Source organism: Pezoporus wallicus, unplaced genomic scaffold (assembly GCF_028554395.1).
Source record: "Pezoporus wallicus isolate ANWC-B61680 ecotype Strahan unplaced genomic scaffold, APGP_CSIRO_Pwel_v1 scaffold_6446, whole genome shotgun sequence".
Classification (NCBI taxonomy): domain Eukaryota; kingdom Metazoa; phylum Chordata; class Aves; order Psittaciformes; family Psittacidae; genus Pezoporus; species Pezoporus wallicus.
The window spans coordinates 2,343,799-2,632,156 of NW_026636264.1; the positions used below are offsets into that span (position 1 = coordinate 2,343,799).

The 288,358-nt window shown below is 39.7% G+C and overlaps 5 protein-coding genes and 1 long non-coding RNA gene across 10 annotated transcripts; 3 read left to right on the forward strand and 3 right to left on the reverse strand.

Annotated features, from left to right (window-relative positions):
- Positions 1-16,166: 16,166 nt before the first annotated feature.
- Positions 16,167-44,020, reverse strand: FGF9 (fibroblast growth factor 9). Its single transcript, XM_057399637.1, has 3 exons — positions 42,443-44,020; positions 35,958-36,061; positions 16,167-17,863 (listed from the first exon to the last, which is right to left on the reverse strand). The coding sequence occupies exons 1-3, from the start codon at positions 42,717-42,719 to the stop codon at positions 17,618-17,620; spliced, it is 627 nt and encodes a 208-aa protein (XP_057255620.1). The 5' UTR covers positions 42,720-44,020; the 3' UTR covers positions 16,167-17,617.
- Positions 44,021-45,722: 1,702 nt separating this feature from the next.
- On the reverse strand, positions 45,723-58,363 carry LOC130594028 (uncharacterized). The gene is made up of 2 exons (XR_008970956.1): positions 55,896-58,363; positions 45,723-46,059 (listed from the first exon to the last, which is right to left on the reverse strand). It is a non-coding gene; the product is annotated as an uncharacterized LOC130594028 (long non-coding RNA).
- A 12,660-nt stretch (positions 58,364-71,023) lies between these two features.
- Positions 71,024-211,009, forward strand: MICU2 (mitochondrial calcium uptake 2). 2 transcript variants are annotated; one of them, XM_057399638.1, is made up of 12 exons: positions 71,024-71,286; positions 150,897-151,044; positions 176,118-176,149; positions 176,262-176,337; positions 180,968-181,015; positions 185,133-185,215; positions 189,575-189,637; positions 198,194-198,291; positions 208,256-208,427; positions 208,711-208,819; positions 210,338-210,495; positions 210,775-211,009. In XM_057399638.1, the coding sequence occupies exons 1-12, from the start codon at positions 71,038-71,040 to the stop codon at positions 210,877-210,879; spliced, it is 1,341 nt and encodes a 446-aa protein (XP_057255621.1). In that variant the 5' UTR covers positions 71,024-71,037; the 3' UTR covers positions 210,880-211,009. The 2 variants fall into 2 exon arrangements, with proteins under 2 accessions (XP_057255621.1, XP_057255622.1); XM_057399639.1 differs by having other exon boundaries at positions 210,338-210,487; positions 210,775-210,981.
- A 10,058-nt stretch (positions 211,010-221,067) lies between these two features.
- Positions 221,068-263,617, forward strand: ZDHHC20 (zinc finger DHHC-type palmitoyltransferase 20). Of its 4 annotated transcripts, XM_057399640.1 has the most exons (13): positions 221,069-221,302; positions 237,595-237,621; positions 242,173-242,267; positions 245,911-246,031; positions 247,407-247,476; positions 248,680-248,712; positions 249,546-249,666; positions 255,897-256,029; positions 258,024-258,150; positions 259,381-259,470; positions 260,496-260,611; positions 261,004-261,081; positions 263,230-263,617. In XM_057399640.1, the coding sequence occupies exons 1-12, from the start codon at positions 221,191-221,193 to the stop codon at positions 261,039-261,041; spliced, it is 1,083 nt and encodes a 360-aa protein (XP_057255623.1). In that variant the 5' UTR covers positions 221,069-221,190; the 3' UTR covers positions 261,042-261,081; positions 263,230-263,617. The 4 variants fall into 4 exon arrangements, with proteins under 4 accessions (XP_057255624.1, XP_057255625.1, XP_057255623.1 ...); XM_057399641.1 differs by lacking the exon at positions 261,004-261,081 and having other exon boundaries at positions 221,068-221,302; XM_057399642.1 differs by lacking the exon at positions 260,496-260,611 and having other exon boundaries at positions 221,068-221,302.
- Positions 263,618-270,815: 7,198 nt separating this feature from the next.
- MRPL57 (mitochondrial ribosomal protein L57) lies at positions 270,816-271,307 on the reverse strand. Its single transcript, XM_057399646.1, has one exon. It carries the CDS (start codon positions 271,285-271,287, stop codon positions 270,976-270,978), a length of 312 nt encoding a protein of 103 aa, XP_057255629.1. The 5' UTR covers positions 271,288-271,307; the 3' UTR covers positions 270,816-270,975.
- A 2,024-nt stretch (positions 271,308-273,331) lies between these two features.
- Positions 273,332-282,743, forward strand: SKA3 (spindle and kinetochore associated complex subunit 3). Its single transcript, XM_057399647.1, has 9 exons — positions 273,332-273,434; positions 273,757-273,821; positions 274,655-274,820; positions 276,447-276,876; positions 279,755-279,852; positions 280,750-280,952; positions 281,179-281,376; positions 281,565-281,680; positions 282,551-282,743. Exons 1-9 carry the CDS (start codon positions 273,332-273,334, stop codon positions 282,582-282,584), a joined length of 1,413 nt encoding a protein of 470 aa, XP_057255630.1. The 3' UTR covers positions 282,585-282,743.
- The last annotated feature ends 5,615 nt before the right edge of the window (positions 282,744-288,358 follow it).

Consider the following 288,358-nt stretch of genomic DNA (forward strand, 5'->3'; position numbering starts at 1 on the left):
TAGCCTAACAGGGATGTTAACCCTCCTTGGCAGCTCTCAGTGCTTTGGCAATGTATAAGGCAAAAGCACTTCCTTCTAGCATTAAGATTGAATTGTACCTTATTACACCCACCAGGATCAATAAGGCTTGTCCCAGGTTATCAATTAAAAAAATACCATCATGCTTGTCTTGTTTGTCTCTACTTTCCCAATGTCTCTCAGCTGCATTTACTGGAGCTGTAATGAAGTTCTCAATACTTCATTATTTACGGCAAAGGGGACAGCATTACTATGGCTGGGTACAGCCCAACACACTGGGTGCTGTGTCAGCTCCACCAGAGTCAATCTGTCATTTTTAAGGGCAATAAACGAAGCTTGTCCTGGGCAAGATGTGTACAAGAAGCAGGAACTTTTTCTTCAACAAAAACCTCTAACAAGTGGGAATTGAAGAAAACATTCCTGAATATTCTTTTGTGAAGGTGGAAATTGCTGCTTCCTAAAATTAAATTATACAAAGCTGGACAAAGAAAGACAGCAAACCACATGCCAAACTGCCACTCAGCTAATAATTGCTTTCTAAATATAAAAACAACTTACTGCTTACACTGACAGTTCAGCACATAAGCAAGAAGGGAATGATGTATAACACCATACTGATCTGAGGTGGCAGAAGCACATACTCTATCTCAGTTTCCTTTCAGTAATTACATATGAAAGAGTGCTGCGAAGATAGGGGCAAATGTGTCCAAAGAAGAAGATCAGCAGCACAGAGGTTGTTCAGCTGTGCCCCTTCTAGTCACAGGAATTGACCAAACCCACACCTGACACCGGTGGCAGAGGGACTGCTACTTCATTCCCCCTTCAAGACAATTTCTTGCATTGTTCCTTTATGTAGCTGCTTAGAAATACTTAGCAAAAAAATGCCCTTAAGCCACTGCAGTAGCTTCTGACATGCTTGGCCATAAGGACAAACCTGGGCTCTTCCCAAAGTTATCCTGAAACCCATTTGTGGAGAGAAGCAGGATATAAAGTGCTTAGATGTTCTTACCTTTCATTAGCTCATTTGGCTTGCTTAGCACTGCAGATAACCTTCTTCAGGTTTAATCAATGTCAACTATAGGACAACCTGCAGTTGACAGGTTTCTCATTTTATTGCAATTCCCTAGTCTCATGCAACCAGAAAGTAAGACAGTGAGAAGAAAGGAGTAGATAAGTTTCTTGCTCTTGTTCTGTAGCCTTATTTTTTCATCTGACCAGCCCCACCAGAATGCTGTTCTTACACTAGGCTTCTCTTTCTTTTTTAAATTGCAATAAAATGATTTCACCTGTGTGTGAAGTTATTTTTAGATCTAGTTACAAAAAAAAAAAAAGAAAACAAAAACTGTAACACCTCTTTATACTGAATTTTATTAAAAAAACCACTTTCTGAGACTGTGATTCATAATACTGAAGCCACATATAAAATTCTATTGTTTATCTAAAAAAATTATGGAACTACATGCACTTTTGCTTGAAATTTAAAGCAAGAATATAGATCTTTGAAAACCTTGGAAATCTCTGATCAGCTGTATGTTGATGCAAAATTAAATCCTTTTCCTTTACAGGAGAAAATGGATTCCCTTTGGCCAGCAGTTCATTAACTACTAGATTTCCCTCATGCTGCACCAGCATCACCACACTTTCTACTCCAAGCTTTAGCTCTCAATACATTTCCAAGGCTGTCCTCTGAGAACATCACAGTCAGACATCAGCTCCAGTAGCTGCTGTAGCAGGTGAAGTTGGGTTAAACTGAAAACAGGATCTGAGAGCTTTAAGGGATCTAGGAGTAGTTCTACTTTGAAGCATATGCTCTTAACCAGAAAAGGTAATACATTAAAATAGATTTTACATGGTGCTGAATTTTGATGTTATAAAACTTAATAGTTCACAAAACCTAAATTGGGAAGGTTCCTATTTCTCTGGCTTTTTGTCCTTATGCCAGCCAAGCACAACACCACAGGTTATTGTAAACCTGAAGGAAGCTGCACATGAAAGCTCTTGCCATGTCTGTACTTCAGTGACCATTTGAACAGGCAAGTTCTGCCTGCAACAAGGTCTCAGTGAAACCACTTAGGTTTGAAGAGAGAGGAAACATAGCAGCTTTCTGAATATTCATCTCTCTAAATTCCCAGAATTACTACGGGTTGAGACAAGAACAGTCCAGCAACAAATCACCACCGCTACTATCAGCTAAAACAATGATAAGGGAAAATAACAAGGGAAGAGAATACGATACCACCGGCCAAGAAAACGAGTTCCACCCGGAAGCTCCTGTCCTTCCGGGTAACTCCCAGTTATCCCCCACCCCGGGCATGACATGCTGTGGTATGGAATACCTCCCCGGCTAGCCCGGGTCAGGCACCCCGCCTCTGCTTCCTCACAGCCTCCCCTCTTCCCTGGCAGAGCATGAGCCTCACAGAGTCCTTGGTCAGGGTAAACATCACTTAGCAACAACCGACAACATCGGCTTCACCAACACTGTTCTCAAAACTAGAAGTCAAAACACAGCACTGCACCAGTTAACACAAAGGAAAAAACATGATTGCTACTGCTGAACCCAGGACAAGTTGACACAATTTAACATGGCAAAAAATTGAGAAATTATGTTGATCAATTAGATATCTATCTCATCTCCTGCATTTTGAAGTTCAGTATCATATAACCTGTCTGGGCTAGAGGTATTTTGGTGCTTTGGGACAAATAACTTTCAGGATCAGGTTTGAGAGAGCAGAAATAAAAAATCTGCAGCACTGACTTCTAAAATTTTTTTTCTAGTGAACAAACATGAAAAAAATGAGTTTGGTTTCATGGGTCTTTTTAGCAGCTGGATCCCCAGCCAGTGGGAATGTTTTGTATCAATTTCAAACACCTGCATCATGATTTGAACATGTTCCTATGCCAAGTGGTTTCCACTAAGTTAACAAACAGGAGTATTCAGCCGCATGCTGGAAATCTATTCACATTCCAGAGGACTTGAGTAGATGGGCACCAGGTTGTCATTCACATACTCTGTCTAGCAAAACAACCATTCCCAGCTTACTTACACAGAGCAAAAGTGTTCTAGGAATTTGCAAGTGTGGTGTTCTTAGAAATAGCAACCTGCAGCCACTTCTGAAAGCATAAGTGTTACTGGCGGTTTGGGGACAGATATTCTAGGAGGAACATTTGCATTGCAAAGGTCAAACAAGTAAGGGGTGAATAGCTCCACAAAGTCATAGTGCTACTCTTCCCCTTGGGGATATTTCACAGTGCTGCTAACACTGGATGCAGGATGATGCATACTGGGATGAGGCAAGGCGAATTGTCACCCTAAATGTTCATCGTTCTGTCTGTTTAGCTGGAGGCTGTGGGTGAACGGGGGTAAAAATTGATGATCCCCTAAAGGAAATACCATACCTATGCTAACAATAAGTGGAAAGATACTGCCAAATGTAAAATATAAGAGAAATCAAACTCAGTACGGAGCTGTAAGGAATGGACTGTTTGTAGCACTGGGCTCTTCAGACTCCAGACATGCAGGTATCAGCTCCCTGTATTTCCTTTTTTGCAACTGAACTAGCATAAAAGTAGGACACATCAAATGGTACACTGCTGCCACGTTCAATGATCCCACCGTAACACAACTGTTTGGCCTGTGAGGGGAAAATGCCATTTCCTGTTTCCCTCAGTTTTAAATAATGTAGCATTAGACAGTAACTAGCAGATTTGCTTTTTCTGCTCTGCCATAATAAGAATGGCAAGACAATTCAGCATCTTGCAACCCAGTCCTCCAGATCTCTTTGTGGATTGCAGGCACTCCCAAAATCCCGTTTTGAATTTCTCAATCTTGTTTTGTCCCCAGTGGAAGAAAAAGGTTCACAAAATGAGAGTAGCATGTGCAGCCTTCCATGAGCTCAGCCTGCAGGCTTACTGAAAATGTCTCACTTAAATATTGCCCAAATGTCACATATCCAAAATATATTTTCCATGCAGGACTCTCCTCTGGAGCTGCCTAGCTAAGCTGAAGTTTTCTCACTGAAGATTTTTTTACTATTGTGGTTCTACTGCTAGGAAATGAGGACTCCTATGACATGTGTCAAGTTAAAAAAAAAAAAAGTATCAGTTTGAAGTAACAGTGACTTGTGTATCTTTAAAATGAAAGTATTTGGTAGATTAACGTGCATAACTTCCCTCTTTTTAGATTCAAAAAAAGAGAAACTCAGACCCTCCTGCAGCCAACAGCAAAACCCTGATTGGCACAAATAGCAACAGGCGCTTACCTGTAACCTGTATCATAAAACCATAATTGGCCGTCTCCATTAGGACTAAAGTAAGAGGAATGTTGCAGGTCAGGATGAAGGTGTATTTTCAGGCTGCATAGTTTCTGCACACATTAATAGTCCTTCATGAGTATTATGTTCACATTTTTCAGAACGTATTTGTGGTATTTTATTTGCTAAAACCTGGTTGGGTAGTCACTGCTGTCTGAGATTGAAAATTATGACAGTCCCTGGCAAAACCAAACAGTGGCTAAGCTCTCTCAGGTTTCTAGGTAAGCCATACCTGGTTGGTAGCAGTGCTGCCCATTCAGTATGTTTCTCTGTCTTAATTAGGACATCAGAAACTAGAGAGGAGAAAAATCTCTTTGGAAAGGCTGAGAAATTATGAAAATGCACAGTACCTACAGCAGCAGAACTGTACAGTTTGCTTCATTTACCTCTTTTTGTGTTCCAGCTGGAGAGGAAGCTGTGTGTACAGAACAGCAACTACCTAACAGCAGGGAACTTGCTTAGCCAAATCCTGACTCATGCTGCTGGTCTTTCTTGGGGTCAGGAGCTCCACTTTTGCTTACTCACTGCAGCAGCAGACAAAGAAAACCAAACCCGGCCCATTAGACAAGACCCAGTGATAGGTCTGGCAGCTACCAGAATGTTTGACTTCCAGGGTCAAAATATCTGTCTCGGTCGGTATTTTTTGGCTGCAAAAGAAAGGCAATCAAGGGGTGCCCTAAGGAGGAGCTGAGTTGAAGGCTATCTCCAAGCCTGAAGGAGCTTTCCCAGTGCCTCCAAGATGCTGTAGATGCATCCCCACCACAGAGGCTGCAGGCTCTGCTTCTGTGCCCTCTAGCTGCACCAGCACTGCTGGTCCAGGGGGGCTGGGTGTTGAGGACCATTTTGTGCGCTCACCTCGAGCCTCAGGCTTTCCTGCATACTGATGAGCCCATCAGGCAGGCTCTGAGTGTTGCCCACCCCAGTGAGCTGCAGCATTGCCCACCAGTGCCACGTGCCCAGGCTCACAGCTACCACCTCCCCACTAGCTGCAATGTGGAGTGAGCGAGTTTTTGTAGCACTAAAGCAAGAAGTATCACATGAATGGAAATTATATTTTTGATCTACTTCTTCATACTTTGCCTTTCAGCTACCTTTTCATGCAATTCAGACAGGTCAGTCTGAAAACTGGCAGTTCAAAATCTCCATTAAAACCAAGGCATGTGAAACAAAATGAGAAAAATTCCCCTAAAATTCCCCTGATCCAGTTTCCACAGTAAGTATGGACCCTTTTTCAACTGCTTCTCCTCAAATATGTGTTGTCATAAACATAAATTAAAACCAACCAGGCTAGCTGCAGATTAATTAACATTCCAAATGAATGTGGTTTTTACTGTTTTCAAAGAAAGGATTTCGCTACTGAAGGTCACTTTGCTCTGAAGTAGCTGGGAAGAACACACTCTGCTGCACCAGGCTCTGCAGCAAGTGCAGAGATTTAGTCCTGTCAGCCAAAGCACTTCTATCAGATCCCCAGCTTTTGATATTCTTAAATAACTGGATATAATGCTCTAATCTAATACTTTCAAGCAGGGACAAGAAAAAGTATGACGGTTCAATAACTGCATCTCATGGTATGAAAAGGACTTGGCTTATTGGAGCCCCTTTGTTTTTAGTAAAGGAGAAGGGGCATGTCTGCAGTGCGTAAAAAATGTGAAATGCTGTGCCCAGCTTTGCACCACCCACATACAGTTCAAGACAGAGAGCAAGAAACCAGAGAAGGTTTAAACTGGAGAGGTACCAAGATAGTAACAACAAATGACCTGCAAGGGCAGATGAGCATCCTAGGGCTACCTGAAAGACAGGGATGATGAGACCTGAGACAAGATGGGAGCAGAAAATAAATCAAGGAGAAGTCAAGGGGCTTCCAAGATTCTATGAGCTGAAGCAGAAATATGCAAAGAGCAGAGCTGCTGCCATTTGGACTCCGCTGCTTCAGCTCACCAACTAGCCATTCATTTTACTGGCTGCTGTTTAAGTCAGTTTTCCAATGACTTAGAGACTTCAGGAGGAAGTGAACTGGTTTTTACAGATATTACAAAAGTTTCAGCACTGAATGCTCTGCCCCAAATATTAGGAAAAACTTTAAAGCCAAAACTTTGAAAGGGCAATAACTCATTCCTGTGCTTCTTTATATTAATATCACAGTTTGGGGTTATTTTTTTAGATTTATTTGGTTTGGTTTCAGAAATCAAATATTCTGCTGTTTTCACTAAGCATATAATGGTTTTTTATGTATTCATTAAGCATATAGTCAAATATGGGCTGTGTGGTTACAAATTTAAACAGCTGCCTACTAAAATTACAATATGCATTCAAGTATTGGTTCATCAACTACATTTCAGTCCGCTTACAATGACTCAGTTTATGCAGGTTATTTACAAAACTCCTGTATAACTCAATCGTGACAAAGTGCGAACCACCCCTTTGTTTTCATTTTTGGAGATGTACCCATCCACTTCTTCCCAGAACCTGGCTAGTGCAATCCTTCCTCCTCGAAGTAAAATGGAGCAGGCAATTTCACATGGTTCCCTGTGATTTTCAAAGCCATTCAGGACCAAGTTCTGCTCAAAATCTCATAGTCTGATCTATTTAAGATTTCTATAAAATCAAAAGTTTCCCATTAGAGGTCAGGGGCCCTTCAGCTCTGTTGCTACACAAAGAGTCACAGCCTATCTAAGCAGGGTGACAACCCAGTATTTTCAAGCGTGCTTGTGTGGGGCTGTTTGGTGGCTGCACTTTGCCTTCCCTTACCAAGAACAGTTGCAGGTGAGCTGCTAAAATACTGCCTATTCAGCTGAGCTCTGTAGAAGACACTGAGACAATCTCAGTCTTGGAGTTTGATTTAATCCTGCTGTTACCTCAGCAGAGTTTGTATTTCCACCATTTTAAACATCAGACTCCTGGCCCAGGGTTTCTTTGGGTGCTAACTCTTATGGGAGGTGAACAAAGCGGTGACAAGTACCACAAGATCAATTTAAGCTGTAGCACCTGATGAGGCAACAATACCAGAAAACGCAAGCTTTCAGCTAAGGTCTAATGGTAGTTTCTTTGTTTGCTTTGAGGATTGATTTAAGAAAGGTGAATTCATTGTCTGGATCTTCTATAAAGAAACATAAGAGGTGACAAGCTCGGTACTTCTGGTATTTCCCAGCATCATAACAAATACCTGTGAGAAGGAAGAGGTGAAAGCAGAAGCATTTTGCTTCCAGCTCAATATCTGGTTACCACTTCAGACGATAAGACACTGGTATACATCTTGATAAGTGTTTGAAGATTATAAAGGGACTTTTGGGAGGCAGAAGCAAGTCAAAGTGACAGTTTTTTTTCTTTAACCTCATATCTCTTGCCTTGTTCTTAAAAGACACACTGAAGTGGATTTCTGTTAGCATTTAAAGGCTCTAATTTAGGCATTAGACTTATGGACATGATTAAAACCCTGTCCACCCTAATTGCCTGCAGACACAATTTTTCTGTTTGAGAGTGGGAAGGAGAACAGACTTCATGGACAGCTGCTGTTTGGCTGTTTTTACCTAGGAAGGGTAAAATACAAAGGAAAGAGGAAAACTCATTGATCTAGGGACATGCATCATAGCTTGAAAAAAGAATTCTACAACATAAATTTTCCTATTTATCTTAATAAAAAATCTTAACTCTAGAAGAAACCCTGATTTTTAAACTGGATGTTAATTCTGAAATCCATAGAGCTGCTCCTGAGAGAGAGCTCAAGGACTGATGACAGCATTGAAACAGCTCTGGTCCTGCCCACCAGTGCCACTGCCTGAGTGCATGGGGCTGGGAGAGCTGGTCCTTGGCTCCTGTGAAGCAGAGGGCCATGGCATCCGTCCTGTTCCAGTCCTTACCCTCAGCACACCAGAAGTGAGTTATGGGCAGGGAGCATGCCCCATCAGGCACTGTGTACCCTGCCTGCTGCTTGCGAAAGAGACAGAGTAAGTCCTGGGGACAGCAGTGGTAGAAGAAGCCTGAGGTTAACAAGATGTTTGTTAACCTCAAGATATTTGTTAACAAAACAAGATATTTGGGGTTTGGTTCACACCAATCTAAAAGTAACTGTTACTAACTTTGATGTTATTTTCACCTAATGTGTTGTTCACAATATATTTTTCATCCTATATATTTATTTCTACAGCAGGCTATAACTCAGATAATACATCCTAACTGGCTGTTGGAGACCAAAGAGTGAATGAGCATGACCCTAGCAAGAGGAACATCTCTAAACAAACACCGATTCATGCCTGTGATGCACAGCACTATGAAAGAAAGGAAAACTTCAAGGCTACCCTACCTTCTCTCACTATTAAGCCTGATTCCTTAGTTGTCAGTCATACTGATTATAAACATTCTCATTTCCTCCAAGCCAGTGCTGAGCGATAAACTCATTTACATGAAGATGAACTCAGAACAAATTGTCCGCACCTTCTGTAGCTGCCTGTGGCCACCTGGGGATTTTGAAAAGAAGGAGCACTGACATCTCCTTATGCCAAGCAGACACCTTTGTTGTCACCACCACAGCCCAGCACACACCTCAGCAGACCAGGCTCTGTAGCACCCGCTCATGTCAGCTGTAAGACTGTTACAGACCTCAGAGGAAGGCCCCTAGCCCCAGCAAGGCAGGGCTGCTTGCAAACCTGACTCTCTTCTGAGATCTGAATCTTCCTAGTGCCATTTTAATTATGGAACTAACCCTGGAGATGGATGACTCATTAAAGGTGTGCAATGCATGGTCTTTTAAAGTTGATAAGAAGCACTGGATACTTTAACTGCAACACGATAGCTGGAAAGTGAAGAAGGCTGGGTGTGCTTTGGGAGAAAAGGGGCAGCACACAGCCAAAGCCAGGCGAAGAAACAGAAACATTTCTATTTCTGTGACATGTATGTCTCTGTACCTGCTTCCAGCCTGTGTGAATTTTCCCTTTGAAAGCCCAGGACCCTCCTTGTACCCCTTCTTAGTTAAACCCCATTTTCTCTACTTCTCTCTGCTGCCTCTCTCTCCCCCCCACAGGGACATGGCTTCAGAGGGACCTTCCCTGCAGCACAGACAAGTGCCTCAGCCTGTCTGAGCAAGCACTTTGCCCCGGGTGGAAGTTCAACCCTGCAGCTGGGTGACAGGCAGCTGAGGGGAAGGTTTAATGGGCATCTGCAGCAGGTGCGTAGTAAGCACTTTTACTGTGCATTAGAGGCTCTGCATACCCATGTAATAGCTGAATATGGTCTCCAAGACTACACTTCTGTGAACAAATCACATTTTCCATCAAGAAAGGAATGGGCATTCAGCTGCACATTGCTTCACAAGCTCTGGAGCAGTTACCTGACTATTGCCACAACTGAAACTATGACTACAAGTAACACAGCTTTGAATTCAAAATTTTGGCTTTAGAGTATCTCAGCTGATTTTTAACTGATTATTTAAGTAATGAAAAACTGCAAATAAACTAATTGGCATGTACCTCAAGCCTGCTGTTCATCTAGGTATCTTTCAAGTATGCCAAAGCCACCAAGTATATATAATGAAGAGAGTTACTGACAACTGAGACAAAAACTTTGCCTGTTTTCCATAACACTGCTGCAGGAGAGTGGGGATACTCCTAGGATGGAGTATCCTACCTTAATCAAACCAAGCAGTTCTGTCTGTCCTAAACAGAAGAAGGCCATGAGATGCTTCTGGCTATCCTTGAGAGAAGATGCAGTGTACCTGTGTGTGTACGTACAACACAGCGCAGGAGGAAAACACCATGGTGTCTGCTAAGAACAGCCTGCTGGCGTACACCAGTAATGCAGTTTTTAGATAGATAAGAAGACCATAAAAACTGAAATATTAATTAAGTGCATGGAATATGGGCCGACGTGGGAAAGATAAGAGGTTCAAATTCTACTGAAGCCAAGTATGAACTCCTTCATGTGGCTCTGGAACAAGGAAGGTGGTCTCTTTTCCTGAGGAAACTTCTTGTGCAGTACAATAAACCAAGAGACAAAATCTTCCTTTCTAGACCAAGCAGCAGCCTGGCAGGCACACTGTTACAAAGGCTGAAACACAGAGAGACGCTTGGCTTCAAAAAGAACAGCCTGATCTCAAGAAACAGAATTTGTCAGTAACCATGGCAGTGTGTAAGAACACCCTCTTAGCAGAGCATTCAAGGGGTTCATTGTACATGACTTTGCAGGCAATGGATAAAAAGCTTTTGCTAGGATGGCAGATAATATCACTTGGAAAATAATGGGACATTACAGAACCCCAGAAAGACAGCCAGGAGTACAGAAACCTCTTAAGAGAGATCTTAGAAAGAGCAAATTCACATTAGCTCTCCTTCAAACCTCTTTGAGATAAGGGTTAACAACAGTTAGTTTTCTTTTCCTTCACTCCTTCTTCCATTATCTTTTGTTTGTTTGTTTACTGGATAAAGACTGACTGTTTTAGAAATGAGAGTACATTGGACCAAATCACAGTAATTACAAAAAACAGGTTTCACTGACAGTGTCTGACTCAACACCCAAATATCACAAAATTATATTAGGAAGATTAAGGTGATAGGAAGAAGCAGACAAAAATTGGTTGGAAGAGGGTTTTTTTTTAATTAAAAATAAAAGAGATAATACAGGAGAGGGGGCCATTTGGGAGTGATTTCCATGCACACTGAGGAGCCCAAAAGAACTGCTTTCCTCTGAAGGATAAAAAGGTGGACTGATGCCACTGAGGAAAATATCCTTACTGGAAGAGGGGACATGTACGTGACTTTCATTCTTCCGAAAACAGTTCAGATCTTACAAGAAAAGTGATCGGCAACCAAAATTTGCACCTTTAACACACATGTCAAATCATTATGATTAAATGACTTGCAAACATGGAGTAATACAAAGTGGCTGATGAAGAGATTTCAAGTTAATAAGGTGATGACTAGAACAGACTTTAGATATTAACTGATCTTAATGGATAATAAACAAGGGCTTACACAGAACACTCTGTGGAAGGAAAAATGGAAATGGATATGCCACATCTGAATAAACTGATATATTATATGGAATAACCTTCTAATGATCCTGCTAGGAATACAGGGGAGATAAGGACCCAGACCATCCTGAAGAGGAAGATACAAGCACTGATCCCATCTGCAGTCAAACCAAATAAGGTCTCAAAGATCAAAATGAGCGGAGGATTGTTACCAGTAAGTATTTTGCTTCCCTGGAATGAAGATAAGCTAGAACACACATGCACAGCCTTACCATGCATGTTCTCTGTGAAGGATTGTGAAACTAACTACAGTCCATGAATAAAAAAAGTCTAATTAAAGCGGGAAGAGAAGAAAAAATAAGTGTCCTAGCTGAGAAGTTACTGCCTTGCCTGCCAAAATATAAGAGGTCCAGAAAGAGAAAATTGGCTTAACCGAAGAAGACTGAGGTACATAATTTGGCTGTAACTAAGTCAATGTGTGTAGGACATTCATAACAAGCATAAAAGTCTCTAAAAAGCAGTAAAAATTATGTTACATAAGAAATACAAAAGAAAGAAGTATGCGTTCAGGAGCACAGCTGTGAGGAAATATTTCAAGACATAGTTTCAATGTTTACATCTACTCTCTCAACAAGGGTAGAAATAAAAATAATTTTAACTAAAGCTATACTTTGTGGGGGGAGGTTGTCAATAAAATGAATGAGTTACAACATTACAGCAATGCTCTTTTTACCTAGACTTACTGCCTCCAATAATAAGATATACATAAATACAGGCCCTCTGGACATGGAAAAAAAAATCTACAGGGCATATTTTGCATATCACCATAATTTGATGGTCTGTGATTTCTCAAGAAAACAGAAATGTGGGAAACATGTTGACAGTTCAGTTTAACTCCAGAATTCTTTTGACTATGTCACAGCTACTTGTGAGTGCTGCACATCAAAATAATTTCCCTTAACCTAAACAAAAAGGTTCTTTTTTTTAATTTATTTATTTGCTATGAGGTGAAGCCCCTCTGCATCACTAAGCAACATGGAGCTAAAATTTACTTTATACACAGCTCTCTATGACAGGATATTTGTGAGCGTGTGTTCAACAGACAGATACAGGTTTAATAAAGCTGGCATGACTTGAGGCTCATTTGAAAAGATGTCTCCTATGATAACAACAACATATAATGTATTAAGGCACAAATAATACTGCAACGCTCCATGTGATAGCTACCATCAGATGAGGTCATCCTATGGATTATACTAGCCACTCTGAGCGCAACAGCAGCATCTTTCTAACACATGTGATCCTCTGTCCTAACGCAGGCTCACATGGTGACTTTCCTACTTCAGGGCTTAGATCTCAATAACTCTGAACAATTATACAAAGACAGCTGGACCTCAGAAATAATGAATGAAAAATAAAAGTTTTCTAGTATCATCAGGTAGAAGAAAATGCACACAAGCTACAAAACGTATATAACCATCCAGGGAAAAAGGAAACAAGACCGGAATTATAAACTCCTTTGCTGGTGGAACTTGATTATTATTCTTGTTTTAAATTTTCTGAACATCAAGATACATTTTCTGCTTTTAAACTTCATGCAACCAAGCCAGCAAGACACCTTGCGCAATAGCATTTCTTTGTTTATAATCACTAATTGTCTTTCTTATACTTGATGGATAAATTCAATGAGTCCTACATTTGAGCTACTAATTAGCCATGCTCTGATCACTTCTCAATGACAAACTGCTCAGCAACAAACTCCAGGGCAGGCTGTTCCAGCTTCTTGACATGAAGAAATGAAATTATCCTACTGGTACATGTTCAGAGGCCAAATGTCAAAACCACCTTGTAGTGTTATGGTAAGGTGAAAGGTAACACCAAGGCAGGGCAGAACTGACCTGTGAAAAAGCCATGAAGACTTCAAACAGTTTAAGAACAGATATAAAAGTCTGGAAAACAGAAGTCTTCTGGCTTCTCAGATCAGTAAACAGTATGTCATGTGGAAAAACATATTGAGGAGGATGTTTTTGGTTATTTCTTCCCCTGAATTCCCTACCTACAAATATGGCTGCCTATACATACACAACTACATCAGCAGGGATTAAGTTTCCAAGATTTCACTAAAACATTCAAAAATCTTGTATTTCTGTAAAAAAAACTGCAGTTTTAAGGAGCCTGGCCATATCCCTGTCTCCATGTTTGCTAATGTACCTCACAGGGACCTTGTGAGAATTAACTAGCTGGGACAGAAGTTGACACAAAAAGGCATTCAGCATGGTTCACAGCCCATCTATTTCTACTCCTATAATCATGGGTAACAGAGCTGAACCTTATTTCTGCTTCTTTACTTGACACAAGAATATGCAGAGGAGAGCATGAGCTAAGATGAAGCAAGTGACTCTGAAAGCCATGCTGCAGATGCACCTTCTCTTACCTCCCACCATATTGTGTCTTCAAGGAAACATAGAGACTGCCTTAGAAGCAGTGTTTTCAACTCTCTCCTATTTGTATGCTTATTAAACACATCTTTTTCCAGGGGAATAATAGCAATGCTTGACCTTTTATACCAGAAAGTCCCATCTCCAGCCTGCAAGATGTTACCCAGTCCTTTATGAAAGGTGTCAGGCTTTTAGCTTCCAGTTGGCAGGCAATTAAAGTTCTGCACTAATTGGTAACAATTTAAGACCATTTTCCTCTGATTTTTTATTCTCCACTCTCTGCACTGATCAGCTCTGGTAGGTTTCATCCACCCCACTTAAGTTTGGGAGAGCTGCCTGACACCTGATCAGATGCAGCTCAAAACCAGCCCAAACAATATCATTGCTCTGGATCTGCATCACCTTTTGCCAATGCTGTTTGCCCAGACAGATGTGCTTCAGGTGAAATGCTAATGCAGTTCTTGTCAAAAGAATACCCCCTACTGTTTTCCAGCTTAACAAAAGGCACAGAAAATATTGTTTCGCTTTTCCTGGAACTCTCTCACAACCTTTCTAGAAATAAGAAAAGACATCTTTTTGCAATCCTATTATACATGTGCATGGCTATAAGAAAATGTTCTGAAGGGACATCAATCAAGTAATACCAATTTTCAAAATTCTATAGCAATGTATTTGTACAAATTACAGAATTCTGTATGTATTTACACACCATTACAGAATATCAAGTAAATAACACCAATTGTTCTTTTGTTTTTCCGTCAGATTTCTCTTTAAGTGAATTTCTGTGCTCAAGAAAGGTGCCAGATGGATAGCACTAGAAAATGAAGACTTCTGTTTGCCCACAGCACAGGAGGAGCAGCACTGCAAGCCTCCACGCTTTGCCATGTCAGCTCTCTCCAGCCCTGTTTTAACAGAATCATATAAGGAGTGGGAGGACGTCTGTACCCTTTCATGCTTTGGCAAAGGAGCTAAGCAGCATGCAGGTGATGATGGTTTTGTGCATCCCCCACCAGAAAATAAACAGAAATAACTCATTTTACACAAGTGACTGAGCAGAACCTGTTGTTCTCTACCTGAAACAGGCTGAATATGACCCAGTGAACCTGCAAGGACTGGCAAACTGTCAGCTCCTGGATCATCCAGTCTCGCAATGATGCCTATGTTAAATTACATGTTTCTATATTTACATAAAGTCAGTATTTACACACCATTATGGATTAATTCGAGTAAATCGGTTACAGTTTATTCATATGGACTGTCATAAACTCATAACATTTTTCTTGGGTTTAATCCTTTCTTTAGAAAAATACGAAAAAGAATAATAATTAAAAAACATGTTAACTAGTAGTAATGATTTGCCTATGACTAAAAAAACCAAGTCAATTTAAGATTAAGACTCAAAACACGGCCTAGTATTGTGGCCTCAACTCATAGCATTGTTAACCTTTGCAATTAATTTCTTGGTGAATGTCAGATTTACTGAAATATCAGAGTTGTAACCTCCCTTCCTTTTGATAGGATTGTTTAACACTGAGCAATGAGCCCTAGTCTTCCACAGAAGCTTGCTTTCTTCTCCTGCAGTCCAACATGGCTTTGCACCACCCAGACAAATGATTCAGCAGCCAGTTGACCTGCAGCAGCCAAAGCGCCTGCAGGTCTCAGCAGCTCCAAGGGGTTGAAAACAAACTCATGGGTTGCAATTGAAGGCTGTAAATTCCCAGGCAATAACAGTCCCTAGACAAGTATGTCTAACTATATCCTAAAAATCAACCAATGTAATTTGTGTATCTTTGTAATTCATAAACAACTGTAATAAAATTCAAATGCCACATTATATTTAAGATTACTGATATCACTGGTTTGATACATGGCCCTCCTACCTGCTCAAGTACAGAAAGGTCATGTTCATTCAGGACACCAAACCAGAAGTTATTCCAGAACAGAATTCAGTTTCAAATAATATCTATCACATGAACAAGAGTGCCTGAGACCAAAAATTACTTAATTATTAATAAGCTACAAACTTACGTGTAGCTCCTCCAAAGTACACTTGCACTCAGCCTCCACGCCTCTGCAGGCATTCAGGAGTGCTGGGACTAGCCATGCTCCTACACATCCAGCAGCAGAGGTTATGCCTCGACTTAAATGGCACCGGATGAAAATCCTAAGGGATAGAAGAACTAGAAAATGCATTTCTTATATGGACCTTGCATGTTTTATTTTCTCTACTTTATTTTGTTCTTCAGGGTACTAGGGAAAAAATGCCTCTTCCTAGGGATTAATTTCAAACTGGTAACTGCTAACCAACACGTTTGTGTGCTTAACATAAACTGCTACAATCCCTTGAATATTACATACTGTCAGCTCACTTACGGTTCATGAATACTTAAACATACTTTAGGATAAAAAAAAATAACAAGTCTAATACTGTCCCCCTCATTGTTATTATTGATAGAGATTTATTAGTTTCATTTTGCAAGTTTTACTTTAGGAAGGGTGCTAATACCAAGTATTATGACAGTTCACACTGAAAGCAATTTTCCATAAAAGATATTACAATGACCCCTATGGAACTTGTATAATTTCATAGTAGATAGCCAAGTGCAAAAATAAACATGTTTACAAGAGTGATCCTGTTAACCTGGTTCTTGCCCTCTGAAACCGTTATGTGCTACTTGTGGAATCTTAAAATTACTACAACTGTTGATATTACTTATGCTGTTTCTGACACTCTGCTTTAGGAAAAAAAAAAAAAGCATATTTATCTATTTGTTATTTAGCTTTGGTATACTCTGCAATAGGTTTTAACAAGTAGAATATATTCCAACTCCTGTATTTTCCACAGCCGTGAAATTTACAACGATGTAGGAAGTCACTTCATCAGAGATGAAATATTACAGACACGTTAAAAAAAATTGAAGATCCAGTTTTCTCTTTAATCCTCTGGGGGTAAGCTATGAAACAAGCAGTCAGAAGTGTAAGGACTCAGTGTCATGAGTGGTGTGCATAATTGTACAATAATACGGGCACAAAAGAGATTGTCGCCTTTAGTACATGAGGGTCACTAGAATTTATTATTATTATTACCTTTTTATTGTTGTTTTTCTTTTTTATCCATGCACCTCTATATTTACTTGCATGAATTTACCACAGGTTCATAGTGGCCTTTGCCATATTAATGCTTACAGAGCCTAAAGCTTCCAAAATGCCTATCTGGCCTGTACATATTTCATTAAAAATAAACTCTATATAATAAATAAATATATAAAATAAATAAAATGTTGCCTTTGGAATTTCTATAAATAAATTTAACTTTTTATTTTTATCTTTTTACTAAGAGGTCTTTGCTTTAAACTCAGTGGGGTGAGACCCAGAGAGCAATTAACTGAAAAGTCTCTTGTTTAAGTAAGACTGCACCCTCCATGCCTTTGTAAATGCAGCGTACACTTGAGCAGGCCACCAGCCAAAAATCCTGATGAATCAAAGAATGGCAGCTATGCTGATATATGACAAAGTACAACTGATCAAAAATTTAAAAGCGTGTCTATTCCCCAGCATGCATCAGGCCTTCTTCCTCCTCCTCCCCTTGTCTCCTCTCTCTCGCGCTCTCACTCCCATTCATCCTCTCCCTTTCTCTCGCACTCACTCTCTCGCGCTCCCTCTCGTACTAAATCAAGCGAGTGGGCATAGGCTCTCCTCCAGGAGGACAAACCTTTAAGTGCAGAACAAAATCAGCATGTTCCATCCAAGCCTCCATCATACATTATGCATGCGACAAAGTTTGGCAACAGTGGAGCTGATGTGATGACACAGCTAATCAATAAGAACCCACCGCATGAAACCTTTATAGTGGTTACTTTTTAAGGGCTCAAGTGAAGGAATTGTCTTTGTCAACTTTGGCTTAAAATATCCTTATATAGTTCCGGTACTTTCTCAGGGTCCACTGGTCTAGGTAAAAAATGTGTAAATTTTTGATGCCGTTTAGTCCTAGTCCCTTCTCTTGGAGTCCCATCTTTATTTAACGCAACGTAGTATCGTCTTCCAGTGTCCACGTGTTTATATAGATTTGATGAATATGTGTTATACCAGTTTTCTTCAAACTGCTCTCTGAATACACACTCCTGGGTTAATTTTTCCTGTGGAAAGAAAAGAATAAGTAGTAAAGGAGATAGAGAGCCACAAAAAAAAAAAGTTATTTTTGAAAGAACTACTGTTTTCACAGTACCTCCTTGCCCAATTTACAAAATGAACCATTTCAATACTCCCAGTTTCAGCTAAGTAAAGCAGTATTGCTTGGTATTTCATTAAGCAGTCACAAGGGTGGATAACTATGTGAAGCAAAAATGATTCTCCAAGTATCATTGCCCAAATCAAAACAGCAACAGCAAAACCAAAACCAGATATTTTAATTTCTGATCATTCCCAAGCACCTCGATATTGCTGGACTTCTGTAACTAACTGCTTCAGTTATGAGTGCATACATTTAAACAAACAGACATAAATAAAGAAAATTAGAACTGGTTTGCAGCACTGTAACACAATTTAGGGCCTTCAGATCTCTGTGTCCTTTCATTGCATGAGAACTCAATGCATTTCATTAGTGTAAAAAGATACAATTTGCTACCCTTCATTTGCTTTATTATTTCTATCACAGAACCACAACCCAAGACAGCCTCAAACAGGAGTACAAATCCCATGTGCTGTAATGAAGTTAGGTGAGGAAATTCCTCCAGGCTTGCTTTACTAGGGCTGTCCTTGTGCCCTGTCCTACTGATGGGATCTCCTGAAGACATCAACCATTTGCCACATCACCCTGCCACAGATTCCCACGGCTTTCAGTTCATCCACTTACTCGGTCTGTGTGTACCCTGCTACATCCTTTGGTCTAAATAGATGGTGTTTGCTTAAGGGGAAGCCACCTGATAACTGGATTCGATTTAGGAAGGACTCACATAAGTGACTGAGCAAAAAGACTGGAAAAAAGGTAGTGAGTTCTAGCATGTGAGAGCCAATGGAAAGCTTGGAAAAATTAGCTTGGAAATAGTTTTTTCACTTGGCACAAAAATGGTAATTTATTATATTTTTTCATAACAAGAGTTCTCAGCTGAATAGCAGTCACATTGACCAAATTCAGCTTCCAGCTGAGGACCAATTTCTAATTATTACAAAGCTCTGTGCTTTACAGACATTAAATCCTAAAACAGTCCTTTTAGATAGATACACAGAGAAGGGAAAATGGAGACCAAGGCCCAGATGCAGCAAAGTATTTACAGCACCTAGAGTTGTAAATGTGTGCCTGAACACAACCAAGGAGCCACAGCTCAGGCTCCAGTGTACCCAAGAAGCTACCGTCCATGGCTTAACCCACGAGTTTCTCAAAACCCACTATCACTGAAGAAGTCTGCAGCTTGCCCTGGGGCTGTAGGAGCCTTTGGGGGTACCTCTGCTAAAGGGACTCATCTCAAAACCCTTTCCCTGAGCAACATGCTTCAGCCCTGATGTTTTCATTGCTGCTCTGCATGGCTAGTATGCCGCTTCTGGTGTAGACCTCTGCAGCTTAGCAGGTTTGGGTACCAGCAACCTAGCCAGGTCAAATGAGCACTATGCACCTTACAGGAGTCATCCAGGAACCATCCTGTTTCAGGAGTGGTACAGGAGTCACCCATCCTGAACCATCCTGGTACAGGAGTCACCCAGGAACTATTCCACCCAAGAATCATCCTGGGGAGAACAACCCCTGCATGAGTGGGGAGAGCAAGCCAGCACCTCTCTGCACCCCTATGAACTGGGTACTGGGCTGCAAAAGGTCCTCCTCAGTGCCTCAAGGTGTGGGATTTGGAGAGTTTCTAAATTCTGCCTGCGGCAACTCCAGCAGGCAAGAAAGGCAGCGAGCACACAGCTCCTAACTTCCCGTTTTTGTGGCTTTGGGAACATCATAACCCTTCAGGAAAGAGAAATCCACAACAGGACCAGGTTTCAGACACTAAACACTTGAGTATTCACTATGGCAGCAGCCATGTCCCTGTGTGGATGAGGGTGGCTGCAGCTTGCACAGTCACAGGAGGAGCCTGTGATGGACAACAGTGGTGGTCCCATCCCTCGCACCCTCTCCTGCAGTTTGACCAGGAGATTTCACTCCCTGTGGGTCCAGCTGAGCAGCACGTGTAGAAACACAAGCATGTGCACAGGCCAGCTGTATATAACCATTGCTTTTAGAGGTGTTTCTGACTATAACATTTTTAATGTGCAAAGTAGCTCAAACACAGCAGCACTCCATAGGTTATAGGAAAAAGAAGCACAAATCTGTTTACATTAAAACATTATCTATGGGCCAGATCCTGTAACCTCCTATTGATAATTGCCTCTATGTCCTTCAACAGTGAGAAACTGCAGCAACAATGCGTATTACTGGATCTCAGCAGCAGCTGAAAGTTACACACATTGCGGTAGCCCCCCTGTACGGCCTCAATGTAAAAATTACTATAAAAACTATTCAGCTGCTATAAAGACTTTCTTTAAGTACAGCTTTCATTACTGCTCTATTTTGCATGAGGTTTAAAATCACTTTGTTTGCTGCAAGGCAGATGCTAAGTCATATTATATGTTTGGCCTATAGGTCCATGGGGAAAGAGAAACTAATTCAAATTGTTCTCCTGCTCTCAGAAGGCAACAGGATCACATGACAAGCACTGCAGAAGCACTCCTTGCTAAAAATAGCAACATTTTTGAAAGATATTTCAGTCCTGTCTTGAATTCATTAATTATTCACTTCATCTGCATTTTTTTTAGCATTCATAAATTTCTATCTTTGCAAGAACAGTACTTCCCCATGCCCTGGATGAGACATTTTAAAATAGCTTCTCTCTCTGACAGGTTTGATGGATCATGAATAGTGCTGCAGTACCCTCAACTAGCAGACCTTGAATAAGAGGGTTGGTATCGTACTGTGCTCTGGATGAGTTCAATAGATTACAAGCTTACAAACTCAATCTTTTTTACAAGCTTATCCTGGTTTTACTTTTTATTCTCTCACAACTTAGCTACATCTCTTTTGCCTTTCATCAAAATTCTCAAACATTTGTGTACAAACAGTAGGCAAATACTTCAACATGAACTTGACAGAGCAATCAGGACTCAGGTTCAGATGCAGAGGGACACATAATCACACTTTCAGAGAAGCAAAATAATTTCTTTATAAGTCCATCAAACTGTTTCTTTCTAGGATGCCTAGAAATTCTGGTTGTAGTCAGACCACTGACTGGAGTAAATTGGTGTTGGCGACTTGGATCAGGCCCTATAAAGAATGTGGGGACCAAAATTCCATCATACCCTTGTTCCCTTGGTGTGGAGATACTTATAATAATGGCTCATCTAACACCATGACAGACAGAAGCCAGTATCCACTAGGATAGTCATTTATGTAGAATCGTAGAATTATTTAGGTTAGAAGGATCTTTAAGATCATTGAGTCCAACTGTTAATCTAACACTGCCAAGTCCACCAATAAACCATGCAGGTGCTACCAAAGCAGTACTTAACACTAGCTTACTCTTGTGTTTTGAGCACACACGCCTTTATTCAAGCCAGAAATGAGCATAATACAGGTGTGAGACTGGCCCACCCTGCCAACAAGCACCTTCTTGCCTCACCAGTTTAGAATGGGAAAGTCTTGCTGAAAGCCAGCTCTCTCTGTATGGGAAGATAGTGTTTCCTGATCACAAATGACTTGCAGTTTCCCTCCTGGCTATGACTTTTAGGAAGTCCCTGTATGCACAGTCGAAAAGCAAGATTTAGCCCTAGAATACAGCAATTTTTGGATACTTCTATTCCAGCAACTGACTTCTCTATAATTTTTCCAGTGCCAATATTTACTTGCACCATTCTTAACATCACTAGACAATCTTTGTCGAAGGCTGACACAAATACCAAACATATCCAACTGGAACATCTATGGAAAGTAACCTACATTCCTTTGAAAGGGGAGGCTGCCTGCCTTGATCAAATCATTTAATTCTAAGGCCAAATAAGGAGGTGACCTCAAAATTATATAAATAAGATGTTGCACCACACACCACATGTTTTCTGTGAGGAATGCTCATACAGTACTGCACTACAAAGTAATAGATTCTCATTTTTATATTTCCACACTTTGTCTGTCTGGGTTTTTTAACCTGTTGTTTACCTTGGAATTTTCAAATAATTAAATTGTGCAAAGATGCACATGTCACAGGTATGAAAACCTAAGGCAGATTTAATTCACAAGTCTGCTGCTGCCTGGTCAGTGTTAGCAAGCCCAGAATCTCTTTCCCTCCCTAAATTGTCCACCATCTAACCAGGGAGAAAAATAGTTATGTTATCCTATTTCCAGGTGGATTGATTAAAAGTGAGATTGTAAATTAATAAAGTACATAGTTACAGCCATCACAATGAAAATTTTGCCAGCTTGTTTAAAAATAAATATCCCTGTGATGAAACTAACTGAAAGTGAGTGGAAATACACACGTGCACTCCTCAGAGAACAGTTTCGTGACACTAAAGAATGGTAAGACCTTTATGCTGTTTAGTGACTGAAAGCACAGTACAGGGTCCTATATCAATATTCCTTTTTTCTTTCTTTCTTTTAAATAACCTTACAAGGCTGTAACTTATTTTGTAACCTGAGAAAAGGAAACCTCTTCAGACCATCATTCCTAAAATCACAACAAATACTTTTCATGTCGAGCAAATGATTCTGTTCTATGCCATCGATTCAATAGAGACACAAGGAAACGCCTAATCCTGAAGTCCAAACAACTATTAACAAGAAGTGTATTCGATCTAGTCAGCACTTCCTACATACCTGCTGCACATTTTCACTGTGTTAATCCACCCTGTCTTAATAAAATCATGTTTAAATATGTAGTCTTCTAAATAAGTTAATGAAAATCCCTCATTATATCTGCATGATGTTAATAAAAACTGCATATGCGGTGAAGAGAAACAACAAAAAAAAACCTATTCTCTTCCAAAGCGGTTTTCTGGTCTTCTTTGTGTTCTGCCAAGAAACGCACACATTTTACATGAAGTTTGCCCTTCCCATGCTGTAATGTAAACAGCCTCTAGAACATACAGTGTTCAGCTAATAATTAACACTCATCCAGAGTTATCATAATAAAGGTGTAGTTTAGCATTTGCTGTGGTGTTGTCAGATCTCCCATGCTAAGCCTGTTAGTCTCTGGCTGGGTGGACAACTTCCAGCCACAGTGAGAAGCCAAATGCTGGTGTCTGAGCAGCATCACCTTCCTTTCCAAGCTAGAGAGCAGTGCGAGACAAACTGAGCACATTGCCCGACTTGGTGGATGTCACAGAGTTTTCTTTGAACAGTTTCTCCAAGCAGTGCTCTTTCAGAAAACTTTGGTCAATAATTTGACAGAACATGAGAAAAAAAGTCTGTCAAAAGGACTAGCTGATTGCTTTTTTTTGTGTTTGTGTCAGTGCTTCTCCACAAACACTTCGGAAAGACAGTGGGAAACCCTGCACATCCGGAAGACCAAGACAATAGCCACATACCCACTCACATGCATTTCATATTCTGTGGCTCCTTTCATAAAATGAGGGAAATTAGGCAAGATGTCCTGGCAAAACAACAGTTGGGTAATTGCATTCTCTCTACCTGAGGTCACTTTGTACTTTCACAGAGTTGGAGTATTCATATTAGTTTCTTCTTCTAAATTTATAGTTACTTTGTATAAAGTTTTTATTATACATAGATCACCAATTAGGAAAAAAAAAAACAAAAAGTGTGACTGTTCTGCTGCCATGGAGGAGTTATGAGATTAACATCTTCCACACAAAAAGCTTGCAAAGTCCCTAAGACCCAGCAAAACCTGGTTCCCTTAGGACTGTTATCATAAAAAGCCACAGTAGCTACACAGATACATGGCTTACACATCCTGATGAAGGCAACAGAAAAGCAGAGCTTCCTGAACAAAGCAAGAGGACTCCAACATCAAGAATAAAATCCCAAGAAACCATCAGTGCATCAGGGATTTAATTCTCCCCTTTGTCCCATTGCTCCTTTATTGACTCCATTGCTATCCGCTCCATCATGGACCTCCTCTGGGGGGACCAGACTGGAATCCAGCACTACGCTATCACAGGGTTTTTTACAAAGCTCTTCTGACATGAGGTGCAGGAGGATGAGATGCCAATCAGATCTCCATCCATTTTTGCCACTGCCAAATCTACAGCTCTTAGTCTTACTGATATCCACTCCTTTGAGATTTCGAGTTTGCAGCATCTGTCAATCTTTAAGCATGCCCTTCCTGGACATGAAACCATTATAGGTAGAGCAACCCACTGTGCCTGAGCTCTCATCTGCCAGCACAGACTGCCTACCAGCAGCCATGCTTAGGTCTGCAAAGGCTTGACTCAGATCTGCCCAGCGAAGTGCATTAGATAAAAACGTGCTTTCACCTAACACCTAAGGTCTGCTTGGGCTGCTGTTGGGAGTCATGACAAAGCTCCATGGACAGGCTTCAGGTCACGTAAGCTGTCACAACACCATTTTTTTGGAAGCTGAAGAGCTTCCTTCCCTCTCTGTACCACAATGAAGCAGGACTGGGACAAATTCAACTGTTAAATGATAAACAAGCAGGTGTGCTCCCCTCCCTCCTGCGCCAGCAGGTCTGGGCCCACACTGTGCCATTTACTAGTCACACTTCTAACCTCTTTTATTTTTTGTTTCCTAGCACAATCATGAACTGCAGTCATCAATGTTATCTAAGCATCTAATTCATAACGCTTGGCTGAACCCTTCCAAGAATCAGAAAGCAAGGTGGTATGCAATCTGATACGAGGGCTAGAGCCAATTTTTAAAGAAGACAGGAGAAAAGTTCCTATCAGCTTAAATGGAACTTGGATCAGGCTTGCAATGATAAAAAGGCAACAAATATTTTAAGACATTAAAAGAACCATTTCAGGCATGCTCAGATTTACTGAAAGCTGTAATTTGACCTACCTCAACTCCCCACTCCACAAATTCTCTTCTATCGAAAGACAACATGCGTGTCAAACCAGCTCTGTTATCCTCCAGCTACACACACACTCTCTTTAGCCTGAAATACTAGTTAAGCTTCTAAGTGAATAGAGATTTTTAAATAAAATATGCTCTCCTTAAATAGAACTAATGTGGAGTATAGAGTCAGTGTTTTGTCAGTATTTTTTACTTTGTTTTGTGGTTCTCTTAGCACAGAATGCTGGGTCAAAGGAAAGATAGCACTCCTTCAGCAGAAAGTGCTGCCTTTTGCACAAGTCTGCAGCTAAACTCACATGCTGAAAGACAGTACAAAGCGGGTGATAAAAAGTACTTTATCTGTATGAGTCTCTGCACTCAGTGAGTACACCCCAAACTGTATTTATCCATCATCAGAGGAGCACCTTATCCCTTAGCTATGAAGTACCATCACAAAAAGAGCAGAATGCTCAGGGTCCTTCATAAAACACTTTTCCACGGGGACTAAACTATAATACATATGTGGTGATAAAAATGTACACTATGAAAGTACTTCATGTTTTATTCTTTCAGCAAGATGATTTGGTCAAGGACTGATGAATAAAAGCCTGACTCTATATTTTATTATTCATTTTATGTAAAGTTACCTGCTAGATACTAGCTCAGAGGACAGGGACATTAGTGACCACATTGTTACTCTGGATGGGGGCTGTCAAACAAACAAAACATCATGGGCTATCACATTTTGGGAAGACCCATTCCTCCTCACTGAAATGCCAAGCATGCACTGGAGTCTTGGAAACCAATAAGTTTGTCAGAGATTTGAAAATCTACAGTGTTTTGGTGGACAGTACAGCAAAGGGTTGGTACTCTAAGATCTTTACCTGGCCAGACTCAATTCTATACTCAGTTTAAGTTGTTTAAAAATTAGGCCTTTTAACCTCCCACCTTTTTGGACACAAAGAAAAGCCAACATTTCAAAGAGCTACTGCTGAAGAAAACATGTCACATTTGCTCTTTTAGAGAGCAGTGCTCCTCCATTGGCAAACATTTCTCATAAGTGGTCTCTCCAGAGATGACTCTGGATTTCCCCTATTCCTTTTCCAAGAGGCAATCCCACCAATAAAGTCATGGATCTAGATACACAAATCTTTAGTGTTTAAGTTTATGAGTAAGACAAAAATGATTTCTCTAAAATTTCTTGGAAAAAACACCTAACTTTGGTATTGCTGTGCATTGACTTGTTTTCAGTGACACATCTAACCCAGCATTTGGAAAGTGCTGGACAAAGCTCCTCTGTGAGCCCCCTACTCCTCACACACACACATCAGGGGACCTGTCTTTCAGTGGGTCAAACTTTAGCCATGCAGTTAATTCAGTTAATTTCAGCTTTGGTGACAGAAGTTGTCAATCCGTCTGAAAAAAAAAAAAAAAATAATAACAACTTCAACAGAACTGGTGACTGAAGAGCTCAAGGACCAGGCATTTGGTCTACCATGTATCAGTCGCACACAAACCTTTCAAAGAACTCTAATTTTTGAAGTACAAGGACAAAAATAAAATTATGATTTTTTTAAAACTTTATATTTATGTATTCCAAAATGACTCAAAGGATTTTCATTAAATCTTGCCCAGTAAGTTTCCTGTTCTGAGTCCAGATTATACACTAGATGCTGTCCTAACAAAGGTATCGGCAGGCCAAAATCCCTCTTGCTATACAAAAGAAATAAACACTTACATGTTAAAAGACTGTCATTACACTGCAGACTCTCACAGGCAGGAACCTTGTCTGGATTTAGGTTTTTAAAATTATGAATTGAGCAAAGCTCTTATCTGGATCAGGGTCTGCTGACACAATCATAAAATTAATTGGTGATTTTACAGGACCAGGTCCAATCCTGATTCCATTGAAGTCAATGGCATTTCAACAATAATAGAAACAAGTAAAAATTTCTCCTGAGTCACTGTAGCCTCCATAATTGTGTAACATTTGAAGAGTAAAGTTTAGCAGATTAAAGAATGCACATCCTGGGCCAGACCCCAAAAGCATGCAGCATTCACACCAGAAGCCAAGTTCTTCTTTAGCAGCAGTCATGGAATACGAATATAAAATCTGATCTTCAAATCAAAAGTAACAGCAGAGGTCTGGCTTATAAAAAGAAAGAAAAAGAAACCAAAGGACTTGGGGGGGGGGGAATGGATGGATTTGCACTGTAACAAGCTTTATTTCTTGAGCTTTTTGAATGAGACACAAATGAACTGCATTACTGCACATCACCAAATCAGCCTGAGCACATTCAAACTGCAAAGCAAATCTCAACCTAGACAAAATCCCTAATGAAGTCCCTGCAGGGCAGACTTTTTTCTACTCTGCCTTTGAAAATGATGAATGGTAAAGTGGGGAAGAGTGCCATGTTCACGTCCCACTGGCTCCTGAGTCAGAAACAGAGCACATCAGATCTTTATCTGATGCAGCGAATAATCCCCAAGCATATCTCAGTATGTCACTGCTGATGATGCCCTTTTAGCATGTCACTTCAACATAGTATTCTCAGATCAACTGAAGACACTGAACCTTTTCACACCTCCATATCATTATCACGGCTAGCTCCAGAAACATTCAGGGCTGCAACGATTGGGGAGCTACACAACTGCAAAGAAATTAATCTGAAGACATTCAAACTGAACATGCCCTACACTTGCTTGCTGGGTAGGATTTGGGTTTGTGATGCAGTTATGCCATTTAACAACTACCCGCTGCGGACAGTGCAGTGCTCAACGCCTCTCCCACCCCACACTGCAGCTGATTCTCCCCACTGAGCATTGGTGCTTGCCCACAAAGGCAACAAGCCAGTTCAGGAAGCTAAACCAGCAGAGAAGCAACCCTGCAAAAAAGCAACTCCAAGCTTTCTTCTGTGGCTTTGCTTCTCTAAATTAGCCTTCTGACAGGTCAGACAAGTACTGCTGTTGCAGCAAGCAGAAGCACACAGCAGAGGCAGGGAACCAGGACTGCCCTTTCTGAAATGGGGTTTCTGCAAAGTGTCAGATCACCTTGGTGCCTCCTCAAGGAGCACCTCCAATCCCCTGGTTTTGTAAGAACACAAAATCCTTTAACTAGGGGAAAGCAATTATTACATGAAATTACGGTTTGAGGAGGATCTCGCTTTACCAAAGCTTAGCTTTATACACACATACACATGAACACACACACATATATATATAATTTAGGTAGGAGATATCTTTACACTTTCCTGTCCCAGGAACGTAGTGAGAATCCAAGTTCAGCACAGAATTGCACACCAAGATAAAGAGATCACTGAGAGTTTTCTCTCCTATAAAATGATCCTCAGACTTAGTAAGTATCTGGAATGAAGTCTTCTGAGGAAAATCAAAGATCTGAGGAAAAGTGTGGTCTCTATCCCACAGAAAACTATCAGCAGGTGTCTCTGTTTGGTGACAGGTGTTCTAATCTGTGAAATTCTGGTTTTAAAAACAGAGATTTAAAAAGACCACAATAGCTGCATTTTCTCACAGAGCTTTTTTCCCATATTACCTGTGTTAAATGTGTGGATTCACCCATCAATTCTTCCTTCACCAGTACCCACATCTCAGAAGACCTTTATTTTCTGCAAAGTCCTTCATACCTTGCTGAGTGGGTTGCAGTTTATGCTTTCATCCTCAGCCTGAGAGGAACCATTTACAGTACTCAGCTTTCAGCAAAGCTGCTATCCAAATTTAGAGAGAGACTATCTGCAGAGGTGAAGCAGATGGGGCTCTAGACAAATTTTCCCAAGTAACTGAAGTTTCAGGGCTTTTGTTGGACCTACACCTTCCACACAATAGGCTTCCACAATTATGAAGTTGTCTCCTACCGTACAGTGCAGGGAAAAAGCATTTATGCTTCATCTCCCACCTCCCTGCAAAAATTCCTCAGGCCAGCTCAAAATCGCACTTCCTCATGACCTGACAGTTCCTCATAATCCAACCTAAGCTTTCTTCTGACCCATTCAAACCAATTCATTCTTGTCCTCTATTTCAAAGACTTTTTCTTTCCTTGGTATTAAACTTCAACGCATTGACAGAGACCAAGAGCATACCCTCTCTTTTCATTCTGCATGCTAAATAAGCCAAGACTTTTAGACTTCATCATTTGATTGTCTTTTCACCCTTCTGATCATTCCATTAAGCCCTTTCTGCACCTGTTTCAGTTTCAATTCATCTTCTTTAACACAAGTGACCAACTGTACTTTGCATTTAGACTGGATCCTACCAGAGCCATAGGCAGCGGCACCAATTGAGCTCTTCCTGAGCCCCATGCGTAAACATTTTGGGTACTTCAGATCAGCAAGTCTTTTCTGTGACACTGCCTTCTGTCTGCCTTCCCAATTTTGCAACAATTTCAGTAACACTACTACTACTTTTTTTATGGCAAGATGTTTAATGTCCCTAATAAAAGCAGGGAATAAAACCAGTCCAAGGACCAATCCATAAAAACTCCACTAATAGCTCCACTCTCCACTAAGCTCCACTCAGTCTAATACTTTTCAACACACCTCATTGCTGTCTTCTCTCAATTTTTTCACCATCTATCACAAAAGTGTTCTACTGACACCCATTTTACTCACTGTAGCGAATGCTCTCTTCTATGGGTCATACCTAACACAGCCTTGCAGATTAGCACAGCCGTATTTCCTGTTTCTAGAAAAAGAAGTTCGTACCCAAAATAAAATGCTAGGCTTGCCTGAAACTATTTATCCAGCTTCAATAAACTCATCTCGCACATACTTCCAGGTCCTCCTCTATTCTTGCTCTTACGCCCCAGGCACAATCCACATCAGGCTGATAACCCTCCAGCTTCCTAGGTTGTGCCCCAGCCAATCACAAACCACACAGCTCTGGGACGACAAACACTCAAGGCTGGCAAACACCTGCATTGCCTTGGAGGGAAGTAAGCCCTCCCTCTCCCAGGCTTGCTCCCACCTCTGCATTGCATCTTGCAGTGACCTAGGAGGGGACCACAGTGGCCAAAGACAGCCTTTCTGTTTGGCCAAGTTATTTTCCAGTTCCCCAGTTCAGTTCACCAAGTAGCAACAGAAATGTTTGTGACAGCAGAAGGGAGGAGATTTATGGGTGGAGGGAAAATAGCCTCTTAACAGTGATGTTGGCTGCCCATGCTCCCTTTGTTCATCACAAGACAGGGAATCCCCCAGCCCCACCTTACCACCAAGGAGTCTATCAGAAATACCAGCTAGCCCAGTTAGCAGCCACGTTCTGACCATATTGCATTTACACTCCTACCTGAATGCACCATGTTTGTAAAGACTCCTGCTCCCTTTCCGATTACATACCTTAAAAAGTTTTTGCCTTATATTTTAGTGTATATTTTAGGGCCCCAGTCAGCTTTATTGTCGCAATTTCCATTTTAACCCAGTACTTTTACACCTCTAAGATGTGCTTTTCTACAACCTGCCCGTCTCCCATTCCTCACAGACTCTCTTCCAAGTATCCACAGCCTGTTAGTCTCCAGATGCTTGCCAGCAGTTTCACCCTTGCTGGGATACCATTTTCACAGGATTTCTGCATCTCTGACAAGGTTTCACATTTCCTTCACATTCAGAACCATAAGCACCTTTTTGAACTGGGCCTCTTCAGACCTCAAAGTCTGCCCTTTAGAATTAGCTACAGGCCTCCTTCTTGCAACTCGTCTGCTTAAAGCAGATTTACTCAGGAAGACACAAATCACTATTTCTGCTAAAAGACACCACTGGGTTTTTGATCACAGGAGGGTCAGGTTCTCCTGAGCAACACTGCTCATGTGGAAAGTCTGACCACTCTTGGAAGCCCAGACCCCCAGGAACTGACCTCTGCCCCTTCACCATTTGTACCATTTACCAAAAGGCACTTTATTATTTTACAAACAAGTAGAAGGATGTTAAACCTGCTGCTGTAACAATTACTCCTCTTGGGATCTGACCATTCTCAGCCTAGAAGTCTGCACTTTCACACAGGAAAATTGCACTTAATTCTCCCTTTGGAGGGAGTTGTGTGCTGCAACTGTCATGCTTCATCTCACCCATAGGTACATGTGTGTACACTGACAGATATTCCAGATTATTAAAAAAACCCCAATCAATCTGAGGCATATTCAGTTGCTTTAGGTCAGAGGTGTTTAACAGGGAAGTGTGAATAACACTGCAGGGTAATTTATTTATCTATCCTATTCTTAGGTATCTGTAGCAACTGTATACTTGACCCAAATGCTGTTCCCAACATGCACCTTCAACCTGTTTTTTTCTTCACGTTGTTTCTGTGCACCTTGACCTACCATTTGAAGGGCTGAACAATTTCCTTCCCTTATTTGCACAGGAACATAAAAGATATTTTTAGAATGCAGCTAAACAAATCCTTACCTACACCAACCAATTTTCAGTAAACTATGAAAAATTGTCCCTTTTTTGTCAAAAGAATTTCTGTTTGGCTGTCTTTGTAGCCGTGTAGTCCTTCCAGGACTGTGGAGACCCAAACAAAAGTACAAAGCACTGCAGGTGCAGCCCTGCTGGGACAATAAAGCAGCATATCATCACCTCCCTGCACTCTTACTGGGAAAACACGTTTCTTCAAGGACAGTACTCTTTCTGTCTCCTCCACGCTCTCCCCCGTAGTTTTAGGAGCAAAAGGTGGATTTAGTGTCCCAAAAACATTTGGACAAACAAGTTTTCCACTGATTTTTTGAAGGACAGCAATTTATTACCCTATTATAAGCAGTCCTAAATTTCACTTTGCTGCACACACCCCGTAAGTCTGAAACCCAGAGGTGAGGAGCGTCCTTCCTTGACTCCAGATCTGGGCTCTTTGGCTCTTTCCCAGCTGCTCTATGGAAACATGAAGCCTCTCCCTCTTCAGTCCTCTCCCCTCTCCTTCCAAGCACTGCTAGCCCTCTCCCCTTCCCCAAGAACTCCACCATATGCACTCCTGCCTTCCTCATCCCTCTCTGCACAGCTCCCCTTGTAGCTGCTCCAGATCTTCCAACTCCCTATTTCCTTCTGAGCATCTAGCTTGAGCTGCCTTTTGCCACCTGCCAAGGACCCAAGGAGCAATGGAGACACCAGCATCACTGCCTGCTGTTAATATTCCCAAGGGCAGCAGTACAGGGCAGCATGAGGGTGGGACAGCACATGAAAGTCCTAGGACTTATAAGAAAGACCTCCCTCACTCCATGGCATGGCACCAAGAAGCATAGTTAAGACATATTTGCTAACTTTTGCCAGAGATGTCGGCAAGAATCATTTGCCACCCTAGAAGGAAAAGGGTCTTTGTGTCTTGTCTTGACACCCTTCGGCTCCTATCTGTAGTTCCCTCTTCTCCAGTGACAAGCACAGTAGCTGTTGTGAAATATGATGCATCATGGCTGCAGACTGCAAGGGTAAGGCAAGGTAAAGGGAGAGCAGGAACAGAGCAAGACAAGAGGGAAAGGTGTCACTAACCAGCCTCCAAGACATCCCTACGTAGCTACCACTGGCTTCGCTGCAGTACCATATACATGTACCTTCAGCTTTCCCTGGCTAAATCTGTGGGATGAGGAGGAACCTGACAACAGCCACCCTATGTTATACATCACTGCCTGAGAGCAGCAGGAGTGTCACTGTACTCTTTTAATCAGAAAATGCAGTAGGAACTGCTATAACAGTGACAAGTTGGGAAGAGGCTGTCAAGCATCTAATCTAGGAGGAAAGCAGCACTTTGAGAAGGCCAATGGGAACACGTCTGGATGAAGATATGCTGAAACTGTCTTTACTGTTGCCTTTCATGAAAATTGGCAGCAATCACCCGTCCTGGCTGCTCTGCTTCACCATATGTCCCATCTACAGTGGTACCACAAATATGCTGGGAAAAATCTTCCTGTGCCAAATGTTTCAACCACGAATATAGAAGTCTTTTAGGATGCTGGTTTGATTCACACCTAACATATTTTTCATACAGCAATTTGAATATAAATATGATAGTGTCATAGACACAGGGCATTCATTCTGACGGCATCAAGTGCTGCAATACAGAATGCTTGCAGAAACACACCTGTTTAGATCCAAAATGCTATTGTAGAGCAGGACCAGGTATTTCTTAGGCTGCTAAGAAAACAGTTTCCCACCTTAGACAACATGTTTAGAGCCTCTTAAGTGTACCTGCTCCATGACAAAGCTGGTGCTATTGACAGCCCTGAGTGAAGAAACCAAGACACAGGGACCCAACTCCTGGTACAGGCAGCACAAGGACAGATTGCTGGGGCTACAGAACAGTTCAACTCGAGTGACTGCTCTACTTAATTCAGGTGAAAAACTTAAACCTCAGCTTATCACTTATCAGTCTCAAAACTAATTTCAGTTAAACTGATCTCTCTCTCCAGAAAGGTAACTCTGTGTTGGATTGTGCTTGCTTCTGGTTCAAACCACAACATGTATTCCCATCACAGGACTTTATTTTCAATTAATTGCATTTTCTTGACCGAAATCAAACACAAAACACTGTCACTTAAAAATGTCCAGCCAATTTTCATGAAAATCTGCTCTGAGGCCTGCTTATCTCAGTGTTTCTATGAGAGCTGACAGTTGCTGAAATATAGGCACTAGGATTCCTAGTGTTGACAGGGCTTTAAAGCATCATCACACTGAGTAGCCATTAGAGGTTATATTTCATTTGAAGTAATGTAATTCAATTACCATCACTCTTTAGTATGTCCCATCTCTGGAGGCTGACAATAATCCATATCATCCATCAGATTTTAACCTGAACTTTGCATTCTGGCCCTGTAGATTGCCAGTTCTCCATTATGAATGGCTTTATATTTCTAGTGTCATTTCTTAGGGAAAAAAGGTTATCCAATTATATTATACATCCATCTGCCTGCCTGTCTGTTCTTCCCTAGCTTTTCAACCAGTTTCAATCAGGAGGCAAAGGTCTTTAAGAAAATTAAGTTCCTATCAGTTTTACAACTAATCAGAGCCAGAGTAAAGGAGGGACATTTGCAGGTCCCACTTGGGAGTGGTGAGATATGCAATCCCTGCAAACTGAGAATCTAGTGTGCAGGGACAGCTAACACTGTCTATTTCTCATACAAGAAACACAAAAGCCTGAGAAATTTGTGTTCTGCAGGGACTGAAAGTCAGGGAGACCCACATCTTGGACTGTGAGACACAAAATCCTAGGAAAGCAGGCTCCCTTAGAACTGCTGTTCATGAAACAACTAGTTTGTTAATACAGTAAGCTTAGTAATTTACAAATGATTTCTTGTGCATATTTCCTGGCAAAGAATGCTTTGAGTAATTCACTCTGACAGTCAACCATATTGCAAACGCAAAATATAAACTGCACAGAAAAGTAATGTAACATTTGCTTTTCCAAATCTATGCATTTGAGTTCTATCAATACCCACATTTTCTTTTTCTGAATATCTGAAGTGCAGAGTAACTGATTTACTATGTTTATCTGTTTAGATTATTACTCTTCTTGATGATTATCAACATTATTGATTCATATTACTGTTGCTGTTCTGCCTTCTTGCTGCCTGAGCTATAAAAGTACTTGTGACTTCACCAGCTCTTTATCCCATTCCTCAGCTGCACAAGGACTGTGACTTACGACAACTTACTCACTCTTCACAGGCAACTTGTTCACATTTGTCATTGCATTCATTTGCTTTCTCTCTTCCGCTCCATCTTTCCAACCTTTTCCTCCTCCATATTGCCATTTAGTAAAGGCTTTTCATTGGCCTTTCCCACTCACTGGTTCTCACCATCTCTGCATCTCCCCTTCTCCCCTGTCCACACATTCTTCATCCCAGCCTTGACCTTCATTCTACCACCTATTCTTCTGCCTCCCACATACACTGTCATGATCTGTACCTCCTGGCTTACTCCCCTAGCTGGTTCTTCACTCAGAAGACAGTCCCCTTCTCCTCTCTATCTTCCCTTTCTCACACAAAATGTTACTAGGAAGGGATCAGTGAACGTGGACACCCCTATAAAAACACTTCTGCTGCCCTTCCTGATCTTGCTTCATGTTCCACCACAGATCATGTATACAGAAGCTGAACTTCCCTCTTTCTCTGTTTTCACCTGTCCAGTTATCTCATTTCCTCTCACTCTCACTGCTGCCCCACTCAGTTTCCTCCCCACCCTTTTCCCAGTTACAATTACTCCCCTCTGACACAGGTACCTTCAGCCACACATGCTTAGCCTTTTTGCAAAATTTCCACTATCAGTTGACTATTGCCACCTTCTCCTCCATGTTTCTACTGAACCCCAGTGGATACACAGCCTCCCTTCACTCTAGGCACTTGCTTACTTTTCAAACTTGCCATCCTCTTCCTCAAATACAACTCCTTCTCAAGTCCTTGTCAACTTTGGAGGCTGATATATTGCTAGTAGAAGAGGCAGCCTGCCCATTACTATTTGGGGAGTTGCCTGCTTTGTTTCAGCAGATTTCAGATTCTCCCTGCACATGATGACCTCATGATGATACTCAAGGTGTGAACCCCAGTGTAATACATCAGATGTCTCAACTATTGCCAGGTAAGGGTCACACACACACCCCCTTCTGCCACAAGGCCATGTTGCTAAGAACAGTCAGACATCAGCTGCAGGTAGGCTGGTTTGCCAGCCTAACTCCCATGTCTAAAAGTGGGAGTTTTATTCATCCCTCACACCCGTTACTCTCTCCTGCTGCCACCATCCCTCAGAGACCACCAGCTAAACTTTCAGGACAAGACCATCAATTTTTGTCCTCATTCCTATACCTTTTAACAACTTTTATCCACTCCTATTTCTCATTTTCTCATCCACATATGCCACCCTTCATCTCCACCTCTACTTTCGTCAGTTCCCAGAAAGCTCTCCACCTACACACAAAAGGTCTCACTTCAGGTCTTTACTGAAAGGACATGTTTACAAATCTTACAATACTTCCTTTTGACTTCAGCGACCAACTCTGACCACCAGTCTCCATTGCTTGTATCTAAATTGTTGCTCATCCGCATTATTACTCATTCCTGATGTTGTCCCCTTTTTGTTCTCCCATATTTGCTATACCACCCACAGGGTCTTGCTGTGAATTAGACTGCAAGATATTTAGAACAGAAACAGTGCTCATAGAACATCTAATGCAATGGGAGCTTGTAGGAGCTGGCAAGTATTTTTCCCATAGAATATAAGGATCACAACTGCCCAAGGCTATCAGGAACTTACCGAGCCGTACAGTTCCCCTTTCTCATTCATTCCAAGGTAGAGTCCACTGTCGACTCCTCGGATGCTGACCAAGCCCACTGCTATACTGATAAATTCCAGTATACCTATAAAAAGCAGGAAAAACAAACAATGTACATACTGTTTCCATTGAAAGACTTTATTTCTGATCCCTGAGCAACAAGCAGCTATTTTCACATTTCCCATTTTCAGAGTTGTTTGGAGGAAGACGAGGAACAAATAGATGTATCTTTAAGTACAATAGTTGACCGGTGAAGTTCTTTGAGTCTCTGCTAGAATGATGCATTGCAGACAGCATGAATACCAAATTAAAAAATTACTCTCAGTCCTTCTCATCATTTCTAAACACAGATCTAAATGTCGGTCATATTCTGGTTTGCACAAGTCATACATGCAAAGAAAAAATAGTATTAAAGAACCTGTGAAATTTGTCTTGCAAAATAAATTCTGAAAAAATACATTTGAATCAGAATTGTCAGATAAAGAACGTTACACACGGAACCAAAAGATCTACTTCCAGGCATCATGAATATGAGGAAATATTTACTCACAGTATAACCTTCCAGAGGCTTGAGAACTGAAAATCCTTAGTATAGTCTCACACATTTCTGTCTAGATAGTAACTCTTCCCTCTGGTGTTATTTTTAACTCATCTCAAGTTTGAAAATTAATATATTCTAAACGTAAGTAATAGTGTGTAAATGATTAATTCTTTCCATGCACATAACAACAAGCTCACGTGGACATTTGTGCATCAGAGACAAGAACGTTTTGCAGAGAAGCCCTTCTTCTACAAAGCTCCTAGGTTCAGCATCAATGTGCATGGTACAGCAAGTATCTGTATCAAAAAGAAGGTTTGGGGATTTTTTGGCATCCTTCTGTCTTCAATGAGGATGCTACCAGCCAAGCCTTGCATAAGCCTGCAAGTCGTGTGGAAAAAATGGAAACTGCTTCCTATGTGGGAATGCTTGTGTAGGACTTTAATGATTCCACAGGAGTTAGCCAGCAATGCTCAGAAGAACACTCCTGCGTTACGCTACTTTCTGAGCCACAAAATAAAGCCTAGAGTAGCATTTTCAATATGTTTTTGTGAATCTGCATGTCTAAGCACACCATGTAACTATTTTTAAAGCTTAATGGAAACTATATTTAGATTAAATAATAAACCAGCCATGTAGTATTTGTTGAGCCTCACATGGCCACTAAAAAAAAAACACTTTCATGGCTTTTTTGAACAATTAACTTGGCATCTTCCTCAAAATAGTTGTGCAGTAATCAATAACAGGCATGAATCACATAAATTGAACACAGCACAAGTTGAAGCCAATAGGGAAAATTTATAGCCAAGCTAATGTAAAGATGAAATGTATTCCCTGTAAGGGACTATTGATCATTACCTTATATATTATTCAGTACTACAAACACCATATTCTTACTGTTTTGATAACCCTGGTTTTAGGCCTGGGCATCTTAAATTATTCTCTACATATGCACAAATAAAAAATACTGGGAGGAAATATTTAGTAATTAAGGAATTTTTTTTAAGTAATAAAAAGTGGTAGCATGCTGTTCATCTGGTATATGTAGTATCTCAGATACAATCGCTCCATTGAAACTACTTAAACATTCCCATTATATCTGGACATGCAATACTTCCAGATTTCTTACTAAGGCTTTTTCTGTAAAGCTTTTACCAAACTATCATATTACCTGATACATATTACCAAGCAATTTTAGCTGAGGTTAAATCTTACGTGAAGTGTGTATTATACCATACTATAGCTAAGTTAGGAAGTCTGGCATCTTTCACCTCTGTATAAATGAAGTCTTTAAATGCTGTCCTCATTTCAAATATTTGGGTGCATGCTGCTCTAGCATGTCAAAAGAACACAAAAAGCATTGTCACATCTTATTGTAAGCGCAGAAAATTAATTTATGGTACTTGGCAAAGAGCAAGAGCATGTCCCTGCCCAGGGCAGGGGGCGTGGAACTAGATGATCTTTAAAGTCCCTTCTAACCCAAACCATTCTATGATTGTATGATCTTTGAGATCAGAATAGAGACTTCTTAATTTGAAATATTCAAAAGCCTATTCACAGCAAGTTGTGTGTGCCATGCTGTTAAGTCCTTCAAGAGATTTTCTGAGGCCAAGCATGCAGTCTTACATGAATCTTGCCAGTTTAAGGACTGCATGATGTGGCCCAACACTCCAGTGAATATTTTCACTGCAGGGTTTCTGCAATATAGAGATGGCACTTAGGACCTGAACCAGATATTAAAATAGATATTCCTATTCAAAATGAGGATGAACCAAACAAAAATCAGGACAGCTGCAAACTTTAGAAGCTCAGGCCCTATTTATAAGCAATGGGGAAGAGAAAAAAGTAGAGAGGAAATAACTGTCTCAGTACCTAGTATGCAGAATATCTTCTTGTCAGACACTGTCAGACACTGTTTCTTTAATGAAACCACTTCAAGGCAAAGATCTCCTCCTCCACAAAGGGGTTAGGAAGAAACTTTTGGGGAAAGTTATTCTTTACATGTCCCCATCAGCCCTTCATGCACCTTCCTCCACATGACGCAGCTTTGACAATGCTGAATGGCAGCAGGACAGCAGTGTGGCCATGAAGGTAGCCGCGCTCTTCTGCCAGGGTCACAGGAGAGAGGCGGTGGGTCGCTTACACAATGTGAAATTTTAACTTCCATCTGGTCTAGCTCTGGTGAACAACAGACCTACAGAAGCATTTGCCTTGGTTTTAACCAACAGACATCTCTACAGCTATGCATCTTTTTGTTGTTGCTGTTCCGCCCTTCGCACATTTTTGTCTTTGGCTGTCTTTGTATTGCTAGATTGAAGGAGTTTAGCTTCCGCTGAGCACCCTAACACACCATCCAAGACAACGAATACAGTAAACGAGCATCTCTGCCAGCCACTTCTTTGTACGACTTCCAGGGGAAGCGGAGAGAAAGCGGCGAGGGCCCGCAGGCGGAGCGGGTCTCTGGGGCTGTGCTGCCGTGTGTTCGGCAGGCAGCCATCCACCCGGGTGAGAGCAGAGGGGCGAGGGACGCACAGCCCCTCGCGGCTGGGAAGCTGCGGGAGGCCAGTCCTGGGCCGGGGCTTCCCCGGCTCCCCCCGCCCACGGCTGCGGCGCTCGGCCGCTCAGAGCGCGCCGCGGGGACACGTCCCGCCGCTCGCAGCTGCCACTGCTCCGCCCGCTCCTCCGCAGGATGCCAATTAGGAGGCGGGAGTGCAGACAGCCATGGCCCCCCAGGAGGCTCTTCCAGCGCCCTCGCCCCCTCACCCGCACGCATCCCCTCCCCTCCGCAACGCTCAATAGCAGAAGAGACTGTGGGAGCTGCTGGGGGCTCTGCCCCCCCTCCAAAACCTGCCCCCCCCGATTCCCGCTCCCGGGGGTCAGAGCCCTCTGCATGCATCACCCCCCCCCCCTCGCCCTGGTCTGCCGGCTCTCCCCGAAGACAGAACGGGTTGGGGATGCGGGAGATGTGGAAGGTGCAGCCCCTGCTCCCAGCATCCATCGGCAGAAGGGCCCTCCTGCCGGAGCTAAGCCCCGTGCTCTGCTCGGCGGTCGACCCTCTTGCCAACCCGAGGGCCGGGGCGGGCAGGGCGTGCTGGAGTGGCGGGAGGGCGGGCGGCTGCGCGGCTCCCGCGGATGATGAACGCATCGCTTCCTTGCAGCAGCAGGTCCCGGGGAACGGAGGTCACCTGCTGACAAGCTTTTTTTTTTATTTCCTTTTCCTGCATGCTCCTATTTTTTTAATGCTGTGCATGCAGTACTTGTGCTGACGCACAGACACGCCTCTCCAATGTTACAGGGTTCCTGAATTTACAATGATTCCAAATGCCCTAGACTAAAGGAGACTGCCTCAAAAATCTTTCTCTTGTGACCTGGGAGAGATAAGGCTTTGATCACCTGCGATCGCATTACGGGGGAGACCGAGCCGGGCTCTCCCAGGGAGCTTTTCTTGGAGAGATGGGCATCTTGCTGCAAGAATTGCGAAATGCCAGGGCTCCCAGAACCGGGCGAGTATAGACACACAATATGGCTCGGCTTATTGTATGCAATAGGCACACATCCAACATAGCATCACAAAAGAATTACTCTTATCTGATGTCTCTCTAGAGGTGTGTGTGCGCGCGTGTGTGTGTGTGTGCGGGGAGGGGGATTCCCACAGGGCAGAGCCCAGGGAGGAGTTTACTCGCAGCCCCCGGGATTTTCTCTTTGTCCTCTTTATTCCTGGAGGAAAAGTTCTGCGGACTCGCTCCCCCAGATCTACCCCCCCGCCTTCTCCCCCCATGCAGCTTTCCCGCACACGCTGAGAGGAGACCAAGTCAGCCCGGGCTCCCCCAGGTAGCTCCCGAGTTGGGATGCCGACCTTCCCAGGATCATTGGAAGACCTTCCGATCACCGAAACCCAAACAGCATCAGCTATTCGGTGACCTCCCGGCAAACTCAACAGCAATGCCAAGGCACCCATATAAAAGCACCGTGATCCCTTCTCCGCCCCCAGACAAGCCGGGAGCCCCAGCACATGCCATGGCTTTGCCCTGCCCCGTCTGCTCGACCCGCACCGAGCAGGGGCATCACCGGCGCGCTCTGTGAGAGAGGAGTTATCACAGGGGCGCGTCCTGGGGAGGAGAAGGCGAACAAACAGGGAAGGAAAAAAAAACAAAATACATCTATTTAAAGCCAAGGCGCTGCAAGGGCTGGAATAGCTGCTCCTCGGAATTGTCAGCCTCCTACAACTGCAGCTGGAAAGCCATTTGTAAAAATAGACGCCGCGAATAACGTGGTCGCTGCCGCCTTGTGAAGGGAGCAGCTGGCGGCCCTCCCCCGGGGCTGTCGCCCCCCCCAGCCCCTGCTGCCGGTGCGCACAGCGCCGTGGCAGCCCTACACCTGCCGCCGGCCCCGCACTGCGCCCGCTCTGTGTGCCCGCACCCGCGGAGGCAAACCTGCGGCTGTGCTACAGCGTCTGCCTGTGTGTCAAGCAAAATGTCTGGATGCGAAAACTCCCCCACTCCCCTCCCTCCGTGGCTGCCTCAAACACTTTCTGCACTTTCTCTCGTCAGCACGCGTGGATGTTGCGCCCCCGGGACAGCCTCGACGCCTCCCCAAACTCCGCATGAAACGCTGGGCGGACGGCGTGGGAATGAGACAGAGCCTGGGAGCAGTGTGAGGGTATCCGCGAGCAGCGGCCGGCGGCGGATGGAGTATAAACCTGCGCCCATGCGAGCCTCAGCCCTCTGCCTCCACGCCCCGTCCCTTCCCGTCTGCGCCCTTTGGAGATCCGTCTCCTACCATACCGGCGTTATCTAAACAGCTTCACAAAGCAATAAAATACAGCTTAGATATCGTTCCAACATCTGGCATTAAAATACGAAGACAGAAAAAAAAAATCACCACAGGACTTTGTTTTTACGACCGAATCTAAGTACTGTCAGGTTCGTTCTCTCACAAGTTAACTCCTTCCAACAGCTGGGAGCGTGGCGAGCTAACCTGGCATGTTTTCCTCACCCCTCCTTAAAAAAAAAAAAACCCTCAACAGTAACCCAAAGAATCAGCTTATTCAGGCTGGTTTAGTTACTTTCGTGCATTCCGTCTGCAGGGCCTTAAAGAGGGTCCCTGGCAGCAGAAACTCCAGGCCCCCTTGCCTCGGGTTTGGGGTTCCTGGGTGAGCGGTCACAGGCCCTGGAGAGCGGCCGGAGCCACGACCTCTCCAGCTCTGGCTGCTGAGTCACAAATAGCGTCCCCTGGAAATGAGATCCAGGGAGCACTCTTGCGAACTCCCTGCCAGCTGGACACGCCACACAGCTCGGGAAAGGCCGCGTTTAGCGCAGGCTACCCGGCGGGTTTTGGGTGAGTACGAACCCCACCTGCGCTCCCTCCTTCCCGGGGCGCCGGGCACCGGCCGTGGGGTGCAGGTCGGCGGACGCTGCCGGTGAAGCCGCGCCGAGAAGCGAACTAGGCTTGGTTTGCATTTCGAGCAGTTACTAGGGCAGGTAATCGGCAGAGAAAACGAAAGAAAAGCCCTCGTTAATTTGCGTACAGGACGACAGCCACTCCCTTCAGGAAACTCGGTGAATTTTAAATTGTAGTGGTTAATGATTAAACCCCCTTTAAACTCGCGAAATCAAATCATCCAGCAGAAACGTCCCGAGCAAAAATGCCACCGCCGCCACCAGCGCCTCCCGGTACGAGCCTGCTCTGAAGCAGAACTTGGAGCTACACAGCATCGCTACCCCAGCCTGGAGACTCCGGCGGGGGCTCCCGCGCCGCAGCTGTTGTCCACCCGCAACCCCGGACACATCGTGTTCCCCTCCGCGGCTCAGCCAGCAGCATCCCCCACACGTTCCCGCAACCCTCGCCATCCCCCCGCCGTCCCCCCGCCCGGAGTTCTGCCCCCGTATTTCATCACATGGCCACTAAAGGGTTAAGGATAATACCTACCAAATCTGCTGTGGTCTTGCCTGGTTCCCTGGATAGTACCATTGGGGAAGATTTCTAAATGAAATCCAGTCCTGCAGTATAGCTGCCTCCGCCTGAGGATCCCCTTTAAATGATCCAAGTCCGTGACCGCAGGGCCCCTGGGCAGCCCACCTGCCTCAGACTGACCCAGGTGGTCACTTAACAAAACCGGGCTATCCACCGGCAAAACGGGCACATTCCCAAAGGGTACTGCGTCCTGCACACCGAAATAGTTCCCAACTTCACCTAAGGGAGCCATCAGAAGATTCTGCTTTTAGAGAATAAGAATAAACAATAATGATGGTGCCAAACCCAGGAGATATAAGATTAGGTATATTCCACTCCTCTCCCCTCCCTAGCGCAGTTACAGAGAAAATGTTCTTTCTTCAATCCATTAAACGCATAAATAAAAGTAATATTCTCTTTTGACTGGTACAGGTTCAAGGTCAAACCAGTTAGTCTAAGAAACCACCACTTTATACTCACACACTGACATATTTATAAACATATAGATGTGTATATCTATATAAATGCATATATCCCCAGCTCTTAGCAAGCAATACGGTCTTCAGCCCATCCAAGTGTAATAAAAAAAAAAATCCGTAGTTTCTCCATTTGGTTTAAGATAAGAATGACCATAGCAACTTAAATACCTAGGCGTTATAGGGATTTTTTTTTTTTTTTAAGATGCACAGGCTACGTCAGGATTTATGGATTCTGACTCCAGAAAGGCATGCGCTGTTTTTACTCTATAACAGACTGCATACATCAGCATGAATCCTGCAAAGGGGGAGGGGGGAAATCTCACGTTGTTGGCTGAGATAAATCCAAAAAAAAAAAAAAAAGGAAAAAAGAAAAAGGAAAAAAAAACAACTTTTGACGTCCAAATCTATTATCCAGAATTCTCAGGAGGCTCAGCAGATGTCCACTGGTTTAGAATTATTGACGATCCACAAGCAAAGCAGCAACATACAAGTGCTTGTGTCTTTCTTGGCTGGCTCGGAACAGGTGTTGCTTCTGCAGGGCTCCCTCTGAAATGTTGTACTCCAGCACTGAGCTGCAGCTCTTGACTGTGGATCTCCATCCAGCACGCAGACTGGCGCAGGAAGAGGCATTGGGCTGGGTTTAAGGTAGTCCTGATTGCTGCTGGAAGGATTCTCCGAGGTCCTAGCGCTCAGCCCTACCTGCTGCAATACAGAGCCGCTTCCAGCGCCAGGCACGGCGTGGAGCGGCTCTTGCTGCTCTGCGGCAGCGCGGCGCACGCAAGCAAATAAATAAATAAGTGGGCGAAACTTTGGGGGAGGAAAAAAGCGGCGCGATGCTAAATATACCGAGCCCGCCCGCTGCGGGAAGCGGGCTCCTCGGGAGATGCCCGCATAGCCCGAGTCGCCCTTGACATTGGCGGGGGGAGCGAGGCGGGCAGCGCCCAACCAGCGGAGCCCGGCCCCGCCGCCCCGCTCTGCCCCGCCGCAGGGGAGGCGGAGGCGCGGCCGCCCCGCAGCGCGGCTCCGGCCCGCGGCTCAGGTAAACGGCTGCCGCTGTCTCAGACGGGGTTGAAACTCGGCTCCGGGCAGGCAAACCTGGGGGGCGGGTGAAGTTTGGGAGCTGGGGCAGAGGAGGGTTATCGGCCACGCCGCGGTTTTCCCCTTCTCCACTCCGGCCCGCCGCAGCCCTGCCGCTCTGCCCCTGCGCGGCCCGGGGTGTAATGCTGGAGGTGCCGCCGCGGCAGCGGGTCGCGCTAGGACCCCGCCGCCTCCGCCGCCGCCCGGGGCGCTCCGGGGGCGAACCGCGGCTCCCGGCTCGGCCCAGGGCTATAAGAGCGCAGTGGAGGGGAGAGGCGGGCGGGAGGTGTCGCGGGGTGGGGGGGAGGCGGGGGTGCCTGTGCCAAGTACGTGTTGTCCCTCCACCCCCTCTAAAAAAAGGAGTTACCGCCAAGAGAGACCCGGCGGCGGGAGGAGGGGAGAGAGGATTTTTCTTGAGATGCTGAGGATTCGTGTTACGGAGGTTTTGCTGCTTTGATATAGCTGCATTAATTAGCAAAGGGACAGAAGGGTTTCCTGCCTTTGCAGAAGGTTGCTCAAGGACCCGGCACGATGCAGAGGCTTGTGTGAAGGAGAGGACGGCTCTGGCAGCCCCTTGAGTTAAGCGCAAAACCCAAAGATAGGCTTTTTTGTGGGGTGAGGAGAGTGAGCGAGGCAAGGAGAAAAGGAGAAGAAACATAGTATCTTGGGGGCTGGAGGGAGAGATTGTATGGTGTGAATGATGATGTGCATCACTGAGGTGGTGGGGCCCAGGAAGGTCACTGGTGGAGAGAGAGCTCGGGAGGAAAATTTTGCAAGGGGTTGATTAAAAATAATTGACTCTCTGCATGTCCTCCTGCTCAGTGGGCACGAGGCACAGGGGGCAGCTCTCCTCGCTTTCCCCACAACAAAAAAAGGCAGCTCAGGTCTGACTGGTGCAGCCTTTCTGCATCCCCATCCCCCCCCCCCCCTCCGCCCCAGCTGCCATTGTGACTTTACGCTTGGGAGGGGGGGGAAGAGACTTCTAGTTTCCATGTCTAGTTGGGAAACTGCAGCAGGGAAAGGCTGCATCCTGAACCCCCACAGACCTTTCAAGAACTGACACAGTCCATGTCAGTAGTGCATGAACCACCTCCCTTTATTTGACTCCATCAGTCTTTGCTGCTTTTTGAAGGATGGGATGGAGAAGCTTCAGAGCAGAGTCCCATTGTGGTAGTTCTGTACAAACTCACAGAAAGAAACAGTTGCTGCATGTCAGTCCATCCATTTTGATGTGTAAGAGCAGACGAGCCTCCAACAAAAAGGAGGAAAGCCAGTGTTCTCTGGTTCCATAGCATTTACCCTGTATATTGGGTTTAAGGACACTGCTCTTACACACACTGCTTATATCAGCATGAACATCTGCAGAATGACTTGGGAAAAACTGCAGAACTCACCATGTCAAAAATCATTATTCTTTATCAACTGGATCCTGGCAGTACCCAGAGGCCCCATTCAGGGCTCACAGTCCTATTGTGTCGGATACTGTAGACAAACGTAATAAGAGAGATGGTCTATGCCCAAAGAGCTTATGATCTTAACCCATGATGAAAGACAACAGGTGTATACCACAGACCCATGGGGGAAGGATAAGGGGAAAAGCAGCCTTGAGAATAAAAAGCAACAGGCCTGGCCAATGACAAGTGTTTGGTGTCAGAAAGAAGTTTTAAGGAGATTTGAAGGAGAACAATAAAGTAGCTGTATGGTTATTAATGGGAAGAGTTTTTTCCATGCGTTAATTTGGCTAACTTGGAAAAGAACATAAAATTGCTTGTTAGGCACTTGGATTGCTGAAAATTGAAGGTTTGTGCCACTGGCAAAATGGAAGGAATATAGCAAAGTGACTGAAAGGCCTGCTATCTGGTGTGCTCTTGGTCCAGAAACAACTGGGAAAAAGGCTCCCAATTCCTTTTCAGTGCTTTAAAATTTACATTTCTAGTCCCAGTGAAAAGTATTATATGGAATTTTATTTTTCGTTCTAGTGCAGGCTTCAGTATTTTGCATCTTGTACTTCCCAGCAACATACCTTATGAAAAATACCTGAAGGTGAAGAAGAAAGTATTGGTACAGTTGCCTTTTTTTTTTTTTTAAAGATACTTAAAGCCCACAGATTATTTGCTATAGGAACTGTAGTGTTATAAAAGTGTTATCTAAGTTAAGGCTTTGATGTCTGAACTACTCATAAGTATCAAAGCCACACATGAATTATGCAGGACATCCCCAAAATTATACCCATCTGTGAGTAGGTGGTGTTCCAACCCTGCTTCACATAAAATCTATGTGTGATGTGTAATGTCAAACTTACCCGTTGCACAAGTCTGGCATTACTGATAGCTGGGGCTTCATTAAAAACCTACACTTTTATCCCCAAGACACTGAGGCAGGAAGATCCCTACTCCTTGCTCCCCTCCACTCGAGGTTCACACCCACTTCCCTTATACCCTCCTGGAATCAAAGGCTGCATCTGCCCCAGTGAGTCACCAAGAGCTTACTCATCAGTTTATGCAGGATTTTAACTCCTGCAAGCAGAGCTGGGTCAGGAGGAGCCTGCATTTCTTGGGGAGTTCCTGGCACACGTGCTCCTCACAGGTTCACTAGGGTGACACCTCTGGCAAGGCTTAGAGATTATGACTTTTTTCTTTCTTTCTTTTTTGTAAACACTGATTCATCTGTACTGTGTCGACCAGTTCAGCTCTACAGGAACTTTTCACATATTGATTTTTGAATGTCATTTAAAAAAAAAAAAAATCAGCCTGCTATAAGAAATGATTGTTTGGGGGGCATATTGGTTGTTGGGTTTGGTTTTTTTTCATTCCTCCATGCTGTGTGATTTCACCAAAGTGCCTAACTCATTTATTTCCCAGCCTCACAGATGCAGAACTGGAAGACTTACATTACTGAAAAGACAGGTGCTGTGACTTTCCCCTGACACACATGGCATTTGCCACTTTTACTAAGACGCTGAGTCATCAAACTTTTAAAAGCTTTTTAATAAATTGACAATAATATAGAAAGTGATGCTATTTACAGTTTTCTTTAAAAATAAGATCTTTTAGGGTACTTTGAAGCATAATTTAAAGCTGGGTACAATAACTATTAATTCATCTTGCCTCACTTAAGGCTGTTGCAGTGGAGACATCAAGATCTAAACTACTTGTTCTTTAACACAGAAAAATAGGACCAATTTTAGGGCACAAATCATCTGACCTATTCTGTGCACCTACTTTAGGATGACGTGACTCATGCTCTGAAGATGCTTAATTCTCCCTCGTGTATGAAGGGAGCCTATATTAGATATAGACTTTTACATGACAGAGGTCTAGATAGGACTGGATGGATCCCACCTGCTGCACTATACATGTGATTCAGCATTTCCCCAGAATGGCTGCTGAGAGCACAAAACTATTAATATAGTTGCACAAATTAATCCTCCAAGGAAAATTCATGTCATCTCAGCAATGAAAAGGTACTGAAAGCCATGATTATGAAACACGATATTGCCTGGAAATAAATAAAATGTTTGTGAAAACCTGTAGCCACGTGACTCAGACTAACTGGATTAATGTAAGAAGTGCCTACAAGTTCAGAAAACTTGAGCTAGAGAAATGCATTTTCTTTCTCACTTCAAAAACTGTTGAAAAATCAGCAGTATTTATGACAAAAAAAAAAAAATACCTGTAAGAATCCCAGAAGACAACATAAAAGGGCCTGTTTCCCCCATCACCAAATGTTCAGGCCAGAGGAGTGTAAAACATGCAGTTTGAATGGAAACCTCCAAGAAAATGCCATCATCAGTGTCACCACGTGATACACAGCCACAGCAGGGTATCTGACCTGGATTTCTTAGGGCATTAGTGTGTTTTGCCACATACAGAAACTGGTGAATCTACATTAAATAAGTGTTAGCAGATCTTTCTGACCATCCTAGGGAGGAAGTTATCAGATTACATGTGTTAAGATATCTTAATTTAAGTATAGAATTAATAATGCCATTATTGATCAGATAGTGAAGTGCATCGACACAGATGTTGATACAGTCTTTTGAAATGCGGGTCCTTGGTGGTGGCACTTGGAGGTAGACAGGGTGATGTAAGTGTGAAAGCTGCCAAATGTTTAAAATTTCTCCAATGCCTGTATCTGAGATGGCTTGTATCTGCATTTTAGTAATGAATAGATAATCCATGATGTTGCAAGTCCCTCCTGCTCAAGAGCCAAAGTACCATTTGGAAGGAGAAAAGGGGAAAAGATCAGAGTTGCCATGTGTGTAGGTGACCACAGAGGCCTCCGCGTGGCAAATGATTCGTGTATCTCAGCTCACAGAGCTGCTCACTGTGAGAACAACTCTGCCCCTGCTTACCCCTTGCCTTGTGCACTTTTCTTGCCCAAGCACAGTGTCTCATCAAAGAGGTTTCTTTCTTCATGCTCCCATACTGCTGGTGCTCATTTGTGACTGCAGGCTCGGCAGGGTTTGCTAGCAAGCTGCAGGGTGTTCCTGAGGGGCTTCCTTTGCCTGACAGACTTCCTTTGTAGATAGTCCACCAGTTGAAAGAGGAGGTGACATTCATATACCAACCAAGGCATACCCAGAACATCTGCTGGATGCTACTTCCCATGCCAGCAACCAGCTGGTGTCACCTCCCCGGGGGCAAGGAGAAAATGCCTCCTGGTGCTTGCCCAGCTCAGCAGGAGCCGGGTGCGTGCCTCGCTTACCACTCTGCATGCACTGCAGCAGATACAGCATTCTGGTGTGCCTTTGCTCCGATAGAGAAGGTGACTATGCCAGCTCCATGATGGCTTCATGCCTGCTTTCTGGAATGGTCGAAGGCCTCACTAGCTTTCCCGATGGAAGTGATTACCTCTTCATCTAGGGCACCATAGCCATACAGGTCATCTCCTGCTGGAAATGCTGGTCACCAGACCCCAGGTGAAGGCCTCGGGGCCCCTGGCTGTCGCCGCCTCCAGAAGGCACGTCCGCGGAGGCTCCGCTCCCCAGGTCCGCTCAGGCCGCCTGTAGCTGCCACCCCAGGGCAGGTCCCCGCCGGAACCCCGGGGCAGGAGTGGGACCGAGCACTGCGGGGCAGGGGCAGCGCCCCGCCGCGCTTGTGCGGGGCTCTCTTGCCCTCTAGCGGGCAAAGCCAGCGGGGCGGCCCCGCCGCCGCATGGCGGGAGCGATCCCCGAGCTCCCGAACAGGGGACGGCCCAGCCACCCTACTGCGGCGAGCGGGCGGACGGGGCAGGAGGCCGGGGCCGAGCCAGCGCTGGGCGTGCTGCGTGTGGTGGGCATCCTGGCGGGGAGCAGAGCAAATGGAGTGCCACACGCAGAGCGCCCTTCCAGGATACCGCCGCCACCAGTCCGCCAGCAGTGCGGAGATGGACACTGCGCCACGGCCCCAACAAGCAGCACGAAGGCCTGATAAACAAGACCATGATGGAGCAGTCGGAGGCACCACTGGTCTTTAATGGGTGTGATCCCCTCAGCTGGTCATGGTGGCTGACAATGTCCCTGTTGTGCAGTGCTGGCCAAGGAACAGATGGGCTATGCACCCCCAGCTGCTAGGCAGATATTGCATGCCTGCTACTGGTGATGACAAGGGTGCTTCAGGCATGGACTGCCCACGCAGGAACCTGAAGCCAGCTCTGCAGTGAGCCCACGGCCGAGTGGGGACAGAAATGGAGCTGGAGGCTGTGCTTGGGGAAGAGAGGACATCCATGCTTGTGTAGGGTACTCTGGCACACCATAGGAAGACCAGTTCTCAAATTGTCTAGTCTGTGTTTACTAAAAATTCTCCTTTTTTACTAATGCATTTGAAAATATTTCAGTTTCACTATCTCCATCATCTTCTCATATCCAAAACAGTAAAAACTTGGTCTTTTCCTACATTATTTAAAATGTATTATCTCCATCTAATGAAACATCTTATACCATCACTAGAAATTCTTTCTTTACAAGTATATTTTAGGAAATTTGCATTTCATTATAAACCTGTAGTGTCTTTCTACTGTAGTCTTCAGCTTCAATCTATCACTTTCCCCATTTTGTAAATCAATTTTATACTTCTGTGATCTCCCCATTTAAAAAATTATTTTCAGTACTATATACTGGATTTTTGCTCTGACTGGTGGTGTAACCACTGAACCACAGTGGGCTTAAAAGTTATCCTTGTTATGACATACAGCTTGTTATCCATCTAACAGAATTCAGAATTTGTTTTCTTCCTCTCTAAAGCTTTTCTCCTCTCACTCTCATTTATAATTTCCCATTCTTTGGGAAACGCTGACACCTCTGGAGTGACCTTCCCCTCTTGTTGGGGTTCCCTGAAGTAGGGTAGTGATGAGAAAGTCCTGTTTGCCAGTAGTGAATGTAATCAGGTCATTTGGAATGCAGTCACTTGGAAGCCTCCACTCTCTGCTACAGTTATTATAATCCTTTGTAATATTTTGCATGACTATGTCCGTTTTGTTCATTTAAATGCTACCCAATTACTTTGTTGATAACTAACATATTTTGCATAGTTTTGCCTTTTGATTTCCTTAATCATTCTGCTGCTGTTCCACCAATAACTCAACAGTATGTAACTGCACTCTGATTCAGTGATGTGCAGGGGCAGAAAATAATATAACCGTATTCTTCAAATAATTACCTTAGGTAAGTACTAATGTTTTCCTTTTGACTGACCAAATCAAAAGCATCTCTGACTAGAATCACGGCTTCTTCCTTCTGAACTTCCTGCTTTTACAGTAAGACCAGAGACCCTTCCCTCTTGTATGGAAAGGAAAGGGGCTGCTCTGGAGAAGTCAGTAGCTGTGGGGAGCTGAGGGAGTGTAAGATTACTAAGCCATTCCCCATAGAGGACTGCCATTTTATGTTTAAGTTATTTGTGAATAAGTTTCTAAAGGAACCAGGCAAAAGTGTGAGAATGAATGCTTCACATTTGGACAGAGTGGAAGGTCATGGAAAATGCACGCCATATTTTTGGTTTGAGAGAGTGTCTGACCTGTTTGATTCTCCAGTTAATATAAGGATATAAGAACACAGTTATAGCAGACTGGGACACAGCTATGTCACTACCTTTATGATAGCTGCAGTGGGAAACACCATCTAGCGAACACATCTGTTCCTGGCCACTTTGTGCAGTCTGATCCCCTCATTCCCATCCAGCAACCACAACCACTGGAAGAGGGATATTAGAAGGTACTGCCCTGCATATGCATACTTTGTTAATATGCTTATAGACCTGGTGCCCCTGAATTTGCTTAACCCTGCTTTGACCCTGCCTCCACAGTCTCCTATGACAACAAATTGTGGGAGTTCATTACTCTCTGTATAAAAATGAACTTTCTTCTATCAGTTTCACACCAATCTCCTACTAGCTTCATTGGAAACATCCTAATCCTTCTGCTGTTGAATAACAGGTGAGCAACAGTTACTCATTCACTTGATACACTCCATTAATGATTTTGTAAACCTTACTCTTTGCTCTCAGACTTCTCTCCAAACTGAAGTCTCGATATACGTAGCCTCTCATCAGGCACCCAGCAGGTGCAAAAGTCTTATTTTCTCCTTGAGGAGACAATAATTATTATACACATTTCAAACATTACCGGAAACTTAGGCAATATCAACCTGAACTAAAGGATGATAGAAAATGGGCTTAATGAATGGGCTTATGCAGTGTGTTATGTGCAGCTCACATGAGGCAGGTTATCAAAATTATTTCAGACAGAAGAATCCCAGGGGCATGCTTTTATTTGCTGTCAGGCCAGTTCTCCAGGAACTGATCAAGGAACCTACGTTTTGTGTACAGTATGTCAAATGTGTTGTAGAACCAATCAATGCTAAATTCATTCATACCTGCAATGTGACCATCACCACAGATACAGCAAGCAGTGGACCATTCATATAATGGATCTTGTAGCGTACCAGAGAGGTATCCAGGTGTTGACCATTATATAGCTCTCGTGAACACAGTTTTAACCATAGAGACTGCATCACAAGCTTATCTCGTCTTGATCCCTTGGCTAACTGCGCTAATGCTGTGTGCAACTAAAATGTTTGACCCTAGTACAAAATCAAATGATAGTTAAGACATTAACATGGAGGAGTGTTGATGCTCAGACATCACAAGCCATTAAATGATGTTGGTTAGACTTTTTATGCTTGATGGTATTCACTCTTTCCTCAGTGGTCAGACTGTAGTCCTAACATTGTCAACTCTTAGTGAATTACTACATTGGCAAGGTGAAGGTGGAGAGAAGGTTCTGCACTGTACAAATTGACATCAGTGTAATCTGTTCACATGCTGTCCTGAGGCATGAAAAGCATTTTATATATTATCCCATATGCTGGTGAGGAACTGAAAATGCCTATGACCTAGGAACTACTAAGGTGTTTCAGATAAGGAGTTTTTCTCCTCCAGATCTCTGTCATGCACAGCTGCAAACTATGTTTGAAGTTACACAGGGATTTAACCAATTGTAACAGTAGTCTCTTCTAGGTTTCAAATATGTGAAAAAAATAGGCTTTCAAGAAAAGGAAGAAAAAAACAACAGCAGTTCTGAGCTACTACCCAGCCCTCAGCATGATTCTCCCTCCCACTCTGTGGCTCTCAAGGCACTGCTTTTGTGAGGGCCACCAATACACTTCTGAGTATCAGGCTGTATCTTTATTGGCATACCTCTCTACGGAGAAGCTGAACAGAAAAGAGTCTCTACTCCTCTCCTACCCTTCATTTCTCAGAAAAATATGACAAGGAGATGAAAAGCTCTTTACTGACAAGAGTTTGCTTCTCTGCCTTCATAGCTGCTCTTGATAAAAAACAGCTTTCCCAACCTGTTGTTTAGAGATTTCATCAAAGTCTGTAAACCTGAAATCCACAGTGGGGATTTCCAGTACCCCCGCCCCCCTCAGCAGCTGTTATTCCAAGAGATCTTAGAAATTCACCAGAGGGTCTGAAAAACACATCAGCACTGGGAATCCACAACTAGCTTTTCAGAAATAGATGTCTGAACTGCTTTGCTTTTTCTAGGCATTGCAGTGAAATCACTGACAAGCAACGGGGGAAGAAACTGTTCAGGAGGCTCCTGTGCTTCCTCCGCTTTAAACACTGCTCTAGATTTGAGGAGAATTACATTTACTGTCAGGGATTCTCAGGGACTGGCTTTATAGCACAACCAAGCACTGAGAACTCACTTCTGCAGATACAGACAAACTGGCTCTGACTACCTTGCCCTTACTGCAGTAGCACTGCAGCCAACAGAACTACACATGCACATGTTGAGACATCAGACAGACCTCTAGTATTAGCGATCCTGCTTTTTTAAATGGGGGACAGGCTTGTGAAGAAACACATGGCAAAACTGAAGGAAAATTATCTTGCCAAGTCTCACGCTATGCTATTTGTATAAATCTTGATATGAACAAGCAGAAGGAATTTGTTTGAACTTTCTGGAATTCATAGCTTGTATTCTTGTAATTATCTGCTTGTTTCAGCTCTGTATCTGGGACCTGGTTCTGCTGCCCTGCTGAGGGTTGCTAAGTAGAGCTCTCACATACAGAGTCTGTAAGCTTGCCTCCTTCTTTAGAGTACGTGTTTTCCGGTGGTGTCTTCCAGTGAAGTAATGGTGACAACTCTGCAAACCCAGTTCCTCAAAGAAAAAAACGGAGCAGATTCTCAGCTCAAGTAAACTGCCACAACACTACCCCATTGCTGGAGCTCTGGCAATTGATATGAGCAGAAGATAAGCATGCATTTGGGTCATTTTTTCTCTCATGTAAAAAAACCCCAAACCTAAAACAAACCCTTACAGTTAGTTCTTCATTGCAAATCCTCAGAATTTGTGGGCCATTCTTGGCTGCAGCTTCCATAGCGATGGAAAACTGTGGAAATCACTATCATGGATAGTTAACAAAAAAGCCCAGGTAGACCAAGCACAGGGAAATGAGTATAATATCTGAGAACTGCTTAAACATTTAGAGAGTCACTCACTGAATTTCTGGAAAGACTGTTTGCAGCCCAGCTGCTCAAAATACTTGACTCTCAGATGTGTAAGTGTGAGGACTAAGTCCTTACTAAATGTTTTTAAATTATCCTCTCTGGAGACTTGACTGTCACTAAGTTTTTCTGGGATGCAGATTTTGGTCCAGTAGTTCCCATATTTTATTTACATTTTGAGTCATATGCTGCTTTCATAATTTTTTGTCTAGTCATTTTAAACATCTATGTAAAGTATTCAGACAAGAAGAGTGAATCTTGTAGCTATTATTATATTTGCAATTTCCCTTGGGTGTAAGCAAAGTCTATATAATGCAGAGTCTATCAAATATTTCAAATGTACTGCATTCCAAAGCTATTAAAAAGTTAAGGCATTACAGTTGTCTATTAACAGTGAGAATGAAGCTTATTTCATAGCATTCCTGAAAGGTAAAAAAAAATCTAAGACACACAAATGCCACACTTGAAAAATAACAGCATACTGGTAATATACTTGAAAAGAATTGGTCATTTATAAGGATGTTTTATAAGTGGAGTCTCTCTCTTCAGGAACAGAGAATCAAATAACTTCCATTACTAAAATGATTTGAAATTATGCTTTTTATAAGGCCAAGTATTAAAAAAAACCCAAACAACAAACCAGAGCCTAAATTAAGACTGAAAGGCTAAGATTCTCAGAACTGCACTTTGGTGTCTCTTTTTGGGCAATTAAATTCAAAAACTCCACAGATGCCTCATATGAGGGCTCAGTAAGTGAACTTCAGAAAGTACATATGGAAAATTAGGTCCATTTAGATCTCTTAATGGAATCATAGAATCATTTCATTTGGAAAAGACCTTTAAGATCATCAAGTCCAACTATTAACTCAGCACTGCCAAGCCCACCACTAAACCATGTCCCTAAGTGCACCACATCTATATATCTTTTAAATACTTCCAGGAATGGTGACTCACCCACTTCCATGGGCAGACTGTTCCAATGCTTGACAGCCCTTTTGGGGAAGAAATGTTTCCTAATATCGAGTCTAAACTTCCCCTGGCGCAACCTGAGGCCATTTCTTCTTGTCCTATTGTTTGTTGGTTGGAAGAAAAGACCACACTCACCTCACTACAACCTTCTTTCAGGTAGTTGTGGAGAGTGGTAAGGCCTCCCCTGAGCATTCTCCAGGCTAAACACCTCCAGTTCCCTCAGCCACTCCTCAGCAGACTTGTGCTCCAGGCCCTTCACAGGCTTTGTTGCCTTTCTCCAGCACTCCAATGTCTCTCTTGTAGTGAGGGGCCCAAAACTGAATACAGTATTCAAGGTGCAGCCTCACCAGTGCTGAGTACAGGGGGACAATTACTGTACTAGTCCTGCTGGCCACATTACTGCCAATACAAGGCAGGATGCTATTGGCCTTCTTGGCCACATCAGCACATTGCTGGCTCATATTCAGTTGGTTGTTGACCAGCACTCCCAGGTCCTTTTCCACCTCTGTGCAGTGTTTTATGTGGTTGTTGTGACTCTTCAATGTCTTTAACTATTTACTTACTTATGTCCTAAGTAAGGGTAAGGATTTCAGTGCCTGATTTTAAGCTCCCACTGTTTTAATTTCCTGGCTTCATCTTTCCATAGGGATATGACACTTTCATTGATCTATGGCATTTTTTTTAACATGTGAAAATTTAAAATACTTGCTTTACATCACTTCATACCTCCTTAGCTCTTCTGAAAATGACATCACCCAAATCTAAATCATGAAAGGCTTCCTATTTCATAGGATATACAGTTATGATCTTTGCTTTAGAGTATTTGGGTAGTCACTGGGGTAGCCCTGCCAGGTTATGGAGAGCAGACGTGAGCTGCCAAGAAGGCTGGTAAGCATGGTACTTTATTCATGGTACCTTTTTATTCACATGATTCTTCTTAAGCAAAGTGAGAAGAAAAGCTGGTTCAGACAAGACAGCAGCAAACCTGTATGCAATATACAACACAAGAGAAGGAACATTAGTTTAATACTAAATTCTGCCTGTATCTGGCCTTCCAGCCTGACCTTACTAGCAATTCCCTTCAAGAGTAGTCCTTAGATAAACTACTTCTGATTAAAGGTTGTAAAATGACAATTTTTTTTTTTGCATCTTTTGAACAGCATTTAAGCATAGAGATCACAGTCTTTACTCCTTCCCCTGTTAAACACAGAGATCACAGTCTGCCTCCTTCCCCCTCACTTTAGGTGGGGAACATGGGGATAAAGTTTACAGCTATTGTGTGTTCCAGGATTCTTCCTCACTGGGGTTGAATGTGGGTTCTTTGACCCTCAGGACTTCAGCCACTCTTGGCTGACTGAAAGTTCAAATCCTACGTCTGTCCCCTGGACAAATATTAGGCAGCAACTTCAAACTTTCTGAGGTAAGCTTCACGTAAGTGGCTTCAGTTGTAACTGCACAATGGTAAAGAACTGCATGAGCTTAAACAGTCTTACTCCAAGAGGGAATACAAACAGCTCAGCTGAAGGTCAGTTACGCCTAGATCATGACAAAACAGGAATCCACAATGAGCTAAAGAGGAGCTGTTCATGACACTACGCTCTTTGAATATAGTGAAAAATGCAGGCTAGTCCCTGCTAGTCCTAATGCTTGTATTTAGAACATATGTAACTGCTGAAAATTAATATCCTCTAGGATGCATTTACGAAGACTGTTTCAGCTTCGCTAAGGACCAGACTGGGTATCTATTGACATAAAACAAGGGAAAAGCTAAAATTCCTATCTCAGGAGAGATACATGTCCCAGTCCACAAAACGAACCATCAGTTTAGACTTACAGGCAAGGATTTCTTTCACATTGCAGAATGCTGTCTCATGCTTTTCTGAGGACATCTGTTCCGAGTCACTACAGCCTAGTTGGTTACCATCAGATCCAGCATTTCAATAGTACTAACTGCTGCCGTATGGCAGTTACTGTTGAGTCTGCAGAAATTAATCCAGTCTCTTTTTGCTGACAGCATAAGCCATGAGATTGCAATGTTACGTGAGCTGTTTTCACATTTTGTCTTCTGGGTCTTGTTTTTTATGTCTAATTTCTTATAATTATTGAAAGGCTCTACCCGTCTGTGCTTCTTTACCTTTTCAGGGAGGTGCAGTCAATGCAATTCAGTCATCTTTGATTTCATCTTCAGTTCTGCTCTCAGTATGGAGCTATCTCATCAGCTCCACATTACATCACAGCCTTGCCTTTCATCTTACTTATGCTTTGGTGTAGATGTCTGATGACTGGAGCAAGAAATACTCATTCATGAATGGAGTTTTCAAGCTCTTAATCACTCAGTATTTACAGCAGAAATTCTAGCATTTTGCCCTTAACAATAATGCGAGTAACTTTGCACTGGGTATTACATTATTTCATGTTGTTCGTAGCCTTCTAGTGAAAGCTCATTTAGTTCTTCTTGTGTAACAATCTGATCCTCTTCCATTTTTCTTACCAAATTCATCATCCTCAAAAGATGAGATTCCTCAAAGAATTATGTGTGTAAAACAGAGACTAAAAGAACATGTCATTCTAGAGCAAAACCCTGTTATCTTCATGCCAGCTATGGCCCCTGTGCCATAACCTCTTTGTCTAAGCTACTTTCAGCACCAAGGGCTCTGCATTGCAGCATACACATCTTCTGAAATGTCAGAAGGAGTTAATTTATCATCCTTCTACTCCCCTTCCTGATGTGAACATTCTCAGCTGTGGAGGGTTAGAGCTACAGCAGAGCCAGCTGAACAGTTGACTTATTCTGTCCTGCCGATGATGTGCCACATCCATACAGAGACAATCCCCTTTGCACAAAGAGCTTGGTAGGAATGCTCAAATCTCAAGCGCTTTCTTCAATTAAGCTTTTCAAAATCAAGCAAAATTTCACAGGCCTTTTGAATTTCCTTTTTTTCTATTTGTGTGACCATTATTCTCAGTATTTGCTAGGTGGTAACGTACCTTCAAGAAAGGAATATTTTCTGATATCCTGGTTCTCTGGAATACTGCTTTTTTGTTCTTGTTTAACCCCTTTGCCAGTTTTAGTATAGCCAACATGCTTTAACAGCTGATGAATCAAAGAGAACCACAACTTCAGATATTAAATATCTGAAAGTCAGTACAAGTACTTGGGAAAAACAAAAACTCTGCTTAAAGTGTGTACACAAAAGCTGGCAGCAGCTTTCAGAATTAAAAATCTCTACAGTACAAATGCAAGTAATGTGATCCCAAAATAAAAGGCTGCCTTAATATACATCTGTAAATAAAATATGATCTGTGCTACAGACTTGGTTAAGAGGGCTGGGGGACCAAGACTGAGAGCAGACTAATGTCGGCACCAGGAAAAGATTGCTTTTTGTTGGTTTGGGGATTTTTTTTGTTGGGGTTTTTTTTTTGTTCATTGGTTTTGGCCTTTTATTGAGCTCCTTCTGACATGAAAACCTTGATTCAGAACCTTTCAAGCACAAACCTCACCCAGCATCTGGTATGCAATGCACAGAGGCAAGTGCTTCCATATTCAGATAATCAACAGCAGTTACTTCTCTAGCAGCAATTTAGAGATTTGTAGGTAGAACTGCAGTCACGGAAAAATCTAAAAAGGGGACACTCGTTCCCCTCAACTGAAGCTTTGGGCTAAAATTCTAGTCCCCATTTCATCTTGCACAACATGTAAAAGATACAGAGAAAGACAAACAGAATTCCTTTTCCTTCTCTTATCATCATAACACTCTTGATCACAACATTGTTAGTCATTTTTCAGGCTGCTAATTCAAAGTCCACTGGCAGTTCCATTCTTTCCTCTTCAAGTACATTTTAATGGTATCTCATCTGAAATTCAAGCCTGGTAAACATAATAAATTTGATTGTAACTTAAGATTCCCTACTTATAAAATTAGCTTTTCAGAAAGAGTGCTGAATCTAAAGGAGAAAAAGTTGCAAATGATACCTGACAGCTTTAATGCTCTTATAACCACATTAACAAAAGATGCTGTGATTCATCATATATAAAGTTTTGTGAAAAAAAATTTGGGTGAGCTGAGAAAATAATGCTAACAGCTTTGCAGAACTACTTACAATTTAAAATAATCTGGGTGGCAGGGAAAATATGCGTGATTCTGAAGACTACAAAGTGTTCCAAAGTATGTAAAATTTTCTCTTGAAGAATCTGTTTTTGTGTAAAACATCAGCAGTAATTTCTACTTTCATAACTGCCAAGGTAATATCAAGTATGGAGAAACCAGGCAAGATACCTTCTCTAAGTAAACATCTTACCATTTCCCTGATTTGCTAGCATGAAAGATGTGGCTGACAGCAAACCCATACTTTGTGTCCATAAACTTAACACATAATATTATTACCTACGTGACAATTGGGTGGTGTATTGTAGGTATCAATCTTATAACTCCAGGATTCATAGGAGAAGGCAGGGCATTATGACTTTAATGACACAGTAAAGGACTCAGATAAACCAGTAGAGATGTAAAGTGCAAATAATGGCATTCTTGTCTTTTGGCCGAGAACTCAATCACCTGAACCAAACTGTATGACTTCTGTTTATGGATGTTCTGGAATTACTTACAACGGATCTAGGGGGAGCAACTTTTTATTTATGCCATTTTGATAGAAACCTTAAGATAAACAAAATTCCAACAAACAATCAAACAAAACCCAACTATATCTGGCAACAACAACAACAACAAACAAAACCCAACAAACCCAAACCAAACTAATACTATAATCTTCATACTTCAAGATTTAATATAAGAAATGAAACTAAGGGCTAGACTATCATCCAGAATCTTCTCTTTTCATTTTCATTAGGGAAGAAATCTTTAAAGATCAATGTCAAATCATTTGCACAGCTATGTACAGGTTTCATCAAATCACAGAAATTTAGGGCTAGAGGGATCTCAAGAGATCATTTTCTGAAACTACAACACCGGGGCAGAATGAAATATGTAAAGAAGAGTCCAACAGATTGTTACCTGATTTGTCCAGAAGAAAATTTCCCATTAAGGATATTCTGCAGCCCTTCCACATAGCTTGTTCCACTGCTTCCCTACATTCATAATGAGAAAGCTTTTTCTAACCTGGAAATTAAGCTGATTCTCCTTGCTTTTCCCTAAATGGCCAATCAAGAACTACTGATCACTATACTTAGAAAAGTCTTTTCCATACTGGAAGATGTCAGCACTTCCCTCCTCTATTTTCTGCTGTCTAGACTAAACTAAATTGCAGTTTTTCTTCATGTCACTGTTGCACTTCACTGAACTCGCTTCTATTTATTTGTATTTTTAAAAGTTTTATGTCTCAATTTGGATACAGTAAACTGGTTCAGGTTTCTGGAAAGCATCTCACCCAAGATTCCTTTCCTACAAAAGGTTTTGGGTTTGTTTTTTTTGGGGATTTTTTTTTTTTTTTTTTGGTGGGGATTTTTTTTTTGTCTTGCTTTTCTGTGATTCCTCCTTCATCAGCACAAGAACCTGTTGCACTTGTTGATTTTAAGCCATGTCTGCAACTTGGGAGGATCATTTTACCATTCTGATCCTTTTTTTCCTGTCTATTTTGAACTTATTCCATCTTGACATAAATTTTGAAATTTATAAGCATATAGTCTAGTCACTTATCTCATCACATTGAAGAGAACTGGCCCAAATTCCTAAAGCCTACATGAAAAAAGTCTGCATGATACCCATAATATCAATTACATGTGGGCATCCAAATTAGCCAAGTATGGGGTATGCTGGCTAATGAACAAACTTACAGCTTTGAAAAAAGTAATTTACTAAAGGAAATGCTTACTAATTAAAATGTTCAACATAATCCTTAAGAGGCAATTGCAGCCTAGTGGTTTTTTTAATGTTACTGTGTAATCTGGCATTTTACTAGTTTGGGGTCAAAACATGGTTCAGGTTATGACTAAGGATAACACAGTTTTCACAGAAAGGAGAAAACTTTATGGACTCTAAAACCACTTCTGCAGGGCATTCACTATTTGTTCTGGGTAAGCTATTTCTAAGGCTGGGGTACAAAGATGATTAGTAAAGCAGGTTAAGTTTTAGACTATCAAGTGTACATAGAAGTACAAAAGGTGAGTTCTGGACTGAAGTCCAGAATAGTTTTGCCAGATTAAAACTTTAATCTTAAAATCTTAGAGATTGTCTCAGAATCTTAGGGAATCTTAACTTGTGTCGTTTAACTATAAGGGACTTTTAACTTGTTTTATTTAGATACAAAGGAACTAGAATAAGATGCACTAAATAAGGCATAAAGTTAACGGTAGAGATGCCCACCATTCTTTAGCCATAATTTTGTTACACCTTCTTGTTACTCGCTTTTATTGGACCATAGTTTGTTCTGTTTCTTCAGAATGCAAATTGCAGCAAATTAGAACCCATGGACTTACAGTTAGGAAAATTTTAAAATTATATGTAAAGTGGCTGTAAGGCAGTGGCTAAGCAGTAGTGTAAGACAGACACAGATATCCTTGGACTTAAAATCAAATGTGGAACCCAAAAGTTCAGTAATGCAGAATTTTTTTTTTTAAATTTGCAATAACCAACTGGAAACCATCCAAATAATGCAGCATTTGCAGAAAATGTTACAAATAACTTTTGCCTTCAACAATTATCTCCAGGTCTGTCACTGCCTTGCTTTAAGATGTTAGACAAATAATTTTAGCCTATGGCATTTCATGGTACCCAAAGAAGGCAATCAACCTCTATTGGTCCTCCACAGATGCTGTAAGACCCAGATCTTAATGAGGTACATTAACCCTTCAGAGCAGTAGAGTCTCCTGCAGGGACTCTGGTACCTCATCAACTACCGGTGCTAGCTGAACTTCTGGTGATCAGCAATTAAAGCTAGATGATGAATACACACAGTATCACTTAGACTAAAATGGAGCTTATATAAAAAGACATTAAGGATCTGAGTAGACTGAAAGGAGAGAGACACAGATTGCATGGGCGTTAAGTCATTTAGATCCCACCTTGTAACAACAACTGCTAACCTATAATTTATTCAATACAATAATGCAATACTTATTCCTCAGACTTGCCTTCCACTTCATCCATCCAGGTCTGTTAAGATGAGCAGGCTCTTTTGGGTGCCAGGATGTTATCAGGCATAACAGACAGCAGTCATGGGTAGATATGGGGAAAGATCACACCATTCACAATCTCTGGTTTCCAGCAGGTTACCTATAGGCTCTGCTGGTGGTCCTCAGTCCTCCACTGCTGCCACAGCTTTCCAAAGCTTCTCAGGGCTTACAGTGTGAGAGACTCCAAACTGACCTTTGGTCCTCTGAGTCAAAATGGCACTCTCTCTTGCTGCTGTGGAGAATAATAAACAGCTTGCTCTCATCAGTTGCTCCCTTCTTACTCTTAAAGCCCCACCCAGCTAAGCATAAGGACAAGTAGACAGGTAGACTCTGGAACACTGGGCCATCTACCTTTGTGAGCGATCTCTGCAGCAGATAGGAGTGACATCTGAACTGACAGAGGATATGTGTATTTTTCATCCAAGTCAACACACGAAGGAGATGCAAATTCCAGCCTTCCCAAATACGGATGTTCATAAGCCTAGTAACAACCTAGTACTTAGGTGGAGAGGACATCACTTCTCCCATGCAGCAGCAATAAGACATTCTTTCCTCAGTGGCACACTGAAGTAACACATCCATGCTTCCACTTGTGGCACCCCATGATGAAACTGTGTCTGACTATCTCCTTTGTTGTCAATTCTGACAGCATAGTGCGTATGTACCCAGCAAGTCTGATATCCAGATCTGCAGGAGTTCCTTTTCCAGAATCTCTGCAACAGCCATAAGCAGTAAATAAAAGCAGCTTACAGTGTAGATATTTACAGCTGAGCTAAAATCGTTTCAGTTCCTCCTACAGCCAAAGGACTGAAATGGGTATTTCTTTGGCTGAGATTCATCTAAGCCACTTTGAACATTTATCTCAGGGTAAGACAAATCATGACAGAGATGCATACTTCTCCCTGTTGACTATAATGAGAGCATAAGGCAATTAATTCAGGTGCAGACACCCATATGTAGACATTTATGTGTAGCTGGAAGAATCTTAGCCTGTTTTACATACCTTTGCCTTTCTACACAAACCTTTGTTACACATGGTTTAGTCTCACCATGTGTAACACTGAGTCCCCTTTCCTCAGGAATTAAGTCCTAGATCCTGACTGATACTTGTAGGGGTACATCTTTTGTGCTGCATGAAAGGGAGAATGCTCAAGGACCAGAACCAGCACCACATGGGTGCCCTGGCTGTGCTGTGGGCTCCTCCAACTAAATCTCTCGATTACAGACCAGATACAGACAGGCTATACCTAAGCTGCAGGAACACAAGACCCATAAACACTTCAAATGCCATATGAACAGGAGACTCCCTAAGCCTTGTGAACATTATCCAGTCTGTGTATCCTGACTTTTTGCTCTTGGTATAGCTTATGCCTCCTTGGAGACATGCAATTCAGATACTGCAGAGAACCAACTCCCCCAGGTTCCCTCAAGACCCTTCCCTTTTCTAGAAGAGGGTCCTGTAATGGACTGGAAATCCTCTCAGCCAAGAGCTCCTGCCTGAACAGTGCCAAGTTGGGACTGTTCCCTAAAGAGCAGCTTTGTCCACAGTTGCTTCAAGGATTTTCATTAGTGCCATTATCACTATGCCTTTGCGAGTGGCTCCAACAGTCCCTTTTGATGTCTAAAGAATCCCTTGCTAGCAAATATACCATGAATACCCACAATATTTACATAAATATTACAGCTGTTTTTCAACTCTGTAAGAGCCAAATGCATCTATGGAAACAGACTCTGCTGACCACAATGAACTTTGTATTAGGACTGTCAACTTTTTCGTGAAAGAATCGCAGAACCTTTTATAGTGAAGGTATGTGTCCACCACACACTTGTGCTATTAGCTTAGATCAGACCCTAATACTAATTTTGGCTACTACACAACTAAACACACATATTTGGAAAATAATCATGCCTTCTACTGCTTATAAAAAAATATGTGCAACCAAAGATGATAAATAGTACTCTCAGAAAAAGAAGTAAATGCTACTTAAAATAATGAAATACACTAAAGAAAACAGTAATTAGAATTTTATAATTCTTTCCTTTTTCAAAGAAATAATTACATACACTTCACCATCTTCAGTGGTATTAAAAATGTTATAATTTAAGATTACTTTCATTAATAAATCATAGTAGTACTACAAAGCATTATTAAAAGTAACTTTAGACAGTGGTGTGGGAAAAGAAACAAGAAAGAAGGTATACAGTGCTGCTTCTACTTCAACATTTCCAGAAAACATATATTTTAAATATATTTTACAGCTTACAATACTGATAATTCTATAATTGTTTCTTTAGTAATACTGTGAAGTAATGTCTTTGCCACTCTTATTTTTTGAACTACATAACAATAATTATTTACAATTATACCAGTCAAATTGCATTTAAAAATATAGAGTCAGAGTCCCTAATAAATCCTTCTGGTTTTTCAAGTAACACAGATAAAATTAACTTTGCTAATCTTGACTTGTTTTATTGTACCCTTATGTGCAATTTCTATCCCTCTTTCTTATTAAGTACAGAATCTATACAGTGGAAAGTGTTAGGCAACCTTAACTATAGTTATTGCTGCCAACTCTTCCTATAAAACTTAGAGCAAAATAGTGGTATAATTAAAATTGACAGCAATGCTCACACTAATTTCAGAGAATGGAAGAAAAGAGAAGAAATGCTCCCTGAAATACAGTAAGGCCCCCACAATAGAATTTTATATTTACATGGAAAGCACTGGTAATAACATTTCAAGAAATCTTATGATTAATACAGTATAGGCAAAATACATGTATAAATGTGTGTATATACATGTATGTATATAAAGACACATGTAAAAAGGATTTCACTTAGATGTGTTCTATCTTTTCAACCAGTGCTAGCAACACTAAAGAAAAATCCTTGGAAGGGAAGAAAAATGAAGTATAACTTATTCAGCTGGAACCATGAGGAAAATATTAACCACTAAAGCACATAATGTAATTCCATTACTTAAAATGTTTTCAGGGAACCTCTATTATTGTTCCAAAAGTGCCATGGGATCTTATCATCAAAAGATAAAACAGCAGCTGAACCACAGTTCTCATCTAATAGCAAGAAAGTCCCCAGTCTTCAGATTTATTTATACAGTTAATTTTATGCAGCAGGAATAGTCTTGCTTCAGACCACAGAACATTTCAAATGCTTAAAATTAGGCATACTATATGTAACTCATCACAGAACTGGGACCTACAGCCTAACCTGGAGAGCTGCAACGAATATACTTCTCAAATAAAAAAAAAAAAAAAAAAAAGCATGTTCCTTCAAAAGAGAGTACCGGTTGACCTGCATTTTTTATTCATATAAAAGCAGTATTTCAACAGTCTGTATATCATTTCTCTTATGAATTATGTATTTACCACAAGAAGGTCACTCCCAACTTAAAAAACTGAAATTTAAAATCTTTCCTATTACTAGTATCTTCAATTATTTTTTTTTCATTTTAATAAGAATTTTGCTTTCACCTTGCTTCTCTGAATTTTCAACTTGACTTAAGAAAGCAGTTCTTCTGAAGCTTAAGGGAACTTGTTATGTACGCCAGCAAGGTGTTTTTCAGCTAACTACATAGGAACAGTGTTAGAAGACAGTGTGTTAGGTCAATATAAATTAATGCTGTGAGAGGTATTTGGGAACACATATCTTAGATAAATTTTAATTCTTTTCCTTTTAAATGGACTCTATCATGATAAGCTTTCAAGTAACTTTAGCAAGTTGAAAATATTTAAGATAAGCTATATTTATAGCAAATGCAAAGATTGCTGTGAACTCTTATTTATGAGCTGAATAGTGTTACCTAGCCACAAATGTTCACATTTATTTTCAGTCTCACTAGTGGATGAGTGTTGACTCTCTTGTAATTGACGGCTTGGCTTCGCGAGCGCAGATTTGGGAAGGGCTTTAACTACGCTTACTACAAGGACGATGACCAAGAGCATGTGGGATATGCAAATCTGGTTGGGAAAAAAAAAAGGGTTCTTAGGCAATCGGGAAGTGTCCGACCAGGACTGTCAACTCCTGAGCAATCTCGAGCTACCCACGCGCCGGTCCGCCCGCATGCAAGGTTGGATCTGCAGCTTCCCATGCACCTTTTCACCTACCGTTTCGACCCTCACCTGTCCATACAGACAAGTGAGAGTGAGCCCTTCCAGCCTGCGCAGTGGATTTTTTAGGTGAGGCGTAGCTTGTGCAGAACTGGCCCCACCCTTTACACCTGAGGTTTAACTGCCACGGCCTAGCTAGCTAGGACGGTGACAGCAAAGTCCACAGGTAGTAGGTTTTGTAAGAGTGTCCTTCTCCTAGATGGAAGACCTTACAAGGCTAGACGAGCTCCATCTGCCAAGGTTTGAAGATAGGAGCTTTCCTTCTCCTGTGAAGAGGCTTGTCTTCACTAACGAAGATTCAGGAAGGGCTATTTCCATCACCTCCAAATGTTATACAATAACTGGACTTTCTATAAACTAACAGCACATTGTCATCTTAAGGCTTCTTAATCAGAGGAAGGCATTTCAGCTTCCTTGAAAATGATCTCTCATCTGCTTGTTATTTGTTTGGTTTTCCTTTGTTTGTTTGCTTTCTTGTGGAGGAGGAATGGGGAGAAATTACAGAAACATTCAAGGTCAGGTTGAATGAGGCTCTAAGCAACTTCATCTAGTTGAAGATGTCCCTACTTATGGCAGGGGATTTGGACTAGATGGCATTTAAAGGTCCCTTCCCACCCAAACTATTCTACAAGTCTATGAATAATTGTCTCTCTAGCATAGGAAGCAGCTTTGGAAATCTCTGGTCAGCTCCCAACCTCCACCATACAGACCTTGGTACAGGACTTTTGAAACTCTGGGGAGAGATCAAGGTATCAGCTGATCAACTTTAACAACTGTCTAGTTTTATCCAGTCACCCTGTAGTTTTCAAAAGTGTGCAAGGATTATTTCAGATTCTCACTTTTAACAAAACTTGTCTTCCTTGTGTTTATACCACTTTTCTGCTTCAAAGTATTTTCCTTGTAATCACAGACAGATTGCACTCATGTCTAAGGTAGAATACAAGTGATATTCTTAATTTTGAGGGGGCTAAAGAAGGACTGGCATTGTGAGCACTTCCATTTCAGTCTCCTGTCTGACTTTGGGCAAAATTCAATCTATGGTCCAGTTTTTCACCTCCAAACCCAAGCAGTGATATTTCCTGTCTTTAAATTACCTTGTCTGTTCAGCTCCTCTAGGAAAGTATCCAAAATATTTTAGCACACTGCCTTGTCTATTAAAATCCTATTTTTTGTTGGAGCTTACTGTGAAATCTACATATGGCTAAGTAAGCCAGACCACCTCCATGTTACTTCTTGTGAAATGGGGTCATGTATATAAAAGGTGGCTTGCCGGCCCCTCCCTCTATTCACAAATGGCTGGTGGTCACCATCCCCAATCCAGTTTATGCAGCATTTGAAGTCCTGAAAGACAGACGAGCATGATGGGTGGCCCTCTGACTGGATGACTGAATCCATCTCTCAACTCTTATTCTATCTAAAATGGTAAGACAGGGTTTAGATTGAATGTAACAGGAGTTAATTTAAGCTGTTACAAGAGTAAATGAATGCTGGCACTAAGCCTAATGCTCTCAAGGGGATGGGAGTTCTAGCAGAGAGTGAACCCCTGTTGGAACTTGGCCTAACACTTTTACAAGACACTGAGACATGGAAGTGGACCTACAGGCCTGGAGCTGTAGGTATACTTTGTATTTTTAATTTTTGCTATTGAATTTTTAACAAAACTTGGAAGAAATGAAGTTTATGCCAAATGTGATTTCCTAAGAATTGCAGGAGTCACAGGGGTTTTGTTTCATGGTAGTATGTTTTTGGTTTTTGATGCAACTTCACATTATGTTTATTATGTCTAACAAGAAATGACTGCATTTAAATATTGCTATACAACAACTCAGTGGAACATTGAAACTTACAGGAAAATTACATTCTTAAACATTTAAGAAAATATTTTATTAGACTTTTCATTTGCTTTTGCAAATTTTTCAGCAATGTAAACATCACTAGTACAAAGTCTGAAGTAAACATGTAGAAAGCAGTTGTCAAAAAAGCAGGTTTGTCAGCTTGCTAAATGTAATGATTTCTGCTTACAAGAGCCAAGCAAGAGCAAACTGAACAGTATGTGAATGGGAGTCTCTGAATCAGTGCCACAGGGCACAGCAGTTGATGACATTTGTCACCATGCAGCTCTATTTTTTGGATGAAACTCCTGTTATATTTAGCAGATTCTCAGCGTCATTCCTACAGACTACAGCAATCTTTCCTTTCTATCATAAACTACTCTGCAGTAGCTCTGCATGAGGTGAAACAGAACTATGTCTTAATAGCAAAGAGTTTCCAAGCTACTTAGGCATATGTTCTAGCACCCACAAATACACCAGCCTGGTTACAGCAATACATTAACGCAGTGGTAGCTTTGCACTCCTGGACACTGCACACATGGGGAGAATTTACTGCATGGAGAGAAGGGGTGGCTAAGGACACTTAGTTTCCCAATCAGCATTGCATGCTTGCAGTCATAGGAGAGCAGTTCTCCATCCACACTGCAGTTGTATCTGTTCCAGTCAGGAATGTCATTTGAGGGAAGACAAATGACCTACTTTTTTGCTCTTTCTCAAAGGAAAACTGAAAAAGGCTGGCAGGGTGCTGAACTAAACCTGCTTACCTGTGCTGTAGTTGTGTGTTCAATGTCAAGGGATCTGCATTCAGAATTCAGATTTCTCAGGCATCCTTTACAAGATTTCAGGGTGTTGCCAGCATTCATGAAATGCTTGTTATTGGCTGACACAGAAAGGGAAATATTCTTAATCTGTTTGTGCAAATATTCAGTGTCAAACTATAAGACTGGGATGGAAAATATGTTGTCTGTCTAGAGGGGAGTAGAAATAGGGAAAAAAGAATTTGCTCCAAGTTTTACATCTCTGCAGCAGAAATGGAATTCTGCAGTGTGTGTTTGTGCATGACAATAGAGAGATTTTGCTGCTGTTTTACAGGATCTGGGGATTAGAAAGTATTTTCCTGTGTGAGTTACTTTTAGGTCTCTGGGGATAGGAAAAAGATTATGCAATGTACATTAGTCTGCAGAGATGGAAACCATTCATCCTGCATGTTGCACTCCTGGGTGATTTTGCAATGAGCAGTCATCTGTGTTCCCCAGAGAAGGTGTTTTTGAAGGGTTTGTATCCTACTAGGGACTCAGGTGGCACATTCCTGAGGATGTCTCAAACACTTCACAGAATGACACTCAGTGAACAACACATGCTAATGGAAGACTGGACAAATTTTGAGATTCCATTAGTTAGATGACTGAAATTACCATCTATGAAACTGAATTCATGACTCTGAATTCAGGTCAGGGAAGGACAGTGAACTAACATTCCTTCCATGGCACTCATGGATGATCCCTGTTTGTTAGTGGATAGAGCGCAAAAAGGCATTTCCGTATTTCAGAGCCTATACCACAGCATTTGTAATGCTGACAGCATAGTACTGGATGTTGTATCAAAAAGAGGTGAAAGTTATAGTTTGCTAAAATGGACGGAGTACTTTCTGAAGGCCTTTAACCAAAGACTGAAGTAATGGAAAACTGCATACAGCAGTTTTTTCCCCAGTCTATTCCCACATTCACATGGAGCCATTAGGTCAACAACTCCAAAAATATGGATACTGGCATTGCCAATGTACAAATGACATTCAGCTTTCCTCTCCACTTCTTCACTGATTCCCAGATGGCCCGATGTCTGAAAGTGATCAACTAACATTACAGTGTGATCAACCAATTCAATCTTATCAAGGCATAGAGAGCTTTGTTAAAACTATGGTAGTGGACAAAAAAAAAGCATTTTGAAGCATTCACAGTGAATAGTTTTCTTTGACATAAGTAATCAGTCCTGGTCAAGTCAATCTGTAATGTTCTCAGTTATCACCTCTACCATAACAGTTTCTGTAAGCATACCTTCTGTCACCTGGATTTAATGAGAAACCCTACTCTGCCCTTGAAAAAGATGTTCTAAACGTATTACTGCTTTTGTTGTTTCTTGTCTGGAACATAAGCATAGCACCACATCCATACCTGACATCTCTGACACTTGGAAAAACCCCAACTGCACAGCACTCGGTGTCAGGTCAGCCCAGCTAGTGCAAGTTCACCAGACCTGCCATACTCTGCATACTGGGCTTCCTGCAGAATTTCAAACCCAGTTCGTGACCCACTGCTCTTCATGTACTCAGCAGTGCTTAAAGCTCTGGAAGAAGAATCACTTCAGTGAGTAACATGAAGCTGTGAGAGACACAGGTGGAGGACCGTTACAAGCATCGCCACTTTTCACTCTCCGCTACACAGGCGAGGCCTTGGTTACTGTCCTCCCTTATACAAGCGAAACGCGAGACTCCAGACACCTCCTTCTCGCTCCGCCAGGTACCTGCTAGGCGAGCCCGGCAGTGGTCAGGCCCTCCGCTTCTCTTCCCGGAGGAGGGCCCGGGTCGGCCGCGCAGGGCCTTTGCCCGCCGACCTGCCCCTCCACTTGAGCTGTTTTCAACGAAACGCTTGAAACGGGGGCCCGGCTGCCACCCCTCACCACTGAGAGACCTGCTAGGCCCGGGGTGGAGAGACCGGGAGCCCAGCGCGTTTCCAAGACAAGAAGGCAGCCCTGCGGCGCCGGTCACTGATGTGAGACCCTGCACACCTGTGCGTGCATTACCTCTCTGCCAGCTCCATCCCCTCCGACTATGCAGGCAGCCTCTCTCTCGCCAGCGGAGTTAGGCCAGCACGTTCCCAACAGCAGAGTGACCCGCCACCGCCACCGCCACCGCCACCGCCCCCCCGGCGCGGCCAGCGACCGATCCCGCGGCCTCGGACCCGGCTTTGCGCATGCGGCCGAAGGGCCGGATCGATGTCGGTGGCGCCACCGCGGCTTCCGGGAAGATGGCGACGTGGAGAGCGGTGCTGGTGGCGTCTGCTCGCGCTCCGCTGAGGGGGCGGCTCGCCGGGCTGCGGCTCCCTCGGAACCAGCGGCGCCTACCCAGCTGGAGGGTCGCCGCCGCAGCCGCGGTCTGGGGAGGCACCCTGGCGACGTGTTACAGCGGGCGGACGGGCGTGTTCCCCGTGGTCCTGGCTCAGGTAAAAAGTGGCAGCAGCATCCCCTCTCCAGCAGCCTCGTCTCTCGCCGACGGGCAGGGCCGAGTGGGCCGCGGCGGGGAGCCGGGGCCGGGTGCGGAGGAGTGGGCTGTGGGCGGGCAGGGGTTCGCAGTGGTCAGACCTCGCCTGTCTGAGCTTTGTGAGGCAGGACCTGGCTGTGGGAGCTCTCGTCGCTCAGGTAGCCCAGCAGATACTGCGCGTCCTTGGCCCCTTGCAGCAGCCGGGCTCAGCAATGTGTCAGTCACGCTAGTCCTGCTTCCCCTATTGACAAGAGGTTTGCTGTTTTCTTCCGCGAGAGAAGGCAGGGTTTGCCTTAGCACCCAGCGTTTCCTCTGCTCCCTTTACAGCCCTAGTCGTGCAACCTGATGAACCTGTGTGGTTTGCACAAGCACACGGCCTGTTCAGAGCTCCATGCTTTGCTGGTAACTTTCAGAGGTTGATACTTCCATAATATCTGGTCTGCGCGTCAGGTGTTGTTAGTCAGTTGTGCACCTTTTTCCCATTAAAAAAGGAGTATTTTGCAAGAATAGTGCTTTTATATCTCGCACTTTGTTTGAAATGCTTCACACATAACGGGATGATTTTCTCCTAGTACATCCAAAATGCTGTGCTGTGGATGTTTGCATGTAGTTTGCCTTGGAGCATCAGTACACACTTAGAAGGTTATGTTCAAGGGCAGATGCACATTATTTACAAAATAATCTTCCCAAGATCAAAATACAGTTATGCTTCCCAACTGTATTGTTTTTATGGAGGTCGTGAACATTTTTCCGTTCTTCCTTCAGAAGAGTTGTTACTGCCAATTAAAGTTGGTCAGGTATTTCAAGACTGGAAGAACCAAATGTTTTTAGGCCAGAGAGTTTTGGTGGTATGGGGGAAGAGGTCAGCATATGCTTGCAGTACCATTAATCTATTTATGTTTGTGAAATTCTGGAAGTGTTCAACAGTTTATGTGCTTCAGTGTCATGTCTCAACATACTGAATAGGCTGAACTACAGGCATAGATATCAATCTTTATTCTTCAGTCAAGAGCAAGAATAATTGTATTTTTTTATATTGCAGTCTCAGTTGTGGAATTTCTAAGCTGCATCTTCTTAGGAAACTCCATTTTTTAAAAAATAAGCATGTTTCTAAATAGGTTAACTATTACTTCTAATTTCTTGGATAGCATGTTAAAGCTGGTTTTCTGTGTACAGGTCATAGTGAGGGAAGGCATCTACTATTTCACTAGTAATCCTACTGGAAGCATATCTTTGTTTTAAAGAGCCAACAGAATATGATTTTATATTCAGTTACATGATTTTTTTGGAAGCATTGTGCTATGTTTAAGAAGTCCTCTTGTTGAGAGCAATTTCACATATGTATGGAACTCTTGCATAAATAGGTGTATGTGTAGGTATACATAAAAAGTGTTCAATGCAGGAAGTAATCACTTTTTAAAGGGTAGTGAGTGAAGTGATCTAATACTGCTGCTACTGTGTTCATGGAGTAGCTTCCATGAAATGCATGGGTAGTCCTAAAGATACACTTTTGAATGCTCTGGGGAAGTCCAAAAGTCTACAGCTTATTTAATTAATTTTTTGAGTTAATAAATTGCTGGATTCTGACAGTGTTAAGTAGTTTATTCAATTTAAACTTCTTTCTTGTCCAGTAAAATGACTGTTGGAGATGCTGCCATAGTTGCACACAGAAGTTCTCCATATGTCTTGTACTCCATATTGCTGCAATTAATGTATTGAATTTTTTTAAACCACCTAAGAACTGGCTATGCAGAGTAACACTAAGGCAAATAAAGTGAAAGTGGAAGGAAATGGATTGTAAAAGCTGTCAGGGATAGAGTAACAGAGCTAAAGTAGCAGGCTGTGAGTCATTTAAGTTTAGATGTTCCTTGTAGTTTTTTATTGGCAGAAATAGGAAATACTCAAAAGCAAAACAGAGTGCTGAAACAGGCACATCGCATTCATCTCATGTTTTGAAGTGATATTTGTTCAGTTCAGAGCTTGTGCAGTTAAATGGAGATGCTTTGCACATTCTAACAGTGGATAACTTTACATTCTATTGTTAAGTCCTTTTTGTTATAACCAGTCTTAAACGTCCTTGCTTTTGATTTTACTGGCAACCAGTTCTGAACTGGTTGGTTGTGTTGCAGTATGTTATGTAGGGGAAATGTTTGCATCATAGATATGTAATAAAGCAAGTATTTGAAATTAAGCAACATAATTTTCATTATCATTGTGGAATAAAGGAATATGTAGTGGAACTATTTATGCTTATATCTCATTAACCAGGCCTAGTATTTGCTCTTGAGAATGCAATGAGATTATGCTACAGTGCTTCCTGGTTTCCCATCTAAATCTATGGGAATTCATTACTGCAAAATAGGTTGTGATTACTTAAAATACTTGACAAAGTGAAGCTGACAAAGTGGCAATGTACCTCAGTGCTGTAAAGAGCCAACAGAATATTATGTTATCTGATATTTTTCAGCAAAGTCTTCCTTGTAAATACTTGCTGCTTGTTTAGTTTAAGTAGTTGAAATTGATAACTCTATTTAGATTTTCTATTAGTCTCAATAAAACTAGTTTCTATCAAAATAGATTTTTTTCAGCTATTCCTTCTTAGACAACTTTAGAGCTATGATTCGCTATTGAAACTGGCAAACAACACTGTGAAGCTAAAGTTCTGTAAATTCAGTATTTGGTCTTCTTCTAAAGCTTTTAATTATTTTAAAATCAACAACAGATACCTTTGGCACCTAGGATCTTATATCTTTATTTAATCCCAGTCCTCATGTACTGCTGCAGTTGGTTTAATCCCACTCATACTGGTTGTTGGCACTTCTGACTTCTGCTCAGAGTGAATGAAGTCCAGCCTGCCTACAGTCATTGCAGAACCAAAGGTCTTGCAGGTTCAGTTAATCTGTTTTCTTCTTGTGAGTTGTATGGGTAGTATCTGTTTTAATTTGTAGTGGTTTATGTTTGGTTACTGTTTTCTAATATAATTGTTGTTTATTCTGGCAATAAATTTTTGGGTTTGGGAGGTCTTCTAAACTTTTTCTGGCCCAGTTGTTTATCAACATTTTCACTGCCACTGTGTGTTCTGAGAACTTGCATTAAGCAAGTAGCATATTAATAATAAAACTTTCTAAATTTAGTGTAAGATTACCTCAGATGTAATCTTTCATACTGAGTTTCAGTAAGTGCTTTATGAACTTATTTCATTCTGTATTTGCTGATCTACTGTTTAGAAATGTACAACTAATATGTATTGGAATAATTCCTTAGTGCTGATTATAAATCTCTACAAAGATTTTATAGCACAGTTAACATAATCCTTTGTGTTTGTTTTGGTTTTTTTGTTTGTATTTTTGTTTGTATTTTTTGTTTGTTTGTTTGTTTGTTTATTGATACAATGTTTTAGCTCTACCTGCACTTGTTATGTACCAGTGAAGCTACCCTGATGATATCCTAGACTACGTCAGCCTGTGCTGGGAAAACCTAACTTTTTTTTTGGGGGGGGGAGGGGAGGGGTGGGATTTTTATTTTTTTTTTTTTACATGAAATGAACTGGTCAGCTTGTATAAAGGGGTTGGCAGTGTGTAAAAGCTTTTGTTCTACCAATACTTTAGAATGAAGATTTATGTTGAATTTCACTTAAAATGTTTTTATTGTTACTCAAACCAACACAGACAGGTTAAAAATTTACAAACTGCACTGCACACTGCAGTTATACTATACAGGCTGCTTTTCTTCATTAGTAGTGTAAGTTAAATGCCACAGTGGCATATGGTTTTTAACCTTGATCAGACTTACAGTATTGTCTACTGTGTCTTTATTATCTTGGAGTTTGCAAGTTGCAATACTAATGTGGCACTATATGGGCTAAAGCTGATGGAATTATTTGGTTAAAGTATGCTGTTTATCACCAGTCAGCTTTGCAGTCAGCTAGGTTCCTTTTATCAAGCTCAAGAATCAAGTGCCTGATTGTCAAAGAGCATGCAAGTGAATTTGGAATGGCACACATTGGGAGGCTGTCTCATTTTATGAGAGTAAATGATTCCTGCCTTCCCACTCCAAAGGAATTTGTAACCTGGGATCATAACATCGATCTTGTATGTCCACAAACTGCAGATGATAAGGAAACTGAGAAGCAGCAGGCTGCCAAAGTCATCGTCTCCTGCCCCTGCTGAGTTTTTTATGGATATGTTTAGTCACTATCTTCAGAAAGAAAACATGATTTGATTCACCACTGAAAAGTTGCCATCCCTGCAGTGTCACATTTTGCTCTCAGTCTAAGTCACTGTTTTCGAAATGAGACTGACTGCAGTTGTCGCTAGCACTTATATGAAGTTATTCGTGTGCAAAGTCTTTTCTGTTTGCTGATAAATACGATTTTTTTTTCAGCATTCTTTTTCTGTGGTTATGGGAGCATTTGTTGGTACTTAAAATTTGATACGGTTTGCCTGAGGTAAAGAGGAAAACACCGTTTATTAACAGCATTTTTTGTCCTTGTTGGTACATTCTGTTACATGATTGCAGTGACTTGGTTCTCTATCTTACCTTTTATACTACTGCGGTGTTGCATCAGCAATGTGCTACAGTTCTTACAGATAAGAGAATTCTTGATTCCTGTCCTGGAGGTCTTAAACAAATATTGTATGTTTCACCATTTTCCAATGTTAATGATTCTTAAGCAAAGGTAAAACACACATAGTGGTAACTGTGTGTTATAATGATAAGGAAACTTATTCCAAGCAACTAAAATACTTAATGATTGAAACTAGAGCTTAGATCAGTTTTCCAGGGCTACATGTGTGACCACCAGGAAAAAAATATTTTGTAACTACTGCCTTAACCTATTTAAAGAAACCAAAGTACTGTAAAGAATTCCCTGAACACCTGTTTGGTCAGGGAAGACCTGCTTGGTTCTGCCACTGTGGAAAAGGGAAAATAATATACTTGGAGGACCTCTTTACAATTCCTAGGGCTCTGTAGAACTCAGTGCCACAGTTCATAGGATAATCTAGGGAGAGTGCTTAAATTAAATATAACTTAAGTTTATCAGGAGTTTGGAAGATGTCTCTGGACTCTCAGACTTGGAAGTTGATAAAACTGGTTTATAAAGTTCTGAAGTTCTGTCTGTGTTTCTTGGTGACAATTTGAAATGTGCACTGTGTCTCCAAAAAGATGAGTACTGAGATATAATTGTTTTAGACAAGTTGTGGTGTATTGTGCATGGTTTTCACTCAGGGGAAATTTCCAGCCTAAATCAGTAGATGATTTGCGAAATAGTGTCTAATATAAGCGTGTCACGTGTTAGTGATTAGTAGCTTCTGGCATAAACATGTAAAATACATATGCTTCTAAAACAGATGTAATGAGTGCATGTCAAAACCAACATTTTGTTTAGATCATTTGAAGCGGCTTCTTCAGAACAGTGGAAGGAAGAAGTGTGTAGCTGTGGGATTTTGGTGGGTTTTTACACATCTTCTGTATGCGGGACCACTTAATGACTTTGATTATGCTTGCACTACTTTTAGCCCACACTTTCTGACTCTGTATATTTCTGAATATATTTTGTAATAGATAATACTTAGGAAGGCAAGCTGTGCATAATAACTGCATGTGAAAGATTTTTCGTCTTGACAGATAGAAAGTATATATGTGGAATTTGAGTTTGGTCACCAAATATAAAAAAAAATAGTGTATGTCTTTGTAGGAACTATTGAATCTATGAGTTATGTGTAAGCATTTGAAGTTGTGAAGACATTAGAAAATCTTGTTAGAATGGGACTTTTTGTGGGGGTCTCTTTGCAATCTTGTTTTAAAAGCCTGGTTCATGCTGAGGAAAGAACATTGCTATTAAGATTGTTTTGATAAATATAGAACCTGGAATGAAATTGCATAAGGATTTGTAATCATATATGGAATCGCCTTGAGGGAGGACTATGGTTCTAAAATAAAACCAGAAAAAATACATGCAGTCTAATCTGAGAAATATACAGGAAGATTCTTGTTCTTACTCTGTCATAAAAAGAAAAAAAATTGTCCACTTTTGTTGGATCAAAAATCCTAAAATAGATTTTGTATCTTAAGTAATATTTAAAAGTGTTTATGTCTAAGTCTTTATTCTATTAGAAATTAATTGAGAATGCAGCTGTAGCAGCGCATGCAGCAGATACTAGGATGCTCACAAAGTAAAATTAAGCATGTATAAAATAAAAGTCTACAGCGTAATGCTTTAACAGGCTTTTGAAACTTAATGCAAATGTTTTTAATCCACATCAAACATGCGACTCGGTGATAGCTTGCAGACCTCAGAGAAGCCTTATATTTGAGTTCAGCTGGTGCAAACCTGCCCACATGGTCACATCATTAATGCTTAAAATCTGTGTATTAAAACAAGACTATGTAAAAATCATTAAAATTACTTTGCTGTTGTAGGTTGGCGAATCTTTAAGGGCTATATTTTTGGGTGGTTTTTTTTAAACCTATCCCCTGCTTTACCTTGTCTCATCCTTAAAATGTTGTCTTTAAATTTTCTTGCATCTTGTTTTGCTGCTGACGGTTGTTCTGTCTGTGTGGCAGAACACATTATGCTGTATGGAGCAGACCAGGGTGCAGTGCATGGAGCCAGGCAGTGATCCCCTGCACAGCCTTTGATTTCTGTCCTGATTGTAGACACACATGGAAAGGTGTTAGAGATTCCTCACTGCATCTTCAGGTTGAGACCTTGAACCATCTGCCAGATGATGCCTTCAAATCTTCTTCCCACTGAAGAATCTGCAAAACTGGCAGCCTTTGGGGGATGCAGTTTGATTCAAGGTGCCTTGAACCCATGATGTTTTTTTACTGAGGTGCAGTGAGCAGTAGCCATGTGGTGGCATCCCTCGGCCAACTCCATGGTTTACATCCTGCTGTTTCTTCACTGCTATTTTTACTGTCTCAATAAATATTACAAAAAGTGTTATCTTAGGTCACGACAAGGCAGTCAGCTCTGTAGGTAGATGCATTACATGCTGCCTGGTTTTGAGCGGGAAATGGGTAGTCAATTTTTGATTACATGACTGAGATATTGATAGTCTATGGCTACAAAAGAGACAGTTAAACACAGTTCATGCATATATCTTCTAACTCTGGTATATCATATGAATACATTCCTGTTAAGTTTTTTCATTACCATCCTTCTTAGAAGCAAATTGAAGTATGACAATATAATTGGTTTGGTTCTGTGCATTTAAATGCCTTCATAATATTGTTGCCTCCTGATTCATCTAAAATTAATGGGTTTCAATTAACAGTCCCAAAATATTATGAAAATTCAAAAATGCGTTTTTAAACATTTGTCCACTTCTTAGGCATCAATAAACATGAATCTCCCCTGCAAGAAGAGCCCTTTGGAATTAGATTGCCAGGTCAACCTACCCTGATCTTTTTTTTTTCTTTTTCCTAAATATACTTCAGTATTTCTGAAACTATTCCTCTTGTGCAGCCAACCAGGGTAACCTTAGCTACCTCTTGTTTAATTCTGTATTTCACTGTGTTATGGAAATACTGTATGTATCAGGTATCCAGCAAGCAGTCTAAATCAATAACTGAGATATTAAATATATCACAAACATCATTCTCAGCATTGGTGACATACGGACATTGTCATGTTATATGCCTAAAATAGAATGTGGTATTGAGAGTATGGAATCTGTAGGACCATGATGTTATAATTAATTATAGACTTAAATATTACTTATGGATGTGCATTTGTTTCTAAACTTTAAATATACACTATCCCTGTCAGCTTTTTGAATTGAGATATTTATATCCTGAAATTTTTGGCTTTGAAAATATTTACGTTTATTCCCTTCTCTATGTGCATGGAGATTCTTCGTGCAGGTGTCTTCATTGATACTAAACCAACATGATGTCAAATGTAGTCTTAGTTAAATTTTAACCTTGACCCCTATCTTTCATCTGACCTGTCACCTTTTGCTTGAATTCACTCTTCTTATATGACTTCAGTGATTAAATAAAATCTAATTAACATTCTTTGTAGGCATTTTGATACATGTGGACAGATGGGGTGAGTGAAGCTGCATGGTTTTGTTGTGGTTTTAGTTATTGTTTTAATTGCAGTGTAATAAATGGTTGGTGTTTAAGAGTCTTTGGCTGTTTATGTTAGTGGACAAACATAGACAGATAATAATTTGCCTGAAAATCAAAAGAATACTCTTTTGAGTAGAAATAATTGCCCAAAATAATATTCTGATTTTTGAAAAAGATCCACAAAGATCCCAGAGAAGATCTGTTATTTATTTACTGGGGATATGAGACTTTTTCTCCAGTAAATAATCTAGGTGGTTTCAAACAGATATCATAATGTATCTTTTTTTATCTGGTTGCTTAGATGGAAGTTCTGGGTTGTTTTGTTTTATAAACAAAAAACAAAAACAACCAAACAAAACAAAAACTTTGAACAGAACAGTAATTAGTCTTTTTTAATGAGAAATAATATGTTGTGTACAAGCAGTAACATCTATTCTCCCATTGCTGCTGTTTTGTACTGTTTTTCAAATGTGTTTGCTGGACTAGCACAATTGCTCTGTATTACATGTCCTTGCAGACATTTGTGTAAAGACTGTGGCTGGCTGAATGTGGCTATTCATAACAAGCCGGTCAGCATCTTGGAAATACAAGGTAACCAGAAAAAGAAATAACTTCGAATCTACTTTAATTTGTGCTGTGAAGAAAATTTAATACCCACTTCACTGGTGATAGCTGTAACAATAGCACTAGGTCTGTTTATTCCGTCTCCTGTTTTCTGCATTGGGTACTTTTAGGTCACTAAATTTTGATACATTGTAATGTTGTCTAAATGACAGATGAAACTGTGAAATGCTCATTCAGAATACATGTAGCAGGCTATATTTCCTTACTGCTACTCCTGAAGGTTTTTACTAGACTGAACTGAAAGACAAGAGGGGGGAGTCTTGTCAGCTTTAAACACCAAACATCATTTAAAGTAGTTCCTCAAGGTGTTTGTGTCCCTTTCAGGATAGGAGAAATTTCAAGAGTGACTGTCGTGCGCTGTTGGAGTCTATAAAAAGCAGTTACAGCAGATGTAGCTAGTAAATATTATCTTATCAGCCCTGATACCTTCCCTGCTCTTTTGCTAAACGAGTGGAGAAACTCCTTTGCCTGCAAAACCTGCAGAGACTAAATCTAGCATATATAAAAAATTTATATGAAGTGAAGGAAATCAGTGTTGACAGAAATACCTTTTCTTTAATCTTGCCTTTCTTTTTTTAAAGTAAGCATTTTATTTTATAAGGTGTATTACTTGAGATGCTGCCACATTATATTGATAATCTATTACTAAATTATAATGCAATATTAAAATACATTGAACTGCATGTCAAGTTATAGCTTTACATACATATACATATCTATAATGTGAATTTATACTTTATATATTAGTAAGTATATAGTAGTATGCATATATATAAACTACACATGCAGACTGTGTGAATGCAGTTAAAAAAAAAATAAATACCGTGTTAATAATAAAGTTATGGCATTTATTTTAAACATCTCTAATCTATCTAAATTGTCAGATGTGCCAGGAATTTAAAGGATGAATTCTGCCTGAAGTTCCATCAAAGGCTCCTTCTGGTGGCCCTGTGAGAGGCAGAGGGCTGTGGGCTGCCAAGTCAGGCTGGGCTCTGAACTTGACTTTGTGCACATGCCAGTGTGAAATCTTGCCAAAGAGAAAAGTGGAAAGTTCTGTACTGTCATATTGCTCACTGTGGTGAAATGGATTTGGTAATTGTATTATATTCTCTCAAAATTGTCAAAGTGAACTTTGTTTTTCAGTGCAGAAGTCTTCATGGTTACATATTGACCATGTTATTTGACCACCTGCTTCTCCTTTTCTAAAACTTTGAAAATTATAAGGCACCAGATCTTAATGCCATAACTAACAGAAGAATTAGTTTGGGGCTACAGTACAGCTTTTGTACTAGTTCTCACTAGGTTTGTTTCTGAAGCAACTGTGGACTTCTTTGGTAGTTTGATGTTTTTAAGGAAGTGCAAAATCAAAATGATACTTAGCTTGGAGACTAATATAATGCTTTTTACCTTTACTTTGTAACCTTAAATAGTCTGAATGCAAAGTGATCTAGTGGTCTCAGTAGTCTGGAATTGTCACAAAATGAAATGTTTTCCCTTGCTCATTTTTGTGAGGGGAACACATTAGAATATGGTTCTTAGGAATGCAGTAAAGTTGATTGATAAAACATCTGGCACCCTTTTGTACTGAAAAATATGCTTGATGGTCCTAAGCATAAGGGAATACAGCAGTATCACTGATGTAATTGGGAATAATAATAAGAAATGACAGGCTTCTGCTGAAGATGTGAAATAGCAGGAATAAACATTGTAATCTCCAAAAGACAAAAAACAACAACACAAAACGTGCATCAATTTGAAACCAGTGTATCCCGGAGCAATTTAGGTTGCTTTTACCTAATGTAAAGCAGTAATACGAAATTTGTACTTTCCAGTAGGGAGATGAATGAGGAGAACTGGTACTTGGTTTAGTTGTTCACATTAGATGGACTTCTGGTTCTTAATGCGTAACTGTTCTTTGTGAGATGCATCTCAACTGAAGAGTAGCTTTTCTGCTTTTTGCAGTGAGCTGTCATGGTTTAACCTAAGCCAGCAGCTAAGCACCATACAGCTGCTTGCTCACTCCCACCCAGTGGGACTTGTGAGAGAATTGGAAGAGTGTAGAAGTGAGCAAGACGTGAGAAGATTTGTGGGTTGAGATAACAACAGTTTAATAGACAAAGCAAAAAGCCACACACAAGCAAAGCAAAACAGGGAATTCATTCATTCCTTTCCTATCAGTTCCTCAATCTCCTGGAAAGCAGGGCTCCATCCTGCATAACAGTTACTTTGTTTTGGTGTAGAGTAGCCATATAGAAAACGTGGACATGGTCACATGTTCTAGTAAATTTACAGTCAGAGAAATGTAACCTTTCATATTCTGATTCTACAGAAATCCTGTGGCTAGGTGAGGGATGTTTGTCAGCACATGAGGAACAACTGAGCGATGGAAATAGAGCTACTTAAACAATATGCAGATTCCATTGATGCCCAGTTGGATGAGCTCTACAATATGCAGATGCTTTTCTTGTGCTGTGACTTATTCTGTCTGAAATTATTTTCTTCTAATCCTCGAGCAGATTATCTAGCAGTGCATGCTGCTATTTATTCTTTACTTAAGTGGTTTTTTTAAGCTCTGCGAACTCTTTTCATTTGCGTGTAGCCAGACCTTCCCATATGGAAAGTTCTCAGTAAAATCTTAAAATATGTTGGGATTAATTTATAATAGCTAACCATGCTTTATTTTGTGATATACAGTTAAAATGTGTATTATAATTTACCAAAGTAATTTTCTGTATTATATCAGAGCTGGATATTTTTTTTATATAGCTTGGTGGTTGTTGCATGTGTGTGTGTTACTAGTGCAGTATTTCTCCTTCTAGGAAAGGATGGTTGTTCATTTTTTCACATAGGGCTGTGGTTAAGCACTTCCGTAAAGAAATTTGTGCTTGCCTTTCTTGAGCTCTCTCAACTTTCTTGACAAAGAATACTGAAGACCTAAAAATTATAAGTAACAGAATTTAGACTGTGACCTTGGGAAGGACTCAACATGGAAAACAAAATGAGTAAAAGCTAATGAAAATCTTATGTTTTTGGATATTTTTTAAATCTATTCAAACTTTGTATTTTCAACTTAGCTGAAGAACCATCATGGGCAATAAACAGCATAAAGTGTATAAAATTACTTTTCCTAGAACACAGTGTTTCTTTTTTTCTGAATATGCCTGTTGTATGGAATGTTCTTACTCAGTCTCCCAGAAAAACATTGTAGGAAATTGCTGACATACTTTTTTCCCAGCTGCTGTTAGATTTGGAGAACTGACAATGTCATATTTCCAAATGGTATTTGATTGTTATTCTTCAGTTTTATTTTCTTACTTCTCTTCAGCCTCAAGTGTGAAAAATATAAAGAAAAATGGAAAGATTCAGGTGCACCAGAAGTACTGCATGTGTTAATTGAGCAGACTTTGAATGAATACCAGATTCTTTATGTGAACACGTCTGTAAAAACTAATGCACTTTCACTGTTAATGTGCCATCTGCTTAGTGTATGTTTATCATGGGTACCTCATTTTCTAATTTGGACTGAAGAGGTTTCCCCACAGTATGGCTTCTGAAATGACAGCAATGTAATCAAGATGCATTGAAAAAAAAAAAATTGCAATTCATAGTCAGATTCCTTGGTGTAAAACTCTCAAAGCAGTATATAATGTCTCACTGCAGATAGCTTTTTCTATGCAGTGCACACTCATTCTCTGTGGCAGTGGCAGGAAGTACCACTTCTAGTATTGCAGAGTACTCATACAGACAGCAAACAGGGAGTGATTATCCCGAGAGTCATCACATGGATGAATCCTTTGAGGGAAGCATTTGTGAGACTGTAGTTGTGGGAGTAATAGGGCATCTTTCTTGTTCCTTCATCCTCTACTTGTTAATTAGATCTTTGGCGGGTCTGGGAGCCTTCACTGTGGAAACTCTTCCTTACAGCAAACACTGCTGCATGAAGTTGTGCAGACTGTCCTGGGTGTTCTCTCTTTTGCATAACCTGCAAGTTACATCACTCTCTATTCATCACTTCCAGGACCAGCAGACTCCATGTGAGGGACTGCTCTGCACTGCCACTTGCCAGCAGGAAGCAATGCTTGCTTCTGCTTCCTCCATTGCTGAAGCAGAAAGGCTGGACTGGGCTTGGCTTTGAATACAGAGTTAGAAGGTGGCAGTTAATGGGAAGTAGACAGAGTGGCTCTGGGCCAGGCTTTGTAGAGATTAAATTCTGGATGTGGTGTTAATATGATGGAATCAGACCCTTCCATATGGTTCAGTAGAGCATGTGTGATCACATATCACCTCTATAAATTCCTGTTATGTACATCTGCTTCTGACCATCAGAAATACCCAGTTGATCTGACTAGAGCACCACAAATGGATTTAGAAATTGCTAGTAGTTCTTTGAAGTGTGTTGCACTTCATGCATACAGTGTTCCTTGTCATCCTGGAGGTCATATCTGACTGTTATTTTGTTATTTCAGACATAGAGATGGTCAAGTTTCCCATCACTGCATGCCTGAGGGATGCTTCTAGCCCATTTAGTGTCCCTGTGAATGTGTTTGGCAAAACAAAGTTGATAGTGCCGATAGTCTTTATTAGACCAGCTGCTGTAACTGGGAAAATTGCATAAGCTTTCGGTCACTACACCATGCTGTAGACTGTATCTTCTCTGTCAGTACATTTTGAATAGACAGTTAATGAGCAACTGATGATGACCAGGTTATGATGAGGTAACCATGAGACAACAGTGATGTGCTTTTGGTTGTGGATAGGGTAGTGGATAGTATCCAGTATATGTGGATAGTATCCTGGAGGCCATACTTTGCAAAAAAGCAGAGAACAGAATTTGAAGTTAGCATGCTGGCAAAGCTTGTGCCTGTATATCAGCTGAATAATTTTTCATACTGGGATATTTTGCTGAATATGAGAAACTTATACCATAGGCAGTTCATAAAAGCAGTTCTTCTGCTTTTGCAATAAAAATGTCCTTAATTCAGTTTTGGTCCTGAAATATTTCTACTTAATATAATACTTTTATAGTAGGGTAAGGAGGGGAGAGGAAGTGGATCTGCTCTCCCCTTAGAATTTGCTCTACTGTATTTTTGGAACTGATTATATGCATAAGGCACTTTGGAAAGCACCCTGTGTTATTGTAGTTGTCTCAAGAAATGTTAGTTTATGTAATATATGCAATAGCATAATTAATTTCTCATTATTCATAAAATAAGTGTCCATGAAATGTCTGACATTCAAAGACATTAAATTTCTGTTTTATATTGTAGGTAAATAGCTTATAAATATATAACCAACCTGTTAATGGTAAAACAATGTTTTGACAAGAGACTAAGTTGCACTTCATAGTAGAGTGATGCAGTGGTCATAAGTGTTCAGAAATCATAAATCAAGCCTTAAAATTGAACTGGCTGAAAATGTAAGGATTTTGTTTAAGATCATGTGGATTCTTTTTACCAGTTTTGAATGTCCGGGTTAGAAACTTCTGAACTGAATGTGCTAGAAGTTTTTCAGTGAAAGCTGAGATACTTTCTCAGTATTATGAGCAGTAATGTGACTTTAATGATATTGAATGATTTGCTAATATTCATAGAATCATAGAATAGTTAGGGTTGGAAAGGACCTTAAGATCATCTAGTTCCAACCCCCACCGCCATGGGCGGGGACACCTCACACTAAACCATGTCACCCAAGGCTCTGTCCAACCTGGCCTTGAACACTGCCAGTGATGGAGTATTCCCAACCTCCCTGGGCAACCCATTCCAGTGCCTCACCACCCTTACAGTAAAGATTCATGATGAATCTCGTGGTAAGAAATTTTATTGAAATGCCAAGTTGCACTACTTACCACAGTGAAAAACGAACCTGTAATATTAGAAAAAGGGCTGTAAAAACCTGATGACTTATTTCATCTTGTGGAATTCATATTTAAATTTCTTCTTTCCTTACAGTGTGTTTGCTCTGTATAGCTTATTTTCTTGGTTTGCGGAGTTGAGGGCTAGTGACCTTTGAGATTTCTCCAGACTGAAATGGGGAATGGATCACTTCCCACATTTTAAAAGCTAGAGAAAATTGTAAATTTAAAGAAGAAAGGGGGGATAAAGTGGTAGGGAAGTTTTCATTACATGGAAATAATTTACCTAGCTATTATAAACTTGGATTATCTTTGTGTCAGTTGTTTCTTATACAGCGCCTTGTATGCTGAGATTGTTGTTAATGACAGGGTCTCATGCACTGCAGCAAGCAGATACGTGAGCCATGAAGCCTGGACTGGGTTTTGCTGGGGGAGTAAAAGCTTCCCCCTTTTTTTGTGGGTGTGTTGGCAGGTAGTGTTGCAATTTAGTTTTTGCTTCTCGTTATCAGCATGGGAATAGCTGTGTTCATTGTGCCAGGTTTGGTATGGAATTTTAGCTGCCTTCTGTTAAAAGTCACAAGGCCACACTTGAGCATAACAACTATGCTAGGAAGTCCTGGGCATCTGCATTTGTGTACAGAAAGCCTCAGATTTTCCTGTAGTAGCAAATTTGCTGGAGAGTTGGTAGAAGTTTTTTTTCAATTAGGTTGTGTTTTTTTTTTTCCCACTGAAAACAAAGAAGGTGGTTGTAGTCTGCAATGTTAAGAATATGTCTGTTTTGACAGTATTATGTAGATTTCTACTGCTTAAGTCAGTAATAGAGTGTGTTTAATTAGTAAAAGTATTTAAATTGTTATGGTATTGTTTATCTGTGATAAAAATATGAACCTTTTAGGGCCAGAGCGAAAGAGAGGCACAGAATTTAGAAGGTATACTGTTCCTCAACTTGATTGGGATATAACTAGGTATAGCAAGTACTTACAACTGAAGCAAAACCAAATCACTTTTGAAAGGAAACGTATCATCAGTTTTTCTCTATTCTCTCAGTTTACAAAGAACTTCCTAAAGGACTATGTTTTGAGTTTGGTTTTGTTGTTTTTTTTTTTCCTGAGACTTGGAGTCAAAATAGTTGATTTTATGAGTCAAAATAACTGTTTTTATGGAGTGTTTAAAAGGTTCACATATGGATAACTTGGTATTCAAGTACAGTTGGTTTAGTGTAACTTGTGTGTGAACTGTATCATTAGTTTAATTGGCTTGTTTTAAAAACAGTATTAGATTAGAGTTGGAAAGATAACGCGGTAGTTTACCAAGTGTTAAACTGGGTTTAAAATCCTTCTTAATGGTATAGCCTGAAGTGTGTATCTCAGTTGTGTTAAAGATACTGAAGTTAAAAATAAAGGGGAGGAGGAAAGGCATATCTGTGGTGTCAGCGAGGCATGTGGTAAGCTGATGTATAAAGGGAAGGTAATGGATCTGCTTGGATTCCAGCCAGCGGTGCCGGACGTGGGCATTCTGCCGAGGCACATTCCGGGGCATTAAGTGCAATCCCTTCCCTGAGCTTACTGAGCCTTTTGCGTAATTCATCTTCCTTGCAGTACACTCTGCCAGGGTCTGGGCATACAGCTTGGGTAGTTTCATTACCACTGCAACTTCTCAGTAGGTAGTTTTTCAACGAGGGCAGTATTTGACTTCTGAACACTCAGACATGAGTAGCTTTGTTTGAATCTCCTGTACAGGCACTATCTTGCAGCTTGCTGTTTCTTTGAATAGGGTATTAGAATCTTGTTTCTGTTCTAAATTTCTGGTTGTAAGCAAATCATCTTAAGAAGATGGCTTTTTAACCTACTTTTTTTTTCCTTAATGCATAAGCGCCGTTGGTGTTGGCATGCAAAATTAAGTGGTGATATTTCGTTTTAACCTCTGTCATGTTATCAACTTAATCTGCTACTACAGCTGTTTGCTATCTTATAGCTACACTGGAGGGGAAAAAAAAAATTTGTGAGCAGAAAGAGGAAGAACGAAAGGAAAAAGTTATTATTCATCAATGAAAGTTGCCTTTCACTGTATATTTCAACAAGTAATCATGCGCTGCAGTAAACCTCACTCCCTGAAGGTATGCAAGATCAAAGTTTACATCCTACAACCTGTGGGAAGCATCATTGCCATTTTCCCCATCAGCCTAATTTTCCATCTTTTCCCATTTTCTTGGCCATTTAAAAGCCAGATGAATTGTGCATACAACTCTGTTATGTCTCCTAGAGTAAAAACTTTAAAGACCTTCAGAAATGCTTGCAGGGTTGGCCTCCTGTTCCTTCCTATGCTCAGAGGGATGGGTTACCTCAGATCTCCCAATGAGAAGCATACACCATTTTGTGAAAATAGTTCTTCCAAGGTTGCCTTAGAAGGATTATTTGGCCACTTGTTTGGGCAGAATGACCAGTGTGAGCCTGAACGTAGAGGCTCTAGCTTTGCATGTTTGATTGTGCGCAACCCAATTATGAAAAAAGAAATATGAGAGCATTTAATAAAATATAAATGTTTATAATAGCTTTTAATACAAACTTTTATGCTAACAGCTATAATTACTTTTCATTGTTACTGAAAAGCTCTTTTGTAACAAGAAGTTACAGATAAATATTTAATGTCAAACTGGGATGAGATTAATCAAAAGATATTAATATGCCCAAGGTAACTGTGACCTGCACTTCATTGAGATGCTGTGCCTTGAAAACATAGAATTACCTGCATTTTTAGCATGAGTTTCCATACTCACTGTTAAAGAGCCTAATGGTCAAAATCTATTTTTAAAGTAGCTTGTTTTTCTGACATGCTGATAGCAATTAATCCTGATTCAAAGATGTATTATTACAAGCTAAGGTTGTTAAACTGTTTGGTTTACCTTTCATTTCTCCTGCCTTCTTAGAAAATCTTCCTACTTTAAATGCTATGTAATATTTCTAATTGTGGATGCAAAGAACTAGAATAACTGGAAAGCATATAGGAAGAGATGGCATTTTCCTCCTGTGCCTTTGGGAATGTAGTGCACTGACATCTGTCCTCCTCCATTCCCACAGCCTTTCTCAAAAAGAAGTCGAGGTCCAAAAAAGTTGTGTTTAATTTGATGCTGTCATTTAACATTCTCTATGCTTCTGGAACAAAGCTATTTACGTGTGGGACCTAAATAGCTGTTCACAGCTGCTGCCAGTTTATGCGCTGGTGATGGTTATAGCTCCTCACCCTAACACTGGAGAGACTTCTTTTAAATATAGTATTTTGATGAACACTGTGTTTTGTGGTTAGAGCCCTTGTCTAACCCTGTTCGTGTTTCATGTTTAGGAGAGCTGGCATTAAGCTCATCTCTGTTAAATATGGGGAAACCAAAAGCACTTGAGAAGACAAACAGTTCTGAAGAACAAATAGATGTAATTCAGCAATATGCCTTATACTAAGTAGTCTATTGTTCAAATGTGAGAGTTGTGCTTCATTTTTGGCAAGTTCCTCTGGTTCTGATACAAGGCAATTTTTGTTATTGTAGTTGAACTACTCAGTGCCAGTAGTTTGACTGTACTTTTCTGGTAGCTTTTACTGAGCTTTCCCAAGCATTTAGAGCGTTGGGTATCTAAAGAGAAATTAATACGAAGCTCAAGCAAAGGCAGTTTTGTTTGCATTGAGAGACAATAAAAGGAACACTGAGAAATAGCTTGTCATCTCTTTCTCAACGCTGTTATCTATTCATTCCATAATCCTATCAAAATAAATATCTGAATCTTATGTTGGTGCTCTAGCATAGTGTAGCATGGGAAAATGGCCCGCTGGAACTTCTGACCTGTTTTACTTCTTCTTAGGTAAGAATTTTCTAATTCTTTATTCTAGTTCACTTTTATGTTGCCTTTGTCTTACCTCTAAAGAATGTCCTCAGCCACCTTCTGGCTTTGAACTTCCAGTTTGTCTTTGTGCATTTTGATTTTAAAACATTTATTTGGGGAAGAATAAAACTAAAAAATAACTATGACAAGGGAGTTAGAGACAATGGAATTTGCAGGTAAGTTGTACAGACATTGCTGTACCAACAGCAGTGTAGCATTATGTGATTTACAGGGCAGAGGATATACAGCATCATAATATTCAAACTTCTTTTATGATAAAATGAATAATGAGCACTTGTGTGCAAAGTATTAATTGGAAAGGAATGCTGGTTTTTAAGAGTTATTTTGTGTTGACATTGAAAGTAATTATATATGGTCTGTTCAGTTGCATTCTGTAACATGTTAGGGTTTTTTAGCTACCATATTAAAGATAGCTTGGGCTTCCCTCAGTAGAAGTTTTAATGCCTAGCTCAAAGTGATTTTAAGGAATTAATGTTTAGATATAACATTAACTGTAGGGGAAATTAACAGGGTTAGAATGATTAATGAATAAAATTGTAACAGCTCTAATTTACATTGCCTAATATAAACTTTTAAAGCTTTCTTGAAAGGTTTTTGCTAATTAACACACTAAATTGGTTTTATTTCATGAACAGAATACAGAAAAATATGGGTAATTTCTTTGTAGGCTCCATTTGACTTGACACCTCACTGAATTCAAGCCTGGATTAAAAATTCACTCTTTTCTCAAAGCAGATACACTAGAGGTTCAAAACTCCTCAGTTGGTATTGCTTATTTTGAAGCCTCTGAAATTTCATTTTATTTTGTGATTGGATTTGCTTGTTTTTTTGAGAAAGTATTTCACCTTTTAGTGTGCATTGATGGGAAGAAGGGGAAGGATTGAGAGATGAGGTTTTGAGTTCTTCCTCACCAGGCTAGAAAAAAGCCCTTTAAATGGGACACCAGGTGCTTGCATCACAGTTGACACACTCCATTAATGTTTGAATTGAACTAAGTTTATAATATTCATACTTGAGGAGTACAGTGGGTATTATAAGTGTGCACACTGTATCTAACTTCGTGTAGTCTGGTATTCTAAATTCATAATTGTATTTAGGAAATTCCTTTCTGGTCTTCCAACTCATTATAAAAAATGGACATCGCTAACTGATGTAGGAGTGGCATCCCAAAGCTTTTGATCTCTGGTCTTGAATCTTTTGAAGTAGAAAAAAATAATAGCTTAGAAAAACTTGATCGAAGATTACTTCAAGAAAAATGGATTTAATAAGTGGCTGCTTAATTGACATGTGACCTGTAGGGTTAGAGATGCCAGACAGCGAAACTACAGTGAAAGAGCTGGGATAAACTCTATTTAAATAATGCTTTCAGATGCTATTACATATACAGATTGTAATCAAAGTGACTATTTTATCTAAAGCCCTGGTAGAGACTATAAGAATTGGTACTTTATAATTATCAGTAAATTCCTCAGACTACTCCTAAGCGCAGCTAATTGCTTTCCTTTCTATACTTACTTCTAATCAAAGAGGAAAAAAAAAAACAGCTTAGTGTAGTGGCCAACATTGTGTAGCAGGATCTGTCACACTCACTGGTGTTTCACCAGCAAAGTTAGTTTTGTGCTACCTGTCTGAAGGGACATACTCTCAAAGAGGCATAACTGCCTTATAACCAAAGCACCCATGAATAGTGCTGAGTATGGCAGGGCTGGGGATATCTCTTTCCCATCCCTAGTGATGTATCAGCCATTTAAAGTTGCTTTGTTTGTAGAATGCTATTAATTTCTATGTAAAAATGAAGCAAATTACCAGGGTTGCTTTTTTTATTGTTGTTGTTTTGCGGGTTTTTTTCACTCTTTTAAGTGTTGTCATTTAAAAAAAAAAATAAATAAAATTGGTGAGTTTTTACCATGTCAGTCATGTTTTTACTTCAGGGATAAAGTAAAAGTTCTTGCTTTTCTTGAATTACCCTGACAATATGTGTCTGTACTTGAGTCCTGTGTCTTAAAAAGGATAAGGCTTGATGATTACTAGCATTTTATTACCATTGTTATGTGATGTGATGGCATGTAGCAGTTGGGAGAGAAGATACTGTTCTCTGACACATTAATCCCATGTTCTATTGGGCCATTTACAGACCATTCACATAGTCTTCATTATTATTATTAATCTTCCATGGCATACTTCCTTCAAATCTTTTGCCTGTGATCATTCCTTACTTGGAGTCTATATTTAAATATACGAAACATGAAATTTCTGAGTAATGTGATGCTGTCCTGGGTTCAGCAGTAGCAGTCATTTTTCTCCTTCTTAGTAGCTGGTGCAGTGCTGTGGTTTTGACTTTCAGCCTGGGAGCAACGCTGATAACACCGATGTTTTTAGTTGCTGCTCAGTAATGTTTAGTCTGACCAAGGACTTTGAGTCTCATGCTGTGCCAGGGAGGAGGGGAAGCCGGGAAGAAGCAGAGACAGGACACCTGACCCAAACTAACCAAAGAGGTATTCCATACCACAGCATGTCATGCCCACTATATAAACTGGGGCAGTTACCCAGAGGGGCTAGATCACTGCTTGGTAAGTCTGGGTATCGGTCAGTGGGTGGTGAGCGGTTGTGTTCTCTTCCCTTGTTATTTCCCTTATCATTATTATTATTGGTGGTAGCAGCAGTGGTCTGTGTTATACTTTAGTTACTGGACTGTTCTTATCTCAACTTGTGGGAGTTACATTCTTTTGATTCTCCTCCCCATCCCTCCGGGGGAGGAAGGATGAGGAGTGAGAGACTGCATGGCTGACTGAGTTTAAACCACGACAGGTGCCCAGGGAAGATTAATGCAGCACTCTTGGTTCCACTTGATCTGGGTTTTTGTCTTAATCATGTGATTCTTTTCTTTCAGTCCAGACAGTCAAATTCTATTTCCTAGCTTTTCACGTAGTCACACATAATTAAAGGCTTTCCAGGTTTCACCTAGAAACTTACTTATGAAAGTACAGTGATTGTTATCAGGTTTTTATGTATTAAAAAAAAAACAAACACCAAAAGAAACCTGCGTTGTTTTTATGATCTCTTTTTCTGCTTCACTTTCCTAGTAACAACAGTTAATGGATTTACTTGGAATCTGTGATTTGTCATTTTTCTAAGCTTGTTCCTCATTAATGGAAAACCGCTAAGAATGGGGGAAAAAAAATTGTCTATAGCTAAATTTGGAAGAATTAATACATATTATAACAATATCTGCATTGTATCATTGATACAATTGATACTGTTAGGGTGGTGAAGGCACTGGAATAGATTGCCCAAAGAAGCTGTGAATGCTCCATCCCTGGCAGTCTCCAAGGCCAGGTTGGATGGGTCGTTGGGCAACATGGTTTACCGTGAGGTGTCTCTGCCCATGGCAGGGGGTTGGAACTAGGTGGTCTTAAGGTCCTTTTCCAACCCAAACCATTCTAAGATTCTGTGATTCTATGATACTGTGATTCTCAGGTGTTCTTTGATCAAATACCTCTTGCTGTGCTAGAAGACAGTAAATTGTTTTCTGTGTAATAGTGCTTCTATGAAAATTCTGTTTTTTTTAAGTATCTAAATAATTGCATAAATTGTTTTCTTAAGCTGTTAGCAGTTTAAGTAATTTAAATAAGATTAATACATGGGTGGTTTCATTTTAATTATGATTAAAAATGCAGCACTTTAAACTGGTGTGGAAGAAAGACGACCAAAATTGGTGCTGCATGTCATTCCATAGGACAGGCAGAAACCGTGATGCTCTCATGTTGTGTGTGCTTTGGAGTGACCAGGATCTTTTTTATGCAGAGCACAGAATATGAAATAGGGGTTGTATACTTGTGGAGTTGGTGGGGGGAGAAGTGAGTTTGTGTGATGTGTGGGTTGGATTTCTTTTACTGTGTGGTTGGTTGTTTTGTTGGGGAGTGTTATGGGTTGGGGTTTTTTGTTTTTTTTTTTTGAGGGGATGTTTTAATTTTTTTCTTTTTTTTTTTTCCATGCAGGGGCTTTTACTCCTAGTTCTACTCTTAGGAAGCAGATCCAGTCATATCTTTTCTCATGGACAAAAAAGACCTACACTTGATGAACAGCTGTAAAAATTAGTTTCAGAGATTTTCAAGGACTTAACCAAGTTGCTTGCATGTTTAACTTTGCTAGTAATATTTCTACATATTTATACTTTTTTGCAGAGGTAATAGATAATTTAAAAGTAAAAATGTTGGCTATCATATATAAGTAGAGACTTATTATTGGTAAAGTACCAATGGTAAGTACCATTGATAATTAAGTTCAAACAAAGCTGTGGAGCAGACCAAAAAGCAAATGGTATGGATAGTAAAATAATAGCAGTCTTGAGAGGTCTGTAATTCTTTCATGGATTAGATACATGATATTTTGCTGGCATTATGTTCAAAAAGCTGTTCCTTTATTATTTGTAATTTGACTTCAGTCATGCATAGACTTGTTGACAGCTATTTACTAAAAATCTACCTTTGCAAGAGACTAGAACCCTCCTGTGTAGGAATAAAGATATCAACATATCAGCTGCAAGAATTATTTTTCAGCTGTATTAATATGTAAATATTAGAAAACGGGAAAGAATTTAAGCAGAAGTGTGCAAATAAAAACTTCTCATATTAATTGCATGGCTGCCTGATTATGCTGTTTTCATTAGAATTGTGCATTATTTTGTTTATGAAATATCAATATTCAAATTACTTTTTCAAGTTACCTGTATTTAAAAAAAAATGGTCCCGCCTAACAAATCCCAAGCTGTCTTTAGAGTTTGAGATTTGTGTATTAAACTCTCCTGTTAGTAATGGCCTACAAGGATGTTGGAGAGGCACTCTTCATCAGGGATTATAGCGATAGGACATGGGGTAATGGGATTAGATTTAAACCAGGGAAGTTCAGGTTAGATAGAAGGAAGAATACTGGATACTGGACAATGCCATTTTGTAAAACGCATTAGTAAAACTATTGAGTTGGCATTAAATAGATGAAAATACTTGTTTATAAACTTCTGAAAGTTGTAATGTAACCATTATGAGAAAGCTGTGCTTTTCTTGCCTTCTGCCACACACATACTTTGAGAGTATGTTGATAACTGGGTCGTTTTCTTTGGTTTTGTGCTCCATTCTCTTCTGAGCACATTAGTCCAGTCTGTTTTGCTTATCAATGAACTGGGAGACATGTCCAATCTAATGACTTCTTTTTTGGCATTTCCAGTTGAATTGGTTTTCTTAATTACGAGAAGTTCTCATTTTGAGGATGCAGCATTTAAAAGTTTACTGATTCTTTGGATTGTAGGTTCAGAGCTAGGCACAGTAAACCTAGTTAATATGTCTCTGTTGTGTTGCTCTGTTTGGTTTATTTGTTCAGTAGCTGGAGGCTAACCCATACCTGTAATAGTCTTTGTTTTCCCCGTATCTTGTCAGGCTCTGCATTCACTTTCTTTAAATGTTGCAGAAGAATGATGATAATTCTGTACAGCATTCAAAACTGTGGTTACATGAGTGGCACAGTGATTTTCTTCTTTTTATTCTTTCGTCATTTCCTGATGATCCTAGCCTTAGATTTTCCATTTTGATCACTCTTGGGATTTTAGCTAATGTATTTGGAGAACAATGTATGATGATTCAGTTTTTTCTCCCAGACTAGTAACAGAGCTCGTATCATTCATCATGTGTAATTTCTTTTTCTATGTCCTTTCTTTTATGTTTACATGGAATTTTATCCTTCAGTCATTTATACCTTTTGATCAGCTTTATTTTTGATTACACCAAATAATTAGTAAGCCATTTGACTTTTTTTCAAACTAGCTTTCTAGATCTTAGATGTGCTGGATCACAGTGACCCTTTTGTAACTCTGCTGGCAAAATCTTTCATACGAAAAACTGTTTATTTCTGCTCTTGCTTTGTTTTGTTTTAATGAGTTACTTAATTCCATAAGGACTTTCCCTTTTCTCCTGTATTAGCACAGTTTGTTTAGGAGATTTCTTACCTTTTGTCAGTTAGCTTGTCCAAACTTACTGAAAACTCACATCTGCTCTGTCATTAAAAGCACACTTATGCAGCTGCTTATCAGTCCTTCAGCTACTACTAGTAGTGATGACTTCCCTCTACAAAAGTTGTTGACTCTTCCCATGTATTTATCCATATGCTTAGTCTTGCTTTTTCTGTTATAAACTGTTTTGATACAGTCCTGACTTATCAAAATTCACTGACAGCTCGCAGAAAGCTAGTTTTTTGTTTAAATGATGTAATATTTGATTCTGTCATTGCTGTCTTATATGAATAAATTTCACACCACAGTTGTTAGGTCATTTTTTTCATATTTTACTTTGGGAATTTTGGGTAAATAGTGTCTGATCCTGATGACTTGTCTAGATTATATTCTGATGATGATTGCTTAAAATGCTTTCTCTGTTCTATCTCTATCTGGAGAAAAACTCCAGCAACTTCCATCAGCTCTTCTATGGTGAGCAGCAGGGGAATGAAAAAATCAATGTAGCTTTTCTGGTACTTTTGTTTGAGCTCTTCCTTCATGTCTCAATCACATATTCAGCCTACTCATTCTCTCTCATCTTCATGCTTGTCCTTGGAACAGGTTTTAATTGTGAATTGAGAGAGTTATTAAAAACTTGATTTTAAAAATTTATTTTTGCTCTGCTTTTTTACGCTTTCTTGTTAAATAGCAAAAGTTTATGGGGAGTTCTCTACCACATTTTTTTTTTTTCGTCACTGTTTAGGAGCCACATCCACTTCTAAAAATATTATTCTTCTACCTAAAACAGCCTTCTCCAATGTGGTTTTTAAATCAAGCTGGCTTTTCTGTGGCTTTTTTATCTTTGCTTGCTTGTTTTTAATAAGTGATGTGTGTTTACTGTGAACTTCTAAGCATTTTGCAGATAATCCCTGTCACGTGCAAGTATTTACATGTGCAGGTATTTATGCTTCAAGGTGCTTGTTTTAAATAGCCTCCTAATTCTTACTTTTTACATTTACTTCTGTGAAATTTAACTTTATAAGAGTGGATATATTTTATATGCTTGGTGGATGCTGTGCTTACAGACCTGTTGGCTTTCCCACAGAAAGGGGTAAGGGAAGAACAATGGAAGCCATTTACTTTAAATTTTTGTGAGGCCTTTAGCACTGTCTCTCATAATATTCCTGTCTCCAAGGTAAGACACTACAGTCTGGATGGGTGGAAAAGATCGGTGAAAAAATGGTTGAATGATCAGCCTCAGAGGGTAATGGTTAATTGAGTCATACTTGACCTGAGGCCCAATGAAACTGAAAAACGCCAAATTGAAGGGAACCAGTTGATACACAGAGCTGCTATTTGGAGAGACTACATGGGAATAGGACAGCATAGATAGATATGAATAATAATGTAGCATAATGAATAATAATAGATAATGATATGAACAACAATGAATAACAACAGATATATAGCAATATATATTATATTAATTATATTGATATAACTAAATTTAATATTTTATAAGTAAATATACTACATATACTATATTCAATATAATATTGTATAATATGTATTTTATGTGTGTATATTTATTATAGATATAATAAATATAGTATTAATATTGCAATATTAATATTATAAACAAATATAATAATTCATATTATAGATAATAGTAATAGGTAATAATAGGTAGGAATGGGACAGCAGGAACCTCATGAAATTCTAAAAACAGATGCAAAGTTCTACACCTGCAAACGAAGAATTCTTTGCAGCAGTACTGTCTGAGGAGCCCGTCTGTGGAAAGGGTTAGGGTTTTGGTGGGCAGCAGCCTGAACCTAAGTTATCAGTGTGCCCCAGCTGCAAAGAGGGTGAAGTATCCTGGGCTATATTAACAGTAGATTGAGGGAAGAATAAACAGTATTCCCTTAACTTGGCATTCTTCAGACCATGTCTAGAATACCACTCCCAGTTTTGAACTCTCCAGTACAGAAAGGTGTCAACGAGCTGGAGTGAGTTCAGTACAGAGCCACCAAGACGGCTGGGGGCTTGAATGCTTGCTGTGTGAAAAGAGACTGAGGTATCTGGGCTTGTTAAACCTGGAGAAGAACTTTCAAGACGGCCTAATAGCATCCTTCCGGTGCCTCGGAGGAAGTTATCAAGAAGATGACCCGGGGAATTACAGACCAGTCAGTCTCACCTCTGTGCCTAGCAAAATCTTGGAGCAGATTCTCCTGGATGGCATGCTAAGGTACATGAAAATCAACAAGGTGCTTGGTGAAAGCCAGCATGACTTCACTAAGGGGAAATCCTGCCTGACCAATTTGGTGGCCTTCTATGATGAGGCTACAGAACTGATGGACAGGGGTAGAGCAGTTGATGTCATCTACCTGGACTTGTGTAAAGCATTTGACACTGTCCCGCATGACATCCTTGTCTCTAAATTGGAGCGACATCAATTTGATGGATGGACCACTCGGTGGATAAAGAACTGGCTGGATGGCCACACGCAAAGAGTTGTGGTCAATGGCTCAATGTCCGGCTGGAGACCAGTAACGAGTGGTGTCCCTCAGGGATCGGTGTTGGGACCGGTCTTGTTTAACATCTTTGTTGCTGACATGGACAGTGAGATTGAGTGCACCCTCAGCAAGTTTGCCGATGACACCAAGCTGTGTGGTTCAGTTGATGGAGGGAAGGAATGCCATCCAGAGGGACCTTGACACACTTGTGAGGTGGACTGATGCCAACCTCATGAAGATGAACCATGCCAAGTGCAAGGTCCTACACTTGGGTTGGAGCAATCCCAGGCACAGCTACAGGTTGGGCAGGGAAGAGATTCAAAGCAGCCCTGCGGAAAAGGACTTGGGGTGTTCGTTGATGAGAAAATGAACATGAACTGGTTTCAGTGTGTGTTTGCAGCCCAGAAAGCCAACCGTATCCTGGGCTGCATCAAAAGGAGCGTGACCAGCAGGTCAAAGGAGGTGATCCTGCCCCTCTACTCTGCTCTTGTGAGACCTCAGTTCAAGTATTGTGTGCAGTTCTGGTGTCCCCAACATAAAAAGGACATGGAACTGTTGGAACAAGTCCAGAGGAGGGCCACGAGGATGATCAGGGGACTGGAGCACCTCCCATATGAAGACAGGCTGAGGAAGTTGGAGCTGTTCAGCCTGGAGAAGAGAAGGCTGCGTAGATACCTCTTAGCAGCCTTCCAGTATCTGAAGGGGGCCTATAGGGATGCTGGAGAGGGACTCTTCATTTGAGACTGTAGTGACAGGACAAGGGGTAATGGGTTAAAACTTAAACAGGGGAAGTTTAGGTTGGATAGAAGAAGGAAATTCTTTCCTGTTAGGGTGGTGAGGCCCTGGAATGGGTTGCCCAGGGAGGTTGGGAATGCTCAGTCCCTGGCAGTGTTCAAGACCAGGTTGGACAAGGCCTTGGATGATATGATTTAGCATAAGGTGTCCCTGCCCATGGCAGGGGGGGTTGGAACTAGATGATCTTAAGGTCCTTTCCAACACTAATGATTCTATGATTCTAAGATAGAACTGGGTTCTTGGCAATGGTGAATAGTGGAGAGGACAAGACACAGTGGGCATAAATTGAAATAGCGAGGATCTTGCCAGATATTTTTTAAAAACTAACGAGTATAGTGGAGGTACACGGGGGGATTTTGTGCCTCTTGGCATTACTGTTGCATTTTTGGCCCCTTTAACTTTGAACTGTTTGATATGGTAATTCTAACATTCTTTTAACATTGTATTAACTAAAAGAAAAGGAACAGGTACTGGAAAAATACAGGAATGTTCTCAGCTGCTGCTGTTGCAATTACATGGTGTTCCCATTCCATGGTACTTGGGTTGGAATGCTGTTCAAGATGTAGAGTCTAATGGTGTTGTTGGACTGTATCTGATTGTGTGGTTTTGGGGTTTGGTTTTTTGCAACTTACCTATCTTGATGCAGATTAGTAACATGTAGAACTGTGAAATCCATAGGTAGTCATTATTTCAGTGTTAATGTTCCAGCTATTCAGAAAACAGATTTAGAAAGAGCGCTGTGAATACAGATGTGAAAACAAAATCTTAACAGAAAATACATGTTGGTAAAAAACAATTCATTTCAGGCACTTCCAGACTTGCAAAAGTGTAAGCATAAATGGAGAGATGAAAAAATATCATTAGATCTCAGTAAGTAACTTGGAGACATCAAATACACAGGAGTCCTACCTTTATTTGTTGTGGAAAATTACGTAATATTTAATCTTTCTTTTAATATAGAAACTTCCAGACTATTAGTGAAAACTTGCTGTTGTCTGAACTGTTCTTAACTTGTAGAGGCAGTATTATTTCTTTTATTTCCTCAAACATATTTTTCAACTGGAATTTGGTACTGTATGATAAAGCCTCCTGAGGAAGCTCCCTTAACCTTTGATGACAGTTGCACTAGATTGTAGCCCTCTTTTTTTTGAACTAGGAATTAAAAAGCAAGATGGGTTTCACTGCTGTTTTTGTTTGCCTTAACAGAATTCGATCACCTGAAATGCTCTGTAAGACAGTTTGATTATTGATCATTCTAAGAAAGTAACTCATATAACTAAAGTGTATCAAAGCTTTTCTGATTTGTGCTCTGCTGCCTCAACTCCCTCACCTTTCTGATTTCACAGTTGAGAAGTGATCCTTTTCTCATGGAAACAGATACAGGTTCAGCCAAAGAAGAATTGAGAAATTGGGCCAGCATTTATGTAACTTTTTATAGTATGCTGGCCACTTGAGATTTGGCAGCCTGAGGAGAAGCTGTCTTGAACTCAGAATTTACTGGGTTTCCGGTTCATAAAATCATAGAATAGTTAAGGTTGGAATGGACCTTAAGATCATCTAGTTCCAACCTCCTTGCTATGGGCAGGGACACCTCACACAAAATCATGTCGCGCAAAGCTCTGTCCAACCTGGTCTTGAACACCACCAGGGATGGAGCATTCACAGCTTCCTTGGGCAACCCATTCCAGTGCCTCACCACCCTTACAGTAAAAAACTTCCTCCTTATATCCAATCTAAACTTCCCCTGTTTAACCTGTTACCTATTGTCCTATCGCTACAGTCCTTAATGCAGAGTCTGTACAGTCCCTAATGAAGGTTATTTGTTTGTTTTTCCTTTTCAGTGAGCATCTCCAGATTTCACCTGAATGCAAAAATGTTTAGTTTCTACAGCATAAAGTGTCAGCATTTAGCAGCTGATTATGTCATGAACCATCTCCTATTGGTTTTGAGCATTTGGTATCCAAAACATTTATTAAGATCTCTTTTAAATGCTTCAGGTACAAGTCAAAATAGAAGCTAGAAACATACTTGAATGTTTTATCCAAATTCTGTATTTGCAGTTGAACACAGTGCAAAGTACCTGAAGTGAATAATTACAAGCACAAAGTTAAATAAAAAGCTGCTTTGTAACAGAAGTGTTATTTTTCATAATGAATCCTGTTTGTAACAATTAATGGAGTTGTGAAGGTAGAAATCTTTCAAAAATCTAGCACAACTGATTGTAGAAATATGCAACAGCAGATATTTATGCAGCATTCGTTTCTGTTTGTGAATATACTTGTCCCATACAGGTTGGTTGAACATAATGACATGCTTAGTCATCTCATCCTGTCTTCAGCAGTTTTCTTAGATCAAGAAGTAATGCAGATTGTCATTGCAAGACAGGGTCACTTCTTGTGTTCTCTACATAAAGTAGAGAAAATGATGGATTTCTTGAGGTTGTGGTTGTGATCCCAAAATTGCAAACCAATCAAGAGATGCAGAAGCAAAGTTTAAACTGGCTCACTGGTGACGCAGGACCAGTGGCATGTTTATCACCACAGCATGACTGTTTAGTCCTGCTGAGAACCTTCAGCAAAAGATACACTCGGGGGAAGTTTAAATTACCTTTAATTGCTTTTAACAAATTAAGAAACAGCTGCATTGTAGTTGGGGAGTACTGTATGCTGTGCTGAAAAACTCTTTTCTCTTTGTTTATATGGGTTAAAGGATCTTTTGTTCATTTGTAAGCTGTAGGCAGCAGTTGCCAATTTTGGCTCCAGTCATGAATTTTGAAAGCACAATAGACAACATGTTCTCTTTAAAGGCAGGTGATAGGTATCAGTTAGGCTCTACACTGCCAGGATTTTGCTAGTTCCCAAGAGCATAAGTATTATTCTTACTTTCTGTGGTAATTTCAACAGAAATGCTCAAATAAGTCTTAAATTTGATAAAGATTTCAAAGTCGAGAAGTATTGCAGTTAACTGTAGTACACCATAGTTCACGTTGTCCTTTGTTAACGTCATGTTAATCCAACCTAAGCAGAAAGCTTTCTCAGCTAAGCTGTAGCCTTGCTAGTATACAAGCATTTGTAAGGGAAGCAAAAATGATCATTTCTGTGTTGTCAGGTGAGCAAGGATATATTATAAATTCTAATCCTATTTGAAAATGTATGTGGCCCATGATCTCCTGCCTTCCTGCATCCAAGGGATTCCTAGGAAAAGGGATAGCAGTGAGCATATTACACTGAGGGTACTGATTTAGTTTGTCAGGCTGTGCTGGGCCTCAAGTAATATAGTCTTACGGGTGTCTTAGAATTTGAGCTTTCTCTGTAGAGTATAACGTTCATGTCAGCAATTGTTTCATGTCTAATGAATAGTCTTCCTCCATAAATTTCTGTGAGCATTTTTCTCATTTTCTTAGGAAACTACTATAATGTTGAAAGTGATATCCTGTGGCTAAGATTTCGTCTTTTCCCTAGTTTGTCACCATCTATATTTAAAACAAACCCACAGCCTCATAGGGATTAGAGCCACCAATATGCTAGAAAATTATTATATAAATGAATGCCTTCAAACAGCTTTTCTATTGAAAGAATTTATCATTGTATGTAGACCCATCTGTAGACTTACCTGGCATTACTTCAGTACACAGTAGTCTTAGTACTTTTGCAGATTTTGGGGCTTTTTTTTATCACATACATTCTCTTTTTTTTATCTTGTAAAGTGTCTTTTCTGTGTCCTGAAGCATGGTTTTTGCATTGCTCTCATTATGCCTTTCAGTGGCACTCCTTGGTCTGGCATTTGATGATTATCAGTCACTTTCCAAGGCATAACTTGGGAAAGAAAGGAAATACTCAATCTTACCTCTCTAGGACTGCACATGATACTGTACAATTTCTTCTTAATTTGCCTGGATTTTTTTTCTTTTCTTTTGTCAGTGGTATTTAAAGGCAGGCTGTTGCTTGCACCATTTTGTTGAATGCCAAAGCTGTGAAGCTGCTGCTGCTGTGCTGTAGTTTATTGGTGAATAAATCCTGAAGCTCTTCAAATATGTCTTGTAATAACTATTTGGTTTCAACTAGGGGGTCATTTGATCAGTAGTGGGGAAAGGAAACACAGCTCACTGTGAAGCAGTCTGCTCTTGAGGTCTCCTTAGCTGTGCTGCTGAGAGTAGCGTACCTCAGTGGATCCTGGCTAGTTGGCAGTGTACAACCTTCATAGTGCATTACTTGTCTATTCCATTTAAATAAAGGAGTAAACAAAAGAATTGCATTTCCTACTTGTGGGTTTTTTGTTGTGGGCTTTTTTTGCTTTTTTTTGTTTTTTTTGTTGTTAAAATTGGTCCTTGGGTGCATTGTTTAGCAGTTTGTATTATTGGTGGCCCCTAGCAAACGTTGTCTTTGTCCTTTCAGATCACTTAAGATTTCCTCTTTTTTCCTCTTTTTTACTGCTGTCTGGTTTTATGCATGACTTCCTTCCATCCTCCAAGGTTAATTTACATTGAGCTTATTTACTTTGGTTTTCAGCTCTTAGAAATCTTTTTTTTTGCTTGGTATACAGTTAGCCCTAGCTTGGGGGCAAGGAGAGGCAATAGAAAATTCATATCTCTTAAACTCCGTTGACCTTATTGCAGTCTAACGTGGAGCTTATTTTTTGCCAGAATTATCTGTGTGGATGAACCTAACTGAATTTACAGTGCTGTTGGAAGGGTTATAACGTGAAATTTCAGACATTTACATCTCTAGTCACATTCTTTAACCATGAATGCCACCTGCAGATTCTTTTTTTCTGTTACCCCTCTTGTGCTATACAGTGTTTTATTGCAGTGACAACAAAAAAAAAGTGTTCCCTCTCAGCAATGGCAATGGTTTAATCAAATTCGAATTAATAATATTAACAGATGCACTCCAATTGTTGTAAGTCAAAAGAAAGAAACTACAGTTTAGTATTTTCTATGCAATATCATGTAATATTTTATGGTCCTTAAATATATTGTCTGTCATTGTTACTGTGGTTGTTTTCCAGACTCTCATCTGTTGTGAACAGATGACTCAACAAAAGTAACAATTCAAATATATTGCCTCGCCTGTTTGTTATTTTTAGTGTATGTTTCTTTGGAGAAAATGATATGTAAGTCTACAGTTTGGGATGTTATGTTACGGCAGTTTTGTAGCAGTTAAAATTATAAATTACCTGGTACTACAGTGAAGAGATGATACAAGGAAGCTATACAGGGACATCTCCAGGTTAGTGGTTTATGTGGGATTGTGTGTTTGCTGGTGGTTGATTCTAAGCTTGAAATATGCTCAAACATAGGTAGATATTTTAGGGTTTTTAATTTTCCATCATATGAAGAAAAAAACCCACATGCACAAAACCAGTACTTAACACTATGTAGTTTGTAAGCTGCTTGTTTATACCAGTGCCATTATTTTCCAGTTATCAGAGTTATGTGTACAGCTGTTTATATATAGCTGTCTGTGTAAGTATGCTTGTGTTTGTGTGTGTACATACACACAAGGACGTAGAGTGTCTGGCTGTATTTAAGTCCTTGCAAATAAGATAGCAGTGATTTTTATCACAAAAAAGAAAAAAACGCCTCATGCACTGTTTGTGAGAGGGAGAGGGGCATCCTCCCACTTAAGGTAGTTTACAGCTTAAGGCAGCTGGCTGGTGTAGTTCCAGCTTTGTGTTCAGCCTTCCAGCTCTCTGTGACACCATACATCTAACGTCAGCGTTGGGTACAGCAATCAGCTCATGTGCATGGAGCCTGATGTTTCAAGCTCTTGGTCCTGGGCAGCTAGCATGCCTTAGCCTTCTAGATTTACATGAATTTTAGCACTTAAACCAGTTCCAGTGGTGATCTTTTCCAGTGTTACCTGGCTTATTTTTTTTTTTTCTGCAAGGCATGAAAGAGCAAAGCAAGGTCTATGTTGCCATTGTAAACACCTTGGGTTTTACTTGCTTGTTGTAGAACCTGAGAAAGCCATCTTTGTTGCTCTTAGATAAGATGATCTTTAAGATCCCTTCCAACCCTAACCATTCTATGATCATTGGTTCACCTGTTTACTGTTGTTGCTTATTCTCCCTCCCCAGTCTGAAACCTGCATCTTCTTGTTTAGTCTTGTTATGCCTGTAGATTGAACATATAAAAACAAAGAAGCTTTAATATTTTCCTACGTAGGAAACAACACTAAAATAAATTGCTCTCTGATCTTTTTAGATGGGAGAAACAGATTTAGCTCTAGATGTGTTTTACAAGATTGAATCATTCTTGTAGCTCATCTTTGAAACTTATCTGGTTTTGGTTGTTTTTGGTGTTTTTTTTTTTTAATGAGTTCCAAAATGAAACTCAAGTGTTTGTGGTTTCATGAGCTCGTGTGTGAAGGCTACATGGATATCTATTCTCTTAGTCAGGATTGTTCTTGTTTAATTCCTGTTGGCAGAAAATGTCTGCAGAGAGGATGTCTGTGATTTTAATGAAAGGGCATTGTATCCATTTCAGAAGAGGGACCTTCTATATCCATTGGTCAAAGCAGACTCAAGAAGATAGAATTCCTGCATCAGGTAAAGTAAGAGATGCTAATGGTACATGGTAATTTCTGTCTTGTGTATGGGGCACAAACTGGGGAAAGGGAATGGCAGAAAAAGCAAAATGATTTTGAAAGATCAGTAGATCGTTAGGAACCTGTAAGCTGGGTAGGGTCCTTTGGGACCTCAAATCTAAACCCCTTCACTAGTAGGTAAGCATATCTTATGTAACTCGAGTCACATATTGCTCAGCCTTGACTGTAACTCATTATGGCTTGTAGCTTTTGTTTTCTTAGTCTTTTAATTGGAAGGCTGTTCCAGATTTTCATGTTGTTCAGGACTATTCTTTTTAAGCTACCTTTATTTGAGGTCAGCTTTTTGTCCTCGTATTTTTAAAAAAATTATTATAATTTTTCTAAATAATTTATACCTTTCCTTCACTACTTCATATTTTTATATAGAATATTTTTTTCTCTTTTAGCTTTCATTTTGCTAGGCTAAGAAAGTCACAGTTGACTGTATTTTTCTCTCAATACATTCTTTGTTCTCCTGATCACCATAATAGCTCATCTCATCTCTGACAGCGTTAGAAGGAGCTTAAGAATTTGATTTGGATTTTAATGGAAATATCTCTTTGAGAAAGAGATACTAACAGAAATTGCAATAGAATCATTTTCTCCAATTATAAACTGGCAAACAAATGCTAATAATAATGGCAAAGCCTGGGTGTTCCTAGCTGTTAACAGCTGCCATGTATTTTCACAGCATAGCTGTGTGCCTGCAATGGAACGTGCTAATTGTAGACTAGATCTTGTTCACTGAGGACACTGTAGAATCTTGACTAGTAGGATATAGATGTAAAACCAAGTTTGAATGGAAAATAAAAAAATATATAAGAGTTTTTGTTTGGTTTCGTTTCAAATTAAAACACAAACTTTGAGAACTTAAACAAAACAGTGCTTTAAGAGCATGGGAGCTCAGTTATGGAGGAAGCACAGATAATAACTGGAACTTTAATACAAAACAAGAAAGAGAAACTTCCATGAAAGGACTCCAAATTTAAGGGAAAATATAAGCACCTTAAGAAACAAAAGTCTAGAACAGGAGCTTGATAAGCAGAATGTCAGACGAGATAGCCATGCTAGAATTCAAGCGAATTAAGCTTTATGGATTTAAAGTATTTAAGTATCCTTCTGTGTAAAGACGATGAAAATGCTGGTGTTAGATATTTATAATGTTGAAACACGTGGCTAAAACTGAAGTGAAAATTTGTCTCAATTTTAGCTAGAAAAATACAGTAAGATGTGATAGAAAAAGCAGAAGGGCTCTATATGTGTTAGCACCTTCAAAGTTCAGATCTCGATATGCTGCTACCATAGTTGTCTGTATCTGAATGCCCCTGCTGCTTGACTATATGCTCCTAGTGCTGGAACTTCAGTGGGAAAAATGGTGCAGGTGGTTACAATCCTGTTGCGTTTATCTCAGCACTTTATGATTTTCAGAAGATGCTTAAGTGGAAAAAAAGGTCGTTAAAAATACAGGTGCAGGTGAGACACATGACAAACCCCAAGAAACTTACTGTGTTTAGGTGACTTCAGACTAATTCACTATTTTAACAGTGGTTTTACTGGGGGTATGGAGGCAAATAAACTGCTCCTTGAAAGAGTCCTTGCTTCCAAAGGCGGACTTTGAAGAGCTTGTTAAAGTCATGTTTGAGAGGAAGGTGGAAATGCCTTTTTTTTGAAATTGTTTCCTTAATCTGTATTTTTCTAAATGTTTCTGACTGAATGGCTGCCTGGAACAGATGTATTCAAGTTTGGGCAAGATAACACCAGCAGTTGCATTTACATAGCCCTCTGCTTGAATTCACCTTCTTTGAGAAGGAAAGGAAACCTTTTCTTCTCTGGGGGAGGGGTTCAAAAAAAATTGCTCCAAACTGTAGAAATCGTCTTTCTTTCAGGAGGATTCTTACTCATATTGGCCAGTCAAACTAAGAAATTTGTCTCTTGTTTCAACCATAATTTATTTGACTCAAGAGACATCTTATTTTTAAATACCCTTTTAATGCTTTCACAGAAATTTGAATTCTGGCAGTTGATATCTTCAGATTAGTTTTAGACAATATATTTGTGTTTGTGTAATCATAGCTTTCAGGCAAAAGTCTTTCCCTCACTTTTATCTGATTTAAATTTGAGAGGGATCTCTTCAACACTACTTTCTCCATTTCTTCAAGGATGGTCATCTCTGTGGGTTTTTTTGCTGTAATCTATATGTATATAGAAGAAGCCCTGTATAGCTTAATTAAAAATTCATTGCCAATTTATGTTTGACAAAAAGCTAAACAATGCATTAGACTAAATTGTCCATTACACTTTTTATGCAAGACAGTGTAATTACATGAAAAATAGCCTTAACAGTAAGAATAAAATTTATCATAGGATAGTGCTAATGCATTTATATGCAATGAGAGTAGGTTTAATTATAGTACACTTAAGATTAGTATGCCAAGGGCAATAAACTTTACAACGACATACAAAATTTTAATAAGCATGAAGCATCATAAGAACAATGTAGACTAAACCTTCCTTGCATCCGAAAAGCTGAAATGCAAAGAAGTTTTTATTTATTGCCTCAGGTAAAAAAGTCTGTAGAAACACATAAGTGATGACAAAGCTTTGATGTTAATAAACCCAAATGGAAGTCAAAAATCAAAGTGTGTAAATGGCTAGGTTATAAAAAGAAAGATGACAGAGTTATACCCTGTAATTAGGCATAATTTGTGCTTTTGGCACAGCTATTTGTCCTGCGTGAATGAGAGGTTGTCTTATGTTTTCTTGTCCTTGTATAATAGAAGTGCAGTATGGGCACATCCCACTTAAAACCTCCCTAGGTTTTTTCCAAGAAGTGTTTGAAAGCAGCATGAGTATCAATCCCCACTTACGTGCTATGGTTGATTCGCCCTTCCTAGTGCTTGAAAATAGTCATAAACTGAGTGTTTATAAAACATTTCCAGCTAGAAGCAAAGTACTAATTTTAGAAAAATGCAACCAAATCACATTTTTTTCTACCTTGAGTATAAATCACAAACTTATGTCATACAAGTAAATTACATCAAAAATAGAGAATTAATAATCCAATTAAATTATTCAATGAGTTCTGTTTAGCAGCTGCATAATTGTCTGTCTCATCTATATTTTAAACTGTTGTAGAACAAATTGCTGTTAATTAAATAATTTGATTCCTGTCTTTATGGTACCTCTGTATGAGACATGAAATTTTCGATGCTGAAACCTATTTTACAACCATCTATTACTGCCATGCACTGTAAAAGTTTAAAATAAATATTTACTTTCTGTGTTGCAAAGAAACTGAAAAAGTTTTTTGATTATGGGAAAACTTCAGATTTTACTGATGTCTACTTAACTGTAAATGTATCATTTTTAAACTTTCCTCTTTAGGAATAATTACTGTATTTTTAGACATACTAAATTCTTTGTGTCTTTATGAAATTACCACAAGACTTGGTACTAAAGTGTGGTTTTAATCTCTTATGTGAAGTTCACAGCTCTCGTTTGATTGGATGTGAAATACCCGTGGAGAGCATAGAATCATAGAATAGTTAGGGTTGGAATGGACCTTAAGATCATCTAGTTCCAACCCCCCTGCCATGGGCAGGGACACCACACTAAACCATGACACCCAAGGCTCTGTCCAGCCTGGCCTTGAGCACCGCCAGGGATGGAGCATTCCCAACCTCCCTGGGCAACCCATTCCAGTGCCTCTCCACCCTTACAGTAAAGAGCTCCCCCCTTACATCCAATCTAAACTTCCCCTGTTTAAGTTTTAACCCATTACCCCATGTCCTATCACTACAGTCCCTAATTGAAAAGTCTTGCCCCAGCAACCTTATAGGCCCCCTTCAGATGCTGAAAGGCTGCTATGAGGTCTCCACACAGCCTTCTCTTCTCCAGGCTGAACAGCCCCAACTTTCTCAGCCTATCAGCATCTTTTGGTTAGCTACATCACACATATAAGGCTGTAAATGCATGATATGCAATACAAGAATTGGCTGCTCCAGTAATGCAAAGGTACTTGCCAAAGCTTATATTTCTCTTACACATGAAAAATTAGTGTGATTGCTTTTTATATTGACCTAAATATATTTTTTTGATTTGTTTTCAATGTCTCCTTTTTCATTTGAAATTCAAGTCTGACATGTTCAGAAGTTTTCAAATTATTTCTATGAATGCTGCAGCGTGATTGCATGTCAGTGTTGCTGGTGGCATGAGATGGCCCCCCTGCATCCTGTGGATATCCTGTCTTCTGGTACCTCCTTGGAAGGGTGTTTGCTTGTCCTGCAGTGCATAAAACTACCTCTTTGTTTCTAGTTGTCTTTCCAGTTCATGAAGCTGTTTTCATGAATTCTATCTTGAAGGGCAATCTCCCTGGTAGGGAAGAAGGGTGCTCTGATGATTAAGACATTTCCCTTCTGTTTGGGCCAGGGAGGCTGCATTTTCCCTTCTGGGGATCTGTGCTCGTTCAAGGGTGAGGGATTCCCTCCTCCTACCACAGTGTCATTCCCGACACTGTTACGTGTCTCTCTTGCTCCTGGTGTTGTACCTCATTCCAGAACTCCTATGGCTATGTTGGGGAAAACGATTTGGCAAGTCTATTGCTTCTTCTGCTGTTAAAGAAATAATCTTCTTGTTATAAAACAGTTATGTAAGTATTTCATTTCAGAGGTCACATTTCTGTAAGCTGAAATGTTGGGCTAAAATTTCTGAAAGCCTATGTGGGATATTATTTAAATAAAATTTAAAAAAGCAAATCCTCAAACAGTGTTATTTCAACTTCTGCCCATGCTGTCAGTATTTTAAAATATCTTCAGAAGATTTAAGGGAATAGTCATAGTATACGAATAGGATGCTTCTGTAGTAACTTCAGCTCTTCTGTTGAGATTGTGTGGGATTCAGTAGAACTCCAAACCTCCGTGGGATGTGACGAGAGCAGAACGTTGAACAGAAGTTCAGTAATGCTCATGTGATTTGGTAGTTACAAAAGTAGATGCCTGTAGAGAGGTTTTAAACTAGTTTTCCACATCACCATAGTACTTCTGCAGCCTTAAAATTTGAAGAAAAAATTCAGAAAACCCTGTATGCTGTGTATGGTCAGTAAGTGCTAAAGATGTACATTTTTCTGCTTTACCTGTGAAACCACTCTTTTAAATGTGTTCTGATCATTACGGAGTTTCCTAGCCAGCCACCATTAACCACAACTCCTCAGGTCAAATCCAGCAAGTCTGTGTGACTGCAAAGAAATGACTAATAAATTGTCTGTGACTTCCAGATAATCTTGTTTTAGAGAATCTGATTTGCCTATCAATCGGCCAGCTTCATTATGTGGTAGGAAAAAAAGTCTGAACATTTTTTCTTTTTGCGTTTTGGTCTGTTTGAGGTGAATGATTTTGTGAGAATTCTCTCTAACTCCAGTATATAAAAAAGGACTTTTTTTGCTTGTTCTTGAGTGGAGTCATTTCAAATTAATGTATTATTTTTAATTAAGAATGGTTTTCTTTCAAACATGAGGGTGTGGAGTAGGAATTTAGACATACTTCAGTATATCTTCCACTGTTTGGAAAAAAATGCTATTGTATACCTCTGAAGTGTTGGTGCTTGGCAGATGTGAAATTTTCATGTGGTTTCCTCCTAAATTGGTATATGCACAGTATGATAGCAATGTACTCTTATTAAAAATGATCTTTCCATTATCCTTTTACTCTGATGAGGTGCTGCTGCTTGTTGAGAACTGGAAAGATGCCTTAGTGTGAATAGAGGATTGGACTTCCTGTGTGTAGTTGTAGCATTGCATACAGACTTATGTTAATGTGTGGTTTAAAAAAAAACAAAACAAAACAAAAACGTTAATTTAGATGTGTGGTTGCAGAGATTTTTTGATAATGATTAGAAGTAGTATATGTCAATTAAAACTGAAATAATGGATAAATTATCCTTTTCCAAATACTTAAGTGTAATTACATTTGATTTATAGGTGGAATATTTTTTCTACTTGTTCTCTGGAGTCTATATCAGTTCTGCATTCTTTGTTTCTTTTTGGTGGTCTGGGTTTTTAAGCCATTAATTTGATAGATGTCAAAGCTTTGCCTTTGTTTATAGTGTAGTATCATCTTTATTTGAGAAAGTATGGGGACGCTATCTGATAATGATAGAAGACAGATTTGTGTTCTTCAAAGCACTTGTTCCAAATCAAATTGTACAAAACCAAGAAGGGATTTGTTTCAGAGCATTCATATACTAAAATGTTTGTAGTACTATGTAGGCAATTCGGCCAAATCAATAAACTTAAATGTATATGCACACACACACATGAATGTCTATGTATATATCTGCTGATGCTTCCACATCAAAAAGCTGCTAAGAAAAACGGCAAGAAACTTTCCTGTGGCGTTTTTGCATTGTCACATTAATATGGTGGCAATGAAGGAAGCGCCTACCTAATTCAGGATAGGTTGGTGTTGTCTTACCTGCGCCATCTCTGCCTTTCCTGTTGAGAAAGTTAACAAAAGGGCTAGGTTTTCTTTAAGTAAAAATCCTGTCCTGGTTTAGAAACATAAACTTTTGTGTGAAAATTGTACCATGTTTTTTTTCTAGTAGGCTATAGCTTGGCTTTTTCATGCCTTGATGTCAGTGTTTTCTGTTTCCAGACTGTGACCTGAATATGGTAAAAGCATGATAATAATCTTTGCAGAGAACCTTTTATCTGTTTTGGTTCTGAGAATTTTTTTAAGTGTTCCAGAAAGAAAGCACTTCTATTCACCACTGTTATTTCACGTATTCCTGTATTCTGTAATTTATATTTTGCAGAGATTTTTGCATCTGAGGTTATGATATTTAGGTCTTTTAAAAATCAACTTTCAGAATTACTGTTTTACTGAGTTATTGGTGTCTGCCAGTATTAAGTAGGCCAGGAGTATTCTATTCTGCTTTTAAAACCAGCAAAACAAATTTTGTCCCTTTAAATGGAAGTGAGAACAGCATTATGTAATGGCTGTTGTTTTTAGCTCAAATTTCTGGAGTACACCACAAATAAAATCCTACCTTTCCTGTGCCCATTGAAAGTGACGAGGAAAACATAACCTTGATGATTTCTGACAAACAAATGAGGGTTACTTATGGCAAGCCAGAATTGTTGAATTAGAAGCTATATTCCAAGCCTGCTTGTAAGTCTTCACAAATCCTATCACAATGGAAGGCATGGAGTAACAAAAATATTGTGAAACAAATGCCTCCTGGGTGGCTAATTATTGGCATTCTTTCCTTTTCACTCAAAGAGAAGCTCTGTATCTTCCCTGTAAAATGCTGTCAGACTCGAGAGCAAGAATGCTTTGGGGTGGGGAGCTGAAATCTCTTCAGTGGTTTATTCGTGAGAGATTTCTTATTTATGCTTATGTTACATTGGAAGAAAAAATAGTTCTTAAAAGGAATTGCATTAAATCCTTACAGTCACAAAAGGCTGTTAATACCTAGGCTTTCTGTATTAAAATATCATGTAAACAATGATTGCATTATTTGTGCTGGTTCATGGATGTTGTTCCAGTTAGAAATAAATGTTGAATTCAGAAGAACAGTTAATGCAGAATCTTAATTTAACATATTTTGTTTAGATGAACTAATGGAGTGAGACGGTTTTTCAGTTTATTATACTTTGGTTTTAAGCGAATGCCAAAGCTTTTCTGCTGATTTGAAGTAAGAACTTATGATCATATTACTGTTTATCATGCTCTGTAGAGGTTGCAATTATTCCCTTTCTCTGAGCATTCTTGTGTCAGCTTGGTTATTAAAAGCTTTAGATGCCATAATGTTAATTAGAAAATTACAATGGTGTAATTGCATTTTCATCTTTGTGGAAAAGTGGCAGTTCTCAGAGAAGGAAGAAATAAAAAGCCAGTATATGCCTTCCTGTATCTGTCTGGAGGTGGTTCATATTATAGAAGCTTTTCGATGAGTGTAAAAAATAAGTCTCAAAGTTGAGAGACATTTAAAAACATTAAAGAAAATAAACTCTGTCCAGGAAGTCTGAATTTGAGAGAAAAGTAAGTTTCCCAAAATTATGCTTTCATATTGGCCATGAAAATCACTAAACCTGTTCTCACTTAGTTAATTTTAATTTAATAGGCCATTGCTTGTGTTCCAGTAACTTCAGTTCCTTTACAGAATCTGGGGAAATATTGCTATAAATGTGAACAATAGCCATCTCTCCTGATACCTTTATGGCCTGACTTTCTATTTTTGGTCTCCTTCATTTGTGTTGTGCTTCCTAGGAGATTTGAAATTCGTTATTGTGCATCTGTTCTGCCTTCTTTGTGAAAGCTGTCAGTCCAATATTTTGATTAGGGTTATGATTTGGGGGAAGAGAGGATTAGGGAAGAGAGAATCTATTCTCTTCTGACCATGCTGCAAACAGGTTTTGTTACAGCATTTTTCTGTCATGATTTTCCAACCTCCCCTGGAGAACTAAAGCAAAAAAGATGGAGATCCAGCATCTCTGACATTAGAGACATGAAGTTTGTGTGTTTCACATAGCTTTGGTATGTATGCTTAGCTTTCAGGGAGCTTCTCATTGTGTTACTTTTCTTAGTACTAATGGTGAAGGGTAGAAGAGCTTCTTACTGCATGGTAACAAGCATTTTTCTTGTTCCATGAATGTGCAATAATTGTCCTAAGTCTGCTTTAAACAGGAAAGGGTAACTCTCATGCGTTTATAAGAAAAGCTTAGTGACAGAAGTCTGGTGACATCACTGGCTTGTTCAAAACTGCACCAAGGGAAGAGAATTTAGTTGCAGCTTCACAGTGAGATAGCTCAGCACATCAGCAGAAAGCTCTCATAGAGACACAAAAACTCATGGCAGACAGCTATGAGAAATCTTACCATTTCTTACTTTTGTATTTTTGGCATTAATGAAGAAACAGGTTTATAATTCAGAGGTCATTGAATAGTGTAATTGTGGAATACATAAGAAAAAACAAAACAACCCTTATTAATTCAAGCAGTGGCTTAGAATATTTATTTAAAAATCTACAATTAATTTGCCATGAGTTCATTTCTAAAGACTAATAGGGTTATTTTTCACTCTTCCCTTAATAGTGTGTATCTGGCCGGGGGGGGTGTATTAAAATAAAAGCATCACTGCTTGCCCAAATATCCGTGTTGTAGCTAAGGCTGGTGCTCAGTAGTCCCACAGTACTGTTTAAAAATCAGTCAGGCTTGCAATTTTTTATATATTAATAAAAATTAAGTAGATGCTCTGGTCTGTAATCAGGATAAATCCACTGACTTAATCTGAGTTTTCTGATTCATACTATCTTCACTTGGTTTACTTAAAGAGAAGAATTGAGCAAGGGTAGCTAGCAAAAAGTAGGAGAAGGCAGATAGGGCAAAATGAAAATGTCCTGCAGTCACTTTGAAGATCGAATATAAAAAAGGCTGAAAGTCAAGTCAGGAAATCATGCTCCCTGACCTAACTTTGGAATGCAGAATATGGGGAAAATGCAGAAATGGCCTAGGAATTTCTCTGGGGTATGTCATTTTGAGAGACCAGTCCGTGTGTGTATACAGTGCATCATTTTATACTTCAAGTGTAGTAAAACAACTTAGCTAAAAAAGCAGGCTGAAATACTTTTCTGAAAAAAGAGGTTTTCAAATTATACTTAATTGCTGTTTGCTTAAGTTCTGGTTACATTAACTAAGCATAAATATGTCCATAACGGTGAGCACAGATTTAAGTGTTTTGTCAAACAGAAAGAGATTTAAACAAGCTTTGCTTGTGTTTAAATGTTCTGATCTGCCATGATCTACTGAGTACTCTTCCTTATATTCTTGAATCTAATAAAAACATGGTCTGTTAGGTTAAAGATGTAGAGTCAAAAATGTTTGGCTTTAATATGTTGTGTTCTCTTCACAAACTATAGCAGTAGGGCTGCCTTTGTAGTACTGAAAAACAGAAATGGAAACCTGGCAGTGTGTGGTATGCCTATACACTGCTGCCCTCAACGCTTCTCAACTAAAGTATCAAAATCAAACATCAGTATTTGAGCAAATAGGGCTAAGTACAAAACAAGTTATTGAGTGAAAATAGAAGAACTTACCACCTGTTTCCAGCCTCTTTGGCACTTAAATTGTTCTCCAGAAGAAAATTTAGGGAGCTATGATTGCATGCAGATGAAGAGTTGTTGGTGAAGCCTGATGTGGGCAGAAGGTCCCACTGAATTGCTTGGAGAAATGGGATGAAAGGTTGGCATGAAGTTGGGAGCACATTCACAAGAAACTTGAAAAACTGTAATAATTTGGTGCTAAGGTGAATCATATTATTCTATCAAACATTAAACTGATAAATCAGTACCTTCTATTGAATGTTTTCCTCTATATTATATACTTATGTAAAATACAGTACACATGTAGGGGTGTGTGTGTGTAGGTACACTCACATACACAAAAATCTTAAACTGAATATGTGGGATTTTTTCTTGAATAATTAAAATTCACCCTTCTGAGTCCATTTCATCTCCTCCGTGCCACCACCCCAAGTGTTGTCATGCTTTAGTATTAGCAAATGAAATGTATCTAGTCCAAGAAAGGGCAAGTGTGAAACCAATGATGACTGCTTTGCAGAAGTCACATAACTGTCAAAAATATTAGTAATTTGTGGAGTGCATCAGTTATTTGCTTTTGACCTTTGGAAGTAAGAAATGGTGCTTATTCTGTAGAAGCACATCTTTTTAATGGTAGCATTTCCCAGAATCAGAAGGAACAAAAGCTCAGTTAGGAGCAAGACCTTTAATATATTTTAGTAGAAGTAACTGATTAAAGTTGATACATATTGTGAAATGTGGTAATTTCACTGCCTCCCAGTCCTGCTTGTAGCTGCTGTTGATCATTAAAATTTATAACAAGTTTCACAGCTGCTGTTGAGTTAACTAAGGTAATAGCCTGTGTTAAGCTGTAATTGGATTCTCCCTGTCATCTTCACTTGCAGCAGACTGAATTCTGTTAAACGTTATTAAGCTTATGACACCCTGTGGCAATAGTGAGCCATTGCATGTTATGTATTGCTGCAGAATTGCATTTTGGACACACTTTTGTGGTAGAGCCTTCACTTTTCAGAACTAAAGTGTCTACAGACTACTTTTGGCTTCCCTCAGAGGCAAGAGTAGAAGTCATGCTTCTTTTCAGCATCCTGCATTTACAAATAAACTTATTTGCAGGACCAAGCCAACACATTGTGTTTCGCCTGTCTTATTTTGAAGCTGCCTCTTTATCTCTGGTGTTTCTGAAACAGTTTTCTGACTGTGTGCCCAGGAAACAGCAAAGGCAAGCAAATACTTCTGAGAGGTGCAGTCTTCACTGAACTGTGTTTTTGTTTTGTCATAAACCTTTAAAATTATTTTGTAAAGCATCTGTTAGCAATAGTTGTATTATCAGCTAATCAAACAAGGTAGCAAAGATAGTGTTGTATGGACTTTTAAACCATAATACTTACAGTGCTCTTTGAGGATTCATGAAAGATGCTGCAGCCACCAGTTTGGTCGTGTTTTGGCAGACACTAGAGGGTGGGTCTGTGAAGACAATTCTTATCACATCTTGAAATATTCACCATGATGTTTGCACCTCTCCACTATAAAAAAGCATTACCCCACAAAACCGTGTTTAGCTGAAGCAAGTTACTATGTGGAAGTGTTATGTCTTTATCTGCTGATAGCTACCTACTGGTGATGTAATGATTTTGCTTTATATCACACCCAACAGAAATGGGAGTGGGATATGCTTTTAGTGCCTCCAGGGTTAAACCCTAGTGTTCTGATCCAGCGTAGTAAAATACTTGGTATTTTTTGCAATAAATATTTATTTTGGACAGAGGACAGATGAAGTGTGAAATTTTATTTACAAAATTTGTCTATATCCACATAGTTACATACATACACATATATGTATGCTTTTAGGAGCTGGGACGACAGTTGTTCCCCAACACTTCCATGGGGCAACATAAAATTGAATGGGCTTCTGAAGTCACAGTTTTTACGGCTTCCAGGTAGCTCCTGTGGTTTTGCCGACAGAGAAGGTTACTCAAACATTTTCTTTACAAGCCTGTTTTCAGTGGTTCACATGTGTCAAAACATAACTGCTTGCTCTGAAATTCTCTGTGCCAGGAGTCAGCCTTAGGCTAAATTTTCCAAAATCATTTTTGTGAAGGTGACATGGAACGCACAGGCACTTTCTGGGAAGTGTCGTAGGTGCAGGAGGTAGGAATAGGGCAGACTTGGATGAGGAGATGGGCAAATAAAACCAGCTACTGAGGTGGTGGCTGCTGGGTTGATGAAGGGATCAGCAAAGGAGACACTGAACAACTGAGGGAGTGGGCAGCAGGGATGGGGCAGTAACTGAGGCAGGGCAGTTTCTGCCACTCTGAGTCCTGGGTAGTCTGGTTTTGGTTACATTCTTTTGCTGTCTCTAAAGTAGGATGTGTGGGGGTTTTATTCCCCTCAGTCAATCAAAACCATGTTGAATCTACCAGTTACTCCCTCAGCTCAAACCATGTTGGCACATGCTGTAGTGAGAAGTGTAGTTACGCTGTAAAGATGGTGCTATATATAACAGACCATGGAGGTGGGGAGGGGGTGTGTTTCAATTGCTGAAACAATTGAAAGTACTTTTGGAGTCATATCACTATATACATAAGAAGAAAGGATATGTTCTGAGTCTTTGATTTTGTTGCTTTAATGTTCAGTAAAGTAAACTGAAAAGGATGCCAGTGGAAGGATAAAAAACAGTTACAGTATAAAATGTAGTGAGTAGAAAAGTGAAGTAGTCAAGACACTAGAAATTTTTTGAGAGCAAAGCTTGAATCAGTTGTGGTGTTTTAAAAACAATTAAACAAAACTCTAAACAAACAAACCAAAAACACTGCAGAGTTGAGGAGAAGATGACGCTAAACTAAATGTTCACCACAATTCGTGATTCACCACAATTAGCTGTCATTTCCTGGAGGGAAGCTGAACAGCTCTAAATGTTAAAGTAATCTAAAGTGTAGCTATGTAGAAAGAAAAAAAATAAGGTAACACCTTAATTGAAAGGTAGATCTAGAGAATGAGTCCTTGACTGAAAATGTGAACTGTGAGACTGAAAGCAGCAGTGCAAAGAATGAAGTAAGGAGTAGAATTCATACAAAAAGAGGAACTGAGTCTGCGTGATTTTGCCTCAGATGAGAAGATGGGTAGGCATCCCAGGGTGGCTATCAGAGATTGGGACTGAGCTGTGGATGGAAGTAGTTAGGGTTAGTGGTAGAAAGGTAATTCATGCATCATCAGTATACCATGGTATGTGAAGGCATAATAGACAAAGAGTACCTCAAGCATTTAACTAAAAGTGGTGGGACATGGTAATTCGATAGTTACAGAGAAGTGTCCACCTTCCCTATATTGGAGAGACCACACCAGGTGGGCTGCAGGCAGCAGCCTGCTCACTGAGGCTAACTAACATTGCAGATAGTACTGACCAAGGTGTCTAAAACTCTTTGATTCTTTTCCAGGCTCCCCAGCCTGACCTTTACTTACAGAACAGCCATTATAATATGTAGCTTTTTATCACTTTGTACCTTGTACACCTTTGTCAAAAATGTTAATACATCATTGATATGAAAATAATTGTGTGGTAAATACAATGTTTAGAAACAAAGGCCACTTCACATTAAGAGAATATTATGAATACCTTTTAGTTGATTATGAATCTTTGCTATCTTTTGGGATATGATTTATATCTCTAAAGAGTATCCAGTCTATTAAAACCCACATTTCTCTTTCAAGCATACTTTGTTATGATAATTACATTCTGTTTCTCGTTTTGTCAGCATAATGCTTTTTATTAAAGCATCACGCTACAAACCTGTGTTTTTCAAGTGTTAGTACACTGTTTTATACAAAAGACAATTTCAGGTTATGATCAGATCCTTGCGTAATCGAATCTAAATGTTCAAATCAAATGAGAAGAGGGACTCCACTTCTTAAATACTGTACTTACACATCCTTTGTTCTGTTTTAAACTGTTTGGTCCCTACTCTTTCATTTTGTCTTTCCAGTTAAAGACCTGTAACGAGCTCCATTAGATTCTTGATTCACCTTGTTCCTAAAGCACAAGTTGTAGGTTAGGCCTGCTACACTGAAAGAAAGTTTTTGGGAGCCTCATTTCTTGCTTTTTCATCCTGATTGTAGATTGATTTAATTGTCTTTAGGATTACTTTAATCTCATGTGCAGAAGAGCACATTCTGTGCCAGGGATATATAGATTCTTCGTTACAGTGGTGTTTACATCTTACATGATTAACACAATTGACAATCAGTTTTTCTGTTGACAAATATGGAAAGGTGAGAGGATTTTACCATTTTTCTTCCCAAATATTATTTTGATTGTGATAGTAGGTACTTACAGGTGCATTAGCTGATCATATAGCTGTGTTTTGTCCACTTTTTCATGTGGCATCTTGATCACACATGGAGTTCCTTAGCTCTGATGCGAATGAAGAATGACTGAAAGGCAGTTGCTCTGAATGTAATGCTAAGATGTCAGTTAGATTAAGATAAAAGGGTGGTTGGTACCTGCAGGGCAGAGGGGCATGTTGACAGGGAAAGTGTTATTGTCCAGCTTTGAACAGAGAAGCAAGCAGTGAGTTATACCTATGGTTAACATGACTGTGGGTGTGTGGTGGACTGTAATAGTCATAAGAGCAGTACTGAGAAATGGTTTGCTGGTAACTGGCTGTTTCTGTTTTCATTTGTGTGGTTTTATTCTGCTCTGCGTTGATTAATGGTTTTATTTTATGGTATCCAGGAAATCATTTTTGCATTTAGTATGTATTCATTTAGGAAATGTGAACTATGAGTCTGTATTGGGTGGTATTTGTAGCAATTGTTGAGAAGATTGTGACAAGGATGGTTAATTCTTGCAAGATCTTGTTCCATTCAATAAACCACTGTAGACTGGCTACCAATAATGAGCTAGGTAAGTCCTGAAGAAGTCATAAGAACATGGTTTGGAAAACATACCTTCCATTATACACTCTATTTTGAGTATGTATTGGTTGTTCTCTGATGCTTTTTGCCCTGTATGCTTTCCAGCAGGGGGCAGTTTGACAGGTAGGGGCACGTTTGCCAGAAGGACATGACACAGAAATCTTGCTCTGCAGGAGGTTACTGTATATATCCTTTGTATATTTCCCTGCTGGGAGTATTTTTGTTGGGCAAAGATTATCCTTAGGCTGGTTAGGTTGTGGCTTGTCATGGCTCTGCTGAAAGCAGAAGTGATAAAGTTGCGGGTTTTATGTAGGCAAGTGGGTTTGGCTGTGGGCTTTTTACTTGTGGTAGTGTCATGGCTTAAACCCAGCCAGTAACTCAAAACCACGCAGCCCTGCTCCCTCCCTCAGGACCGCTCCCTCCGCTCCTTCCCCATCCCCCAGCAGGGATGGGGAGGAGAATCTAAAGAATATAAACCTCACTGTTTGAGATAAGAACAGCTTAATAACTAAAAGAAAGTAAATTACAGTGATAATAGAAAGAATACCAACCATAGCAAGAATGATAATAGTGGGGGGGGGGGGGGGGAAACACAAGAGAAGAAATGAAAGCTCAGAAAACACAAGTGATGCACAGTACAATTGCTCATCACCCACTGACCGATACCCAGCCCAACCCGAGCAGCAATCTGGGTCTTCTGAGTGACTCCCCCCAGTTTCTATATGGGCATGACATGCTGTGGTATAGAATACTCCTTTGGCTAGTTTGGGTCAAGTGTCCTGTCTCTGATTGCTCCCAGCTTCTTGTGCCACTCCTCACTGGCAGAGCATGAAAGACTGAAAAGTCCTTAATCAGGGTAAGTGCTACTGAGCAACAACTAAAACATTTGTGTGTTATCAACATTATTTCCAGCGTAAAGTCAAAACACAGCACTGCACCAGCTACTAGAAAGAAAAATAACTTTTACAGCTGTAAACAAGGTGTTGTGTATTGCATGTTGGTTGTGGTGCCTAGGAAGCTGACCTTAGAGCAGGACTGTATGAGAGGGTCATTTAGTGAAGGGAGGATTTTAATATCTTTGCAGTAAAAGCGTGGAAGTTTGTGGGTTTGATTCAGGTGCTGGAGAAAGTAATCCTGTACGTTGCGGTTATAGTGTAATTTTGCTAATTCGGTTACCTAGAAAGTAATTCTCGAGGTAGCATATTCTTGAGAAATGGCGTATTGCAGGTTTGTTCTGGGGTCTATGATTTGGGGAAAAAAGGACAGTTGTTACTCTTTGATTGGACTACTGATTTCTGCACCTTAGAGTGTGTGACAAATGGCTTTTGCAGATGTGGTAATAGAAGAGGTGGTAAGTTTTATGTGCCTCACACCCATGGGTTGCACTCATGTACAGTGCAGTGGAAACCATAAAGTAACTGATTTTCTGAGCCCTGCTGGAGATAAGCTGTGTAGCAGTTCGTTTCATTAAAATCTGAAATTACAAAGTAAAAATTATTCAGAAGATGCAATGTATTTCCCATTGATCACATACTCTGTTCGTGTTTGAAATGTCTTTAGCATAATTCCTTTCTTGCTGACTCTGAAGATCTACCTTTTGTTTCCTGTCTACTCAGAGAAGGTTAGGTTAAGTTGCAAGGCTTCTCTTTCAGAACTTCTTTCCAGTTAATGAGTACTGAACCAGATTACAGGCACTGATTCTGCTATTGTGTAGTTTCAGGCACAAAGTAATCTCTAATAGATATTTAAATTCTGATAACTGTTAAGATCAGAACAGGTGAACATTGTTAGCTGATATTTTACTTTTTTTCAGATATCAAATTGGATTCATGCTTATGGCTTTGGTTTAAGTACTGATTTTTTTTTAATTATTTTACAAATAGCTGTTAGAGTTGAGTTCTTTCTGAAGCCTTTTGTGAGTGTCTAAAGATTAATAATCACAGAAATTGTTAAAATAGCTAGCTGGCTTATTTCTAGCATGCTTTCTTTTGCAGATGGCTTTTGAAAGCACTCTGCATCTCAAACCCTAGCATGGATTTAGAACGGCTTTGAAACAGTTTTCAACATGGCAGAATAGAAAGAGTGTGACATGACTACTTAATCTCTAGCTGGGGCCAAGGGTTCTTTTTACATAATCCCATTATTCTTACAATCTGTTAATGCAGTGGAAGGAGTAACAGACCAATGGTTGCAAAAAAAAACTTGCAATAAACCAATCACTCATAATTTGGGACTGTGGTATACAAGAAGATTTTGAGGAGCCTTGTTATTGGTGAATTTAATTGCAGTTGTTATTATTAATATTAACAGATGACAGTGAGGCTAACATCGTCTTAAAGGTGAAATATATTATATAGCATTCATGTTCCTTCCACTAATTTTTACAACCTGGTAGTGTAAACTGAACCATCTACAGGCTGTAAAATTAAAATACATACTTCTAAAATATGTGTTGCATCTGATATTTCATCAAAAAACAACCAAAACAAAACAAAGGCTTATTTTCTAATGTAATTGTGATTATAAACTCAAATGTAAAATAACTAATATTACAGATTTGTACATTGACATTCCCTTTAGTTGTGTTTCATAAATGTTTGGTTTGGTACAAAAGACTACACTGCAGTTTTCACCATACCTCAATCTTGACTAACTTGTGTTAAAGTTTGTTTTGCTAAATCATTTCTATGAATCCAAGCCAAAATCAGTATGTTGAAAATTGTCTAAAGAAAAGAAATCCACCAGAACTTTACAAATCAGTCCTACAAAGGTGATTGAGTTTTTGCTTTCTCTTTAAAGATCAAACTTCCTGTAATAATTCCCATATAATCCCTGTGTAGTTAAACAACACAGTAGTCATAACAGGCTTGGAATCTATGCAAGGCATCAGCTCAACAGTTTAACTCTTAATAACAGAAGGATCAAAGGACCTCACTGACAATTTTATTTTAAAATAAAACATGATACAGACATAAATGTTAGTCTGAGTAGAATGCTTTTGTAGCATGCATTTTGGATATTTCATATTGTAGATCAAAACCAGTGCTCCTTGTCTCAGCCACAGAAAGAAATCTCACACACTTCCACTATCCTAAAGCAAATGTTTCACTTCACCAGTTGATAGGTCTGTGCTGGAGAAAAATACTGTTGAGAGAAGGGAAAGGATCTGTGATATGCAGCTTCTTCCCTCTGTGCAAGAATAGTGTGTATGTTTGAAAATGTGGTTTGATATCTTAAAAAAAAACCAACTCTTAGTGTAGGGATCTTGTATGTTTTTAACTTGCCATGCAACTTCAGAGTAATTAAGTAAACTTCCTTTGAAATTAACTGTGTTGCTGTAGGGTACTGAAAATAATGGAAGCTACAATATCCCATTAGTAATTTGAACAAATTATAGTCACCTCAATGGCTTTTTTCTGTACTGAAATTTGTCTTTAGAGGGACAGTTGTGTGCCTTATGCAGTTGTCTTCTGGTATTTAGACAACTCCTGCTAAGATGAAATAAATCACAAATCTACTTAAGAAACTGACTGTAAACAGTGTCCTTTTTCTTGGTTCATTTTAAGTGAGGTGCTACATTGATAGGAAGTTTGCATCCAGTTCTCATAAACTGTTATTCTGACGTGTCAAATTATGAAATACCTTCTGCTGTCATAGGGTTTATTTTGTCCCAGTTCTTAGAGATTTTGAATTTCTGGAAGTGTACCTCATCACTGGAGTAGACACGCTTTTTCAGACTAATACAGTGTCAAGTTGATACCTGAATATTTAAATTAAATACTTCCTGTCAAACATTCAGAAAGCCAACTCTCAATATTGAAGGTGGGAACTGATTCATCAGTGCCGGAACTCACTTTACTGTTGATGACAAGCAGAATGGTTTTTCTGCTGTTTTACAAAAGAATACATCACATATGCAGTGTGATTAATTGCCCTGTTTTTTAGTTTAGTAAGTTTTTATTCTGCTAGAGCCCAGTGTATTATGCTTGTAAGTAGTAGTAGTGTGTGAAAAGAGTCCTAACAATTCCCAGGTACAAAATTATTTGCAGAGAAGGGAGGAAAGAATGTGAATCACTTGGAGTTCTTACTCTTAATTTTAAAAATATCTATCTTCCTGGTGGGATATTATGCTCTTTTAATAGGATTCTGAAAATGGATTTAAGGTGACAGAGGGGAGATTTAGATCAGATACTTCACTATGAGGGTAGTGAGACACTAAAACAGGCTGCCCAAGGAAGTTGTGGCTGCCCCATCATTGGGAGTGTTCAAGGACAGGTTGGATGAGGCTTGGAGCAACCTGGTTTAGTGGAAGATGTCTCTGCCAATGGCAGGACAGGTTGGAACTAGATAATTTTTAAGGTGTCTTCCAACCCAAACTATTCTATGATTCAAATTTTAATTAGCCAAACTATACAGTCATTTAGAGAGTAATTCAGAGTTGGTGAGTTACTTAGAAGCTGGTAAAACATAGAATCATAGAATAGAGTTGGAAAGGACCTTAAGATCATCTAATTCCAACCCCCCTGCCGTGGTCAGGGACACCTCACACTAAACCATGTCACCCAAGGCTCTGTCCAACCTGGCCTTGAACACCACCAGGGATGGAGCATTCACAGCTTCCCTGGGCAACCCATTCTAGTGCCTCACCACCCTTACAGTAAAGAACTTCCTCCTTATAGCCAATCTAAACTTCCTTTGTTTAAGTTTTAACCCGTTACCCCTTGTCCTATCACTACAGTCCCTAATGAATAGTCCCTCTCCAGCATCCTTATAAGCCTCTTTCAGATACTGGAAGGCTGTGCATGCAGCCTTCTCTTCTCCAGGCTGAACAGCCCCAACTTTCTCAGCCTGTCTTCATGCAGGAGGTGCTCCAGTCCCCTGATCATCCTCATGGCCCTTCTCTGGACTTGTTTCAACAGTTCCATGTCCTTTTTATCTTGAGGACACCAGAACTGCACACAGTACTCCAGGTGAGGTCTCACAAGAGCAGAGTAAAGGGGCAGGATCACCTCCTTCGACCTGCTGGTCACGCTCCTTTTGATGCAGCCCAGGATACAGTTGGCTTTCTGGGTTGCAAACACACACTGCCGGCTCATATTCATTTTCTCATCAACCAACACCCCCAAGTCCTTCTCTGCAGGGCTGCTCTGAATCTCTTCTCTGCCCAACCTGTAGCTGTGCCTGGGATTGCTCTGACCCAAGTGTAGGACCTTGCAGTTGTCATGATTAAACTTCATGAGGTTGGCATCAGCCCACCTCACAAGCGTGTCAAGGTCCCTCTGGATGGCATTCCTTCCCTCCAGTGTATCAACCGAACCACACAGCTTGGTGTCATCGGCAAACTTGCTGAGGGGGCACTCAATCCCACTGTCCATGTCAGCGATGAAGATGTTGAACAAGACCGGTCCCAACACCGATCCCTGAGGGACACCACTCGTTACTGGTCTCCAGCTGGGCATTGAGCCATTGACCACAACTCTTTGTGTGTGGCCATCCAGCCAGTTCTTTATCCACCGAGTGGTCCATCCATCAAATTGATGTCTCCTTTCTTATTAAAAAAAAAAGTAATTTAAGATTCGATTCTTTGCATTTCACCTTGTGTACTTTGCAATCCAGGAAATAACTATTGAGTTTCTATTGGTTTGAACATTTGCAACTAAAAAGGAAAATTGAGGCACTTCCGCAATATATGCTCTGTTTAAAAACACAGCTATTGAATTCTGAGATTTCAAAATATTACACGGATACTGTGTACTGTAATACAAAAAGTAAGATAAAGCTTTAGAAAAGACCACAGAGTAAACGTGCTTGGAGAAGTCAGATGACAGGATAGGTCCCTTTGTTCCTAAGCAGGAAGATGGATAGAGAAAAAAAATCAGCATAGTGCGGGGTCTGGGCATTGTAAAGCATGGTGCAGATAATGTGTAGCATGAAACTGTTTCATTTGTATTCTCTGAGAAATCCAGAGGTAATCAAAACTGTTAACACAATGAGTTTTGTTAAATTTATTAGGGAAAAAAAGAGTAAGAGTCCTTAGGACTGCTTTGAAGTCTTCCTCACACACAGTATAGCATCATGATAGCTATCAGATGTAATTGGGACAAAAGGGACTTTGATCTTCTTGTCTTTCCAGAGTGGACCACCTTTTGAGGCAGGATCTCAGTTCTAGCTAACAAATGTTTAGAGAAGGGATTAGCTTCAAATTCATTTCCAGATTGTGCTTTCTTATTTCAGACTTTCTTATTTCAACGCATTATAACTGTGTTGGCAGTTTTGTAATTGAAGACCTAACTCTTTGCTAAAATAAAATGTATAGTTTTCTGCTTTGGCTGCACAACAATTTTATGAAGAAACCATTGTTAGAGAAACATATGACTGAGAGAAACATAATATATGACTGATGATGTAGCAGAATCTCTCCTGTATACAAGAGCTGAAATATCTGTCTGACACATTTTATGTCTGCTGTCAGTGTACTGTATGCAAAACTCAGCAAAATTGATTTTCACATTCTCAGCACTTATGCTCAAGGTTGTATCTGTCACAAACGGTCTGCTGTTACCTTTTGTATCACAGAGTGAGTTTTCATTTATTCCAATGTATGAGAAATGTTTGCTTTCCTTTTTGCTGCATTAAAATACTCAAGTAATGACCTGCCACTCGTATAAATTATATTCCACTACAAGAAGGCTTTCCAAAATTCTTACCAATGGAAACTCAGGTACTAGTGGCCTTAGGAAAAGTTTTGGGCTTTGTACTGCTCTGTGGGCATCCATGGAGTTGATACTCCATCTCATCAGCATCTTACCCTTCAAATTCAGAACTACAAACTCACGCACCTGTGCTTACCGCAATTTGTTGATGGGTGGTAGCTGCCAGTGTGAAAAAAGTTTTGGGTGCGCACTTCAAGTGGTCTTGCTACTGCTAGTGCTGTGTATCTGTCAAATTGAGCCCTTCAGTACTATGTTGAGTTAATTCAATGTTTAAACATTCTACCTTGATGCCAATGAATTCTGAATATCCCTAGGATTACCAGAAGTTGTATGTGTATGCAGAGAGGTTTATTGGAGTACACCTCTTTCTGAAGATGTCCCTTGATACCACTTCTGGTAGCTGATCTGTTTTGTTTTTTTTTTCTCCTCAGCATGTTTCTTTACCCTAGTCACTTCTTCCATCATATGTTGTGAGGGTCATCTGAGATTTATTTTCAACTACCAATACCACTGGATTTTGTAAAGGATTATTTACTCCTCCAGATAAAGTTATTTGAAATTAAGTTTGAAATCTAGTGTCATGGCCTGTTAATGTATTCAACTGTTTATTACATTTTAAGTAGCAATTTGTTGAGAAAGAAGTGATATAACACCATCTCTATCTTTTCAGCTGAGAAATCAAAGCACCTTTTCCACAGATAATGCAGAAACTCTATAGCATTCATTTCTCTCTCCTATGACTGTGAAAAAAGTCACCAAATACAAACATAAGCAATGCTCTGCTTATCTTTCATTTTTTCTAGATTGTTCCGAAAGTATAAATCTGCAGAAATGGCTGGTCTCCTTTAGTCATTTAAATGAAGTGATGAATGCTGAAAATGTAAGTGTGGGTGATAACTGTGTGGTTACTGATCAAAGCAACTAGAGAGAGTGCAAGTTCGGTAATGACTCAGATCATTTTTTGTTATAAAGTCCCCAGGAGCCTTGGACTTAATCATACAAGATAATTGTGCTTTGAACACATGTAAACTAACCCTGTGTTGTCCATTTTTACCTTTTCTTCACATGCACCTAGTAGTTCATTAAAAAGATAAGTGAAGGTCTAGACTTCATGATTGTAAAGGTCTTTTCCAATCCTGTATGTTCCTCATTTTTCTGTTTCTTTCCCCTGAGAAATTTTTCTCCTTTTTCTCTTCACTTTAGAAGGGGGACTGGAGGTTACACACACCCCAGTCTTACCTAACTGTGCTCTTTTGGTTCTTTGTAGGTTTTTTGCTTTTAAGACAGAAGATTTGTTTGTGACTATTACGCTAAACAAAGAAGGTGCTCCTCTCCAGTTTTGCACCCATTATAGAACATTGGCTACAGAGAGAAATTTAGATACAGTGAGCATGTCAGTCTTAGCTTTGTCCCCTGGGACTCTGGAAGAAAGCATGCTTTCTGTACTATGCACAGCTTGTCAGATTTTAAAATCTGAAAAAGTATTGTCATTATCAAAGATGAGATAAAAAACAAGCAAAGTATGCTATTCATAATAATCATTATGGTGTATCCTAACACATATTCTCCAATGAAAGCACATTTCTGTAGTAGGTATGCTTTGATGAAGTTGGATATACTTTTAGAGGTGTTGTAGAAGCCAGTGTCCTGCTAAAGTGTTTCAAAGCCAGGTTGTTGTTTTTAACAATATCCTATTTAAAGCAGTTGATTCCTTACCAGATGAGCTGTAAGTGCATCTATTTTGATAGTTACATACATGTAACACCAAAATGCTGTCACTGCATTTCCAAATACTATTGGAGTGTACTTGCTCAATAGCTGGACCTGAAAAATCCCTTAAGTCAGTCATATGCGAAGCTTGAAATCTGTACATCTACTTGGTTCATAGTTACAAACTCAGGGTGTGAGAAAGCAACTGCAACCTAGCATGTGTGGTTTTTCATGGTTTCTACTACAGCTAACATAGGGAAAAATCCTGTTGGATAGTGAGCTGTGGTACCGCATGCCTGCCCATGGGTCTCTTTTCATTGCCCAGGTTCCTGGGGTGGTAGTGCTCACCAGGGTACAGTGATTTGGTGTGCTGTGGCAAGTTGTAATTGTGTCAGTCCACTGACAGCTTCAAGTTTGGAAGGACAATCATCATCTGCATATTCTGCTGAGATGTGTTTTTTATTGTGATGCAATGGGTCATGTTCACACTTCCAGCTATGCAATCAAAAATTAAACATATAGTTGTCTAGCACATTGCTTGGAGTTGCAGCTGATGGCCATGGCAGAGTTGCATTTACTCTGAGTTCCAGATGAACAGTGTAAAAGAATGAAGCCAGCTTTTTAGTCAGAGCCATAGAGTATATTTACTATCAAATATCTGAATTACAAAGGAGCAAATTGCCTACTATTTCATTTTAAGCAAAATAATCATAGTGGTCAGCATATAATTTTTCATGTATTTATTTTAGACTTCTAGAAAATACAGCATGTCTATGATCTTAAATATAATAGTAAAAAAACACAAACAAACCAAAAACAATCAAAACAACACAACACAATTTCAGAAAAATCAGAACTCTGTGTGTTTTTTTTTTCTGGACAATGAGTGTAGAAATTAAGCCAGGATATTCTGATGGGTTTTATAACTTTGGGATTAGAGAATAAAGGACAGCATTAATTCCTGATACGATTCCTTTAGTTTTTGACCAAATTGATCTATGCTTGCTTCTAGCATGTATCCTCAATTAATCCTTCCATAAAGAAAAACAAAACTAGTTTTAATGCGGGAGCAGTTTGGAATAGGCATTTCCATTTTCTTCCCTGCCTGCAGAGCTACAACTGCTGTGATTGCTGTGACCTGGGTAATGGCTGTTGCCTAGTCTTTTTCATGAGTTATGGAAAGTAAGTGATAGTACTTGGGTTTTATTTTTCCTTCATGAATTTTTCCTGCCTTTCTCAGGCAGTTGGAGTTATTCATGTGAGCTGTAGGCTGCATATTATTGCCAACTTTCACACTCTATCCAATTTCTTACTACACCTGGTTAGGGAAGAGTTAAGTCAGACATAGATTTATCAGAGATAAATGAAATTTTAGGTGTCCAAATACTACAAGGAGAGAGACACTCATCTTTCTTTACCAAATCTAGGAGGAGTCTAAGGTAACCAAGTTCTCACTTTTTAGGCTGGATCTGGGAATTTGTCACAAGCATCTAAAAAGTGATCTGTGAATAGCTTTTTTGATAATGACCTGTCTATCATCCCAGATACACCTACTGTTGATTCAAGGAAAAAAAAAAATTAATCTTATCTCAGAGTAACTTGTTTGATGCAATGGCCAGAAATAATGGTTCCAGCTCCTTTCCTTATACTTCATTTTCTGAGACAATGAATTCACATCTATCCATCTATCTCTGGAGAGGCTTCTTCCTCAGTATGGCTTTCCACTCCTTTTTGGGAATCCTTGCACCTTTTTTTTTTTTTTTTTTAACATGAGAAGTAATTTTAAAAGTGGCTAACATAATACTTCAGAACCTCTGCCAGAGGAAGTGGTTGTTGCAGTTTGCAAACTGAGAGGGGATGAAAAGAAGTTGGCCAGTCAACTTCTCTGTTCATTGGTGACCTGTATTTCAAAGGGGGGGGGGGATTGAACTTCTGTTTGGAGCTAACTTATAATTATTGGTATCTAATGAGCCTGTACTTAAACCCCTACCCCAACCTAACCAAAACCTGCTTGAAATGAAATTAAAAAAATAAGAAAAGGGCAGGAGAAAATGGCTTTATCAGATATCACGCAAATGACAAACCTGTAGTCAGACAGCTCAGATTCTGTAGCCTTAATGGATTTCTGGCAGAAGCCAAGAGTAATAATTAAAGTAAAAACCTTAAAGTAATTTTTTTTTTCCAGTCTGTTTAAACACAGACTGCTATTTCAAATGTCTGTAAATAAAAAAAGCAGAAAGCAGAGCACATTTAATTTGGGAGTTGAGGATTATTGTTCTGCAATATGCTCCACTGCATGCAGTCTTCAAAGCTAATTCATATCCCACACTCTTTTTGTCAGCAAATCAGTACATATTTATATCAGTTTTTAGATTTAACTAGTATTTGTTCTTTTAAAATCATTTCTTGTAATGCCATAGGAATGGCACTGCTGTCTTTGTGTTTCTGTAGAACATGTCTTTGATAGTCTCAAGTGTAAAACTACAACAGGAATACTGTTTTTTGAAAGAGGAATTAATGGCAGGAATGGGGATTGGGTGGAAGAAATCAGGGAAACCTGCAAGTTCTGGTAGAGCTTTCTCAGATCTGATAGCGTGGAGAGTAACAGGTGCTGTGGCACTGGTAAAACGGTCTCTGACTTGATAGCCTGAAAATCAGCAGATGCTTCAACTTCATTCTTTCATGCTAGAAGAAAAGGGTGATCATATGTGGTGCTGGAGGCTGTCAGCTACTAGGTGAGTTCAGTAGACTTGCTCATTGAAGTAAAAGGTGGTAGAGCATCATTTAAACTATGAGTGTAACTCCACGAGTTTTGAAATAGAAGTATTCGTTGCACCGATGCAGTGCGGAGTTCTACATCAAGATTCCAGACTTTTAAAATTCATGAGGAAGTGACAATTTAGAACTTTCTTTAGAGGAGGAACAAATGTACAGAAAAACGAGGCTGTACAAGTGCTAGCAGTTTTTATGATTTATCTGCCCTCCTCATATATGCATACTGAGATGGTCATTGTCCTGAGTCGCTGTAGTGAGATGTAACGTTACATCAATACTATAATTAGGAAGGAAAATTAAAGTCTTTTAAAACCAAAAAAATTGTCTTACAACAGATAGTGTTGTTATTTTAAATTCTGATAGTTTTCTTGCAACTAGAATCTGGAAACAGCTGTTTGCTGTATGCTTAAATAGGTAGAGTTTGTGGATGTTTGGTGAACTTAGATCCCACCTGACCTCGATGGGTTCACACGAAAAAGTCATGAACCTGTCACAGATCCCAGACAGAATATCGCTGATTGTTCACGACTGAGTACTGAACTTCAGGTAAGTGTGATTTGAAGTGGCAGGATTACATTTGGGATGGGGGGGGGGGGGGGGCAGCTTTTTTAATGGCAGCTGCATGAAGCTGATCAGAAGTGTGAAGTGTTCAAAGTAGTCCCAGCAGATACGTATTATTGGAAAAATGCAAGTGAGGTGGGCAAAGCTGCCTGACAGATTGCAAAACCATACTGTAAGTTATACTGATCACATGCATATGGCCTCAATATAAGTAACGTTTATTTGTGTGCAGAGATTTATCCTCCACACCACCTTTTTTGTAGCAAAATTCAGAGCAGTGAAGTAGGAACGCTACAATCAGATATAAAAGGATTTAGAACTGTTTAGGTGGCTGGGCCAACAGCTGGCAAACACAGTTCACTGTGGAAAAATGTAAAATAATTAGTCTGGGAGCAAGAAATTGAAGGAAACACAGTGTATGCTGCAATGGAACAATCATTCAGCACACTGATGAGGAAAAGGATTTGAAGGTTATTGTGGAAAAATCATTGAAACCGTGAGGTTTGTGCACAGCTGCAAGAAAGTAAGTTACTAGGTTGTATCAGAAGGATAAAATACAAAATCAGAGGCGATAGAGTTACAGGAGTGTTAGGCTCCATCTGGAATACTGTATGTAGCATTGGTCACCATGCTGCACAAGGAAGATATTGTCTGGAAAAGAGCACAAAAGCAGTAACAAAGGTAAATATTTTATGTGTGAAGATGTGGGAAGATGATCTAGTAAAACAGACACATATATCCTTTACTTTGTACAAGATTAAAAATTAGGAGTGATTGTAGAAATGGAGAAATAGAAACGGGCAACTTAGAACTGCATGGAAGGACTGATAAGGATCTGGAATAAATTATTTCAGAAAGTCTCTTGGTATATATAGCATACATAAATTCTGTAGATTTCGTGACGAGAATTAAAGGGAATGACAATCCATGTTAAATCTGTGATTGAGTTTTAAATTTGAAGGCAGGCACACTAAGCTGTTTCCCTTCCCTCCCCTCTTAGAGGTTTGCAGCTAGGATGACCATAGTTTTCATATTTACTACAGCTTGTAACTGGGAGGGGGGCACACAGTTTGTAGCTAAGAATTATGCTTCTGTGTCTGCTAAGAATGCTTCTAAGTACATTGAGGAGTACCCAAATTGTTCACACTGTGTATTAGGAATAACATGTTCATTCTGCCTGTGCTTTTCTGTATTTCAAAGTCCTGCAATTACAAGGCTGACTTTCTAGTGTCTCTGTAATGCCATTACAGGATAATGATGCGCTTACACAGCATGCCACAGGGTTGGAAAAGTGTTTTAGAGTGTTTGCTGCGTCATCAAACTTAGTTCTCCCATTTAAAAAAAAATTGGGGGAGAGAAAGCCAAGCATATTAAAGAATATGGCATTCAGAGTTTATGTAAGTGGTAAAATTATAGTTAAGATGAGAAAATATGCTAAAGCAATTAAACTATTTTAAGTAATAAAACTTGTTTTTTATGGATTGAGCACTTGGCTGGGTGGGATGCTTAGCTCTTTGTTTTTTGGGGGGGGGGGGGTGGGGTGGTTGGTTTGTTTGTTGTTTTTTTTCTTTTTTCCTTAATTCCTAGCTAGCTGTTGCAGGAGCAGTAAGAGAGCATGTGAATAATAGATAACCCCATGCACTTCAGTTCAGTGGAGAAAATTGCTCTGCAGATTTGAATTTAGCTATCTGCATCTTTGGATCTAAACCAGATGCAGCAGGTTAGGGGATTAATGTCTGAGAAAGCAGCTTGTCAAATTCAGTGTAACTTGTTAACTTCTCCTGGGAACCTTTTCAGTTTTGATACCCTACTTTGAAAATTTTGAAGTGGTTTAGTCCCAGCTGTTTCTCTGTTGTCACATGGCCATGGCAATGAGAACAGTTCTGCTGTAGTCTGTGTTCAGTGCGCTGGGGCATACAACAGAGCCCAGCACTCAGTATTTGATAACTGTGATTCTAGGTTGATACTCATGAGACTGGAGCATCTTTTAGAGGAGAGACTGTGGGAGCTGGGCCTGTTTAGAGAAGACTGAGAGGGGATTTCATTAATACATACAAGTATCTCAAAGCTGAGTGCCAGGAGGATGGTGCCAGACTCTTTTCCAATGATGCCCAGTGACAAGACGAGGAGCAGTGGCCATAACCGAAGACACAAGAAGTTTTGTCTCAACGTGAGGAAGAACTTCTCTATGTTAAGGCTGGCAGAGCCCTGGAACAGGCTGCCCAGGAGTCTCTTTCTCTGGAAACATTCAAAACCCGCCTGGATGTGTTCCTGTGTAACCTGCTCTAGGTGCCTTGGCAGAGGAGTTGTACCCAATGATCTCCAGGGGTCCCTTCCAACCCAGACAATTCTGTGATTTCCATACCTTTAGATACCTAACTGAGGAAGTTGGTCTTTAAGTCACTCTGGCATAAGTGGGAGGGAGCAGTCTTCAGCTTCTCCTTCTCTCTGCAGTTTGATACCAAAAATTTATTGTTATTAACACCCCTCCCAATTTGTGTTTGAATTGTGGAACAAATCAAAGATATAATTCTTTGATAATTAAATAAAAGAAGACCTGTTCTTCAGTCATACTGCTTTTGACCCACTTTTGATAATGTCACTTCAGATTGTTTCCAAGAATTAGAGAAGGGTGGCATACATAATTGTTAGACTCAGGTCAGAAAAGCTTCAGATGTTACCTTAAAGACTGTTTGGCAATCATAAAACTGCTCTAACTGGATCCACAAGATCAATGAAGCATGAGAAAGTAGATCAGTTTTGAGTAAACCCATGTATAGTTTAATTTGAAATGTGCAGCTGCAGTTTTGCAGAAAACAAAATATAAAAAGCACAATGCTTTTATTCAGCTTGAAGTGAAAGCATTTTTTCCAGCTATCAATTTACAGCTTAAGATAATGGATTTTGGCAGAGTGCAGAGCTATTAAGTAATGTTTATTAAAATGGATAAGAAAGGATTTGAGAGGTGGCCTGTAAGAGAGGTTTTTTAAAGGACTGGTTAGTAGAATAAAGAAATAGCATTTTCTTCTAGAAGTTTTATGTCCCTTTCTTTTATGTCCTTTATAGGTCATTAATGAAGAAAATTGTGGTGATATCATCTTATTATTTAGTACAGTTTGTGAAGTGGTATGGAAACTTACAGAGTTTTTTTTCACCTCTACTGTAAGGCTGAAAACCTTAAGCTTGTAAAACATTTATCCCAAAGAGAGAAATGACCAACTATATCTAAGTTTGCCTCAGTCACAAAACTACCATATAATTTGACATGAACTTGACATTCCCAGGGTCTATTGTCCATTGTGCAGTTCTTCACAATAGGCAATAGATGTGTGAAGCTCCATGCCAAAAGTCATTGAAGCCACTACAAGTTTGCATGGACTCAAGGAGATGCTGGGCAAGTGCCAGAAAGTGATACAACCAAGAATTCTCAAATACATAGAAACCACATCCAGCTCAGGATGTCCCTCAGCTCAAAATAGAGTAATACTGAGAGAATATTTTTATTCCTTCCTAAGCATTTGCTTATGGCCAGTTCTTGAATTGATGCAGACACACTGCTATTGCACTTTTAGTATAATGTCTGACTCATTCAGATGCTCTAACGTTGCAGCCACAGAACCATAATGAAGGAGAAGGGATATTGGATGAGGTGGACCTTTGGTCTGACCCAGTGCAGTCATTCATCCATTCTTCTGAGACCATCTCTGACCAAATTTGGGAAGATACTTAAATGTTTTCTAAATACTTTCAAGGGAGGGCTAGACATATCTGTGGGTTCCGCTCTGAGCGTGAGCTTACAGTGTATGTGTAAGTCTTACAGTGTATGTGTGCATATTTTTGTTTTTCTGAATAGAAATGCTTTTGGAGTCTGTATATCTGCTAAGAGGTCACAGAATTGAAATATTCCAAGTGGAAGGTCAAAGCTTTGGAGCACTACAGAGCCTTGGACACAGGGATGTCTTGGCACTTTTTCTGCAGTTAGAAGCAGGGTATAACTACTTTAAATGAATATTTTATAATAATAAGCTTTAATATCATATAATGTCATATATATAATCCAAAGATTTCTCTATTTAGAATAATCTAAATATTACTGAGTTTACCAACTGACACTTATGTGGGCTGACTTCTTTTAAGTCTATTCTGCATGAGCAATAAAAATATTAAGACATGATGACATTCAAGGTAAGTATGGAGTTTATGCACCCCTGTAGGCGTCTTTGCAATAGGGGGTACCCTGGGACCCCATTCTTCACTGCAGATGTTCCCCAGAGATCACCTGTCTAAGTGGAGGTAATGGCAAGGAGAGTTTGAGCTTGGCTGAGCACATGCCCTAGATGCAGTGGAGACCAAAGAAATGTGCATTTCTCTTCCGTTGTCTTTCAAAATGAGTAAGGTGTTTCCTAAGCACAGTGAGGACAACCCTGTAAATAGTATCTACCCATCTCATTACTGGCTTCAGTGCTACAAATCCAGAATGAATCTGGTTTTTATGGATGATGGTTAGTGCTAGCTAAACATCAACTCACCAGTTTGTGCTTTCAAGTTGTTACATTATAGTGGTGGCTAATGAATCTTCTCCAGCAGATAGGGGAAAATTTACTTGCGTAATTTTAGGTACTACTGTAAACATTTACAAATCAGCAGACTATCTTTGAAAAATGTAGGCATGCTTGAGGTCTTAGGATGTCTGAGAACTTTTATTTCATTAAGAGAAAAGAGGTTGGACAAATACAGCATTAATTTGACTCAGTCTGGTTTTTACACAATGTCATCCGTCTTGAATTAAATGCTGTAGTCAAACTATTTCACAAAAGAAGTCTGAGATAAAGATAATCTTAAAAACTTTGAAGAGGAGGAGAAGAGAGAATTGCATCAGATAGAGTTCTGGACCTCCCAAAGAAATGTAATTTTTGTGCTAATAGCACAGTCTGCTTCCAAGAATATGGCAGCTTTGATAAATGAAGCAACACTGATAACCACTGAGGTCTTGAAACAGAAAATCACCAGATGCTTGATGACCTGCTTAAATGGTACAACCTCTACAAAAGCTGTTTAAGGTGCAGCCAGGATTACTGAAAACAACTTTATCTGTGGTACAGAGGAATGTAGCACAGAGAAATGTAGCACAGAAAAATGGATGACCTACCAGGTACGGGTTTCTGCTAGATTGAGATGCTGCAGAGAAGAAAATCTAGTGCTGCATTGTGACCTTGCAGTTGTGCTGAAGGTGCAGCAGTGATGGGCTTCAAAGGGAGGATTGAGAAAACATACTTGAACTTTCATTATAGAAGGAAAGTTCAAAATTAGAGAATGGAATTTATAAACACAATAAAAAATGAAGGGTCATTACAACTCTGCTGTAATCAGGAATACACTGGTTTTACACTCAGTAATGGCTCCAATTAAAATAAATGTCAGTGTTACCTTATTCAGCATTTCATACTGAATTAATTTCAACTTTCAGCATAACTGTTACTGAAACTACTGAATGTAAAAGGGATCTTTTGAACTTCTGTGGAGTAAATCTAATATCCTGGACAGTTACCTTCTTGACATCCACTTTAGAGGTAGTAAGACATTATCCCATTGCAAAGAAAGTGTGTGTATAAATTAATTTAATGAATTCTGGCTTCTGTTACTTTCTGCTGGTGTCCTTTACTTTGTCTCATCTGTTTAGTTTTCTGGGGTTTTTTTTTCTGTTAGAGGCTGTCAGAAACTGATCTTAGAAGTTATAATCTACACAGCGATGTGCTGGAACTTTTAAGATCAATCTTGCCAATATTGCGAACTTAAAGTATTACGGAAATCTGATTAAATAACGGTGCTTAGTTCAAAGCAAATATGTCAATATTTAATAATAAATATGGTTTTAATAATAAATATGTTCTAGGAAAAAAATGTTGATTGCAATGTTTAATTAGTCAATGGGAATACCGGAATTTAGATTAAACTTTCAGTATGATTTATGTTTTTCTGAACAAGTGGCACGGCAGAACTAACTCTCTTTATCCAGTCTTTCCATGTGTAATCTTTGTGTCAAATGAAAGTGCTTTAGAAGAAAAATTCTGTGTAGGTAGAAAGTTTAAAAAAATAAGCAAGTCTGAAAAATATGCCTGGTCATTGGAAAATAAATATAGTGTGTTTAGGACATTCAGGTTTAAACACATAACATTGTCACAAGATCAGTGACTCCTACAGAAAACAAATCATGTGTTTAGACAAAGTCAGCAGCTTTATGGAGAAATAAATATAATTTTACAACTTAATTACAGTATAAACATTTCTTGTGGTAGCAAATACTTTGTTGTTATTGTTGTATTAATCTTACAGGACATATGGATGTTTGTTTCAGTATCTCCTGGGACCTGCTAAATCCTCTGAGCATAACTCTGGCCGCTGTTGTAAAGAGCCAAACTTTTTAGCCATTTTTCATCTTTGTGACTAAACCTTTAATAAATAAATTTTAAAACCAGAAAAAGAAATGAAGGCTTTAAAGAGATTCTGTTTTCTTTCTTTTACATGTTATTCTCTGATTAATTTATCACTGTGGAAGTTTTATCTCATAGTGTTAGTTCACTGTATTTAAAAGTGAAGAATTTCACACTTCCCAGATGCTGTTGAATCTTTGGGAGGGTTGGTGGTGGTAGGCTTTTCTATGGCAACCTAATCAGTTCACTCCCCATCACTTATGGCACCTTTTTAAGTACCAAGCTCTCTGAGAACTGAGAAAACGTGTTGTTGTAACATAGGTAATAATGAGGTTTAAAATCTGATAGATTTTTTGTACAGTACAGAACATATTGTGGCATATTCAGGTAAGTATTTCATGCTTATGTCATTTATGCATGTCTAACTTGGAAATTTTTGTTATAAAGGCTGGAGAAAAGAAAACTTTCTCCTCCAATCACCAACCCCTGAAAATTTAAATCTTCTGGGGGAGCAGTAATGTGATTAGCTCTGCATTGTTCACATTATCACAGAAGGGAATTCTGATTCTTTCTGAACACATTTTTCCTGTCTTTCCAGCAGTCTGTCACATCTAGGATTCTTATATATTCATTCTTAAGGGAATAATATTTTTTGACTGTTGCCTACTATTTGGGCTCTCCTTTATTTTAAACAGGGGTTTTGGGGTTTTTGTTGTTGTTTTTTGTTGGTTTTTTTTTTTACTTTCTGAGTGTTATAGCAAGTACTTGTGTAGTTGCATGCCCTCTTCTACTTTGATGTGTTACTGCAGACTCTAAAATTCCTAATTCCTTTATCAGTAAATGTTTTTATGTAACTTTGCTGTGTAAAGCACTGCTACCAGTGTACAACTGGTATGTACACTGGTATGATGTACAGTGACCTTTGATACTGTTAAATACATGAGTGGATTAAAAGAAGTTCTTTAAAGCACCACTTTGTAGAGCAAGTGACCAAGGAATAATAAATTCAGGGCTCCTGTCTCAGCTGAGTACCAGCCAACAGAACATTCTTCAAAGAGTCACTGCATTTTTTAGCTGCTTCTTTATATTGAAGGCTTCGAAAAGGAGATTATTGAAATGTGGATAAATTCGTAACAGCTACAAGTTTCTTTTAAAGTATTTGCAGACTGACTAAGTAAAAGAGAGACATTTAGAGAGACAGGTGACAGCTAGCATATATGATGCTTGCATATTTAAAATTGTAATCTTTTTTTTTTCTTTTCTCTGATAATGTAGTATAAGCATTTCTAAGCCTTACATAGGCATCCTGTTTGGCTTGGTTTGAGTTGTATTTACTTTTCTGTACAGTAACACAGTTCTTAGTCCAGGAAGATGAAATCACAGGGTATTTCTGTTTTAGGGGTGCACACAAGTAGTTATAGATTCATAGGTTTTGCCGCTGCATGGTTAGTTTTGATCAGTGCTGTGTTAGCCAGCTCAACAGCTGCAGTGCAGGGTTTCTTTCTTTGTAACGGACTCCCGGTGTTGTGATGAAAATTCCCTGGTAGGGCAAGTCCAAAGTACCTAGGTTAAAAATTAACAGGATTCACGTTTTAATGTATCTTTTGGCACACTGTGTGTTTCTGTGAGTGCTACGGAAATCTGAGGCTGTTTTATCTTCACTTCTGTGGAAGGCACCTTGCATTCCAGACACTGTTTAAAACATTTTGGATGCGCAAACATGTTAACAATAGTGCTTAAACAAGATTGGTACTCTGAAATGTGTTTCAAAAACATGCGAGTGGCAGTCTTCTCTGGTGACAGAGAAGCAGTTTCTTTCAGTGTTTCCCTTGAAGTGTATACATTGTAAAATACCGTGTGTAAAATACCATGTAATGCTTTTTCAGTAATGCTTTTGGCACATTGTTGCAAACATAGGTTATACAGACCTGTTGGAAGTCTGTGTAACCATTGGCAGAGGCACTTTGAAGTGGTTTTAAAAAGCTTGTAAGACCAATTCTGGTACATTTTGAGGAGATTTTTTTTGTTTGGATTTTTTGCTTGATTAGTTAGTGTTTTGTTTAAGTTTTCTCCTCCTATTATCACTGAACTCCCTACTATCTTAATTCCCATTCCACTGCATTTACTGCCTCTTGTTTAGGCCTTATACAGATTATAGTAGCCATCTTCTTTCTGGTCGCATTTATATATGGACATGGATATATCTCAAAGTGTGCAACCATTAAATGCTTTTTCTCCTGCCTTTACAATTGTTACAGGATCAAGTACTATGACAGTAAAAGCTTTCAGAGCTGTAAATCATCAGGTAAATATATAGCACCATGCAGCCGGCATGAGTTGGGCTGCAGAAATTCTGGTTTGGAGTTGCACTTCTCAGACTCTGACATACATAGTCCTGTTTTGAAAGGCATGCAGTTAAACTGAACTGCCATGTAATAAATGGATTATCTCTTGATAGTTCAGAACAGATCAAGTAGAGCTACTATCTAAGTTACCCAAACAAAGTAAGAAGCGATTTGAAAAGAGCATATAATTTCCTTCTACAACACAAGCCCACATGAGAGGTAAACTCCTATTAACTTGAAAAGCCTAAAAGATCTGCAAGTCCAGGGTAAGCAAAAAGTTCAGATGGCTAGAGCCTCTCCAAGTTCCTCCTGAGAAGATGTGCTGACAGACACTCCGTACATCATTTGAATTGAAAAACAGGAGGAAAAATAAAGATAATACAGCATTTCAGGAGTGTGGCCAGCAGGTCAAGGGAGGTGATTCTCCCCATCTGTTCAGTTCTCATGGGATCCCCCCTGCAGTACTGTGTTCAGCTCTGAGGCCCCCAACACAAGAGGGACATGGATCTGCTTGAGCAAGTCCAGAGGAGGACCACAGAGATGATCAAAGGGCTGGAGCAACACTTCTATGAAGACAGGCTGAGAGAGTTGAGCTTATTCAGTCTGGGGAAGAGAAGGCTCAGGGGAAACCTTAGAGCAGCCTTTCAGTACCTAAAAAGGGAGCCTACAGAAAAGATGGGGAAGAACTCTGTCAGGGAGTGTAGTGATAGGACAAAGGGTAAACTGTTCTAAGATAAACCATTCTATGATTTTAAAGGCAATTAATTAAGCACCATGTATTGTTTACATACTTGCACATAGCATCTTTCAAAAATATCTAGGTTTTAACTCTAAAGATAAATGTGTTCATGTCTTCGCATCTTAGTGATGGACTGAAAAAGATCAGTGAGAAGCAGGTCCAACGCATTTTTCAATTAAGTCTGTTGCCTGTCAAATACAATAACAGTGTGATGAGCTTTCCTAGAGAGCTGTATGAACCCATTTCCTGGGAATGTTGCGTTTGAGTTGTCTGTGCGGTCCCCCCACTGCTACGTATGTATTTAGTACCTCTGCACCAGTGTGTTCAAGTGGCGTGTCAGCCTCAGCAGGAGAATGTGTAAGTAGGGCGGTGTGATAACTTGCAAGTTAAGGTGTAAATGTATGGTTTGTTAACTAAACTGGTTCTCTAGCTTGTTAGAGCTTGGACACCTTATTTGCCTTTGTTACATTGTTAGGGCAAATGTGTTAGTTTCTGACTTCTTTTTAAGTTTATGTTTAAAAGCAAGCTCTGCTAAGGCTGAAATTTGTAGAATTGAATAGTGTAATTAAAAAAAAAAACAACCTTCTAAACCAAGACTTTATTATTCTTACATCTGGGTTAATTTTCCTTTCAGCATGGGTTCTAGTGACAATGGAAGATGTGCTCTGTGTAAACCAGTTTAGTCCAAACTCAGTGAAATGCAAGGGGTGGGAGAAAAAAATTAAAATCAAAAATGTCAGGGGTTTAGATGCAAATAAACTGTTCAGCTGCTGCTTCAGACGTAACCATCACAAACTAGTACTAGCACAGCAGAGTTGTCTGACCAGCCATTTGAAAGAAAGAAGGGGAGGGGCACCTGTTAGTACATAAAAAGGGCTTCATCTAATTTTGGAGTACCTATATTCAGCAGCATTAACAGTAGCCAAATATAAGGCTATTGCTTTTTCATTCTTCTCTTGTCCTTCTTTTAGCAGTCTGTTTTGCATCTCAGAAGTAGCTCCTGAGAAGGTATTTTAATCTTTTGTCCATTTCGTAGTTGGTGATTTTAGGGCTGTTACAGCTTTTTTATATAGTTTCACATTGCTAAACAGTCATTCAAATACTTAGAACTTATTTCCAAACAGAAATCAGTGCTGCTTTTTTTTGTTTGCTTCTTTTCTAGCTTACTTTAATGTCCAGGTTTGCAGTTTGATCTGGAAGGTCAGAAAATATAGCATTGAAAAAAGTCATACACATCGATTCACTACATAAGAACATTTTGTTTCTGATCTTATAACTTGATGTTGGTTTTGGTAACTGGTGCATTAATACACAGCTCACATTCTTTATTGTGAAAGCACAAACTACTTCTGCACATACTTACACAAGCTTTCTTAAATATTACAATCTTGAGCTGTCTGTAAGTCATGTATTTCTGTCAAATGGATTTCTTGTCAAAACCCTTTTCATCTGTCAATTACTGCATCTTTCAGACCTTGAGTTCCAAGCATTATCCTCTGTGTATTCAGGGTATGTGCTGGGTAGGTTAACATGTGCAGCAGGGTTTGAGGTCAAGTTACATTTTCTGTTATTTTGATCATTTCCAATTGGATTGAGTTGAAATTGAGATACAATAATGACACAAGTTAACTGCGAAGTTTTCATCAGCCTTACAGAAATTTGATATGGAGTTGCTAAATCCATCTGTAGATCTAGTGTAAATTAATGGATCCAAACTTAAGGCTCCCAGAGAGCCTGCTGGCACCAACTGGATTTTAATTACATCCCATGCATTGGTTTAGTTATCCTTATGGCAGGTAAAATGAGTGGTGCAAGCTAACTCTTCAAGATCAGAAAAGAAAAAAAGAGCATTGATCCTCTTTTCAGAGGAGGGGGAAGAAAAAGTTTTATAGCTTAATTTTTTTCCCAAGGGAAAGTGAAAGAAGGTGTATAAATGATGGAGGGAAGAAAGGCAATGAACGGGTACAAAGAGGCAAAGTAAGCAGATTATTTGGAAAGGAGTAGAGTGGAGAAAGAAAAATTATATCGGGGGAAAAAATAACTGGAAAATGTAGACTATAAGCAGAAAAAAAATTAAGATCAAAACACCAGATTCTGTGCAAAGGCATAAAAAGTAAAATGAACAAAAGTGGAAGACAAAATTTTAACGGAATGGTAAAGTGTGTATGTGTATTTTAAGTCATTTCTGATTCATAATTAACTGCAAATATTTGAGTTTGTATACAAGTACTTACATTTTGACTGGATGCAAAATTTGCTTAGCAGTGTCACCAAGATCAGATCACAGGGATCAGCATTGTCAGAGAAATCTCAGGTAAGGGTTATCAAGACTTTGTTTATGCAACCCTTAGTTTTTATTAATTAAAAAAAAAAAAAGAGTTACACTGAATATAAAGATTTTACTTGGCTTTAGCTTGCTATTTTTCATGCCCAAAAGATCAAAGCCAAATACTGAACACCATGAATTCGTTATTAGCATCCTAAATTTCGAGACTGATAAACAGATTCATTACATCAAGCTGAAAATTAATTGTAAGACATAATGTTGTTGCCCTTATGCATCTCTCAGTGCAGGAAGCCAAAAAGGAAACAATAGTCTTCAGTAATGCTTAGAGACGCCAGCGGTTGCTTATCCCCTGATCCCTTGCCATGTCAACTGCAGAGGAAAACATCCTTCTAGAGCTGTTTTCATGTCATTCAATTCTAATTTGCCATCAACTATGATAACTTTACCATGGATATTATCAATTTGGCACTGGAGGCTTGACATAAAACTACAAAGGCAACTAAATTCCAAATTAATGCTGAAACTTCCTTCTTAATTCACCGGGTTGTGTGGGGGAGCATGTGGGAATACCTAGCGTTTGAAGCCCCAGCTGTACCCACACGCAATACAACAAGTTAAGGATGGAATTTCAGCACAAGCCTTAACATTAATGCAGCATAGCTCTGTTGTGTGGTTTGATTTCTTCTTGCATGGCACTGTTAAAGACAACAATAAACCCAAGTGAATCTCAGAGTAATTTGAAATTATGCTTTAAGAATCTCATGCAAGCCATAGTAATAGATTCCTCTCACACGTTACCTCTCAGTAAATTTGAATTTTTGTATCCTGCTTACTTTGAGTTTTCACTGTTGGAAACTGCTGAGATGTTAGATTACACATACCTTAATACCTGGAGTCCAGCCTTAAGTGCATAATTGTTTCCTACAGTATACCTGTCTTTACTTGATGCTCATTTTGTGGAATAGAATAAAAGAGGTAAACTTTGCTTTTTGTCCTGTGCATGCGTTTTTATGAGCAAAATGAGCTATGACAGTGTTTTTAGAAACATCAGGAAAGTCAAATCTTTTTTATCTGAAGGACTTCTTGGATGACTCAGGAAAAAGTACTTGGAAATTAGTCAGGACTTAATTGAGTGGGAATGATACTGAAATGCTGGGAGAGAATTTGGTCCCCAGTGAATGCTTTAGGTTTGTACTTTAAAAGAAGATCAATCTTAAGTGATTGAATCAGCCTTTTCTTCAAAACATAATTTTTATTCAGCCTTTGGTTAGGCATTTGGAATGTGATTAGAATAGTTACTCAGTCATTTATCCCTTCTCAGAACAAATGAGAGTTATGTTTCTAATCTACTTTCAGAAATTCATAGCTCTCTATGTCTTCCTATATATTTCCATCCTTTACCAGCTGTTTTCAGTGCTAAAGACATGGAGAGATACATATCAGTGAAGAGAATAGTGAAGGAAAGGGATACAGCTTTTAAACAAGCACGTAAGCTGCTGTTGTAGACCCATCTACATTTTAAACTTAGCCACATGACGTGGCCTATACGTGCTTCAGGATGCCCATGTCCTCTTTTGTGAGATAGTACATCTGCTTTTGCTCAGGAATAGGGACTGTTCTAAACCATAGTTTCAGGAATAACTTGATCACTGGCAAACAGTCTAGAAACAACAAACAATTTGGTGGAAAAAAGTGATATAGTGAAAGCAAAGAGTCTGGTAATTATGCTTCAGAACACCCTCTGAAATTATTTTTTGCATTGGAGAATAATCATAGCGAAGTGTTATGCTCATATTGTTTATTTAGATTATGAGAGTGGGTTTGTGAGGTGAAACAGAGAAGAACAGAGGCTGTATAAGGGTCATATTTGGCAATGCGACTAATGAAAGTGTGATGACTGAAAATGAGAAAGATGTCACTCAGAGCTTTATTAAATGCTGGCAGTATGTTTAAGAAGAAATTATGAAAAGCAAGCATAAGATCATCAGTGCATTTAAAGGCCAAATGTCCAGCTACATGCAATTTAATTAAAATTGCACAAATAATTGTATTGAATATTTTTGACAAATTATGAATTATATGGCTTACACCTGAAAAGTCATCACTTTTGGTGTCATAAACTTGATTGTGAACTTCTAGCCTCTGATGCCAAGTGTAGCAGGTTGAAGTCCTTAATTCATATTAAACCAAACTGAACAGTATTATTGTTGGTTTAGGAAAATGTTGTGAAAAATATGTCAATTGAAAGGCCTGACATCATCATGATGTGTTATTTGAGTATGTGATCACTGATGGTACCTGCCTCCACTCTGGACAGTAGAATCTCCATATTCCTTACACACTTTCTGGTCTGGCCAAATCATATAATACCTCTGCCACCACCTCTTTTCCTTCACCTTCTACTCTACAGTTATATTTGCCCAGATTTTCATTCTCTTATGCAATAGAATTGTGCAGATGTCTTTGGTGTGAAGGAACATCAGCCTTTTTTCATGGTGCTTTATCCCTCCCTGCATCTTCTGGATGGTCTGTCTAGACAGCTAAAGAAAGTCCCTGTAATTACATTCCTGAACTGCTGTTCTCACCGCTCATTACAAAGGGGGCCTGGATTAACTGTGTTTAATGGAGGTGCTTGTTGAGCTCCAATGGAGAACTCAGCTCAGTCATTATCATAACTTCCCCGTAGGCACTGGCGGGTTGCTATTAGGTCCCTGTGAAGGTTTTTTATTCCAGATTGCAAAAGCCCAGCTTGCTCAGCTTCCAGATGCTCTCTAGTAGAAAGGATCTTTGTGAAAACTTTCAGGTTTTTTTTTTGTCATAGGTTTTGGGCAGAATGTACAGCCAATTGGGGAAGTTTCAGCCTTTTTTCTCATAACTGTCAAGGCGTGAAAGTTATTAAGCATTTTTAAAATATTTTGATAGGCTTTTTATTTTGCCTGTACATGTTTCACAGTCCTTCACTGGGGTCTGCCTTATGCAGACCTCCATAAATTAAAGTGTAAAATGTGAGATATGGGGTAATTGCTTTTGTGTTATACTTCTGCACTTCTGATTGTTGCACAGTGGGTTTTGTTTGGTTCTGATTTTTTTCCTTTATCACTAACATACTTGGAGTATGCTGTAGAGACTGTCACAGTAACCACACTAAAACATGGTGGGAAAACAGAAATAAAGGTACCTGCCATCTTTATGGCAGGTAGCTGGTATAAATGGTTTTGTAGCTGGTATAAGTAGTTTTACAGCCATTGGAATGCCATGAATTTTCAGTCTGAGGCCATACATTGCTTAGAAGTAGTAAGCAGTTACTCGTGAACAGCTGAGCTCTAGCGCAGCCCTGGCTGAGCTCATGCTGGTGTGCAGGAACCAGGGCGCTTTTAGTGGACACTGAGCTTTTTTCATATACAGTGACAGGACATTGGAAATTTTGCAAAAGCTTTGAAAACAAAGTAGGAGATGGCACAGCTGATGCATTTCATCCCATAAGGTTTGCTTATCTCATTTGTGCTAATATTTGAAGCTGCCTTTCGTAAGAGGTGACCCATATTCCTGCGGCTGTTCTGCAAATCAGGGATGCTAGTTTCATGAAATGAAAGGAGCTTGATGAGTCACACGTTATTGTAATTCTGGTGGCAATACATTCTTTTCCAAACACAGGGCAGTCTTCAGAGTTAAAATGTGAACTTGTATCTATCTATTTCAGTTAAAATTGTGGATTGCTGGAATTCAGTACTTTGGTATCAGTCACAGTCACAAGTTTAGCTTTAGACGGAATTCAGACAAATTCTGCAAGACTTAAGAAACTTGAAAATCCAGTTGGTTTGAAGACATTGTAAGATTAGCTCTTTACTTTTTGTCTAAATATTTTATTTTGTGTTTGTGCAGAAAGGTTGTTTTTCATTCCTTAATTTTAGTTAAGGGACAACTGTGAAGCAGTTTTCCATTTCTTCTGAATTTACTGTAGGGCAAAAATTGTTCCTGTTGTTAGGAGAAAGAGATGATTTTAATAAGAATACTGCATGTTAATACCCACCAACTATGAACTATTCATATGATATCTGCAACATTTGTTGAATCTTGTTAACTAAGCAATTACAGAATCACTTGTCCCCCAAAGTTTTAAAAAGAATAAAGCTAAAGATCTCATTACATTACATTTATTTTTAAACAGTGTTTTCCAGAACATACGGATCTGAATCACAGAACAGCAGCAGGGCAGCTTGTGTGTAGGCCATGATGAAGCTCCATACTGTATAAGAAGCTTAAGGCAGTGCTATTGATACAAAGTGGTCATATCTAAAACAAAGCAAACCTTGGCTTCAGATGCTTGTAAGTAGCCCTCATTCTCCTTGCATATCAGAATATTACTGTTTTAGTAAGTGGCTGATGCTAGCAGAAACGTGCAAGGTGTAGGATTAAATGGCAAGTTGCAGCCTTCTATTTAGAACTATAATTAAGTATAATATAGTATAAAGTAGTATGGTAATAATTGTATCCAGGCTGTGGCTGTAGGTCTTCCAGTTGTACCCTTTTTCTTGAGATCCCCGAACTGTACAAACATATGGTCCCCATATCCAGTTAGGGACCACGGTGAGTAGAAAAAAAGGAAACCTAATGACACAAAATTGAAATGCTTCATCCTCTTCTCTGATGTCTCATTGTCCGGTGAACTGTTTTTCCTGTTTCTTCAATGGACTGGTTATTGGGCGCAGCTTGTGGTCCACTCTCAAGTTCCAAGAGTCCTTCACTTTGAAAAAGTTGGTTGTTACTGTTAGACTACACCAGGTGCCATTATCTGGGGCTGCCTATATCAGTACAAGTCCTTTGCTCTGCCTCATCAGCCTGACACTAAACCTGGTGTTTTCTATTTTAACTTCAGAGCCCTGTCTGAGAGCTAGAAGCTATCATCCCAAAACAGCTTATATGTTCATCGTATCAGCTAGCTCCCCCTCTATCTTTGCCACTTCATACCAAAGTCCTGTCATGTTGTTGGCTGAGTGGAGGAAATGTAACTGCTAATGCTTGATTTTGCAGTTGTTCAAACTCAGCAGAGGAGGCAGAGTTAGCAGTCCCCATCCTGGAGGAAAAGCAACTGAGTTTTACTCAGGTGTCAGAAATCCAGTCACAGCTTTTAAGCGGTTCAGTCTCATTCCCTTCTGTCTTGCCCACTTCCTGGATGTGTTCATACAAACCATTACCTGCTATATTTACAAGTATCTGTGCACATCCCCAATTTTCCTAACAACCTCCCATGCAGCTGGTGCCTCTTATCTTGCATGTTGCTATACCAGTGCTGACTGCAGTAAAACCAAGAGAGGTGTTCCCCCTGGTCTCCCCCCTTGTTCATCCATATACTGTCTGCCTGTCTGTCTACCACCACTCACCCCATAAACACAGCACAGCAAGCCCTGTGTTTTAACATCTCATAGTGAGACCCTAGCTGCGCCTGCAGCTGGTCTGAGTGTAACTAGGAGCCTGTCTCAGGAGTGTGCCAGTGTGCAAAATGCAGCATACACCAGCACTATGCTGGGTTGCTCTAATGCCAGGCAGTCCATAGGAATGATCCAGAAACTGAAAATTGCATAAACAGTGATTTTTTGCTGGAAGATGTGATGCAGCACCTCAGTAGGCCATGCCCTAGGCTATACCTGCTCACCTGCATCACACATCGAGTAATGTCACAGGCACTGACCTAGCCACAGATCCATCTTGGTATTTACTGACTTGTTTCAAGTATGTTCAAGTTGGAATTTTGGTTCATAGTCTTGGATTTTCTTGCTTTTTCTTCACTTTCTCACATCTTTGAGCAGTCCTAAAATTGAGTGATGCTGCTGGTGGTAAAATTGTTCCTTGTTCAAATATGCACAGGATGTTCTGAATTTTAAAGTGTCTTGGTTTCCTGTTTTCACTTACCGTCTCTGAAATCCTAAGAAAATATTTCACCATGTCTGTGTCCTCTCTTGCTGCCACTAACTGTTACTACTCATCAGAATGTTGTCAACTTGTGTAATTTTGATCATGAATCTCAATATTTAAAGGGGGGGATGGAAGTTGGAAGATTTTTGTTTGCTTGAGAAATCAGCTTTGGGTTTGGTGATGAAATCTGTGACTTGTTGGTGTTTTCATTGCTTTTCCTGTTTTTTCTGACTTCTCTGGAAGGTAGGCCTATACTTAAACTCGTTATTCTCCCATCTTAGGAGTTGCTCCACATCTTGATAAATGACTTCAGGAGTTATCATGCAGACCACATTTTCAACCTTTGCTGAACCAGTCGCTAATCTGGCAAAATACTGTTTGCTGTTTGGTCGGTTCAGTTTTCTGTTGAGTTAACAAACTGAATTTGGCTTTAATTGAATTTAGCTAGACTGCGACAAGTAGTACAGCTGGCAAAGGAGAGGGTGCAGGACCATATGGCCAAGAGCGAGGGAATAAGAGCTAAGGGCAGCCTTTGGTGACAGCAAGCCGTTAATTTAGCTCAGCTGTGTTGTTAAGGCATGCTCTCAGTGAAGCCAAATTTAAACGTCATTCATTAAATTGTGCTGTAAAAGCTTTAATTCTTGGTAGTCTCTTCTTGTGGCTACCCACAAAATACTGAAGTTAATCAAGATCAGGTATAGGATTCCTTCTAATTACAGAGTTGGTCTACAAATGCAGCCATCTTTCTGCATGGATGTTTTTTTCTGTTTCAGAAGGAAGATGCCATTCATGTGGAAATGGATGAAAGACTGTCTCTTCGGAAGCATCGCTTCATGCGTTTTGCATCATTGGAATATGAAGGAGAGTATTACATGACACCAAGAGATTTCTTGTTGTCGGTAATGTTTGATCAAGTTGAACGTAAGTGGTTTTCTCATCTTTGTGTTTGTGAAGGAAAAGAAACTTGCAGGTCCCCTTCAAGATGTAATTTGCCAGTCACTGGGATAAGATCCTTTATTTGACATAAATCAACAGAAGCCAGTTCATAAATGTTGTATGTATGGATTCTTACAGGCATCACCACCCTTTACACCAGTGAATTTATGCTGATGATTTAGAAATCTGGTGACTTGATGAATGAAATTACATCTCTGCATAATTTGCATGTCTGATCAGTATGTAGTTCCTCAATTACTTACATGCCACAGAATATAGTAGGAGTGTAATATAATAGTGTTCATACCATTCCTGGCCCCATTAACTGTCTATCCACTTCACCAATAAATACTCTGTGACCTTATTTCTTAGAAGAAGCAGTGATGGCAGTGACTTGAATGAGTGTAATGAAGCATTGAGCTCAGCTCTAGGTTTCTGGTTTCAAATTTCCTTTGGTTTATGCAAAACCTAACTAAGAACAAATCAAAATTGTATGCACGTTCTTAAAAAAGTACTTCTAAAAGCATGCTTTATGAGGAGAAGATAAGACCAGCACACAAATAAGAAGTGCCCTAGGTGGTTGTTCTCTTTTCCTCCAAAAAATTGGCTTTCATAGCTTTCCAAAGAATTTTTTGCTTTACAAAATTTAAATTTTCCAGATTTCCAAGAGGGTTGTCGTTCAGAGAACAAATAATGTCTTAGTACCTCTGCTGTGGGAAAGAGGGATAAATCCCAACTTTAATCATTACATGCTGCAGTCTGCACATACTGACCAGGGCAGCACTTTGTCTAGCAAAAGCCATTCATAGTCTGGGATGTTCTGCCCAGCTAGCAGCAAATGTCCAAGTCATATGGGAGTGCTGAACAGGAAATACAGAAAGGAATTCAAGGTACTGTGGAAAGGCTAGTGAGACAGGGAGAAGGAAAGAGACTTAATGCACTTTGATTCAAGCCTCTGGGAAACTTGGGGCAGAGTAGAGTTCACTGAGTTGCAAGTGGTCAAAGAACAGGAAACAAGAAAAGTTTTTTTTGTGTCTGCCAAAAATCTGTAGGTGATAAGGATACATGGCTTCACTGCTGACACACAACTTCTAATATTATACAAAGCTGAATGTAAATCCTTAGGACTTTATGACCTTGAGAGTCATGGAGACTCTCAAAATAACTTTTTTTTTTTAATATATGGCTAACAAAAAGAGTTATTTCTCCTTCAAATCTTAGGTCATTAAGTTAAAAACCTAGAAGAGGTTTTCTTTTAGGTTTTCCAGTCTGAAACAGTGAAAGACAGTGAATGCTGAAATTCTCAGTTTTGAAGGTGTGGGTTTCAGACAGTTGTCTGTGAAAGCAAGGTTAGAGAAATAAGTGTTTTTCAGTCTTAGCAGTTCATACATATTAATTGATTACTCCAAGTATAACAGTGCAGATTTTTAATGAAGTGGTATGGAGGTAAGGTTTATTTGTAATGCAGCCAAGTTAATTTCAGGTACTTTGATAATATGAGCAGAAAACAGCATTAAATATAAAAAAAAAATGAAAAAAAAAACACATGAAGAAAAAAAAATCTTTGCATTAATGCCTATTTAGAATTTCAAATTGAGATCAGGCTTACAACAATAGCACCGTAGACAGTTCATAAGAAAAATATAATCTAATGCTCCTAAACATTTGCTTAACCATCATTGATGTGGATTCTACAGGCAGTAGCATAAACCCAACAGTAAACAATTCTCTTCAAGTGACATTTCTAGGGATTTTAGGTTTTCTTGTAACTGCAAACACTCAAAGCTTTTGTTAGCAGAGAATAAGATTGTTTAGGTATTTTAAAGTCAGTGGTTTGAACATTTTGTTTAGAAGCGTTTCATACAAGGAAAATGAACAGACCTATCTCAAGTGTCTGTCCAGGTATATTTAGAGTAGATGAAGGTGGTGAATTTCATAGCAAAGCATCAATTATTTTGGGAAACTTCCTGCTTATATAGTAAAATTAATTCCCTTTCACCCTGAACAGTGGTTTTAGAAATGAAAACGGGCATGCCAACACTAATACTAGAAAGCCCTTTGCATACTGGCATACTGAGATGCAATTTTAACACGTGGTAACTGCATACAAATGGTGAGTCTTGTAATGCTGAAGTTAAATCTGCAATGATTTGGTTATTTGCTACCTATTTTTTATTAATCGCTAATAAAAAAAATACGCAAAACTCTTGGGAAAATTTGAAGCACTTTGGCAATAATAATTCATCTTCATAGCTGTTTGCTTGGAGTTTGCCAGTGGTTGTTGTATATAATAATATGGAAGGCTTAGGGCTGTTCTGAGGTTTTGCTTCTGCTTTTTTTACAGATAATAGGCAGGGACATATGATCAGCCTCAGGAGCAATTTAGCTGTGTACACCAAGAAATATTGCTGAGGTTGATCACAACATTCTGCTCCTTTGTTCCTGTTCAGAGATAAACACTTCCAAAGGGGAAAAAGCCAAGTGAAAAGGGGGGTTGAGAAGAAGTTACAGGTTGGAAATTGAGGCCTTTGTCCAGCCCCCTTGGGATTGTTTTGCTTACTATTGCTTGTCATTGGAGAATTACTTTGAAATCTCCTGTTAGTTCTTAAGCATAATTAAATGTAGAAGAAAGTAAATGCAGTGTTGTGTAAACCAGATAAGTTGTTGGTGCTGGATCAAAAATGCTGACGTTAGAAAATACCAAAATATTTTAGCTATGTCTAGATTGTCAAGTGAATTCCTGTACACACTTGGTTGGAATTTATTACAGAAGCAAAAATCTTAGGCGTGCCCTTTGACAAGGTTGCAAAACATGTAATAAATTATGATTTATTATAGAACACTTCCCAGATAAGAAAACAGTTGAACTGTAGTGCAAATACATCAGCTGCCATCCAGCCCAAGTGATCATGAACCCTGCTTGATAGACTTCAGTTCACTAGTTTTGCTCATTTGTTTCCTGGTGCATGGGTCTCTCTATTACTCCTTTTACTTAAGGTAGGCCAAAAATTGTGAAATCTTGGCACTCCTCTTGATTAAATCACACCTGCAAAGTTATTTACTGTCAGGATGATAATGAAGAAAAATATTTACAGTGCTGACATCTAAGGAGAATGAGCTGATAACAAATGCAGGGTTTCCTGACAGACTTACTTTGTTCTGCATATTGACAAAGCAAAGGGCTCTTATAAAGACAGAAAAGCACCATCAAAAAAAAAAAGTGCTTGCTTTTAGATGCAGTATTTCACATTTGATTACTTTTGTAAGTATTTGCCTAATTCTATTGCCGTTAGTTATTTCATGGAAGGAAGTAACCACCTCTTTATAAACAGTGGCAGACAATAAATGAGATGTAGTAGCATAGCACAGGATTTGTGCTTGTACGAAACACCTGAAACAGTCTGCGAGATATTCATGTAAATCATCATAGAATCATAGAATAGTTAGGGTTGGAAAGGACCTTAAGATCATCAAGTTCCAACCCCCCTGCCATGTCTGATGCAACAATAGGTTAGTGGAAAACTCTTTTCTGTTACTGTTCTTATCATGATGTAAAAACTTCACAATGTCTAGTAATATCTAATAAGAATAATACAAACGTGCTGTGTTGCATTGGAAGTTCTAGCATCCTACCCGTGGCAGAAGGGGAGAGGGACCTGGGGGTCCTAGTGGACGACAGGATGACCATGAGCCAACACTGTGCCCTTGTGGCTAAGAAGGCCAATGGCATCCTGGGGTGTATTAGAAGGGGGTGGTTAGTAGGTCGAGAGAGGTCCTCCTTCCCCTCTACTCTGCCCTGGTGAGACCCCATCTGGAATATTGTGTCCAGTTCTGGGCCCCTCAGTTCAAGAAGGACAGGGAGCTGCTGGAGAGAGTCCAGCGCAGGGCAACAAAGATGATTAAGGGAGTGGAGCATCTCCCTTATGAGGAAAGACTGAGGGAGCTGGGGCTCTATAGTTTAGAGAAGAGGAGACTGAGGGGTGACCTTATAAGTGTCTATAAATATATAAAGGGGGAGTGTCACGAGGATGGAGCCAGGCTGTACTCAGTGGCAAACAATGATAGGACAAGGGGTAATGAGTACAAACTGGAACACAAGAGATTCCACTTAAACTTGAGAAGAAACTTCTTCTCAGTGAGGGTGACGGAACACTGGAACAGGCTGCCCAGGGAGGTTGTGGAGTCTCCTTCCCTGGAGACATTCCTGTGTAACATTATCTAGGTGTTCCTGCTCCGGCAGGGGGATTGGACTAGATGATCTTTCGAGGTCCCTTCCAATCTCTAGCATACTGTGATACTGTGAAGGGTCAGAACGAGATGATCTTTCAGGTTCCTTCTAACCTAAACCATTCTATGATTCTGTGATTATAGGTGTAAGGGTAAAGCTCAGCTGACTTACACTGAATTTTCATTTCAATGCAGGAGTATTTTTAGAAGACACTTCCAGCTTCATTTAAAACTTATGTTTTAAACAGTTGCACATGCTTAGGCTCATATTCCAGATTATGTAACTAATACTGTGTTAGAGCTTCTCCATGGAAGTGTTGCTGGTATGCTGTTGTTGTAGAACATATAAGAAAACCTACATTAAATTTTGAAAAGGACTACAGGAATCCGTCAGAAAATGAAGATTTTGCAGTACAGTAAATCTGGAGTATGCTTATGTTCATTCTACCGGAAAAGATTATTCTACTACAGAAATACCTTCCTGTTTCAAGTAGAAGACAAATGTTCAGGTTAGCTTGTCTGATAACAGTTAATACCTGGTAAATAAAGATCGTGATCCTTCTGTATATCCTCAGTACAGATTTAATGTATCATAACACCTTCACATCCCAAACCACTCCTTTATCTGCAGTAAAACAGATTTTCCCGTGTTCCATAGAACTAAGCTGCCAGAGGCAGTATTTCCACAGTAGAGTCCTGTCTGTGAGAGTTAGAGTATTGTAAGTTTGCTGGGAAGAAACTGAGTTGGTTAAGCTTTCTGTGAAAACATGGTTGGAACAAGTTTGTGGTATGTTTGCAGGTCTGATATGATGTGTGGCTTCATGTCGTAGTATCAGCGTGATCATGACTGAATGAATCTGCAGAAAGGATAGAGTGCAAGGCTGCAGTGGCTAGAAGATTGAGTTCTCCATTATCCTTAGTAAAGATAAGTGCTGGTGCAGTCAGTGGGGTCTGGAGAGCTGAGAGGATCCAGCCAGTAAATCAGCATTTCGGAACAAGCTGAGTCTGTTCAGTCTTTCTGTTTCTGGATCTTGAGTTTTTGCCTCTAGTGGGAGTTCAGATGCCTAAAATTCAGTGTCTTCATTTTGACCTGAATTTCATATACAATAACTAATCAGACTGATAGGAGTCATGCATGAGGATTCAGAGTCAAAAACTAAGATTTAAGCTTGTGTAACTGGTGAAGCTCCATACAGGAAGTGAGGATTAAAATGCTGTATGGAGAGCCATTGGCATACCTGGGAACTGAATGCCATGAGCTGAATTCTCCTGAATTTCTGATGCATTAACAAAGAGATCATTTTCTCTTTATCTCTGTATTTAGTATTTTTTAACACTGATGCGGTGGTGTTGCTCATCTCCTCCAGACACAGTAATTTCCACAAGCTGGGATATGCAGGACAGAGGTGACCCTTGACCAAGGCTAGATGGAAGGTATAGCAAAGGCAAAGAAGCAAGGTGGTGATTTAAGGTCATGATATAAATCTCTTCTGCGTTCTAGAAAGATGAAACAAATCAGCCATTTCTAGCCAAAGCTTCTTAGTCATTGTTGTTTACTCATTTCTTAAAGTGGGGTTGTGGGTGGAGGAAAGTAATGAGAGATTTGTGCATAAGCAAAGATAAGGAGATTGCTGAAAATTTCTGCTTCTGTAACTAGCCAATACTGTGAAATTTTCATCTTCAGCTGTCCTTCGTCACCAGAGCAGTATTAGGAAGTCCTGCCACAACCCTGAGAAAGTTTTCAAAGTAATATATTGTATACATATTGCCTTTTACTTTCCCTTAGGTGTTCAAATACAACATTAAAGTTCGTGTTCTATGTAAAATACTAGATCATTTTGGATAAAATATTGTACCTCAGCCAATTGCTGGTAAATAATATAAGTAAGGGTGGGTTTTTTTCTTCTTTTCTCCTTTGCGATAATGCATTAACACTGACAACTTAACATGGGCTCTCTAATGCAACACCAACGATTTTCATGGGATTGGTATATCTAAAAATTTATTTGAAGGAAAATAGTTCTTTATCTAGAAACAGTAGAAATACTTAAGTTCCTGTGATCTTGATAATGTGTATGTATGTTTGGGCATAAGCTTTGTTGTGAAATTAAAACAAAGACTAATACATTTTTGTAGTGGTTGCATCACAAGGTACTACATAACAGAATCAGAGATGGGATTCTTTAGGGGAAATGGGGTATTCCTCCCTGCAGCAATCAAATCTGGTGTGTTGGCCAGGCTGCTTTTTTGGTCCATTAACCTCTGGCCACTGCACTGACTCACTTGTTTGCTTTCATTTTTCAGAAAAACTTGAGAGTCCAAAAAGTAGATGCATGAGGTACTGCAATTAGAGCAGATGTGTTAGGCAAGAGCTGGCTTACAGCCGTCACTTAAGAAGAAGCAGGTTTTAGCATATCATTGCACAGGGAGAAGGTGTCCTTTTTTTACTCCTGTTTCATTTCCATGCCTTGAACCACTGCTGAAAGTACCTGGGACATATTCCTTATAAGGTCAAACAGGAAAATATACCTTTGATCCTTAAAATTATACTGACATTGTATTCATTACATTTATATCTTTGTGGCTATGTCTGCATGAGGCAACACTAAGGTTGTAATAAGCTTATGGCTTTGTTGTGATTAATTCTTATTTTTCCCTTTGTGGCGTTGCTGACTAACTGGAGACACAGAATCAGAGTTCTTATCTCGATTGACTGCAGTGCTTACTGTTTAGGTAAAAACTTTCACATGATGTTATGTTTTGAAAATACAATACTAGCTATTTAGCTTTCTGAAAAACAGTTGTTAATGAGAAGATATATCGCAGCTTCTCAATGAATGAAAGCAAATTTTTAAAACCCAGCACAAAAATAGTACCATTAATAAAGCTGGTCAGGCTTCTGCAGAGTGGTGAGCAAGAGGCAAGTGGTCTCAACACACATCTTGAAGGATTTAGTTACTTAAAGTGTGAAAGTTATTGGTTATTTAATGGCATCTGAATGGAAAACAGATTCTTTGAAACAAATGAAAATATATTGTGCGCATACAGAATATTTGTAGTACAAGTAATGGAAAGATCTGGTTATTAATAGCGGGAGTCTGCTTGTATAAACATCGGCTGTCTTGGAATTTCAGAAGTCTTGCAACAGTTTCTGCTTTAGTCAAGTATTCCAGTTTTGTGACAGGCTACCATGATATTTAAAATACTTAACACAGAAGTCACTTTTCTTTCGTTTATACATATGATCAAATTTCAAGAACTCGTGCAATCATTCTTGTTCTCCGAATATTTTTCCTATTTGTAAAGATATTTTCTTTTTGTAGAACATCACACACTATTTCAACTACATTTGTAACATACTGTCAGCATACCACAGAAAACATCTCTGGGATTTTTTCCACCATGGGTTCTGAATACTTTTTTGACAGATTACTTCAGTATTATTTTTTTTAATAAATTCAGTGGAGCTTAATCAGTTCTGAAACATCCTGCTTAACTGACAATTAAGTCTTAACAGATGTAGCGTGAAAATCAGACTCTGATTTTTTTTCACTCTTAAATGTATTTTAATTTCTTGCAACATATGTCCTTAACCACAGGCAGGTATTGGTTTGTACCTAAGAAGTACAGTCTGTTTTCAAAATTCCTTGGGTTATGTTCAGACATTTAGAACTGATGGGGATCTGGCGGGCGCTCACTGGACGACAGCAGGTGCCAGGAGCGCAGGTCAGGCTCCTGCCAAAATCTAATATGTGTTCTAGCCTCACATTTTTTGTTGTTCGTAACTCAGTTGATGGTTCTGTGCTTTGCCTTAGGCCAGCACTGAATTTTTATTATGTTAGTCATACAATTTATTCTTTTTTGTGCTTTTTTTGTTTTTCTCATGCATATTCTCTAAGAAATGTTACATTATGTTTTTTTTTAAGAAAATATCTAAGGTAGAACTGTTGAGGATCAATCACTTTCCTTCTAGGCAGTAGCAGCAGGCAAGCTGTGCATGCATTGGTAGATGAGAAGGGCTGTCCTTACTTGCAAATGGCTGGGGGTCTCCAGGGAGATCTTCGAGAAGTTCTGCTGCTCCCTGTTTAGAAAACACTGGCATTGATTTCCTAAGGGAGAAACTACCCATTTTATGCTCACTTTTTTTCACTCCTCAGCCCTGCACCTGCAGTGGGTTATAGCACAGATTACACTCAGTAGCCTTGCTGGTCTACTATGAAACAAAAGTAAATCCTGAGCTCAAAGACTTTTCCATGTGGAAAACATGCAAGTTTCTCTTGTTAGAGGCACCTGCCTACATGGTAGTGCCCTCTCTTGGGCTTACCAGCATCACTGTTGCAGAGAATAGCCAAGAGCCAACTCTCCATAATCAAACCAATCTTCCAACATTGTCCCATCCACCAGAGAGCTCTGGTCCTCACGCCACCATCCATAAAGCTGGTGAGCACCTAGACATTCTGCTGACTACATCTTTAGTTAAATATCTTTCCTCTCAGACCTGGAAAAGCCTTGTGCAGCTGTGCAGCTGAAAGCATAAGGATTTTTCAGCCATAGATAACAAAAGATACAGTGTTTTCCAACAAATCCTGCCTTGCTTCTTTCCATGTGTAAGGTAGTTCAACAATATTACTAGGTCCAAATGCATCCTAATTGGCTGTTCTTGGTTATCAGTGTATATATACATATATCTATAGATATATCTATAGATATATATATATAGGTATATTTCTGACTGGAGTATCCTGGGACTTTGTTCACCAAGAGCTGCAGTCCTACCTGGCTTAATAAAAATTAAAAAATGGGCTTCTTGTATAGAATTTGAATATAAAACATGGACAAGACAGCTGCCATTTGCCTTTGTTCAAACTATTTCAGTTGTCTTTCAGAAGAGCTGATGTTTGAAGTCTTCAGAATCATACAGCTGTTTTTCTCAGGTGGTAGCCACCTTTTCAGGCCTTGAATGTATGTCCTTTCTGCCAGTACCTATGGAACTACTGGGCAATGGAGTCTTGCTGCTGCATTGGTATTGGCAAGCACTTAGTAAGTCACGTATCCGACCAGAGAAACTGTCAGTTCCAGAAAACAGATGACTTTTGTCTTTTTTTTGTTCCTCTACAAAGTTTTTTTTGGTTTTGTTTTTCCTGGGGAACAGCAAGATATGTGTGTTCTTAACTGTGGACTGGATCCAAACCATTGCAAGCCTGACAGAGCAGATTCTTATAATAGAGAATACTAAAATTAGTCATTTTGTCTCATGTGGATGGGCATCTACTTTTCCATTGGGACTGTATTTATTTACTGTGTCTGACAACTAAACAGTCACCCACACCCTGACATAGGTATTTCTTCTCTGTGGATTTTTTGGTGGTAGAGAATGTAAGAGCTCACTTCTGTTTCACTGTCACTTTCTGGCGGGAAAAATATAAAACCTAACCTTCAAAAATGTCATCTGCTTCTCTGGCTTTGTTGGAATTGGCAAAAGAGAGCAACTGTTAAGCAGAAAAGACTAACATTTTTTGCAGTGTGTATGGTGGTAAAGGCAGTCTGCTGCTGAAAAAGTAAGAAGGGCTTTAAAACCAGTATGGTCAATTTAAAAGAACAATGGGCACAATAAATGACTTAACTCTTTCTGTAAAAGAAAGCCATCTATTGTTTGCTTTTCATTTTCACCAACTTTGAGAAATGTAAAAAGCCTACTTAAAATTTGATTCACATTTCAATTCAGTCTCTTTTTTCTGCAGCTAACATAAATGTTCATTTCAGGAGGGCAGTCCCTATACTTTATATCCAGTACTGCTGTAAGGAGGAAGAAGAGTATCTGCTTAGTTGTACTGTTGTAAAAATGCTTGTATTTATTACCACAGCTCACCCGAGTTTGTGTGTTTGTAATGTCTTGTGTAATAATGTCTTGTAATGTATTTTTAAGGATATGTATCCTCTACTAAGGTGATACTTAATGGCTTAGCACTTGTCTTTAGCATTTCATGGCTGTGTGATCATATATGTTCTAAAAGCTCCAATTTTAGCAGGAAATACAGACTTAAAATGTAGACCTGTTACACACTTTTCCTGCTCAGTTTGAAATAATTTCTAACCACTGCTCACATCGGAAAATGGTGGCACAGTATCTCCTTTGTTGCTTGAAAACTCTTCTGATACCCTGCCTAAAATTAATCTATTTAAACGTACTTGCTCTTGTGCCAATGTTTCACATTACCTAAAATAGGGGTTCTTTTTTCTTTTGAACCTTAACCCCATGATGCATTATAGATAATTAAATTACCACTCAGTGCTAGTCTTTTTAGGTTAAGCAAACCCAAGTTTATTTCTATCTCCTCTGGCTGGGTGAGGCCATCCATTCCACAGCTTTATGTAGGTAGCTGTGTTCCACGCTTTTGTGAGTCTGATTTCTTTCTGTAAAGTCAGTTTCATTCCCTGGCTCACAGCATAATCCACTGGCCGTCACTATGGCCTAAGAGATGGAACAAGGATTGAAGTCAAGAACTTCTTAAATTAATACTGTTGCTGAAACATGTGAATTGTCAAACTGCAGCTTCATTCAAGGAGAAAAATACTACAAAGCAATGCTCACTAGAGCAAACAAACTCTTTTAGCCTGTGCTTCACTTGCAGTCATTACATGCGGAACAGCTTCCAGCGCCATAGGTGCTTTGGTCCTCATTTGTATCTCCATGTGTCTGCCAGGCTGATAGTAGTAGAGTAAATTATCATGTGTTCTTAGGTTGAGAAATTTTTAATGTAATCATGGAATTGTGATTAAACAGGAAAGGAGAGTCTGCTAAAGAACATCCTTTTAGAAGGTTATGTACAATCACATGCTTGATGCCCCCAGTTAATGTACACCTTCAACAAGAATGGGAAAAATTGTTCATTTTTTCAGTCCAAGATTCCTCTGGAGGAGCCATTAGTTTTTTCAGAGAAGCTGAGTATGGCCTGAAGGAGGCAGTGCAAGGATAATTAGAGGCAGTGGACACAGGAGCCCAATGCAGTAAAGGCTGATGCAAGTTAAATCAGATATTAGTGGGAATTTTAATGTAAAGTCTATTTATGCATTTTGATTTGCCTCCTCCGTTATCTTTACTGAAAGAATATCTCTTCTATTTCTGTTTTGACAGACTTACTATGATGTTTCCTCTGGTGCTTAATAAGATCAGAATTCTTTTGAAAATCTGAATATAAAATGAAAGCCAAATGTGTTTCTGAGGTTTGTTTCATCAAATTATTTGAATTTGGAGGAGAAAGGTTTATTCCTGAGGAAATAAGACAATTCTAGAAAAGAATAAATTTTTTGAAAGAGACTATTGATCTTTTGTCTATTTTTTTTTTTCTTTCTGCCAGACTTTTTTTCTGTGAAGAGTTTGAAGTACAGGGTCAAGGGATGACTTATCTTTGTTTCTGTTACTCGGTCTCCAAAGTTCACCCCTTAAGAGTGGAGAAGGTTTCTAGGTGGTGCATGAAGCTTTCTTTTCTGCTAGTAGGGAAGGCTGATGGACCTCCTGTCAGTAATTTATTATTAAACATGCTGTTAGCAACATTATTTTTTTTCTAAATTGTAAATTAACCAAACCATTTTGGCTACTGCTAAAAGGTACAATTCGCATCTGTTTTTAAGCTGTTCTGTGATTCCTCATTACTTTAGTTCTTCCCAGTCTTTTAGGGGAGTTCTCAGACTTTTCACAATCCCACTTCTCTTCCAATTACCACCTTATCCTTTGAAGAAAGACAGTGGTTCAGATTAGTTTTATGTAACATTCTGGTATTCTGAGAAACTAATCCAAGCTAGAACTCTCCATTAATCTTTTCATGTGGCAAAAATAGGATAAAACTTTCTCAGCTTGAAACACAAGAGCATTCTGTTATCACTTACATACCCTACAAGCCCCTGCTGTAAGAAAGCTTCCCAAACATCTGTTAATTGCTATGTGACAGATGTTAATGATGTATAAACAAGTCAGACTCAGCAGGGGCTGTTACTGGTTTGCTCAGAGCTTCTGTATGTGCTAATAACAGAATGAGCTAATCTTAGAAGTAGAAAGAAACTCCTGGCTAATTTAAAGGTAAAAGCGAGAATGACGTGGGCTGTCAGCTGAAGGAAAGCAAGTCAGACACTGAAAGGAACTTCGATTAAATGCGAGAAGGAGAAAGAAAGAAATAAAGGAAGAAAGAAAGGAAAGCTAGAGATTGCAGTAATGCTTGAACCTGGAGAGTTATGGAAATAATGAAGTAGGGCTGTGCAGGATCAGTAAATGCCCAAAGCAATAGACAGACTTCTGTACGAAAATTCCCAAACATGGTCATTAGAATGTGCTTATCTTCTCAGGGTGGCAGTTGGAAAAAGTAATGTCATCACTGGGGTCATCTGCATTAAAATGGCCTTCCTAAAATTTTCATGTAAGATTGCACTTCAGAGCCTTATAAAGGGAAAAGGTTCCGTCTAGAAATTCTGACATGACAGGATGAGCTTAATTCAGCTCTGAATAGCAGTTCCCTTTATCACTAGTCATCCTGTAATCTCCAGGAATCTGAAATCTTTGAAGTTAAGTGCTGCAGTACTGCACCTGTGCCAAAAGTCTCTTCCCCTAAACCAGCATTTTTATTATGTTTTTTCTTTTTTATGCTGATTCACTAATCAGTAATGGCAATTAGTTGCAATTATTACAATTCTGCTGGGGAAAAAAGTGATGCATTATGTTCTGCTAGAGTAGACACCTGGTAATTCAGTTCATCCTGTTACTAAAACTAATTGCAAAATGGCTATGTTTATTTGGTGAGTGTTTATTTACCCTTTTCTTTCAATGGATAATGTCAGGTGAGTGTGAAAGGATGAGGAATAGATGGATAATATCACCAATTTCAAAAAATACAAAGATCTTAACTAAAATCGTAGAATATTAGCAAGTGAATCAGAAACAACCTTGTGTGCTTTCTTTTGTTTAGACTCATCATGTGGTTTAGAAGTTCCACTTACCCACCTTCAACACAGATGGTAATTAATTTACTAAAGCATTTCCAAATTTCTAGTAAAGAGAGGGATTTAATCCCTTTTTGTCCTCTTGCATAGATATATTTGTTGTTTCCTCAAGGAAAGAATGCTGCAAAGCAAAGGTGAATAGGAGCTACAGCTGTAACTCACCCAAGACACCCCATGCAGTAACTGAACATCATCTGTTGGGTGTTCATCCTTTCATTCCTAGACAGAATTTATCTTGGTTATAATTTACAAATTAACTGTTCTGTAAACTCAGTAACAATGCCCTCAGACATCTAATCACTGTAAATTGCGTATTGATGTTTGGGGCTTATGTTCTGGAAATAAGCATAATAAGGTTCTGAATTTTTGTGACATTTACCATGCTCTGGACAGCAAGACAAAATGTCTCAGGCCTTGAACACAGTGCTCTTATTAATGAAATTACCAACATAGAATTGTTTCCTTTCAGTCAAATTCAAAATTTGCTTTTAAATCAGCACTTGGTGCTCTCATGTCTCGACAAATAAGGCAAAAATGTCTTGTCTTCTATTATCAATATTGTAGCCAATTTTGGTTTAAAGTATAAGTTTTATTAAACTAGAGTAAGCGATAGCAGATAAAACAGCGCTGGGTGCGCTGGGGCGTCCTCTGCTCCACCCAAGACGCGCACACGTGGTCCCTGGGAGGCGGTCCTTTATCTTCTCCGGTTCAAGGTCCCAGCCAATCCTGTCGCCCCTCCTCACTCGGATGTTGACATGGCTCTTCCCCATTGGTTCCCTTTGTTGCAGGGGGTCTCATTACCGAGAAGTTTCGGGAAGTTTCGAGAAGCTCCCAGAGGCTTCGAGAAGCATCCACTGGAGCCTCCTCACCGTCGCAGCCCCCTCCCCTCCCCTCCCCTCAAGCGTTGCAACAAGACACCACTTCGAGCCACCCAGCCCTCTTTTCTCTCTCACAATCCTGTGCAACAATACAACTGACCTCCCCCCCATTACTTACAGAGTACAACAGTTACAGAGTCAAAAGGAGTATTGTTTAACGTGACAGCCACAGAGAACCTCCCTCCCCCCAAACTTCTTGATGGACAAACCCCACACATTACATCTTCCTTCATAGGTAGTCAGTGAGAACTGAAGCCAGGATAGTCTTCAAGTGCGTAAGAACATAGTTGTCTCTGGTATAAGCAAGGGGGGAAAATCCAAAACTCCACATAAAGCCTACCAAAATACTTTTCCTTACATTTAGTCTTAGTATAAGTTACAAAAGCACCTAAACTGATATTTTCCCATTGCAAAGTTGGTCAGATGATTGTATTAAATTAGAAAGATGTTCTGTATTCACAGTCCTTCTAGAAACAAATGTCTGCAAGCATATTACTCAACACCCAACTGGTCATGATTTTGGGAGACCTCCCAGACTGCTTTGAACTTTTTCCAGTTGTTACCATGAGAATTACCACCATGATCTCCAGAGCTCCCTTCCAGTTTCAGCTATTCTGTGAATGAGGTGATTCCCCATAACCACAGGGAGCCCCACTTCATGGGTCTTCCCACAAGCTTCTCTGAAAATCATGAGACCATCTCTCGCAGTGACTAAAAAGGTGATGTTTGTGCAGTATTCACTAGAATTGTTACCACCGGGACATGAGTAAGAACAAGATGTTGGAAAGGATGTCTCTGGGGGATGTAAGGCAACCCTAAAGGAGTCAAATCCTACATATTTGATGGAAGGGCTAGAGAATGAAATAGGACAGTCACGTCAGCACCATTATTAGAATAGTGCACCAATAGAAACTGGACATCCTGCTGATGAAATTTCTAGATTTCACAGATGTCCTTCTTCAGTGCATCAATCTCTCCATTTTGTTTTTTTCTTTTCTTTTTTTTCCCTACCAAAGGTCTGACTAGGGATTGTTGGGATATGATGAACTCAAGTTTACTGAAGTGGTATTTCTAGCAAAATTCCATTGTACATTTCCAATGAGCTGTCACCTCGTGGAAGATTTTTTTTACAATATTTCTATGAATTTTTACTGCCCATTGCTGTAGTGAAGTAAATGAACCTTTTAAAGAAAAATACTGTTTTAGCAAAAGAGAAAGCATTAATGATGATGTAAAAAAAATTTGGTATGTAATAGGATGAAACAGAGAAAAAGTGAGCTACTCTATAAACTGGTACTAAATAGCTTTTTATATTTACAGGAGTCTTGAGAACCCACTCAATTTATGTGAAATGTCAGTGCTCCCAGTTACTTACCCACTGCAGTAAACTGAATTGGCTTGATTCGCTAATAAGTCAGCTATTTACTGCTTGGACACAAGCACTATAAATGCCCTACATCTGAACAGAATTATGGTAACAGACTGCATTTTTCAGGCTGATACCATGAATAACTTCAATTTCTTCACTAATTTCCAGGTTTAATTTTGAAAAGTTATTTTATTTTTTCCAGTTCCACTAGGAATAAGCAATAACAGTACCCTGAAGGTTGTACGTGGATGAGCAAGTTTAAGAAAAAGCAATCTATTCCGTAAACAAAGCAGATGAATTAATGTCATTATTGTCTTTTGAACTTCAATCATAGAATTGTTTAGGTTGGAAAAGACCTTTTAAGATCATCGAGTTCAACCATAAATCTAATGCTGCCACGTCCACCACTAAACCACATCCCTAAGCACCATGTCTATACATCTTTTCAATACCTCCAAGGATGGTGACTCGCCCACTTTCCTGGGCAGTTTGTTCCAGTGCTGATAACCCTAATATCCAGTCTAAGCCTCCCCTAGTGCAACTTAAGGCCATTTCCCAAACTGCAGTTAAGTATTAATACTATCTTTTTGAACGTGTGAACATGTATTTGTGTGCACATAAACTGATGAGATAATGCATGAGCAAAAGTCTGTGGGGAGCAATAGGACAAAGTAGGTGACTCACATGGTCGTTTCTGGCCTCGTTATCCGTAGTTCTTGCATGTTAAGAGTGTTCATTACATATCTAAGTTCAATAACTAAACTGTACAGTTACTTCATATAATTTGACACAGTTTGATATGATTTGCAATTTCTGCTTAAGGGATAAATTGCATCAAAGCAAGAAGTTGAAAAAGGCAAGCCTCTCTGACACATGCCCTCTCTTTCTGTGTTCCAGGGTTAGTAAGGTAGCTTTATGCTGATAGATTCCCACAAAAAGGATGAATTCTTCACCTGGCACCGCAGCTATTTGTCAGCAAGTGAATCCAATTTATAATAATTAACAGTCTTTAATACTCTTGTGCCTAGTCTTTAACTGAACTGTTAGTAGTATTTTTCTTTTTTTAAGATGCATGTGAAAAGTAACAGTTTGTCATGGTAGGGAAGATTTCAGATATGTGGAAGAATACAAATTATAAAGGAAGTGTCTAAATGAAGCTATAGGGATAGTTGCTACGGTGGTGATGGTGGCTGTATTGAGCACATAAGCCTAAATAAAGTCTTGCACAGTGAGGTAAGAATCAATTTCAGATGCTGCTGACCTTTTCTTCCTTCATTTTGATTGTGGCACAGTTAATTTGCACACATGTTCATTCTGAATCCAGATTAATCTTTGCCTACAGTTAAGATGCAATTTGCTCAAATTGTGGATTAAGTTAGATTTTAACTGTGTCATTTCATTATTATTCTTATCCTACTTTATTTGTTGTTCTACTTTTTTTTATGCTTATCTTCTTTAGCTGTAAAGTAGATTACCAAGCCCTTAGGATGGGGATCATGACTTCTGATGCTGCCTAGTACAGGAACAGAATTAAACATTTAGTGCTACGAGGCTATCATAATAGTTTATCTTCATTCTTTGTTAGTACCTTAACATAGCATGTGCTCCAACGCTATAGCATTTAAAAAATTAGTCTGTGTTAGCAACAGGAGGTAACAACGTAAAGCGTAGCGATGCTAAGGAGATAATCTGTTCTTCATTTCAGAGTAGGATTAAAGTTCATTAATTGAGTCTTCTTGAAGGGTTAGTCTATCTCACGCTGTCAGTTTTGAGACTGACTACCATCTCAAGTCTAAAACTAAGACTTTTTTCTTGAGTTGGGACTCTGCCTGCCTGCTCTCTATGGAAGGTCCACGCCTTTGTACAGATTCAGGAGATGCCATCCATCTCAAAAGTCTGAACTACATAATGTTCTCTCCAGCTTGGCAAGAGTCATTCTCCACCCTTCTGGTCTCAGAACATGTATTATGGATACAGCTTATTCCAGGTAATCTTAATTATCCTTTATAATACTTCATTGATCCAATTATGTAGCCGCTCTGCCTCTTGAACTGTAGTACACTTTGCCCGTGTATCTGACAAAGTTCTTGATAAAACAGCAATACATGCCCCCAGCTCTGCTAACATTGGGCTGATAGATAGGAGGTTGGAAAAAAAAGATTACAGATATAACAAATAGAAAAGGCTATCATGGTGTCAGTTATCTGGCTGTGTGCAGAAGGATTCATGTACTTAATTTATATATATAAAAGATTAATGTCAAGTCAGGGCAAGTGATTGTAGCATCTCTTTATAGTTAATGGAAAGAAACAGGTAAGTCCAAGGCCTGTATGAGACACCTATCTCAATCAGGAATAAATTGCTTTTTTGCTGTGTTTGTTTCTCTCCCTTGATTATAAAGGGAGCCTGGGGTCATTAGTCAGGATGAGATTTGTAAACAGAGCTAATGTCTTTTATTAGACCAGCTGCTGTAAGTTGGAAAAAATTAGACAAGCTTTTGGGCATATGAGCTCTTCTTCAGATCTGAAATACGAGCAGCAGATTTCAAAGTTAATTATAAACCCTTTTCTGCGTATGTTCTTACACCATCATAGTTACAGCAATGCACCGTAGAGATCACTAACTTGGATTTAGGCATCTAATTTTTAGATGTCTAAATGAAGCCAGAGGAACTAAGCATGAGCTGCTTATTTGGAAGTTTGAGGATTTGCATTTCACATGACACATTTTTCCTCTGGATGCTCTCTCCAGTCCTGAGCTCGGAACCCATGCAGGGTTTGTGCAGCCTCTTCTGCTGCGGAGATGCTCATCTGCAAATGCACTCTGCTTGGCTTCTTGCTGCCTGTTAGACTTTTGTGATGTTTTGAAAGAAATTACTGTCTGTATGGTATGTGTCATTGCAGTGCATTTCATGTGGTAAGCTTGTAAGTTTGAACTTATTCTCAGCTTTTGCTATCTGCAGTTTTGGTATGTTATTAGAAAGAGAGCAAATCTGGGAGCAAGTCACCTTCCCTGGTTGGTACTTAAGGAAAAGGTGTTCCCCTGCCATCCCTGCACCCCCACAGCCTCCAGCTACAATCCAGTCCTGGTGAGGACTGAGCTGCTCATGTGCTCTGCAGTGAGCACCACAATGTCTGCTTTTACGTTGATGACTTTGGTTATTTTGGAACTCCTGGCAGCACTGGTGACTTGGTGCTGCAGTCTCACACAGTTTTGGAAACTAGCTTATCATTATTTTTCAGTCTGTTTCAGTTTTCTAAAAGACTGTCATCCTTTGATGCTTTCTCCCTGCTTCAGCATCCACCTTTTTTACCTAGAGCTGCCTTACTCACAGAGAAACCTTCTGGTATTAACTGGCTCTGGTGCAACTGCTCCTCTGAAATGGAGATCTGCCAGCGCTGGCCTCGGCCTGGAAGTGTATATTTCTCATTTCCTCAGATGAACAGTTGTTCTAAATAAAGAAGGACAGATGCAAAGCTTGTTTTGTAAAGTATATCAGAAGCTCCTATTATTGCAAACTGCCTTTTCCACTGGGCATACTTGGATTTTAATTCAGGTGGTTCAATTCACTAATTCATGTGATTGAAATTTTATCAATTACCCTTCAGTGGAGCAATGCATTAGTTCAGTAAAAGCTTTCTGTCTGAAGTGGATTTTTAATTCGTTTAAATGGCACCCTCATTTATTATTCAGATTTTAGTTTGCCAGAAGCTATCATAGCAATCTGACCCCACCTGGTTTGTCATGCTTTTTTTTTTTTTTTTTTTTTTTTTTTTTTTTTTCTATCCTTGATTTATCTCCAGTATCACCAATGTTTTAAAAGGAGTCCTTAAAGGACTAGTTACTGGCTTGAATTTTTGCTCTTTACATTATTGGTTTCATTAGCAGTAAGTACTTTATAAGTGCATAGAAGAGCTTTAAAGTGCTGAGAATGTAAATAAGGCAGGTAAACAAAGGACACCTTGTTCAGATAAGGTACTTGTCCAGTATGGTTAAAAATATCTGAGAGAGAGATGGAAATGAAATACAAGCTATTGAATTTCAATGATCTTCTGTTTTAGGCTAATTTAAACAAAAATTTTAACAGGATCTCCCCAAGGATATCGCCATACATGATTCTTAGCTAGCCCAGCTTGCTGGCACTCAGGGCAGGATTCTGAGAGTTCAGCTTGTGTAAAAGCTGGCAGCCAACTAAATGGAAAAATGCAAATTCTTGTTCCGATGGGAGGCAGAGCTGCAGGGCGGGCTCTGCTGTGAACGGGTGAGCTGCACACAGTGGTTTGGGTTTATAAAATGCCCTGATCCTCAGATTATGAGTGTGGTGAGATCATATCCAGCACGAAAGGTTTATTTCACTCATCATTTTGTGGAATCAGAATTTGTTTGAATTGTGACATACTTAATGGTATTCTTAATTTTTCATGAAAAAAATTGATTTCCTAATACCTCACTATGACTTCAAACAGCAAAGTTAGCAATGATTGCCACTAAAATTTTAAAAAAAATGGGAAACAATTTCCTTTTTTTTTCTTTTCTTAACTTATCACTGTGTCTATCTGAAATGGAGCTAGAAAGAAGTCCTGGTCAAACTATCTCAGTGACTTTGCTAATAAAAGGGTTAGGGGTTTGTTCTCCTCCTAGGATAAGATACCTATTTTACACTGTTCTCATTAGAAGTTAAGATTGCGGAAAAAGATTGATTCAGAAATTAATTTTAATTTTCATGTTACAAAAATAGAGCAACTTGCAGACTTAAAATTATGTTTTCTTGCATATAGTAGTGACTTCTCTACTTTTGCTTTGGTATTTGATCATTGGTTTTGTAATGGTTGATCATAATGATTTTGTTCACTCTTTGGCTCTAAGATCCTTTGTCAGATCTAAGCCTTTCCTTAGCTGTACAGATGTAAATGGGTGTTACTGAGTGCAAGTGGGTACTTGTTTAATTCAGCCCCTTCCTAATGTTAATCCTAACATTGATGTCAGGTTCATTCTACGTCTTGATGTAAAAACCTGATAGATGATGGAAACACTTCTATTGTAAGAAATTTATGTGACAAAATACCTGGGTTTGTCAAAGGCAAATAAAGGCAAACATAGCTGCTCTTGGCAGTGTTTTCATAATTACAGTTGTCAGCTAAGTTTCTTGGCTAACAGCACAGAATTTGTGGACTTCTAAGTAGACTTGGTATTCATTCAACTTAAAAAACTAAGATGGCTTTTTGTCCGTGAAAGGTGTGTCTGTACCTCATTGTCGTTTCATGGATCCGATACAGGTGGTGAAAATTAGATGACAGCATCTGTAAAATACATAGGGACCCTTAAAAATACTCACTGTCCTTCAAGCCAGAATTCCATCACAGTCTTGGCAGGTCTGGAGGAAAAGAAAAAAGTTGTTTTTCTTCTCATTCATTCAAATTCAAAACAATAAAAATTCCAAGTTTCTTTTCTGATCCCAAAGTAAGACTGCTGCTACTACAGAGTTCTCTAATATGACATTAATTTTACCTATTAGTAAGAATCTATCAAGATAGAAGAATAAAACTATAGAAAAGTGCATCATACAGATCTTTCACTTACTAGATGAAATAGTTCCTAATAATTATAAGCATTGCCTGTATTCCTCAAAGAGAGACTTATATCCTGATATATTTGTAGCGACAGCATCAAATTTAATTGATAGGAAAGAAGAGGCTTTTCTTTTTTTCATTTTCAGTGTCTGAACTGGCTAAGAAAACTGCTCATACCTTTGCAGTACATTTTCTGTGAGAGGAGTTAACTTCCTTTTGCTAATTATTGTAGACAAGGCCTTGAAAGACCTGGTTCCTCAGAGGGCTGCACATTTGCTGTGGTAGCATGCAATATTAGCCGGGCTTTCCTTGTTGGTGTTTAAAGGGATCTCATTGTTAGGAAGTGAATAGTTGGGAAGAAATGGAAAGAATAAGCACCAAAAGCTAAATTATTATTCAGGGAATATCATAAGTGCTACAATAAAAGTAGCTAATGTTTCCAAGTGAAAGCTGAGATTTAAGTCTTCACAGATGATTTTATATGTTGACAGTTTCAGTATAATATAACTGGATTTAATTCTTAGAAAATGTCAAATAATTACTGGAGGCAACTCATTCTCCAGTTTGAAATATTACATTATTAAAAGATTTTATTCCAATACCTTACACAAATGGCAATATGAAAAATAACACTAGTGTTCCAGTTGTCAGTCTTCTTAAAATAAATTCCTGGTCTACCGGTGCACATGCTGACATCTGTATGCCATTTTCATTTGACTAGGTTATAAAATATTTTGATTTTTAAGCCCATTTGAGAAGAACATGATTAAAAGGCTCCATATTTATTACTCTGCTGTATTTACTACTTAGAAAAGAGAGGTACCTTTGTTTATCTCTCAATTTGTCTCTTTCCCTCCTGCCTTTTTTCCTTTTTTTATTGTAGTAGCAGCCCCTTATGTAGTCAGCTGTAGCAGGGACCGATCTCACCCGCCTTGTTCTGCCCCTCACCACATTCTGGGGTGATGTGACTGTCCTCTTCTGCCACTCAGCAAAGGCTTCCTTTCCTCCACTCGTCTTTTCACCCATGCCAAGATTCCCTAGTCAAAGGTAGCATGAGCACCTCTGTATTGTTGTTACTGTCTTTTCAGCTCTGAAAGAAGTCAGTTGGCATGTCAATATCTTAAATGTCATCTCAGGGGTGGCCACAGCTAAATGCGAGAGAGCAGATACTGATGGCTTCCGCAACCTTGTGTATGAGCTCTAGGCAGTTGCAGTTGTGAAAAGAAAGTCCATATGTCTGCATCTGAGTATCTGAAGTTTTTCAGAGTTGCTTTGCTGAATATAAAATGAAGAAGAGAAATATGGACTCAACCGTAGAGCCTCACAAATTTGGCCAACTAGTGTCTCAACTGTAGCTCCCAGTGCTTTCTCCTTACCTTACATCCATTATGCATGCCTTTACTGTTCCAGCTCACAAAGTACAGCTTGTCTCCATTGTCCTCCTGGATGCTGACAAAAGGCTACTGCCCGGTATGCTGCTGCAGTAGTGGGTACTGTCCCAGATGTGATGCTCTTGGGGCCACAGGAGGGTGGAATGACTGGAGCTGCTGTTAACTGAATTCGAGTGTATGGCTGGCTTCAATACAGAGTGGTTTTCCCTTTTTTATTTCAGATAATGTTTTCATCAGGCTTACAGCCTGACTCATTTCCTCCTATAAGGCTTCCTGCTATGTGGGTCTCCCAGAGCTGAAAAAGCTGCTGTAGCTTAATTCCACATTGAAATACCCTGTACAGAGACAGCGACATTTCAGAGCTGAGATCTGAACCACTTAATTACCTAAATAGCCATTCATTAAAATGCTCTGCAGTCCTGAGCAGTGTTAAACTGGTGTTACATCACACTGCTCAGGATTTAGCCTTACTGGATGTCATGATTTTTCCTTGTTTTCCCAAACCATTATTAGTCTGACTTCCTTTATCTCAACTGAGACAAAGTAGAGTATTTAATACATCCTTTGAGCTAGAAGGTATCTATCTATGTAGCTTTATATATATATATATATATGGGTGAAAATACATATACATGCACTGCACAAAAATGTATTCATCCACAGTTAACAGGTGGTGCTAGTAACACCTGTTGATGGGGTCGCTCAACACTCCGGTATTAAAAACCTAATTTTAGTTGCTTATAACTTTTGTCAAACTCAAACATTTGGATTGAAATGTTATATGCCAGGTGTCTGCCTTAGGCTGATTTGGGGGTGGGGAGAGGAATTTATCATCAAAACTGTTATTCCCAGTTCGGGGAGCAGAAGCCAGGGCACAGTTTTGCCTGTGCTGGAAAAGGAACTATTGCTGGTTGAGATGTTTCAGCAGCTTCCCTCGTCTGAAGCCAAACTGCCAGTGGAGACCTCCTGCAGCTGGGCTTGTCTTTTGCCAGCATTATGGAAATTCGCTGTTTTACTGAGAAAGCACCTCTGGCTGGCTAAATTACGGGCCTGTGAAAATGCTTGGTAAAAGTTTGTTGATAGCTGCCCACCAGCTCCATCATGTCTATTTCCAAACAGCAGTGCTGCACCGGTGACCTTTCGGATGCAAGATGCCCATTATGTGGCAGAGTAAGCCTTGGAGTCTGAGCGTGGAGCAGAGGAGCCTGCTGCATGCAGGGCACCAGTCCTCAGAGCAAATGCAAGCAGCTCAGATTGTGCTTGCACAGTGTGACTAAATAGAAGGGAATGGTTGGCTGGAATCCAGAGGAACTGGTGATTAAGGAAGGGAGAGTGAAGGACACAGGGTTTTAAGAACTGTATGAGGGGAAGTGCTGAGGAGAAAGACCAGTGTGTGCAGTTCTGGTTTCCTCAACATAAAAAGGACATGGAACTGTTGAAACAAGTCCAGAGGAGGGCCACGAGGATGATCAGGGGATTGGAGCACCTCCCATATGAAGATAGGCTGAGAAAGTTGGGGCTGTTCAGCCTGGAGGAAGAAAAGGCTGTGTGGAGACCTCATAGCAGCCTTCCAGTATCTGAAGGGGGCTTATAAGGATGCTGGAGAGGGACTATTCATTAGGGACTGTAGTGATAGGACAAGGGGTAATGGGTTAAAACTTAAACAGGGGAAGTTTAGATTCGCTATAAGGAGGAAGTTCTTTACTCTAAGGGTGGTGAGGCACTGGAATGGGTTGCTCAGGGAGGTTGTGAATGCTCCATCCCTGGTGGTGTTCAAGGCCAGGTTGGACGGAGCCTTGCATGGCATGGGTTAGTGTGAGGTGTCCCTGCCCGTGGCAGAGGGGTTGGAACTAGATGATCTTAAGGTCCTTTCCAACCCTAACTATTCTATGATTCTGTGATTCTATGATAGGGTAGACAAACAGCAAAGGCATGGAGCCTCCTCCCAGTCCATGAATGCAGGATTTCTGAGGTGGCCTCCTAACCAGCTGAAGCGTTCCACTGATAATACATTGCAGTTCCTCAAATGGGTGATTTAGAGAGGAATATAACTTAATCCTGCTGCCAGCGGCTCCCCTATTTGAGTGTGTAAACTTGAACCTACTGATAAGCACTTAGGAGTCTACATGGTTTCATCTCATGCTGTTTCATGAGGTGGAGTTGTTCAGTTTACTTCTGCTTAATAGAAACATCAATATTTTCATTCTTTTTTCTCTTTTTTTAGTATTTCTTAGTTTTTGCATACTCAGCCTACACTTGAAGGATTATTATGTGAGCATGAAAGTCCCTTTCTGAATGCTACAGTTGTTTCCTACTGTATAACCTTGCTTTGGAATCTGTGCTACATTTGTAGATCACAGTACGTGAAATCCCAATAGAAAGTCAGTCATAGATACTAGTGGGCTGTGGTTTCTTCTAGGTTGCAAGAACACTCAAACAGACTGCTCATATTGTTTTTAAATGTTGTCCTTTCTTGATCATTGTGGGAATTAGAAACAAACTGCCTGTTGCAAAATACTCTGTTTCATATTACTTAGCATTTTCCCATAAAAATCTGAAGAAATGCCACAGAACCTGATCAAAGTTTAATGTCAGTTTGTTATTGAATGATGATGATTATTTTTTTTTATAGGTAAAGCCTCAGCCAAGAAACTGACAAAAAAGGTAAGCAAAATGTTCCTTTCCTTCTTCAAAAGAACTTGCATTCTTTCTGTTACTCAGCTGAATACTTCTCTTTGAAAACTGGCTTTATATTTTCTTGTTTGTGTCTTTAAAGGAGGTGGATGCTGCACTGCTATGTGTTACCAAAGCTAAACCAGGACCGACCTTTTTTAGAGAGCTTGGTGATAAAGGTAATGAGCACTTTTCATAGTGAAAAGTACATCTTGCTTTTTATCTCATTATATGGTATGAATTGAATGTATTTTTAAAGACATTTTCAGGGTTTAGACTTCATTCCCATCTAGCCAGTAGCTGCCTACTTAGCAAAACTCTCAGTTATGCAAGACAGTAAAGAGACAGGGCTGGGAATTGAAAGCCTTCTGAGATACTGGAAGTCGTGACAGAAATCAGAAAGCCCACTTGGAGAAAAGAGCTAAAGGGATGACTTCAGCATAAAATGGACTTTGAAGACGTGTTACTAAGCTGCTGTTTAGCTGTGTAACTTAAATGCATGGAAAGTAAGACTAAAAATGGAATTTGTATCTAATTATGTAAAGTAGTATCCTGATTTCAAGCAGCATGGTCTAGTGGAAGGTGTCCCTGCCCATGGCAGGGGGTCAGAACTAGGTGATCTTTAAGGTCCCTTTCCACCCAAACCATTCTGTGATTCTTCAACTGCTCTGTTGCCCTTCACAACACTGATGTGCTTCTGTTTCTTTTCACCCAGCCTTTTCACCTTATATCAGGCTACATAAAGAGAAAACTCTGAGAGCTGGGATGTTGTTTGTTTAACAACAGGGAGCTAAAGAACACCAAATAAACACCTCATTAGCATAAATTAATTGCAGGGAAAAAAAAACAAACGAGGGTCAAGGAAACCAAATAAATGAGTAATTAACTATTTCACCGTAACAAAGACCGAAATCCCCAAACTAATGAGAAAGACCAACAGTGTCTATTCACAAACTCTGTGGTAGAGTTCAGCCTGAATCCCTTGTCCATGGATGGTTCTGGAAAATAAAGCTGCCTTTGCACTGCTGCAGTTCCTTGGCAGACATGAGCAACGCTCTCTCCATGCACAGCAGATCTCTGGCCATGGCTGGCATCTTGTGCCAGAGAGCAGCCCTCGAACTGAGCCTACAGTGTTTTGCCTGCCCTTTGGCCTTATGGTTAATTTCTTACATCATTCTGCCAGTGTGGGCAGGTCTTCAGCCAGGTGCCTTGCAAGATCCAGCATACCCCAGCAGCCCTGAAACATATCTGCACAAAGTTGAACCTTTTTTTCCTGTCTTAGAGAAGGATGGATTTTATATTAAATAATTATTCCTGCCTTTTCAAATTAATAACCATCATGTGCTTTCCCAGGATTTTGATAAAGGATTCCCAGTCATTAATTCTTAGGTGTTTTTTTCTCTATTCCTCATTTGGTAGAGTCTTTCTTTTTGTTGTGGCTGACACTGCAAATCCTCAAAGCATTCTGCCTGGGAAAACCAGGAGTCCGCCAACAGAAAGTGAAAACATAGCAAATCAGCACAGCTTCCTTTTATTGTACTTCTGCCAGCTGACTGCTTGGCAAAAAGTGGGCTTGCTGATAAGCTCAGACTGACGTCTTTTGCATTCTGGACAAGGCATTTATCTCCCCTTGCTTAGGTTGGCATACCCTGTCCTTCAGAGGTCAGGAATGAGTTTGAGACAATGCAGGAATATTCATTGCTGTCATCCATATGTCTCCACAGCACATGGAGTTTTTACAGCATTTGGTCATGATGCCTCTTTAGTGACTTTGATGCTTTTACTTTGAGATGTATTATTATTAAATTTTTAAAACGTAACTATTTAGGTATTAATACTGCTTTTACAAGTACTAGAATAATGACTCTACACTTGTTCCGCTGTTTAGCTGGGTTTATTTTAACTACCTTTAAATTGTTATTTAAATATCAAGTAGAGGGAAACTCTCAGCAGTCCAGTTCGTAAAATGTAATGCTAGGGAATTCTGCCTTCTAGTGGGCAGTTTTAAAATTCATGTCATATTTTGTGGGTATGCTTTTGATTTATTCAGTGATAAAAATATTGTACTATCAGCATTTGCTATCAAGTTTGAGGGTAGAGATTTCTAGGGAGGCATAGGGAGGGTTCATTTAGTTTTAGAAAATGACAGTATTTTGCCGATTCTAACTGCAAATGCTTGGCTGCAAGTATGCTGAGTCATTCAATTGTATGGGAAGCTTTAATTGTTTAAATTTCACTTGGACATGAATATGATTTTCACGGTTTGGTTTTGTTACTTGAGGGTTTTTTAATTTGTTGCATTGCATCTTTTGGGTAACTTTGTAGTGATTACTGTAGAATGAAAATAAAATTACCAAAATATTTAATTTACTTTACAGATAAGGTAAATTGGCTATTCACCTCAGGTAGTAGAGGGACAATAAAATCAAAATAAGACTTTTAATGGGAATCAGTACACAAGTTTAAAAAATTCTTATCTCAAAGTATTTTAGTGTAATCAGTCTGCCAGAAAATGTCAGGCAAGCTGTGGATTTGCTTTAAGGCACTGAAATGGGTTTTAAAGGACAATAAAGATTTTTTTTTTTTACATATTTTTATTATGTTTACCTTTTTTACCTATTTTACTGTATTAACTTTTCAATCAGCTTACAATAAGATGATGAAAACAGAGTCTGTGACTCACCCAGCCATTTCTTGCAAGGCTGTTCTTTCCAGCCCTCTGCAATTTGAGTGAATAGAGCCATCATGCTTCTCACTTGAGACAGTAAGTGTTGCCCTTAAATTGGTCTTTTATTTGCATCCTACCATCTCCAGATAAATTTTGCAGTCTTTCTGCAAAATTTATAGGGTACAATGTTTCTTGGGTACCCATATAGCTAAAACTATCCAGGTGTCTGACATTTTGTGTCTCAGTTATTACAAGTTTAACAAACATGATCTGCCATCTTAATATCTTAATATCTTTTCAGATGCTTTGATAAATATGTTTTTCTTACATGACTCCTTTGAGTATATGATCTCTTCTTTTGTATCCCAGCACTGGGATCTCCTTGTTCTGTTTTATCTCACATAAGCTGCTCGTCTTCACCTTCCAGGTGTTTCTTAGACTCTCCCTGTGCAGCGCATCTCAAGACAGCCAAGAAGCAGACTACCACTTCTCCTTGAACAGTGATGGTGGCCTTCAGCACTTGCTGTTTAAAAGTGTCAGGCAGGGATCTTTGTGCTGATACTATTGCAGTCCACGACTGGGTTAGGGTTAGGTTTTCTATATAGACTTGAAAAGTTCCTGCCTTGTCTTGTCTTCATTTATATTATTCCTTTAAACATTATTTTGCTGTGTCACACACACAGAAAAAAAAAAAACAACACACCCAACCAAAACTGTAGAAGTTCTTTCTTTTTTGTAGAGATTCTGGACACTTCATCTAGGAACACGATTCCAAGTTTTTCAGCAATGCGAACAGTGATTTACATTCTTGCAATGGCAGTAACCCTAAAACTTGTAAGCAAAACTTAAATCTTTGAGATAAAAGTCTTTTTTATTTCCACAAGATTGTACAAGATTGTAGTACTGTGCTGATTTATACATTATGCATGCTGGATGATAGGCTGAATAGCCCTATCTCAATGGAGAGGAAAGCTGAGATATGGAACCACAGTGAGTTGGCAACAGGATCAGCATTAGACTACTCTTTAGCTAAAAGTTGTTCTCAGATTTTCAGACTCTTGCAGTCAGTAATTTAATATTTCTAAACTCTGGTACTTAAAACTTAGTATTAAGTCACTATCTGAGGTCAAATATAAATGCTGTTGGTTCTGCATAGTAATTCATCAGAAGTAAATTGTTTATCACTGAAGCTTAAGTGGATTCCTTATCTTAAATTAACTAAATATAAATTATAAAAAACAGTTTATCTTTGCATAAATAGGCATGTTTGAACTTCCTTATTTTAAGCAGCTTCATCATTATACAATGTTTAGCTCACAAGTTAAAAGTAGCTCAGTTATTTTCAAAAACGATTTAGAAAAAAGCCCTTTACATTTTTTCTCTGAACATTATTGCAGGGCAGATGGTTCAGATTCTGTTGTTTAACCACCCTCATTATGCACACTCTATCTTTAGCTTGTATGCTCTATTTTGACGCTATCACATCTTTGTGTTTGTTCAGGCTTTTCACTTAAGGCAGTATTTCAAACAAAAACACTGGAATTTTCCTTCAAAAGGGGGGAAAATACTTTCACTTTGTAGAAAGGACATGTTCCTATTTAAGAAAAAAAGGAAAAAAAAAAGATGCCTCCTCTTGGCGCATGGCCCAGCAGTACTATCAGCACAATCTAGCAGCTTGGCAGCTTTGCGTGTTGCCATGTTCCCCTTGAGAATTAGAGGAAAGCTGTTCTCCGCCTTCATGAGCCTGCCAAAGGATGGAGGACTTTGATCCTTGAGGGTAATGTTAGAGTAGTTCTCCTCCCAGGTACTAAATGTGACAAAGCACATTTAATTTATTCGCCTTTTATAATAACATTGAATGTTTTCAGTGAGAATCCAAAGATTTAGTGTAGGCCTTTTATTAATACCAAGTAAACCTTACTTTCTTGGTTAGACACGAACATTGATGAATGTCTGGATAGGGAATTTTACCATCAGAGCACTAAAAACAAGTAAAAACTTTATTAAATAATAACATGGCTTACTTTAATAACTATTTAAAATTATGTTGAACTATATTTTTTATAAGATATGATCTTTCAAGTCTTGCTGTAAGTATTTTGGGGGCTTTGCAAGTCATTTTTTAACTCTTTTTATTTCAGGGTTGATATCTTATGCAGAATACCTATTTTTGCTGACAATCCTTACAAGTAAGTATTACGTGTAAATTATCAGCTACTAACAGCTTTTCAGTAACTTTTTCTGATATTTTCTAAATTTCTGTGTTATAGGAAAATGTAAAGAACTATCATATGTAGAATGATAAGGTGTTAATATAAGTGGATATAACTTTGATTGCATAGTGTCATCATTGGTCCCTAGCAGTACTTCAAAAATCACGCTAATCCCTGCTCCATGGGATGAGGGAAGTCTGCCAAGTGACTTTGAGAGAGGAGAGACATTGGTTACAGAACCACATAACAAGGGGAAGAAGAACAGTGGGGGAAGATAAATAATTTGTTTCACTGTAGTTTCAGTCATTTTGGACAGTGGGACATTATAGCTCATGCAGTGGTATAAAAAGCTATTGTGTCTGGAAGGTTCTTGCATACTATTCATGTGTTCAGATATGCACTGGGTAATATACATACAGCAGAATTCTGCAGTGTCTTTTTGTTCTAGCTTTTAATCCTTTTATTTTCTCCTTTTGACTATTTCTCCAAGTATTTTGCAGGTATTTCTTCCCCCTCCTTTGCCTCCTTCCTTTTTCTCTATCAGACACTTTTTTAAAAAACTTTTTTGTTTGGTATTTGCTTTATCTAGAAACAGCAGGCATTTTTATTGTGCATAGAAGTGATCTTGGATTATCTGGGTTTCCTCACCCACACTTACTCTATGCCAGTCTTGCCACCTCCTAATGCTGTTCTGATGAGATGTAGGTGACACTGGAAAATATTGAGGTTTGAGATGTGTTCAAAAAGCATTACTCAGTAAGACCCATAGACTAGTAGTGAAGTAGTTCTCATGCATGTCCATGTAATAGTCCGCATGCAGTCTTGTTTTGACTGAATTACGTAGGTCGAACATTTTAAGCAAGAGGCAAAGCCAGGCATACTCATGCTATCCAGCGGCTGGGGAAAGGAGAGAAGGAAAAAGTCGCTGTTGCCGCAATAGAATGTAGATGCTTGAGCCTCATCACTTCCATGGCTGAGAGATCCAAAACTTACACAAATGGACAAATTTTCCTTATTCTACTAACCCACCTTCTCACATGAACAAGTAACATAGGTTGCCAGAGAGTGGAGAGATTATTTCCAACCTTCACAGATGGTGATCATTGGTGCACGCCTCTCGTGCAGTTTAGGTAGCCCTTTTACAATTTATGTCATCTCTTAGAACTGCATCAGTTCCTACTGCATGGCATGAAGGGTGATTTCTTTGGGTATTTCAACCAGTACACAATATTAAATAGGGTATGTGCATTAGGATAACATATTTAACATATAAATATACTCTATCATCAGTAGTGACTGTCCAGTCCTACACACAACGCAAACATGAGTTATACCATGTGTTCAAGTGGTTTCTTTAAATCATAAATAATTTGGGCCTAGCCCAGTTAGAAAGTCAATTTTAAAATATTTGCTGCAACTCAAAAAAGTGTTTTTTTTTTTAAAATGACAACCACAGCAGCCACATTGTAACTTCAGAAGAATACCTTAATTAAAGTTACAGTAATAGGTGCCAAAGATTCTATTTCTTTAAAAATCAGTGGCAGCTGAAAGTAAATTCATGCTGATTTACTGGCTGAAGCGATTACAAAATTGAAGCAGTATAAGAGCAAGTTGTTCCACTTCTCCAGACAATCAAGCAACATTATTTTTCACAGAATTTACATAGGAATATATTGAACTGCAAAAACAAAGGCACATTTTGATGCAGGACAAAAATGCAGTGGCCAGTGTTGCTGCTTTGGTTATGCAGAGAGTTATCATACCAGATCAGTTTGAAAGCAAATGTCAACACGTGTTAGTGCCTCTGTCTTTGCCTAACAAGTATCCCATGTCAGTCAGTCCCCATTTACACAACCTGTCTCTCTCACTAGTGAGAATTAATTTGAGATTTCTTTAAACAGCCATTAATATTTAAGTGACTTCTAAGTCACCAACAGAGCAATATGGAAAAGGGAAGTGGCACCAGGTTTCCAGGGTCCTGGTTCCAGACTGTGCTGCCTGTCATATAAAAGCACTGTCTGTAACTCTGAATTTGAAAATGTAATTTTGCAGCAAAGGTCATATTTTGCCCTCTGTGATCCCCTTTTTTCTGTGTGCCTTGTATTACTGCTATATTTTTTCTTCCAGTGCTGTACTGAATTTAATTTCCAGTGATTAGTTAATAGAGCTTCTGGTAAAGACCTGCCTGGTGAAGGATCTCAGGAACTGAACTGGTCTCTTTTACTCAAAGCTTCATGTCAATTAGCCGGTCACACAAGTTGACAGAGTGGTCAATGTAGGAATAGTTGGAGGGGAAGCACCCAAGTCTAACCTGCACTCACAGTCAAGATGCTCTTCTGTTCAGATTTTGGAATTTTGCCTGATTCTAATTAAATACAAATATATCTGAGGTGGTCTTTAAACTATACTTATTTTTCAAGTGCATACCTTTGGGGTTACATCATGTCAGATAAGTATGTCATCTCTGAACAGTAAAAGCAGCTTTAGGTCCTGTATTTTCAGTAACAGCTCTCTTATCTGAAAATTGCAACACAGATGGTATGAATTACTATTAAATACATCAATTACTTTTATTCTCTAAATATGCTATAGGATATGCTTGTCTTGCTTTTGCACTAGTAATGCAAATTTAGCATGTGGCATTTCCATGGAAAGGAAACCAGTTTTGAGTATTACAACCCAGTTGTCAGGGAAGAGATCTGCTCTGCAGATTGCAAGGGTATTTATAAAATATCCCTGCATCACAGGGTTGCTCCACAGAGAGCTTTAGTTGTCTGATGAAGATGTAGTTACATCTAAAATGAAAAAGTACTATTTACTTTAACCAACTTGTTATCACTTAAAAGGAATGGGATATCTCTTTAAGTTGTTTCCTCTGCAGAAAGATTCCCTTAAAAAAAAAAAAAACAAGACTTACAACTTTACAGGATGGAGCTGGAAGAAAATATTTCCAAAAGAAAAACTGCAAAGGCATTAGAGCTTTTTAGAGATACTGCTTCACTGCCCTCATGAGTCCAACATTATTCTTGGAAACACGAATATATTCTAGCAACAATAAGTCTGTGGCTTTCATATTAATGCTTGACTTGACTGGGTTGTGGAATTAATTCACCTGCTACCAGAAATTACTGGGATAAGTGCTTGCTACTGTAGTGAACTGTAACTATATTTCAGCAGCATGCTGTTCCTGTGTGGGCTGGCTAATGAGTGAGTTCACCTCCTGTAAGCAAAGCAAGATCAGGAAATTGTGGGAAGGAGCTCAAAACACACTGTGTTTTTATAGTGCCTTCAGGACTCAAAACTCATTGCATTTTTGTGTTGAAAAGAAACATCCATTTGGTGAAGGAAATGCAGGGTAAAATTGTATAAAATTCCTGGAAAAAATTCAGCTTGATGGGAGTCATACAAAACATGCTTTTGTCCAAAAAGGCCAGAAAGAGTGGTTTATTACATCTCAGTAACATTTGAGTACATTTAGGGAGGAAGGTGAAGGGAAGGAAAAAAAGGCCTGGGGCTAACACAGCAGGAGCAGGAGCTGAGAGAGCTGGCCACGATTACAGAATTGGTCTGTTTGCTGGGGAAGACTAGGAAAGACCGCAGATACTGGCATACAGTAATGCATGCAAGAACTACCTGAGGGGTACACTAGCTCTTTCAGGCAGTTTGGGAATAATTACTGGTTTCTCAAAGCACTTTCCAGTCTTCTCACCTGAAAACGAGCTCCAATAAACAAAGCAGAGCTCAACTTCAGAAGTGATGTGGGATTAAGGAGACATCTATAGGAGATATCTAAGACCAGGATAGGACATACGACATTTTTACAGTTGTTGGGATCAGATGAACATTTATGGTTGCACTTAGGCACTGCTGGCATTTCTTGCTTTGCCATTGCATTAATTATCCCTTGAAAGGGTAGCAAAAAGGTGCTCAAAGAAGTTTGGTTATCTCAGAGGAGGTACATACGGTTTACTAAAAATTTCATATACATGCAAAGCAATGGAGGCCGTATTCCTTTTGCATCAAATATTTAAGTACTAGTGTAAGAGTGAGTGTGTGTGTATTTACAGTAAAGTTCTTTTGCAATTTATTGCAGAACCCCAGACTGGATTTCAGATTGCCTTTAAAATGTTGGATACAGATGGCAATGAACAAGTTGAAAAGAAAGAATTCTTTAAGGTATGTGTGTTCATATGCATATGAATTTTATAAATGAAGATTCAATGAAATCTTCAAGCCTATTTTTCAGTTCAATCTATGATCACATACCTACAAAAATACTGTATAGGATAGAAGCACATGCTAAAGCATTGCTGAAGTACTTATCATACTTGAATCCACTTTTATAAATGTTACCTTTGACTTTTATCTAAAACTTTGTTATTGGGGAAGTAGCAGTTGGTGTACACCAATTAATCCCATGATTAATATGGGAATATGAATAATCAACTGGAAAAGTCTTTTATTTTCTAACTATTTTGATTATTTTATATTTTTTTTTTAATTTACCATCCTCTCTTGGTTCTTATTGTTTGCTGTTAAACAGGTTTTTTACCCGTTCATACTTTGGAGAGTAACAGCAGTTTTTACCATATTTTGTGTAAAATATAGGGCAGAAAGTCAGATGCTTAAAAAAAAATGAAAATCTTGTTCTGATGTGTTAAAGAAGAATAGGGTTAATGATATAGCTTATTCAACTTTAAAGTATTTAACAGGAGAGCGTTAATTAAATACTTCTTGTCAAAAGTCAAATGCAAAATTAACAAATGTAATTTCTAATAGACTCCCTCCGCTTAATTCAGATCCTCCATTCATGTTGGGGGTGACTAGAGAGACAATTTTATTAGAAGCTGAAATGGCTACTAGAAAACAAATTATTTTCTTTCACTAGGATAAAGTTAAAGATGATCACTAATGCAACAACTCTGGAGAACCATAGAATCTAAACTAAAGATGCACCAACTGATAGAGAAATTACCAAGAATTTAAGTGTACTTTCATAACCTTAAACAGTGAATAAATGATACAGTTGCTGTTAGCATGTTTTGCACTGCTAGCCGTTTTTTAGTGAATTGTCTTTTAGCAAGATTACAATCGATATATTTTAAAATATTGTAAAAATGCTTTCAGGCATAGTAGTACTACTTGAAAATAGACTATTTCCCAAGACAGTGTTCCCAGAAGCCGCTAACTGAGCCTGCAGATACCTTGCCCTCATTTGTTGCTGCACAAAATCTTTTCAGCTGGAAGAATTTTCTCTGTTTAAATGTTAACTATTCTGATGATTGAAAGAAATCAAATTCTAGCCAAAGCCATTATTTTTAACCTGCTAAACCTGGTACAGTCCTAGTGAATTGTTATCAGAGTAGCTGTGCCCTGATCACTGTTATGGATGTATTGTTCATATACAAAACATTACCGGGGAAAGTAAGTTCATGAACACAAGTGAATGTATTCAGCCTGTGGTGCCTCTGCACCACAATGCCATGCTAGCAGTACTTCCTTTAAACTGTACTGTGTCAGTTAAGTAAATAAGGAGACTCTTGCAGAAATACAGCACAGCTCTCTTGGGGAGGTGTACAGTATGTCATATATTTAATATACATTACCCATTTCATGTAACTCTAATTGAATAAGCCAGTATGAACAACATTTAGTCATCAAAGCTAGAGGTGAAAACATTATACAAATCATTAAAAATAATTTCATTTCCATAGAGGCAATCAAATTAAATTAAGATTATTCTAGTTAGATAGATTGTTACTTTGCTTTTCCTTTATGGGCTGTATTGATTAATATAGGGCAGTAAAAAAAACTTATAAATTGCTTTGTCAACTTATAAGAATCATCAGAGAAGTCCCACAGGATGCAGGCTGGTTAAAAGATGAGTTTTCTTACATGACTGTATACTTAACATTTATAAATAGTGACTATTTTAAAGTAAAACTTGATTTTTATAGGTTAGGTTTAAAAACAGAATTTTTGGAACATAAGAACGGCCAGGTTGAATGGAGACTTGGGTGACATGGTTTATTGTGTGGTGTCCCTGCCCATGGCAGGGGGGTTGGGACTAGATGATCTTAAGGTCCTTTCCAGCTCTAACTATTCTATGATTCTAACTTGGAAAAATGTATGTGCGTTAACCTCTCTATACGCTAGTTATGTACGCATCATAGGATGCTGCTGTATATCTAACAAGTTAATAGGTTGTTTGGATAATCTGTCATTTATCTTATCCCAGTTGGCATCTCAGGAAAATATATCTTAACTATTTTTTTAATATATATATAAAATATATATATATTCAAAACTATTGGGTATGGAGTTAGGGTAACGCTGTTGTCACATATAAGAGCTGTGTGATTTAAACTTTGTAGACTCTTTATACACTTGTCCTGGGCAGCAGTTACCACAAAAAACTTGCAGAGGTTCATCTAGGGCTGAATGAACCAGCACCTGCCACTGCCAGCAGTTGTGGTGGTTTGGTACAGAATAGCTCTTGCGGTCGTAGAGCATTTGCAAGCACTAATCCCCCTCAGACAACTGGAAGATGTAAAATCACCTTTTTTTTTTTTTTTAAGAATGACACAGCCTTTCTGACAGCTCTTGTCTTCTGCAGAAAAGATTGCTTCTTAATATGTCATTAGCAAAGAGGCATCAGTTATGCATAATAGGTCTCATTATCTTTGTATTAGCCAAATTAGCCATTAGTATCTTGAGTGATGAACAGATATAAATATTAAATACAGATAAATGTTACATAGAACAGTTGTATACAAGTCCATTTCTCAAGGGCAGAATTATTCTCCCTGTTGCTGCACTGTGCCGGCAAAAACCTGCAAACTACTGGAAATAGTATCAAGTTCTATAAGGATTTATATACTATGTAAGAAAACAATAAACTAAATCTTCCAGAACACTTGTGAAGAAGAATGATACCATGTGTCTGTGCTCTTTAGTAGTCTCTGCAGATTTTTTAAGAGTCCTTTAAAAATAAAATCCAGAACTGAAAAAAAAAAAAAAGGCATATTTTCTCTTGTTGGGAAAGTATTTGCAGTTGCGTTTCTTGTGTGTGAGTAAAAGATGGATTTTCCAGGTAAGAAAAAATGTAATATTTCTATAAAGCACTTGTGGTTTTATCCAGTGTTCTATATTGATATTTTGCTGTGAGGGAAATCATAATGCTTTTAATATACTAGTACATTCTTCTCTGAGTGATCAAAAATAAAAAAAATTTGGAGAAACTTGGAAGAACTAATACTGTTTAATTGTCTTTTTTACAGTATTTGATAAATACGGTCCAGGCACATTCAAAAATAATAATAGAAAGTAGCTGTCCTGAGGAACTCAAAATCTGAGGCTTACGAAAAAAACAGAACAGGTGAAGTAGTCAAAATTTGAAGGCCAAGGGAAGATCTTTAGCAACATGAACTGTTGGTGGGTTTTGTCCTGCTTACTGCTTTACAAGCCCATCTTGCTTCTCTAAACAGCATTAAAACAAAAAAGAGGCCCTAAGGAGAGATTTGAAAACCCCACAGAATGATGCCTATGCAAATTTGGTCATGGATTATTTTTTCCCAGTTTTAATTGGCAAAGTGAGGAATCACTCAGAAATGTTTGAGAAGCAAACCAGAAGCTTTGAAAACCCTGAGCTTTAAAAGCATCTTTCCTAAAGTCTCCAAATCCAGAGTGATTGTCATATGTCCATATCTATACCTGAAATGTAGTAAGTCCCTTGTTTTTTCATTTTTGCTGTCCTTTTGAGGATTTATGAAAAGGTCTGTGAAAGGTAGGTGTACCTTGTGCTGTTTTGAATCACTCATTCTTGGGGCAGTGTTGACCTCTCAAGCTAAAATACATTAGAAGAAGCCTTTCAGCTGGGTTATACTTGAGGTTCTGCAAATTAATGCACTTTTTATATTACCTTTAAGCTCTACTTGGGACAGAGCCATTTCAGTACTTAGCCAGCATTCAAAATTCATTTATTTATGGGGTGGAGGGAAAACTCAAACCACATTCTGAATAATGACAGTTCTGAAAATACATTTCTTATGTAATTAAATTATTCTTTGTTGTTAGTTGTACCTGAATTGAACAGGTATGTTTTTCATGTCCAGAAGATCATGTCTGTAGCAAGACTATGTAAAGCTGTCTAGGAGGACAGCATAAAAATCACAGGATAATTTTTATTTCTGAAATGACCCTTTATGTTACACCCGTGAGTTTCAAAATCTTATCGAGTGATCAAAGGGCTTTTAGTGCAAGAAAGTATCCTCTAAAAAGAGTGAGTGGTGGGCTACAAGAGTTATGTTCATATGCTCTGCTTGGTTTTATTAACCACAGACATACCTAGGAGAAAGTGTGTCTGAATAGGAAAACATCCTTAACTATGCAAATATTTTGTCATGAACCTTGCATAATGACCTTGTAATTAAGAAAAGGTGAAATTAATGCAAATTTCTGATAAAGGAGAGATGTATAAGACCAAATTTGTAATTTTCCTGTGGTTGGGTTTTTTTCATGTTTTAACAAATACAGCTACAGAGAATCATTGGGAAGGAAGATGATTTGAAAACAGCTGGAGATGAGACAATATTTCAGGTATGAAATAGAGATACATTTTTCTTTACACAGGCATTGTCGTATTTCCCATGAACTTTGTTATTTTTTTCAGTTTTTAGGTAAGCATATAAGCATCAGGATTAGTGCTTTAATTAAATGAAAGTGCATGATTAGTCAGCTGCTTTCTAACTGGGAAAAAAAACGTTCGTCACTTCTGAATCTCCTGATGAAATGTATGCAATTAATGTATTTCATTACTGTGTAGCAATCCTCCACTCCATTATTTAGTTTCTGTAAGTATCTGCTTTCTTCTGTTTATGAAGAACTGAGAAAAAAACTCTGTATTGCCAGATAAGAAAATATGATTTTCCAAATAGAAATTGATACCTTAAACTTACCTAAGTGCTGCTGTTGCAGTAATATCAGCTTATTCTGAGTTGGTCTGAAATGTAATTATGTCATTGAGGTGACAAAGGGAAGGATTACTTTAGGTAGGTCTGCTTCCAGAAAGGAAATGTTGTAGATGCAGCCCAGAAGAAACAATATTAGAGAATGATCTTCCAGCTAGGTTAGAAGTTTCACTGAATTGAAGACCATTAGCAATAGCAAATATATCTCATCAGTGAAAGGGGCAGGGTTAGGGTTACCTGCTCTCTTTTGGCTGTTTTCCCCTGAATCCTGGCACTGCAACCTGCCTTCTTCACAGATAGGGTCTTTGCCATTTCCCATCTCTTCATCAGTCTGTAGTCAGCACAGAGATGAGGAACTCTGAAAAATTAGGCATTGAGGCAGTGACTGCACATGTTGGTAGTGTTCAGTAAGGAATTTATATAGGACTCTACTTTATAAACCTATGGTGCATCAGCAGTCTGTGAAGAGTTGGTTCAGTTCATGTTCTTTGCTTTTTCACCTGCCTGGGGAGAAAAAATGGAAGTGGCACTATTCTAATGCCTTTAATATTTACTAGGCATTAACAAAACTTTCTCCTGATGCATAATGGTTTTGTTCCCTGAATATGTGTCCAGAGTTCAGTTAAAAATTGTTTGACTGACTAACAACCATCCCCTTTCTTGAATCTTTTCATCAGTCACCAGATTAAAATCGCTAGGATTAATAGGGTTGTCTACTCCTCAAAACCTATTTCAATTGAGACTTAACTGCCATGACAGTGAAAGAAAAAGGATCTTTATTCTGCATGAATGCACAGCTATAGTATAAAATTTCCAGAGGAACTTTTGATACAGTTTGACAGACTTAGTTATAAACACATAAGCTTATCGGAAGCTAATTAAATACCTGAGTTAGAATGTCTCTATTTTGTTTTCTGCCTTGCTTTAAATTTTGCCTTCAGAATTCTCCATTGAGAAAAATCTGAAGTTATTGTAAGCAAAAAAATAAAATACAATTTATTAGCAAATTATAAATGGAATTATAGTATGTTGAAAAGAAGAATTAAATAGCTTCAGGGAATACAGCTGTCTTGAAATTCTTGGGTTTCCATATTTGTACTTTGCAAAATCCAAATTATTGCTTTTCTTCTAAATTTTATTTTCTTTACTGTCTCAGTGTCTCACAAAAGAAGCCGATTATAAGCAGTGAATCTGACTATAGGATATAGTCAGTGCATATGGTTTTACCCGTTATTTTTAGTAATTTTGGCATTATAATAACTATAGTATTACTTTCAAGCAAAGCAGATAAAGCATAAAAACATAGGGTTTAAATTGGCTATGTTCTTTGAAAGCTGAGATACAGCAACAGAAGTTTGATGTTTGGGGTAACTCCTTATTTCCACAGCACTTTCACAATGTGCATATGAGTTTGCTGGTTTTTCAAAGTGATCGCAGTTTGTGATACCAGATGGGAAATGTCACTGACTTATGAAAATAAGATTTAAATGGTAGTCTGCAACTTCATTTAACTGGCAGGTATATCCAGGTGTGTTCCCTGTACAGTGTGTAGGTGGAGGTCCCAGTCATTCTTTTACTTAATACTCATTGAGATATTATATCTCAAGGAAAAGAAAAAGCAGTTAGTTTGATGTGCTCCCAGGGTGCTTGTATTTCTGCCCCTTTTACTGAGACACATCTAAAATTGAAAATTTCACCACCTAGTAATGGCCCTTGCATTGGATTGCAGTGGACTTGGTTATCCAAGTAAGTATATTTCAGTTGAGGGATTTTCTTTTTCCAGTATTATAATTGTTGCTGGAAGAGAAAACAGAAAAAATCTGTCCTGCCTTAACTGGCCCAGTCTTTTGGAAAGTTCCTTGCTGACTTTTGCAGAGCAGGCAATCTGATTTACTCATAGCACAGGCATGCAGACAGTGAAGGAGAGATGCAGGCAGAATTGCAAGACTGGCAACTTGGTTCTTTCTAGATAGACTGGAGAAAATGGTGCAGAAATCAACAGATGCAATGACTATCTCGCCTCACCCCTTTTCCTCATAGGAAAGGAAATGCATTCCTCATTCCTCAAAGTAAATGCAGCGTCTGGCTTCCTAGCAGAACTATTCTGCTTCATATGAGACACCCAGCTGAGCATTTGACCATGCTTCTCGGAAGAGGAGAGGCAAATTCCTTGCCTGGAAGTGGTGTAGAGGAAAGTGAACAAGCTAGAAAAGTTGGGTGTATTCTGAAAAAGGTGTTGCCCAGTGAACAACACCAGTTGCGTTTGTTACTGACCTGAGTTCCTTGAAAGGGCACTCTAATAATGTTAAGTGCATTAGTATTCTGATAATGAAAATAATGGTAATGGTTGCAGGTATCTACTGCACAGCCCAGCTGTCCAGATCAGGGACTTTAAATTTAGAGTGATGAGTTATCGAGTAGTGTGAGTACCTCTAATTTAATATGCCTTGTGTAATGACTAAACTTTAGAAATTAATTTTAGCTATTGTTAGGAAAGGAATGACAATACAAAATGTTCTGTATTTGTTCTTGAAATGGAATTCATGTTGGGAAATAATACATGCATCGTCTCATTTCCAAATGGGTAAACATATGCTTCTAGATTCCAGAATGAGCACATTTTCATATGAAGTATCTCATTTACATGGGTTTTTTTAATCATTTAACTAGTACTTGGGGACACAGCTATTAATCTCTTTTAAACTGAAAGCTTTTGAACTCAGATTTTGTCTGACTATAAGCAGTATAGTTTTAGACTCACAACTTAGCTGGTCAGCACAAGGTTTTACACTTGGACCTTCAGACAGTGCAGCATTGTGATGCATCTTGTCAGCCACAGGGATTGTGCAGGCCATTGTAAGCTGTCCACTGACCCCTAGAATTTCTAAACAGTTTAAAATTTTCTACCTATAGCTTCACAGTCTGCAAAGCCCTGGGCTCAGAGTAACTAAAGACTGCCTGAACTGAATGGAGGAATATGGTGGTTGAGAGCTATACTCTTCCAGTGCGCTCTGTGTCAGGGTGCAGCACATCAGATTTTGCAAGAATCTGATCCAAGACCAAAATTAATATCCCTCCCCAAAAGAGTGTGTCATTAATCTTGTCACCTCTCAGTTCAAATGGAATGCGCATTTTTTTCTTAACCTGTCTTCTACGACATAAATGTGTGTTTCATATCAGCAGATTAACATTGAATTTCATTGAAGAGCTTTCTAGTTATGTTAAACCAAGGAGCAGTGCAGTATTCCTACATGCCTCAAAGTTCTCCAACCATGTGAACCCCATAAAGAATCAAGTCTTGTGGTATCAAAATACTAGGCTATTAAAAAACTGCAGGGTCGCTGTTTACCTCACAGACAAGGAAATTATTTTTCTATGTGATCTGATGATATTATAACCTCAAGAGAGACAAGCATGCTTTCTGACATCTTTTTAGATACCTATTCTGCAAGTACATTGAATTTGGCTTGGATATCAGAAGTTTCTCCCACAAGGAATTAATCTGGAAGTCCACTCTGGTCACAGTTGCTTTCTGTTGCACAGATGTGTGCGGCAAGGCTACTGCTTTAATCTCTGGTACTTAACCTGGTCTAAAGCACTTTGAATCATATAGAGAAGCCAGATAACAGTGTGGGCTCCTGAAAGGCCAGGGAAGACACGTGATTTGGGCCTCGCACTAACAGCTTTACTCTTTAAATCAAAACAGAAAGAATCTGGTCATTAATCTCTGAAGGCTTGTAAAATGAATTGGAATAAACTGGAAATGGTGCATGTAATCTTACTCATTTGGCATTTTGGGATTACTGAAACTTGGGATGCCAGCCTGAAAGTGGACTGCCTGGAGTTGTGTTCAGACAGCCACATGGGGGAACTGGTCACAGTCCACAAGTCAGTTTTAGTACCCAGAGCAAGGAGGTTTACACATGCTGAGGATGGGCATGTGTGGCCTTTGGGGCCAAGTCCACTTTAACCAAAAGAGTGTCCTTCAAAGAACGCACCTCCTGAGGGGGGTCCTTGTTACAGATGCCCTATTTTGGGGGGAAATCAATATTTATAAAGTATGACATGACAGGAAGGCAGGGCCTGAATTCTTGAGAGGAGCTCTCCCCAATTGTGTGTGGAAGCTGCTTTACCCAGCACCAGTGGTGCATAGGTCAGGCAGTCTCAGGCTTCGCAGTGCAACAGTGCCCATTCCCTGACTGCATGATGCAGTCAGCCTGCTGGCGACAAGACTAGTTTCAGCCTCTTCCTCTTTTTGGCATAAAGTATCTCCTGCAGCATCTGCTCCCAAATTAGCCTTAGCCCATTTGGCTGGAAACTTGTTATTCTGTACTTCCTTATGAATTGGTGCAAAACTGTGGGTGATGCACTGAAAGCTGGGAAGGTCCAGGAAGTCACATTTTCTTCATTGCTAAAGGCACTAATGGAACAGCATAGCAATTCCATGGCATTAGTTGTTATTAAAAAACAACTAATCCCTGGTAATGGGAATTATGCATGTTGTTGAATGCTGAATATAGGCTGTTTAGTTTAGAAAATACACCACGGGACTTCTCGGATAGTGTCTGCTATACCCTCTGTAGAAAAATATTATGCACATTAGCCCTTCTGTATCAGAGTTGATGTATTCCTGAATCCTACCTAGTAAGAAAGTGCCTTGCAAAACATTAAAAACTTTAGTGCAAATTTAATCACTTGCATGATTAAAGCCAATTCATTGTAAAATGGTAAATTGTTTCGATCTGGGGCCTGCATAAGACTGTCTGGGCTTTGCCAAAAAACACTGCCTTTGAGATCTGGATCTCCTCATACCACTAGCTTGACTTTTTACAGTTCTTTTGACTGGCTATACCTGGTAGGATTAATGTCATAATGGGTACATCTTTTAAACCTTCATCCGAGAAATGCGCTGTAGGAATAGCCCAACATCTTGGAGGCTCTCAAAATGGCAGAAAGCTTGATGCTCTTTCACTGTTTGAGGCTAGACTGCTTGGATTGAAGCCTATATTGCCTTCAATTATAGAAGCCTGGCATGATGCACTGACTGGCCTAGCAGCTAAACAACAAAGTGCATTTCAGAGAAATGGACTCAGAAAAATTTCCAAATATTTAGTCTTACCTTTGGAAAGATTTGGGACATCACTAGCAGACAGAAACTAAGGTGTTGGTCTCCTTGACCCTCCTCTGTTTTCTGCCCCTGTTCTTCATTTATTCACTCCCCTTCTATCTTAACAACAACAAAAAATCCAAAAAATGCATTATTTTTACAATTTCTATTGAAACAAGATATTGCACAGCAAATACCATCTCCCGGGAAGCAAGTAAGAGAACAAGGAACTTATTACAGATTTTAATCATGATGAATGGTTTTCAGTCATGCCGCAGGCAAATCCTGCAAGGAGGGATGGTGAGAATCTAGAGACAGTAAGTCTATTAACATTTCAGACGAGTTTTAAAAATCAGTTAGGTACATTATTCCAAAAATCCCGTCTCACTGTACGGTAAGTTTTTTCTTACTGGCACGTGTTGCTACTTGCTGCAGTATCAGGTCCTGGATGTCAAAAGCTCAGTGGGGAGCTACAGGATTAGGTAGAGCTGTGCCTGTGACTCAGTGTTTGCGGCATCAGGCTCCTATGTTAACAGTCTGTGTAATGTAATAAGGAAATAAATGTTGTGTTATCTGATATTGCTTAAAAGGGAATAATGGCATAATTCAGCAGTTCATAGAATCATAGAATAGTTCATGGTGCTTTTGAAAAGTGTATGACGTGTTAACATTACTGTAGGAAAATAAGCCTGTGTTTGTAATATGTGCACACATGTTCAGGCCACTTGTGTGGCATCAGAGCTTGGTCTTTGGGATTCTTTGTCTGAACCACTGGACCCTGGTATATGTCTGTGTTCCCCAGTTGAGCTACACTTTCCTGCCCATCCTGTGCTTGTATCAAGGTAAGATTTACAACAGCGCCATCCTTTCTTCTCTGTGTGCCTCAGCTTTTTGTGAAGCACTCAGCCCAGAAGGGTGCTATAGTGTACCTTCCCAGGGTTGAAGCTACCAGATACACCAGAATACAGACTTTCACTGAATTTACTTAGTAGCTCTGTAACTCAGAGCTACCAGTCTGGTGCTTTTTACAGCTCCAGGATTAGTTTACCATTTCATTCTCATTGCCAAGAGAGACATTCCAAATGTAAGTTATTCTTTTACTTAAGCTCAGGAGGGTGAGGTGTTGGAAATATTAATAGAGCTCTCATTATCTTCTAACAAAGATTTGTCATGTCGGTACTAATTTATACAGTTCAGCAGCAAAAGCTCCTAATGATTCTGTGGACAAAAAGGAATTATGTACTAACATGTACTTTAGTTTAATAGCATTAACTCTAGGAAAAGCAATTTTTCGAAATTTTACCCTTAAGCTGTAGTCTCTGTGATTTCCTACTGCATATTCTATTTTAAAAAAATGTACTGTTTTGTATTTTTAAAGTACATTTAACTCTCACTAACATGGTGTTTGGACATCTGCCAATTCCACTTTGGAATTTCAACTGATGAAGAGGGTAGCCAACAAATAGGTGCATATATGTTATAAATCCAGGGATAGGCTTTGTCATCTTAGATAAGATAAGATAGGTATTGTTTGTATGTCTTCTTCTAGCTATAACTAAAGAAACATGAACAGAAGAAAAAAACTTTTTCTGTCACAGACTTAGTTTTTAAGAGGTTGTTTTAAAACTCATTTTGCAGTTTGTTTTCAGTACAACACTGATTTTAATATGGAGTCATTAAATTACAAGCATTAAATTGCATAATCATGAGTTCAGTTTTTAACATTACATCAGCAAATAAATTTCTTGCGTTTTTCATGTCTTCTTTAAACGTGTAAGCAAAAACCACAGAAAGCAGATTAGAATCTCACTGCAGTGAGAAATAAATGGGTTCTTCTCTGTTTCTTCTTAGAAAACTTTACATTCTGACAAAAATAGTTTGGGTTTGAGTTTCAGATAAGCATACATGAGTGTTTGACTTTTGACTTTCAAAAAAGCATATACTGATGTTTATGCAGCATTCTTCGTGGTAATCTGAAGTGCTTAAACTTTAGAAGGATGGATCTTGTGGGTATTTAAATATTCCTTGCCTGCAGTTAAATGATAAAAGGTCAATAAGTACAGTTTGCATATGGCTTGAAAAGTTTTTTTTTTCTATGTCCACTCATACATAACTCGTATCACTGGCATTTGGTGAATTGTAGCTTCCTGTAGAAATGAGGCATGTTACCTCTTTAACTATAAAATAACTGTGTCACATATGCAGTAAGCATGAAACACACAGTGGGCTAATGGGACTTGTTGTTGATGATGCTGAAAGCTAAATAACCATTAGTATTAAATCTTATGAATAGACTCTTGTCTTTCATCTTAGCTCTTCAACCAGATAAAAGACACAGAAGCTATTTAGATGTCATAAGAATAGTTTGTTGAAATCCCTCCGGACTTAGGAGGAAAAAAAATCTCTCTTCATGTTGCTTAGTGTTTTGTTGCATTCAAAGAAATGCCAGTGCTAGTGCTGAAAGAAGAATAGAACAGCAATCCAGCATTATGTGTGGGTTTAGGCTTGTTAAAGATGCTGTTGAGTTGAAATAATGTGCATCCTGTTTCTGCAGAAATCTCTTCATCAGATTTAAAAAATATATTAAAAAGTCACTAACATTTAAAATGTGCAAGAAGCCTTCTAAGTCCATGTCATAACAGAGCACTGTGAATGTATTTTTCTAGTTGTGTTTCCTAGAATGTTTTTAATGGGTGTAACAAATTAGAAATATCTGAGTAAAAACTTTTTTACAAAGATGTTAACTTTATTTCAAGCCTGTATTCACCTAAGCATAAAGGCTTTTAAAGATCTAGCTAGCAACCTCCTCAGTTCTAATGATAAAATTCACCAAAGGTGGCTGTAAATTGTACTCATCTTTCCTACAGAGCATTTTGAAGCAGAACATAGAATACACGGTTACCAGTTGATATGGAAGAATTATTCAGCTCTGAGATCCAGTGTGGTAGCTTTGGGAACAGTAATTAAATTGCAAATAGCTCTTGTGAAATTCTAGTTCAAGTAAATATTGCTAGATTTGTTAATGAATAGATATTAAAAATACATAATAATTAATCATACAGTTTTTTTGTCTTATAGGGAGCAGAAGTGGAAAGCTGTGGTGTTAATACCATGTTGCTGGTACATTTCTTTGGAAAAGAAGGAAAGGAAAAACTTCGCTACTCTGAGTTTTTCAGGTATTTTTTTAGCTAGGCAAGCCTAACAGCAACCAGTCCTGTTCCTACCCCGTCTCCTTTGCACCAACACTGGCATTAATCTGACCTCACACTGAGCTGATTCAGAAAGTTAAAGCAGGTAATTTAGAAAGTTGAAGCAGGAGATTATTCATGATTTTGCATTATTAAATTTCTAGTTTGGCTCCTGGAATCTGCTGTCTGCAGGAGTTGAGTACCATAGTAACTCCAAAACAGCAATAGGACTGGAAGCCATGAGAGCTGAGACTGCCATTCCTGGCAGCTGCGTGATGACATACCTTAAAGACAAATGATTCATGAGTATTTTTCTTGATCGGATCACCAAAAAAGTGACTACTAATCATTTAAAAAAGCTTTTCTGAGGTGAGGTACCCCCTCCTCATTAGAAATATCATGGTAGGCTACAGGCAACTTCTCTGCTTGCTTCAGATTCCAGCTTATGTTGAATCTTTATCTGTGCTTTTTCCTTTACCCTTTGAAATACTTTTGCAGCGGGCCTATGCAGACACTTTACGGCATTTATGTCAGAACTGAGAACTGAGCCAGATGGTAAACACCACATTATAATGAAACTGCAGTGGAATACCAACTGGCCATCACTCCTGGAAATGTAGATCTGTTTTTCTATTTCACTGTAAGCTTTTCAAAATCAGAAGTTAATAGAAAATTCTAAGACTGGTGTAGGGAGTCATTCAGTTTATATATCATATACACGTCAGAAAGATCTTGTACTCCTTGTCTACATCAGAGTATGAAGTTCTGCTGTGGTTACTTTTGACTCGAAAACCCAACCAGATAATCAGGTGTTAGTGTTTTAATTAGATGAGATTCTTTCCTCCAATGTTTATTTCTATCAGTAATGATGACCACCATCTACACAGCATCACAACGTAACTAGTAAAAACTCTCTGTTGGGAAATCAATTACTCCTCTTAGTATGAACTACAGATACATCTTGCTATGTGAACTTGGGCCCAGAATCCAAATGCAGTCTTTCTTTGAGATAAATGGAAGTGCCTCAATACCTGTGTGAGTCTTGGCACACATCTTGTAGCACAACATCAAGAGAATATTATCTACATCAGTATTAACTTTTTCTACAAAAATAATCAGGCATTTACAGACTGCAAAAATAAATTAGGATGATGTGGTTTAATTTATGTTCAGAAGCAGAGAATCTGTGTCAGCCCTCTTGAAAAAGAATGTTGTTGCAATAAGCAGAGGTTTGGGGAAAGCTAGAGTAGAAAAGGAAGAGTAGCGATTTTTCTGACACTAAAAAGTGTTCGGCTCCACTGTCTCTGGCACACACCAGTCTTTAAATAAACAACCTTTCTCTTTTGAAGGCCTTGGTTCAATAGGAATCTGAGTAAAATAATTTAAGATGTCTCCAGCTCCCTTTTCTATAAATACCATAGATCCTCTCAATGAAACAAAAGGCAGAGAGCACCAGTAAAAGGTTGTGTTTGCATATACAGTGTAAACTGAAAAGCCTCGGGTTTTAGATAAAATCCTACATTGACCCAATGAGGCATGACATTGATGAAACTATGTACCTAGTACGTTCAGAACACATAGGTTAAAGACCTTTGCCTACCACACAGATAGATGCCTGTAATCAAAATCAAACTCCCACATCTTGCTCTTAAAATTTGTGGGTAAGTGTAAGGTTTAATGCAGGTAATTTTTCAACACTGGCAGTTAGGTTTCGTGGAGCTGGAATGTGCCTCTTTATCACTGCATAGACACTCCATCTCAGTTGCAACATGACAGTGAAGTTTGTTTAACATTCAGAAAGGTGAATAAAAGGATCACTGTCTTTTTAAACTCTGTGAAGATATCACCTTTCACATGATTTTATTTGCAAGTAAATCAAGCACATCTTTTCTGGGTTCCTATTGTTCAGAGAAAATGTGATTTCTATCTGATGGCCTCTCATAACATTTTACCTTACGTGGGAAGCTATTGTTGGCTGTTTGATCAAAGTGCCATGCTGTTTTTACAAGAGATGACTGATGAGCTGTACAGACATAGATCATTGTCAAAAGCAGAAAATAATGATGGTAAATGCTTTTATCATTTTCCAAGTTCTTGCCTAGAAAGCTTTTCCATTGATCAGTGTAGTACCTACTAGAAAGTAAGGGTTATTAGGCTTGATTAGGACACACTAAAACTTGTCACATTAGTTAAATACACAGATACTCCTGCGCTGTGGAGCAAACTCGAAACTGGAAAAAAAGAAAAAGGAATGCTTTCTTTGTGGCATTTCACTGTACTTACATGGGAATTCAGAAAGCTGAGACTAGTGTTCTCACCTCGTTACTTATATGTGTTTTCTTCGTGCTTCCCCCTTTTCAGTTTGGCTGACATTTCCTTTTGGAAGTGTTCAACCATCTGTATCTGCATGTACACCAGTGATGTCCAACCCTTTTAGCCCACAGTCCAAACATTTGAAAGATGTCAGTCAGCCACAGTCAATACATTAGGGCAATTAATTTACCTTTCTTTGCATTCAGATGGCACAAAAAAAAATGGAAACTGTCTACATCTCTTGAGGAAATGTGGAGCTGGTGTAAGCCAGCTCTTGTGCCTCCCTTCCTATTACCCGGAACACAGGAGGCGCAATGGCTATAGGGGGCGGAAAATGGTTAAGCATGCAGTGTGGCATCTGCCTCCAGCTGGTGCATGGCTCTTGGGAAAGCATAGAGAGGCGATACACACAAGGACAATCCTCAAGCTGTTTTTTACCAAAGAATGAGAGTGCAAAACAGAGTATCGGATCACTTTTCAACCATTCCTGGGCTGCTGAGTACATGCAAATAAAGAAGTAACTTTTGCGTAAGTATTTTGGGACACCAGTCAAGGTCTTTGTTCTCTACAACATAGTCAAAGCAGCAACCAAAGCTGCTCCTTTTCATTCTCTGCTGAGCAGAAGTGGTGGCCCTCCCACTTTGTTCTGCAGCTTCTCCTGGAACCACTTAGAACTATGCCTTACGTCTTTCCCATAGTAACAAGGTAGTTTCAGAGATCTTAAGGTGGGACTCAAAGAGCGTATGTTCAGTGTCAGACTGCCACATGATTTCTTGCCAGTTGTATTGTCCTTAACATAAGGACAATGATAATTATTAATAATAATTCACAACTTTGAAAGTGACAGATTGTTTTCCTGGCAGAAGTTAGGAAATTTAAATCTAAATGATTCTGGGATATGTTTATGTACTGCACTAGTAAAGATGTTGCCTTCTAGTCAAATGCAGCTGAAATCATTATTCTCCTGTGACAGTTTGCAAAAATAAAACAATATGCAGAAAGCATAAAATCAGGTAACAAAGAAGTGTAAATTTCATAGAAGAAGCTGTAACCAGGTGAGATTTTATTCTCAGAAGATCTGAGCTAGTTTCTGTTTCAGATGACCACCTCAACACCAATGTCATCTTAATACCAGGACCCATCTTAGAAATCTTGTCAGATTTCACACATGAAGCCAGAAGTTGTCTGGGATTCCAGGCTTTTTATTCTTTTGTATAGGTTTCCCCTGTTTTGTGAGACATAAATGACTTTTGGTCTTTTCCTTCCAAAAAGTGTTTTACTTGTGCTTTAATTTCCAGCTATACTGTATATACTATATTTTATTCTGAGTAGAAAACTATTTCATTTTCTAGGTATAGCAGATATTTCTTCTTGACAGCCACTGTATTTTTCCCCCTGAAAAAAAGTCCCTTACTGATCTTGTTTAAGTGTGTCTAATCCCAAATAAAAGAGGAGACAGTAATTCACTCACTAAACAGTTTAACAACTGCTGTGATTTTTTTCTGTAATCTGTCCCCAAGCAAGCTTAAATCTCTCACAGTCTCCTTGAAGGGGAAAAAAAAAAAATAAAGTGCAGAGAATATGTGAAGAATATTCAAAACCTTTCTGACTGTTACATTGTTTTCCTGGGATGGCTTTCCTGCTATGCTTAAACAATGGACATTGTTTAATTATGTAAGGAAAATTAACATTTCAAATCCAGTTTATGGCATTTTCTTACCTGATTTGTTGTTTCCAAACTTCCCATTAGTTAATAGAATTTTGCACCAGAAATATTCTTTAATTGTGGTTTCATTTTTATTTTCTGCTTTAGTGTGAAGGTCACAGATTGTATGACCATACACAAAACATGCCTTTTCCCTACCTGTCCTGCTTCTTTCCTTAAGTATTTTGAATCGCTTGGTATGTTTCATTTGAAACCTTTCATTTAAGAAACCAGAATGATCCAAGCTGAACCCCAGTGATAGTGCTGACATTTTTCTGGTGCTGTTCTGTGTTTGCACCAGTGCAGACTGTAGGAACTCTTTCAGATAACATCGTCAGCCAGCAGTGGTTTTGCTGTGATGGTAGCTTGTAAATTTCCAGTGATTTTCATCTAGGTATTTGGAAGTGCTTTGCAGAAATAAAGTATGGTTGCCTCCTTATTTGTCTCTGTACCTACATTTGTAACTGTGTGTATATATATAGGGAGAACGCCCTAATACACCTAGAGGTTACATCTCATGCAACCAGGATCAGACAGTGAGGCAGCAGAGATGGGAATAAAATCCTGTATATACATGTATATTCCACGTATACGTAGGAATATACATGACTGTATATTCCTATCATAAATGAATCTGAATATTTCCCAAAAGATTTAGTAAAGCTGTTAAGAAGAATCTGTTTCTTCCTTTCCAGTATACTTAGCAAAGAATTACCTTGATTATTTTTTACAGAGTGCTTATAAATGAAAACGAGTAGTTTTGTTTGATTTGGTTTGGAAACATTGAAGATAGGGAATCAGAGGGTGTTGCCTGTAATTCTGAAAATGGTGAGATTGATTAACTGTCTTACTGCTTGCAAAACTGAATTTACAAGCATAGACCTAAATGTTCTCTAAAGGTTAATGGTCAAGCCCTTATTAGATTGTCTATATTCTGTTTTGAAAGATTGCAAAAAGGCAACCTTGAAGCTGTTTTGCAATAGCGTTTTGATACAGGGAAGGTTATCAAGTCTTTAAAAGGACTTCAGTGTCCAAAGAGGAGACAAAGCAGAGTACAAATGCCTGGGTGGTATATCCACCCTTGTCTTTGTTGTTAAATTTCCTTCCTATAAATCAGTGCGACAAGAAATGATCAGTTGTGTAGTAGAGTGTTAAACTTCTGCACAGACTTTCAGTTCAGGTCAAGAGGTATAAGAAGGAAAACTTTCCCTAACCTTTTCTTTTATGTTTCATTCTGTATTTCTTGTGCTGTAAGGAATACAATGCTAGCACTTCTAAGGTTGGAGGGAGAATAGCTGCATTCCTGAGGTGTCCCCACTTTTACTGCATTTTCACTTCTATTAAAGCTGAGTTGCCAAAATATCTTGAGAGACTCCCTCTTTCTATAGTAGAGCACATTACAAAATGAGGGATAAACCCTGATAAGGTTTCTGGATGCTGTTGAAACACGGTAATAGATTTGGCCATTGGCCTTCAAAGTGAGTGTTTTCTAAAGAGTGTGGATAAAATAAGCTATCTTGAAGAAAGTACTGTCTGTTCCCAGCCTCTTCCCCATCTTATAAATTTATGATTTACCTTTCCTTTTTGTTATTTGGAAACTCAGGGCTTGCTTTTATTTTCAAGCTACTATAGCATAAGAGTATTCCCAGCATAATTATTTTTGAATTGCAGAGCACATTTACAACCAGAATCCTGTTCCTGTAGTAGAATTCTGGCTCCCTTAAAAGTTCACGGCCATGCTCCCACTGACTTTGAGAGAGCAGGAATTTCATTCCTGTATGGTTTTTCCTAATATCTGGATAAATTTTTAAGGAATTTCCATCTGAAACTCAACACACCATGATCCTGAAGGTACAAAAGCAAGTATCCTGAGCTGCATCAAAAGGAGTGTGACCAGCAGGCCAAAGGAGGTGATCCTGCCCCTCTACTCTGCTCTTCTGAGACCTCACCTGGAGTATTGTGTGCAGTTCTGGTGTCCTCAACATAAAAAAGGACATGGAACTGTTGGAACAAGTCCAGAGAAGGGCCACGAGGATGATCGGGGGACTGGAGCACCTCCTGTATGAAGACAGGCTGAGGAAGTTGGGGCTGTTCAGCCTGGAGAAGAGAAGGCTGCGTGCACACCTCATAGCAGCCTTCCAGTATCTGAAGGGGGCCTATAGGGATGCTGGAGAGAGACTCTTCATTAGGGACTGTAGTGACAGGACAAGGGGTAACGGGTTAAAACTTAAGCAGGGGAAGTTTAGTTTGGATATAAGGAGGAAGTTCTCTACTGTAAGGGTGGTGAGGCACTGCAATGGGTTGCCCAGGGAGGTTATGAATGCTCCATCCCTGGTGGTGTTCAGGGCCAGGTTGGATGAAGCCTTGGGTGACATGGTTTAGTGTGAGGTGTCCCTGCCCATGGCAGGGGAGTTGGAACTAGATGATCTTAAGGTCCTTTCCAACCGAACTATTCTATGATTCTGTGATTCCTAATGGTGTCTTGGCATTTAAGTATCAAGTTTTGCTTCCTAACCAGAAAGTTATTTTTAATAACTTTAAAATAAGAACTAATTAGGATTTTGAACTCTCAGATCTGGGAATAAGAGTGACCTAGAATGCTGATGTGATTATTCATACTCTTTTAATTCTTGTAATATGGAGACAATCACATACAAGTTTTAAATTGAACATTTCAGCTGCTGCTCCAGATAGCATTTGGTACAGAAGGAAATCTTCCCACTTCCTACAAGTTGAAGTGAAATATCTTAATTTTTTGGTACCTAACAAGTAATTCTGCTCCCCTGCCTAATGTGTATAGTGCTACAAGATGCTCTTGTGCCACGGGAACGGTGCAGAATCATTGCCCCTGAGCAACTGGAGAGGTCAAGAGCCCAGTCTGGGGAAAGGCAGTGGAAAACCCCCAGTGGGGCTGGAGAAATACAAGACTTCATTCGTTGTCAAAGTAGAAGAAGGTGCAGAAGCAAGAACACATCAAAAATGTCACAGCCAAACCCTTCACTTTCCTCTTTGGCTTTGCTGCACCTGGCCACTGGCTGATGTGTGTGACTTAGGTGGGCCACCTGCCCCCTCCTCAGCATGTAGAAATGCTTGGTTTTTCAGCTGTCTTGCCTTTAATGACTATGGCTAGAGGGCAGGTCACTGTTTAAGGAAATGCAATATTTAGAAAAGATGGAAAAATATGTATTTTGGCTCATTTGTTTAAGGAAATGCAATATTTAGAAAAGATGGAAAAATATGTATTTTGGCATCACCTGTGGCTACTGACCACTAAAGCTCCCCAGGATAGCTAACTCATACGTTCAATAATAGACCTTAAGTGTCCACATTTCATAAATTAAAAGCCAAGAAAATAAAACACATGGTGTATCGTTTCTCTACATCCACATGTTCGGCATGTTTCTGTAAGTGACCTCATTGTCATCAGCTTCTCTGCCAGACCAGACATTACATGGGTTGGAAACAACAGTCAAAGATGCAGTTACTGTTCTTCATGGTCTCTGACCTCCATCCAAGCACAAGCCACACATCCCAGATACCATCTACTCCTTGTCTTTAACAGCCACTCCCAAAATGCAGCCGAGTGGCCCTAGTCACTCTCTGCTCTACTGACTCCATGCCTGGTCCACATGCATGATCCATGCTGTACTCTCCCCCTGCAGCTCAACCTCCCTTGCCAGGATGATCAGAGGGCTGAAGAACTTCTGTGAAGACAGGCTGAGAGAGTTGGGCTTGTTCAGCCTGGAGAAGAGAAGGCTCCAGAGAGACCTTTCAGTACCTAAGGAAGGTCTACAAGAAAGCTGGAGAGAGATTTCTACAAGGGCATGTAGTGATAGGACAAGGGGAAATGGCTTTAAAGAGGGTAGATTTAGATTAGGTATTAGGAAGTTCTTCCCTGTGAGGGTGCTGAGGCACTGGCACAGGTTGCCCAGAGAAGCTATGGCTGCCCCATCCCTGGCACTGTTCAAGGCCAGGTTGGATGGGACCTTGAGCAATCTGGTCTAGTGAAAGGTGTCCCTGCCCATGGCAGGGGGTTGGAACTGGATGAGCTTTAAGGTCCCCTCCAACCCAAGCCAGTCCGTGACTCTGTGGTCAAGGAAGACTCTTGCGGGTGGTGTGGCAGGATCGCTCCTGCCAGGCCATGCTGGCCCATCTCCCCAGCACATGCTGACTGCAGGGCTGGCTGGAGGCTGTGGTCACCTCATGAGCTACATGGACAGAGGCTGTGTCTGAAAGCTGAAGCGCGGTTTGCAAGCTGCATAAGCAAGCTCTCACTGGTCTGTAAAACGAGGGGCTTCCCCTTCACACTGGTGGCACAAACAAGTCCTTCCGTGTTTCATCCCATGTGAGAGGGAAAGTCGGGGGACTTGAAAGTGAGCCAGGTCTTAAGGCAGCATGTGGAGAAATATACCTCAATGTTTGACTGAACTGTGGGAGCCTTGTAACCACTGGAAGAATGCCCATATAATACATGAGAGCATATCATACCATCCTCAGTATTGCCCTAACAAAACTGTAGCCTGAAGCTTAAAATCACCTCCACTGTCAGGCTTTCACTTACCTGGGTGACCTGAGGTGTAAAGCATTTGTTGGCCCTTTACTTGCTTGTGCAGCTCTAATTATTACAGGAAAATACGCAAGAGAGAAGTTATGCTGCAACAGCAGTCTTCAGCTAACCCTTTACAGACTTTGCAGAGCTTTGAGCTATTAATTGTCCAAGTGATCTCATTAAAGAGCTAAAGATAGCTGTGTGGACTAAACTGCCATAATGTCAGGGGAAAGAATTCAAACCCAGTGAGGCTGTGCAAATACTGTTGAGCAAATGAGCCTCTGCGCATATTTGCTACAAAGACCCTTAACTGTTCCCCCACTAATTGCTTTGTCCCAGTATAGGAGTATTTCATTCTCTCCTGTCAATAATTTTTGCAACTCAATAAAGCAGGGTTCTTTCAAAGTGCTAAAGGAATTCTGGCAAGCACCAATGCAGTTTTAGCCTTTATAGTTCTAAATTATCACTTATATTTGGACTGCCTTATTTCTGAAGTGGAAATTACCAAATGGATCATACAGTATTGTTTTTTACTTTCTCAAAATTAATATTATTCAGAAAAAATGATGAAGACCACATAGACTAAACTGAGGACACTCAAAACTACAACTTTTCTTACAGTTCTTGTTGTGCCTGCAGGTTGTTACTTGGTTCATGCTACTTTTTTTTTCCTTCTTCCTAAAAGAATGGGTGTCTCCTAAAAACCTTGATGTTCACCCCTTCCTTTTTCAGGCAGCTTTCTTCTTACCTTTCCAAACACCTGCAACATCATTTTCTGTGCTCTTCTGAACTTTGCACATGTCAATTGTAATCCTCTCTAATCCATCCTCTAGTGATCGCAGAACTCATTTGCCAAACCTCTCTTTGCAGTCATAGTCTTTGAGGCTTTTAGTCATCTTTTCCTGCAGTGATGATTTCGAGTTTCCTGTTTTCTTTCACCTTTGTATTAGGGCCTCATCTTTCTAGGCGCTTTCCAACCTTGTCATTCAGCTCTTACTAATATGAAATTTCATAAATCATGTGTCAGGTCTTTAGTTACCATGTCCTTTTTTATTCATGTATTTATTATAAACAATAATTATTTTATCTCATTATCTGCACATTTTTAAACGTTAGTAAAAACTAGATGCCAAGTGTATCTGTAAACTATTTTAGCAACAGCCATCAATGCAAGACTTAGAGAGCACCCTACTGGTGTCATTATAGAAATGCACCCGTGGAAACATCTGCTTACACAGGTAAAATTAAACCAGTGACATTTTAAACAATGATGTTGATAGAATCTGTGATTAACAATTAGTGTCTACCACATTTAGTAGCTAAGGTAGTAATAGTGATGTAGTGGTGCAAGTGTCAACTGCTGAATAATATGTGTTTACACCTAGATTCATGGAAAATCTGCAAACAGAAGTTCAAGAAATGGAATTCATACAGTTTTCAAAGGGTTTGAACGTCATGAGAAAAGAAGACTTTGCAGAATGGTTACTCTACTTCACTGATGAAGAAAACAATGAAATTTACTGGCAGAATGTGAAAGAAAGAATTGAGGCAGGAGAGGTTGGTACATAAAGCATGCTGTGTTTTGCTTCCTCCTTTGTTTGTACAGGTTTTCATTTCAATACGAGTATCTAATAATGTATAATTAGTTTCAAAGAGAATTACTGCAGCCCTTGAATTTTATGTAGATAACAACAATGTTAATTTGCCAACTGAGAAATACAAATCCTGACAATGAGTAATCACACCCAAACACTAGGTCCCAACAGATATAATGAAATAGATTTACTGGGCTTTGAATGTGTTATTCATCATATGTCATCTGAATTCTGTGATACTCTAGAATATCAGTTTGGAAGAATTCAAGACTTTTTGCAAGTTTACAAATAACCTGGAAGACTTTTCTATTGCTATGCAGATGTTTACTGTAGCCAATCGTCCTGTTAAACGGGGTAAGTGCTGCACACCTCTTGTATGTTTTCTTAAAAAGAAAAATGCATATTTATTGTGGAATTAATATAAATAAGTTATACCAAAGTATTCCAAAATAGCATGGTGAATTCAAAAATTATTATGCTGCTCTTTATTCTGAATTATTTCTATTTAATGAATAAAATTATAAAGTTCCCAAAACGGTTTGATTTTTAAGTTCTAATGTGCCATCATATGCTGGACCCCTCTCAGCAGACTAAACCGTAGAATCATAGAATGGTTTGGGTTGGAAGAGACTTTTAAAGATTATCTACTCCAGATCTTCTGCCATGGGCAGGGACATCTTTCCACTGGACCAGGTTGCTCAAAGCCCTGTCCAGCCTGGCCTTGAACACTGCTAGGGATGGGGCAGCCACAACTTCCCTGGGCAACCCATTCCAGTGCCTCACCACCCTCATTAAAAAACATCTTTCCTTATGTCTAGTTTAAATCTGTTCTCTTTCAGTTTAAAACACTTTTGCCTTGTCCTGTCACTACAGTCATTGGTAAAAAGGACTCTTTGTTATAAATCTTTATACATTGAAAGGCTGTTGTAAGATCTCCCCAGAGCCTTCTCTTCTCCAGGCTGAACAAGCCCAACTCTCTCAGCCTGTCTCCATAGGAGAGGTGCTCCATCCCTCTGATTATCTTTGTGGCCTCCTCTGAACTCGCTCAAGCAGGTCTTTGTCCCTCTTTGTGTTGTTGGCCCCAGAGCTGAACGCAGTACTGCAGGTAGAGTCTCGTGAGAGCAGAATCACTTGACCTGTTGGTCACACACTCCTTTGGAGGCAGCCCAGGGTACAGTCAACTTTCTGGGCTGCAAATGCACACTGCCAGCTCTTACCCAATTTTTCATCCACCAGTATTCCCAAGTCATTCTCCACAGAGCTGCCTTCAGTCCAATCTAAATTCTAGATTAGGGAGGGTTTATTGAGACAATATGTGCTTTAGTAGCAGTTCATGATAACAAAGCTTTTTCCTCATAGTGACACTAGTTTTCTTCTTTTGCAGGGTCTGTAGCATCTTGCTGTATTGTTTTTAATTCTCCATACTGCCTTCTCTGTGTGCTTATGTAGTGTTATTCAATCATGGCTGTGAAAAACAAACAGTGTAGTGAAGTAGTAAAGTGGGTTTTAAAGTAAAGATTTGGAGGAGGAAAGTTGCTTCCTTCCATATAGTAGATACAGGAGCAATGCAACTGAAGTTTCATGGACACACAAATGCTTTTTTGCTGAGTTTTCTAGCAAAAATTATCACTCTGTTGCTTGAGTAGTGCATTTCAGAAGTTTATCATATAATTAAGTGTTCTGAAAGATGAAGCAAGCTTAAGAATGCATGAACTGAGGCCTCATAATAGTTTACTAGTTCACACATCCCAAATTCTCCAGTTAGGATACCCATGAGACATTGTAAATTGTGCAGAATTCTGCTACTTACGTGTTTTCCAATTCTTTTACAAGTTCACAGTCACCTGTGATTTAATATTATGTCTTTACTAGCTGAGTTCAAGAGAGCAGTGAAGGTGGCAACAGGACAGGAGCTCTCAGATAATGTGTTGGATACCATCTTCAAGATTTTTGATCTAGATGGAGATGACTGCCTCAGCCACAGCGAGTTTCTTGGAGTCCTGAGGAACCGAATTCATCGAGGTTTGAGGGTAACAAGCTGACATCACTGTTTTAAATACCACAGCTGATTGCTACAACTATCTTAATGCTTGTAGAAACACAAGTAGAGATAGTGAATAGAAGGAATTTATATTTTAAACTGAATATTCCTTCCTGCTTACTCTGGGAGGAGTGCTGCCACCAAGAATTTGTTATTATGCATGTGAACTATGGAGGCAGCAGCACCGCATGACATATTACATTTACAGAGTCTGTGAATCAGAGTCATTTCTGTATAAATGCTAAACATACTTTAAATTTATTAACAGGTACCACAGCAGCAAGGCATTCAAGGTTACTGGAAGTGTGTGAAAAGAGAAAGCATTAAAGGAGCCAAAGAATTGTGGAAGCAAACTGGGAAAAGTCCTTTCTAAAGCAGTCTGTTGTTCTTTTGCTATGAATGTTGTCATGTAGAGGAGTTTGTCCTGTTTACAGAACAGCTGAATCAAAAATACTTTCTTTTTTATTTACCAAAGTTAAACTTTAATTTGCCCAGATTCTAATGCAATATCATTCAGTAATTTTATATCATTCTGGTGCAACCAGTTTGGTTTACAGAACTCTTATCACTGTTCACCTCCATGCGGAAACACTCTTGTTCTAGGAAACAGCATTGTTTACTCTTCTGTGGAGTCTGACCCTGCGCTGTAGCATACAGGATATGCAGGATTTAACAGTGGCCACTGGCAGGAACATCACAGCACTCTTCCTGTTGGAAGTTAGTTGCTCAGTTAGCAACTAGTACAGCAGTTCTCTTTCTCTGGCAAGTACAGAGGTCCAGAGGGCAAAATCACTTGCACAATCCATGCAGATCACATTACCCTAAATCAAAAAATAAAATTCACATGGTTTCTGCCCTCATTACTGTGAACTGCTCATGTGCTAGTAGATGATTCCACCAGATCCTGTCTGGTTTGTCTACCTTCATGATGATAATATTAAACTGGAAATACAAGATTGTTGATACAGACTTTAAAAGTTGTACATTGATCTGTGAATGTGCATTGAGTTTCTCAGACCTCTTCAAGAAGTAGCATAAATGAGAAGCAAAAATCCTCATTCTACCATGAACAGCAGCAGCTACAATGTGAGTCATAACTATTTTGCTGTAATTGTATTGCAGAGGGTGAATGTGTAACAAATAATTGCTTTATCTTACTAAAGGTTGTGACAGGGAATGCTGCAGTATCTCAGGAGTTCAAGGTTCTAATAAGCAGGTGTTGGGGAAGTAAGTTGTCCAATGAAAAAGTAAATACAAACGTTTATTACTCCCAAATGCAAAGTTAGACATTGGATTTTAAACAGTAAAACAAGGAACAGATCAAAATTAGTAGTAGTAATTAAAGATTAGCATTTTTTTAGCTATGCATTCTATGCATAGAATCATAGAATATCAGGTTGGAAGAGACTTCAGGAATCTTCTGGTCCAACCTTTCTTGGCAAAGCGTGACCTAGACTGGATGTGTCAGCACCCTGTCCAATTGAACTTTAAAAGTGTCCAAAGTTGGGGAATCCACCGTTTCCTGGAGAGATTATTCCAATTGCTGGTTGCATATATGTATACACAGGTATGCATGTTACATGTTTTTTTCTTTCTTACAACCTTAGGAGCCAATAATCCCAAGTCCAGATCAGTCTTCCTAGCTGGCCACTATATACAGGAGATAGATGTATATGTAAAGCTGTCAAGGTTCTTTCTCTTTCCCTCTCTCAGCTGTCTAACTTGTCTTGGCTGAGGTGAAAGCTTAACCTTTCAAGGCAGGTTTGTGACAACAGACTCAAAAGATGGACTAGTGAAATGTCTCAAGAAAAACAAGCAGGAAATCTCACCACTGTGAGAAGTATCCATCCCTTTTAAGCATGACACTAGCTGTGTTATCCTCAAAGCTCAACAGGAGGTATTTTGTTGTAATTTCTTTGTGTTTTGGTGGGGGAAGTCTTGAGAAGAGGGGAGCAGCCCTCACTCAGAGGAAGGACAGGAGAAGCTGCGTTAGGGAAGCCATAAAGATCCCATTTAAGGAGTACTGAGATCAGAGAATGCATTTAATGTATTTGGTATGTTGGTAACTGGCAGGCAGGCTTGTGCTAAGGAGGAGTACTACTGCCAAACTTTGGTGTGGTGGTCTCGCATAGGGAAATAGAGTGAGAAGCTGGCAAAACCGCTCTTCCCTTCACAGCCTTCCCTTGGAGCTTTAATTTAAATTGTGTTAAAGAAAAAAATGCTTGTATTCTTGTCATCTGTCAGTGTCAACCACCAGAACGAGAGCATGCCTAGTGGGCATCCTGAGACTGTCCAGAAGATCAGGCACCACTGACCACCCTCTAGGAAACAATCCAAATTAAATACAGTGCAGTAGACACCCCATCCTCCCCCCACAAACTGAACTAACTCATGCTCTGTGAGCAACAAGAAATTCAATAGCTGTTTTACTTTGTGTGTTTGGAAGGTGCTTGCTGCTTCTGGTAACGGGAGCTGTGACTGGGAGATACCTGATGGGAGCAAGGGTGGAGCAGCAGGACTGGCATCAAAGTATTGATGCTTTGCATCACCAAATAATAAGTGATGTTTTGGCAAATAATTTTTACTTTGGAATGGAGATTATTCTTTAACATTTTATTCTATGTAATGTTAATAGGTTTATGGTATTCTTTATTGCTTTTGTGCTTTATTTGGTTTACTAATTACTTGCTTACTACAAGCTTTTTGGTTTTCTTTTGGAAAAATCAATTCATTTAGCTTTTGTGTATCTAGAAGTTTAATTCCTCATTGCTCATTTGTATCTGGGTTTGTGCAATCAGCAGTATCTGCTTTCAGCAGCAAGTTACTAGAAGTGGGATTTGCAAATTTTATTTTTTAGCAAAAGCTTTGGTGTCAAGTTCAGAGGGAAAATAAAGCAGATATGCTTATTCTTAAATGAACTTTGTGTCGGTAGTAAAAAAAAAAAAAATATTGATTGGGAATTAGAATAGTTAAAAATCATTTTCAGAAGAAGTTATCCTGAAAGTACAGCCAGGTAGGAGCTCCTTTGAAGGCCAGGGAGAACTCGTCCATCAGGCTTGAAGAATCACACCCTGTGTTGAATTTGTAGTCTATTTTTATTTGTTTTAACTCAAAGGCTTTACAAAACAGTCTTAAAATAATTTCTCGTATTTAGTAACTTAGATTTAAAGAGCTGTTTATGTATGTGTTCAGATGGACCTTGTCTTGTGAGGAATCTATCACAGTTTTAGCGTTTGATGGTTTAGTTCTTTTTAGTAACTGTATGGTATTTGCAACACGTCTGTCAGCATTATTCAGCACAATTCAGTTAAAGGTTTATACAGCTGCCAATCTATCAGTTAAACATCAATTATTACTTTCTTACTGTTAGGAACTCTTCCTCTGAACAGAAATATATAGAAAAGCTAAATACTTTTTTTTGATCTCCAATGTTGCATCTGAATGTTATGTGGAATAAAGATGAATCCAGTGCACATTGCGCAAGTCTCAAAAATTGATTTGTCATTTTCAAAGGATACACAAGGTAAGTACAAGTCACTTACAACATATAACTCATTTACAGAATTTTAGTTGTACCCCCATAACAAGACTGGACATACTCTTTCAGTTTGTTTAGTTCAAGGTAATTGTTTACAAATACCTATTTTTCATTTCTCAAAGAAGCAAAGGCAGAAATGCAGTGTGATATACTAGAACTAAATGAAACTCACTGGTTGTTTCTAGAGACTGATTTTGGTGTCTCAATTTATGCAGGCCTCTTTCTAAAAGCAAAACCTCCTGGAGTGAAACCGTGTTGGCAGGTTTTAACAAAATATGACATTTGTCATATTTAACATTATTTAACAAAAAGAGGAGTACATATTCTGTATAGAAGAACTGAAAAAGAAAATTTTTGTCACTGTGTTGACACTGTTGTTCCCCCATTCCCTCCAGTATATCATCTCCTCTCAGGGTTCAGACAGGTTGCCTCTGACGATGCCTCAAAACATGCCAGTACCTGATCTGAACTCAGATGTCACCAGGATGTGCTGGCTTGGCTGCTGAACCAGGTATTATTAAAAGTGCGAACAATGCGTTCATTCCTAATTTCAGGCTTTCAGTGGGGAATACATAAGATTTTTATAATTTTAGGAATTATAAATGTTTTGTCTCTAGGCTCCAGGGTGTCTCAGAGCTCAAGGAAATTTGGGTATAGGTGTCAGGTCTTGGCTCTAGAGAGTTTACAGATCACACTTGAGTTACTAGAGAGCAGAGGTCAAACAGATAAACAAGCCAGGCCATGGATTGCAGTTTCATGGCATTTCACATGTCCCATGCATATAATAAAAAAGGATCACTGCCCAGTAAAGGGCTAGAAAGGGAGAAAACCCAGGTATTTAAAGTCAGGCATACTGACCGTACTTGATAGTTAAGCATAGAAATGGATCAGTAAATGTATATTGGAATTTTAAAATGTACTTTTCTTCTCACGCAGGAGTTTTCATGGAAGAGTGCAAGCATGTCTTGTGCCTTCAGATTTAATCTTTCCTATATAAAGGGGGCCTACAAGAAATCTGGAGAGAGACTTTTTACAAGGGCATGTAATGACAGGACAAGGGGGAATGGCTTTCAAGTGACAGAGGGTGAACTTAGATATTAGGAAGAGTTGTTTACTGTGAGGGTGCTGAGGCACTGGCACAGGTTGCCCAGAGAAGCTGTGGCTGCCCCATCCCTGGCAGTGTTCATGGCCAGGTTGGACAGGGCTTTGAGCAACCTGGTCAAGTGGAAGATGTCCCTGCCCATGGCAGGGGATTTGGAACTGGATGATCTTTAAGGTTCCTTCAAGCCCAAACCATTCTGTGATAAAACGTCATAGCTGGGTCATGAAACTGCTCCAATGCCGAAAAAATCTTCAGTTCCTCTGAATAGAAAATGCCTGTCCAGATGATGTTGTGGTTATTAGTGAGATCCAGGTTGACCAAGCAACAGCTCCTGTAATGCAGCTGGTCACAAGGGGAACACAGAGATGAAAGTGGTGGATGTAGACACTGTTGGCCCCTGGTTGACCACAGTCAACTTCCACAGTGAGTGGAAAGCCCTGTTCAGGACAGGAAACCTGAGAGGCTTGGGCATGCACTAAGTTAATGGGCAAAAAAGTGCATGTCTCTCCACTCCTGCTCTTTGAAGGTTTCCTGTTTGCTTTGTTGATTAAATTCCTGGTTGGTTCAATAATATAAAACTTATGCAACATAATGCAGAGACAGATTTCCCATTAGACTGATACTAGCTTAGTTAATAATGTTTTCAGTTCATTAACCAGAGTGCCCCAGTGCAGAGTTCTGTTCGCCATCCTCGGCCACTGCTGCTCCTGCATGCCAGCCTCCACAGGGAAGCTGCTTAACAGCGCGCCCATCTATGTGGCTTTGGAAAGAACACCTCATGCCCTGAAAAACAAAAAGCCATGTTTTTCTACACATGCGTACCCGACATTGTCTTTTCCTCTTCTGCCCCGGGCTGCCTTTTCATGCTGACCAGGTCTGGAAGTAACATGGCAGCAACAAGCTGTGGGAGCACTGATCCTGCACCCTGCAAAACATGAGGTTTATGTTGACCCCTGCTCAGACACAGATTTGAAAAGCTGGGAGGAGGGGTATTCTGAGTTAATGCAGAGAAGTGGGAGGGAGGGGTTCTCATGGGGTTTCATGCAACAGCTGTCTGCTCTGAAACATCCTTTGGAGGACTTAGCCTTTTTCCATCAACTGCAAAGAGCACATGGAAGATGACTAAACTTTTACTTTGTGAATGCCACCTTTCCTCATCGTCTTTAATGGCCTCTGAGTACAGGTACTTGCATTTGGACATTTTTTGTTACTTAAGACTCTCAGTTTATGAGAGTTTATGAATTTTGACTTGAAGGAAGTAGGTTCTGAAATGAGAACCATTCAACAAGCGATTTCCTGGAGAAAAGAAGTACTGCAGGGATGTTGTACTGCACCAGTGTATGCCTCAAGTCCACTGCTCTAGAGGAAACATGTCAGTCTTAATATTGTCCCACAGAGAAACTAGTAGCTCTGAATCACCCCCAAGAAAATCAGTTCGTTTTAAGACTTGTCAGTAAACTGATACAAGAATCTCTTTTTTCAGGATAAAGATTTTTTTTGTAATTATATGGCACCTTACTTTTTTTAATCTACTTTAAAACCGATAGTTAAAATGAACAAACCTTACTAAAAACATGGTGTGCATCTCTTAAATAATGCACAGAAGGTAAATCCTAGAGCAATGGTGTCTGAGTGACAGGACAGAGGATTACATTCACTGGTGAAAAGGAAGGATACCAAAATGAGATGCTTTGCCACTAAAGAAGGGATTTGAAAAGAAGACTAAATGCTAGGTTCTAAAGAGAAACAAAGCTCTTTAAAATGCTGTTAGAAGAAATTATAATTGAGGAGACATGAATGTGGCTGAACAAAAGGACACTAGGAAAGCAGGGAATAAATCCAAATTCAATTTTTCAAGATGCTGTTTGAGCAGTAGCGAGTCTTCATGATTTAGAAATCTGACCCAACACAAACAAGGGCAACTGAACACTCACAGGCGGTGTGTACAAGATTACATGAGCTGTACTGGAATGTGAAGAGCAAATACTTACACAATTGCAGTTAGTTTTATGTGTATATCAGAAACATGAGAACTCAAAAAAACTGATCTGATATTAATAAGATTCCTAATGAGACAAATTATCATTTTGGATCAGTTTCCATTTAAGAGGCTGTTGGGATGGAGGCCTGTAAGGATGCTGGGGAGGGACACTTCATTAGGGACTGTAGTGACAGGACAAGAGGTAACGGGTTAAAACTTAAACAGGGGAAGTTTAGCTTGGATGTAAGGAAGAAGTTCTTTACTGTGAGGGTGGTGAGGCACTGGAATGGGTTGCCCAGGGAAGTTGTGAATGCTCCATCCCTGGCGGTGTTCAAGGCCAGGTTGGACAGAGTCTTAGGGGACATGATTTAGTGTGAGGTGTCCCTGCCCATGGCAGGGGGGTTGGAACTAGATGATCTTAAAGTCCTTTCCAACCCTAACTATTCTATGATTCTATGCTGCTGCCTGGGGATTGCATGTTCCTGGAATTGACGATGAGCTACTCTGAGAGGAGAAAAATACAGAAACAAAGTGGAGATTGAATTGTTGTACATTATGAGATCTAAATAGTACAGAAAATCTGGAGAGTTTGTAGTGTCTTGCTCTACAACACCTTTTCCAAATGTTCGTAGCCAGTGAAGGGTCTGGAGCACACGTCTTAACAGGAGTGGCTGAGGGAACCAGGGGAGTTTAGTCTGGAGAAGGCTCAGGGGGAACCTTACCACACCCTTAACAGCTACGTGAAAGGAGGATGGAGTGAAGAGGTGACTGGTCTCTTCTCCCACGTAACAGGTGATAGGACAAGAGGTAATGGCCTCAAGTTGTGCTGGAGGGGTTAGACTGGATGTGAGGAAAAGAAGGTGGTCAGGCTCTGGAATAGGCTGCCCACGGCACCGGTGGAATCACCGTCCCTGGAAGTGTTCAAAAGCATGCAAATGAGGCCCCTAGTGACATGGTTTAGTGGTGGTCTTGGCAGTACTGGGGTTGGACTTGATGATCTTAAAGGTCTTTTTCAACCTAGTTGATCCTATGATTCTATTCTAAGACTGGGATAAGGAGGGTAATGTTGGATCACCTCACATTTTCCCTAGCACAGTAAATCACTTGATAGGTAAGCCTATCTTTATTCATGGCTGTGCTGCTTAATCTCCATGTTAGGAATTGTGCTTATTGCGAAGGGTCATGGGATTTTGTTAGGAAAGCTGGTGGGAGCAGAGACAAGAGGAGGTCAGTGCACAGTAACAGCCAGCCCCACACAGCACACGCTTGGTAAAAAACTCTAGCTTTACTTCCCAGGTCCAGCTCCCTTTCCTTTAGGTTGCAGGCTTGAGAGTATAATGTCCAGTCACTGAATACTAAGAAACTAACACAGCAATTATTAACAACAACACAACTACAAAGCTAAATAAAATTCTTAAAACTTGCAGATTACACCCAATGATATTGCATTACAGTCATCCCTCGTCATCTCCCCACTGCCCAGGATCAGGGTGCAAGCCTACCCCTCCTCACTCCATGCTCCCACATCAGGTAGTTTGGGCAGGGAGTAGTTTTGATGAGGAGTCCAGAGGATGGCCCTCCTGACACAGGACTCTGCTGTATTGCTCATGCGAAAGGAATTTACTCCTTACAGGCATCTAACCACTGTTTCACTGTTGCCAGCAGTTGTGCTTGGTACAATAAATAGCCAGGCATACTGTTTAGTTGAACACCTCAGAGGTATTTTCTGTTGGTCTGGCAGCCCCTTTTGGCATGTGCCACCATCCCAAGCTTGTTACCAAATTACTTTCTATAGGCTTCAAAATTCAATTCCCCATCCCCATCTTCCTGAGTTTAGCTGAGAGGATTTCAGTATCAAAATAATTTAAGATTGTTAAATGTCAAAGGTGCCCATAGATTCTATACTGTTCCATGACATTTGCCAAGCAGCCAGTATGCCAGGCAGGCAGTACAGAAGAGGCAGCACGGTCCAAATGTCTTCCAGAATAATTAATTTCTGGCATTCTCTATTTTTGACATTCCCTATTTCATTCCATACATTACCGGATCAATATGCTCAGTGTCCCAAACTAACCTGCAGCACATGCAGGCTGATGTAATTGTGTCCCTCTAGAATTACTTTGGTTGCAAAGGTACCCCACAGAATCCATGCAGCTTCTGAACCTGCCCCATATTGTGCTCAAATACAAAACCCCTAATGTACTTGTTTCTTTTTTGCTTATTCCACACCCTTTTAAAAGTAAAATCAGTTACTTTTAAAAGTACTGTTAACACATACTCATTAGTTGGACACCAAGCATTTGAATCAGTTCCCATTGTCTTGAAGATGAATGTTAAAATTCCCTCAAGATCTTGAGGGAAAGCACATGCCAGCAGCTGTTGCATGTTTTTACAGCTTTAACAAATAGAATGAAGATCAGAGGAGCTGGAATACTTTAACAATATTCCTGATGTGCTGACCAGCACATGAGCCCAAGATTTTCCTAGATCACATTAAATCCAAAAGGCTTTGTGCTTGTCAATACTTCTCTGGAGTGACTGGGCCTTATAACCAAGATGCTGTCCATGTAACCAGTCGCTCCTCCAGGTCTCTGTCAAGAATGACCAGGCCAAGCTGTTCCACCAGTTCTCTCCCTTTCCTGTAATCCCCTTCTTTACCAGTTCTTGCTACATATGATTTTGCAAATCCATTCCTTACCATCCCGATCCTGCTCCCACATTCTAGCATCCCCACACACTTGGAGCTGATCCCAAAGTGATCCCTCTGTGGTCCCTGGGCAGAGCTCCATGCACCACAGTTATTCTGTATATGTCAAAATCTGTGGTCACTGCTTCTTCCGGCTCTAATACCCAGATGAACGCACACACACTTGACCACACACAAGCTGCTGACACTTGGGCATTTGTCTGGGCCATCCTTTCCCATCAGCTGTTAGAGGCTCACAGTCTTCTCAACCCCTGATCACTCCTCTCAGTATTTTTCCATCATCTCATCAGAAGGCAAGGCCGTAACAATCGACCCTGCCTCCTGCAAAGGCACTGCTCTCACCCTACCACCCCCTTCTCCTCTTCACACTCAAATATGCGATCCCGAAACGGCCCACCCACACCAGCCACCTCCTTTGCTGGTTTCTCCAGGCCCGCTCCTTCCGAGGCACCGCTCTCCAGTGCTGCTCAGCCTCACCCTTCGCCCTGCGGGGTTTGTATTTCCAGGGGCTCCAGGCCCGCCAGGCCTATCCGCGTCACCTCGGGCGGCCCCGCTGGACCCTCCTGTTACCACCAGGTGGCGCCGGAGCCCCGCGGAAGCCGAGCCGGCGCCGGGACAAGAACGCCAGCACAGACCCCTCCGGCTCTGGAGAGAAATTTTTGCCGTGCCACGGGCTGTGCCAGCCCCGAGATCCTATCGACAGCAATTCTGTAGTAAGGCTAAAAATAGCAACCGTTAAAAACGTTCAAGAACGTCCGCCTTCAAGGGGACCAGCCCCGCAAAGCAGAGCCCCGGCGGTGCCTTTCTGGATGGTCGTTGGTGCTACCCGCAGCTGTCAGGCGTTAACTGAAGTTCAGAAAACAGCACTCAATTTATTTATAAATAAATACTCGTTGCACCACCCAACAAGCTGTTTGAGCCCTGTAAGTGCTCAGTGAGCAGGGAGAAGTAACAGCCTGGCAGGGCCCTAGGTATGGGTGCCTGCACCCACCCGAACACATCGTGATAGACACCGACTCACACGGAACCGCAGAAGGGCGACACTCAGGGTTTTTATGGCTCGAGGAGGATCCCGCCCAGAAACAGCCCTGCCAGTGCAAACACCACGACCGACCCGTTCTGCGAGCGCAGTATCCGCTCTCCTCACTCCCTACGGACTGCACGCTGAGGCCTTTCGGCGCCCGCGGTAAGGAGGCGGTGGCGAACGCTGGGGCCTCCCCTCTCCCGCCCACTGCGGCCCGCCCAGGGCCTTCTCGCCCGCCCAGGGCCGGCTCTGCAGCAGTGGCTGTAGCTGTAGCCGCCGACGCCCGTGGGAGCGCCGGCGCTGATGCCTCCTGCGGTGGCCCGGCAGGGAAGATGGCGCCGTCCCACGTCCTCAAGTGTTGCCAGAAAGTGCTGGCCTGGGTACCCGTGGCCTTCATCGCCCTGGTCGTGGCCTGGTCCTACTACGCCTACGTGGTGGAGCTGTGTGTGTGTGAGTGGACGGCAAGGGTCGCGGGCGCCGGGAGCTGCCAGCCGGGCGGGGAGGGTACCTCGCCACTCGCCTGCGCCGGGGCCGCTTCCCTGCGACCCGGCGGGTTCTTTTTCTGTTTGCCCGCTTCAGGCTTTCCCTCAGGCGGGCGAGAGAAGACACCCCTTCCCATCCTTAGGCGCCTGCTTCCTTCGGGGATGGGTTTACCTGTTGTCCACTCTCCTCAGGCGCCCTCCCCGAGCCGCGGGTGAGCGCGCTGGGAGCCCGCCTTCAGGCGCCTCATGGCGCCGGGGACCCGGCCCGGGGTCGCCTGTGGAGAAGCGAGAGACGGGGGAAGAGGAGGCTCAGGAAGGGAGTCCTGGTCGCTTAGTTTGGAGACAGTCTGCTCAGGGAGGTGGTGAGGGGCAGGGACCGCAGCAGGGTCGGGCAGTCCTCTCCTCAGCCCTGTGGGGTCTCTTCCCCTCATGTCTCCCCGGGAGAAGTTTCCCCTATTTTTTTTTGTTATTACTCCATCTTCCTGTTGTATCAAATAACTCTGATGACTTTGTAAGTGTATTTATCCCCCCCCCCCCCCCCTTGCTAATTAAGAAGCCCAGTGTCACTGAAGCTTAATAAGGCTGAAACCATCCCACTTCAGCAGGCAGGAGAAAGGCTTTAAGGCTTATGGGGTTTTGTGAGGCTGCGTCAAGGCTTTCTGGACGAGGGCTCAGCGTTATGTAAATCTGGCTTGCAGGAGGTGTCAGTCAGGGTATTTACCCTTTTCTGTCTTCAGGAGCATGTTGGCTTTCTCCGGGCAGGGTAAACAGAGTGGCACAGCGATGCGCATTATTTGTCAGACTTAGTTTTCCTACACTGTTTTCAAGTTTGAACAAGGAACCCGTTACTGTTTGGCATGTTTAAGTAAGGAAGCTGAAACGAACAAAAAACCTTGAAAGTATAAAGAACTATTTTGAGCTACATATGTCTATGTAGTGTCTGTAGGCCCTCATACTTCTTGCTATTAGTATAAAATATGTGCTCTGATAGCCCTAGCTGTAAGTAAAAGGCTTGCATATGCTTTCTATCTGGGCAACCTTGCAAAGATATCCTTCCATTAGAAATAATCAGTTAGGTTTTTTTGGTTTTTTTATGCAGGACTTGGGGTTTTAGATAACTTTTCAGAATGCCCATGATATTTCACAGCCTTCTGTGTTAGCTTAATGTAGACTGGAACTCAAACCACAGTTACTTGGACTTAAAATAGTAGAAATGTAATTGTAAAATAACGCTTGTTGAGGTATTATGCAAAATGTTGAAATGAGAGAGTTGCAAATATGTCAGTGTATCCAAAACTTTGCAGATTATTGTGGTTTAGGTGTCTGTGCAAGTAAATAATACCAGTTTTCTGGGAAAATCATGCTTGCAACTATAAACATTTGAAAACAAGTTCTAGACAATATTTTAATACTGATACCAGAGTTTTAATAGGTCTGTGGCATGGGAGGTTGGAGTAGTCCTGGGAGGGGCTTTGTAAGGTTATAGACTCTCATTGTACATGTCTGAAGGTTTTCTGGACCCATTACAAGCTAACTGGTATGACAAAGGCAGATTAAGACTATGCATTTCTTAATAAAAGAATGAAAATTTGGAGATTAAGAGACTCATCCAGAGTCTCACAGGTGGTCACTGGCTGAATTGGGAACAGAACCTTGCCCTCCCAAGTTCCAGCTGAGTCTCTTGATCATCTAGTGGGTCAGGGCTGGATGCTGGTTAATAATTTTTCCTTTCCAGGCATAGAGATGCTGCAAAGAACCCTTCAGAGCTCATTAGGGTTTCATTTGTGTGAAAATTACTGCACAGGTTGGCTCCTGTTTATGCAAGAACTTTCACATCTATAAATCAGGTTTCTAGACATCTGAAATTTTCTGCTCACAAATCAGCTTCTTTCTTAATGTCTGCACATACAGACTATTAAGGAAAAAAGTGGTTCAGTAAGAAAATCACTGACTTTTATTGCTGACACTGAATTTTACTGTTGTTACCTGTCTAAATCATGCTTGATGACCAAGGATTTTATTTTTCTTTGAATTTTTTTCTGTTGAAGATTTTGGGGTAGGGTTTTTTGTTTTTTAACCTGTTGAATTTTGTTTACACCTCATAAAAGGTCATCACGAGAGAGGAAACGGGTTTGTAGTTGGGTATTTTTGGTGGTGGTTAGGTTTTTTTGTGTTTTTACTTTATGTGCTTTTACACTGCTGTTGAGTTTAAACCAGTATGGAGAAGATTTATGGCAAAATGCAGCATTTTCTGGTTCTTGACAGGTGTATTTACTATCTCCCAGTGCGGCTTATGTTTTATTTTTGTTTGGGAACTAGTGCACTATGTACTATGACAAAGAGCAAGGATGTGCCCTTAGCACACAGCTAATGAATGTGGCGACACTTGTCTCTGCAGAAGTTCACGTACAGTGGGTGCAAAAGCAAGTCTTACGGCCTGTTGAGCTTCTGTGGCTCTGGCAAAGGGCACAGTGTGCAGCTGATGTGTGCCTGGGTAAAGGAAAGACAGAGGAAGCGAAGCTTTAGAAAAGAGCAGACGCAATAGAAGATTTTGAGTAAATACTGAGAGTAAAAGAGAAATTGAAACTGCACAGACCAGACACCAGTGTTTTTGGTTTTTTTCAAAGATTATTCTCAAAGATTAGGTAACTATTAAGGCATGAAGCTAACAAGGAAACAGGAAGAGAGAAAAGCCCGCTTTTTCAACTATTTTTTCTGATTTTTTTTTTTTCTCCTTGTAGTCCCTACTCATATGTTACAAGTTAAACATATATATTCAGTTAGTAAATCAAGTAGCAAGTCAATGTAGTATCATAAAATATTACTAATAAAGTAAAAGATAGTAAAATTGTGCTGATTCTTTCATCACATCACCCTTTTTTTTCAGTTTTGCTTCTTTGCTGCTTGCCCCACCCTCCTCTGCTGGAGTGTTTACATGTTGCTTAATGTCTCACTTTTTTTGTCTTATTCTGTCACTCACTACTAGTATGTATTTACTTGATTATGCTTCTTCTATAACCCTAAATTATATTACTTATATACTGCCTGTGAACATAGGGGATGACTGGTGTGGATAAGATGAAAGGAGATTCATAAACTCGCCTATTGTTTTCCTCCGATGGAAACTGCCAGCTTGGTTATAGCTCTCTGAAGCACAACAACCAGCTGTTGTATGCTGGTGAACACTGGCTTATTTAGGCCACTGTTGCTGTCTAATTGTGATCTATCAGGTAAATTGGCTATTAAGCTAATTGGAAAGGTGAAAACAACCATTTGTCACCAAATGTGTGGAAGTTGAGGGGATGTCAGAGTTGAAAAAATCTTTGAGCATGTCTAACTGAAGGAACTGCAAAAGACTGAAGGCAACATCCCATTCAGATTTCATTTTAAATGTTTTGAAGTAGAAAAACATGAATGAATACCTTCTTCCTAGTTTTTTTTCTTCTTTTCACACATAACTTGCCCAGAGCTCAGTTTGCAAGAAAACACACGTAGAAATGCGTGAAGGATGTTATAAAATAGCTTTTCATTAGTTTAAATCAATTTCATGTGTTCTTTCTTGTTATCAAAACATGTTTTGCTTTTAACATTGCCTTTGTAAACAATGGCTATATTATGCTGTTAGTGAATTGGACTGATTGTGTCCGCTTAGCACATCCCTCAGAAGCCCAGAAAGAGTTGAGCTCTTCTCTCATGGTTTGTTTTCACTTATGGCTGACTTGTGTCTTGTTGCTTATCCCAAACATTCTTGTAGGTGATGGGCTGTAATACAGACTGGCTAGAGGCTGGTCAGAAGACACTGTTCAGACACAAGTGATAGGAGTTGGCTGGTAAAGCCAGCCTGTTACCTTCAGGCAACCCTTTTACTAAAACACTGGTACTGCAGTCTGCACTGAGAAAAAGAGATTTGATTTTGGCTGAGTTGTCTGCAGATTGTAGCTAGGATCTATTGGCTGGTTTTATTAAAAAAAAAAAAAGTTCAGGTTAGGGTTTTACTTCTATAGGAAGAACTGTATGTTCTGAAAAGCACCATCATGGCTCTTATCCTGGGCTGAGAGTTGTAAGAATGACTTGGTTTATGGATTTGCTGGTCTTGTAAATGTATGACTGTTTTCATGTCCCAAACTCCACAAAGTATGGAAAAACATGGTTTTGAAAGCTAAGGGAGTAACTAGTTCTGTGTTCTTTTCATAGCATCTATTTGCAGAAAGGTTTGCTTTTTTTAATCATGTCTAACGTGTCTAAAATCCTGGCAAACGATGCAGTATGTCATTTAGAATATGTAACTTCATGTTAACTGGTACAGACTGAGTTACTACTGTTCCAGGAGGCCGCAGTAGCTCTTGTCTGTAGGGAGATAGCTGTGATTTCCCCAAAGCACAGTCCACATGAGAAGCACATGGTGATCTGTTGTAATCTTCCAATTTGAAGAGTGTTGCATAAACAGAGAGAAGGTAATTCCATCTGCTTCTTTCCTAGGAAATCTCTACTGGAAACTCTTACGTAGTAGCTATCAAGCAATGGCAAGGTGATATTAACAGCACTGTGTCAAGTAACTTCTGATTTCAGACTACAGAAAAAGCTGAAGTATCAGCACTATAGTACAACATTTGCATGTTAAGCATGCTAAAAGCATTCCCATAGGAAAAGAAAAGGTTACCTTTCAAGAAAAGGAAGAGCAAATTAAACAGGTTAGATCGTTAGTAACAGTTAACTACATGCCTCTTCTGAACTTCCAAATAAAGAAATGGAACTGCTTTGGATGCGCTTAGTTGTTGCTGCAGTGTCTCAGCTCATCTTAAATAAGAACCTTTCTGTTATTATAAGTAGAATTCCTGTTAAAGTGCTCAGACTGAATACAAACGTATTGGAAAGCCAGATGCTGGGTTCGAGTAGAAAGATTATCTATGCTCTTGCAGCGCTGTATTGGTCATCTTGATTTATAAGGACGGGTGGGCATGTGCCCCTTCTATGGCATGACATCTGCTCTCTTGGCAGCCCTCTAATGAAAGAATGGTTCCAAGAGCCACAGAACTAGTCAGTCTGGTTTCTCGGGGAGTTGTCTCGTGTCTGCTCTCCTGCCAGTGGAAGGAATCCATCCCTCTTCTCCTTACCAGCCCTCTCTATGGAGTGCTCACCCAGCCCTAGCCCTCCATCATCAGTTTTCCCTTGTATTTGCTAAACCATTTCTGACAGCTCTGCAGTGGTTGTATCCTTCCTCAATCTCTAGTTACCATCTGGTCAAAAGAAGTGTGGTACAGTGGCCAGTAGGGCTGCTCAGCTTGCCAGGTGACCAGGCAGAAAATTAGTGCTGCGCTCAGAGCGTTCCTAACGGGGCATATGGGCTTGTCTCTTCTACCCAACCAGCAGCTTTGGTGAAACTTACTCATATGTATTTAGTGTGAAATCTACACCAAGCTTCAAAACTTGACTGAAATTGGTCCATGAGCAGGATGGCTTTGGGTTAGGGGAAGGAGCTCAGGGGAAGCCCAGAGCTAAGCAAGTATCTGAGCTGAAGCAGGAGCTCTCCTTGTGGCATTACTCTTTTCTGTTGTAGCTGTGGTCACATGTTGCTGCAGCACTTTCTGATCACCTTTTAGATGTGGCCTGTAAAGCTTTTGTTCCTGGTTTGAAAGGGCTTGGATAGTATGAGTATTTAAGGTTATGAAAAATAACTGATCTCAGTTTCTTCTCTGTTAACAACAGTAGGAGCTCTCTGTATGCCTCTAGAGTTAGAACAGAACTAAAAAGTGACTTTCATTTTTAGTCGGGGATTTTTTTAAGTTCACCACTTACTAATCTCCTGTTTTTCCTTCAAGACACTATGGATAAGAGACTAGAATTTCAAGTGTATGTTTTCAGTAGGCATTACTTTGAGGTCCTTGACCCTCTGCATACCGTGAACCTCAGGTTCTGCTGTCTACTGAAATTTAAACTTTGTTGTCCATCAGCTCATATTTCTATGAGTTAACGTAGACATGCTTTCCATAATCAAAGTTTTCATGGTGTTGCAAAGATGTGTATCTGAGCTGAGTTCTCATACACCTGTGAAACACCTTGGATGGCACTGTAAAAGTTTTTACTTCTGGAATGTGAGATTGCCTGTGATGGGGGAAAAAAAAAAAACAGGAGTAGAAAAAATCCTAGTTGTGTAGTTGTGCGTCTAAAATTGTGCCTGTAAATGCTGAGGGTTCATGGCGTTCATTTTTCCCCCATTCAGTATGTCAGTTTTTATACTGCTCTTTTTGTTCAACAGTTTCCTACAACTGGTAAGAGTTTATGCTGGTTTAACATTTACTTCCCTTACCAGTGTTGCAAATCATAGGTGCCCGAGTTTCCTGAAAAAAGCCTTTATGGAGTTTTCAGCTCAGTCGTTAACACTTCCCCACCCAGTACATGTTCTTCCTGTAACAGGACAGGAGTATGCATTTTTCTGTCATTAGTATGGGTGAAATTTAATAGAATTAAGAAACATTTGAGAAGTAACCACAGGCCACTTTTCTGTGTAAACTGAATCTCCACCAAGGTGAATCAGTTATAAAAGGGGCAATTTGACTGCAACAATTGCATTTGTTCTTTTAGCTACTTCCTCAATATTCTCTCCTGCTGTCACTAAATTGTTTTCTGTGGGATATGCTTAACCCCTCTTGTCCTGGGTCAAGAGAAAAATGCCAGACTTTCCCTCCTGCTCCTCACCACCATCCTCACTGGAGTGCCTCCTACATAACCTTTGTGCAAAAAATCAAGTTCCTCCTCTGCAGCATTTCAAGCCTCTGCTTTTCCTTTTTTTTGAAAGACCAAATGCCTCATCAGTTCCTTATTCATGTTCCCTGTCGACTATTAACGCTGTCTTACAAGACTGTCAAAGAGAGCTAGATCACAAGAGCAGCATGTTTTGCTTTTGCAGTTTCTGCGAGGCTCTCTCTGCTATATATGGTGCAGCATTGTCTTAAATGTGAAGCACCAGAACCATTTTAATCATATGACTTACAAAGAGATCAGGGAGGTAGCTGTGTTTGGGGGTGGGGTTGGGGGGAGTTGGTTTTGTAGGGGTTTGGTTTTTTTAGCCTATTTGGGACCAAAAAAAAAAGAGAGATGAAAGTCATAATTCATCTGGAATTAAGCAAGCTACGTCTGCAGAGAGAATGAAACAAAACTTACACTAAATCTAAGTAGCCTGATGAGGAACAGGCATTATTTGTTTCAAGAGACAGGTTTTTATAAATTGGTTTGCAGTTGTTTGTGATTGACTTAAAACTTACGTTAAGTGCCTCAGCTATTGACTTGTCATAGTGTGAAAGCAGAAAACCTGTTATTGTGCCATTCTTCTTGACAAGTAGTCATTGCTTTTAGGTTTGTGATGCCTGGATTAAAAAAACCCTGGTGAAGTGTATTTTTGCAATGCTGGGATCAATGGTACCTGAAGGTTTCCATGTCTATGGGTTTGTGACGTGCAGATTTATCTGCCCATTGCAAAGGAGCTCAAAACAGAGCAAAATTTGGTTTCTGTTGTGTTTTGAAAATTCCTGTGTCACTAACATGCAGGTCTTTGTTTACAGTATCCGGACAAGGATGCAAATTGTGCGTAGGATTTTTGTGGGGATGTTTTGTGTGTGTTTATTTTTGTCAGTTTAATCTACTGCTCCTTATGATTCATATTGTTGGTCTTAAAAAATAATTATATTTTTTTAAAAGCTTAAGTTCAGCCTCATGATTACATACTGAGTTATTACTTGCTATGTTGCAGGGTAGATACTTGTTGAGATAAAGCTAAAGCAGCAACTAGTGCCAAGGTTAGGGTTCAACTTTTTATAATTTAAAAAAATTACGAATTTAGACAAAGCAAAGCCTAAAGGCCATTGAGCACCGGATTCAGACATTTTCTATTTTGTGCAGTGTAACATTCTCAGACTTGTAAATATCCTGTTTCTCATTGCTTCCCACACCTGAAGAGCCACTTAGGAGACACTATTGCCAAGGAGCCATCAGTACTGGAGACAAGGATCTGTTTATGAGCAGAAATGATGGTCTAGGAAGGCTGTTGGTTACACACAGGGCATCAGGTGCTGCCATGCCTCAGCTGCCTGGTTATGTGGTAGTCTCATTTCCAGCTGTGAGACAGTGCTCTCCTCTTGCTGCATGCCTTCTCTGGAATCTTCAGGCAAGTGGCTGCAGCTCCTGTTTCCATCCCAGTTTATGTTTCTGTGTAGCTTCTTGTGAGGCAGCAAGTTTAAGGGTTTGGGTCACCTTGCATGTAATCACAAATGTTTAGAATCATAGAATCGTTAGGGTTGGAAAGGACCTTAAGATCATCTAGTTCCAACCCCCCTGCAGTGGGCAGGGACACCTTACGCTAAATCATATCACCCAAGGCTTTGTCCAACCTGGTCTTGAACACTGCCAGGGATGGAGCATTCACAGCCTCCCTGGGCAACCTATTCCAGTGCCTCACCACCCTAACAGGAAAGAATTTCCTCCTGTCTGGTTAACATTTTGGGTCCTGTGCTGATGGTTCTCACCACTGTGGATGGTTCATGTCTGCAGGTCACAGCAGCTATGTGGAATTTCTGTTCCCCAGGATCTGACACCTCTGCTCTCCTGCCATCACACCTCAGAGCTGTGTGGAATAGCCAAGTAAGGACTGTTGCTCTAGTGTCATCTGTCTGGAGTAGAAGTAAATGGATTTACCAGTAATATTCTGAGCCATAAGACACTCACCTTTAAGTGACCTTAATATTCAAGGCAGGTATTGGCTGGTAGTCACAACTGCATGTTAGTGAAGAGTGTTTTTTTGAGGGGTTTGTTTTTCTTTTGTTTGGGCTTTTTTGTTTTGTTTTGTTTTTTTTTGTTTTGTTTTGTTTTTTTCAAAAAAAAATACTAAGTCCTAAATTACCTGAGAAAATCTGTTATGAGAATGGTTGTATGTTGGTTTTTGTTTGGGGGGGGGGTGTTTGTTTTAGTTTTATTTTAAATATATTCATGGTTTCTAGTATTACCTACAGAACACCTAATCTTGTGCAGTATGCATAAGACATTTCATACAACATGTGACACTAGCACTCTGTCAACACCAGCTGATTATCCTGTTTGTTTCTCCTACCTCTTGCAAGTGTCCTAGCAGTGTCAACTACAGAACCACTGGAGTTACTCCTAACACAAAAAGACTTTTCACATATCCATTCACATATCCAGCTACTTGAATAGAGTGTTACTATGAGCTTCATCTGGCCAGCCTGAGTATAAATACTCCTCCTTCAAATGTAAATGTAATTAATTACTGATGTGAACATAAGCTAGCTCCACTCAGATGCTTCAGAGTTTCCATGCCTTTCTGCCCTTTCTGTTTTTTCCTATTCCTCAGTGTGCCAGATTCATGCAAGTAAGAGCTCTGTCTTTCAAGAAGAAACCAGGCTTTCTTTTTGCTGTGTCTCGTAGCTTAAAGGCAATATTGGGAACAATTTATGTGCAGCACTTCCAGACTACTGAGCGATAAAGCTGTTATGATAAAGTAGAATTTTGGGGGAAAAGAACTGAATGAAGAAAGTACAATAATTTGAGTAAGCAGCTAAGGAAAGCATGTAGAAGTAGTGCTAGGGTTTAAAATCCATCAAAATGCAAATAGAGGATGAGCAGTGGCAATAGTGTTTAAGTAGCTTAAGAAAATCAAGTTACATTAGGTTTCTTTGAGCAATTATGGTAAATTGAAAGTGAATAGTATTTCTCAGGGAATAAATAGGGCTTTTCAGGGGCACCAAACATGGTACACTACTGCAGTAGAAAGCAAACATCACATGTAGAAAAAGCCTTTAGTTGTTTGAGCTGATCCGTCTCTTAATACATTGGGGTTCTTAGTGCAAACGCAAGTGTGAGATTGAAGTTTAGACCTAGCAACACTTCCTTCTGCATGCTATCCAAGTGTTACTGTCAGGTTTGAAATCATTTAAAGCTTGCAGTAACCCTCAGTGAGAAGACCATTAGGAGACCATTCGTATAACCTTCAAGATTATTTTGCACATGCAGTGGTAAGGAGCCATCTGTAGGATTTAGTGGGTTCCAGAAGTCAGTTGCCTTCATAGCTGCGGTTTTGAACTGTGAAAGTGGTAGCACAGAATTTACTGTTCCCAGAATATATGATAGAAATCTTTTAAATTGTCATAGCTTAATTCATTGCTAGATGTAATGCAGTACCCAAGGAGTATCTTGCATTGATTATGCTAATTTCTGCTGTAGCCCTGTTTGTATTTATGTACTGTCTGCATTGAGGTTGAAAAGACCTTGGCTAAATGAAAAGATTCTTTATTATTGTGATAAGAGCATGTTTTTTGGGCAGAAAGCATCTGGTCGCTCTAAATTACTTGTTTTAACTGTACAACAAATAGTAATGATGGCTGATAACAAAAAAAAGTCTGCAGTGCAGCTTGAACTGTCTTATTTGGAATATTAATTCATTTTGCCCTTCCCTGTGATAATGCTTTTTTGGGTCCTTGTAGCAATGGGCGTGGCAATCATGAACACAGAAAATCTGGTGGCCATAAACGATAGAGCATCCCCTGTGCAGTGAGGTCTTTCTTCCCTAGCTGCATGTTCTTCCTCCTTTTTCCTCCAACCCAGATTTCTCCCCACCACCATTCCCTGCAGTGTCTTTGAAGGCATCATCTTGTGATCCCTTGAAGTCGCAAAGTAGCTCACCAGTGATGTTGCTGTGCACCGCATGTGTGCGCTTGTGCAAACAGCTGCACTACTTTAAGCCATCCACAGCCCTAGCAGGGTTTCTTTTCCCTAACCCAGGACAGCGAGAGGCCATTCACCTTTCATCACTGTAATTCCCTGCTGTTTGTGGTCACACAGACTTGCCTTCATTGGTAGCTGAAACCTGACCTGAAGTGTCTGGGAAGCCAAGTGCTTGCTTTGCTGTGTTTGTCTGCCACAGGGGAGTGGGCACATGAGTGGGAGGTGTATCTTCATGCACCACTGCAGCAAGAGTTGTCCACCAGTTGTGCCTTTGAGACAAGCACTGTGTCAGACCTGGGCAGTGGTGTACCCGTGCTGCACGGCAGCCCCAGGCACTGCTACCCCTGGAGCACACTGTGGCAATGGGAGTTTCTTCATGCCATACAGCATCTGGAGAGTTTGTAGTGTCTTGCTCTAAGACACCTTTTCCAAATGTTTGTAGCCAGTGAAGGGTCTGGAGCACACGTCTTAGCAGGAGTGGCTGAGGGAACCAGGGGAGTTTAGTCTGAAGAGAAGGCTCGGGGGGGACTTTACCACACCCTTAACAGCTATGTGAAAGAAGGATGGAGTGAAAAGGTGACTGGTCTCTTCTCCCAAGTAACAGGTGATAGGACAAGAGGTAATGGCCTCAAGTTGTGCCAGAGGGGTTAGACTGGATGTTAGGAAAAATTTCTTCACCAAGAAGGTGGTCAGGCTCTGGAATAGGCTGCCCACGGCACTGGTGGAATCACCGTCCCTGGAAGTGTTCAAAAGCATGCAAATGAGGCCCCTAGTGACATGGTTTAGTGGTGGTCTTGGCAGTACTGGGGTTGGACTTGATGATCTTAAAGGTCTTTTTCAACCTAGTTGATTCTGTGATTCTATGAAGGAGCCACCTCTCCTGCCTCCCTGTTCTATACAGCATTACTTTCTGAACTACCAGTGCACTGTGGGAAGCCTGCATCATATTCTTGGAGATCTGGAGTAAAAAAAATACAGCAGTCTAGCACCATACGAAGATAAAACAATTCTAGGTTCATATGGCTCAAATTTCTGCAGAGGACATTGATTCCAGCTGGTGGCAAATCATGTGTGCCATTCCTGAGTCGCCATAGCCTTTTGGCAGGGATCTGGCAGCATCCTTCTGCATTGGCTTTTGGCTACGTGATGCTGTCAACTCTGTCATCTTGACTCATTTGTCTAAAAACAACTCCCTGCTGCTCAGGGAGGAAAACACCCAGTGGGTGCCTGCCAGTCAGGAAATAAGAAATTGCTCAGTGTGGAAAGGTGACAGAATTACAGCTGCTAGAGAACAGTAGAGAGGTGCTAAGGTCTTCATGTACTGGCACTGTCCTGTAACAGAAGCCAAATTAGTATTTGTTCAAGGAAATTCACTCATTGTCTGCCCCACTTGTGTCACTAAGTAATGTTTCTACCATATTCTTGTGAGTGACTAAGATCTGCATTTGCAAATGGGAATTATGTTACCATAAATCTGTTATACTTTCAACTAAATGCTATTCTCAGAACAAATTAAATACTTTGGATAATGTCCATGGTGCTTGGCTTTGCAAAAACTCCTGTGGGGAGTTTCTGTAGTGTTTCTGTACAGGTGACTTAGAATCATAGAATAGTTAGGGTTGGAAAGGACCTTAAGATCATCTAGTTCCGACCCCCCTTGCCATGGGCAGGGACAACTCACACTAAACCATCTCACCCAAGGCTCTGTCCAGTCTTCTAGAAGTGTGTGTCTATGCATGTATAAATGTATTTTAACCCTTTTCTTTAAAAACTAAGAAAAGTTAAGGCTGTACATCTGGTGAAGGGATGCAATTGCACATTTATCACTCTTCCCACCCGAGATGAATGTCAGCCAAAATGTGAATGTTACCCTTGAGATTCATGGAAAGGCTGTAACACGCAGAGTATGACTCCTGCTAGGAGCCATTGTGGGAGGGCACAGGCAGAAATAAACACAGCACATCAGTAATGAGATCAGTTCTTATATATTCTTCTGCATTAGTTGCCATTGAATTTCTTGCTCTGCAAGGAGCAGATCTGACTTTAATTGGAATATGCTTTTTAGGGGAGTAAGGAGATGTGATGTGTGGGTTTTGTAGAGCAGTGGGGTTCTTCCCGTTGAAGGCTGAAGGCAAATGTGTCATTTTTCAGCATGCCTCTTGCAAGGTCTTGGCAGATCATTGCACCTCTTTACCTCAGATTGGAGAGATTTGGGGGGTTTCCTGTTATGCAGTGATTTGGAAGGTGCCTGAACACTTCATAGCAATCCTGAAAATAAGCCTGAAACTGAAGGCAAACCAGCTCCCTAAACTTACTTGTTCTTCCAAGATGTTCTTGCAGGTTTTCCTGAAGCAGCTTAAAAAATTTCCAAAGCTTTGTGAAATTTGGAGCTCCCTCAGTTTATACTCCAAGAGGAATGCTTCCAACAAATGCCGTTTTCTCCCCAGTCCCATTTGTTATGAAACTAATGATGTCCCTATAGCTGCAGGATTGCTTCCTGTGATAATCTGTAGGCTTCTGCTTCTTTCATTCTTGTGACATAGGTGAGATGAAAGATAACAGACAACAGTATAAAAACGAGTATCCATAAAAAGGTGTAATGAACACCTGGGATTATGAAGGAAAATTACCTTTGCCAGGGATGCTGCTGGGTAGCATCCTTAGATTAACATATAAATTATGTGCAGTGCTTTATTTATTTTTTTTTTTAAAGAAAATAAGCAAAAAGGCAGTGCTGCCTTTTCCCTGCATACCACCACCACCCGTGTTTTAGAAGTGTTTAAACTGAAAGTGGTACTAATTTTGTGAAAGCTGATGGCTTGTAACCAGTTGTTGATGGCAAGTAGTTACAAGCAATAGAGAGCTAAGCTGGTAACTTAAATTACTAGGCCAGGGATGATGGGCGACAATGTGCTCACTCTGATTTGTTGGTTTTCATTTGGCTCTTTTTTTTCCTGTACTAGAGTTCAAAAGCTAGAATCGATTTCCTGATGGTGTAAAGCTGCTTGTTACGCTACCAGCCTAGCAAATAAAGGCCTGTTTTATGTAAAGGTTAAATATTAACTCACTTAATGGAAGGCTTTGCCTGGTAGCCTGAAGATCCTGTAAAACTGTTTGTTTGCCATTTGCTGAGTGAATTTGGACTCAAGTAGTAGGATTCCTATTTATTTAATCTATCTGACAACGGGAATAACAACAGTGAAAGGGATAGAGAAACGCATGAACTTCTGAGGCAGTAGAACTGGTCATCTTTTATTTTTATTTCATTTGAGGATGATAAGACGGCATGAAAATCACAAGTGTTTCAGTATTGGCTTTTACCTCAAAACACAGGGGTTTGCCAAACTAAAATTGTTCTGCACAGTCAAATAACTGTGTTCTGACACATGGGACCAAAGTAGGAAAGAGAAAATCATCTTCCTGGTGCTGTGAATCTTTAATTAATTTTTATGAGGCTTATTTAGGGATCCTTTTGATGAAGTCTCACAGGTGATAGCATCTTAAGGGTTTTTTTTATTTCCTGTGTGTGTAAAGACTGTTTATTATTTTGAGTCTTCAAACATGAAATTTGGATCAATTTTGTTTCGTGCTGAGAGCAGAAGTAAGGCTACAGATTATGGAGTGCTTTAATCAGAATTGCATACAAAAATTTCCTGTAATTTTATAGATAATGATGTTCTCCCATTAGAGGATAATTAAGAACTTTCTTATATTCCTTGTCCAGGGATATAGGTGTTTGTCCAGCTGTGTGCAAAGGTCTTTACTTAAGATATAAGAGGAGCCAAAGAGTAAGCTTCATTTGAAGTACTTTTAGGATTTTTTTCTTTTTTTGAAGCTAAGCAAACAACCCTCCTCAGCAACTTTAATTTTCACTTTTTTAATGATTTTATCTTCTCCTTGTGTAGTTGAAAAATGTGTTAACTGGAGAAATAACGCATTATTAAAATTTCAAGCAAACGTGGGATTTGCTTTAAAAAATAATGTGACTTCTGTAGCATGCAGTGGAGTACTGCTGAGACTACCATGACACAACAGGACCTGGTCTTACATTTACATGCATGCTTTGTAGGTAATTGTGTGTTTCAGGTCTGTTTTCCTGTGTAGATCATGTCCCTGTTGCAGACAGAGACAGGGGAGGAGGATATGCAAGTATGCATACCTAATGTGAAATTGAGATGTTCTTTAGGATTGACCTCCTTTAGCTTGAAGCTAGCCTTGTTCTATTCTAAATGGTAATTTCTCCTTCCTTTGGGTGGAAGGGACCGGAACCTTTTCCGTTAACTTCACAGAGACTTCCATGGGCAGATAGAGGGTACCAAGTGGATGTTTTAAGGAGGGGGCAAAAGGATAAGGATAAGATGGGAGACAACGCACAACACCACGCCCACACATCTGAAGAAAAAGGGGTCATCTGTGCATTGAAATGTCTTCTCATTATGTCTCTTTTTGACTAGAAAAAGAGACATAGTTGCAGACCCTTTTACTATAGATATCTGCAGTTAGGTGAGACACAAGCCACCTCTGTGACCAAAGTAACCCTTCAGAAGGAATTCTGCAATGCACACTCAAGCCCTGCAGATTGAAGACTCTTGCGTGCATCAGGAAAAAGCTCTTGAACTGGCACACAGACTAATGACTGTAGAAATGTTAGAGCTGAGAGAGAAGAGACAGTATAGAGTGATGTGAACTGCAGTAGGCAAGACATGCCCTGTTAACCTTTAGCTTGTGCTGGTGACCAGAATTTGCTGTATAAGATGAAGAGTCAAGAAAAGATCCTTTCCTTGTTGAATTTCAGGAATTCAATGTCTAAGGAAGAATAAAGCAACCCAATAAGTAAAGCAGATCTCTGTTCAGCATCTTGCCTGAACTTATGAATGAAGTGTGAAGGTTCTGGAGAAGCCTGAAGACAGGAGGATGTACTACTAGTCAGGCAGTATACAAGGTAGATTTGAACAACAGAATTTGCTGTTGGGTTACAAGGAAATAAGGATGTAGGAGATAAGGAAGTGGAGAGATTTTAACTATACTTGAAGAATCCAGGTCAAGGGAAAAAAGTCAAAAGTAGCATGTGATGGGAAGAGGGATATGGTGGCAAAAAACTGTGAGGGAAGTAGGTTACATGTAACACAATTCCACGGGGACTTCTGTAGCAACTTGTTTTATTTCATTTTCTGCTTTCTAGTGGTACCCCTGTTGGCTTAGTTGTTGAGTCGGAAAACTTTGCTAGGTGCATATATGAAGGGGAACATGCATAAATTAGGATCTAATCAATGTGAAAAGAAGTGTGCTCATTTGGTTAAGCAGGGAACTGAATTCCCTCAGCTCTTCCACTGACTCATCAAGCTTCAAGGGCTGGCCAGAGTAATACTGATTCCTGTTTTACCCCCAGTGTGGGGTAGGGAAGCTGTACTAACACCTGAAGTACACTTTGGCACAAAACAGCTGTCTCATATCTCGCTTCTAGCCAAACACTTGATTCAGTATGCATTTACTCACCATGTATCTTTTTTCTTTTTCTTCCAGTTACTATTCCTTCAACTGCAGAAAAAGGTAAATTTTTAATTTTTAAAGATGTGAATAGTTTTGTTGCACACAAGTCTTAAGGCACATAGAAGTTAAATATACTCCTTTGTATGTAAGCTCTGTAGCAAGTAAATTACTGCTAAGAATCAAGGTAAATATTCTGAGGTTGAGTCTGGTTAGCTTCTAGTACCACAAGCTTGGGATAATGACAAGCCCTGTGAGTCTGTGATCTAGGTTTGCAAATACTTTTAAATGAGTACCTTCTAAGAACAGAAAAAGGATAAGAGAGAAGGAACTGCAGCAGATCCACAAGTCCATTTTCTGTTTATTTCTGAACACACCCTGTGACCTGAAATACTTACGGAAGAGGAAGAATTGTTGTTCTGCAGTTTGCTATTTTCCAAACAGCTTACCAGATTCCTAAGAGCCCCATTCTTTAGGACTGGTTGGAACTGTGCAGAACACAACCATTTCAAAGGTGGCTGCACATTATAATTTTAAATTGTTGATGGTTAAGGCCTGTTTTGACAAACTGTACTTAAGTCTTCATATTGGCTTTGGCATGTATGTGCTACAGTGTGTAGTACTTAGGGATACAAACTGACCAAAAAGATTCCAGCATTCTTTCTGTGCCACTTCTTTTAACTGTGAATTGAAAACTAGTATAAAGGGTGATTCAATTCCAGAAGTTCAAAATATGTCTGTTTTTTGTATAAAACTTACTTTCATTTTCCTGTAGAAATACAAGTTATTGATGAGGTATTTGTTTGGGAGTTCATTTCAGCTTATGGGAGGGGGAGGTACACGGGTGGTAAATTAGGCATAGATATGCATTTTAACTGTCTGCAGAGGGTTGTCTTCAGAGTGTCAGATGACTTGTAAGAGGCTCTCATCTCTTAAATGTTTTAGCAGAAGAGCACAGAATTTGAAGGTAGTCTAGCAGTGTTCTTCCTGGTGGGGAACATCCAGGAGAACACTGAAAGGAAGGAACCTTGTGGGAATCTGTCCTGTTCCTGTTACTTCTTCATTAGAAGATGAGAGGGAAAATCTCCAAAGTAAACTGCAAGTTATTCAATATGGGAGCTGTGTCTTCCTCTGGATTTTTATATCCCATTACACAGCTGGGCTTTACCTACTTAAAAAATTCTGCAAATTCTGCTATGCTTTCCTGTTGACCTGTATTATGAGTAAGCTTTACTTTCTAGTTTCTTCTGGAAAGACAAGTTTCACATCTCACAGTATCACAGTATGTTAGAGATTGGAAGGGACCTCGAAAGATCATCTAGTCCAATCCCCCTGCTGGAACAGGAACACCTAGATAATGTTACACAGGAATGTGTCCAGGCGGGTTTTGAATGTCTCCAGAGAAGGAGACTCCACAACCTCCCTGGGCAGCCTGTTCCAGTGTTCTGTCACCCTCACTGAGAAGAAGTTTCTTCTCAAGTTTAAGTGGAACCTCTTGTGTTAATCTCAGTTAAGGAAACGTGACAGAGCAGTGATGTTGGTGTTGCATAGTCAGATCTCTGGCTTTAATACCATTGTGGTGCATGTCTGACTGAAACAGGTGCTCTTAAACCTACCAGAGAAGAAAAATGCCTGAGTAATTAAAGAGATTGACAGGGTCACTGGAACCTGACTGTGAGGCTTTTAACAGCTGTCACCTGCACGCTTCTTGCACCTTCAATTCTAAAGCATGTCACAGGCATCCTGTATGCATGAATTTCTTTATTGAAATACTGAGGTTGATCTTAAAATGAGTTGTAAAGCCTTTTTTTAATTTGAAATGAAAGCTGTAGTAAGTTTTATGAAGTTCTGATAAACTAAATCATAATAGCCAGGAAATAACATCAGAAGGGTCAAAAGGCCAAGCTACCAGTAACATTGCTGTGTAAATCAATAATGTGCATCTTAGCAAATATATTTTGCTTCATATTTCAGTGTACTGTGTTCAAATTCTTTTATTTCCAGTAATTAATTGCAACTTTTGATTAAATGAGTGGCAATTTATTCACACCATTAAGGCTATTTGTTTGTAATTTCATATTCTTGTCTAGGTTTACATTCATTAGGATAGAGGAATAAATTCAACTCTGCATCTCTCTTAACAATATAATATACTTCTGTTACATATCTTTCTGCAATCTGACTGTCTTGGATGTAGTATTAAGAATGATTCAGAGAAGGATGTTAATAGCATATCTTAGGAGGGGTTAGCATAGTTTAGGAGGATTCTAAGAGCATGTCTTAAGACATTGTCCTCTTGAGGGCGTAAATTATGGTCTGATATGCATCAGTGCTTTAAAGAGAAGTGACTTCATTTGGTCACAGAATGGCACCAAGAATCCTGGATTCCCCTTAGCTTTGCCAGGATTTCCTCATGACTCTGGCTAAACTGGCCAGTACTGAGGTTTGAGGGTTTTGACGTGTTTTCTGTGTAGCTTTCTACTTACAAGAAAATGAGCTGAATAGGAGTGAGGCTGGTTTATATTTGTACTGGAAATTGATCCAAGATGCTTCAGAGATGCTGCAGAGGAGATAGGGCTACCCATAATGGTGGGTAGATGAACTGCCAAAGTAAACTAAAGCTGTCAAAAATGGTGTCTTCCCTCCCTCTCTTTTCTTGGGGAGCACTGTAATCAGGTATCTGTGCTGATACTTGTAATCACAGTAGGAATGGCAGTACAGGAGTGGGGAAAAAAAAGCAAGAATTTATTCAGTGGAGGGGCAGTATGGACTGCAAATTGCAGGCTCTTCTGTTCCAGACTGAGGGATGCCCATCACTGAAACAGCCATGAAATTCTCACCTCAAGTTGCTCCAGTTTGGCTACTGAGGACGAGCCATTTTAGTGGCTTTTAATGACAGCGACAGATAGCAAGTTCTCAGTTATTGCAAGAGTGCAAAAGCACTGTAACAGCTGCCTCTTTCTAGTAAATATTGATAACATTGGCACAGTTCTGTACCCTTGCTTGCAACCAGCATTGGTGCTTGTTATTCATGCTATTGTTGGGGCATTTACAGCCTGCACCAAGAAGTTTGAAGGATTGTGTGTGCTCTAAAAATAATCTTTCAAAAGAATCTGAATTGTGGGGTGATTTTTATGGATGGAATGGAACTGTTTACTCTGCAAGTTTGTTTTGCTGTGCCCTGCATCTCATTTCCTTTTTCCTTCTATTCAACTCCTCTCACCCTCTTATCCCCCAAAGCTCCTATCTGTGCATCTGATGCCACTCCAGTTTTGTGTCTTTCTCCTCTTTCCAAACCATTCTCTCACTCTTTGATTGCTTGAGCAAATTACGTTCATATGTTTTTAATAAAAGGCAGTTTCTAATTATGCAGTGCCTACTATAGTGATACACAAGTTCTTTCCCATCAGGATGACAGTTTTAGGATAGCCTTTGAAAAAGGCTTTGCTTCTTGCTTTTTCGATCAGCTCCAAAGTTGAAAATTTGTCAGATCTGGCTGTAAGGTTGGAGGAGTTGGAGGCAAAGGTAAAAAGCATAATTCTCTGAAGAAAGCTGAAATTAAGTTTGTTTTCAGTGTAACAAGCAATGAAAACCCTGAAAGATAAGTTAAGACCATGTCTTCTGTGACTGCACAAACATTTCCTGAGCTGTTGGAAGTTCTCAAAGATTCTAGCCTGTTTTACCATCCATGAAGTACATCATGCAGCTTAAAGGAGTGTTTTTATGTGCACAGGAAAGTAGGTCAAGTTTCCTTCCTCCTGGAACTGAAGATAATATAAGTGAAGATAATGTAAATATTTACTATGACTTCTTTTCTATGGCTTGCTGTTCTGGCACAACTGATCTGTTTCCTCTTTACAAGTGGTAAAATAAACTGTTAGAGGAAACAAGATTGGAAGAAACTTCCTGGGTCTTAAGGTCTGCTTCTGGCCTTTAAGGCAACCAAATCACACAGACCAATTCATAAATTGATTGAGCTCTCTACTAGAGCTACCTACATTTTGTTGCCACATGACTGTAATAGCAGAACTCTTCCAGCTTATATTCCTGTGATGATTTGAAAGATAATCAGGCAGTTTTTAACTCACAGCTAGCTCTCATCTTGGAGTGCTGTCCTCTCCAAACCTGTACTTCGGGGTTTTTATTGTCATGATCAATGCCTTCTAAAATGGCACAGTGCTGCACTGTTTCTGTTAGAAGTAGAAAATAAATTGAATTCTATAGGTCAGTTATCAGATAATTTAGAACAGAATTGTAGCATCTTCTTTATCCAAGAAGGTTAGTCACATGCCACAAGTGAAGCTGTGTTCAGTTTTTTGTTTTTGGGGTGGGGTGTTCTTTTTTTCCTTCAAAGTCTGTTTTGGAATTATACATAAGAGCATATTATTTCCTTGAGGAATAACAGCCATCACGTTTGGGTTTGTTTGGTTTTTTTTGTTTGTTTTTTTAAGTGAGCACTCCTAAAGCACTAAATCTATTCAGGGGAAAGGGTTTAATATAATTTTATCAGGTGATTCATACTGTAATAGTTTAGCCCTCATCAGAGATGAGTGATTTTAGTTCTTGTTCTTTTCAGCTTTACTTACCAAACTCTTTATTTGTATTTTATTGCAGCTGTCTACCTTGTGATTTTTCATCTGTCATTTTTCATGTTTGTATGGTCTTACTGGAAGACAATTTTCACATCTCCTGCATCCCCCTCTAAAGAGGTAAATATAACCTCAGAAAAATGTCAATGCCTTTTTTATAAATAGCTGAACTCTTTTCAGTGATGAAATTTGTTTGCAGTGCTGCATGATTCACCTTTCCTTTCTCATTATCGGAAATAGAACAGCATGACGGTGTATCATGAATAAAAATGATCAAGTGACTCTTAAAATACCATATACTTTGTGTAATGACATTTCCTCATACAAAACATGCACTTAATTAATTACAAGTTTGACAGTCATGTACAGTGCTTTGCTCTGAAGTAGTTTGCTTGAAACTTGGAATTTTTAAAACCAAATAAAATGACAACATTTTTATATTTCCCTTTTAGCCAGTTTTGACCTTTGTTTTGATTAGAGAAAGTACGTATGCAGTGTATAGTCATAACTTGGAGGACTGAACAACTTAGTAAGTCAAGGGTTAAGGTTTAAGGACAATTGAGAAGTGAATACATGAAGGAGCTTTATATAATGGCAGAAGACCATAGAAGTTTTGGTTTGAAAAAACAGTGTTAATTGCAATAAGCCTGAGATGGGTTGCCTTGTTTTCTGTTTTCTCTGAGGTGTGTGTATGTAAGGATTAAATATTGGCACCCTAAATTTACAATGTTTCCTTTTCCTTCCTTGGTCTTACAAAGCTTTTAAATTGGCTAAACTATTTGAGGCTTTGTTTACTCTATGGGGGTTGAATTTTTATTCTATTTTTGGCAAGGCTGACTTTCAGTGCTAGTGCCAACCTTAAATGCTTTTGAAAAGAGTTTAAACCATGCTTCTAAGGAAAAGCAAACACTGCTCCACAGTGTTTAATTATGGCTTAGAGATCTGCTTCTTAAGCTACAGAATACAAAGTGAAAAGACCTGAAGACTGTTCTGCTATTTAACTAAGCAAAAAGAGTGAATGAACCTGGTCAGGGATCTAGAACACAAGTCCTATGAGTAGCAGCTGAGGGAACTGGGATTGTTTAAAGAAAAGGAGGCTCAGGGGAAACCTTATCACTCTCTTACAGCTACCTGAAAGGAGGTTGTAGTGAGGTGGGTGTTCATCTGTTCTCCCAAGAAACAAGCAATAGGACAAGAAGAAATGCTCTGAAATTGCACCAGGGAGAGTTCCAAATGTGATTGGAACTGTGTTACTCTAGGTTTTGTAAAGCTGTATGAACTAGAACTGATCATAAAGCTAATACCTAGCAACTTGTACTGTCTGCTTGGATTCTTCAGTAATAGAAGATTTCTTCTGATAGTACTTATTCTGTAGTTACAATGATTGTTGTAGCATGCTTTTCGTATTCAGTGAGTGAAAGGAATGGTTTGGGCATGTGGCATGTAATGAATGTTTCCTATAGCAAGTGTAGAGGTAAATCAGATTGAATACAATTTTCTACAGTTAGCTTAAAAAACTGTGAGGAAGGAGGAACCAAACAACAAGAAGCAAAAAAACACACATTAAAAACAAAACATAAAAAAACACCAAACTAAAAAAACTACTGGCCCTTTTTTCGAGGCAAGACCCTTCTGTTCTTGTAGCAGTGAGTAATTTATGTTGGTTACACTTAAAAACAAAGCCTGACTTCAGAATCTCCCTATTGTATGACAGCATAAATGTATATATTTTTAGTCATTCAAATTAGCCATTCTTGCAAAACAAACAGCATCCTGTGATCTTACTATTGAACTAAAAAAAGATTCTGCAGCTGCTGTTGTTTTAGTGTAATCCCTGTACATTTGTCATAATAAAGAACAATCAACATTTCACAAGATGTAGAAAGAGGAAGGAAACAAAGGGACTCTTTCTGTTTTCAATAAGAGCTGCTGGAACCTCATTGAAAATCCTGTCTGTGGTAACAGACAGCTTTTGATGTCTGTGAACATATCCTGCTATTGTCCAAAGAGACTGTAGTCTCATGGCCCTATGAATTTCTGAAATTAGAACAGAAATATAGTTCTTCAGAAAACCAAAATCCTATCCAGGATTTTTGGAGTAATATTACGATTATGATGTTACTTGAAGAAATTAAAAAGTTTTAAATATTGTGATTTCATTCCTTTTCTGTGCTTTAAAGGTTTCCCATAGAAATGTGGTTTAGAAGCAGTATTTCATCTTTAATACAGCCTGGGCTTGACTGCAGGTCATGGAGACAGGCAGTGGGTCACCTAGCAGACTCACAAGGGGAGTGGGGAGGAGGGAATATAGCACCACTGTTTGCTGGCATGCTGCTTCATATCTGCCTTAAACTTTTGATGTAAGCATATTCAGTTTTCATATTTGAGTAACCATCTGTCTTGGATATTACAGTTAAAAAATTAGGTCAGACTCTTGGTTAAATTTTAATTTCACCCTTCACGTAGATCAGTCCTAGTTTCTGATCATTTATAAGGGGATTGTGGTTCATGTTTCACCTTTCAATGGTGGTAAGGCTCAATAACTGGGATGCTGCTGTATGGAACAGGAGGCTTAACGAGATTCTGTAAAATATAAGGCAACTTGTTTGCATTCTGGGTAATGAAATAATAGAGAAATTCAGCAATGTCTTACTGCTTCTTCCTTTCTGTAAGTGGAGTCTTCGCTATTGCTTGCCAACTGACTGTAATCCAGAAGAGGAAGAAGTACAAGATGAGAGGAAAATCCATGTGAACTAACCATATACATGTTCTTGGTAGGAAAATATAGTTGTATGAAATCACACTAAGACAATCTTTGTTCCAGCTGCACACACAGGATTTTCCACTCACTTCCATGAATACTTTGTCTGTGTGTTCATAAAAAGAGTTCTTGTAGTCCATGCAGGAAGCTCAGAGTTTAAAAGTGCTTCAGAAGAGAAAAATACAAAGGAGATAGTGAGTTCAGGCCCCACTCTGCTGAGGCTTGTCAGCGCATGGGGTTTTGTGGAGCTTAATGGTAAAGCCCACAATTTCAGTGAATACCAAAGTGTTTTACAAGTGAGTAAAAGCTCTCCAGCTTCTTCTGATAAAGCTCTACATTTCAGTGAGGCTTTAACAGGAATGTTCCTATGCTTTACTCAGAATTGGAAGTTTTTCAAACTGTACAGACTTTGGAGAAGTTGCTTTCAATACAGCTCCTGGATTTTGCTGACTACAAAAGTAGAAGTTGTAATGCTGACAGCACCCAAGTAAAATCCCAGTTAAACACTTTCAGTTTCTGTGCTTGAAGCCATGAGGCTGCCCTCTGCCCCACCATGTTCTTGCCCTCTCTGGCTTGTACCCCTCTCTAAGAGAAAGAGGGATAAGAGAACTTTAGTTCCCTGTAGGAACAAAGGAATATTGCATCTTTCTCTTGTTCACAGATCACTTAATTTATGCTTATCAGGAATTAAGGTTGTGCCTTTTTGAAACTCACCATGAGTCTCTACCTTCGTTTGTGTTGAAGGGAAAATGCTGTAGATAATGGAACAGAGATAAAGATTATTTTCTTTAAAATCTGCCCAGGGCTATTGTGGAGTTTTAAGGATCTCTTGTAATTTCTGTGGCAGTCTTCTTTTTTGTATGTGGGGTTTTTTGGTCAGTGGGTGGGGGTTGTCCAAAGACCTAGGAATAAGATACACAGGGTCTTTTCCTTGGAGCTTGACTGGAAGACAAAGTAACAAATAATTTCTTCCCATTGATCCATTTTCTCCCTCCCTCCTAGTTCTGCTTGTCAAAAGCTGATAAAGAACAATATGAAAAAGAAGAGAGACCAGAATACCAGCAGGAGATTTTGAGAAGAGCTGCTAAAGATTTGCCTATCTACACGACAACAGCATCGAAAGGTGAGATTAAAATAATTCTGTGCTCCTGAAGCTGCTAGTTTAATTCAGTGAAATTCATTTGATGTCACTGAATGAACAATCTATTATGCACATATTGAAAGGCCATGACCTTGTTTTGTTATTTGTTTGGACTGGGTTTTTTTTCCCCCAAGAGAAACTGGAGTCCTTTGTCTGGGGATCTCAATATGGAGCTGCTCTTTAGAATAATTATAAGTTTGAAAAAAATCCATTTCTAGCAAGCAGATAGATGATAACATTTATCTCTAATTATAGCTATAAAAATAAACACAACAAAGAAATACAGTTAAATCAGCTAGAAATAGAGAAAATTAAACTTTTTACTCAATTTTATAATCATTAATATCCCCCTTTTAAACTTCTTTTTATGAGTGGTTCAGCAGTTCAGCAAGAGGAGAAACATCATACCTAAGGCTAGAATTTAAGAACGAATAAATGTTATTCCATTTCCATCTGTAATTCAGTACAAAGCTAGTTATAGGCTATTTCTGTATTTGCTTTTAATATGTATAGGCATTTTGATTCCAACTTGTATATGAATGATCTGTGAAACTGCTGTCTTATGCATATATATATTCTTTAAAAAAAAATTAATCTATGTATATAAATCTGTTTTGCTTTCTTGAAACGAAGAACCCTGTATAGTTTTCCAAAAACATAAACTCCTCAGAATAACTGTTCCAAAGTTGTGACTTTCCAAAGTCTAAGGACACCTGGCTTTTTTGAATTTAAGCCTCCCTTTAAGGGAATCCCAGTCTAAGTTCCTCAAGTGGTCTGGAAAGCTCTTGCCAGCTCTTAGCAGTTCTGCGTAGTTGTAGGTGTTGGCTTTCCTCCCCCTTTCAAACTGCCTGTGCTGGTGTCTTGTTTCCATTGAGAAGAGCCTGAAGGCTTGTTTAAAAATACCCAGGAAAGATGAGGAAGAGCTGATTTACTGAACAGTCTGCTAGATCACTCTGTGGTGAAGAGGATAGAGAAAGCTAATGCAGAAAGTTGGCTTGCTGAAAGAACATGTTGTCACAATAGGATGTTGGAGTAGCCTGTCCAGAGGTGAAAGCAAGCAAGCCATAGGGGATCAGTGCCAGAGGATGAAGGATGGGAAGCCTGAGAAGCCAAAGAGTAAATGGAAATGGACTCAGTACAGTAGTAATAGATTGAAGTGTTTAAAATACTTTCATATGTTACATTTCTTTAAAAAAAATCAGGAGTACACATATGAGAGTAGGCACATGAAGGCCTGTGAGAACAGGTGTGGTAGGGGAGGGCAGGGAGCTCTTTAAGATTCAGTTCATGTTAAGGGAGAAAACCTTTGTAAAATTAAATGAGTTCTAATGACTTGACCCTTTCCACTTAAATGCAGCAATCAGATACTGTGATCGATGCCAGCTAATCAAACCTGACCGCTGCCACCACTGTTCCGCGTGTGACATGTAAGTTACTGTATCTAAAATGATGGGGTTTTGTCTTTCCTGTGATCGTTTCAGTGTGTTCATGTCTTTGGTGTGTCAGCCCCTGCACAACAGATTTTACTATTGTTCCTCTTTCAGACCCTAACTACTTGGATTTCATGAAAGAGCAAAGTTCCTCCTGTTGGTGTAATATTCTTATTGCTGCCCCATTGTCCAAAGTGGCAGAACTTTCTAGGAAACCTGCTTGAGGCTTTGTAAAATAGTGCTTATATTAATAAATAAATAAAGTAAAAATCAGCAATTGAAAACGAGGAAAGGCAGGTCCAAGATAACCAGCACCAGCAAATGCTTATTATAGAACTATTATATCTTGATTTTTTTCAGTGTTGAAACAGATGTGTGCTATTAATAATGCTAAAAATCTTAGAGATTGACAGTGGAATTGCATCCCTTAACCATTTCAAAGACATCCCTGCTATTCCCTAGCTTGATTCTGAATCATCAGACAAGTCTGAGGGCACTGAAGACGGAAGCTATGAGTGAGACTTCAGTAGGTTGAGCTTGAGGAAACGTAGTTAACTGAAGAACCTAATACATGTCTTTTGGCTAAAATCTTATTTATTAGCAAATACGGTGAATGTGTCTGTGTGTCTGAAATGTCTAGTGTCTGTCCTTACAATAGAACTGGATGGAAATGACATGTGACTGTTCACATTACCCACTGTGCTGCTCTTTTCCTCAATTAGCTTTAAACAAGCAAGGAGAAAACAAAAAACGGTAGTAAAAATAACCCTAAGGTAGACTTAGTTGGAGTGAATGCCAGGCTAACATACTTTACCCACACAATACTGAGGGGTCCTTACAGATTTGTTTTGTCTCAGTGCACACATAAAACTAGGGTGGCTTAATGAATTATTATGTAGTGTTGCTCAGCAATGCTTCCTCTGTTAATTTAAGAGACTGTTCATAATTTCGCTGAATCTCACTCGGTCTTTTTGTGTGGAAGGACGGCTGCTATAGTACAGAGAATTGGCATGATTGAGAAGGATTTGAAAAAGATACAGTGGGGCAGAGTACTTTAAAGAACAAACAAGTAAACAAAAGAAAAAGAAAACAGGAAACCCAACTCCTCTCCCCTCAACCCCCAGCCTGCAGAAGCGAGAAGTATGTGCCTTAGAAAGAAAATGTATTTTTTGCTTTAACTTGCTGGAAATTCTCTTTCAGATGTGTACTAAAAATGGACCACCACTGTCCATGGTAAGTTTAAGAAAAAATAAAAATCAGTAATAATAATGAATTAGATCCTGCATGAGTTAGATGCTGCTTCAAAAATGCAACTTTGAAGTAAAACTTGATTTTTTTCACATAACTTCTTGAGGCTTTAATATGTGAAAATAAATCTTGCTCCTGATCTGTTGAAACATATTGTTGCAGGCCCAGTACCCCAAACCATGCAATTTCTCTTCATATAGAGAAACCCTAGTTAGTGAGACCTGAGAGAAGTGGCATTTCTTCCTTTTGTTTACTTTGGTATTGTTACCAGGAGAAGAGACACCCACTACTCTGTGAAAATAAGTTCTCAATTCTGGATGATACATAAGACCCACTCAGACAATTACTCTTCTGCAGTTTGTATTCTTTGGTAGTCAGTAAAAATATTACTTGCTGTCACTGTAAGAATACTCTATCAGTAGTTGACTTCTAGGTGGTTTTGTAACCACTGAAATTGGAGAGGCTCATATCATCTTCCATTTTGGCTATAGTTAGTTCATAGTGTGTGAGATGCTTCCTATACAGACTGTATGTATCATATGCTTTGCCAGCTCGTGTCATGTCCTGTAGAACTTCTTGGGGGACAAAATTTATGTGAAGGGCCCACATCATTTGGCCTGAGGAAGAACTTTATTCAAAATGGTGGCTTAAAATGCTTCTGTAACACTAGTGCCGGACTGTTTTGGACATACCACTGACGTCATACACATTATGCTCTCTAAAAGCTGAATGTATTGGGTTTTGGGTTTTTTTTTTTGTTTTGGGTGTTGTTTTTTTTTAATATCATAGTAACCTCTTTCTCTTTCCCCTCCTTCTAGGGTGAATAATTGTGTGGGATTTTCTAACTACAAATTCTTCCTCCTGTTTTTAATGTATTCCTTACTGTACTGTCTGTTTGTTGCTGCTACAGTCTTGCAGTACTTCATAAAGTTTTGGACAGTAAGTTCTAAGGCTTTTTTTTGTTCTTCATTTGTTTAATTCTGGATGTATTATTGGAAGCTGTATCAGCATGTTGTCACTCACCATTTACTCTGTTCCATAGTTCATTACTGTTAACAGCATCAATCAAAGAAGCAGGAGAACCTTCTGAATCTTAATGAATTAAATGTATTACACTGCCCAGGATGAGTAATAGGAGGAAGAAGTTCTGATGAGGACACTGCAATTTCTCTGCTCCATCAAAATCGAGTAGCACAGCTCAGGTTATTTTGAGACTATCAGATACAGATACGTAGGTATAGAAAGAACTGGCTACATTAAATACAATATATAGAATCGTGTGTGTCTCTGTATACACACACATGTGTATAAAAAATAGTGAGAAATGTGAAATATAAATAAAAGTTTTGTATCTTCCTAGACTTGTCTATGGATAATCTGCTACCAGATAAGGCAGATTAATTTCTTGGGAACTGACCAACCTCTGTTTTGGAGTCCCTGTATAGGCATGTCTGAACTTCATACTAGTAGTTTTTATCAGTCTAATATGGGTAGAATGGTAAGATACGTACACAGTGTGAATGATATACATCTCCCTTGCAGCTATAGTCAGTTGTCAAATGATTGATACCATACACACATCTTAGCAGATTTAATAACATCCGTGTGAAGAGCAACCATTCTTGTATGTCTGTGTTGTATTCCCCCTATCAATTTTGTTCCAGTCCCATTCCAGGCTAAATGGAGTGTCTTCTGGTGGTGGTCTCTTTCATCTCCAAGAGTTTGTGATTCTTTCTGTCTCTAGGCAGAAGAGCAGGTGATGGAATTCCTTTAATCAGTTTCCACTAGCTAGCATGGGAAAAGTCATTGTAAGTGAAAGGCTCTCCATCACATCTTTATGAGTAAATAACAGCACTTAGATGTTGTTCCTGTCAGTAACTGGGAAAAGCAGTCATTATCCATAGCTGTAGAAGGAATATTGGAGCAAAAAGATGTTGCCATGTTCAGGGTAAGAGAAGCTTGATCATGTACTCAGAATAGCTGTATTTTGAGACAGTTTGCATTAGACAGGTAGGATAAATGGTGCAAAAAGAATGTTTATGTTCACCTAAGCCTATGGGTCTTACCTGCCAAAGTACTATGTTTCTTTAAGTCTGTCAGTCTGTGTAGCAGCCTGTCACTAGACAGCAAGGAACTATTTGGTAATTGAGCTGTCAGTATTGTGTGAGATGAAAGCCATGAGTGTATTTATCAGTCCTAGCTGTGGCTTGACAAATATTTCAAATGAAATGGTCTGATTCTGCTGTTCAGTCTTATGTGACTGTAAATAGATAAATTTTTAATTTGTGAATGTGCCATTCCCGAATCTGCCTGGCTGCTTTCCAGCACATGGTGTGCAATGTCTGATGAATCTGTAGATGTAGAAATCTTACATATTTACTGGTCAGTGCTTGAGGGTAAAAAAAAAAAAGGAATTTACTTTTTCATCTCACTTCATAAGTATTAGTGCCACAGAAGTCTGCAGGACATCTGACCACAATGAACATTTAATGGCATTTGTAGCAAGGCTTTTCCAAAGCCCATCAGACTGAATACCGAAGTAGACCCTTCAGCAGAGGGTGTAAACTTAAGAGGGATTTTTTTTCTCTCTCTCTTTGGTAATGATTTAGTTGCTAAAAATGCATTCCTGCAAGAGTGGGCTACTTCTGAAATGTGACCATAAACAATGTAGTCATGTGCTTGCACTTGTTGCATTTGCTTTTGGGTATTTCCCAGACAGAACTTGGTGATGCCATGGTCTTACCATTAGAGTAGATCTCTGAATCACTGTACTCATATTAAATCAGTTAATTCACAAAGCTAATATTCCTCTGATTTTTAAAATAGCCTGATTGAAGTAGACTTCCAGAAAGAGGTGGCAGCACCATAATTGTGTAGGCTTGCAAAATTTACTATGTCTCTAATATGTAAGCTTTTAGGCAATTTCTTTTGACTGCAGAATAGAGTCCTGTAAGCTTCTCTCTACATCTGTATCCAGACTGGAGTGGAGTACTGCTGACATGTGCTGTCTATAGACTGCTTCAACATATTGCAAATGCTCAGCTTTGTCTGATACAGCATCAGACAGATTACTGTTTTGACATTTTCTGTTGAGGCTCTCTAGATGTTGGTTTTGTCCCCTCAAAGCTTGACAGAAATGTTACAGTATGGCTTCAAACGGCAAATGTTCAAACAGCTTCAAATGGCAGTGTTTCTTTTTTTTTTTTTTTTTTTTGCTTCCTCACTTATGTTACTCAAATCATCGTATATACTACTGTATATATCCAGTGTTGGGATGGAAGATGAATTGCTTTTTTGGGGGAGCGTATCCTTGGGCGCTTCAGACCTTGTAATAGTGAGGTTGTGAAGGTGTACATGCTAACAACACATTTTAGCAATCCAGTTTTTGCGCTATGGATAATACTTGCATGGAGACACAGCACATATGCAGGTACTTGCAAACCTTGTGAGATATGCACACTTACCCAACTCTTCTGTTGAAGAGAGTCTTCTTGTTTCCCACTTATACATGCAAGACATCTACACTCATGCTCTCTACAGAAGCGCTGAAGAAAGATCTTGATACTGTTCATACAGTGATGGAACAACTACGCTGGCTGTAAATGTTTACTACAGGCTTACTGATGTGGATGTTAAAATCTGTTTTATAGATTAAGGGAATATGAACTACTCTTTTTTTCACACTGATAACTACTTTTCCTATACACATAATGTTTTTATTTCTACCTAGGAAGTTGTTAAAGATGAACAGATAAAACCTCAGTTCAACCAAATGTATTTGAAATAAACACCAGCACTGGCTGAATGCCCAGTCCTTGATGCCTTGTTTGCATAGTGGTACTTCCCAGTGTATATTTCTGTCTATTCTCATTCTTGCTGCATTCCCTCCCCCTTGAAAACCCTATGTTTTCCAGCTGTTTTCAGTGTCTTTCATTGTCCTCCAAATTATTTTGGTAGTCCTGAGTAGAGCTAATTCAGGGATGTGATAATGTGTTCTGGGTAGATGGAGCATGCTTCTGCAAAACTTCAGTTGTATTAACAAAACAAACAAAAAAGGAGATTCCAGATCCTTAGTGAGAGCTCATTCCTCTTGCATGTACCCATAAAGACAAATACCAGATCTTTTGACATTTTTTGAGATCTAAGTTAGATCTAGCGACTAAAAAATGAGCAATCAGTCATGCTTTGACAGCATGTTTTTTATTGTGGAATTTGTTTGAGGTTTTTTGTGACCTTGATACATGCTGAAATGACTGTATGCTTTTGAAGGAGTTTGTAACGGGACTCTTTATAATAGTGACTGGCTTCAGTTTATTATGTTTGCTAAGTAGCCTACATTTTGTTGTGCAAATTGCTTCCTTTTCTAAGCTCCACAACTCTCTCACCTGCAAGACTCTGCTTCTGTACTGCTGAGCATAATGTTCTTATGTAACAAATGTTTGAAGTTTCACTCTCTTTTTAACGTGCTATGGCTGCTAGAACACAACAGTGAATAAGCTTGTTATATACACTCAAAGCCTGCATGCTTCTCTTCAGGAAGGAATTAGCCTTTTTTTGAAAGATGCTTCAGTTCTGCAGCTGTCATTCAAGAATTTACAACCAGTGGCTGAAACTGGGTAGTCAGAAGATGTGAATGCTCCTTGGAGATCATGCAGATTAATAATGGGTAATCAAAAAAAATCCCTCTCAGGTTATAAAGCCACTGTTTAGGAAGATGCAGCTGGAAGTAAACCTGTATTTTCTGGCCCACAGGAAACACAAAGGCTAAGCTGGTACTGATACTAGAGTTTCAAAATGAAGAATTGGCCTGAGAATTCTTTATCGAGAACCATTTTGTTTAAATATGCAATTCCAAAAGAGTCACAGAAATAGAGCTTACAAAAATGAATTAGGAAACTGGGGAATAATGCAGTGTACTCTGAGGTAGGAGGAGTTATCATAGCTTTAACATGAAGCTTAGGAATAAGTGGCAATTTGAATATGTGTTTTGATAGCTTTGATTTCAATGGATCACGAAATACAACACATCCCTACAGCAGAGGGAAGAGGGACTGTTGCACAGACTGTCAAAGCAAAACTGTATCAATGAAAAGGCAGTAAATAAGGAAACTGAATTTAGCTGGCAGTTCAAAGAGCTGGACTGTGTTATCATTTTCTTACTGTAGCATGATCTGATGTTAGCCAGCATTTTATAAATGCTGTGTGTATCTGCCTGACTCCACGGTAAATCCCAGGGCTCTTCCCTAGACATTCTGTGCAGATTAGTGTAACTTAAAAGCCATACGTCTTGCCTACAACAGCGTCATTAAGCTCTAGCATCTGAGCTGAGATGATGAATACTACTCTTCAGGTATAAAGCTTGGAATTTAAAAGCTAATTTAAGCTTTCCTGTTTATTTTCTTATGTACTGGTTCAATTTCAGATGTTACACTGAAGATACATCCCACAAAGATATTTCAGTACTTGGAAAGAAGAAAAACTGCACTGATGTACTGATAGGTTCTTTGTGCAAAGAATGGCAATTTTTTTTTTTATGGTTTTGACTGAAACTACATCTAATGGTAATAGATGTGTTCTGAAGTTAGAAAGGTTTTGTAATTTATAAGCAATTCTTTATACCTCTGGAGTATTCTGAGCTTTTCAGACCTTTCTGAATGGTTTCGTCATACAGAATATTCACATAAGCATTACTTGTGATTCAGAGAATGCACCTGGTGTAGTCAGGCTGCTCAAGATGAGGAACCACTTGGAAGTGATCCAGAATAGCTGTACTACTATATTTCAGTAGCAAGATTTTATGCTTTGGAAGTTAGTAGTGTGCTCTTATGTACTTTCTCCTCCATTCTCTAGGAGAACAAGGGCTCAGACTGCTGTTGGGTGTTAGAAATTGGCACAGCTGAGAGCACCAACCATTTTGTTCTTAACATAGCCTGTGCTGTTTTCAAACACTTTGTCTTAACATAATACTAGTGTTTAATAATTGTCTTTGTTTGCGCAAAGCTTTGCCACAGGAAAGCTGCAGAGAATTGTCCAAAGGTAAAATTCAATATTGCTGTAATTATTTAAATACTGTTCCTGCTGTAATTTTTCTAATGCAGTCTTCCATGGTAGTTATTTACACTATCAGAGAAAGAAGGAGACTTGTAATGTGTTTCCTGTGAATATAGGCAGTGTACAGGGATAAAGATAATGCCCATGTGCACTTGATCTTAATTGAAATGTCTTTTAGTCTAAAAGAAAAAAATCGGCATTAGATAAGTGGGTATACTGAATGAGCTAGTGGAAAAAGTAATGGCAATAATGGTATTTAAACAGCTGAATTAAAATAGCCTCTCTGCTTTCATAGTGCTGTTAAAGGTCAGCTACTTAAAAGTTCTGTGATTTTGAGGATATAAAAGCAGAATAGTATTGTTACAAATCCCACTGGCCTCTTGAAAGTGCAAGCCTAAAAATACCTAGGCTAGGGGGTGGAATTGACTATCTGATATGGGTGGGAGGTTGTATTTTTTTTTTTTTTTATCTGGTGGCTGTACTGAAATTGTTTTTCACATGTATCTTCTGGTGATTCATTTCTGCCTAGTCAGACATGGCAGATTGGTTTTGGTAGGCACATGCTGGTTATTGTTGAAATCTCAGAGATCATAAAAAATTGAAGATCTGTCCCATGTCTTGTCTCTAGTTGTTCAGTCTTAGAAAGACAGTATGACAGCCTTTCCCGTTTTACGTTCCTTGCAGCAGTTCAGAGGCAGGTCCTTTGCTCGGAAAGGATTTGGCCATTTTTGTTGTATTTTCTTCCCTTCAAATAAAGTGATTTTGGACATGCTTTCTCTGTGTCTCTTTGGCTGTGGGTGGACAGTTAACATTTTTTTTAGTATAGGAATTTTTTTTTTCCCCCTTGCTCCTTACTATGCATTTAAAAACTAAGACATGAACATAGGTACTCATGCTACTAAACTCAGGTTGAGGGGTACCCATCAGCTTTTGAAGCTGTTGTATACCAGCCTAGCATGACATGAAATGCAAGCTGGGCTTGTGTTTTTTTAACTTTGTGAAAAGTGAGGTGAAAGACCTATACAAGAATGGGTATGGCAGAAAAATGTTTAATGACAATGCTGCATTAGTTGCTAAGAAGTGTTAATGTATTAATCTCTTTCTCTCTTTCTTCCCAGAATGAATTGCCAGTTACCCATGCAAAATTCCACGTCCTTTTCCTTTTCTTTGTGGCAGCCATGTTCTTCATCAGCATACTGTCACTCTTCAGCTACCACTGCTGGCTAGTTGGCAAAAACAGATCAACCATAGGTCAGTTAATTTGAATGTGGAACTATTCATTGTCCAGAAAACCAACAAGTCAGTGGGGATGTGAGGTCTACAGGATATGCCATCACATATAAACAGTTTTGTTAAGTATTGTGCAATAAAAAGCATATTCACTAAAAGTAATTTAAAGGAGAAACATACAGGGAAATGAAGCATGTATAAGGGTCCTCTGCTGGAGCCAAACATTCAGATTCATGATGAATGTTAATTTCTTCTGTTTGTACTTTGGAGATCTCTGAGGCACTGTGCATTTTTGTGTGTGCGTTTTTTATAGTAATAACTGTATTACCTAATTGTTACTTGTCAGTAACCCTCTTGTTTTAATACTTTGAGTAGCTGGGTGGCCCCACCCAGGGTAAAGGCTCTACTGTATATTAGCATGCTACGTTTTAAACTAGATCCAAAAGAGTATTCTAATCCTGTGAGAGAAAATGGACCCTATTAGGAAGTGGCTTGTAAAAGCAGTGTTATAAAAATGGAAACACTGATGCACACTTCCTAAATAATGAAAGATTCACATGTTTTCTATGCCTACATGTTTTAAGGGCTTTGACCAGCATAAGCAAGTTATGTGCATGAGTTGAAATATCTAAAGTTCTTGCTAAATCAATTTTTAAGTGTTTCTCTCGGGGGGTAGAGGGGATAGGGACTGGTGGGTATTTGCACAACTGAGTTAAATCAAAATCTTACACCTTTCAATGGAAGTCAAATTTCTAATCTCAAAAAGGAAGTGGGTTGGTTAAAAGCTGAAATAATTTTCAGCTTGCTAGAATTTTTTGATGGAGGAAGTGTTTTGATTGCTTGACAGGAAGGCTGTTTGAGTCCTTTCTCTTTTAACATATCTAGATTTAGGGAATATTCAGTCTCCTTTTCAGCTTTGAACAAAATTTTAGCATATTCCTTGCCTAAAAGTCACTGGTCACAGTTGGTAACCCAGTACTTTTATTTACTGCCTGGATCATAGAATCATAGAATAGTTAGGGTTGGAAAGGACCTTAAGATCATCTAGTTCCAACACTCCTGCCATGGGCAGGGGCACCTCACACTAAACCATATCACCCAAGGCCTCGTTTAACCTGGTCTTGGACACTGCCAGGGATGGAGCATTCACCACCTCCCTGGGCAACCTATTCCAGTGCCTCACCACCCTAACAGGAAAGAATTTCCTCCTTATATCCAGTCTAAACTTCCCCTGTTTAAGTTTTGACCCATTACCCCTTGTCCTGTCACTACAGTCCCTAATGAAGAGTCCCTCCCCAGCATCCCTATAGGCCCCCTTCAGATACTGGAAGGTTTCTATGACATCTCCACGCAGCCTTCTCTTCTTCAGGCTGAACAGCCCCAACTTTCAAGAAGAGCTGTTGGTATGGAGAGAGCAATGAGTCCTCTCAGTACTTCCCAGGGGTGTAACTGGACTGACTAGAAAACTGGTGGTGGCTTACTACAGCATGTGTTGTCTATGTTTCTAATGTAATAGCTATCATCTTTCCCTGATACCATGGGATGCTCTTAATTCAACTGCAGGCCTTGGCAGAAGTGGCAAAATACTGTCCTGTATGGGTTCAGGTCCAGTGGTGCTTATGGTAAATTGCTTTTGAAAGAGGAAGCCACCTGCTCAAAGAAGGTTTCACAGGCCAAAGAGAGTACTAGCCATTGATGGATAAGGGGTGTGGTATCTTTGGCACTTTGGCATGCTGATGGTACTTAGCTCTGTCTCAGACCTTGGATTAAAGTAAAGAGAAAGATGACTGTTCTGCTTATGAGACTTTCTTACCTTTCTATTTTTGTCAGTAACCCTGTGATTGTTTTTGTAATGCTTTCTGATTACTCGAGATTACTTTCCCCCATCCCCCGTAATATACATCAAGATTGTCTCAGCCTGCCCAGCACTGTTTTCACAATAGATAAGTCTGAGTCTGTTTATCTTCCCTGACTCCTTATCACTTTAGAGATCCTGCATGTTTTTTCTTTTACAGAAACATTCCGTGCACCTACATTTCGAAATGGCCCTGATAAAAATGGCTTTTCTCTTGGGTGCAGCAAAAATCTGAGGGAAGTTTTTGGAGATGAAAAGAAGTATTGGCTAATCCCTATCTTTACCAGGTATTCAGTCTGAATGGGAATGAATTGGGAATAAATTGATCCCATGGCTTTCACCTTGCTTTCCCTTCTCCTAAAAAAAATAAGGGACAGCTGAAATGCCAAGTTGTAAATCTTGCACAATGAATATTGGTGTAGAGAAAATGTGCAGGAGAAAACTAAGCAAATTGTGTGGGGTTTTCATTCAATGACAAGGGTCTTCTAGATACAGAAATTTGGAAAGGTTTGAGAAGTGTATTTCAAAATTTATACACCTTTTGGCTATAGTACTACTGTCTAATTGTAAAGCAGAAATCAGCGACTCAGTCGAGATCCAAATGCTTGAACTTCAACTGCTTGATGTTGTTCAGCTGGAACAACATCAGTTTAAAAACACCCCCTCTTACCCCTAAGAACATTTGACAGCTTTCCTTTTGCTGTAGCTGACGGTTTCAGTATCAGAGCTGCCTGAAAAAGTGCATGTAAATAAGCAGCACTGCAAAAAAGAAAAAAAAACCCTTATGTAAAGCTGGTTTAAAACTTCAGCTGAGCTGGTGTTAGGGAGTTGCAAACATGCCTCAGAAGCTTGAAACAAGGCTGACCTGCTGCCCACTCCCACCACTCCTGAAAGCAGAAATAAGTAGGAGCAGTGTTTCAACATTGCTTTTGGGGACTGTATATCAGTTTAAAAGGTTGGTGAACCTATTTGTGAAGCTGAGGTCTGGTTGCAGAGCAGCAGAGGTAATAAAAAGATCTTAAGTTGACTGGGCTATATTGTAGACGGATCAGGCTGTTTTGCCACCATGTTTGTCCTGATTAAACTTGCTTTAAAAGAAGGCTTAGCTAACCTCAGAATGATGGGCGGAGGGAAAAGCACGGCCACCAAAATATTATTTATGCTACAGCTTCTGGGGTTGTAAATACTACATGACTATGTAAGTCTGACTACATGTGTATGGTGGTTTATGGGAAGGCAAGGACTACAGTCTACAGAAACAGTGTTTTTGAAATAGATAGGCTAGTGCTGTGCTCAGCAGTCCATACTGCATGGTAGAGTGGGAATCATTTGAGCTCCAAGATTTAATTAACTGATCATCCAGTTTAGTGGTTAGAACTGCCTTTTTCAAGTCCAGAGTTCAGTGCTGCACTCAAGTAATTGATTCAAGCCTGTAGTGTTTGCTTATCGCATGGGTACTTGTTCAGTTCATTAAAGTCAACTACAAACAGTAATTTGAATCTTTATTTCTGGTTTAGTTTGGGCGATGGGTGTAATTTCCCAACTCGTTTGGTGATTATGGATCCAGAGCAACTTGCTGTCTCAAGCCAAAATGAACCTGCCAAAAGGTAACTGTTGTATTTAAGATACTGATTTTGTACTGCTCCATACTTAGAGAAGAATTTGTTTCAAACTTATTTTTTAATGTTTCATACTTCTTGTCATCTTCAGAGTTACTTTGTAAGTCTTCAGAGAAGGACAGACTGGATCAAGACTAAGAAGTATTGCTTGATGCAGAAAGTGTTTTCTTGATTTTGACCTATAACAGAGGAAACTAATACAGAAAAATACAGTCAAAAAAGTCCTAGGGGAGGCTGAAAAATGGTCCCTGGGGAAAAAAAAATGCTTAAGATATTTTTTTGAATGAGAGGCTAGGTGGTATTTGTATTTCACCTCCTCTAGCATGTTGTCGTGGTTTAAACCATGTTTAAATAAGGGATGTTGAGACACAGTTTTCAAGAGTGGTTGATCATTGTGGCTATTTGCTGGCTTTTAACACTGGAGGGGTTTTAGCTCATTACTTGGGGGTGTTCACATTTGCCATTTTAGAAGCATTCTGTGTAAGTTTTGTGAGTTAGTAGCTGATGTTGTGAGCAGCAGTCACCTGATTTATCAAGCATTAAGGGGTTCAAAGGCAATACTGTGAAGAATATGCTTCCAGTGCAATATAACCTGTGGAATTTACACAAGAGCAGGACCTTTGTGCAAACAGCAGTGTCCTTTTGCATTAGGAAGATTTTCAGCATAAGGCACTAGCATTTGCTGGTGGGATAAAATGGCATTAGGTTGTTCTTTTGAGATAGTACTAGTTAGTTTTTCTTTTCAACTGTGTGGCAGTAGCATTGTTGTTCTCACGCCGTTTCTTGTCTATTAGTCTGTGGTTTTCTCCATTAGAACTGTGAGTAGCCTATGTCAGGTAAGGGTTTCGACTGATGACCAGAGCAGGCATATAGGAGAATTAGGATTGGGAGCAGGAGGCCATTTTTAGTTGTCAGTATAGGGTTTTGTTTGCCTTGCTCTGAGTAACTAGAAATGTCTGAAATAAGCAGTTCCTGCCATTATGGAATTCCTGTTGACTTTGCTTACTTCTCAGCTCTGGACCAAATCAGTCCTTTCCTACTCGACCACTCAGTGAATCACAAAATCGATTGCTAACCAGTGACAGTCAGTGGGTGGAAAGTGGCCCTGAAGAGGAAAATGTTAAATCAGGTAGCTTGTGCTGTAAAACTTCTGATGATTCTATGGTTTTGCTTGTGGTGGGTCTTTCAATTTTTTTTAGGTCTAAGTAGTCCCTAGGAATTGGTTGAAATCAAGTAGAAGAACATATGTTCCATAGAATCGCATCAGCATGTTTAGAAGTTAAGGGTAACTTGTGTCCCATGGTCTGCTCCAAAATGAGTCATTACGCTAAGGTAATGGATAGGTAATTCCTGCTTTTGCACTTTGTGTTGTAATACTGGATATTTTCCATTGGATTAGGGGGAGGAAAATACTTTTCTAAAACAGGCACAACATGATAAATGTGCTTTCTGGTTTGAAGACTTTGCTATTTGTTGTGCAACTCTGCAAAAACACATAATTGAGATTCTCTCACATTTTAGGTGCAAAAAAGCATATTATAGTTTCATTGGAAAGCTGATCTGAGTTTATTACTAACCAACCATCTCAGTGAGAAACAGGTAAGACCAACATAATTGCTTGCCATTTCTGTATGTGTATGAGTAAACTAAAATAGACGTCTTGAAGTCAGAAGTTAATAGTCATTGAGCGCAGAGGAGTCCTCTGAGTTGGATGAGTAATAGGAAGGTCTAAATAAAACTCAGAATGGCTGTTAAGAAGGCAAGAATGGGAGTAATGCTGTGGTGCAGGAAACGTGGCCTGGCTAGATCTGAGATGAGTTGTACTAGTCCTGTAATTTAGATTTAAGTGGATAGTGCTGGATTTGTTACCTGACCAGGGAGAAGAATCTAATCTGACAAATAGCCAGTTTCAAGATGAAGCTGTGTCTTGGGGAAGTACTGTTCTAAAGGAACAGCTCCTGAACTGTCTGGTTTTAATCATGTATTGGTAGGTATGCTCTGCTCTTACGCTTTTAAGAAGCTGTGTGCACACAAGGAAGGTGGGTCAATAGGTAAATAAATAATGTGTCTGCGTAGGGACTGCTTCGTCATACTTGGAGTTGACAGTGATCTTTTATGTAAGAGCTCTGTGGGCACTTGGCAATTAGGAAATACAGTGAGTGCTGCTGCATGTATGAAAACTTCTGTGGTGTATTTCCAGTGACTAAACATTGAGTTCATACTGTGGTGAGCTTATAAGCTCCCTTTAAATTTTCCTTTCTGGAGGAGAAACATTTTACTTGGATAACTAGCAACTGTCGATGCTGAAGGCTGAGTCGTTCACACACACCCCTGCCTTCCCTCCTTTCCAGATGAGAGACAGAACTTGCAAAGAACTGCCATTGTCTTTGGACAGAAAACACAGTATTTGAGCTTTGTGAACTCAGTAATTTTATGATCATGCTTTTTCTTTAATAAGACTTCTGACTTAGAATCACTGTTTTGGGAACAGTTTTGGTTTGTTTTCAAGAAAAAAATCTGTCTTAAAAGGTCTTTGTGGGGGATGGTGTGATGCTTGGTCAGCCTGCTCAGTGTAAACTCATTCAAAGCCAAAATTAGATTAGTGGGTGGTACTTCTGAAAAACCTACTCAACCATGAGAACCCACCAGTGATGAGTTTTCCCTTCACAAACACGATATAAATGTGCAAATGCATGTCCCAAGCAAGGGACTCCATTCAGCCTCTAGCTATATAAAAATTAATCTGATCTTAAACAGGTTCCTAAGGCTTTATACTCTTCACAGAAGGGGATAGGTATCTTCTAAGAGTGTTCATCCCCAGCAGCCTTTGGTAGAGAATTAGAGCAAAGTCTTAAGCTTTCTTTCCACTGACCTAGAGAGGGTGTGTGACTGGCTTAAGCTAGACAATTAACTGATAATAGTTTGGGATTAATTTCCTTCCTATCCTGCCTCTCTTCCTAAACTCAGACCAAGTTTGATAAGGGAAGGTTGAGTACTTTTTGTGTCACTCTCGCCCAAAATGCTGTAGTTTTAAAAAGTTCTATAAATAAATGTGCATAATTTCACCCAAAGCAAAAGCATTTTGGTGTTACCTCACACAACAATTAACTCAGTTAGCACAGTGATCCAGCTGTTTTGAATTCAGTTGGATTTGATCACAGTTTCTGAAGGCCAAAATGGTTAATTCCTGTCCTCTTGCAATCGTAAGCAACTGTGCAATAGCAGTGAGATCCAACATCTGTTCCATGCACTTTTGTATACTCTGGAACAGAACAGTAGTTGTATTTTTCAATTTTTAACACACCAGAAGCAGTCAGAGTCATGGCTGAAAAATAAAATTCCCAGATTATTCTAGAAAAAAGAATGTGATTGGCAAAGGAAGGCCAGTCCCCCAGCCTCACTAAGGCAAATGGCATTTGTGTCCCCGTATCTGTCAGTTTGATTCAAAATGAATGCACAATTCTTGTCAATCAGAGATTCAAGAGACTTCAGCCACAGGTCAGTGGTGATGGATTGAGGTTCTCAGTGCAGATAATTTTCTAAAATACAAGCTGTTTAAAACAAGACTAAAACAAAGCAAAAAATTCTACACCTCCCAGAAAGCAATTTCAAGCTGACATTACCTTCACTGCTGTCCTGCATGAGCAGTCTGTAAATGAAGTTACCTACCTGCATTTTTGTAACACACTGATGTGTTTTTCAAAACTAATGGTACAATTTAATTAATTACCTTTTTTATTTCACTAGGTTTCTGCAACGCATCTTGTGCTTGAATATTACTTAATTTTGTTTGGAAGAAGTTGATCTGTAAAATATGGAACACAAACATTTTGGGAAGAGACAAGAAATGGAAGTTTCTGCACAGTACAGTGGATTTTTGTAAGTACTATTACAGAGCAGGGAAGTTAAGACAGATGCCTTAAGATTCTTAATGTGCATTTATGCAACACTGAATTATATACTGCTACCAAAGGGCCAAATCCTGAAGTGCCCTGCTTGGATGCACAAGGTCCAGAGTGGGGAACTATGCATTTCTGTTACGTTGCAGTGGTGGGGGTTGATTGCAGAGACTCCTACCCCACCCACAGGCAAACTTCTTACCTTAGGCACTGCAGAAGTCACGTCCATAGCAGGTCTTCAGCAACAAAGAAAAAAGACAAAGGAGAAAAAAAAGGAGGAAAAAAAAAAGGGAAAGAAAAAATCAACATAGAGCATGGACGGTGAGTCTGAAGTGGGACTATTTGTAGTTCAAACACCAGAGGATGGGGAAGGGACTCGATGAAGTCTTTCTTCTCCCCTCTTCTGTTAACCAGTCTACCCCATGATTATAGCTCTGCAAGTCTTTCAGGACTGAGGATTCCTTCTGCTGGCTATGCTTTGGAGCAAGGCAATGCCAACAGTGTAAAAGCCTTTTACTTGGGTGTTGCTTTCTTGCTATAGGATTGATACCTCTCCTTATTTTAACTTGATTTATTTAACAATATCAAGAACATAGCTTAAAGAAGCAAACTTGGTTTTTTGTTGAAAAAACATGATTATTTTCCAACACTTGTCTATCAGCATACAAAGAAAAGCCAATCCAAAAATGAATTAAGAGTTCTTACATTTTCTGATAATGTTTGCAGCGTTCTGTATAAGGCAGTAACAAAATGGTAAAGTACCCCTGAGGAAAACTTTATTGCAGTTGTGTGTTGTTAGAAAATGGAACTGGAAGAGTACTGCTTTTTCTGTGGGACTCTTGATGGTTTAGAAATACTGTGTTATGTATTTGTTTTATCTTTTTTAATAAAGGCACAATTTTTTATTTGCTCTAAAGTACCATATAAACACACATCAAGTACTTATGTGAAAATTAGTGTTTGCTTGTACATCAGTATTAACGCACTGAAAATCTGTAGCCTTTAGTCTGCCACCTTCAAGTCCAGTTTGTGATGCTGAAATTGCTAAAGATTGAGTGCTTCATGCAGAGATGTACCTGTTTCCAAAAGGCAAAATATTTCCTGTGTGCGGAATAAAGTCCATCCTAAGCTCAAGACAAACGGCAAACAACAGGGGTGGTTTTCCCCTTGCTCCTCTATAGAAGATTGCTGTCTCCTCTTTGGAAGGTGTTAGAATTTTGCACCTGGAAAAAATGACAAGTACGACTTCCCTGAGTGTAACTTTTCTGATGTTCAGCTGATGCTGATAATAAACAGATGTGAGCCCTTTTGATACAAACTGAAGGTAGTAGTCCAGTAATATGTTTATGATGGATCTAATAAGGTATCGAGTACTGTAAGGTTTAAAACAAGTTGGTTTTTTTTTCTTTGGAAATAATAATTTTTTCTTGGATATTAATCTTCTAGAACAAGAACACTTTGAGAACTGATGAACATGATTTGGTCACAGTTGGATGTTCTTGAGATAGAAGTAATGGTCCAAACTTGCGTGTTTTATAAAAGTTGCAGAATGTTTTTTCAAACTTTGTACAAGGAATTTTGCATTTGCTAACTTTAAAACTTACAAAAACATTTGCTACACATTAAGCTGGAAGGTTTGGCTTTTTCTCAAGTGTCAAGTGAGAAGTGCTCATCTGAACATCAGCTTGCAGCAGTAATGCACTAGCAAAATTTCTTGAAGGAGATGATAGAGATAGAAGGCTGCATGTTTAAGTGGCTTGTTCTGAATACCAAAATTTGCAGCCCCAAACACTGGTGGAATTTTAATGGAGGACCTAAGGTATCATATGGCTTTTACTACATTAGTGTGTTACAGCTGAGGTAATACATACATGCTGTCACTGTTTAACCCTGGACAGCACCTGGGTACCACACAGCCACGTGTTTGCTTCCCTTGTCACAGTATCACAGTATGCTAGAGATTGGAAGGGACCTCAAAAGATCATTCTAGTCCAATCCCCCTGCCAGAGCAGGAACACCTAGATAATGTTACACAGGAATGTGTCCAGGCGGGTTTTGAATGTCTCCAGGGAAGGCGACTCCACAACCTCCCTGGGCAGCCTGTTCCAGTGTTCCGTCACCCTCACTGAGAAGAAGTTTCTTCTCAAGTTTAAGTGGAACCTCTTGTGTTCCAGTTTGTACCCATTACCCCTTGCCCTATCATTGTTTGCCACTGAGTAGAGCCTGGCTCCATCCTCGTGACACTCCCCCTTTATATATTTATATACACTAATAAGGTCACCCCTCAGTCTCCTCTAGAGACCCAGCTCCCTCAGTCTTTCCTCATAAGGGAGATGCTCCATTCCCTTAATCATCTTCGTTGCCCTGCGCTGGACTCTCTCCAGCAGCTCCCTGTCCTTCTTGAACTGAGGGGCCCAGAACTGGACACAATATTCCAGATGGGGTCTCACCAGGGCAGAGTAGAGGGGAAGGAGGACCTCTCTCGATCTACTAACCACCCCCCTTGTAATACACCCTAGGATGCCATTGGCCTTCTTGGCCACAAGGGCACAGTGTTGGCTCATGGTCATCCTGTCGTCCACTAGGACCCCCAGGTCCCTCTCCCCTACACTGCTCTCTAACAGGTTGTTCCCCAACCTATACTGGAACCTGGGGTTGTTCCTGCCCAGATGCAGGACTCCACACTTTCCTTTGTTATATTTCATCAAGTTATTCCCTGCCCAACTCTGCAGCCTGTCCAGGTCTCGCTGGATGGCAGCACAGCCTTCTGGTGTGTCAGCCACTCCTCCCAGCTTAGTGTCATCAGCAAACTTGCTGATAGTACACTCAATTCCCTCATCTAAATCATTGATGAATATATTAAATAATACCGGTCCCAGTACTGACCCTTGAGGCACGCCACTAGTTACAGGCCTCCAACTAAACTCCGCCCCATAGACTACAACTCTCTGGCCTTCAGCCAGTTCGCAGTCCACCTCACTACCTGATCATCCAGACCACACTTCCTCAATTTAGCTGTGAGGATGCTGTGAGAGACTGTGTCAAATGCTTTGCTGAAGTCAAGGTAGACCACATCCACTGCTCTGCCATTATCCATCCACCATGTTATTTCCTCAAAAGGTTAAGAGATTGGTCAAACATGATTTCCCCTTGGTGAAGCCATGTTGACTGCCCCTCATAACCCTCTTATCCTTGATATGCCTTAAGATGGCACCAAGGATAAGGTGTTCCATCACTTTCCCAGGGATGGAGGTGAGGCTGACCGGTCTATAGTTACCCAGGTTCTCCTTCTTGCCCTTTTTGAAGACTGGAGTGACATTTGCTTTCCTCCAGTCCTCAGGCACCTCTCCCGTTTCCCAAGACTTGGTAAAGATGATGGAGAGTGGTCTAGCAATGACTTCTGCCAGTTCCCTCAGCACCAGCGTGTGCATCCCATCTGGACCCATGGATTTATGGATGTCCAGATTGCTCAACTGGTCTCTAACCCATTCCTCATCGACTAAGGCAAACCGCTCCATTGACCTGACTTCATCTAAGGTCTCAGGGGTACAGGGCTCTTCAGGACTGCCTGCAGCAGAGTAGACAGAGACAAGGCATTCAGTAACTCTGCCATCTCTGTATCTTCTGTCACCAGGGCACCCATCCCATTCATCAGTGGGCCTACATTGCCTCTGGTGTTAGTTTTATCTGCCATGTATTTGAAAAAGCTCTTTTTGCTGTCCTTGACCCTTCTTGCGAGGTTTAATTCTAAGGATGCCTTAGTCATCCTAGCTGCCTTCCTACATCCTCTAGCAGCAGCCTTATATTCTCCCAAGTGGCCAGCCCCTCCTTCCATGACCTGTAAACTCTCCTCTTCCACTTGAGCATACCCAGCAATTCCCTATTTAGCCACGCAGGTCTCCTGGCCCTCTTCCTTGACTTCCTACGTGTCGGGATGCTCCGATCTTGAGCTTGGAAAAAGCAATCCCTGGTGGGATCAGGAGAACCAGACAAAGGTAAAAGCCCTGGATTAAGAACAATTTAATAATTAAAAAAAAGCATAATAATAATTTTAATGAAAAGGAGGGAGAGAGGAATAAAGCCCAAGAACCACAAGTGCTGCACAGTATAATTGCTCACCACCTGCTGAGTTGGGGAGGGCAAGCAGCTCTTTGGCAATTGAGCTCAAGCAAACTTTGGTACTGCTGCTGGCAGTGGCTGGGGACTATCAGGGGTACTCCAGGAAATGGGCCCTTTGCCCCATCCGCTGAAAACTTGCAGTGAATGCAGCAAGAAGAGCAGGGGGAAGATGGATCCTGAGAAACCAACTGTTCATTGTGCTAGGTCATGTTGTACATGCCGGGTTTGTGCTTTAACATACTGTGCATCAGCATTCTTGAAAATACCTAGATTGCCACTAAAAGTAACAGCCCTTAAGCTTTTAGATCCATCAAATTACTATTGCAAGCCATAAGTAGTAGTTACTGCAGGATAGCTGACATTGGCTGCAATTAGAAACTATGCTTTAGTAATTCTCACTGCTTTTTTCTTTTAAAAAAATCCCCATACACACACAAGTCATATGCAGAATGTTACTGAACTCCCGGTGTAAAAAAAAAGAAGCCTGAGGCAGGGCAAGATTTCAGTGTGAATTGTCCTCTAGGTTTCTGAAATGTCTTGTGATGATAAACCTGTACCTGTGAACATGAGGCAGAAGATGCATTAATAGAAAATACTTAAAACTTTTTTCCCTTAGGATTATCTATTTAGAGTGCACACCACACACCATTGCTGCTTCTACCAAAGGCACTTGACAGGGCAGGAAGAAGGGTTGTTTTCTGTCGTAACAGGCTTCCTGCAGTGTCACCCACTGGTTATGTACATCACAAGCCTTTGATTAAAAACTTCCACTTTAAATATTCAGAGGGTTATTTTAGAGAGTTTGGGAACTTCTATTTTTAGTGATTTGAGATTACAGTAACTTTGTTAAAGCTGTCTCTCGAATGTGGAATTTGCGGGTTCCAAACTGCTTTTGGTACTGTTCTTAGAAACCATCCCTATTCTCCAGGGTGCTAAATGGCTATACTATTCATATACTGTTCCTTCCCTCATTTGACCTCTTGTGGCTCTTCTGTTACTGCAACTAATCTTCCAGCATTTGGAGGTTTTGGTTACGTTCGGTACTATTCAGTATGCACTCAAAGAAGTTCTTGATTGATCTAAGTATGGTCCACTTCTAGCTTACCAGAGCCCCAAGAAGAGTTAAAGACCAGCATTTACAGCAGCATTAGTGTCTGGCAGATTTACCAAGTCACAGATTCTGACACTGATTAACCAGACCCACCTGGATCTGAAGCACTGACTGACCATATTTAATAAAAAAATTAAAAACAATTTTGAGCTTCATTAAGTTCTATGAGGCCACCGTATACAGCTGAGGGATCCAAGTATGCATTTCCAGAGGCTCCAAGCAGCAGCTACTTTCACTCAGTGCAGATAAAGTCTTTCACAGTACCAACCAAATAGCTAGGTGTGGACCACCATCATGAGGCTCTTTTAGCCCTAAATGGCACCAAAGAGGGCAGCTGCATATGAAGTGATTTAACACTGAACATGCTTAGTACAGTAATTTCTATCAATTTATTTTGTATATATAGACAGCTTTTTGTATGTATTTTTCTTAATTCCATTACTCATGAAATGTAACAAAGCTGCAAGTTGTAGTCATTTTTAATGCAGATTCAAACCAGTGTTTGGCTGTTTTCTGCAGAAATTACTTGAATCTTATTTAAATGAGGTAGTGAAGTCTGACTGTTTACAGGATTGTTTTCTTTGGTTTGGGTGTTTCCCATACCCTGTCCTAGGAAACAGCATGTGCTCAGCAGTCAGGCAGATGTGTTGGGGAATGAAGTGCTGGAATCACCTTTGTTGGCACCAAAGCATTAACAGCAATATGCAGATTTCCCTTCCCTTTACGTTGCTTAGCTGACAACTCTCGTGCTTAGCAAGTTCCTTTCTGATCAATTTACAGTCATCAAACTACCATGGAAAGAGGCAGCATCCCTGCTGTGACACCTGCCCCCTCTTTAACGTGGACAGCTGAAATGTCACTAGGTTCTCTCTGCAGTTATGGTTGTATTTGCCAACAAGGGTCTTTAACATTTGCACTACTCACAATGTCCCAACTGTTCTACTTCCATGTGCTTGTTTTTAATTGTGCTGCCTAAACTTGTCATGAGCTGTATTGAAATCTGAGGTGAAGTGTAAAATATCTATGTAATAACAGCACATTTTATTTTTTTATATGTTACAGATAGGACTAGTCCTATGCACAGAGAAAACATGTTGCCATTTATTACTTGAAATAACTTTTTAAAAGGGGCTTTTATAAATTAATTAAATACAAAATCACACTGCTTTGCCTGGAAGTTCCTTTATTTTTTAATCATATTGTGCAATTTCCCCATATGTATACTCTCCCACAAATGTCATCTTAAGCCATTTATAGCCACTAAAAGTGCATTCAAGATTTTGTACATCAGTGTTCAGACCTGTTCATATTTTTCCAAATTACAGTTTGTGTTGAAATAAAGAGTTGTACCATTTTAGGCCTCTTTTCCAATGTGATAAAACTGAATGGACTTGACACTTGAATTCACCAGTGAATGCAACATCAACTTAATAAAAGTATGTGAAAGAATCTGAAAATGGCTTAGCTGTAGCACGTGTGTGTTGGATCAGTGAGAAAACCTGCCTGGTGGAAGCATTTTGTAACCATACCGTTTTTTACACTCCAGCTGTAACAAATCTAAGATTACGCACTCCTGACTCCTTCAGGTCACTTGGTCTTGAGAGGGGAACTAAGAAACCTCTGGCTTGTGGCTTACTATGTCCTTCAGGATGCTAAACATGACCTAGAAGTCAGACTGCCACTCAAACAAAAATCAGCTGTGTTCCTTTTAGATCATAAATTATCTCTTAAGAGAGCAGTTAACACCCAAATTGACACTGACATGACAATGACACTGGCATTTAAATTCAACAATTCTTTCCAGAAAATTTAAAACTAGATGTTTTACAGTATTCCAGAAGCTCCAGCCTCATACACCTCTGTAATTCTAGTTCATCTTGGTCCTTGCATGCCTGATGAAGGCAGCACTATGTAACTATCATCAGTTGCCTCAGACATGTATTGATGTATACAGAAGTACCCCTTCAGAAAGGGAAGCAACCAGTAAGTGACCTGGTCAGTACCAGCAGATAATCCCTTTCAACAGGGCAGGTACGTTCTCCAAGCCTTCGAAAGGAAATTAATGAAGCTATAAATCTAGCTCACTGCACCTGGTAACTCATGCTGGTTTATGCAAAGCCCCTGAAGAACAGAAGGCAGGCAGATGGCAGAGTGCCATGGGAAGAGCTGTCTTTTCTGAAGAGGCAATAAGAAAACATACACTGTTCCACAAGCCTTGTTTTAATCTGAGATTTTGTACACCGCAGCAGAGGCTCATTTGCCAGCCACCCGTATTACACTGAATTACAAAGCTACCATAATAGGTACAGCATCAGATGCCACGGTAGCAAATAGTACATGCCAAACACAAATACGCTGTATTATTCAAGTTGTCCACTTTCTTGTCACATTTAAGTGGTTTAAGTCATCGCTGATATATCTGTGCTCAGGCAACTTGGCTCTCACCCGGCTTTTGAAAGCCTCCCATCTTGCACGTCTCTCTTCTGTGTTATGTTTGTACTCCTGTTCCTGCGTCAGGTAAGGTCGACTCAGCCAGTATTCATTCTCTGCTTCAATTTCCAACCTTTGGATCATTGCTTGCTTCATTGCAAGGGTAACCACTCTTGGTCGCCTGTACTTCCCAATCCATTGCTTTCCAGGAATTCTCTTTCGGAATAAGACCATTGTTAAAAACATTATGCCTGAAAATAAAAACAAAACCATAAAATACTACCTTAGGGACAAACATTAAAAATTTAACCAGAAAAATTTAAAACCCTGCACACACTCCACTGCTTTTAAACTGACTGTTGTGAAGTGCAGAACCTGATACAACCATGTAGGCAGTACAATGGTGGAAATGCATACTGCATAAGACCAGAAAAGGGAAATGGAAATCTTTTATTTAGCTAAAGAGTTCACTCAGTTATCCTTACATTGACATCACAGAGATTAAAGCTTGTCCTCTATAAATTATTTATGAAAAACCCAGTCCCAGATACTATTAAACAAAGGATTCACTTCATTCCTTCTTTCTTCAAATAGCTGTGCTGCCAAAATAGGGAGCATTTCCAAGTCTATCTTCTAGATCCAGATCTGTCCTTCCCTCAGCATTAAATTTTGAGCTACAGTCCCTCCATAAACTTATTAGTAAACAATTACCTAGTCCTGTATTTTAATTATGGGAACTCGGGTTTGTAGAGAAAAAGTACTACTACTAAGTAGTACTCTATTAGACCAACTAGATGTAACAAAGAGGAAAGGCTAAGACACATTCAGATTTGACATACTGTCCTGGGTTCAGCAGTAGCAGTCATTTCTTCTCCTCCTTAGTAGCTGGTGCAGTGCTGTGTTTTTGACTTTCAGCCTGGGAATAGCACTGATAACACGGATGTTTTTAGTTGCTGCTCAAATGTTTAGTCTGAGCAAGGACTTTCTGAGTCTCATGCTCTGCCAGGGAGGAGGGGAAGCTGGGAGGAAGCAGAGACAGGACACCTGACCCAAACTAGCCAAAGGGGTATTCCACACCACAGCATGTCAGGCCCAAGATGTAAACTGGGAGTTACCCGGGCTAGTTCACTGCTCTGTCAGGCTGCATATTGACAAGGGATACTGTATTCTCTTCCCTTGTTATTTCCCTTATCATTATTATTATTGGTGGCAGCAGCAGTGATTTGTGTTATACCTTAGTTACTGGACTGTTCTTATCTCAACCCGTGGGAGTTACATTCTTCCGGTTCTCCTCCCCGTCCATCCGGGAGCGGGGGGGGGGAAGGAAGAAAGAGGGGGAGTGAGAGGGCTGCGTGGCTGACTTACAGCCTGGGTTTAAACAGCGACACACGCACACTCTTCATTAACCTATTAGTCCTGACGATGCCTAACTCCTGGGTCCCTCATCACACAGTATCTTTATCAACTAGTAAGTTTGCCAAGCACTTTAACACGGAACAAAACAGCACTACTGCCAGAAACGGCCACCCCGCCATACCCCATTCCCATGATGCAACCGCACGCTGATGTTCCGCTCTCTGCCCGGGTTTAGCAGCGGAGCTGCGGAACTTTACGGGGACTTTGCTGCCGCAGGCCCTAGTCCCCCTCCCAGCAACGCAGGGTGGACTTTCCCGTCCCCACAGCAGCGCCGGCTGCTCACCCTCAGGCCTGCGGCCGCTACAACCTCTACAGGGATCACAGGCCGAAGCGCGACAGGACACAGCACGGCTGCCCGCCGGGGCCCGCCCGGGCAGCTGGGCACCCACTAGATCCAGGCGGGGCTCGGCGCGCAAGGCTGCCTGCAGCTAAGGATCCTCTAAACACTCCCCACCGGGGCAGAGCCCGTTCGGGGCCAGGCCAGGCTGAGAGAGATGACAGCCAACCCGCCAAGAAGCACCCCGCGCCAGGGGCGAATGAGGCGCTCTGATTAACAGGTCTCTCTCCTCTCCTCTCGCCTCCCCTCCACCTCCACCTTCAGCTTCACTCACCCACTGCGGGGACGGCTCCAGCCCCGCGGCGGGAAGCAAGATGGAGACGGCGGGCTGCTGATCTCGCGAGAACTCGCTCGCTCGTGGCCTGACGGGGCCAATGGAGCACGCCCACCGCCGCCGATTTAAACCTGGCGGCGGGCAGTAACCGCCCGCCTCAGGAAGGAGCGTCCCAGGGGCAGTTCTCCGGCAGCCGCTCGCGGCTGTCCCCGCGGTTGGAGGCTGTGGCACTGACCCTTTAGCGCTCCTCTTTTCCGCAGACGATGGACTCGTCAAGGAACTTCTTCAGTAAACTGCGCACCGTGGCCGTCAGGCTCGAGAAGGAGGTGAAACAATTGGAGCAGGCTCTACATGGAGAGAACACGGGTAAGCGCAGGCCTTGCCTTCTCTCCGCGGTGGCACACACGGGAGCAGGGGTGATGGTTCTGCCGGGATCGCCCTGAGTGTGCGGGGTTATTCTTTGGGGGCCCTTGGTTTGGGTTCCCCCTGTCCTTATACCTCCGTGCTCCTCTGAGCGTGTGAAGATTCACCTTTGGTGAGCTGATGGGTATCTTGGCTCACTCTAACACGTAACTCCAACATCTTCAATATAGGCGGTCACATTCTGATGTAGAACGTACTTGCGTGCTAAAATTCTAATATTCCTTTTTCCATTCTAAACCCTTTTATGTGAACATACATATCTAAGAATACGAAGATGTACCTCCAATGAAAGTCTTAGGTGATCTCCGCTGTGAAGTGAGTTCTCTGAAGGTAACACCTTAACTCGCTTCCTTCTCGAAAACTTGGGGAGTGGTGTTGTGTAAACTTACAGTTGTGTTTTGATTGACCTAAGATTTCTGTAATCTGCAGTTCTGACCCTTATTTTTGTACATTTACCTCTAAGTTTTCAAAATGGCTGTGGATGTCAGGTTAGTGCCCAAGAATTTGTGGATGACTTAAAGTAGATTTAGCAGTGTTTATTAGTTTGCAGTCACTTGGATCAGCAGGGGACAAAGGTAACAGGGTATAATGGGGTGCCAAGGCGTGTGTATAGGGGAGAAGGATTTAGGAGCAGCAGTTCGCTACAGAAGAGGTATGCCTGTGTTCAATGACTAGCACTTAGAATAAAGAAAGTCTTAATAGAAGTTTCAGTACTTTCAGCCATTCAGTTAAACTTGTGAAGAATTTTTTTAATAAAAGTAGGAAAGATGGGCTATAGAAATGAGCAAGTGTAGAAGTAATCTAGGACATAAACTTGAGTGCTATGCACTAATTCTTTGTATATGGGGAATAAGAGTCCAAACTAATTGCTGTTATCTCATATTTTATGAAGTAAAAGCATATACTTTCTTTTGAAAGGTTACCAGTAAATAGTTACCATACTATGAACTGACATCTTAGTTCAACTTTTGTAAGTTTTTGTACACTCATGCCCTATATATTCCTGATATTTTGTAACCTAATTTTTGGGTATATATAAGGCCTAAATTTGCTGCTTATCTTCATCTGAATTGAAGTTGAATACTTATTCCCAAAACATGTGTAAACACCTACCATGTGGCTATTCAAAAAACAATATTTTATGTTTCGTTTTGCCCCCAAAGGAAGCTTTTAATGCCAGTCTTCATAAGAGTTGTTCTAGAAAACAAGCAATTAATGAGTTTATGAAGGCAAGTGAAATATTGATGAAAAGAAATGAAGAAGATCTTGAAGAAATAAGAAAGCTGTTCCAGATGAATGGCTATAAAACACCTGTCAAAGGCTCTACAGGTAATGTATCTTGGCAATACAGTACATGAAGACAAATGTATGAAATATTTCTCTTTAGCTCTGTGTATATTTCTATTAATTAGAGATCCAAGTGCATCTATGCTATTTGCTATATAATAATATCCAGAGAGTGGAAGATTCTGTTGTGATTGATGCAAGTGGAATAAACCAAATAGAAAAACTTACATTTAGATCTCCTGGCATGCTTTTAAGTTAGTGTGTGTTGTGGTTTGATTGGGTTTTATTGTTTTGTTGGGGTATTTTTCCTTCAGTAGTAGTTATATTCAGAAAACATGGTAGCAAACATGTTTTTATAAACTGAAGAATTCTGCTGCTTCAGCTTCTCATGCATGGGAAACTGTTGTAGATGCATCTAAACTAATTCATATTCATATGTGATGATTCCGTTAACTAAGTCATCATTGGGAAAATCTTGAAATAATGTGCTCTACAGCACAAATGGGACAAGAGAAGCACATAGAAGGATCAGGTGACACATGGCAAGCAGTGGTAGCTTGATCATTTAGGGGAGGGAGATCATTAAGCCAGTCAGTACACAGAATCTCTGTGAAAAATCCAGATATGCTAGATGAGTTTAAAACACTAGAGCTGTCCTTACTACACACTGCTACCCATTTTGGTATCAAGGGCTCAATCAATCTTGTAGAAGCCACACCTTAACTAACTTTCCCCCAAGTGTTGGCCAGTCACATACACAGAACAAAATTGTGGTTGTGAACCATATTCGCCTCTAAGCTAAGCAACTTCAACTGTGTTTTATAAAGATATGGCAGAATGCTCTGATTTTATAGCACCTTCCTTCCTGTCCTATCTCTGCCTTTACAGAAGACTCTAAACAGAGCTATAATTTACTTTTTAAGATGCATTTTTAAGCTAAGTGTAGCTGAATACATAGTACTGACACACATAAAAAGGTAAATACCTCTGTCCCACACACTTCCTGCTTCATCGAGAAGTTCACAAATATGTTTCAGTTTATTATTTGTGAGCTACAGAAATGTACAGATTACACTTTGCTTATATCTGCAGTGGACACTGTTATCTAAAAAGCTACTGTCTTTCATAAGGCTTTTAGTTGCTGCTTCATAACCCTTTTTCAGTTTTGATTTTTCAGGAGAATGAGCATTCTAATACTGTGTGCAGCCTTTGTTCTATAAAAACATTTTCAGTTCTGGACATATTTTGTTATTGTCATTTATGTTCTACATTTTTATTAATTTCCACTCTTGCACTGAAATAAAACCAAATAAATATATTTAAGATTTGCACTTGCTGCCCACTCCATGCAGGGAGAGGATTTCTATTAAAAGTATGCTTGTGTAAAATTCTTACCATTTTTCTTAGAAATAATTTTACCAATAGAGTGACATCAAGTCAATGTGTGACCTATATTATAAATATTGCTTAGCCTGATATGGGCTTTTGATATCTGTTGTAGTTTCAGGTTCACTGCTTTAAAATGAAAGAAGGAATCCATTCTTTACAATAGTGAGTAAAAAAAATTAATATGGGAGGTTGGGGGAAGGAGGGGAGTCCCAATTTATTTTATAAATTATTATGACAAACTTCTGACATAATTATAATTTTTTAATTACTTTTCCCAAGCAGAAGAAGAGGAGGAAGAAGAAGTTAAAAGTGATTTGACAGCATCTGTCCAGAATAAATCTGATGAAGACAAAACAGATGATGCACCTGATCTGCCTGCTGGTACTGAGAAGTCACTGGTGCCCGCAGACCCGATGCGTAACCCCCGGCTTTCTGATTTTGGTCTTTCACAATACAGTTTCTACAGGCCTTGGAGTGCAGTGGAAGGACAACACACAACAAATGTGCATCAAGCAAATTTAAACAGGACTCCACTAAAAGCACTGATGCCCTGTACTTTGCCCAAAACACCAAAATGTAAGCTGAAGATGGATGATTATGAGTGTATAACACCGAAACTGGAACACTTTGGCATTAGTGAACATACCATGTGTATGAATGAAGATTATACAATGTCACTTATGCACAAAACTGCTCAGACAAGCAAGAAGTAAGTAAACTGCTTTATTTCAGATTGTTTCTCTACTGAATTTTCTGTAGCGCCTTCTTGCTGTATTAATTTCTTGCTGCTATTGCCCTTCTTTTTGTCTTCAAGCAGGTGATATGTCTACCAGTTGGTTAATCCTGTGTCTTTATTCAACTCTCTATGTGTCTATTGGTTTGAAGTGCCAAATGCTGATAAAACCCAACTCCTATATAGTCCTTCCCTTGACTGCACCACAATAAAAATCTTGCATACACAATCCCTTTCTAAAGGGAATGCACAGTATATCTGTGATCTTTGCTTTCCTTAACCTTGGATTTGAGGATGTCTTGTCTGCAGTAGATATTACATGGCCAATTTAAAGCTTTAAAAAGCTTTAGGAGTATAGACTCAGAAAAAAAATATAAAGCATTGAATGAAATTCCTTATTGTGGAAAGGATGTATTATCTCTTATGTTATTCAGTCCCACATTCCCCTTGCTCCAGTGTGCACATGAAAAGACAACCTCCAGATTTTCACTTCTCTAATTAAAATTAAAAAAAAAAGAAGAATTTGCAGCAGTGAGGTGTAGAACACCTGAGCAGTGAAAGGAATTTTTTTATACTCCTGAGGTACTGTAAAGGTAGTGAGATTGTGTTTTTACAGTTAGTACTGGCAACAGGCTCAACTAGAAAAGCTGGGAGTATTTTGAAGAAACTCATTGTTCTGTAGCTAAATCCTTTGTATCTAGAGGAACTGTTCAAACAATAAGAACCATATTCAAAATAAATTGTGGAACTAATCCAACTTTCTAATCCCTGGTATTTGCCAACTTACGTGACTTTATCCGCCAAATATCCAGTTTACTGCAGTGGTTTCATTTTGGGGGGGGAATTTGGGGTTTTTGTGTTGGTTTGAGATTTGGTTGTTTGTTTTTTTTTGTTGTTTGGTGGTTTTTTTGTTGATTGGGTTTTTTGTTTGGTTTTTTAATTTAAAATTACTGGGGGGAAGGAGAAAGTGAAAAGATAAATTCTCTTTTAAAATAGTTTGGGGATCCTTTTAAATTGCTGTGTAGATACTATAATGTCTATAAAGCTCTATAGTATTTGAATTGGAATAGCAGGAAAACTGTTACTGAATCCTAAAATATATGAATTAAAAATAATATAATGATTTTCAATAATTTAATTCTCAAATAATACCTAAAAAAATAGGTCCAGCTTATCACACGAAGTTCTTTTGATAACTAACTTCTTGCAATTTTATACCACTTTCCCCATTTAATGAGAACTGCTTTAAATGTGATAATCAGCCTTAATCATGGCTGTAATTTATAAATGCATACAGCCACAAATGTAGATTCTATTTCTGTAGCTTCTAGTGAAACAATTAGTCCACCAGAATGATTATGTATAATTTAAAAAGAATCACACTTAGCAGCCTTCCATACTCCTAACGATAATATTGAAATTCTCTAGCGAATTAGTTATAGCTTGATGGCTCTTCAACACATTATCATTAAGACCAAAACAGCGGAACATGCACTGATTGTGATGTATTCAGAATTACCTGAGAGGTCATAACATGAAGTCAGTAGAGTTAAAATGTTGTTTAACTGTATTTTGGCTTGTTTTGTTTATTTTGCAACATTATGTTAGTCAGCTTGCTGTTTGATAGAGGTTGAAACAATTCAACAACTTGTTACCTTTAGAAAGCTCTCATCTCTCAGTGAGAAGGCTTAGCATATTAAATCGGCAAACATAAACACAAAACCCAAGGTGTGGCAGGCAGGGGTTGTACCTGGCTGAAACCTGTCCAGCAGCAAAGTTCTCAAAAAAATATTTAGATGATGTGAACTCCTCCAACTTTGTTTTTCAGGTTTTGGTTTTGAAGTGGGTGAGAAGAAAAATGAACTTTGATGCACCCACTAAAAAACTGAAACCCAAAGTAGCTAGGAAAGAAAAACAGAAAGTGCCCAAACAAAAGTGTTTTATTGTTACACTTGTTTTTCTCCATTGTAAAAATTAAAACTCATATGATTTTTAGGTACCCAAAATTATTCCAACGCAACACTGACTTGAAAAGTTACTACTTTTTTTTTCCCCTCAAAATCTGAGATGTGGTAATCTAAAATATACTGCCTCAAATGGATATTTTATAGGTTTTTAAGCTTAGGCTTTTTGTGGAGAAGCTCTAAACCTAGTTCTTGCAGTTAAGATAACTTTTTACACATTAAATCATTTTCTTATAGACACATTTTTATGTAGAGTTTAGGTAAGCTTCCCTTTTTGTCTGGTATTGCGTACACCCTTCTTCCACTAGAATATCTTGGCTGTGAAAAAAGAACCTTAAAAATTTCAGTTTCCAGTTTTTGTGGAATTACTGTTAACTGGCCTTTCACTCAAGTCAGCTAGTGAGTAACATAAGTAAACTTATTTCAACTTAAAATTGAATTTAAAACCTTCTAATGTTCACACTAATGTTGCTAGGTTAACAGCCAAAAAGATTTCCTCATGTTGTTTGGACTTCTGTAGGCAACAGAGAATTTAATATAAAATACTGTACCTCTAACACAGAACTGATTATCTGGATCAAAGAAAATTAGTTCTACACTGGACACCTTTTGATGGTTTGTTTTTTTTATTATTTCATTTTGGGGTGTTTTTATTGCCTTGGATTGAAATCTTACTGTGTTTGAAAATGTGTGACTGGGCTAAACATTTGCATGGTACAAATCGTTTGGTAGACTCACAGATGAAAAATTATGAAAAAATCATCTTTGAGGAAATAAATTTTTTACTTGCAGGATGATAAACATACTAGAAAAGTATCAGGTTGGCAGTATTGCTGTACTTGTGATTTCTTTGTATTACTTGAGAGCTAATAAAGGGTTTTGGTTTTCAGGTTGGTTAAAGATGATAATGAAGTGACTGTACAAGACATGACACCCAGGAAAATCATGGTCACTCCTGGGTCAAAATCAAAAGTGACAACTGAGAATGGTAAGTTAAAAAAAAGTGAAATAAATACACATATGCATTTTTTATATAATGCATATGTAAATGCATTGTAAACATATGGTAGACTTTTTAAACTGGTTTTTGTTCACTATAGTTAGTTCAGGTGCAGTCATTGTATGAGCACTAAAATCAAGAAAATGGAATGTTGCTGGCTTCTATGGGAAAGTGTCTCACTGCAGCATAAATCTTTCCTAATTCTTCTACTCACATTCATCTAGAATTATGAAGAGGGATCCATCATTTTGTAACTGCAACTTTTCCTTGTTTGAAATAAAAATACTGGTTTGCCAACTTATCCCCCCCCCTTTAGAATACCTATTAGATCTCTTTAAAGATGGGAAAGAAACTGTTTGGAAAGAGGCTAACAAGACAGTAACTTAAATCTTTCAAGAGTAGTGCTAAAACTTCTGTGAGAGGAGATGTAATATATTCTCTTGAAAACAGAATCGTAGAATAGAATCATGGAATGGTTTGGGTTGGAAGGGACCTTAAACACCATCTAGTTTCAACCCCCAGCCGTGGGCAGGGACACCTTCCACTAGACAGGTTGTTCAAAGCCCTGTCCAGCCTGGCTTTGAACACTTCAGACAAACAGGAATAATTGAGTATGCTAGAAGCTAAAGCAATGTTGATTTAGGTTGAGCTTTTTCAGTTATCTGCTGTAGTGGCACTAGATCTAGTACTGCTTTTTACATTTTCAGCTTTTATGGAATTCTGTAACTTGGATGGTTCCTCATACTAAAAGTTAACTAAAATTACTCGGGTGTTTTAGAACATGCAAATATATGATAAGCTAGCAGACTTGGGGAACTGAAACGGGTAATGTTTATATATATTTGTGTGTGTATGTTATTTTTATTATCCTCCCCTTAATTTCAGCAGCTAACTGGATGGCTTCTCCTATGATGCCTGTGTTCTATACTCCTGATGTGAAAATCCCTTCCAGATCACACAGTACAGTATTATCAGGGTTACCAGAGACAAATGAACAGCTTCTTCCCAGTCATACAGAAACACCACAGTGCCCAGATTTTGAAACAAGATGGATAAAAGCAGAAGCTAAGTTCTTAAATAACAATTCTGTACATGTAAGTTCTTAAGTAACAATTCTGTACATGTAAAGTGTGTACCACACACTTTACCATAAACGGTTTTTCAAATTTCAGTTAGGATTTCTTTCCAATACTACTTTTTCTTACATCATTGTAGATATTTCTAATGGTAACTTTGTAAGAACACTTAATAAATACTATATTTAATTAAATTAACTGAAGGCATTTAATATCTCTTTTGTTGGAGGTGAAGCAGGGGGGGAAGACTGAGTCGGTGACAAAGAATGATGCAACAGATAAACAACACAAAGAAGACAGCATTTCTTTTGCTGAGAACTCTGAGTATCTTAAACATTTCAGAGACCCATCTCCTCCCAAAATAAAACACTATGACCAGTTACTCAATACTCCTCCACCTCCAGAAATAACAAAGATACCAGATGATGTTCTACAGGTTAGCTGATGTACTTTTTTTTCCCCCTAAATAGCTTTAGTATCAAAATAGTAAAATTAAAGCACTTATCAAATTTTGTTCTTCAAAAAAAAAAAGAGTTCTCTGCTACGTGTTAAAAATTCATAAATTGTAATCCTGTTTTGAGTTCTTAAATAATTATTTTTATTCCATTTTAATGTTTCCTGTAGATCCTGTGCAAGTATAGTGGTAAAGTAGACTCTAACACCAAAGAAATGGAGACCAAGACAGGAAATGCTACAAAATATGAAAGTGATGTCACAGGTTACTGCAACAAAGAGAACGGGTATGATTAGATTTTATGAATTTGCTTATGTATATTAAATTATGTATAACTTAATTTGGAGAAGCTATGAAGATGCTGTAATGCATGTAGAAATTCATGCAGCTGCTTGCTCTTCAGCTACAAAAATAGCTCTTACTGATATGACTAAATATTCTTTGCCTGGTATCTGACTGCCTTTTTGTAAAGAACAAATGTTGTAATTGACAAATACTATAATTGATTGTGTTTGAATCCTCCCATCTCAAAAAAATTAAGGTAGAGTTTTACTGTTTCATCATTTGGCATATTTTGCTTCATGGCAATCAAAGCACCAGTGAATGTTTTCTTCTGAGTAAATTTAGGCAATAAAACTGAGGAATAGGAGAAAACTATTATAAGTGACATGACCAATTTCATAGTCATTTTGGCAAAGACAAAGTTCTTTGAAATACAAAGCTGCCTTATGAACAATATGCGAGATGAATTCGTCTACAATAAGTATGAGTAATCTTTGAACAATGGAATAATAGCTTTTAAAATAACTCTATTGATTTGAGTATTTGTGACAACTCGATCAAGTGTAGCTATTCCTGATTTAATATAATGTATATTACACGTGTTGATTATTGGTTAAACTTGGGGTCAGCACACATTATTTAGTAAGGTGTACAGGGAACATGTATAGTGTCAAATAATAATCTCATCCCACAATGAGACAGATAAAAGTAAGTATCTTAATATGCTTGGAGTAGTCAAGTAGTCAAATAGAAGAAAGCTTGACCCTTCTTTTTTTTCCTCATCAAGATAATGAAGTTCTCAATGTTTGTGTCTTTTGGCTAATTCAAAATATGATTGAGAGAAGTTCATGAACTTTTCTGGATATATTTGCAGAGGATATCCTGGACTTCTCAAGCCAAACATCTGAAATCAAGCTGAAGACCATGCTGAGACTATTTTACATTGATGAATCTTATCACTGGATTGTAACAAGCTCAAAAAGCAGAAGAAAATACTGGTGGGAGAAAAGAGCCATATAAAGGAAAAGATTTTTTTTAATGGAGAAAATCTTTATCCATGATATGGATACACTTGTTTGAGCTCACAACTTGTGCTTCATTTTTTATTGAAACTATTGGCAAAATTTATTGAAGGTTTTTACATATATGTACTTTAGTATGTTTCAAAGAGGACTAGGGTCATGTTTGAGGTAGTGTTTCAGTTCTTCTCACCTCATTCTTGTGTTTGTTGTGTGTATTTGCTTGCTGTGGGGTATACAGAAGCATAATTAGGTTCCAGTAAAGGGAAAGTCCAGTTTATTGTCCCAGACAGTGGATATCTCTGGTTGCTCCAGTAGCATCTTCAGCGCTGAGTTTGAAGTGTGTGATACTTCAGCAGTATTTGATATCTTCCACAGAAACAGGCCTTTTTTAATTGGAAAATTAAGTCCTGCTTTATTGTTTAAAGTACTTCTATGCTATTAGTCACTTCTGCAATACTATGACATATTCCTGCATCAGTTACTGTTACTTGACAGGCATTATCTTATGCTGCTGCTTCTTTCTTAATATAGCTTTCTTACATCAGTATTGTATTAGGTGCTATGCATGTTTTCCTTTTGCCAGTATAACCTTTGTAGCCCTAAAAGGTCATGACTTCATATTCGATCAAGGTGACTCTTGTTCAAATATGAATGATTTGAAAATGTCTCGCACAATTTGTACTGGTTGCATATATCTTCAACTGCTGGGATTATTTGCTGGCAGGCATGTAGGTGATCTTCTGCTGCCACGTGCATTCTGTAAGTGGTGGTGTTGCTTACATCTGTCCCTGTAATAGCTGACCAAGCTTAAGTTCTCAGAGCTGGTTGGCACTTTTGTGGTATCTGGTAGTCAATACTTAAATCTCTAGTAGAAAAAAAATCTCTATTTTTGTCCACAAGAAATCCCAGCTATGTATCCTTCTGTGGAGCCGGTTTGCTGTTTCCAGTGTCAGCTATTCCTCTGAGTGACTCCAGGACTGCTCTTATCAGCTGTATGTAGTCTTCCTGTTGATGGTGAAAATGCTGTCATTTGCATGAGGGCAGGCATGCAACACGATAAGGGAGATGAGGAGAAGAGTATGCTTTTCTGAACTTTCTGGATACAGCTCCACATTTTTAAGCCCTAGGGATATGCAGGCATCCAGAGATGCCCAAAACTATTTTTTCCAGTTGGTTAGAGGTATCCTGGTTAAAACCTAGCAAATGTGTCTTTTTCCTGCTATATAAAATCAACTGGAGAAGATGATTTTCTACTAGGTCTGGCCTGAGCATACTGTCATTTTTCCGTGCTAACTTCTGTTTAAAAAATATGTATTATTATGTGTCAGTCTTTGAGCTTGATCAACATTTTTGAATACTAAATAAATTTGATGGCTGCTATAAAAACACTTACTTGTTATACCCAACTCCTGAAGAGAGGGAAGGCCAGACCTGCTTCCAGCATCTTCACAGACTAAAACCACTGAATGGGCTGGATCCTAGTCATGGAATTTCACGGTCTGAAAACTGTACAAAGCATTCTGCTACTGAGCAAGAATCTTTGAGCCTGACAGATTTACCAGTACTAAGCAGGAGGGTTTCAGAGCCTCCATTCTCCCGGTAAGTACTTCATTGCTACTTTCTTGCCCTGAAGCCAGGCAGATAATCTGACAAGGCTCCATTTAGCATGAATCAGAACATGAGCAGCACTACTGTCCTGGACCTTGCAGTGTTTCCCTCCCCCACCACTTTCAACTAATGAAATTCCCAGAAGGTCTTCTAAATGTTTGTTTGGGGTTTTTTTCCCCTAAACTTCCCTAAACAGCTTTGGACTTCACTTTCCTTTTCTCCATTAGGGAGCTGTGGAATTGTACCCAGCAGTGCTGGAGTTCTCACCATAAACCACTGGCATAATTTTTCTTGCCTATTACACAATGTTTTCTGCTACATTTCATAGCTATTTTGTTAATATGGAAGGGATTCAGTTAATATTTTGAGATGCAAATTATCTTCAAGATGACAATTGAAGTCTTAATCTTCTGGTTTACTTAAGGTATTATGCCACGATGCTGGCATGAGACTTTTTGGAATTAGATAAGAAGTTTGACTAGTTAATTTTGTTTTCCTTGCCTACAGCATTACCCTAAAACATGTAATACTGCTGTTTGTACTTGTATTATTCTTTGTAGCAGGGCCACAGCTCTGAAGTGGATATAATCAGAGTAGCAAAACAAAAATAAGTTTTAGTTTGTCTGGTTTTATCTTTGAAAATCTTTTAGATTTCAGTAGGGCCTAAGCAGTAGGTTGAGTACTGGGGATGGGGGAGGGAAAAGTTGGCACAAGTGAAAGCATAAGCAGTGTTGGAAACTGATCTGTGTTCAAACTACGCTGGGGAGGGAAAGCTGTGTGTTTTGCTTTGTCTTTGTTTTCCTTACTCATATCAGTTCTCTCCCACAGCTGGCTGTGTGGTGTGAATTCAAATACTGGAACAACTAAAGATGTAGCTATGGGGCTGAAGGAGCATAAAACTCCACTTAAGCCAGCACTACCGCTGAGGAAAGGCACTGCTCACTAATATAACACATCAAAGTGCAAATAATGCAAAAGAGCTTAGAAGTTGTACATTGGCTTGTGGGGTGAGTCTGATAACAGCTCTGGCCTGTCAGTGCAGTTTGGATAACCAGCTAAATAAATGGCAAACACAGTGGTTCTGTAAGGGACTGTTATCACCTGAAAACAGACAAAATTGACTCAGAGTATGGTTTTGTGTTGTGCTTAATTTAGTTTAACTGTTGGATGCTTCCACTCGAGGCTGTTTCACCAGTTCTCTTGCACAGAATCTAGGGGTTGGTTTGTTGAACAGAACAGAATCTAGGATGGTTGTGCAGTTTTGTGATGGATTCCTTCCATTTGCTGAGCCACTGAGAGGACAGTTAATTTTGTGTTCTCTTCTAGTTTGTCCTCCCCAACAGTAGTCTCAGACTTGGCTTCTGCCAGATATAAGGGAAGGGTGAGAACAGATCACCTGCAGTCAGGAAAGACTGAATCCAGCACAAAATTGCACTTCAGTGTTTAGGGACATCTGGGAAGGAACCAAAAAATGAATGCCTTTAGTTCTCCTTCTCTAGTTCTTAATATTTATTTTTTTTCACTTTTTCAAGTGTATCAAGTGTGTCAGCTAACAGAAGCTTCTCTCCACAATCCCCTTTGGCGTCAAAGGAGCATCTCAGTTGTTCTGTCGAACAATGGTTGTCAGTGCTTTCTTCTCTGGGAAATATTTGCCTGAGGTTAAATACAAATAAAGATCTCGCAGTGAAATGAAACTTCTTCATGGTCTTTGAGTGGATAAATGACAACCATCACTTTTAGTGCCTCCCATTGTGCATTTATTGATGTGTTTATAAGTCATTGGAGCAATAACTGGAGTCCAGGCTTATAGGATCATAGAATAGTTAGGGGTGGAAAGGACCTTAAGATCCATGGGCAGGGACATCTCACACCAAACCATGTCACCTAAGGCTCTGTCCAACCTGGCCTTGACCACTGCCAGGGATGGAGCATTCACAACTTCCCTGGGCAACCCATTCCGGTGCCTCACCACCCTTACAGTAAAAGGCTTCCTTGGTTATTTAAAGCTCCATGCATGCTTAAAATCTTCTGTATGATGTGCTATTTGCTTTGCTCCCTGTTGTCATTAATCAGATGATCCAGTATGTGTGGTGGTTTCATGTGTTCCATCAACAGCTGCAGCTGATGTTGAAGCTGCCTTGTATTCTGGGAGTCCCTTTTTTTCCTATGCAATGATAACACAGAGCTTGTAACATTTATAAGGAGCAATGACAACATCCAGTAGTCACACTATGGAATCACACGTATGTCAGGTTAGGCCACACGATGCAACTTCCAGGAAAACATCAGTAAATGCTGGCTATGTAATCTATCAATTTAAACATGATTCCTGTGCTGTCCTTACATTAATACCTGCTTTCACAAAGAGGCAGCTGGCATCAGGGTAGGGAGCTGACCAGGTCCATGAATTTCTTTGATCTTGTCTAATTCAAGTTGAAGAGCTTTAAAAAAGCCCAAATGTGCACATGTAGGTCCATGGAAGAAGAGGCTGTGCTACCCAGGCACTTCTGAGGAAAAGCCATGTGAAGGGCAGTTTGCAGAATACCCAGCAAGGTGGTTTTCAAAAGCTTTCTTTATCTTTGACACAATGTATTCCTGGCTTACAGCCCTGTAATTAAGGCCCTGTGGTTACACTGCCCAATGCTTGCTTATTCAATTGCTGTGAACCAGTCTAAGGCCTTGCTGCACAGTCCCACCTTTCCTCTTTCCCAGCTGCCAGGCCTTGCCCTCTCTTGCATCACAGAATTTTGGCTGCAGGAGAAGCCATTTCTGTAGCCCAGCTGCTGGGAACTAATGGCTGGCTTCCAAGGTTAAATTGTTCAGGGACTCTGTACTGACCTAAATCACTGATTGCCTGCAAAGGCAGGGGTGGGTGTTTAGGCAAGAGAAGGGAAGGACATCTCCTTTACTGGCAGTTTAAGCTGCTCAGAGAATGGTATCCTGTCTGTTGGGCTGCTTTGGTAAGGTTTCCTGACACTGTTGTTCCCTGAGCACTTCCACATTCCTCAGGGTCCTGTCGTGTTGGGGGAACTGATGCTGCTTTTATTTTTTTAACCCAGCTGATGTGCAATAATGTCTAGACACAAGGGCTGAGACAGCAGCAGCAGGTAATTGCTTTGGTTTCAGCATGTCCTATCATCTTAGCTGTCGCATTACTTACAGCACTGTTCTTTGACCACGGCCATAGCTGTTGTCATCTGTTTGCTCTGGGTTTCAGAGACCTTCTAATTTTTCCATACTTTCCACTGCAAGAGTGAGAACTTGCTGATAATACCTAATGCTTTCCTGTTGCATCTTGCATCATGCCCATTTCTGCTTTTGACCAGCGCTGTAAAGCAAAATTTAACCCTTCGCAACTGCTCCACTCGGTGAACACAGTGCCTGAGCAAGGAGGGTGTCTGATGTCAGTAACCTGTGCTGCAACATGTGTGTCCCAGTTGTCCTCAATGCTGAACTAGGGAGGGAATTAAGCGGGTATCAGTTCCTTCAGCAGAGACACAGGCAGCACTTCTAAAAAGCACTGCAGGAGAACTCATAAAGGGTCCTGCTGCCAATGGAGCGGCTGCTCCTGTAAGGACTGTGAAAACAGAGTCCTTTGTTTAAGGCCTGAGCATATCAAAGAGGAATCTTAACCCCCTTCCTCCTGTTAAATGAAAGCCTGGATAACAATTAAGAGCAGCTGCAATATTTATGGAAGGTGTAACAAGGTAATGGTTAGGAGGTGTTCTTTGTGTGAGAAAAAGGAAAAAAAAGGGCATTTTTTTATACACCTTTTTTTCAATATATTAAATTGAAAATTTAACAGATGTGGTTGAGGGCAAATCTTTTTTTTTTGAGAGATGTTTATCCCAAAGCAGCTGCGGAAGAGGTTAGCTGAGGTTCCATAGCATGAGTTCCAAACGTAAGTAGTCAGGCTCCAGTATTTGCTACTGAAAGCAGCTCTGCATGTTCATTTCCTGGTGATTTTCCTTCATGGGCTACTGAATACAAAACCAGTAGCTGTTCCTCTTTTCCTCTGAAGTGTGTAAAGACCTGCCCAGTTGGAGCAGGAA

Coding starts and splice junctions, on each gene's coding strand:
- SKA3 (XM_057399647.1), top strand. CDS start 273,332: ATGGACTCGTCAAGGAACTTCTTCAGTAAACTGCGCACCGTGGCCGTC. Junction 279,853..280,749: donor AAAAGTGACAACTGAGAATG/GTAAGTTAAAAA, acceptor CCTTAATTTCAG/CAGCTAACTGGATGGCTTCT. Junction 280,953..281,178: donor AGTTCTTAAATAACAATTCT/GTACATGTAAGT, acceptor GAGGTGAAGCAG/GGGGGGAAGACTGAGTCGGT.
- MICU2 (XM_057399638.1), top strand. CDS start 71,038: ATGCGGCCGAAGGGCCGGATCGATGTCGGTGGCGCCACCGCGGCTTCC. Junction 176,338..180,967: donor TAGAGAGCTTGGTGATAAAG/GTAATGAGCACT, acceptor TTTTTATTTCAG/GGTTGATATCTTATGCAGAA. Junction 210,496..210,774: donor GAATTCATCGAGGTTTGAGG/GTAACAAGCTGA, acceptor ATTTATTAACAG/GTACCACAGCAGCAAGGCAT.
- FGF9 (XM_057399637.1), bottom strand. CDS start 42,719: ATGGCTCCCTTAGGTGAAGTTGGGAACTATTTCGGTGTGCAGGACGCA. Junction 36,062..42,442: donor GCAAGACCACAGCAGATTTG/GTAGGTATTATC, acceptor TGCTTTTTATAG/GTATACTGGAATTTATCAGT. Junction 17,864..35,957: donor AAGGGGAACTGTACGGCTCG/GTAAGTTCCTGA, acceptor TTCTTTCCACAG/GAAAAATTAACCCAGGAGTG.
- MRPL57 (XM_057399646.1), bottom strand. CDS start 271,287: ATGTTTTTAACAATGGTCTTATTCCGAAAGAGAATTCCTGGAAAGCAA.
- ZDHHC20 (XM_057399640.1), top strand. CDS start 221,191: ATGGCGCCGTCCCACGTCCTCAAGTGTTGCCAGAAAGTGCTGGCCTGG. Junction 242,268..245,910: donor CTGCATCCCCCTCTAAAGAG/GTAAATATAACC, acceptor CCTCCCTCCTAG/TTCTGCTTGTCAAAAGCTGA. Junction 246,032..247,406: donor CACGACAACAGCATCGAAAG/GTGAGATTAAAA, acceptor ACTTAAATGCAG/CAATCAGATACTGTGATCGA.